The 288,358-nt window shown below is 43.3% G+C and overlaps 3 protein-coding genes across 3 annotated transcripts; all 3 read right to left on the reverse strand.

The window, feature by feature from the left end:
- Nucleotides 1-7,940: 7,940 nt before the first annotated feature.
- On the reverse strand, nucleotides 7,941-58,372 carry LOC144694188 (transient receptor potential cation channel subfamily V member 6-like). Its single transcript, XM_078564544.1, has 17 exons — nucleotides 58,199-58,372; nucleotides 57,140-57,298; nucleotides 45,077-45,161; nucleotides 38,604-38,698; nucleotides 36,317-36,439; nucleotides 35,276-35,416; nucleotides 25,838-25,936; nucleotides 24,277-24,449; nucleotides 23,625-23,771; nucleotides 18,466-18,672; nucleotides 16,126-16,212; nucleotides 15,928-16,004; nucleotides 12,785-12,950; nucleotides 12,119-12,185; nucleotides 11,084-11,352; nucleotides 10,520-10,629; nucleotides 7,941-10,427 (listed from the first exon to the last, which is right to left on the reverse strand). Exons 2-17 carry the CDS (start codon nucleotides 57,222-57,224, stop codon nucleotides 10,283-10,285), a joined length of 2,076 nt encoding a protein of 691 aa, XP_078420670.1. The 5' UTR covers nucleotides 57,225-57,298; nucleotides 58,199-58,372; the 3' UTR covers nucleotides 7,941-10,282.
- Nucleotides 58,373-60,155: 1,783 nt separating this feature from the next.
- On the reverse strand, nucleotides 60,156-198,432 carry golim4a (golgi integral membrane protein 4a). Its single transcript, XM_078563796.1, has 14 exons — nucleotides 197,821-198,432; nucleotides 168,210-168,284; nucleotides 150,991-151,040; nucleotides 145,500-145,553; nucleotides 133,454-133,604; nucleotides 127,306-127,388; nucleotides 126,325-126,408; nucleotides 124,418-124,609; nucleotides 120,862-121,197; nucleotides 109,836-110,041; nucleotides 100,465-100,541; nucleotides 96,517-96,614; nucleotides 84,026-84,094; nucleotides 60,156-61,679 (listed from the first exon to the last, which is right to left on the reverse strand). Exons 1-14 carry the CDS (start codon nucleotides 198,005-198,007, stop codon nucleotides 61,518-61,520), a joined length of 1,824 nt encoding a protein of 607 aa, XP_078419922.1. The 5' UTR covers nucleotides 198,008-198,432; the 3' UTR covers nucleotides 60,156-61,517.
- Nucleotides 198,433-219,658: 21,226 nt separating this feature from the next.
- LOC144694189 (lysosomal amino acid transporter 1 homolog) lies at nucleotides 219,659-278,578 on the reverse strand. Its single transcript, XM_078564545.1, has 9 exons — nucleotides 278,399-278,578; nucleotides 264,261-264,349; nucleotides 252,062-252,393; nucleotides 238,864-238,993; nucleotides 232,373-232,481; nucleotides 228,367-228,485; nucleotides 228,020-228,112; nucleotides 226,557-226,742; nucleotides 219,659-219,941 (listed from the first exon to the last, which is right to left on the reverse strand). The coding sequence occupies exons 3-9, from the start codon at nucleotides 252,250-252,252 to the stop codon at nucleotides 219,810-219,812; spliced, it is 960 nt and encodes a 319-aa protein (XP_078420671.1). The 5' UTR covers nucleotides 252,253-252,393; nucleotides 264,261-264,349; nucleotides 278,399-278,578; the 3' UTR covers nucleotides 219,659-219,809.
- Nucleotides 278,579-288,358: the final 9,780 nt, after the last annotated feature.

A 288,358-nucleotide genomic window follows, 5' to 3' on the forward strand; every position in this document is an offset into this window, starting at 1 on the left:
CAGAGTTCTAGAGAAGCCAACCAACACGCTGATTTCTTCCACAAGAGAATCACTTAGGACTGTTAGACTAGAATACTACACAATGTCAATATAGGCTGCTAAAATTAATTCAGCACATAAGAGAGAATATAAATACCCTTCACTTGATTTGAACATTGTGCTGAGTATTTATTTTTCATTGGCTATGAAACAGCAGAAACCCAGGAGAGAATTTTCTCCCCGTTGGGCAGGCCGGGCAGGAGCAGGTGTGGGCAAGCATGGAGCCGATCACCGCCTGCGATCGGCTGCACGCCACCATTTTACATGGGCAGGCCAATTAAGGCCCGCCCAGCATGATGCGCACCCGGTAGCTCCGGGCTACTGGTGCAGGTAGTGGGAGGAGGGAGAGTCGGCGCCTGCGCTCTTTCGTGCATGTGTGCGAAAGAGCACAGAAATCTTCCTGAGGCATCCTCCCACTGAGGGGCGGAAGTCTCTAGTAATGTTCGCATCATTACTTAGAAAGTATAGTTTGTCCATTTAAAAATGTAGTCGTAGCATCCAAGAGAGTCTTGTGAAGTTTGTATCTGCTGCACCAGCTTTCTTTGCTACATTGCTACTCCTGCTGACATAATATGATGAATAATAAAACACATGGAGGTAGTCATAAATATAGAGCGCAGGTTACAAAGAAGGCAACAATATCACCTCCAAAGGTCTTTTAACTTCTCACAAGTTGAAACAAATCTCCACTTGTGTCAGTTAAAAATCTAGTATTCATATATCAATTCAAAATGCAGCAACTGCCCCTGTTCGTGACATAAGCAAAATTGGATGGTCTCTAGTGGGCATTTCATATGTATTGACCAAAGAAGAAGGCATCTGTCATGATGGTCTCCACTGTACATTTTCCTGGAACTACAATGCTGAGAAACCATCAATCTGGGTCTCAGTTTTAAATAGTAGACTCCTTTCATTGACCTGCAGTATCAGAGACTGTCTACTCTTGCTCTCTACTTTAACTTCTAACAGAAACTGTTCAATGGCATCATCAGAGAACTTGGGGATTTCTGTTTTCTAGCAGACCTGACAGACTGTTAGTAATACAAATTGTGTTATGGTTGTCTTGACCTGAGCTGGCACCTTAAAGTGGCTTCTAGCCTTTACATTCTACAGAAACATACTGGTCCCTGCCCTCACATGGTGAGGTCCCAATTGGTGGTGGTAAAAAGGCCATGAGCTTAGCTACGTTATTATAATTGAGCTGACTGTAAACGGCGGCAAGGTCAGCCATTCGAGTTTTGGTATTGGCAGAAATTGTACCCTGACATTATTCGGATTGCGTTTTCACCTAAGCAAAAAATTTAAGTTAGCAGAATTGGATATGTCCATGACATAACTTTTGTCAGGAATTATGCATGATCAAAACGCATTCAAAGTGTGATGGTTGTCATATTAGTTGGGGTGCCTTTAATCAGCTTGGAGGCTTTCCTGAAATGAGCGTTAGGTCCATTGCACATACAACTGGAGAAGCTAACATCTATCTCAAGCCCTATTTCAAAATTGGATTATAACTGACTATAAATATTTACTTTGCATGCTGCAGTCAGATTTCTCAGAACCGAAGCTGCCAAATCAGTGGTTGCTGCAGCTGCTAGATTTACACAAGCTGTTTTCTGCTCCCTATGCTTCTATTTAGCCAATGACAGTCAATTAACTCTTACAAGACCCAATATTAAGAAACGTAAGCCTTAGCGAGTTAGGTGGTTGTTTTGTGACTGGCTGATTTAAAAACTTGAAGTTATCTAGTGACCAAAAAAACCTGAGTATATTTGAAAATTTAAAAATGGTATGCTTCATTATTTCCAGAGTGTTCTCCTCATTGCCAAACCTGAAGACGTTAGATGGAATTCCTAAACTGCCAGCTGATTCTGCACCTGTGGACTGTCCTGTAAACTCCCGAATGTGCATTATTTCATAACTACCAAACTATTAATGAAGAGCTGCCTTTAGAAGACATTTTTTGATAAGTCATTTTAAACTATTTTTAATAGTGATACTGAGCAATACTGAGCTTTGAATATTTTTGGATCAAATTACTATATTTATTATGCAAGTCACTTATTAATTTAACTATTCCAGAAATGTGCTAAATTATTTTAAAACCACATGTATATTCTTGTTTGTACATAAAGATGTCCACAGAATAATACTTTACATTTATGTGTAATAAACAAATCCAATTTAATTTCAAATATCATTTTGTCTAAAAGTTCTTTGAAGAAAATGCCTGTTACAAGATTACAACATAATTAAGAGTGAGAAACACTGTTCCATCTATCTTAGTTCATCATCCAGAAGAAACCTAAAGTCCCTCCATTTGAGTCAATTGTTTAAAAGAGTTTCCAAGATGTTTCACTCCAATGTGGAATTGTCTTGGTGATCAGATTTGGACACAGGGCTCGAAATGTGGTCTGCCCAAGGCATTCGATATCATGACTACCTTTGACGTATAGTGCGTTGCTTTGGGACTGTGCAGTTCGCACAATCTATTGGCTTTGTTAGTTGCTATTCTGCATTGATTAAGCTTATAGCATCATTAGACAGGGACAGAAATGAATATGTCACTGGACTAGTCATCCTGAGTCTGGGCTAAAAATGTAAAGAAGGTAACTTCAAATCCCATCAGCAGTTTGAGATTTTCAATTTGGTTTAAAAAAATCTGGAAATCAAAGGAAATGTAACTGTCCAAAAGTCCAACTGGTTTATTAATGAAAAATCCGTTGTACTTACCTGATATGACCTATACGTGAATCCAGTTTCAGGCCATGTGGTTGACTCTAAACTGTCATTTAAAAAGGCCTAGCAAGTCACTTAGTTATATCAAACTGTTTGCAGTGGTTCACGAAGAGGCCCAGATTACCCAATTCTCAGGGCACCGAAGGATGCAAGATAAATACCAGCCTTGACAGCAACACACATATCTTAAGAGTGAATTTTTAGAAAAACCACTTAGGCTCCTAGGTCTCTCTAACTTGATCCCTAGCATTTTTAGCAAAATTAATTGAGTGCATGTCATTATTTCTTTCTCCCTATATAATTTTACCAGTATAGCATTAATAGAAAATTTAATTTGCCCATTTTCTGCCTACATATTTTACCCAAATCATTCTGTAATTTTTGAGCTGCCTCGTCTGATTCCTTAATAAAGAAGTAATAGAAATTGAATAATGGTGCTTTGCTGTTACATTTAAGAGCAATATATGTGTTAATAAATTCACAATGAAACTCAATTTCCGTTTATGTTCCACGACAAATGGTTAGTATCTGTACCTAATGAGAAGTTCTAAACTTTGAGTAACCCACCCAATGATTAGCCTTTTCTTGCTCATTCATTGTGGCAGTTGACTTTGAGGTTTTCTTCCATTACACTGTATACAATTTAACCTGTAATGGACTACGTTTAACATATCTCATATTGGAAAAATAACCAAAGTCAGCAGTTGAGTGCAGGTAAGATTCTGAAACTAATTCCTTTGGAATGCAAAGGAAACTGAATTGAAATTGAGCAAAATTATTCATTCCAGAATAGTTCTATTTCATTTCTGGTGTTTCCAGAAAACGCAAATTAAAATTTAACATTCACCATTGGCCAGAAAACTGGTGGCAGTGACTCACTGCTCATTATACAACCTGCTGATTTTCCTCTCCATTGAAGTCCATGTAAAATAGGCAGCCAATTCATTCCTGCTATTTTGCAACCAATCAAAGTTGAATTTCACCATTGTTGTCTCTGATACAATTGGGTTGAAACCTGATTAGACAAGTTCAAATATAAAGTTGAGTGAAAGATAGGCTTAGATTTGGGAAGAGACATCATGTTGAAGGATTTTGGACAGGGAAGGAAGGTTGGCAGTACTTTGCATGAACGGAGGAAGGTGGAAGGAGAGAAGGGGAAATATTAGAAGCTATCATCAATGGAAACGATGTAATGATTACTTGCCAATAATGAGTTTAAAAAACATTTGAACATAGAACAGAAACAATAAATTGGTTAATGCACTTAGATTTAAACTCAAGATGGAGACATAATTAATATATTTTATTGATTAAATATTTCCAGTCTTACTTTTCTTTTTATAAACTATTATATATTCACAATCTTTTCATTAAAACATAGATCGGTTTTGGCTCTACTGACTATATGCAATGTATAATGCTATAGCTTGAAGCTTTTTATGCACCCAGTGTTCCAAATGGAAAACAGAAGTAATGCTAGGCTTGCTTATTCATACACATAGGGCAGGATTTTTCAGTCGGCATGCAGGGGCGAACCCAACATGCAGGCACGCGTCCCGACGTCATCGCGCAGTCCCACGATATTTGGCTTGGTGAGCATGCAGCGAACTCTGGCATGTGTCCGCCGATAAGTAAATGGCTTATTAAGGCCATTAAGAAAGTAATTGAAGTAATTGTTGACGCTGCCCGTCCAACCTTAAGGTTAGTGGGCAGGCGTAAAGGCCAAGCAGCCTTTGTGTTTTATAGGAAACCTCTTCCACAAGAGGGATGAGGTTTCCAAAAGCATTTATTAAATAAATACATTTTTTTTCCTTAATATAAAAACATGTCCTATCTCATGTGACACAGTCACATGAAAGGGCATGTTTAAATAAATTTTTGACCCGTTTATTTAATTTTTTCGATATCGATTCAATCTCCCTAAGGCAGCTCTGTGCTTCAGGGAGATTGAAGCACTCGTTCACGTGTGTGCGCGAAAGAGCACTGGCCCTGACTCTCCCTCCTCCCCCCACCTGCACAGGTAGCTACCGCTCGTGTATTATGCTGGGCGGGCCTTAATTGGCCCTCCCGCGTAAAATGGCGGCGCGGAACCGATCACGGGTGGTGATTGGCTCTGCGACTGCCCCCACCCGCTCCCGCCAAGCCCGCCCGCCGCCTGAAAGGTTTGTGGGTGCTCATTTTGGTGTTTAAAAAAATGCTAAACATAAAGCTGCTACTGCGCAGTATAATTGATTACATCATTTTGGAATTGCACCCTGATGACTTAAAGATACTGGGCAAGATTTTAACTGATTCAAAGCATCCAATCAAGACCACAGTGTGGGAGAGGTTAGTATCTATGCACAGCATTGCAGTGCAAATTTAAAGCCTGAAAGCATTGTGAGTAAATGAGTTGCACAAGGACAGGAACCTTCACTGAATTTCAGATATATTTGATCAGAATTATGCAGCCAGACTTAAAAGTATCAGGAAGCTGCATAGTGAGAGTATGCAGACTACATAGGCAAAAAAAATGAGAATAACTCAAAAAAATTAGTTCATTTCTGCTTTTATTCTTGATCCTCCTTGTTCTATAAATAGTCCATTATTTGACACTGTAACAGATCTTGCTGACAATAGACACTCCAAAATTTACTGTAGCATGATAACAGAAATGATGTGTCATAATTTATACTATTTAAGTTGCCCATATTTTGATCCATAATGATTAATATTGTCATTAAAGAAATAATTCCATTGCAAAATTACATGTATCTAACATTTTGTTTGTTGATTGTAAAAGTAATGAAAAAAGGCCACAAAACATTTTTTTCTTCAGGAAAGAAAAATATGACGCTCACCGTGTTCATAATAATATTTTTCTGCTGCACAGGTGTGAACAGTTAACAATTGGCTTATTGTCAATTGACTTGGACAATACTCAGGCTTAGGCTGATAAGTGGCAAGTAACAGTCATACCACGCAAGTGCCAGGCAATGAATCCAACCATCTCCCTTCGATATTCAATGGCATTACCATCTCTGAATCCCTCACTATCAACATCCTGGGCAGTTATCATTGACCAGAAACCTAACTGAACCAGTGTATTAATACTGTGGCTACAACAACAGGTCAGAGACTGGGAGTTCTGTGGTGAGTAACTCACCTCCTGACCCCCCAAAACCTGTCCACCATCTACAAAGCACAAGTCAGGAGTGTGATGGAATACTCTTCACTTGCCTGGATGAGTGCAGCTCCCACAACACTCAAGAAGTTCGATGCCATCCAGGACAAAGCGGCCTGCCTGATTGGCACCCCATCCACCACCTTAAATATCCACTTCTTCCACCATTGATGCACAGTGGCAGCAGTGTGTACCAAATAAGATGCGCTGCAGCAACTTGCCTAGCCTCCTTCAACAGCATCTTCCAAACCCGCGACTTCTACTCCATAGAAAGACAAGCAGATGCATGGAAACACCACTACCTGCAAGTTCTCCCCCACGTCACACACCATCCTGACCTGGATCTATATTGCCATTCCTTCAATGTTGCTGGGTAAAAATCCTGGAACTCCTTTCCTAACAGTACTGTGTTTGTGTACTTATGCCAGATGGACTGCAGTGGTTCAAGAAGGTGGATCACTGCCACTTTCTCAAAGGCAATTAGGGATGGACAACAAATGCTGGATTTGCCAGTAATGCCCACATTCCATGAAAAAATAAAAAAATTGAATATTACTGAAAAAATCCACTAGACCCTGGGCAGCGATTGAGGTTATGAATCTCTCAGTTCTTCATGAAGTGACTCCTCAGATACTGAAGCAGCCCATGTTCAAATGCAACAAAGCCTGGAGAATATCCAGGCTTGAGCTGACAAGTGGCAAGTAACATTGTCAGCACCATGTCAGGCAATGACCATCTCCAACAAGAGAGAATGCAACCATCGCTCCTTGATGTTCAATGGCATTCCAATCACTGAATCCTCCACTATCAACATCCTGGGGGTTACCATTGACCATAAACTGAAAGGAACTATCCATATAAATACTGTGATTACAAGAGCAAATCAGAGGCTAGGAATCGTGCGACGAGTAACCCACTTCTTGATTTCCCAATGCCTGTCCACCATCTACAAGGCACAAGTCAGGAGTATGATGGAATACTCCCCACTTGTCTGGATGAGTGAAGCTCCAACAACATTCAAGAATCTTGACACTACCCAGGACAAAGCAGCCCAATTGATTGGCATTGGCACCACATCCACAAACATTCACTCCCTCCACCACCAGCACACAATAGCAGCAGTGTGTACCATCTACAAGATGCACTGCAGGAATTCATTGACAGCACCTTCCAAACTCACGCCCACAACCACCTAGAAGGACAAAGGCAGCAGAGAGATGGGAACACCACCACCTGGAAGTTACCCTCCAAATCACTCACCATCCTGACTTGGAAATATATCGCCGTTCCTTCACTGTCGCTGGGTCAAAATCCTGGAACTCCCTTCCTAACAGCACTATGGGTATACCTAGGCCACATGGACTGTAGCGGTTCAAGGAGGCAGCTTGCCACCACCTTCTCAAGGGCAATTAGGGGTGGGCAATAAATGCTGGCCCAGCCAGCAAAGCCCATGTCCCATGAATGAATTTTAAAAATCTAGGAAAGAGGTGACAGATACAGAAGACACTGCGGCAGATGATAACCATCTGCATGAAGACTCGCTGGACTTGAATTGTGTTTTTCCAGAAAGAAAGCGATGAGGAAGAAGCCATTGCAGCACTGAGTGATCAGTTGGAGGTCCTGTAGGTTGGTCTGTCTTTCCAACCGATAGACGTACCATACAAAGTTTCTGATGTCTTTTGTGAGGAGTGAACTGTGTTTCTAGTGGCTGAGCAGCATTCAGACTTTTATTCCACTGAACTTATCAATACAATGATACAATGCCTAGTCTATCACTGCTTGTCCATGAAGAGGCTTCCAGAGAGAATGACTTGCTTGATTCCATGTTAGAGTCCATAGAGGATCAGACTGCCAAAGAGATAGCAGCACCTATTTCCAGGGATAAAAGTCAATTGAAGCCCATACTTCAGTCCCAGCTGAAAATCTTCTACCCCCTAGAGCTCTAGGTCAGCACAGAAGCTGCAGCAGAATCTTCAGAGCTTCTAAAGCTTTACAATCCTGTACAGCAAACAAGTCTATGAGTTATTCATCTACAGGCAACTTGTCTTAATTTTGTCATTGAAATTTGTCGCATTGCAGATGATAGTGTTGCCTTGTCTCCATATCCTCAGCAATTCTTCCCATTGCCCATGGCGGAGCAGCGTCACACAGAGGGAAGTGTGGCTCTCCTACCACTGTCTACAGAAAGTAGACGTTCCTTCCGAAATACTTCAGAAAATAATTTATTCTTTTCCTGAAAGGCTTACTGGAATTCTGTCATTTTCTCTTTAGTCGTTCAGGTTCATCAGAATCTCAGATCTTCAATGCCTCTTCCATCTTCGATGCAGCAATGAATGATACAGCTATGAGAGTCTTCATTGGAGTTGACGATCATTTGTCTTCAAAAAGTCTTTCCCTGTGTGCTCCGAGGGAGCAACACGTTCCTCAGAGAGTCCTAATTTTATCTCTTCTAGTACCAGAGAGTCCAAAGGTTGATGCCCTTCAGTCTTCTCTCTTGGATCAGCCTTTCGTTGAAAAAGACTCATTGTCCTTGCAGTTCAATAGTCCTGAAATCTATACTCTGCTCACCAGCAATGCTGCAAAATCCCATTCTGCTGATGATGATGTCCTCCTAGGCAAAGAAGAAAGCCCTCATGTCTCCAAGACGTTTTCCCTAAGAGCCGAGAACACTGTGGGAGACTCAATCCCTCAAGACTATGAATTGGGGAGGGGGGAAAAGCAGGAGTTGGAGTTTGGTAGGATCTATACTTGTAAAACTGTAGTTTGTAAAGAGAGAATTATAAAAATTCAATGTAAATAGTTAAAGATATAGTTTCAAAAGTTTGTTAAAAAGTAGATAGCATACTTGGGGAGCTGTAGTGTATGGGTTAACAGAATGGATATGCTAATGAATGATGTAGATGATGATCTATCACTGACATCAGTCAGTTATGTGTTAGACTCTCAAGAGAAAGAGAGGTTGAAGCACACCATGCTCAGGATCAAACTCTGAAGAAGGGTCATACGGACTTGAAACGTTAGCTCTGTTTCTCTCTCCACAGATACTGTCAGACTTGCAGAGTTTTTCCAGCATTTTCTGTTTATGTTTCAGATTTCCAGCATCTGCAGTATTTTACAATATGCTCAGGATCAACATGTCTACTCTGTAACCTATTTAGATGTAATAGTGATAAACAAGTGTTAAGCAAGTACCAAAGTATGACTACAGTCTGTCTAAGGAAAGATAGGTCCCACATACCAATAACCAAGAACCAAACCAAGAGTCCACAGATCAGAGGGGGCATCCAAAAAATGCACCAGCACTGAAATTCATAAACGACGTTGCTCAATTGTGTGGTAGGCAGAAGGTTTTTCAGTGACCAGTGAGCACACCAGTGGAGGTGAGGAACTTCTGATAATCCAGTCATCCTTAATCCTGTCCTATTATGGTCAGTGATTCTTGAAGCTTTCCTCTCTTGTTTCTTCTAAAGTCCATGAGTTCTTCCCATTACTCACAGCTATACTGTGTTGAAATCCAAATATTCTAACTCAATCTTTCATTCTCATAACTTCATTACGTCTTTCACTTTTTCCATCTTCCTATAAATGTCAGACTTTAAGTCACTATTTCCTAGTTTAACTCATCTCGTTTGTTCTTCTTGACCTAGGTTTTCCAATAAAAAGAGACTATTTAACATTACATGAAACCCATCTGGTTCGCTAATGTCCTTTATGGAAGGAAATCTGCCGATCTTACCTAGTCTGTCCTACATATGACTCCAGGCCCACAGCAATGTGGTTGACTCTTAAATGCTCTCTGAAATGGCCTAGTAAGCCACTCAGTTCTCAAGGGCAATTTAGGGATGTGCAATAAATGCTGGCTTAGACAGCGACACCCCCATTCCATGAATTAATTAAAAAAAGGCTATTTATCATATATTTCCAAACAGTATCTGTCCTTTTCTGCGTAGATTACTGATACCGAATGTTTCATTTGTCCATATCTTCATACCATTCTCCCTGCGTAAAATGAGTTCATGGCAAAACAAAAGTAAATTGCCACTTCCGGTTTTGAGGTTCAACTGCACCCAGTATTTTGAACCAAAAATCCCAAAATGAAGGGTTGCAGGAAATTGATATCATCAGCAACATGGACCTTACCCTCTGAGCCAGAAAATTTAAAAACATAACCCCACAAAGGTTATTCATGATTAAGGAGCTACACAATATTTTTAGGAGAAATGATTAGTTTTGATTTCTTTCAACTTTTATATTTATTGGAAATGACTAACACCAAAGATTTAGTGATTTTAATTAAATATAGTTCATTTAAGAAAAAGATGACTGATTCACTATTGTTGTTTCCTACAAAATGGTAGATTCAGAAGAATCTTTCATGTTTATGATTTTTCCAAGATTTCTTCTAACCACATCCCATCTTATATTTTGTGAATATCTCTGTGTGCTCATTCCGGCTCCTCCTTCTGTCTCTGGAAGAATCTCTTCAACCCTAAATTTAAAATGCAGTTTAGGTAAAGGAAATACATTTATGATTCTGTGGTTATGAATAAGAAAAATTTTGGAATGTAATTTTCTAAATACCCAATGTACCACTTGTCATCATCAAAGCCCAGTGACCTCCCTGGAACACCAGAGCGGATCTTCAGAAATGCTGGTATTCGTTGCTCTAGAAGCAGTATGGTTGCTGCAATCTTGAAACGAAAAATGATTAGTAACGAACATGAAAGAAGTTGGACAATATACATAAAAGCCTTGATTGTCCACATGATACACACGCACATACGCACGCACACACACACACAGGAACAGAGATTGGGGAAAAAATCTTCTGATTAATCTTGTTGAAAATACGAGCTACTGTGATTACAAACTAGACATTCTCCTACAAGTTAAAACAATTCTGATTTAATGCTGCAAGTTACTGCAATGATTAATTAGCCTTTAAGTAAATTGATTCATCATAATATAGAATATAGCTTCAACAGGGTAGTATCAAATGCAAAGGCAGCTTATTCCAAAAAGACAAGTGGTGCTAGGTCTCAGTATGGATTATTTACCTCCCTTCTGATCACATTATCTGCTTGCCATCTCCTTTATTTAATCTGCTGTGACTAAGAAACTATATTAAAAGAAAGCATGCTTTACCTGCACTTTCCATAGCTCCTCTGTTTCTGGTGCAATTCTCCAGTATGTATCATCCATCATCGCAATCAGCAGATTTAACAGCAGGAGATATACAAAAAGCATATACATGACATAGGCAATATATATATTGTTAGGAGTAATCTTCTTATAAGGAAGAGGAATATCCATCAATCCCATCATCAGCTCAAATGTGGTGCGCAATGTCATTGAAAAATCTCTAAAGTACGGATAATCTGCCAAATCTAAAGTCTGAAACATAAGGTAAAATGCTGCAGGAAAGAAATAAAACACAAAGTCATTTGAGAAAATATAGAGCTTATCAATTAACACTTCCACTAACACTGCATTATCCCAAATGTTATTTTATTTATTCTTTGGAATAATTTATCAATTGGCATTAAGATCTACCCAGGATCACATCAATTAAAATGATTAAAATAAATTCAAACTTTTGGCACTTCCATGCTATACATTACATTAGAAACAAGGCTGGGACAAAAAAAAATGGTTACTAATCCTTACACCACAAAAAAGGTCAGAAATTGTAAGGATAGTATTTCTGAGCAAATCATAGTTATATTTGTACCTAAAGTCAAAAGTACTGATGTTAATACTAACAGCAAGTCATATATATTTTAATAATTTGACAAGATTCTAGAAAACATTCAGTGGGAACATAAAATTAAACACCGGAGTACGTTCCGTTATTGAAACTGAATATATGACCCCTATATAATACTGTGCAGCAAGTGTTTCTCTCATCTGACATTCTGGCTGTTACACCAGGACAATGGGCACACACAGATTCTGCACATCAAGTCCTGCAACTAAAATTACTTTTAAAAACAATCTTTTAAAAAACCAGAAGATTGATATATGGAGGAGTGCACACTGTTATATTCTGAAGTTCTTCTTCACCTCCAGCAACAGTTTAACTTATAAAACCAGACCAAGACATTAAACTTTTCCAAGTTGCCACTCTATTTTAATTAGAAAAGAGTTAAAATTGACTATTTACTCAGAATAATTACATACCAAAGGTAAATCCAATGATACAGATAAATACCAGACAGCACCAATGCATAAAATCTCCAAATATTAGCTGTAAGAAAATAAAAGTACACAAATGTGATGCTCAGGTACAACTGTACAATTTCATATGAATTATTTTACTGTGTTTCTCTCAGTATACAAGAAGGCTGATAAAGAACGTAAAAATAAAGGGCAAATGTGTAAACTGACGCATTAAATGAATTCAGCAAACCCCCAACAAAATTCATATTTATCTAAACTCATTAACAAATAATGTGTTAGTTAAATGAATTTACAAAAAGTAAAGTGCATCATTGCAATGTCCAGAATGGAACTCTTATATTTTACTATATATTCTCAGAAACAGATTTGTTGCAAGAATAAATATGTTAATCGTAGTTTTTTGATACTTCCTAGCAGACTGATCTTTGCTCGAATTTGCGCCAATTCAAAAACCCTTCCTCACAACATTTGTGGGCATAATTTTACCATTGTGATAAAAAGAGGCATTACTCTACCACCAGCTCTTCCCTCATCTGAAGTCGCTGTACCATTTGCATATAAATAATAAGGGCCATTAATCTCACCATTCTTTTGACAGCAAATTCTGGCCCATGATCTTATAGGTCCTGTCAGTCTTTACTAAATGACATCAGCCTATTTTCCTACCTTTTGTATTATAATAGAAAATTTTCCAAATGTTTTAAAACCTCTGGCAAAATAGATGGTGTTGCACCACCCGATGATCAAAGCAAAGGAGATTGGAACTGCTTCTCCAGCATCAGCTTGGATTCTCATAATAACTGCCACAGCAATCAAAAGGGAGTAACAGACCCTGGAACAACAGGAAAATGCATCATTATTTCTCAAAAAGTCAAACCTGGATAAGTAATTTAACTATTTTATATCAATGTACAGTAATTTTACATAATATACAAATAGTCTTACTGCCTAACTTCCAGTCAATATAACATTTATGCACTACAGTGGGGAGACCTGACCGGATTAAGTGCTGGTCAGTGCCAGGCCTTCCTTGGGATTCAGGATCCAGGGGGTGGAAATCCCACCACCAAGAGCTGCTGGCCAATTAGAGGCCGGCTGCTCTCCGTTATAGACAGCGCTACTGCGAGTTGTGGCTGTTGTCAGTAATGCACCCAGATAGAGGCCTAGGATTGCTGAGGGTCCCAGGCTACAGCTGAGTGAGGATGGGGGTCATGGGAGAGGGGGCAGGGAATCGGGGGTAAGGGTGGGGATAAGGGTTTTCAGCATCCACTCCTCCTGTTCAATGCCGGATGCCTTGATCGGGCACTAAGTGCCTATTGAAAGAGGGACACCTGCCCCCAGAAGGCCGCAGGAAAATTTGTTTGCCTGGCAAACTTCTGAAGGCACAGGAAAGCCCTGCCACTTACATGTAATCACTGAGCCACCATTAAATTCTGGTGGGCTCAGGGTAATTGGTGTCAATTGGCTCAGTAACAAGCCTAATTGACAACCCGCTCTGAGCAGGTGAGATCCTCCCATGGGCCTGTTCCCTTCTCCCACTTAATTGCAGTAGGTTTTCCCGCTGCTAGGAGACTGACATGCAGCCTCTCTCACAATTAACTGGGACCAGTTGCCATGTTTTCCACCATGAAGGGCTGAATTAAATCCAGCCCTACACCTCTAAAGTAATTAATCAACTATGAAGCACTTTGAGATTTGTTGTAGCTGTGAAAGGCGCTATATAAATGCAAGATCTTTCTTTTTACTGCATAATAAAATAATATTGTGTGCAATAGGTGACTATCTGTCGGATATTCAAATGAAGTTCGCATAGTTATTTATTCATCAACAAAATTATTTTAATCTATCTGCATGTCAGTTTTCATTGTCTTCAAATTAATTAAAGCTAAATGGAATGGAAGGATTGAGTGACATAGTAGGTTAACATGCTATTTACTTGTCTCTGTTGGTCCTGGGTTTTGAGCCACCAGCTGTGACAGTTGAATTATAGACAATCGCTATTTAGTTTCAATTTGAAGTGCGTGCATTGCACAAAATTACAAATAATTTTAAAATAATTGGCATTATATTTTCCTACCTTACAATACTGCCTGTCTTTCAAATTACTTCACTGGCTGTAAATTGCTTTGGGATGGTTGTGAACCGGCTATTAAAATATACATTCTTTCTTTGTTCCTTCTATGATGTTGGAAATATATCTCAAATCAGAACGGTAAATGTCCAAACTAGAAATATACTACTGGCGTAAGTAGTGATTGCCCTCTCAAAGTTAGAATTCAGGGATTTTGTTGGGACAGAATAAAGGGAGCATAATTGTTGCTATTGGGGCTGGAAGTATAAACAGATCCAAATTTCCAGCACTGACATCATCACTTTGAGGGATTCAAATAAGTTATGAACCAAAATATTTAAAGGTAAGGGTAAATAGATGCTACACTTTAGAATTCATAGGAAGGTTTGGGATTAAAATGAGCGGCTAGTTTCTTTTTTCCCTTTTTGGCCGGCATAGACATGATGGGCTGAATGGCCTCTTTTTACACTAACTTTCCTATGGTTCTATCATGAAAGTCAAGGATGAGAAGAGGTCATTTGGCCCAGAAAGCTTGATTCTTCAGCCTTTGAATGTCAATGCCCCTGAAATCTGTGGGCACACTATGCTGCCTATCTGATTATTCTGAACATTTACTATTCTTTGAACAAAGATGTTCTTAAAAGAGATTTACTTTTCACCAGTTTGTACTCATGGCCTCTGAGCTTACCATCCTACCTTATTTTAAAGTAGCAATCCACACTGAACTTGCCAATTAATATATAGTTTATTGTATGTATAACTCTGGAAACTTCCATTCATAACCTTTTTTAAGCTATGGAGATTGATCTTTTTTATCCTTTCCTCATAGCTCAACTTACTACACTTAGAATCACTCATCACTTTTCTCTGCACCATTTCCAAACTATTCACAGCACAGCAGCCAGAACTCCAGACAGCTCAAAATGAACTGATCAGTGCATTGTTCAGCCACAGCATAGCACCAGAAGAATTATATTTCAATGTGCTGATTATATATTCCAGCACTTTATTAGCTGTTTTAATTGACAACAACCCCGCACCCACCTGCTGTTGTCTAGATTTGGCAATGGTGAATCCTCTATTACTCTCTCAACAGAGATCTAAATTGTGGGCTTTGTCAGACATTACTCAACAGATCACCCCAGCCTGAAAACACTCTTACTTTCTGGCTGAGAAATTGGCTGACAACATGTCTGATGATAAAGAGCTGAGGCTCACAGAAAATTAGGCCTTGGGTCTCAACTACATAAGCTGCAGACACCAATCGTGCATCCTGTTGCAGCTAACTGATTGGGGCTTTTCCAAAATCACTTTACTCCAACAGTGATCCAGCTTACAGCAAGGAGGGGAGAGAAGGCAAATGGGAAGAACTATCAACAGCCCATAGACTTCTTGTGGAGCAACCAGTTGAAGCACATCTGCTCCTCCTGATACCAAATTAAGTTAAGTTTCAAAATGAAAACTTCATCTGTTCTTCAGTCAATTCTCTTTAAGGATTACTGGTTACGCAGAAGTAGACCTGGAACAACTGAGCAGAGCCTAGATTTTGCCAAATTCCATATCGATGACCTAAAATAGGCATTAAGCCCCTGATTTGCATACTTGAGGTGCTAACACCTGTTCTAGGCATGCAGCCTGGGTAGTGGGAAGTCAGAACATCAGCAATTCTTAATTTTTGGCATACAGTCTAATAGTTTCCCACAAACAAGAAGGGTGAAAAAAATGATTATATTCTTACAGTAATAATGGAAAAGGTCCTCCAATTGATGTATTCCCAAAGTAATTTTTTGGACCAATCTTGTATAAATACAGGACCTGAAACAAAGGTAATATTTACATTATGGCATACATATTTTTGTAGCTAGTACTGGAGGGAATGGGCAAGTTCCTACTTTAGGTTTAAAATAAAGAATTCAGTAACTGCTTCTCAGCTTACCTCACTGATGAGTATTACCAGTGCTCCAACGATAGTTATTAGCTCACCCAGGAGTCTCAAGTAGTCTTCCTTTGTTTGATAGGATTCCTAAAATGTTTACTTTGTTAATTAAATCATTATGGTTCATGCAAATAATTTTCTAGCATGAAAAGCAAGCATAAAAGAACATGTGCTGAACATGAATTGTACTGAGTACAATGTGAATTTAGGGGTCACAGACAGACAAGCACTGTAAGAACGCTGAGTAGCAATGCCCATTAGGGATGCTAACTCAGTTATGTGCCATAAATTGATACTTATTAAGAGTATTGTATAAGTCATTTGGAGATACAGACAATTTAGTTGGCAAAATCTTTAATTACCTGTTTCATGTTTATGTAACACTGTTTAACTTGTCCCGGAGAAAGCTGAGCACAGCAGGAGGTCATTTGGCCCTTCTTGCCCTTGCAGCATTAGGTCTGTCCCCTCCCATTTCCTGCTTTCATCACATGACCTCTTTAAGTAATCATGCAAACATTTGAATGTAGTAATTGACTTAACGTCAATAATTACTTGTGAGGGAGATTATATCCCTCTTATAATGAGAGTCCTGAAATTGCATATATTATTTGAAAGGTGGCCTAACCAGAGTCTCATTGCTTAGTATAAAGCTCAAAATTCAATTTTCCTTCATAGATTTTAATCTTTTCATTCAAATTTGAGGATTTATATATTTGCATGCTATGAATGCATGCATGAATCACAAAAGGTTAGTATGCCGGTCCAGCAGGTAATTAAGAAAGCAAATTGAATGTTGTCATTTAGTGTGAGGGGAATTGATTACAAAAGTAGGGAGGTTATGCTTCAGTTGTACAGGGCATTGGTGAGACCACAGCTGGAGTATTGTATACAGTACTGGTCTCCTTATTTAAAGAAAGATGTAAATGCATTAGAAGCAGTTCAGAGAAGGTTTACCAGACTAATACCTGGAATGGGTAGGTTACCTTATGAGGAAAGGCTGGGCAGGTTAGGCTTGTATCCACTGGAATTTAGAAGAGTAAGAGATGACTCAATTGAAACATTAAGATCCTGAGGGGTCTTGACAGGGTGGATGCGGAGAGGATGTTTCCTCTTGGAGAATCTAGAGCTAGGAGTCACTATTTAAAAATAAGGGGTCACTCATTTAAGACAGAGACGAGGAGAATTTTTTTCTTTTAGAGGGTTGTGAGTCTTTGGAACTCTCTTCCTCAAAAGGCGGTGGAAGTAAAGTCTTTGAATATTTTTAAGGCAGGGCTAGATAGATTCTTGCTTAACAAGGAGGTTAAAGGTTATCGGGGGTAGGCAGGAATGTGGGGTTGGGGTAACATTCAGATCAGCCATGATCTTATTGAATGACGGTGCAGGATCGAGGGGCCTCCTCCTGCTCCTAATTCATATGTTCACATGTTAGATATCTTCGTCTCCTCCACTGCATTGAAAAATTTAAGGTATATTTCCATTCTGCTTTAAGCTGCATCTGCCTCTTGTCAGCCATTTCTCCTAGCCTATTTATGTTTGTAGACGCTTATATTACTTCTGGCAGTTTGCTATTATCAGTAGATAATGATATTCATCTCTTTACATTTATGTCCAAATAATCTATATATTGTGCAATATTTGATTTGTACTGTTCTATACGATGTGAAAGCAGAATAACCAAATAGGAAGGTTAAAAAGAGAGGTTTGACTAATGAAAAAGAATAGATACTTAGCCAATGAAAAAGAAAACTAGTTGATGAACTTAACTGTCATAATATTTACAATAAATCTCTCATGCACATGCAAGCTTTTACATTCACCTTTTTTATTTTTAAATTACCAGGGTGATCAGTTAGTCTGAATTTGGGTCATATCTATTTATTGGCACCAGCACCCTATCATCAATTCATAATGAAATGCTTCTAACAACTGTGACTCACAGTATCTTATGAAACATTGTAAATGATCATAGCTGTGATAATTGAACATTGTATTCCAGCAATCTACTTTTCTAATCAACTGCTTCTGTCTACAACTCCTAACATCTATTATCAAGTCCAATTGATCTACTTGGAATTAAAGTCTTTATGAGATAGTGCTCCTTATCCTTTCTTGTAAAGTACATTAGGGATTGAGCAAAATGTGAACGTTTCTAGCTGGGACAGGGTGTCTGATTTGAACTCTTCAACAGTTTGGCAGGCATTTCAGTATCCATTTAAGTCTTCATTATAGGGTAACAGTGGCTTGTTACACTATTTCATAAGGAGGCCACCAATTCACAAACTTTAAAATACTTTCATGACAAATATGATATTCAACATTTTAGTGCTGTATGATACTTACTGCTAGAGTCTTTTGTGTTTTAACAATGTAGTCACCAAATTGGCCAGGTGGAACTGGTTTCAAGGGTCGGTACAAGCTTGAGATGGTGAATATTGTGATGTACATACTATAGGAAAACATCCACATTAGAAAATACTTGTATGCAAATGAAATCCACTTCTGATGCAATAATTCCTTCACTGGTTTAGCATCAATGAGTTTATGAACCTACAAAGAAAACAACTTAATTCCTATCTCATCATTTCTATAGAGCATACAAAATCTTTAAATTTTAGAAGGCAAGAAGGGCCTATCATGATCAGCCATAAAAAATGGTTTATGTTACATAAGGGAGACTGACCAGGATAGTCACCTGTACCGTCTTTGCTTTCGATTGTTCAGTCAGATTCACTTGCAGATTAAATCATATACCACAACTGGCATTGCAGACCATGGGGAAAAAGTAGAGACTGTCTGCTCCATCAATTTATTGTCACTAATTCCGATGAGAAATATCTTCTTTTTCATTGGAAAAGTAATTGTAGGTCTCTGCTCACCTCAACATGGCAGTTGAAGTGTTCAAATATTGGTTTGCAAAATATAGGTAGTACCCAAAGACTACAATAATGACAAACGTTCTTAGCTTTCCTGTCAGAATAATCATTTAACATCTAGATTGGTGAACAAAAGCAATTAAATGATTGATATATAATCAACATGAGTGGAAGTTTAATCATTTTTTTTCAGCTGTTATTACACGGTCTTGGACTATATACTGCATTTATTATGTACTTTTCTTTCAAGATAAATATTGAAAGAAAGTGGTCATTTGATGATCACTATTGGGTCGTGTTAAGCACCTCTTACCTCATTCCAGAGGTGATTTTATTTCACCGTCTTCAAAATTCTCAGAACATTAAGTTAAGAACTAACAGCAATAAAACATTTCCGAAATGTTACATTTCATTATGTATCAGGAAATTAATTTAAATTTCTAGGCTAAGCAATTCGATAAGGCTCAAAAATGAGCGGGAATTCTATTATGTGATTAATCTGTGCCCGATGCTTCCAATCCAGGCAGCATGCAAACTTTGTGCTGTCTGCCCATTAACATGATTGCAGTGTATAACCAATGCTAAGTGTACTGTTAACCGGCTCATCTGAACGGAGATGCAAAGTTGTGAGAGGCTAGCATGAGTTCAAGCTAGCAGCATTACTTAAGCCAGCCTGCACTGCTTAAAGGGGAGGTGCTTTTTGACTAGGGCAGGTGTTGAAGTCATTTTAAAAACAGAGATTTTAAGAGTAGCACAATGGCAGAAAGCAGGCTCCAAGGTTCTCTAACATGGCACTAAAAGCCTTGGTGCAGGAGGTGGATAGGAGGAAACAGGTCCTCCACACACACAGGGGGCCAGGATACCCTCCAGACAGACACTGCAAAGTCAGTGGAGCAAAACACCAGAGTGGTCAATGCCAACAGTTTAGCTTTGAGGACTTGGATGAAGTAATCCAGGAAGTTTAATAACCTCACACAAGTGGTAAACGGCAGTGAATGCATGTTCAAATGCTACATTGCACCAACTGTGCCACTACATTCACACACTTCTCAATACACCAGCTTCCTTTCACTCACCTATTAACAATTTCTATCAATCAAGACTCATACCTCACACTTAAAGCTTTGTCTCACTCTCACATACTTAGCACTGCTGCAAGCCTCACACTGTTATCTCACAGCGGACACACACTGCCAGCTATTCAACCATGATAGCTACATCATCCAAACATATTGCACCATATTCAATAACACAGTTCCCTCTCTCTGGCAAGACAAGATGCACACAACCACAGACAGCAACAGCAGTGGCAGGTAGCAGTTGCATGTGCTCACCCCAAGGGATGAGATGGTGCTCACCATCACTGGAGAATCGAATGTGATAGAATGCTCATAGCAATCCCCCACCTTTCCTAATCCCACAATCTCTTCTAATTTACAAGCTGCACATGCACCACTTTGTTTCTCCCTTCCCCTCATCACAATCCCACTCTCATGCTTTTATCTTTCCAGATACCCAAGAACAACCAGCTGGCCAGGCAGTGATGCAGAAGCAAAATGTGGAAGAGGAAGAAGAGACTGATGAAAAGATAACACCTTCATTCCGTCTCATGCTTACAATCAACAGCTCAAATGCTGACACTGTGCATTCTTGGGAGACTAAGGTAGAGACATCATCTGCATGAGTGGCTTGCAGCCAGGGCAGGGAACAAGGGAAACGCAGATGCCAGCAGGTGGGGTCTTTCATGAGTTCTGCTCTAGAGAACTCAAATGAGAGCTTCACTGGGGCAGGATACAGAAAAAGGCTGATGGGCATGCACACAGAAATGCTTGGTGCATTGTCAGGCCTGCCAGAAAGCCTATGGTCACTGTCAAGGAGCATGAAGTCTAATACTAACCTTGTACAAGGTTTTCACAGACCTTGGAGCATATCGTTTCCAGCATGGAATTGGTGACCAACTTCATCACCAAACTTTGGATCCAACCATGACGCAGCATCTAATGGCTAATGTCTCAGCTTCCATTGCAGAACAAGCAGCAACCACCTAATGTCTGAATGTTACAGCCTAAAATCAGACAAAGTCATGCATGCTCAGCTTACTGCCATGAACAGTTAGACTGCTCCCACCATTGCTGCAGACATTAGTGTTCAAAGGGACTTGCAGAGCAGTCCATCAATCTGCCATCCAACATAGCGCTGGGATTGCTGAGTCGCCACCCTGACGGAATGATAGTGATCCAATGGAGAAAGAACCTGCTGCCCACTCCCATCACTGCCATCCTGCCAGTGCTATTTCCTGTCAGCCAGCCCAGGCTGCTGCCAACATTGCTGAGGTCACGCAGTCCAAAGTCAGGCTTTCCAGGGCCAGAGTTGCTCGAGGGTGCCCTGCAAGGTCATCAGCCATCTGCCCCACCGAAAGTCAGCAGCCTTCCACCAGTCAGCACTGGGGTACAGCGCTGGGGTACAGCACCGGGGTAGCACAGTGTAACTCTCTTGTTATAAAACAATTAAACTAAATTAACAAAATCAGGGGCAAAGTAAAAGGCAGCCTCTTAAAGGGAAACTGCAAAAACAAAAGACAAAATAGGAGCACTAAACAAGGCAAAAGCACACAGAAGACAGGCAATGAGGATATGCACAAGGGTGAATGGTTGGCTTTTGAATGGAATATTGGATGGTTTGACTGATAAAGTTGGCTTGAAATGTTTGTTTTGTGGTGTCTTTTATTTCAGCATTGTGGCAAAGAGGACACAGTGATGATCAGTAGGAAGGGATGGTGTGGGACTGTTGTTGAATGGAGAATTTGGGTTGCATTCACTGATGGTGCAGTCAGATGAGACAGCCATAAGCAGCCCAGCTGAAAGGAGGCCGTTTTGGTTGCCTCTTCCTTCCTCCTCATCTGCTTGTTGTAAAGCTGGTGGCAAGAGCTGTGCCCTCATGATGCTGAGGTTGTGCAGGATGTAGCAGAACACCAAATAGTGACACATGCTCTGGTGAGTACTGCAGGGCTCCCCCAGAGTGGTCCAGGCAGCAGAAGTGTTGCTTAGGTACCATAATGGTCAGCTCAGTGACATTTTGTGTGGATTCTTGGCTGTGGTTATATACATGCTGCCTATGTGTGCATGGATTGTTCACTGGAGTCATGAGCTATCTGGCTAGTAGCCACCCACTGGTTTCTCATGGTGGCTCGATGCTGATGGTGCAGTGGACTGCTGTAGCATAATGGCATCATTACTGTTGCCAGGACACTTGGCATTGAACTACGTAATACGCCGAGTCTGAAAACACACCAGCTGGACATTGAGTTGTCTTTGTGGTTGTGATACTTCCCTGAATTTACATGTGGCATTTGCAAAGCAACATGTAGTCAATGATACCCTGCAACATGGGAAAGCCTGCTATCCTGGTGAAGCCATGTGTTTGCTCTGCCTGCTTCTCTAGAATGCAATATATTTGCACTGCCTTTACAGAAAGAGCTTAAGTGACCTCCCTTATACAACAGTGTTTATCAAACTCCATGATGTTGGAGATGTCGTCTGCTCCAGCCTGGAAGAGGCCCGACACAAAGAAGTTCATGGTCATTCATCTTTACAGCCACTGGCAGTGTGGTCTTCACCTTCTCTGAGGCTGCAGGTCTGCCTGTAACAGGTGGCAGGTTTCAGTCAGCAGCTTTCTGGTAAAACAGACATTGCAAATATTGCTCCTCATTGAGGTAGGAGAAATGCTTCTTGAAGTTCTCAGGTGGATATTGCCTCCTGCTAAAAGCCCATGTCCTCTCTACCTTCTCCCTCGTCAAGCAGCTTCTCTCCCCAACAGGCCATGGGGGATAGAGATAATCATGTCAATGACTAGGCACAAGTGGTATAAGCAGAACCTTTGAAATGAGAACCAAGTCTTACACCATGTGCCAAACCACTTCCTGTAGACTTCACCAACTTTAGGTAACATTACTAACCTCCAAACACTTCTACTAACTCAACAATAGCTAGAAGTCAATCTGCAACCAACCCAAAAGCAGTTTATGATCCCTTTAAATAGTGCTGGTGGTGGTGTTGTTCGGTTCTTCCTGCTGTTGATTGCATGTTCAGATAGGCAAGGTTAAGATAGGGCATTAGCTGGAGTGCCGAGGTTGAAAATTGCACCTCTACAGTCAAATCAGGATTACACACCGACTGGGGTCCCGATCTGCCATTTCTCTAAGCGTGCTCCCAGCACCCCATTAATGTTCTACCCAATGCCATCCGGCATGGACCAATAGGAAGTGTGTACGTGCAGCTTGGATGCCATTTTGGATCTGAAATGGCACCCATAGCACCAAAAATAGGGACACTGCAAACAATTTTTGCGGCATCAGTTGTGTGATGGGAATTGAAGATATTTTTAGGAAATCAACCAAAGTTAAAGTTCACTGCCTGAGCTGCTGAATACAGAGTTGGTGTGGGGAGCCATTACCACTAACGCCATAATCTCTACTGAAGTCCATCACATTAAGAATATACATACTTGTTTATGCAGCCCCACAGCAAAGTAGTTAAAGTCAAAGAAAATTGAAAATTATCCCATGCAAATGCATGGTATAATTGATGATGACAACAAAGAAAAGACAGGTTCATTCCTTATGGTTACCTCTCTATTCCTGCTTGTTGTTATGATGTCCAGAACTGATTTTTGGTCACCCCATGTATCAATGTTGGTGAGATCATAGACACAGTAAGAAATTGTCCCCATTGTCCAGTATATTTTCTTTTGTTTTTGCACCAAAAAGTTGAACATCTACAAAATAAAGTTCAGTTAATGAACTAAAGCAAGTATTAAATTAAATTTAATACTTTTTTACAGGAAGGTTTGAACTGATTTGCCTTTAACTAGAGTTCACTAAACATCTTCTTCCAACATTTGTTTTGAAATATGTAGAACTGTGTGGAATAGTAATGGTCAAAAATTGGAAAGGAGATAAAACAATAGTGAGTGTGTCAATACAGACAATTATTCTGAATGTTGTGGAACTGAATAGTGCTGAATTATGCAGCTACAGATGGACTATGTACTGAAAAGGCTATTTTTCATTGCACAATAGAATCAGGCTCAAAGTAACATATATTTTAGAGAACTTACTGCGGAGTGTGGCTTTAAAAGAACTCACTTTCACAAGTAACTCCATTGTTGAGCTAATGTGTTCTCAAAATGAATGGGCTCCTTAAATAAACAAAGTCTTTCCTCTTATACAGTTTAGCAAACAATAGCTTCATATTCCATTACAAAGTCGTAATTCACTTACCTCTAAATCACCCTCAGCTGCTGCGAGCTTCAATGGGGTGTAGCCATCATTGTTCACAATGTTCTCAAGACTTGGCTGTTGTTTCTCAGACACAAGTGATGTGATGAGATCATACATGGAATACTTTTGTTTTTTTTCTGATTGTGTAACCAACACATGAAGCACTGTATTACCTGTCCAAAAGAATTCTAATTTCTAATCATGCAAAGGTAGTTTGTTCTCTGAAGAGAAATTGAGAAATAAACATTTATTCCTTGTGGGTTCCTCTGTATGCAAAACATGTTGGGAAAACTGAATTATATGGGTGTACATTAATGTATCTCTGAGTGAGCTCTTCAATTAAGCTGAAAACCCCAAGTCACCTCAATATGGCTATTTAGATTAATTTGAAAATGGTTAAACCTGACCCAACTATTCCCTTCTGAGATTTTAGTTAGATTCTCCCTCTAGAAATTAAGCTAATACCAGACCATGTTTCAATGCATTTGCAGGGCAAAATTTTATGGTCCCCTTCGAGTAGGGTTTGCAGGCAGTGGGTTGGGGGAGGAGGGGTGGGGTGGCCATAAAATTCTGTAGGTGAATTTCCCACTGCCTAGCTGCCCAGTCCCGGCATCCTTCATGGACCCCCATCTTCCAACCAGGGGCATCCCCAAGGTCTACCACCCGCACACCCAGGAATCTCTCTGCCACTGATCTTTGCACCCCCAACCCCTCACCCCCTTTCTCCAATGGACCTCTTGTCTTGGCCCCTTCGAGAGCCTCCAGACTTCCCTTCCGTCAGCTTCTGGCTCATTGATTTCTGGGACTTGCTGCTGTCCCAGCAGTGGCCACTGTTCCTGCTGGCACCAGAGAGCTGTCAGCCAGTCAGATGGCCGGCAGCTCCTCAGAGCATTAAATGGCTGCAGAGTGGAAGGGAATCCCCTGCCAACTTTATCGGTGGCGGGTCAGGAAACAATGCCACTCGTTAAACTTTTAAAATTCATTCATGGGGTGTAGGCGTCGTTGGCTAGGCAAGCATTTATTGCCCATCCCTAGTTGCCCTTGCTAAGAGTCAACTACATTGCTGTGGATCTGGAATCAGATGTAGGTCAGACCAGGTGGGGACAGCAGATTCCCTTCCCTAAAGGACATTCTGCTCTCAAGTCTAACTTGTCTAGCATGAGGTCTGTATATAGGTTAGCTTCTGCTGCTATGTGATCGGAAGTTGTTGTTCAGTTTTTACTAATTTTCTAGATATGTTGTGAGTTCTGTACTGCTAAGTTATTATCCCCATAATGACATTTCTGAGGAGGGGCCTTCAATGAATCCAGAAGTAGTTAGAGGTTTATATCCACCAAATGGAATCATTCTCATCTTATTGTGGAAGCATTACAAAGTTTAATTTGTATGAAGTTATAAAGCGCTCATAAATGTTTTTAACCTAGCTAAACACCTCAAACCTGCTTATTATTTGCAATGGTAATTCACACCATTTGTGAGGAAAGAATTGAGTTCCCAATGATAATTGCACATGAAGAAGAAGCTTAAGCACTTGGTGGCTGATGAATGGTGAAATATTTACCTAAGGAATCCTGTGCCTCTAATGGAGCACTGTGCTTGATAAGAGTTCTGACAATCTCTTCATTGCCAATGCATGCTGCAAATGACAACAAATATTCACCTGGAGGTAAGAAAAAAATGTGGTCAAAACTCATCATCAATTAAAAAAGACAGCAAAATTCTTTCTGCTGCCGCTGTTAATCTTCTGGATGTAACATAAACATCCCAGCTATAATTCAACAACTCGTGCCAAATCAAGAGCATTGCTGTGCAGTTCGAGTGAGGCATTTAATGCAGGTTACTAGCAGATCAATGGTAGCTGTTGGGAAGGTACTAATGAAAATCAAAGGAATGTTGCCAAGTTAATAAATAACGCGTAAGGTTGCTGCTTCAAATCAGTAAATCTACAATGCCACGGGGATTTGACAGGCCCCAGTTAATCTACATCATAGTGAGTCTACTCCTAGGTTGTTTGCTTTTTAATGTTACAAGAAAATGTTTGAGACTGTTGTTTTATTGTATATGGTATTAAAAACTCAAAAACATGTCTAGAAAGTTACCAAGAGGGGAACAAATAGCCAGAGCACTCTTGAACTTTGGTTTTCCACTGGCCTGGATTTAATTCTACACCTAGTATGAAGCTGAAGTAGTGACATCAGAATTGTTGACTTAATGGACTAAAAAAAAACACACTGGTTTTTGAGCGTTGGGATCACAAAATTTGATTATCCTGTTCCTGGTCGGGATGATACAGGCAGCAAGTGAATTTCATGTTGCCTGCTGATCACAATGATTATGGCAGGCATCACAGTGTTGAACATGCTACTGACTGGCTACATGGTCAGCAGGAGGCTCAGGTCCCTGCCTGGTTAGCACGAATTACAGCTAGCCTGCAACCCTTAAAGGGGAGGCACATTCAATCTGCAGCAGCTAGTGGAACTGTCTCCAAAAGTGTTTCAAAGAAAGAATAAGAGTTTCAATGGAGCAGCAATCCAGGGAGAGTTCTCCCAGGTTCTCTGATGCAGTGCTGGAGAATGTAGTCCAGGAGTTGAAAAGGAGGAGAGATGTGACGTTTCCACAGGGAGCCAGAAAGTCCTCGAAGTGTATATTGTGAAGGGAACGGGCAGATAGCTACAGAGATCAATTCAAAGAGTCTGGCTCTGTGGATCTGGCTGTAGTGTCACAAAAGCTCAATGATCTCACACAAATGGTCAAGGTCAGTAAATGCATCTTCAAATGCCATCATCTACCCATGAAATCACCATCCTCAAATGCTACTCAATGGACCCACATCACTCACCTAACAATAGTCACTAGCAATCAGGACTCATGCCAAATATTCATATGTTCCACCCCACCCTCATTCACTTAGCACTGCTCTGAGCCCCACAACCACATCTTCCACATACTTCCACCTGTTCAGCTATGACAGGCACTTCACCCAGACACAAAGCAACACACTCACTGACACTCTTACCTCTCACATGCAAGAAAAGGGAGCACATAAACAGAAGGGGCAGCTGAGAACCAGTAGGGGACTGGTTCTCTTGAGCGCCTTGGAAATGATGGTGCTGCAAATTATTGGGACGGTAGTGACTGAGGTCATTGCAACAGGTGCCACTGAGAAGATCCAGGGTGACATGTTCCATCCACACCTTCCTAAATCCCACTTTACCCTCAACACACCATCTGGCATGAAGTGCAAGCTGCAAATCGTGTATGACAGGGGAGCTCAGTTTCTTGTGTTGCACGGCCTGCAGAATGTGGGAAGTCTTAGACGCTCCTGGCAGTCTGGATGACCACATCTGCAGGAAGTGCCACCAGTTTGACCAGCTTGAGCGCTGGGTTTCGGAGCTTGAGCATCAGCTGGAGGCACAGTAGTGCATCCACAAGGCTGATAAGGGAATAACACGTTTTTAGGCGTGTTCACCCTGCAGCTTAAGGAAGTGCAATCAGAGAGGGAATGGGTGACCACCAGCCAGAAGAAGGAAGGCAGGCAGGTAGTCAGGAAAGCCCCAGAGTGCAGCTCACTCAAGAACCGTTTTTCTGTGTTGGAAAACAGTGCGAGTGACGGTTCCTCTGGGGAGTACAGCCAGAGCCCAGCTGCACAAGCGGGGAGGAGAATGAGAGAAAGAACAATAGTGGTAGGAAGCTCAATGGTGAGGGGTACAGACAGGCATTTCTGCAGCCGCAGACGTCTCTCCAGGATGGTGTTTTGCCTCCCTGGGGCCAGGGTCAAGGATGTCACTGAATGGCTGCAGGTCATTCTAAAGAGGGAAGGCAAACAGTCAGAGATTGTGGTTCACATTGGTACCAACGACATTGGTAGAAAAGGGGATGAGGTCCTGCAACAAGAATTTAGGGAGCTAGGTAGCAGATTGAAAAGCAGGACTCAAAGTTTGTAATCTCTGGATTATTTACGGTGCCACGTGCTAGTGACTTTAGGAATAGACAGATAGAACAGATGAATGCGTGGCTGAAGAGTTGGTGCAGGGGGCTGGGCTTTAGATTCCTAGATCAATGGGTTCGTTTCTGGGGAAGGTGGGACCTGTGCAAGTCCGATGGGTTGCACCTAAGTCGGAACAGGACCAACATCCTTGTGGGGGGTGGTGGGGAGGGTTGCTAGTGCTTTTGGTGGGGGTTTAAACTAATTTGGCAGGGGGATGGGATATGGTGGAGGAATAGTAGGAAGAGATGCACAGACAAGTATAGAAGATAAACCAAGTCAATCTGAAAGGCAGAGCATATATAGACAAGTTAAGGTACAAGGGAGCATGGCAAGGCTGGATAGCATTTATTTTAATGCAAGGAACCTTGCGAGTAAGGCAGATGAGTTGAGGGTGTTGATTAACACATGGGGATATGATATCATTGCTATAATGGAGACATAGTTGAAGGAGGGGCAGGACTGGCAGCTCAATATTCCAGGGTGTAAGATGGTGGTAGGGGGGCGGGGGCTGTATAAGAGGAGGTAGTGGTGCAGTATTGATCAAGGAGTCAATTACTGCAATAAGAAGGGATGATATCTTAGAAGGTTCCTCAAATGAGGCCATATACTTTCCTTTATTAGTCAAGGTATTGAATACAAGAGCAGGGAGGTTATGTTGGAGCTGTATAAAACCTCAGTCAGGCCACATCTGGAGTACTGTGTGCAGTTCTGGTTGCCGCGCCTTAGGTAGGATGTGATTGCACTAGAGAGGGTAGAGGAGATTCTTCAGGAACCATAGAAAAGTTAAAATAGTAACTCTTTTAAAAAGTACCTGGATCTGCACCTTAAGTGCTGTAAGCTGCAGGGCTATAGGCCAGGTGCAGGAAGGTGTGATTAGAAAGGGCACCTGGGTGTCCTCGGGCTGGCATGGACAAGATAGGCCAAATGGCCTCCTTCTGTGCTGTAACTTTTCTATGGTTCTATGGTTCTAAGGCTTTAGGGAGAATGCAGAAAAGATTTACAAGTATGATTCCGGGCATGAGGGATTTTAGTTATGTGGCTGGAATGGAGAAGCTGGGGTTATTCTCCTTAGAGAAAAGAAAGTTAGGAGAAGATTTGATGGAAGTGTTCAAAATCATGAGGGGTCTACAGAGTGATAGAAACTGTTCCCATTGGCAGGAGGATTAAGAACCAAGATTCACCAGGATGTTGCCTGGGCTGGAGTGAGGGTGTGATTGAGACAGATACGATGGGGGCTTTCAAATTGGGAATTGGATAAGCGCCATAAACTGCAGGGCCACAGGGAAGAAATAGGGAAGTGCAACTAGCTGAGTTGCTCCTGCAGAGAGGCAGCATAGACACGATGGACTGAATGGCCTCCTTTTGTGCTGTAATCATTCTATGGTTCTATGGGCGGAACTGTCTCAGATTTGCACTAAGTGCGACGTTTTATCCGCCGGATGCAATGGCGGCTTTGCACGCCATATCGTCCAAACCCGCCACATTAATTATGCATTTCCGGGAAAGATGCCATTTCCATGGTGGGCAGGCTCTTATTCGCCGGCCACACTATCACCTCGCGGCTTCATCATGCCAGGCGCCATATTTAAAGTCTAGCCGCACGCACACATCTCAGTGCTTCCAGCCCAGGACTACTGCAGGGAAGATGTTCACGAAAGGCAAAAAGACAGCAGCCCCCAGGTTTAGTGACATGCCATGGAGGCCTGCCGCAATGTCCTCTACCCCCACTCTGGCTGCATGATGGGCAGCGGCGTGACCAACCAGGCTTGGGAGGCGGTGGCAGCAGTGGTCAGCGCCAACACCCTTCGAAAGAGGACAGCCACCCAGTGCTGAAAGATCTCCGTTCTTCCAGGGTAAGTCACTCTTCTCATCACTCTCAAATTCACAAACCCATCACACATCCACAGGGCCCTCACTCACTGCCGGTTCAAGAGCTATCACCATTCACTCACACATACACCTTCATTGTCCTCATCCCGTCCATGGGACCACTCAACATCCACATATGCCAGGCATACTTATCGTCTGGACTGACAGGCATCCTGCTTATACTCTCTCCATCTCTAATTGTGCAGGACAAGCTGGCACACAACAGGAGGTTGCAGACCAGTGGAGGAATGCCTGAAATCAAGGTCCTCACCGACTTTGAAAACAGAGGCATCCAGCTGGCGAGGATCTGGGCTGTTCCTGTGCTGATGGTGAGGTCGGCGGTGCTCTACCAAGTGAGGACCCAACACTGCAACATCTATCAGACAACCATGCTGTGAGTGATGTGTCCTGTTTCACAGGCCATTGCCATGTACTAGTTACATCCCCTTGTTTTCGCAGGCACATCTGGGAAACAGCTGACGGAGTCCATGACCTAGGGCCTCCAATCAAGCCCCGAAGAAACCTCTGAAGAGGAATCTTGGGGAACCCTAATTGAAGTCCCGTCACAGCGCTCACCCACACCCTCCACCAGTGCAGAGACACATACCTCAGTAGGACCTAGCTTTAGAATAGCCTTGGGATCACAATCTGATGAGCACATCGGAATTTCTGATCCACAGCAGGCGACAGCAAGGACTTCCCAGCTGTCCGGCACTTGTAGGACTGCTGGAGGCCAGAGATTTGCTGAGTCCAAGTCAGATGACGAGCCTCTGGACTCGGACATGTCGCAGTTGCTGGAGCTGCAAAGGCAAGCTAGGGAACATCAGGAAGGGATGTCCACTGCACTCCTCAGATTGAAGGCACGATGGAGGAGTCCGTCTGTCTTCAGGCTGAGGCATGCCAGCGCACCAAGATCAACACTGGTAGGGATGGCGTGGAGACCTTGGTCCAGGACATTGCTCCTCCACTGCTGCACAGGCTCAATTCCATCTCTGACGCCATAGTTGGCCTCCAACAGTGTATACGCGACAAGGGTGCTGGGCAGCTCAATCTCACTCCAGCTACCCCTTCTCCTCAACAAGTCAGCCAGGGGCCCTTGGGCACCCATAGGGAGGAGGATCAACAGGTGTACCCCCCGGGACCATCCATCCAGGTGACTCTGGGAGTGTCCGGCCCAACCAAATCCCCTCTTCCTGTGACCTCAGCAGCTCCAGCTCCACAGGCCGAGGAGGGTGCCACTGCCACACAGCAGGATCCTGAAGGCAGGCCGAGGCCCTCGAAGTCTCGGCTCTCCAAAGGACACCCACAAAGGCCATCACAGAGAGGGTGTAGCAGTCAGTAGACTGCCTCCACCTCTGCTGTGGATGTCCCAGGAGCACCAAGATGTAGCATGTCGTCATCATCCTACACAAATCTAGCAGCTATGAGGGCCTCCCGAGCATGCCTGCCTCATCTAGTAATTGCGAGGGCCTCATCCCCATCATTGTCGCCTTCGAGGACCTCCGAGACCTTATCTCCTCATCCCCTTTGGTGCCCTCCTCATCGGAGGAGATCTCCAGTTCCTCCATCTTCTCCTCAGCCAGCTCCTCTCCCCATTGCAGTGCCAGGTTGTAAAGGGCGCAGCAGGCGACGATGATGCGTGGCACCCTCTATGGACTGTATTGCAGGGCTCCACCAGACCTGTCCAGGCACCAGAACCTCATTTTCAACATCCCGATGGTCTGCTCCACCAAGTTGTGAGCTGCAGCGTGAGCATCATTATAGCGTTGCTCTGCTGCAGTCTGAGGTCACTGCGCCAGTATCATCAGCCATGTCTTCTGCGGGTAGCCCTTGTCCCCAAGGAGCCAATCATGCAGCTTCTGTGGACCCTGGAAGACTTCAGGGATCTGTGAGTGAATGAGAATGTAGGAGTTGTGGACACTCCATGGAAACCATGCGCAGACCTGCAGGATGTGTTTGTGATGGGCGCACACCAGCTGCACATTCAGTGAATGGAAGCCCTTGCAGCTGATGTAGTAGACCGTTTGTTGCGATGGAGATCTGAGAACCACATGAGTGTAGTCGATTGCACCCTGTGGGAAACCTGAGATCCGGGCAAATCCAATCACTCTTGCATCCTGGCTGTCCCGGTCCTGGGCAAAATGCACAAAGTTGTGTGCCCTCGCGAAGATGGCATCCGTGACCTCATGGATGTATTTGTGGGTGGAGGCTTGTGCTATCCCACAGTGGTCACTTGTGGAACCATGAAAGGAGGCACTGGTGTAAAAATTGAGCACCACGGTCATTTTCATGGCCATGGGCAGTGGATGCCCTCCATGTTCCAGTGGCACCAAACCCTGCAGTCACTGGCAGATGTGAGTGACCAGTTCTCTGGACATGCACAGTCTTTGGTGATGCGGTTCTCGATCATTTGCAGGAATGAAAGGCGGCGTCTATAGGCCCTGGGTCTAGCTGGGCGCCGACCAGCGATGGCTCACTGTGGCTCTTCGGCAGCATGTGCGGGAGCCCAAGCCACCCCTTCTTCCAGAGGCTGCTGTTCCTCCCTCTGCGCAGCCAGGCACCTCCTTCACTCTCTTCTCCGTTGTCTTCACTCTCTGTAAGCCACAAGACATACAGCCAGTTCACCAGGCCCCATGCTCCTGATGTACTCCTCCTGCAGGATGAAAGAGTGAGACGTATGGGTTAGCATGGTGCACTAATAACCTCTCTTGGTTAAGTCTGAAGGCCCCTTAACGCATTCCGGAGAGTGCTGGCCACCATTTGGATGGCCAGATATTAGCGCGTTGCATGGCTGCCCGAAACACCACCCACCTCTGCCCCACTGCACCTGACCGATTGGCGGCAGCTTTGCCCATTGGGCTGCATGCTGTGCTCTCAGCTCAGGCGCAGGCATTCTCCTAACACGCGCTGCAAGGTTGCACAGTTAGCTTGAACCATGGAGGAGACTGGTCCAAACCGGGATGATGACATTGCAAGGGGCTGTGAGCACCTCCAACAGTGACTGTTCCATGGCTAGCTTTAGCAAGGAGATTATACAACATGCCCAGTTGTCCAGCTGTTCTTCAGTCCACTAAAACACTCATTACTTTGCAGTCTGTGCCCGAGGGGTGAAAAGCTCTGGAGCACTTGGTGGCATTTTCATGCCTCTGCATTGCATGAGTGGGCAGAGAAACTAGACGCCCGGCTCCAACCATATCAATGTGGCTGTGCCTGAATTGTCTCAGTTGCAGAGGAACGGTCACTTTACATAAGGCTTTCTTAATGCGTGACCGCCTCCCTCGCCCACAACTTGGGATACTTGCCTTTATTAACCAAGGTGTAGAATACAAGAGCAGGGAGGTTATGCTGGAGCTGTATAAAATGCTGGTTAGGCCACAACTGGAGTACTGTGTGCAGTTCTGGTCACCACATTATAGAAAGGATGTCATTGCACTCGAGAGGGTGCAGAGCAGATTTACCAGGATGCTGCCTGGGCTGGAGTGAATGAACTATGAAGAAAGATTGGACAGGCTGGGATTGATTTCCTTGGAGCAGCGAAAGTTGAGATGGGACCTGATAGAGGTGTATAAGATTATGAAGGGCATAGATAGGGTGGATAGGAAGGCACTTTTTCCATTAGTAGAGGAGTCAATAACCAGGGGGCATAGGTTTAAGGTAAGAGGCAGAAGCTAAGAGGGAAGTTGAGGAGAAATATTTTCATCCAAAGGGTGGTGGGAGTCTGGAATTCACTGCCTGAAAGGGTAGTTGAATCCGAAACTCACGTAACATTTATGTAGTATTTAGATATTCACTTGCGTTGCCATAGCCTCCAGGGCTATGGGCCAAGCGCTAGAAAATGGGATTAGTGTAGTCAGATCTTTGTTGACTGGCATGGACACGATGGGCCGAATGGCATCCTTCTGTGATGTAAACGTCTATGAATCTATGAGTCACACCCCAACCCTGCATGTGCTTGTGCGTTACCTTCAACCGCAGGGCAGCCCTTGCTGCCCCCGTCCCCCCACCAAGTCAACTCAACCGCAGGGCAGCCCTTGCTCCCCCCGTCCCCCCACCAAGCCACCTCAACCGCAGGGCAGCCCTTGCCCCCGCCACCCCGCAACACGTTTCAACCTTGAAATCCAACAGGCGACCCGGGTGAGCGCTGGACATCGTTGCTGTGTACTCACCTCTGAGTTCCTCTCAAAGTGCAGCCTGCCAAGTGCACGCCTTTTATATGCTGTTGTGAAACACGTCAGCATGCAATCATGCCAACATGGGCGGACGATCCAGCGGGGGAGGGGGAACGATTCCGGCGGGCCGGCCTTACAATGATATGCTGATGTATTACAATGAGGTTCCCAACATCCGATGGCGGGAAACACGGCCCGCCATTAGCGGGCGGAGCAGACAATCGCAAACTGGTTTCACAATGTCGATTTTTGGCCTTCCTGCCATGTTGTCCGCTCACGCCACCGAACACACCAACACCAGCAGGCACGGAAAATCCCGGCCTATGAGTCATATGGTTACTTTTGTATTAATGCACGCTAGGTTGCTTCCAAGCAAAAAGTAGTAACATTGATGGTTCTTGTACATCTTAAACCATTTTTCATATCTTAAGGTACCTGTATTTTCTGATTACTTCAAAAAAATTGCATTCAATATTAATTATGTTCTTATGTAAAGCTAATGTGACTTCCCTGCATGTCACCGAAAATGAGTTTATTGAGCAATTCTAAAATGGTAAACACCAAGTTATTAGACGACAATTAATTTAAAGATTTAAATCTTTTCTAAAGGAAACTGAAAACATATTTCACAAGCCAATTTAAAAAAAAATTCTATCATCAGATGTGGGCGTCGCTGGCTAGGCCAGCATTTGTTGCTCATCCCTAATTGCCCTTGAAAAGGTAGTGAGTCTCTCTGATATAGCTGCACCCACAATGCTGTTAGGAAGGGAAATTTGCTAGCACTAATTATGCAGATGTCATTCTCAAACAACTCAGAATGAGGTTGGGCAATAAAAAGTTACTGAGGATATGTTGAAACATTATGCCCACAACAATTAGAAAATTGCGTTAAAGATACATAAGAATCCTCAACCTTTATCAGTCCACAATAATATATCTTATCTTACTTCTAAGAACAAAAACGAGACCTTACCATAGTAACACTGACATTCTTCTCCTGGAACAAAGCATGAACCAGTTGCACGTGCATTTACCACATCAGCACCTCGATTCAACAGTTCCTTAACCATTTCTACATCTTGTTTCAGAACAGCAATGTGCATGGGTGTCTCACCTATAGATTGAAAGAAAATGGAAAAGTGATATCAGAAATGGTTCATTCATATAAACAGACTAAGAAGTACCATTATACAGTATACTAAAGTAGCCTAGCCATTTTTTATGTTGCACTAAAATTTTCTGCCTTCCATTTCATGTGATATTTCAAGGATGTTCTTCTCATTTAGAAAGGTGGCAAAGTCCTGCTCAAAGACAATTCATTGGATACTGCCAATGTTACTTTTTGAATTATCCATTAGCTGATTTAGAACAGTGTTGGATAGGTTCCCCTCAATCTGCAACTTCTCTCTGGTGACCAGGAATGCAACCACAGCACCCCCTCCCCCTCCTCAGCCCTCCTACACTTGATCATTTCCTTCCTAGTTGAACCTAAGTGAGTGTTACTGAGCCTGAAATTCAAATTGAGAGTTTAAGACTCTGGATTATAATTACCCAAGGTAGCATTCCCTACTAGTCCCACTTTGTTGTTATGCTTCAAATAGTTGAAAGCATAATTTTACACATTACAAGTGATTTTTGTTTGGTCTCTCAAACATACTGATTTGGACAACTGCAGAATAATGGATGATGAGAGAAGGGATGCATTACAAACAGAAATCTAGTCAGGACTTAGTATTAGTGACAGTCATGTATTTAAAAGGTTTAAATGCACCATAATACCAAACAACATTAAAGTGTTTATTGGCAGATAGCAATTTTTGCATAAAGGTGATTGTACAATGTTGCTGATTAGTTACATATTTAATAATCCCATAACAGTAATTTTACTATATGTTTCAGAAAGCATTACAAAATAATAAAGTAAATGTACTTACAGGACCTATGAATTGGTAAATTAATGCTTCTGTGCTGTTTACTCTGAACCCTAATCAACATTAAACACACTGTATTTTACCTTTGTACATGTCAGACGTCATGGGTTCATTGATCAGTGATGGTATCCTATCCAGAATTAACTCCGCAATTTCCTTATTACCGTTGAACAAAGCTGAATGCAGTATTGTTTCTTCTAAATTCCCTTTAAACAGTATTTTTAAATATTAGTTTCTGAACAAGTGCATAGAAGAATATCAAAACAATTAGAACCACAGAAGTTTACAGCACAGGACACAATTCAGCCCACATTGCCTATGCCAGCTTTATGCTTTTGTAATCCATAACTATTCCACTGCTCTGCTTTCTCCACAGCTTTGCACTTCTTCCACTGCTTCAAATGTTTAAATTCTCTTCCCTTAAAAGATGCAATGGTTTCCGCCTCAAGTCCTCCATATGGCAAATAAATCTATGCTGTAATGACTCTCTGTGTGAAGAATTTTTTTCCTAACCTTGCTCTTCAGTGGAACTTTCAAAGTGATGGTCTCTTGTTAGTAATAAACCAACTGCAAGAAACAATCTTTCTGTATTCACTTCACTGAAATCTTTCTGAACTTAAAATTTTATTTAAGACTTAAGGAATACATGGAAACCCGCAAAGGTCTCTTGGTCTTTAGGGAATCTAACAGTTAAATAAATTTGCACAGTTGTGTCAAGCTACTAACACTGATTTTAAAAATGCATTCTTGGGATGTGTATGTCACGAGCGGGGTCAGCAAATATTACCTGCCCTAGTTGCCCTTGAGAAGGTGATGGTGAGCCTTCTTCGTGAGCAAAAACAGAAACAGAAATACCTGGAAAAACTCAGCAGGTCTGGCAGCATTGGCGGAGAAGAGCACAGTTGATATTTCGAGTCCTCGTGACCCTTCAACAGAACCCTTCTTGAGCTGCTGCAAGCCATGTGGTGAAAGGACTATCAGAATGCTGCTAGATGTAGAGATCCAGGATTCTGACCTAGCAATGAGTGTATGTCCAAGTGGGGATGCTATGTGAATTGGAGAGGAGCTTCAAGGTGATGGTGTTTCCTGCACCTGCTGCTCTTGTCCTTCTAGGCGGTGGAGGTCATGGTTTTGGGGAGGTGCTTTCAAAGAAGACCTGGTGAGTTGTTATGGTGCATCTTGTCTTGTTACACCCTGCAATGATAGTATACCACTGGTGGAGGGAATGGATATTTAAGGTGTTGGATTGGGTGCTGATCAAGAGGGCTGCTTTGTCCTGGATGGTGTCAAGCCTCTTGAGTATTGTTGGAGCTGCACTCATCTAAGCAAGTGGGGAATATTCCATCACACTCCTCATTGCGTCTTCTAGACGATGGAGGGGCTTCAGGGAGTCAAGAGGTGAGCTGGGTCAAGAATACCCAGCCTCTGACCTGTGACATTTATGTGGCTGGTCCAGTTAAGTTCTGGTTAATGGTGACCCTCAGGAATTTGATTCTGGGTGAATCAGTGATGGTAATGCCACTGAATGTCAAGGAGGTTTTTCGAGTCTACCTTGTTTGAAATGGGGATTATTTACCAAGCAAGGGACTGCAAACACTGGCCTTTCTGAACAAATCAGCAGTAACTTGTGCGATAAGTCAAGAGAAGATGGCTGACTGATTTGAGGACTGTAGCCTAGCCTCAGAGAAAATTACTGGCATAACTGTGGAAGCAGCCACAGTTTATGAGTTTATCTTATGTCTACAAATTGTATTGTTGATGTACTTTCATCATGAATGCATTTCTCCTCTATATTATCACAACATTGGGCATTTGTCACTTTCATGAGTTTAAGTTACATCACAGGGAAGTTTATCTTTCTTTCCCTCTCATTCTTCAAGCTACTAATTACAGAGCTCAGATTAATGGGATTTCAATGCAAGAAGAAGCAAATATAATGTATGATTCTAGAGTTTAGGCTAACCAACCCAATTATATGCCTGAAATCGGTTACACTGTGGTTGGTGATTGCTGTAAGGAAACATAAGGAAGAAAGGACCAGAGGTTGAACCATGCTAAACCTGTAGGGCAAAGTGATTAAAAAATGTTTTCTATGGCTGTCTATAAAGCGAGATTGCAATCTCAGTTGAGATTTCAGGCAAAAGTGCCGGAGATGAGTTTATCTGGGACCCAATTGAAGAGCTATACATGGATCCAATAACCTGGACTACACTCATGCATCTGTTCTGAGGCAGCAATAGAATGTTACTTGCGAACATCCAGAGATGGATATCTTATCAGCTTCTTAACTGGTAAGCGGTAGGGGAAGAAAAATCAAACTTAATGCTACAAAGCCAAGAGAAATCAAGTTTCTAATTCATAAATATATACCTCGAACATAGGGGTCAAAATCTTCACTTGTCAATAAGGCTTTCATATTGATGGTGTCATTTGTGTGAGCTGCCTTAAAAAACTCACTCCCATGTCTGTGAAAAAAAAATTGTTGCATTTATTCAGAGAGAAACAAGCAATTAAATCTCTTTAAAGTTCATTGCCAGGTCAGGTAACTCAAATATCTCAAGAAAAATCTATGTTTCCCCCTTCTTAGACTTCATTAAAATTGTTGGTTTAGTCTGAGGACTGTCAACGTTTCAAAGCTAATGGTCAGCTGGTGACTGACTGAAACTCAACTCACTCATTTATCAAAATGTGTTGAATAACCTTAGGTATTAGAGAGGATTATAACAAGACTTTTATACGACAGGGTTTAATTCACTTTGAATGTTTGAGCTATTTCACACATTTAAAGTATAGTCATATTATTAGTTGGCACTAATAAAATAAGCACCAATGTGTGTTCACTATCCCTCAAATTGTAACAGCTCTGTTGCACATAAACACTGATAACGTATTGATGTTTTTCTGCTTATTAAAGACCAATTAAACTGGAAGATGTAAATTCACTCAGGATTTATACATCATACAGTATACCTTGACTTTACACATGATGTAAGTCAGATGATAGTGAGTAAGATGGCCATTTTACATACTACTGATTTTTTTATTTCCATTGATGAAGGTCCATAGATGTTTGTACAGCAGAAAACCCTTAAATAAAAACAGAAAATGCTGGTAAAGCTCAGCAGGTCTGGCAGCATCTGTGGAGAGAGAAACAGAGTTAATGTTTCAAGTCCATATGACTCTTCTTCAGAGCTTCTTTCACAGAAAACCCTTGCCTGGTAGTCTACCTAGACTAGTTTGTGATGCTTGTGCATCTAATTGATTTGGTCACTAGTTCACGTTGTAAGGAAGCTCTCTTTCTTCAATTGCCCATGAATTGAAAACGATAAAATGACTCAGTGAGGTCCATGGCGATGCTATCCCTTGGCACATTCACGTGGAAAACGCTGAAAGCAATATGCAATAATTGATAATGATCCTCATTGTTTACTGTTAGGTCAATAAGCCATGAAAAGAAACCCAAAACTCTCTCTCTCTATATATATAAAATTCTGTTGTTTTTTTGTTATTTTTAAAATGGACTTTCTGAGGAACCAAAGGATGACTGTTACAAGTCACATGACTACAGCATTGGCCCTTTGTTCTGGAAGCTACCAGCAGCAATTACAAGAACAAAAGAACTCCTCTCTCAGCCTGTGGAATCTGACACTTCATTGTACAGACCTTTGCAATCATGAAACCACGGGGCTCACAGACCAAAAGTCGTTATAGCTGCAGAACTGTTAACAGACTCATCTCAGACCTGGGACTGTCCAGGTCCATTTCAAAAGTGAGCAATTGAGGGGAAAATGGACATCATTTGCATCTTGATAAGCTTACCCCTCTAGTGGAATCAGAGGGTCTGCCTAAACAATGACTTCTTGACACAAGAACCTTAATATGGATGATGACTCTTTCAACAGCTAACGGCTGGGAAATTATCAGCACTAAAATCAAAGCCAGTTCCAGACACTGGATAAACATCCCTTTTGAAATCATTGTGGAGAAAGAAGGTCACATGATTTGAGTGACCATTTTGAAACCTTTACATTCCTTTGAGAACTGAGAAATCTACAGACTGCTGTTTTAACATCAACTGGAAAGGGCTCCAGCAGCCTAGCTGAGCAAGCAAGTGATTACCATCTCTCAACTCCTTGAAGCCTGCTTGATTTTAAAAATCTATGATCAATGCCTGCCAAGCGGTCTAAGCACGGAAAACCAATCGTGCTGCAATGTCATTCATTTCAAGGATTTTCGTATTGCTGTCTCCAACCAGAAACTCATCAGGAATTAATTGCCACAAAAGAAATACCCTCTGGAATTTGAATTCCCAGACTCTGGAAATCACGTGAACTAACATTCATTTCTGTGGTCTTGTACTGTTTTTATCCATAGTTATAAAACTGTCAGGAAGACATAATAATTTCCATGATGTTACTGGAATTTATTGTAAAATAGTGGTATCTGTGTCTGTGTGTGTGAGACTTAATTGGATTAAAGGCAGCTGGTCTGAAGGCTTTGATGCAAACATGGTAAACACGGGGTAAGTTTAGAATGTAAGGTGTGAAAGGACATTTGCATTTTTAAATAAACCAGACTAGATTGTTTTCAAAGGAGGGGTGAAATGTGTCAGCTAGTAAGGTGAATTTTAGAAACAGTGTGTTTTTTCTCAAAGATTACTGGTAAAACTTAGTGGTATGAGAGATTTTTATTATCAGAAAGATAAAGTCCAAAGACGTAGTGAAACAATGGGAATTTGCATTCAAAGGGGAAAATATGTATAAAGGAGCGAAGGCTGTGTGTAAGGGTAGATGTTTTTAACATCTAAAAAGTGTGAAAAACCTTCAGCATCTATGCCTCAAGCTGCTTTTATAAATGAACTGAATTTAAGAAAACTCACTTTGAATTTGACTGGTTCAGGGTATTGTGTGCCTGGGTCTTTTAAAATCTATATGCCTTACTGCTGCCTTAATGAAAACGTAACTGGGAGTCAGATTAAGTAGGGGGTGTAGAAGTTATTGTAATAGTACTTTGTAGACATAAGTATGTGTTTATAATCATTTCTCTTATTAATAAATATTTAATCTAGTTTTGTAAAATCCTATAAGACTTGGTGGTCTTATTACTACTGAAATCAAGGCACGCACCTCGAAATTTATACAAATTGCAAAACAAGTTGTGGCAGTTGTTTCGAGTTTTCCTTTGGGATTTGAACAACTCATCATTTACCATCGGCTGTGTCACAAACTATTTTCAAGAGGGCATTAGATGGTTATTTGAATAGAAAAGAAACAAGGTGCAGGGGTACGGGGAAAAGGCAGGGCAATGGAACTAGGCCATTATGCTCATTTGGAGAGCCGGTGCAGACATGATGGGCTGAATGGCCTCCTTCTGTGCCATTAAAATTCTGTGATTCTGTGATTCTATCCACCCTCCACCCCCCACCCCCCTCCCCCACCCCAGCTGTGTGTATGTTTGCAGTGGAGTGGGATGCTGCTAACACTCCTCCCCCGGTTTTGAATGTGAATAAACTAACCTTCTGAGTTAATCATAACATGAGCTTGCTGATAGTTATTAATAAATCGGATCACACAAACTGAGGGTTTGGGAAAACACGTCACAGCCTACTTTAAAAATAATTCAAAATACGTTCTGCTTACAGACAGTTGCTGAGAGGAAAGAATTTTGACTGTCTCTCCTGTCCGTAACATTACCTTGACACTTTCTTGAAGTTGGGCACTTTCTTCGAATCCTTCCAAGTGTGATGGGTTGTAGCTACCTCCAGCTACTCAGCTATGGCAGAAACATCAACCAAACAGTGCAACACAATCACCGACATTCTGCACCCTCTCTTGCATGAGATAGTTGCCCAACATAAAAGGGGGCAGAACAGGAACTGCAGAGGACAGACTTCATTCAGGATGACAGGTCTAGCAGACAGCTGAGGCTGCTGTCATCCCTGTCTGATTGGGCAGTTTGATACTGGACCCTCAAAGCTCAGAGTTGCTCGAAGATGTCCTCCAAGGCCACCTGCAGTCTGTCACAATGATGTGACTTGTGCATGAGTGGTAAATCCATAATTTCACTGGGTGACCAAACATATGCTGAACTGTTTAAAAAGGACATTTTAAAGACAAGAAAAGACACTGACGAATGATGGCAGCCACAACTCACCTGACATCTGGTATTGCCAGTTGACTAGCTTCTGGAAAGTTCCGATGTGGAATTACAATTCAAACTTGCAATTTGAACTGAGACAGAGCAAACTATTTTAAAAACACAAGGCCACCATCCAACCACCAAGGTGAAGGTGAAAAACAAACAAACATTCAGACCCACTGAAACTCATCACTAAGGAATAGACATTAAAATGCAAAGTGCTGGATATTGAAACAATGGCTGCCACAGGCAGAACCACCCAAAACCCCTTGGAAATACACAATGGGTGAAGTATAATAGGACAGGCTAGAGCCACTGCAGAGAGATGGCAAGTGTGAAGGTATGTCAAGAAAGTTTTCAGCAGAGGAACCAGACTGGAAAGCTGCACTCTCTCCCTCTCTCTCTTTTGGAACAAGTATATTCAGTTCGAGAAGTCAACTATCAAAGAACTACCAGCAAACCAAGATCTCGTAATAATGGGAAGATCTTCTACATCAGACCGCATCCATGAAACTAGCTAATCCAAATCAGCTGCAACACACCCCCATGAAAAAGAAACTAAGACCTTTGTTGCGAACAACCAAGGAGGCTGAATAGAGGGGAGCTGGTTCATTCCTTCTCACCTGGTCATAACAGTCTCGTCCACTGAAAGCCATGCTGCAGCCACTGGGTAGCACCCTGTAGGAGCACCAGGACAGGCAAAGGCACACAAAAGACAGGCACCGAGGGTGAACAGTTCATTTTTGTTCTTGTAAGTGGATTTGCTTTTGGATAAAGATGTAATGGAAAGGTTATTATTGATGGTTTTTATAGCCAAGGGGCCATTTGAGAAGGTCATCCCAGTAGGATGGCAAGTTGGGGAATAGTGGAGTTATGGTGGTGAAGGAAAGTTGTCCTATGGGAAATGGAATCTGAGCAGGTGTCCTTGAACAGCTCATCCTGAGTGAAGGCATCCTGGATGCCTCTTCCTCCTTCCTCCTCCTGAGGTGCCCTCCAGATTCTTGGTAGCAAATAGCTGCACCCTCATGATGGCAATACTGTGGAGGATGCAGCTGGCCACCACAAACTTGGAAACATGCTCCAGTGAGTAATTGAGGGCTCCGCCCAAATAGTCCAGGCAGTGGAAGCATTGCTTGAGCACAATGGTCCACAATGTTTCTGGTGGCTCTATGGCCTTCATTATGGCCTGCAGTCCTTCTGTGTCTTTGATGGTAGCTGGTGGTGGGGGAGCGGGGTGGGGGTGGGATGCTAGTTAAGCAGCCATGTATTCAGTGGATAGCCTTGTCTTCCAGCAGCCTCTGGTTCTTCTTGGAGGCCCGAAGATGGTGGGAATGACAAACTGCCTCGGAGTGAATGAATCGTGGCTGCTGCCAGGATGACAGGCATTCACCAACATGATGTAGTATGCATGGCCTCACATCAACTTCATGCTGATGAAATGATAGCTCTTGTAGTTTCTATACCTCTCTTTGTTGACACTGGAGCTCACAGAGTTACATGACTACAATTGATGGAGTCTTGCACCATAAGAAATATCATGAATCCTGGCAAAGCCACATGCCCACTCATCCTGCTTTTCCCTCCTCAAAGAGACCAGAATGTAATCACCTTTCTTGGCACATAGGACCTCCATCACCTTCCTGATATATCGATGGATAGTATATGGGTGAGGTTGGCTCTGTAGCCTGCTCCTGCCTGGAAAGACCTGGTCAGGCAAGGTTTAATGCCACTGTGGTCTTGATGGCCGATGGCAGCACCATCATCACCCAGATGCGAAGCTGCAGGCCATATTGAAGGAAGTGGCAGAGTTCTGTGACCCCCTCCTTTCTGAACCTGAGTCACCTCTCAGAGAAGATATGAGAAATGCCAATGGAAAACTGGATATGTCCTTCACTGGAGAGTTCTCCTTCTCCTCCCTCTTTGGAGAGCTTTCCCTCACAGCAGCCTGTGCTCCAATTTGTTGGTCGTGTTGCAGATCCAGAGGCAGTGCAATCACAGCCCCTATACTTCTTTCGGACTTGGGTGACCAAATTCTCTGGCCCCCATGAATAGATGTAAAACTCACTGACAGACCTCCAAACGGAAACCACAGTGCTTCCACCAGCTTTGTTATAATATCCCAGCAGCAAGTTGGATGACTGCACCTTTAAACGGCATTAATGGGGGTTACCCTCCAGATGCTGTTGGACCTGATGCGTTTTTCCAGCATTTTCTGTTTTTGTTAATGGGGGTCTCTTGTGCAGCTGAAGGCATGTTAAGGTCAGAGTCACAGATGGTCAGTGAACATGCATGGTCCAATTTTCAGAAATGTGCTCAAAATCAGCTGACATGACTGATTCATGCCACCATCCAGCCTCTCATGCCTCTTCGGTGCGCATACAGCACATCTGCACCAGCATGGGGTACTGCCCAGACAGTACCAGAAGCACAGTCAGAGCCATTTTAGGACTTCTAGGTTTCTGGAGCAGTGACATCAATAGCATTACAGAGCCCAATTTCACAACATTAATCTACAATGTTGAACAATTAAAATGTGCCATTTTTTCCCCCCAGGACACTGCACGTTCATAGTTAACCCCTTAAACTCTCTCATCTCCTCCCTCCCATATCTTATGATATTCAGTACTTTGTTTTTAGCAGGCAACTGCAAGATGATTTTTAAAAAGCATTATTTTTCATGAATTAAAATTATTCACTTAATTTACCTTGTTGAGTCATTCATATCCATTGTGACTTGCATGTGGACTTTGTAAAAGAATTTGGACAGATCAAGGTTCCAATCAAAGGTTCCTTCAAAAAGTGAAAAAAAGAACATTTGCTTTAAGAATTTTAAAAAAAATGAAAGGTTTGCCCATGCTCATTCTGCATATTTGAATTCTGCACAACTTTCAATGTATGATGGAGGATTCTGAGATAAGAATAGTAAATGTTTAATTTTAATGCTTTCATTTTAAACTGAAACATTATGATCGTATATCCTCTTATTCAGGATGATAGATTTTTACTTAGAAATCCTCTTTCTGTCTTCACATGATTAATCCATTGAATTTTGAACAATAATGCTTTGTTTATTTAATAATTCCAGCTAACCAGAAGAAGCCACAATCTTCAAGGTAAAAACAGTAAAGAATTTACCACTTCTGCAGTTCTATTTAAGCTATATTTATATTTAAATTGTGAATGGGGAAAGCCTGCATTTTCTTTGAAGTATGGATATTCAAGAAAGCTGATTACAACAGGATGGCAGCTTTAGAAATTAAATGCATAAAGTTAATCCTATGAATGGCACAGAATTAATATTGAGAAACCTTACATTGCAATTCAAATGGAAATGGAAAATCAATTGTGCTGCCTGAAAAGATAGTGATCATTTAATAAGAGCGGTTCTTTTCTCACTATTAACATCCTAATTTTAACTTGGTGCTATTCAAATCTTTTGGATTATCCCATCTTTAATTTAATCTTGAGATTTTTACTTGAGTTAATCCAAAGGGCAAATTTAAGTTCCTAAACCTATTCTAATCAGCCCCATTCTTGACTCCTGGGCAAGGATTTTTCCTCTGGAGGGCAGCTGGGCAGGAGCAGGTGTGGAGCCGACTGCCGCCTGTGATCGGCTCCGCGCCGCCATTTTACGCGGACGGGCCAATTAAGGCCAGCCCAGCATAAATCACAGCTCCCGAGATCAGCGGGGAGGGCCAGGCAGCGGCGGGAGGCCAATGACCACTGGGTCCAATGGCGACCCGGCGGCCTATTCAAAAATGGCGCAGGCAGCCGTCCTAAGGCTGCCACTGATGTCGGTCAGGAGCATGATGGATAACGTCTTCAGATGCAGGCCAGGCCAGCCTCGAGGAGGTGGCAGCACGCCGCGCGATCCTGGTGCCAAGGGACAGGAGGAGGAGGCCCCCCAACCTAACAAAACGTGCCTGGGAGGAGGTGGCAGAAAGGATCAGCTCCCATGATGTGGTGAGATGCACCTGGGTGCAGTGCCGCAAGCGGTTTAATGACCTCTTGCCCCCACCCCCCACCCCGGCCACCCCCCACCAACTCAGAATTTTGATTTTGTATTCATTCATTCACAGGACGTGGCCTTTGCTGGCTGGGCCAGCATTTATTGCCTATCCCTTGTTGCCCCTGAGAGGGTGGTGCTGAGTTGCCTTCTATATCTGCTGCATGTGGTGCAGGAACACCCACAGTGCTGCTAGGGGGCGAGTTCCAGGATCTTGACCCAGCGACAGTGGAGGAACAGCAAAACATGTCAAAGTGACTTGGAGGGGAACTTCCAGGAGGCAGTGTTCCCATCTATCTGCTGCCCTTGTCCTCCAGATGGTAGTGGTCATGGGTTTGGAAGGTCTTAGAGTGTGAGTGGCAAATGTGATGGAGGCACCATCTGGGCAAGGGGGTCAGCCCTGGCTGCTTGGAGTGAGTGTATGGCGGCTCCAGGGTCACGAATCGGATGAGCCCTGCAAGGTATTCCTCAGGTGGGGGTGGCCAGGCTGCAATGGCGATGCAGGTACAGGGTGGACTAATCAATGCTCCTCTCTCCTTTCAGGAGAAGACAGCACACAATAATACAGAGTGGCTGTGGACTGGTGGAGGGCAACCCCACCTTCTCATCATCACCAGATACGAGCAGGAGGTTCTCGAGCTGGAGAGGCGCCATGCGCCCAGGCCAAGCAGCCGCGGCTAAGAGTGCCGTGCACTGAGGTTACAATGTCGCTCCCTCCCTCCCAGTCGGGGCCAGCACCGGCTCCATGGGCCAGAGGACGCACGCCAAGGTCATCAAGGCCAACAAGACAGCAGAGTGAGCAGGGTGCCTCCATGCCAGTGCCAGCGAGGGGGGAATACCTAGATGTAGCTCATTCACGCATAAGCGTAAATCATCTTGGACACAACATGGGCTCATCACTAGTGGTTTTCTTTTGCCCCACGTGTGTTGTTTTTAAGTTGGTGTGCTGTTCAACACCTTTTAATGTACTTTGATTTCTGTATGACAAGTTGCCAATCATTAAGTGTTGGTTCTCAACAAGCCTCTGGGTGCTTCATTAGTTTTACAGGTGAAGGGAACGCATGATGTTATGAGTGACTTGTTTGTCATTGAGCTTTATTGACAAGGCACATAGTTCATGTTGCTGACCAGGCAAATGTTGCTCTCAGGTATCGAGTATGGAGCCTGGAGCCCTGGCATGTGTTGGTGGTTCATCTGTGGTAGGCTAGCTGAAGGAGGGTTGGATCAAAGCCTCCCGGGTGTCCCTGCCTCCCTGGAGGTTGCCCGGCTCGGCGTCTATCCCCTCACCGTTCTCCTGACCGTGCTCATCCTCAGACTCACTACTGGACACAGCGTCTAGAGCCAGAGCATCTGCGTCCACATCTTCTTCCTCCACTGCATCCCCCCTTTCCAGCACCAGATTGTGGAGAGCGCAGCATGCAACTACTATCGGTGACACACGATCTGGGGGGTATTGGAGTGCGCCCCCTGAACGGTCCAGGCATCAGAAGCACATCTTGAGAAGATTGATGGTTCTCTCTACCATGGCCCTTGTGGAGACATGGCTCCGATTATACTGCTGCTCGGTCTCTGTTCTTGGGCAGCGGAGAGGCGTCATGAGCCACCTTCTGAGGGGATGGCCCTTGTCACCCAGCAGCCATCCACCCAGCCGGGCTGGAGCACTGAAGAGCCTCAGCACCTGGGAACGTCTGAGGATGTCGGCATCGTGGGAGCTGCCTGGGTACCTTGCACAGACTTGTAGAATCAGCATCCTATGGTCACACACTATCTGCACGTTCATGGAGTGGAAGCCCTTCCTGTTGATGAAGGCACCCGGCTCACCTGCTGGCACCTTGATGGCCACATGTGTACAGTCTATTGCACCCTGGACGCAGGGGAACCCAGCAATTGTGGCAAAACCTCTGGCTCGCTCTGCCTGGCTGGCCTCATCCGATCGGTAGTGAATGAAAGTCAATGTATGCCTGAACAGAGCTTCTGTCACCAGCTTGACACAAGTGTGGACAGCTAATTGGGAGACTCCATAAAGATCACCCACCGACCCCTGGAAAGAGCCGGAGGTTTAGAGGTTGAGGGCAGCTATGACCTTCAGAGCCACTGGCATGCGGTGTCCACCCACACAGTTGGAGCTGATCGCAGAGCCGATCATCTGACAGGTGGAGCTCACTGTCTCCCTTGAGGGGCGGAGCCTCCTTTGGCACTACACCTCAGACATATTGAGGTAGCTGCATCACCACCCGTAAACCCTGGCAGCAGGATAGTGGCGTCTTCCACCTTGGACTTCCTGTTGGCCCTGCATCCCTTGTACTTGCGTCTGTCCTCCAACAGGTGGCTCCCCTGGAGCTGAATATGGACTTCTGGCCTCTTCCCCCTTCTGCCCCTCTCTTCGTCCTCAGAGGAGGTGCCTCCAGCGGAGAGCACAATCCCCATTCCCAAGGTAAGGGTAGGCTGTCTGGTACCTGGAAGACTCCAGTGTTATGATTCCTCCAGAATTCTGAACTGAAGCCTGTTCTTTCTATCAAAGCAGCTCTGAATCGAAGTGAAGTTGTCCTGTTCACATAAGCAAGTAGCAGTAAGTAATAAACTAAAGTTCTATCTACTCGCATTAGTGAGCCCACTCACCCCTATTATCACGCCTGTGGATGAGGTTTTTAAAAATGTGGCCTACCCGCCTGCCCGTTGTGCCCATGCGACACACTGAAAATTGCATGGGCTGCAAAAAATCATCTTCAATTGCTACCTTAAGGGCCTTTACTGGCCCGTTAATTAATGGCGGGCGCGCCTCAGAACTCAGTTTGCCCGCCTTCTAAAATATCGCTATGGCGTGGGGTGACATTGGGACGTACGCCCGACGTCATCGTGTGTCATTTTACACGTCAGTGTGTTGGGCCCGCCCCTACACGTCAACCGGAAAATTCTGCCCCTGGAAATTTTTGGATGATGGCCTCTTGGACAACAATACAATATAGGATTGTCTTTTGGCACTTACAACAGCCACAACAATCTTCTTCTGTGCTAGGTGTGACTAACCAGTGGAGAATTTTCCCTGATTCCCATTGACTTCCATTTTACAAAGGCTCCTTGATGCCAGGCTTGGTCAAATGCTGCAGTCTCACCTCACCTCACCTCTAGAATTCAGCTGTTTTTTCCATGTTTGTACCAAGGTTGTAATGAGATCTGAAGCTGAGTGCTCCCGTAAGAACCCAAACTGAGCATCAGTGGGCAGGCTATTGCTTTGTGAGTGCCACTTGATAGTACTATCAATGACACTTTCCATCACTTTGCTGATGATTGAGAGTAGATTGATGGATTGGTAATTGGCCGGGTTGAATTTGGCCTGCTTTTTGTGGACAGGATATACCTGGGCAATTTTCCACCTTGTCGGCTACATGTCATTGCTGCAGATGTACTGGAACAGCTTGGCAAGGGGTGTGGCTAGTTCTGGAAATCAACTCTTCAGTATTACTGCCGGGATGTTGCCAGGGTCCCTTGCACTTGCTTATCCAGTGCCTTCAGCTGCTTCTTAATGTCACATAGAATTGACTGAAGACTGGCATTTATGATGCTAGGGACCTCAGGAGGAGGCCGAGAATCTTCATCCACTCAGAACTCCTAGCTGAAGATGGTTGCAAATGCTTCAGCCTTGTATTTTGCACTGACATCTGGGCTCCTCTATCATTGAGGATGGGGATGTTCGTGGAACTTCTCCTTGTTAGTTTTTTATTTGTCTACCATCCTTCATGACTGGATGTGGCAGGACTGAAGCAGGACTGGATCTTATCCAGTTGTGGGATCACTTTGCTCTGTCTATCACATGTTGCATTTATGTCATTCTGCATTGTAACTTCAGCAAGTTCAAACCTCATGTTTAGGTATGCCCTATGCTGCTCCTGGCATTCCCTGCTACACTCTTTATTGAATCAGGACTGGTCCCTCGGCTTGATTAGTAGGGGATATGTGGGGCTATGAGGTTACAGGTTGTGGTTGAATACAATTCTACTGCTGCTGAAGGCCCACAGTGCCCCACGGATGCCGTTTTGAGCTGTTCTAAATCTATCCCATGTAGCACAGTGTAGTGCCACACAAGATGGAGGGTATCCTCAATGTGAAAAGGGACTTCGTCTTCACTGTGCAGTGATTACTCCTACTATTATTGTCTTGAACAGATGCATTTGTGACAGGTAGATTAGTGAGGGTGAGGCCAAGTAGGCTTCTCCCTTCTGTTGGTTCTTTCACTACATGCTGCAGGCCCAGTTTGGCAGATATTTCCTTCAGGACTCAGCCAGCTTGGGCAATAGTGGTGCTACTGAGCTATTCCTTGTGATGAACATTGAAATTCCACACCAAAAGTACATTGTAGGCCCTTGGTACCCTCAGTGCTTTTTCCAAGTCATAGTTACAGTTATTACAGTACAGAAGGAGGCCATTCTGCCCATTGAGTCCATGGAATGGTTTAACATGGAGGAACAATAATTCATCTGCTGATGGAGAGCAGTGGGTTGCAATTAGGAGCTTTCCTTGCTCATGTTTGACATGATGCCATGAGACTTCATGAGATCCGGAGTCAATGTTGAGGACTTAACTTCTCAAATAGAATATCACAGATTCCAACTAATAGTCTCACTTCTTGCTCTTTCCTCTAGCCCTTCAAATCTTTCCCTTTCAAGTATTTATCCAATTACCTTTTGTAAGTTACTTTTGAATCTGTTTCCTCCATCTTAGCAAGTATTTAAAAAAAATTAATTTATGGGATGTGGGCACCACTGGTTAAGCCAGCATTCATTGCCCATCCCTAGTTGCCCTTGAGAAGGTGGTGGTGAGTTGCCTTCTTGAACCGCTGCAGTCCATGTGGTGTAGGTACACCCACAGTGCTGTTAGGGAGTTCCAGGATTTTGACCCAGCGACAGTGAAGGAACAGCGATATATTTCCAAGTCAGGATGGTGAGTGATTTGAAGTGGAACTTGCAGGTGGTGATGTTCCCATCTGTCTGCTGCCCTAGTCCTTCTAGATGGTGGTGGTCGTGGGTTTGGAAGGTGTAGTTAATGGACCCTTGGTGAGTTTCTGTAGTGCATCTTGTAGATGGTACACACAGCTGCCACTGTGCGTTGGTGGTGGAGGGAGTAAATGTTGTGGATGGGGTACCAATTAAATGGGCTGCTTTGTCCTGGATGGTGTCAAACTTCTTAAGTGTCGTTGGAGTTGCACCCATCTAGGCAAGTATTCCTTTACTTGTGGCTTGTGCCTTGTAGATGGTGGACAGGCTTTGGTGAGTCAGGAGGTAAGTTACTCGCTGCAGGATTCCTAGCCTCTGTCCTGCTTTTATAGACACAGTATTTACTTGACTGGTCCGGTTCAGTTTCTGGTCAATGGTAACCCCCAGGATGTTGATAGTGGGGGATTCTACGTACGGAGGGGAGGGTGAGTAGATTGGGCCTGTACTCACTGGAGTTTAGAAGATTGAGAGGTGACCTTATTGAAACATATAAGATTCTTAGGGGGCTTGACAGGGTAGATGCTGAGAAGTTGTTTTCCCTTGTGGGAGAGTCTAGGGCCAGAGGACATAATCTCAGAGTAAGGGATCACCCATTTAAGACGGAAATGAGGAGGAATTTCTTCTCTCAGAGGGTAGTTAACCTGTGGAATTCTTTACCACAGAGGACTGTAGAGGCTGGGTCATTAAGTGTATTCAAGGCTGAGATAGACAGTTTTTTAAACAGTAAGGGAATCAAAGGTTATGGGGAAAAGGCAGGAAAGTGGAGTTGGAGATTATCAGATCAGCCATGATCTCATTGAATGGTGGAGCAGACTCAATGGGCCGAATAGCCTAATTCTGCTCCTATGTCTTATGGTCAAATCCATTGAATGTCAAGGGGCAATGGTTAGATTCTGTCCTTTTGATCATTGCCTGACGCTGTGTGGTGCGAACATTACTTGCCACTTGTCAGCACAAGTCTGGATATTGTCCAGGTCTTGCTGCATTTGGACATGGACCGCTTCAGTATCTGAGGAGTCGCGAACGTTGCTAAACATTGTGCAGTCATCAGCGAACATCCCCATTTCCGACCTTATGTTGGAAGGAAGGTCATTGATGAAGTAGCTGAAGATGGTTGGGCCTAGGACACTACCCTGAGGAACTCCTGCAGTGATGTCCTGGAACTAAGATGATTGGCCTCCAAAAACCACAACCATCTTACTTTGTGATAGGTATGACTCCAACCAGTGGAGAGTTTTCCCCCTGATTCCCATTGACACCAGTCTTTCTCGGGCTCCTTGATGCCACACTCGGTCAAATCCTGCCTTGATGTCAAGGGCAGTCACTCTCACCTCACCTCTGGGGTTCAGCTCTTTTGTCCAAGTTTGACCTAAAGCTGTAATGAGGTCAGGAGCTGAGTAACCATGGCAGAACCCAAACTGAGTGTCAGCGAGCAGGTTATTGTTAAGCAAGTGCCGCTTGAGAGCACTATTGATGACCCCTTCCATTACTTTATTGATGGTCGAGAGTAAACTGATGGGGCGGTAATTGGCCGGGTTGGATTTGTCGTTTTTTGTGTACAAGACATACCTGGGCAATTTTCCACATAACTGGGTAGATGCCAGCATTGTAGATGTACTGGAACAGCTTGGCTAGGGTCGCGGCAAGCTCTGGAGCACAAGTCTTCAGCACTATTGTGGAATATTGTCAGGGCCCATAGCCTTTGCAGCATCCAGTGCCTTCTGTCATTTCTTGATATCACATGGAGTAAATCGAATTGGCTGAAGACTGGCATCAGTGATGCTGGGGACCTCCGGAGGAGGCCGAGATGGATCATCCATTTGGCACTTCTGGCTGAAGATTGTTGCAAATGCTTCAGCCTTATGTTTTGCACTAATGTGCTGGGCTCCCCCATCATTGAGTTGTTTAATATTCCACCACCATTCACGACTGGATGTGGCAGGACTGCAGAGCTTAGATCTGATCTGTTGGTTGTGGAATCACTTATCATCATTTGCTGCTTATGCTGTTTGACACATCAGTTTTAGGTATGCCTGGTGCTGCTCCTGGAATGTCCTCCTGCACTCTTCATTGAACCATGGTTGATCTGCTGGCTTGATGGTAATGGTAGAGTTGGGGGATATGCCAGACCTTGTGGTTGAGTACAATTATGCTGCTGCTGCTGATGGCCCACAAAGCCTCATGGTTGCCCAGTCTTGAGATGCTAAATCTGTTCAAAATCTATCCCATTTAGCATGGTGGTAGCACAACACAATGGAGGGTACCCTCAATGTGAAGATGGGACTTTGCCTCCACAAAGCCTGTGCGGTGGTCACTCCTACTGATACTGTCATGGACCGATGCATCTGTGGCAAGCAGGTTGGTGACGATGAGGTCAAGCATGTGTTTCCCTCTTGTTGGTTCTTGCCACAGACCCAGCCTAGCAGCTGTCCGTTAGGACTTGGTCAATTTGGTCTGTAGTGGTGCTACCGAGCCACTCTTGGTGATGGACATTGAAGTCCCCCACCCAGAGTACATTCTGCACCCTGCCACCCTCAGTGCTTCCTCCAAGTGGTGTTCAACATGGAGGAGTACAGTTCATCAGCTGAGGGGGTATGGTATATGGTAATCAGCCAGAGGTTTCCTTGTCCATGTTTGACCTTGTGCCATGAGGCTTCAGGTGGTCTGGAGTCAGTGTTGAGAATCCCAGGGCAACACTCCCCTGACTGTATACCATGGTGCTGCCACCTCTGGTGATGGTGGTGTCTGGGACATTATCTGTAAGTTATGATTCCGTGAGGATGACTATATCAGGCTGTTGCTTGACTAGTCTGTGAGACAGCTCTCCCAATTTTGGCACTAGCCCCCAGATGTTAGTAAGAAGGATTTTGGAGGGTCGACAGGGCTAAGTTTGCCATTGTTGTTTCCAGTGCCTATGACACTCCTTATTGACTTGTTTTTAGCAGTTTAATACAACTGAGTGACAATTTATTTGGCTGTTTCAGAGGGCAGTTAAGAGTCAACCACAGACCAGGTAAGGCCAGCAGATTTCCTTCCCTTAAGGGCATTAGTGAACCAGATAGATTTTTACAAAAGTCACCAATGGTTTCATGGTCATCATTAGACTTTAATTCCAGATATTGATTGAATTCAATTTCTCCCATCTGCCATGGGATTCTAACCCTGGTCCCTAGAGCATTAACCTGGGTCTCTGGATTACTAGTCCGGTGAGAATAATACTATGACACCGCCTCCCCCATGTTCCATGTACCGCAATCCAGATCATAAAAACTCATTCTATAAAATGAGCCTCTCTCTTCTGATTCTTATTCCAATTATTTTAAGTCTGTGTCCTCTGGTTACCAACCCTCCTGCAGTGGAAAAATTTTCTCCTTATTTACTCTATCAACATCCCTCATACTTCTGAACATTTCGGTTAATATTCCCCTTAACCTTCTGTACTTTAAAGAGAACATTACCAGTTTCTCTAGACTTTCCATGCAATTGAAGTTCCTCACCCCTGCTATAATTCTGATAAATCTCCTCTGCAATCCCACCACAGCCTTGACATCCTTCCTAACAGTACATCTTATAAGAAATTTCTAAAGTGTAGTGTCAAAATCAGACACAATACTCTAGGTGATGCCTAACCATTGATTTATAAAGATTTAGTATAAGCACTATGTTTTTGTACTCTCTTCTATTTTTAAAGTCAAAGATCTGATATGCTTTTTTAAAAAGCTTTTGTCCTGTCACCGTCAAAGATCTATGTATGTAAATCTCCGGGTCTCACTGTTCCTAAACGCCCTTTAACATTGCACCATTTAGTTTATAGTCTCTCCTCAATCTTCTTCCAAAAATTTAAAGTCTATGTATAAATTATATTTTTACTGGATTAAGTAAATTGTGTGTTTTAATTTTCACATTTAATTTTTTTCAAACATAAGTTCATGATTTCATTCCAGTGTTTACACACAATACCATTCACCAGCTTTTGTAAGTCCAGAAGAGCATTTCTAATAACAGCCACCGTTACAGTGTTAGCTTCAGTTTTGATAGTTCATGCCTAAAAACAAGTTTAAACTTCTTACCTTATACTCTCTTATTGATCATTTCTGCGAAAGCTCTCACAACACAGTGTGGCATTGACACTAGGTCTTAGAGGACAGGCTGTGGGTATATGTGACAAATTGTTTTGACAACACACAGGCCAATTTCTTGCTATGGGTTCTGTGTATTATTGGAAATGTAATGATTGTTTCAGTAACTAACAAGAAACACCAGTCTAACCAATTCTATCATGATATTTCCTTGGCATTTAAATTGAACTTGCTAAAGGTAAAACTAAATTGCATATCAAAACAGAATGGAACATCAGTTGTAATAAAAACAAAAAACTGCAGATGCTGGAAATCCAAAACAAGAACTAAAACAGAAATACCTGGAAAAACTCAGCAGGTCTGGCAGCATCGGCGGAGAAGAGCACAGTTGACGTTTCGAGTCCTCATGACATGTTCAGTTCAAGGGTCATGAGGACTCGAAACGTCAACTGTGCTCTTCTCCGCCGATGCTGCCAGACCTGCTGAGTTTTTCCAGGTATTTCTGTTTCTGTTTTGGAACATCAGTTGTTTGCGCTGCTATAATCTTTATACTAGATCACCCATATATGACTATTTCTGGCAGTTGGTACTTAGCTTTCAAAGATATTGGGTGTTTGATTGAGCAAGAAAAGTGGCACAATGCTGGGCCATATTTTCCATGTGTGCACAGATTGAAGGACCGATTGCTGTACTGTTGTGAGACCCTGGGAGCCCCTTTGAGGACTGACATCCTTACCAAAACGACAACAGTCTGAGCCTGCAGGGCAACAAGCTGAGATTTCATGACCCCAGTCTGAGCTTCTAATAGAGCATTCAGGCTTTGGGTGGCTTCTGCCTGTGCTGCAATGGAAGCTGAGACATCGGTAATCTGATACTGCATCATGGTTGGTGTTAACGATATATCAATTGGAAGTTAATTGTACTCAGGGCATGAATTCGGGACTCACTTGTGCTTATATATATATATATATAGTAGCAGTCTAAAATTGTGGTTGATGGATTTGAGTTGCATAACATGTATTGTGTGTCTCTGTAAATAAAAGATTGCAACTGTGTAAAGAGCAGGCTCCTTTATCCTCCTGCATGAGTTCTAACAGACGTGTCTGCAATTGCTTTCACGGAGTTTAGGATGGGCTCCAAGCTCTGCACAAAACCTTATGCAAAATGGGTACTGGACTCCCCCCATGCTCCTTGACAGTGACAGCAGGCTATCTGGCAGGCCAACTAAAGCATTAATCATCTTTGTGCGTATACCCACCAGTCTTTTTCTGTATGGTACTCCAGTGCAACCTGGCCCTCCAACGAATTGGCACCCACTCAATCTTTTTCCCCTGGCCTGGCTGCAATCCACTCACACCCGAAGAATCACCGCGTGCAGATCCCACCTCTAATGCTAGCTGCCCTCTAATTACATGTAGTGCCAGTAACTGAGCGGCTGAGTGTCAGATCGAGTGATAGTTTCTTCGTCATCAGTCTCTTCCCCCTCTAGGCATTCAGCCTCCCGCACCATTGGCCTGTAGGCTACAGTTCTTGGGTATCTGATAGCATAAAGGCACAAGGGTAGGGTTGGGGTAAGTGAAGGTGGGGAACGCAAGAGGTGCATGGTTACACCACCTGCAGCTTTTAAATCATAACAGATTGCAGGATGAGGGTGAAGTGGAGTGTGAGAAGGTAGACTAGGAAGGAACATACCATTATCTTCAAAGGTTTCAGCCCTGCCACTGGCCACTGCCTCAGTGCCAACCACTCCAATTATTGCTGGTACCATCTCTTCCATGGGGGTGAGCGCATGCAGCCCTGCCTGTCCCTGCTGGTTAGCCGTTGCTGCCTCCTATTTTGGATCACCTTGTCCTGCAAGAGAGGGACATGTGTTGGTTAGTGTGGTGCAATGTGTTTGTGTGATGTGCCTGCTACAGTTGAATAGCTGACAGTGGGTGCAAGCTATGAATGAGTGTGTGGGGCTTGCAGTAATAAGCGTGTGAGGGTGGGATTAGGCTACTAAGCTATGAGCTGTGGTTGACAGAGATTGTCCATCAGCAAGTGAAAGGGCTCTGGTGAATGGAGCAGTGGTGGATTCTTGTGAGGATGCTTTCACTGACCTTGACCACCCATGTGAGGTCATTAAATTTCTTGCAGCACTGCGTTCAGCTATCAGGATTAGACCGCTGGCATCGACCACAATGGTTATCTGCTCCCACTGCCTTCTCATACCTGTCTCGAGGATCTCTGAGGAAGAAGACCTCACTCCTCCTTAGCAACTCCTGCACCAAGGTCTCCATCATGGGAATCCCAAAACCTTAGGGCACACTCTTTGGCCTGCTGCACCACTTCTGTAGGTTCTTACTGGTCTTCAACTCTTCAGTACCCAGTTCCAGCCCTTGCTCCAGCCAGAATGCACCTCGCCTTTGAGAGGTGTGGGCTGGCTTTAAAGTAATGCAGGCTAAGTGGAAAGTGTGCTAGCCTCGCATGAACCTAGGCCCCCTGTTGAGAAATCCAGCCATTCATTCAGTGCTAGGCTGCATGTGACAATCATTCTAATTAACAGCCTGCACAAAGTTTGCATACTGCCTATGTCACTTTGAACACGTGCAGGTTAATCATGCATCGCAATCCCCATGCCTAATTTCGAGGGCTATCCAATTTAGCCCCCATAAACCTGTGGATAATTGAGACAATGAGATATGCCTTCTCACAGTGACATGACATTAACACATTCCAAACTACAGGAAGTTTTGTGCTGTAGCTCCATACCTTGTGGTCCATCTCATTAGAAACCAGCTCTGCTGGTCCAAATTCACTGCATCTTTGGTTTTTACATCACAGAGCAGAGCTGCTCATCCCAGCCATTTTCTGATCTACCAGTTGAAAAACAGATCCATAGTGCAAACTCTCAGCACCCACAAATCTTCAATTGCAATTAAGTTCTGAAAAATATAACTATGTAACTAAGGAATTATCCTCACCAAAACATTGCATAATCAATGATGAGTAGATGTGATTATTATGAAAAAGGAAGAGTTTTTTTTCTATAATCATTTTCCAACATGCTGTTGCGCAGATGCATTTGTTTAAAATCATGTAAGAAAATGTATCGAACAAAGAAAAATAATTCGAGCCATTATACTTCAATAACAAAAAGGCACATAATACAAAACATTGGACAATCACACAGTTTAATGATGGCAAATAATTTCAGATAATCATTTAATTTTCTTTAGAAATCATTGTATTTTACTATATAGTCTTTTAATTTTTGTTGATCAGCATTAGTATTTACATAATATACACTTTACACTGAAATAAAGTTCAGTAAACAGGAGCTCTCACATGTACCTGGCTACATGAATACTGCTGACAACAAATCCTGGCAAAAATCTATCCTGAAAAGTTGTTTGCATAATTACCCCACCCCCATCAAAAAAACTCATAAAAAACAACACATGAATGGACATCTATGCTTGAGTTTGGTTAGAAATGTTTGCATATTTTTCTTATAACAGCATTATACACTTTGGTAACATACTAAAATATCCAAGTTATTTATTAACAGGTAGAGTATCAAGCTAGTTCTACGACTATTATTTAAAAAGTGTTCAGGCAATGTGAAAATAACATAGCCAACCAACCACATGTGAATACCATACAGAAATGTTAAATTCCCGCATGTTACAATAGAGCAATAGCTGTCCCTTAAAGTAAATTAACATCTCAAAAACAATGTTCTCTTTACTATTCCAAGCAAAATGGTTATATGTCACTACCATTTTACTTCAAAACTGATTTGATTTAAAAAGTGTTTGCTTAAAAGGGAGACAATTTCACATATCACTAAATAGTAATGCAGGTTAACAAGGCCGTACAAAAGCAAAGTGCTTGGGTTCATTTCTAGCACAGTAGAGTTGAAATGCACAGAAGTTATGTTAATTTTGTATACAACCTTGGTTAGACCACATAGAGTAGTGTGAACAGTTCATGTCTCAATATTATGAAAAGAATATAGAGGCATTGGAGTAGGTGCAGATGAGATTTATTAGAATTATACCAGAACTGAGCGTTTATACCAATCGGAAAAGAGCAAACAGGTTGGGATCTTTTCTCTCGAAAAGATAAGACTGAGGAGTGGCCTGTTAGAGTTCTTTAAGGTTATGAAACGGATTGATAGGGTAGACATATACAATGTGTCTTCACTTGTGTGGGACAGACCAGAACTAAGAACCATAAATTAAGACAGACAATAAATCCAAAAAGGAATTCGGGAGGGAAATTTCTTTACCTAGAGAGTGATTAGAATGTGGAACTCGCTAACACATGATATGGTTGAGGTGAAGTGCAATAGATGCATTTAAGGGGAAACTAGATAAACACAGGATGGAGAAGGGAATGCAAGAATATGTTGACTGGTTAAATGAAGATGAGAGGAGGCTCTTGAGAAGTATAAACACATGGATATGTTGGCTTGAATGCCCTGTTTTAATGTTGTAATACTAGGCACGATGTAGCTATTCAATTGTACTTATAAACTTGATATTGAAAATCAACATTCCTTTGCTTCAATGACACAAATATTAGTTGACTCAGATGCACTATGCAACATCTTACAATGTTGACTAAAAACTCTTTAGAAAAAGCTAACCTTTTGCCTTTATAGAAATTCAGTCATCTTGACATTAAAAGAGTCATGATAACTTATGTATTTAATTTTAAAGCTTTAACTTTTAATGCATCACAATTATTAAAATATCAGCACCATACCATATGTGCAGATTCGTACATCTCATGGAGTAGGCGCTATATGGTTCTTTACATACCCTTTTATTCTCACAATTTGCAAACTACCATATGGTCACAAATGAAAGATTAAATTTAAATTGCACCAATTTACTTGCTCATGAACAAGAAGAAAGTTAAGGACATTTATAGAATAACCAAACTAGTAATTGTTTATCTGCTTATATCTTTATGGGCTTTCTTACTTGCTTGATTGTCATTTCAATGCAATAGGTTTTAAAACAGTTTTAAATACAATATACTTTTCCTTCAGAAAACAAAAGGACAAAAATAGAAACAGTAATTCATTAAGCACAAATGAATCCTTTCTGTATTGAGTCTCCCTATTACACAGAAAAATTTTACTCAATATCCTTTGAACAGACTACCACTCAATAACATAATGGTTTAATAAAAGCAAAATGCTACAGGTGCTGGAGATCTGAAATAAAAACAGAAAGTGCTGGAAAAACTCAGCAGGCCTGGCAGCATCTGTGGAGAGAGAAACGGAGTTAACGTTTCGAGTCCAATATGACTCTTCTTCAGAACTCAACATAACTTAACGGTACTGGATACGGTAATACTGGAAAAATTACTACGTGTACTACAAAAAGAACAGTTCTTTATGAAGTACATTTTGTTACGAAACTGAGAACAAATTTAACTTCGACAAGCAGTTGGGATTACTGTAGGGTAGATCTTGACTTTGTGTGAAAGTATGAAATGGGCAATTCAAGCCAATGGAAATTAAAATCAGGAGAGATGTAAATTGACTGCTGACTTGCCCTCACTCATTTTACACTACTGCACAAAGTCATGGCCTACCCAATGTTGCAATGCATAACAGCAATGCTTAATACATGATCAGTTATGTTTACAAATTAATACCTAATCATATTGATGATAAGTATCACTGGTTAGAAAATAGGTTTTGATGAACTTCAGAAATTTTTAAGAATTGTTTAAGTTACAATTGACTTTGCATCGAAATAATTACTTTCATATGAGGTACGTATAAGAAAACCTCAAACAAGTATGACTGAACATCTTAACTTTAAGAACAGTTTACTATGAACTTTTTGTGGACGATTCTTTCATACTGAATTTATTATAAATTACAAATAAGAAAGCAGATGCCTTTGAAGGGTTTTAATACATTACCTTTAAATATGTCCAAATTTAAATTAACCTGAAAAACACTATATTAAATATATTTACCTGAAAGTATCTATAAAAGATTGCAGGTTGATCAATTCAAATTAGGCAATAAAACAAAAATAATAAAAAGCTAATTATAAAAATGTCACATTTCTGCCCGCCGATTTGTCTTTGCAGCAGGGACATCTCTTTCTTCTTCATCTTCTTCCTCTTCATAATTTTCATCCTCATTCTCCCCTTCCTGGTTGGTATCGTCAGCTACTGCCTCTTCTTCCTGCTCGTTAGGCTCCCTTTCCTTCTCATCAACCTGCAAAATGTTAAAATCACATACCACTGTGAAAACATGTGCGTATGTGATGCAATTTGATAGGATACTTTTTGCAGACTTGCAAGTGCAGATCTTACCTCTCTTTTCTGCAAATACACATGACACAGACATGCTTAAACATAAACACAAAAACCAACAATATTCGCACCTTTAAAAACTTTGGTTTCCTAATATGAATGTCTTCCCTACAGTCACAAGTGCACAACTTCTATCCGTTTACTAGATTTGGTAATATTCAAAGCTTTTTTTCCCGCACTTTTGGCAAAAGCTCTCCCAATTATTCAGGTGCTCTGGATCCTGTGTACAATAATCAACTAACTACTGACCCCCTTTCCTTGGTGTCCACCAAGTCTGTTCCCTCTTTATTGAAAAAAATTCTAAAGTACCTTGTAATAGGGAAGGAGTGCTGTATATAAATCAGATTGTTGTTGTATACCTGTATTTGGCCTAAGCAGAACATACTGATCTATTTAAAAAGAATATTCTGCAGATCATCCCTCATCAACAAACAATAATCATGCACATTTTCAAATGTGGCACTCTTTGCCAAATATTTAACAAGTGACAACCAATGCAACAGAGTTTATCTGAAATGCAATTGGTCTGGTTTAAGAATTTTATTTAAACAATCCCCCGAATCTCAGAGTCGCCAATGGCTTGGAGGTAGTTTGTTGAAAAATGCCTAAAGAAACAAATGACCAGAGACAAAACTCACCAGGGTAGAAATTGGACCTTTGTGCACCGTATCATAGGTATGAGAGCCAAAATGGGGGATAAATGGCTGCTTATTTGATCTATGCCAAGGGTTCCGCTGCTGTCACGTTTTCACCCCTTAAATGTGCCTACTTCAGGACACCTGCACTAAATTAGTAGTTTATGAGTAGAAACTCCAGACCTGTTCCACTCAGGATTCTACAGCAGTCGCTGAAGTCCTCACCAGAAAGCCGTGGAAAAAAACGTACTTGTGGAGCCAGCAGAATCAGTGCTGTTCCTCCTGACTCCACAGCAATCCAGAGAGCTGAAGTTGACCCACAATTGGCATTATCCTTCCATTCTCCCCCCAGTATAAACCTTGGGATGCTGCCTGAGAAATGAGGACCCTCACAATGTACCAGCTTCCTCTGGAGGCACGGCAAGCACCAGTAGCTCCCCAAATTATTACAATGAGTTGAATTTGTTTCTTCCAGAATCTACATCATCTCAGAAAAAAACTCCCTGATCTAAAATCAAAATTACCAAGCTTATTATTCCCAAGGTAAAGGTAACTTTTTTCACAAGTGACCAATGTAACGGTCAATTTTTTAATTCACTCAGTCATGGGATGTGGACGTCACTGGCTGGGCCAGCATTTATTGCCCATCCCTAACTGTCCTTGAGAAGGTGATGGTGAGCTGCCTTCTTGAACCACTGCAGTCCATGTGGTGTAGGTGCATCCACAGTGCTGTTAGAGAGGGAGTTCCAGGATTTTGACCCAGCGACAGTGAAGGAACGGCGATACATTCCCAAGTCAGGATGGTGAGTGGCTTGGACGGAAACTTGCAGGTGGTGGTGTTCCCAGATATCTGCTGCCCTTGTGCTTCTAGGTTGTAGAGGTTGTGGGTTTGGAAGGTGCTGTCGAAGCAGACTTGGCTGCAGTGCACCTTGTAGATGGTACACACTGCTGCTACTGTATATTGATGGTGGAGGGAGTGAATTTTTAAGGTGGTGGATGGGGTGCCAATTAAGCGGGCTACTCTGTCCTGGACAGTGCTGAGTTTCTTGGAGCTGCACTCATCCAGACAAATGAAGTGTATTCCATCACCTCCTGACTTATGCTTTGTAGATTTAGGGAGTCAGGAGGTGAGTTACTCTCCGCAGAATTCCCAGCCTCTGACCTGTTTAACAACGCTGTTAAACTGTTGAAATTTCTCTGGGGAAAAGAACTTTTAACCCTTTAAAGAACTTAAGAACATAAGAAATAGGAGCAGGCGAAGACCATATGATCGTCAAGCTTGCTCGATCATATGATACACAGCTGATCTTGATCTTCAACTCCGCTTTTCCGCTCCTCATATCCCTTGATTGCCAAGGCCAAAAATACACCTATTTCAGCCTTAAATATATGGTGCTTCCACAACACTTGGAGATGGAAGATTCCAAAGAATCACAACCCTTTGAGTAAAGAAATTTCTCCTTACCTCAGAACTATATGATCAGCCCCTTATCCTGAAACTTATAGATTCAGAGGAAGCGTCTCAATATCTACCCTGTCAAGCCCCTTCATAATCTTGTATGTTTCAATGAGATCATCTCCCATTCTTTTAAATTCCAGAGAACATAGACCCAGTTTACTCAGCCTCTCATCATAGGACAACCCTCTCATCCCTCGGACCAATCCAGTGAACCTTCAATGTATTGCCTCGAATGCAAGTAAATATGGAGACCAAAACTGCACACAGTATTCCAAGTGCGGTCTCACTGAGGTCCTGTACAATTCTAGCAAAACTTCTTTATTGTTCTACTCCAATTCCCTTGCAATAAAGGTCAACATGCCACTTGTTTTCCCAATTGCTTGCTGTGCTTGCAAGCTAACATTTTGTATTCTTTGTACAAGTTCACCCAAGTCTCTCTGGACATCAATATTTACAAGTTTCACATCTTTTATAAATATTCTGCTTTTCTATTCTTACAACCAAAGTGAATAACTTCACACTTCCCCACGTTATACTCCATCTGTCACCTTGTTGCCCATTCACTTAACATGTCTATGGACGGAATCTTGTGTTCCCGCTGGTGTGAGCTTGGAGGTGGGAAGGACATGTACTTAGGTGGGATGGTGGCGAATCCGAAACCTGCCGCCTTCCTGCCTCCACCTGAATTAGGCTCTAGGTGGGAAGGTTCATGGTCGACCTTCTTGCCCCGCCACCAATTGAGGCCATTAAGTGGCCAATTAAGAACCACTTAACAGCCTCATCCACCACCCCTGGGATTAACCTAGCTGCAGGCAGAGCTGTTGACATGCAGCGTGCATGACAGATGACCTATGAGGGCCGCTTGTCACCCCAGGAGGAGGAGGGGTGGGGCTCCTCAATCAAAGGCACTCAGTGCCTGAAGGCACTGAACATCGGCAGTGGGGGTGCCTGCAGGGAGCATGCCCCTGCCCTTGCTTCCGGCCTACCTGCCCCCTCTTGCCACGACCCCAACCTGCAGAACCCCCACCATCCCCCGCTCCATCCCCCCCCAGCCCCAAACCCCCACATATTGCTTATCTGTGGCCTGGGTCACTAAGCAATCCTGGGACTCTAGTGCCTGCCCATCCTGCAGCGCCATGGCCTCTGTGATGCTGCTGAGCACAACAGCGGCTGGCTTCTGATTGACTGGCAGCTCTGATTAGGCGGGACTTCACCCCCAGGAGCCTGATTGGCTTGTGGTTTGGTTGGCCTTCCCGATAAGAGGCAGCGTGGGTCTTTCACTGGCTCTCCAGCTGACAGGCGAGATCCCCTATGCCACAGGAAGATTCCGCCCTATATCTCTTTGCAGACACGTTGGCCAGAATTTTCCAGCCCTGTTGGCATCGGGCGTCATGGCGGGCTGGGGAGAACAATACGGCGAGAAAGCCAAAAATCAGTTTTACGCCGTTGTGAAACCAGTTCGCGATTGTCCGTTCCACCTGTCAATGGCGGGTCGTGTTTCCCACCACCACACGTTTGCATCTACTTATAAACCCCGCTCACCAGAATCATCCACTCACATCAAATTTATCGTCCACGTCAGTGCGACTTCAGAACAGTGTGCTTCACGACTGCTTATAAAAGACGTGCGCCTGGCGACCTGAACTTTGAGGGAAACTCGGAGATGAGTGAACACAACCTCACGCAGTGCTCGTGAGCATCACCTATAGGACATCAAGGAAGAGGTGCCTCACATTCAAGGGGGCACAAGCAAGTCTGACATTCAGTTCAGTGTCAGGACAAGGTCTCCAGTGTGGGTCAGGCCGCGGGGATGGGTAAGGCAGCACAGAGTGAAGATTTACTTACGCACATGCTGGTGTTAGGAAATTGAGGTAGTTTAAGTAAGTTATATTTGTATTTGTGCATGTTAGGAATGAGTTTTAGCTTTAATGTTTAAATTTGATTTGTAGTTCTGTAGCTGTGTGTTAAGAAAAGGTCAAATTGAATTTTAGTTTCACTTTAAAAGGTGTCTGCATTTCTAATGAGAATTTTACAACTACTGCAGCTAAGTTAAACAACAAAAGTAGAAAAACCGGGCTGTTGCCTAGCAACAGAGGTCCAGAGCTGCAAGTCCCTCCCACAGACACACACACAAGAAATTAGAAACAGCAGTTTGATTTGGAAGCTGTTTAAGTTCAGCTGGTTTTGAAGACAGCTGCCAGGGGAGACTGGAGCAAAGGGGGCAGATAGCCAGTCCCAAGCAAAAAAAAAAAAGACCCAAAAACCCAGTGGAGTGGAACAGGAGAAAGTCCCAAGCAGACCTTCTAGTCAAAGGAAGGACAGGGACCTGGAAAAGGTCCGTTAAGTGAAATTAAGAGTAAGGAGCAGAAACGAAGGCTCAAAGCTTCAAGCTTAAAGGAAGCATATTTAAGGTGAGAGGCCAGAAGGTTCAAAGAGACAGCTGAAGGTCTGTAACTCTTTGCTATGGGCATGTGAAGCAGCGGTGTACTGTTAACAGCTGAGTCAGAGAGAGAGCAAGCGCATGGAAGACAGCTTGAATGCATGTGGTGACCAGGGAAGAGGAACATTGGAAGGAGAGTTCGAAACCCTGGAGGCGGATCCTTGTGAAAAGCATCTGAGAGAAAGTGTCAGTTTGGGAGAAGATTCCACGGCGAGTTCTTGGAAATTGGAAATCCTCGTGTGAAAGACAGAGTTCAGTAACACTGGTTGGCTCACAGTGTGACAAGCGTCTGGCAGGGTAGTTGAGGAAAGATCCATAGCATCTCTCTGGAGTGGCATCTGTCACTTGGTTCCAGAGTGTGGTGTGTTTGACCATGGATCGTTAATTGGTACATGGGCTGTGTACTCACTGTGAACATTAGAGTATAAGGTAGCTTTTGTAACTTGTGTTATCCTTAAAAATTTGTATATATCTGTAAAGGAATAGTTGTGGGTGAAGGAGTATTGTAATATAGTTCATCTTTTCTTGTTTAATAAATGTTTTATGCTTTTGTTAAAAGTTCATTAGCTGACTCCGGTGACTCTGTTCAGTTACCCCTCTCCACTCATCTAAACAAACAAATAAAAGTTAGGATCTATCAAGATGGTCCCCACTCTGGGATTAGGCTTGTCCAGTGGTAACCTCAGATGGGGATTATAACCCCGGGGTCAGGGCAGGAGGGGACAAGGCAGCACAGACTGAAGGAAGTACTCAATACACAAGCATATGTCGGGGTGGGTGAGGGAAGCGGCCACTCACTTGGAAAAGCTCGTCAAAAGCAAGCATTCTTCTGCAGCTGAAGCTCCGTTGTCATGCTTGGAGCCAGGCCTCTGATGCTTTTCTGTTCACTCAAGCAACACAAAAGCATGAAAGTTCCACCAAATGCTCCAGAACTTTTCACCCCTTGGCTGCAAACTGCAAATTAATGTGCGTTTTAGGGGCAGCAGAGCAATTGGCCAACTGGGCAAGTTGTACAATCCCCTTGTGAAAGGTGGACATGGCATAGTCACTGGTGGTGTCACAGCCCCTTACAATGTCTTTATTAAGGTTTAGAACAGTATCCATCATGGTTCAAGCTAACAGCGCAGCCTTGCAGTGCGGGTTAGGAGAATGCTGGCGCCTGAGCACAGAGCACAGTATGCACCACAAACTACAGACTATCACTACAGGTCTGCGTATGGTTCCCAGGGACGGTCCACGACTCCTACATCTTTAGCAGGTCTCAGATCCCTGACATCTTCCAGGGTCCACAGGGGCTGCAGGGCTGGCTCCTGGGGGACAAGGGCTACTCACAGGAGACGAGGCTGATGACAACTGTGCTGCGGCCTCAGGCTGCAGCAGAGTGACGGTATAACAAGGCTCATGCTGCAACCCGGACTTTGGTGGAGCAAACGATAGGCATTTTGAAAATGAGGTTCCGGTGCCTCGACAAGTCTGGCAGTCCCCAGAGGGTGTCATGCATCATTGTCGCCTGCTGTACACTCCACAACCTGGCACTGCAACAGCTGGGGGGGGCCCAGCTGAGGAGGATATGGAGAAGCTGTGCATATCCTCCGATGAGGACGTCGAAGTGGATGACGATGATGAGGCCACTGCACTGGCCAGATGAGGCAGGTGCACTCGGGAGGCCCTCATAGTTGCAAGATTCATGGAGGATGATGACGAGATGCAGTGAGGACAGTCCTGACATCCTCACCTTGAAACTGTGAATGTTTGACTCAGGCTCATCTCATGGAGACACAGTGGAGGCCCTAATAGTCGTTAGATTCCAAGAGGATGACGACTTGCAGTGAGGAGGCTTCATAGATCTTCACATAGCCTCTGTGAATGTCTGACTCCTGTCTGGCTGATGGGAGCTCGCTTGCGCTCTGTGATCAGGGTCATATCATGGAGAAACTTTAAATGCACCTGATCCTTTTTTGCATCCAGCACCTGAGCCCTTCAGGAGCACAGCATCACTGGTCACAGATGCTGGTGTGATGGGGGCCAGCCCCACCTTAAAGGCACTGAGAGCACACAGAGAGAGTGAGAGAACAAAAACAGAAACAGAAATACCTGGAAAAACTCAGCAGGTCCGGCAGCATCGGCGGAGAAGAACACAGTTGACCCTTCAAAAGAACTAAGTAAAATAGGAAAGGGGTGAAATATAAGCTGGTTTAAGGGCCGGGGGGGGGGAGGGGAGTTGTTGGGACAAGAATCCAGTAATAGGTGGAGATAACCAAAAGATGTCACAGACAAAAGGACAAAGAGGTGTTGAAGGTGGTGATATCTAAAGGAATGTGCTAATTAAGAGTAGAAAGCAGGACATACAAGGTACAGATAACTCTAGTGGGGGTAGGGTGGGGTGAAGGAATACTAATAAGGCTGAAAGGTAGAGATAAACAATGGGTGGAAATACATTTAAAAATGATGGAAATAGGTGGGAAAAGAAAAATCTATGTAAATTATTGGGAAAAACAAAAAGGAGGAGGGGGAAGAAACGGAAAGGGGGTGGGGATGGAAGAAAGAGTTCATGATCTAAAGTTGTTGAACTCAATATTCAGTCCGGAAGGCTGTAAAGTGCCTAGTCGGAAGATGAGGTGCTGTTCCTCCAGTTTGCGTTAAGCTTCACTGGAACAATGCAGCAAGCCAAGGACGGACATGTGGGCATGAGAGCAGGGTGGAGCGTTGAAATGTGAAGCGACAGGGAGGTTGGGTAATGCTTGCGGACAGACCGAAGGTGTTCTGCAAAGCGGTCACTCAATCTGCGTTTGGTCTCTCCAATGTAGAGGAAACCGCATTGGGAGCAACGAATGCAGTAGACTAAATTGAGGGAAGTGCAAGTGAAATGCTGCTTCACTTGAAAGGAGTGTTTGGGCCCTTGGACGGTGAGGAGAGAGAAAGTGAAGGGGCAGGTGTTGCATCTTCTGCTGTTGCATGGGAAGGTGCTGTGGGAGGGAGTTGAGGAGTAGGGGGTGATGGATGAGTGGACCAGGGTGTCACGGAGGGAACAATCCCTACGGAATGCCGCCGGGGGGGGTGAAGGGAAGATGTGTTTGGTGGTGGCATCATGCTGGAGTTGGCGGAAATGGCGAGTGAGAGAACTCTGTGATGCCTGCCCACGACATTCTGACAGAAATGACAAGCACCATCGAGGTGCAGGCATCACTAATGTGTCCAGTGAGTGTGAAGCTGGACCATCACTTTGCTCTGAAGGCTGGACAAAGCACAAGGAAGAGGCCCTGGACTGAGACACCTGCCTTTGCCTTGTGCAGGAACCAAGGTTTCACATCTGGGTGACACAAATACTGCTCATTATAACAAGGAGCCATAGGCAAGGAGACATTCTTAGGAGTTTATTTACAATAGTGAATATTAAGTACAAGTGATTAACATCCATGTCCAGGCTGTGCAACTACATCTTTGTAAACTTCCTAACCCTGCCTCTATGTCTTGGTACTCCCTGGACACCCACAGCGGAGGTGGAAGCAGCCTGCTGACTGCTGTCTGTGATGACCTTGCTGGGTGTCCTCTGGAGGGCCAAGACCTGGAGGGCCCCGGCCTGCTTTCCGGGTCCTGCTGTATGGCAGTGGCGCCCTCCTCAGCCTGTGGAGCTAGAGCTGCTGGGGTCACAGGAAGAGGGGATTTGGTTGGGTCAGACACTCCGAGTCACCTGGGTCGATGGCCCTGGGGTGCACATCTGCTGATCCTCCTCCCTATGGGTGCCCGAGGGCCCCTGGCTGACTCCTTGAGAAGAAAGGGTAGCTGGAGTGAGATCCAGCTGCCCCGCACCCCTCTCATGTACACACTGTTGGAGTCAGCGATGAAGTTCAGCCTGCGCAATGTTGCAAGACTGATGTCCTGGACCAAGATCTCCAGTGGCGGCTGTCATCCTACCAGTGTTGACCTTGGGGCATTGGCATGCCAGCGCTATCACCTCAAACTGAAGGTGGACGGACTCCTCCATCGTGCCTTGCAACCTGAGGAGTGCAGCAGACATCCCTCCCTGATGTTCCTGAGCTTGCCTTTGCATCTTCAGCAACTGAGGTATGACCGAGTCCAGTAGCTCATCTGACTTGGAGAAATCAGCAGATTTCTGGCCTCCAGCCGTCCTCTGAGTGCCGGACACCTGGGAAGTCCCTGCCACCGCCTGCTGTGGATCAGACAGTACGATGTGCTCACCAGGTTGTGATCCTGAGTCTACTCTAGAACTAGGTCCCATTGAGGTGAGTGTCTCTGTACTAGCAGAGGGTGTGGGTGAGCACTGTGATGGGTCTTCAATTAGGCTGTTATCAGATTCTTCTTCCGGGTGTCTTCTGGGCTTGAGTTCAGGACTTGGATCATGAACCCCCTCGGCTGCTTCCCAGATGTGCCTGCAAAAGCAAGGAGAGATAATTAGTGCATGGCAGGGGACTGCGGAACAGGGGAACTGACTCACAGCATGGTCACCTGATGGATGTTGCACTGCTGGATCCTCACCTGGTTCAGCACCGTCAGCCTCACTGTCAGCACAGGAATGTTCCAGATTGTTGCTGGCTTGCTGGATGACTTTATTTTCATGGAAAAGGGCTTCCTGGCATTGCTTGTTGGGAAGCTCAATCTCCCTTTCAAGTCTCCAGAAAAGAATTCTGACAGTTGTTCCCAATGTCAGAAAACTGATTTTTGGCCTCACGCCAAATTAAGCTCCCCCTGCCCACCGTGCTTCCTGCTGCTGGAGGGACTGGAAGATTCCACCAAGGGTTACAACAACGTAGTCACGACTCTACGACCCATACGATATCCAAGCACAGCTTCTCACTGGATGCACAGGATTACGGAATCAAGCTTTTATATTCTCACTAATCCGGTGGGAAGTTTACAAGAAAGCTGAATTTCAGGATAGTTTCAGTTTTGCACCAATCTACTTTATAATAATTAATGCCAAAAAAATCAAGACTCAATAAATATTGTTCTTTTAGGATTGTAGCTTCAACACTTTGTGCTTTTCTGCATGTATGGTGCAATGTTGAAACATGGGCCAGAATTTTATGTGCTGCGGGCGGGCGTGTGCCCGACTCATCCGGCCACCAGATTACGTCGGGCAAGTGTCCGACGTCATCGCGCACTCACGTGATATCTCGCTCGGTGGACGTGCGTGGCAGTCGGAAGCGCGCCCGCCGACAATTAAGCGGCAATTAAGCCCATTAGGGAGGCAATTGAAAGTCATTTTTCGTGGCCCTTCCATTTTTATGGTTGGCGGACAGGCGGCCTTTACATTTTTGCTCAAACCTCAATCCAGCGTGGGATGAAATCTCTGTGGGGAAATGAGATACCTTGGGGGCTGATTTTTTTTTAATGAGGTAAGCTTTCAGGTGATCGATTGTGCTGAATGGACATATTGTGCAGCATTTTTGTTGTTTCGGTTATTCTGTGGCGGTCTGCAGCTCCATGAGGCAGCCGTCTGCCTTCAGGGAGCTCACCGGAAGCGCCCACCAGCACCCGCGGTGACTTCGGCACCCGCCCTCTTCCCACCCCCACCAGCAGTGCTGAGCCTTTCTGAGGGTGCATTTCACGCTGGCTGGCCGTTAATTGGCGCTTGGGGGCCCACTTCCCGTCCGTTCCCGGGCCCACTGACCACGCGCGCCCAGTGAGCAAAAAATTCAGGCCATAGGAAACAGCACAGCACGCTGGCTGAGAGACAGCACAAGCTGAATCTTTGGGTTTCTGTAAAGACCAGCAGGGTGGACGGAGACAAAGGGATCTGTGCTCACAGACTGGCGGTGGACTGAGCCTGCTGGAACCTATGGAATTGACCTACTTTGAGTAGCTTCAACCAAGCTCTGGTCCCAGATTGGGCCCAAGATAGCCTCTATTTTCTTTTTGGAGCACGCAAGTGATTAGTTTAAGTGCAAAATCCCTTTAAACATTTTGCATGGCCGCACATGCTTGGCAACTTAAAGTGGCCATCTTGAATGCAGACTGCACAGGAACCTTTGAGTAACTGAGCAGCTTAGAGGGAACATTAATTGGGTAGAATGCTGGAAGGATACTGGAGAGCGGGAAGGGGTGGAATTTTAACTGATTGCTGCATCACACTTTTGTAGTTAGTCATTAAGAAAGAAGCTAGGCATTCTGACCAATGTACCAGTTGTTCATCGGCTGATAATGCAGATGTCGTTCATCCTGGATTGGAAGAAGCCAAAAAACTTGATTGGAACAATAAGCTTGCCTGTCAGCTACAATGCAAACCCCATGGTGCAGATTGGTTGTTAGTGTCCTTGTGGCAGATAGCATAGCTTACCAGCTCTCTTCCTGTTGACTTATAGGCCCTGAGATTAATTCATCTGTCTGGTGGAAATTGCTGCTATTTCCAATGGTCTGGGACTCATCACTGCTACTGGAAGAGCAGACTGCAGAAGATAACCTGATACTTTGAAAGCCCTGATCCATTTAATCCAACAGCTCTCCAAGGTGAATATCTGTTTCTGCAAGACAAGTGTCTACCTCTCCAAGCCAAAGCACAGATTAGAGGCCAGAATCTGCATGGCAGCTGCTTGAGTTTTTACCAAAGGTTGTGAGCATGGATTTCTGTTGTGAGAGCCTGGCTGTGGCATCCCAGGTGGTGACCCCACATTCCAGCGAAGACTGAGTGTCTTGGGGGATTACACCACACATTCTGGAAATAGACTCCACCATACTATTAATAATGGTGGTGAAACTCCATGGTAGGCCCTCCAATGTCTGATATGAATAATTGTGCGAGGCAAACTTATTTCATAGCTGGGCTCCTGAAGTCAATATTTCTGTTTTCTTCAGCAGAGCTGGGAGAGGCCCTCGCCCTCTGGTGAGCCGTCTCCTGGCTATTCCTGCCATTAGCCCCTGCTGCTGCTCAATAGTGCCGTGTTTCACCACATACAAACCCCTGAACCTCGCTTTTAAACCTCACCAATCTAGGTGCTGTTGCTTGGGAGTAATGCAGTGAATGATGGTGGCTCCTCAGAAGGACTCTTCTCCTCTGAGATGACTTCTTCTGCAGACTGAAGCCTTTGAGAGGAACCTAGAAGGAATAGAAAAGGGACACAGTTAGCCTGGCACTGACAGGCTCGGCAGTAGCATATGACAGGCATCATAATGCAACTTGATGTAGTTAAGCTGTATGATTGTGAATTAAGAACATAAGAACAAGAAATAGAGGGTGTAGGCCATTTGGCTCCTCAGGCCTGCTCCACCTTTCAATAAGATCATGGCTGATCTAATTGTTGCCTCAACTCCACTTCCCTGCCTACTCCTCATAATTCTCAACACCCTTGTACATCAAAAACCTGTCTCACTCAGCCTTCAAAATATTCAATGATGCAGCTTCCACTGTTCTCTGGCGTAGAGAGTTCCAAAGACTAATGACCATCTGAGGGCTTCCTCACCACTGTACTGAACTCATGCTTTACTAATTGAGCTACCCACCCCCTTTTCCTTTCTACTTATCCTTCTGAAATGTCAAATACCTTTAAATATTCAGTTTCCAGCCTGGTCACTTTGCAACCATCTCTCTGTATTGGCTATCAAACCATACCCATTCATTTCTATTTGCACCATCAATTAATCTATCTTGCTATAAAGATCCTTTAATTCAGTCTTTTTACCATTTTTCCCTATGCTGACCCTATTCGTTGGTGCACTCTTATGTTGGTACACTCTGGTTATCATTATCCATATTGCTACTCTGCGCTGCTACCTTGTCATTTTTCATTAACTTTCTAAACTTATCCTCACATGAATCCTCCCTCATGACCACCTTCCCCCACCCACCCCTTGACTAATCAGTTTAAAGCCCTTCCTACAGCCCTAGTTATTCGATTTGCCAGGACACTGGTCCCAGCACAGTTCAAGAGATCCCAATAGAGCAACTCCCTCTTTCCCCTGTACTGGTGCCAGTGCTCCATGAATTGAAACTCATTTCTCCCACTCATTGAGTTACACATTCATTGAGTTACACATTCAACTCTCTGATCTTATTTATTCTTTGTTAATTTGCTCATGGCTCAGGTAATAATCTAGAAATTATTACCTTTGTGGTACTGCTTTTTAGTTTAGCCCCTAGCTGCTCATACTTTCTTAGCAGGACAATGTTCACAATCCTACCTATGATGTTGGTACCTACGTGGATCACGTCAACTGGATCTTTCTCCCCCTGCTCCAAGTTCATGTCTGGCCCTAAGGAGATGTCTTTAACCTTGGCACCAGGGGTAACACAGTCTTCAGGATTCTCGATCTTGGTTGCAGAGAACTGTATCCATCCACCTAACTAAACTGTCCCCTATTACTACTACATTCCTTTTTACTTCTCCAACTTGAATGGCCCCCTTCAGCATGGTGCTGTGGTCAGTTTGCTCATCCTTTCTGCAGTCCCTGCTCTCGTCCACACAGATTACAAGAGCTCATACCTGTTGGACAAGAGCAAAGGCTGAGGCTCCTTCAGTGCTCCTTCTGGATTCCCAAACCTGTTTCACTTGTGGTCATATCCTCCTGTCCATGACCATTGACCATATCTGAACTACTTCACCTAAAGGTTGTGACTGGCTCCAGGAACAAAGTGTCCCGGTAACTTTCTCCCATCTTGATGCACTGCAGATCGCGGACTCCTGCTCATCAACTTGAGCCAAAGTTCCTTGAGTTGCAGACACTGCAGATGTGCTTGCTGTGGATCACACTGGTGTCCACCAGATCCCACATGCAACAGCTGCAACATATTACCTACCCTGTCACTTTTATTGTATGTTACTTAACAAATTAGGCTTTCAAGTTTTGAAATATCACTCAACAATTATTTGTAGATATATTAAGTAGCTTAACTAGTTCATTATAAAATTAATACATTACTCTTATCTCCCAGTCCTAATTTAATCTACTGCCCTAATTTAGAGAGAGAAAGAAAAAGTCACCAATGTGACCTAATTAATGTCTGTAGATTTCAGGTCGCAGATCTCGCTGTCTCTTGCTCCCTCTCTTGGACCCCTCACTGTTTTCTAAAATGCCATGACAATACCTCTTCTCTCATAGCACCAAATTTCCTCACATATCAAATCCCCAAGTTCTGTAGACGTCTGCTCCAGCAACATTGGCTCTGTGTTACTTACAGGTTACGTGCTTCCCGCTAGGTTTTCTGAGGTTCATGAAGGGGTGAGAATAAAACTCTTGGATCCTGTACAGAGAAGTCCCTGGACTCAAAATCTCAGACCGCTCTGGAGGGGGCATTGTTTTCCAGTGCTCAGAGAGGTTCATGAGGTTGTCTGGGTGTTCACCTCTTCCTTTTATTGTGCAATGTTTTGGCCTGCAGAGAGAGAAGGTGAGAATTAGTGTCTCCTACAAAAGAGACTGTAGATATGTGGGGCTTCTGCTTGTTCTGCAGATGTTGAGTGAGACAAAAAGCAAGATGGAATCAGGATGGGGAGTGTTGGATGGAAAGCACGTATGAGGAGTGTGAAGTGAGGATGGAGAGAAATTGGTGTTTCTGCAAAGACTAGAGAAGAAAAAAAACAGCTGATAGCTATTGCGAAAGGAGCAAGCAAGAACTGAGTGGGAGTGAGCATGAGAGGTGGTATAGTGTCCCCTTGTGATGTTTTGTGAAGGATGTGCTTGGGGGGATTGAATGTTGAGAGTGCTAAGAGAGGCAGGAGAGCACTGTTACAAAAGTATTGTTGCAAGAGATGGAAAAATTAAGAGCTGTACTTACCCTTGCTCCTTTTGAGGTAATTGAAGCACTTCCTGTATTGCATTTAGGTCGTGGGGTTGATAAACCTGTAGCTGATAAATTTCTGCAATGTCTCTCCATGCCTGGGAACCTGCTGTTTTACATTACTCCTCCCATTGGAAAGAAGGAAATCTTCTTTCTTTTCCCTGGCTTCTGCCAGCAGGACCTCGAGAGAGGTTTTAGAAAACTGTAACTTGAAACAACTTCTTCCCCCTACAGCCAATCCGGTGAAAAGGTGATGCAACCATGCTTTTAGAGATGGATCACTGCTTTAAATAGGCCTCTGGTTGACCAGCCTGAAACTGTACTTTGGAACCTGATCAGCTTGCCACATGCTACCAAATTGGGTGGGAAGCCTGTTTGTGCAGTTGCAATGAAGCCTGAGAGTTAAGTTACACTTGGGCCTGTTTTCTGCATCTATGGAACTCAGTTTACTATCCTCCCATCCAGAGTTAAAATTGGAGCCAGGTCTCCACCTCCTCCCCACTGGAACTTACACACACAGGATCATAGAATTGTAGACAATTTAAGACACACAAGACGGCCCATTGTGTCCTAGCTTCCCAGCCTAATCTTCCTGTACTGGGTCCATAGCCCTGCAAGTTACACCTCTTCAAGTAGACATCAAAGGACTTTTTAAATGTGGTGAGAATTTCAGCCTCTACCACCCTTTCCTGTTCCAGCTCTCAGAGGTTGGGCCATCCACATCTTAAAAAGAGTAATGAATGATGCCAGCAAATCTTGTTTGAATACAATTGGGAACTCTTCCTTATGTGTCTTATCTCGTGTCTGACACAAAACTAAATAAATTAAAAAGTAAATTCATTCATTCGTGGGATGTGGGTGTCCCTTGAGAAGGTGGTGGCGAACTGCCTTCATGAACTGCTGTAGTCCATGTGGTGTACATGCACAGTGCTGTTAGGGAGGGAGCTCCAGGATTTTGACCCAGTGACAGAGAAGGAACGGTAATATAGTTCCAAGTCAGGATGGTGTATGGCTTGGAAAGGAACCTGTAGTGTTGTTGTTCCCATGTGTCTGCTACCCTTGTCCTTCTAGGTAGTAGAGGTCACGGGTTTGGAAGGTGCTGTTGAAGGAGCCTTGGTGAGTTGCTGCAGTGCATCTCGTAGATAGTACACACTGCTGCATTGGTGGTGTAGGGAGTGGATGTTGGAGGTGGTGGATGGGTTGCCAATCAAGTGGGCTGCTTTGTCCTGGATGGTGTCAACCTTCTTAAGTGTTGTGGGAGCTGCACTCATCCAGGCAAGTGGAGAGTATTCCATCACACTCCTGACTTGTGCCTTGTAGATAGTGGACAGGCATTGGGGAATCAGGAGGTGAGTTAATCAGCAGAATTCCCAGCCTCTGACCTGCTCTTGCAGCCACAAATCAGTAGTTTGCACCACTTTAACTATAAGTTACTGAATGTTCTCACATTGCAAGCCCAGACACCCTTGAGTAACATGCCTCCCTCCAATGTTTGACAACCACTGAGGTACATGAGGGGGGGTGAGCAGCTCTTATATGAGGATATCCAAATGTCAAGGAGACCAATGGTACCAGTCCTTAGAAACATCTCAGAAGTAAAAAATGACTGATATGCTAATCAATGTTAGAGTGTACTAGAAGAATGGAGCCTAAACGCAAGGAAGGGAAATCACTAGACCCTTTCCTCTCACCAGTTTTGAAGTAATATTGAAAAGCTATCTCAAAAACAGGTACAGACAGGAGTAAGAAGTTACCTTGGAAGTTAGTGTTTTATGAGAATAGAATAAAAGAAGATTCTTTGCATTGAAATGAGTGCAGGATGAAGTTAAGCCCAGGCTTAAAAAATTGAGGGCAACGAATAAAATAACTTGAAATTTGTAAAGTTGACCTCCAGTGAGAAAATAAACTATTACTTAATAAGGAGTTTCTCACAAAAACTCTTGGGCTATTGGGATTGCCATGATTCAAATTTAGCTCACAGAGTCTTTCAAGGAGAACTGGAGAGATTTTTGTGCCGGCATAAAATCTTAAAAGATTTTTTAAAAAGGCATTGGGCCTTACAGATCAAGGATTCAAGAGGCTAAGAAGGGATGAAAGTTAGTGGTTACACAGCGTAAAATTAATCTGCTGATTTTGCCTGTGATTTTAAGATACCTTAGCCTTGATTTTCTGTGTTCAGTTCACAGGCAAATGGCTTGAAATGGATCTTACACTGACGCACAGTGCATGCACCTTTTGTAACCAATTTTATTTGGTCAGCTGATTATCATAATTATGTACAGGTTCAGATGCAGAAAAGTAAATCTTGTCTCACCTTTTCCTCCTGTCAAGTGATGCTGCCCAACTGTGAATGCTTATGCCAAAACAGTTGCGACAGCTGTGAAGGAATGACAAAAGTATGGCAGTAATAGCAAAATACAACTGAACGGCAAAATATTAGATCCATAAATAAAACATGACAGCTGAATTGGGTAGTATTTTTCGAAGCTGCAATGTAATCACAGAATTCAAAGGGTCTCTTGTAATTCAGGGCATCATCAGAACCCCTTAGCCATGTTGCAACCTGTACAATCAGGGTCAGCTAGTTCCACATATGGGCAAAGAAAAATATTATTTTAATTGGAAAAGCTTTACATATATGTTCTTTATGAGGATAGCCCCCATTATGCATGTCTTTCTATTTTCATCTCCACTAATGTCCAACAGAACTAGAAATCAGGAGAGATGTATAACTGGTGGCTGAATCACTATCAACCATTTTGCACTGCCAAAAAGTTCAAAATCACTCCCAGTGGCTGAGCTTAAATATATGCAGTAGTGACTTGACAAGCTAATGGAACCATATGCCATCACAAGAGAGGAAAGGAACAAACTTTAAGAAAAATAACATCAGATTCACAGAAGTGGAATTTTAGAACATCTAAATTCAAAGAATTCATTTATTGCATGGTATGAAGTGCAACCAGGGAAATTCATAATGGGTCTTGAGTTTTATGAAACTGGGAAATGCTTTATGTGGAGTGCATGCAGAGTTAATAGCTTGTGCCAGTTAACAATTCATTTCGCAAAAAGGTGGTATTGTTAACTATTGAGTTAACAAAGTCAAAATTCTCCCTCGTGTTTTTTCTCCAGTGAATATCAGTACCAATGATGCAGCTAAAAACACTGACAGCAAAAGATGAATTATAAAATGGAAGTTGAACAATCATCCAGGAAGACAAGGTCAGGGAAAGCGCAAACCAACAAAACTAATACATTTAAGGAATGAATAAGTTTGAACAGTGAGAAATTCAGAGGGTAAGGAGAGGCTGAAATGGAAAAGTGTGGGATATTCACATTCATATATATGCAAAAACTAAGAGATGGTTGGAAAATTGAGAAGGCAGCTTGTATATGTTATACAGAAGAGGGTTTAAACAGAAGCAGATTTAAGGTGGAGGTGGCTAAATTACAAACACACGAAAGGACTGGAATACAAGAATGGAAACTAGAAGAGCCTATAGTCTCAACAGCTGAATACCTCTAAAGGCATTTTTACACCAAGGAATACAGCCAATGGCAGCTATGCAGTTTCTGCTCCAAATGCTACAGTACACAGAACAAGGCAATATCGACAAAGCTGATGGGATCATCTTTGTTGTGCTGTTGGATCACAACAGCCTGCTCCAGTAAATGCGGGAGCACCATGCAAGTACTGTCTAGGTTTCAGTATTATACAGAGGGGTGCCCAGGACTAAAGAGACTAGCTATTGATTGCAAAAGAAAAATTGGAACAGAACACCCAAAATGTGAAGAATTAAGAAAAATTCTGGATCACCCCTGTCAGGAAATGCATGGGGCCTTGGGCAGAAAGAATCCTGTTCCCCCTTGGTATCAGGCAGTGGGATTTTAAGCAGCATGGGGTAGGTGAGCACTTAGGAAGCACTTTTGTTGCAGCAACAAGGAGCAAATGAGGTACTTGTAGAGTATAGAAAATGTAAGAAAATACTAAAAAAGGAAATCAGGAAGGCAAAAAGAAGACATGAGGTTGCTTTGGCAGATAATGTGAAGGTAAACCCGAAGGGTTTCTACAAGTATATTAAGAGTAAAAGGATAGTAAGGGACACAATTGGTCCCCTTGAAGATCAGAGTGGTCATCTATGTGTGGAGCCTCATGAGATGGGGGAGATCTTAAACAGTTTTTTTGCATCAGTATTTACTCAGGAAACTGGCATAGTGTATAAGGAAGGAAGGGAAACAAGCAGTAGTGTCATGGAACATATAGAGATTAAAGAGGAGGAGGTGCTTGCTGCCTTACAGCGAATAAAGGTAGATAAATCCCCCAGGCCTGACATGATATTCCCTCGGACCTTGAGGGAGACTAGTGTAGAAATTGCAGGGGCCCTGGCAGAAATATTTAAAATGTCCTTAGCCACAGGTGAGGTGCTGGAGGATTGGAGGGTAGCTCATGTTGTTCCGTTGTTTAAAAAAGGCTCTAAAAGTAAACCAGGTAATTACAGGCCAGTGAGCCTGATGTCAGTAGTAGGTAAATTATTGGAAGGTGTTCTGAGAGATTGGATATATAATTATTTAGAGCCAAGGGCTGATTAAGGATAGTCAGCATGGCTTTGTGCATGGTAGGTCATGTTTAACGAACCTTGTAGAGTTTTTCGAGGAGGTTACCAAGAAAGTAGATGAAGGAAAGGCTGTGGATGTTGTCTACATGGACTTTAGTAAGGACTTTGACAAGGTCCCACATGGGAGGTTAGTTCAGAAGGTTCAGACGCTTGGTATCCATGGAGAGGTTGTAAACTGGGTTCGAAATTGGCTGTGTGGGAGAAGACAGAGAGTGGTAGTGGATGATTGCTTCTCAGACTGGAGGCCTGTGACTAGTGGTGTGCCTCAGGGATCTGTGCTGGGACCATTGTAGTTTGTTGTCTATATCAATGATTTGGATGATAATGTGGTGAATTGGATCAGCAAGTTTGCTGATGACACTAAGATTGGAGGCGTTGTGGACAGCGAGGAAGGCTTTCAAAGCTTGCAGAGGCATCTGGACCAACTGGAAAAATGGGCCAGAAAATGGCAGATGGAATTTAATGCGGAAAAGTGTGAGGTGTTGCATTTTGGAAGGTCAAACCAAGGTAGGACATACACATTAAATGGCAGGGCACTGAGGAGTGCGGAGGAACAAAGGGATCTGGAAGTTCAGATACATAATTCCCTGAAAGTGGCGTCACAGGTAGACAGGGTTGTAAAGAAAGCTTTTGGCATATTGGCCTTCATAAATCAAAGTATTGAGTATAGGAGTTGGGATGTTATGGTGAGGTTGTGTAAGACGTTGGTGAGGCCAACTTTGGAGTATTGTGTGCAGTTCTGATCGCCTAACTACAGGAAGGATATCAGTAAGATTGAGAGAGTGCAGAGAAGATTTACTAGGATGTTGCCGGGTCTTAAGGAGTTGGGTTACAGGGAAAGATTAAACAGGCTAGGACTTTATTCCTTGGAGCGTAGAAGAATGAGGGGAGATTTGATAGAAGTTTACAAAATTATGAGGGGTATAGACAGAGTAAATGCGAGTAGGCTCTTTCCACTTAGATTAGGAGAGATAAACACGAGAGGAAATGGCTTTAGGGTGAAAGGGGAAAGGTTTAGGGGGAACATTAGGGGGAACTTCTTCACTCAGAGAGTGGTGAGAATGTGGAATGAGCTACCATCTGACGTGATAAATGTGGGCTCACTCTTAAGTTTTAAGAATAAATTGGATAGATACATGGATGGGAGAGGTCTGGAGGGTTATGGACTAGGTGCAGGTCAATGGGACTAGCAGAATAATATTTTGGCACAGACTAGAAGGGCCGAATGGCCTGTTTTCTGTGCTGTAGTGTTCTATGGTTCTATGGTTCTAGGTGCCAACCAATCCCACCCTAATGAATTCGGCTCCAACTGATCTTGACTTCAGGGTCAGCACTGGCAGGCAGAACTCTGGCATTACGGTTGGGATTATCACTCTTCCTTCATAAGGCTATGGACCTAGTGCTGGAAAATGGATTTAGAATAGTCAGGTACTTGTTTGACCGGTGCAGACTCGATGGGCCAAAGGGCCGTTTTCTGTTCTGTAGACCTCTATGACTATGACTCTATGTAGTGTACTTGTTGGCTGGAGGCTTGTTAATCATGGCTCAATGATGTCATGATATCACAATGCAGCAAGTAGAAGTGGCAGGCCTCAAGAACTCTGCCAACTGGTACAGGGATTGAACCTCTACTGTCAGCATTATTAAGCACCATGCTCTAGCTAACTGAGCTAGCTGGCCCTGTTGGAATTATGGCTCTGCATTTCAAGAGGCAGGTAAATGAAAGACAGTAAAGGATTGAAATGGAAAAGGGTGGGATATTCACATTCAGATAAATGTAGAATGAGGGATGGGAAGTTGAGAGAAAAAAATGAGAAGTTAAATTAAGTAAAGCAAATAAAGTGCTGACATCTGGCTTGTGAAGTGGTACTTAGTGTCAAAAAAGCTAGCTTAATACAAGAACATAAAACAAAATACAAGAGCAGTATGCTGCACAGAAGTATATTAAATGTGCTGTTTTTCAGTGGTAAGGGTTGCAGAAATAAATGCTGAACAGATAATGGTGGTCTGTTAGGGTTGGGGAAGGGAAGCAAAGATATAGTGCAATTACCTGTAAAGACAAACCCTACTATTCAATATTAACAGGAACTTTCTAACTCCTGTTCTAATTGCTTTTGCTGGCTCTAATACAATGTTGATACACTACAGATATGGATAGCAGCAATACCATGGCAATACTGATCATCTTTTTAAGTTGATATCCAATATTATAACAAAAACACAGGTGCTGCTTAAGGTAAATTCCTCTTAGGATTTATAATAATAAAGATGGTAACTAGATGAATAGTTGTTCTGGTTTTGGATTGTAAAAAATCTAGAAGAACATGGAAAAAAATAAAAGCCTTTCTCTCTCCATTAAGCCCAGGTACTCAAACTTTCTAATGAATATCCTGTAGGAAAATTCTGCAATTTCAAAGGATTGCATGGTTACTACTGGGTGGAGTACGATGGACAGCACAATGCTCAGTTGCAGCACAATGATATGAAATAATCTCAATGGACTCCCATCTAACTGCCATTTTTGATTTTTTGGTATATATCCATTTCTTCGCAATTTATACATTAGTCTTCTGCCTTCCATGAGCAACATTCCCCACCTCCTGCACACAGCAACATAGGAAGTATGATGTTGATTTATACCTGCCCCTTCAACATTCAATCCTGTTCCCAACAACCCTAGCTGCCAGATCCTATCTACATAGCCAGAAGGATAAAGCAAACTCATGGTCAAGCAGAACTCAGATTACATAATCAAAAAATATATGATATCTCACAAGAACATAATCCTTTCACGGTATCAAGCCAACAGTTTATCTCACCATCTCACCAGACTGTATTACATAATATTCAACTGAGTTAAATCAGGTTTCGAAATATACGTATGAAATGTCTTTGTCAACTATTCTAATCAAGAAGGTAAAGCCATTTATTTTAAAAAGCAATTCCTGCCAAGTGCTGGAAATCTGAAATAAAGATAGGGAGTGCTGAAAACCGTCAACTCAATCAGCATCTTTGCAGCAAGGAAGGCAGGGTTAATGCTTCAGGTTGAAAATCTTTAGTCAAAGCCAGAAGGCGTTTTAAAAGAAGCATGGAACAACAGTTACTTCACCTACCTTCCTCCATTCAAGATGCTGCTTGACCTGTTTAGTTTAAATTGGTTAATGCCTGTGCTTAAATCTAAACAGGTGAATTTTGTATGGGTTTGTATGTTCATTACTGATATTCTCAATGCTCCAGAGCTCCTATATTTTATCTCAAAGCTTTTTGAAAAAGCGACGGCCTAACACAATGAATGTGCTGACTATATTAAAATGTATAAATAAAATTATAGTATCATCCCGCCAGCTAACTACCATGTATTTCCTTACCTCTTCCTCTCCCTCATCCTGGTACTGTTCATCTAGATTATCCTCTTGTTGATCAGGATTTCCACCAATCTACAAACATCAATATATAAAGATTATATCTACACATTCCACAAAACAAACAAGCTAAGTAGGAAGAAACAAAAATGTTGTAATCCAATAGAATGAAATTCTAGGTTCAAATAATTCATACAAACGTACTTTGAAATTATGATCTCATATACCTTGTAATGCCCTGTAAACCCTAGGTATCCATTTTTCTTTAGAAAACATACCTTGATTTGTGCAAGCTTAGTATTTAACAACTGCTACACTTGCCCATGCTGAATCAGAATTAATTTTGTTACATGCATAAAACTTCTCACATCTCATAGCAATAAAGTTCCAGTGGCTCAGTGTTTTGAATCACCATCACACTGTGCTAGAGGAACAGGATGGTGAATACAAAAGCCTCATTCCTGTCTTGCTATTGAGGGAGGTGCCTGGAGGAAAAGTGTCATTTTGAAGGAGGTGATGATGAGTAAAGAGATGAAAATCAGAGCACAAGTCATTCTGGGTTGCCCTCACAAACTTCTTAAGTGTTGATTTAAGAGCAGTGCTGGCAGAAATGTGGGAACAGAAATGTGATTTTACCCTCTCCAATAGGAAATGAGACATGGCAGAGGGAAACCTGAAAGGAAGATGAGAACTCAGAAAAATTATTAATAAACACCAATAATTTTATTATATAGCTCTGCAAAAATTAAAACATGTCACTACGTTTCCCAAATTTTATAATCCATTATTTTAGGTGGTTTCTGAGAACCCAAGCATTCTTTTAGAATAGTGGACTGTGTGGAATAAAGGTTTCTAAAAACACATCATTAACTTAAATCCAAAATTCTCCTTTTTTGAACATTGCAAATAGATGAAAGAACTTTGATGAAAGGTCATCAACCTGAAATGTTAATTCTGTTTCTCTCTCTCCAAGATCCTGCATGGCCTGATGTATTTTTCCAGCATTTTCTAGGCAGGATTTTGCCCTTGGTGGGGGTGCTCGGGAAGCCGGCCACTGCCCACAACTGGCTCCGCACCGCGCTTTCACGCTGGCGGGTCATTTAAAGCCCGGCTAGTGTGGAACGCAAGCGGCAGTGCTCAGTGCTGCCGGTGCAGCAGGGGGAGGAGGACGAGCTGACCTAGCATGATCTTCACACATGCGCTTGAAAGAGCACTTCAATCTCTTTGAGGCACGGAGCTGCCTCAGGGAGATGAAGCGCTGTTTAAAAAAAAAAGGAAATAAAATTGTCATAAAACATGTCCCTCATGTGACTCTGTCACATGAGCTGGGACATGTTTTTAATTCAAAAATAAAATTTTTATTTGATGTTTATTTGCTTTAGGAAACCTCATCCTGCCCATTGATGAGGTTTCCCAAAAAATGCAAAGGTCGCTTGGCCTTTTCGCCTGCCCGCTAACCATTAGGTTGGACAGGCAGCGTAAATTTGAATTTAATTAGTTTCTTAATGGGCCTCGTTTGCGGGCGGCAGCCGGCTTCGGCGCGCACCCGCCAAACAAAATATCGCGAGACTGCGTGATGATGTCGGGACGCTCACCCGACATCATCGCGTGTCATTTTACGCTCGGGCGTGTCGGGCACATGCCGGCACACTGAGCGTAATATTCTGCCCTTTGTTTTTATTTCAGATTTCCAACATCTGCAGTATTTTATTTTGGTGCAAGTATTATATTATGTGCAAGATTGCCTAAGTAATTCTTTATTATTTTATAAGATAAAAAACAAATGTTACAACCTAACATTAAAAACACTTTCAACAAAGGCTTTTCTTGCATTCAAAATAATTACCACGGACACAAAGCTTGTTTTTGTATTAGGAGAATAAAGGCAAGTAGGATTCAACCTGCATTATCTATCTTACAAAAAAATACATTGAGCACAAGATGGCAAGAAAAGTAAAGCATCAGTGTTATCTACTTCTTCCATGCAACTTACTTTCTGAACACAAAAGGCCTCTTCAGGGTATAGAAGTCACAGTGACATTGGTATAATGAATGTTGTTTATGTTGTTACATTAAATATTGTTTATTAAAATAATATAAAAATAAAATCTTATAATTAAAAAACTCAAAACATCTTTTCCTTCCATTAAAATAAAGCCAATAGTCAGCCACGTGTAAATCCAGTTGGCAGTGACCACAAGCTTACTTGATGCACCACATCCTAATATTTGTGCTTAATGTACAATTTTGGAGATGAGGTAATGCCTTAAGGGATCTCATTCCTGCCTCATAACATAACTCCTAGCTGGAATAATATTAATGGGATTGCTTCTTTTTTTAAGTTTCATTCCCATAAAAAGAAAGTCATTATGGATAAAATGATTTGTGTTGTTTGATGAAGCAGTGTTAAGTATTCTTTAATTATCTATAAGTTAATTTGGAACAACAGTAAAGCACCAGTTAAGCATCATCAAAATTGTTTATGCTCACAAAAGTATTCTTTTTTTCTTCCTTCTCGCAAATAAAGGTAAAATAATACAAATGTTGACAAAATAAATCAATCGCTGACTCATTTGTATATTTATGAAGAAAGAAAATTAGTATTTACATAGCTCCTTTCATTTCCTCAGAGCATCCCAAACTGCTATAAAATCAATTAAGTATCTTTTAAACATAGTCATTGTGCTACATGAAACATGGGCAGCAAATTGCTGTACAGTAAGGTCCCACAAACAGCAATAAGATAATGGACTGGTTGGTGGTGTTGGTTGAAGAACGGTTATTGGCCAGAACGCCAGGCTAGCTCTCCTACTTTTCTTTGAATAATGCAAAAGACTCTTAGCAAATTATTCTCTTAATATTTTGATTGCACATTCTTTATAGTCAAGGCTTCATTTTTCCCCTATCACCTAGTTTCTCTTTGTTTTCTTCCCGTATACACACTGTGATACTTCTTCTCGCTAGTTTGTGATTATGCTTGCCCTACTGTTACCCCCTCCTTCATCATTTTTACTTCTGCAATTGCGTTTTTATAAACAACTTAAATCTGTTTAATGATATTTATGCTAAGTTTTTTCTGGTCATTAGGCTTCTTAGCTTGCTCTTTATTTTACCTACAATACAGTACATTATTCAGTAGGAAATGAGAGTTCTATTAGACCTATCTCTAAGACAGATGTTATGGCTCCCTCTGTGATCCTAGCACAGGCTGCATAACACAATGCAACCCAGCAATGTCTGCACAAACAAGTCATCAGGTAAAAATTTAAGGCTACCAATGATAGTAGAGTCAGTTGGTTTTAGCACACTAGCTTTAAAGCCATTACTCAATGTTTATGCAATGTAGTTTATTACCCTTTCCACTAGTTGGTCCCCTATCTCATGTTTGTTATACAGTTAACTGTCCATTTCTGGCTGTGGATTATTTGCGGCTTCTGATCCACAGATGTCATTGGCCCTTTAATTAGGTTAATGAGCTCCCCGTTGCTTGCAAAATGGTTTGGTGGTGGGATGGTGCCTGTGAGCCTACTGCTGGCCGGTACTGCAAAATTATGAGCCTGTCTCCCTCCGTTCTCATCCCACATTGGAATGAAAATCTTGGTCTGAATTACTAAACTGAGTATGAAAGATGCTAAGGTACAAATAGTTCCGCAAAATTCACCATATTATGGGAGAAATTTGTTCATGTAGCATCACTTTGGCGGCACTACACATATTTAAATCGATTCATCAGGGCAGGTAGGCAGGTTGCTCTTTAATGACATCAATGAAGAACTAGGAGAAATGCTACATGGACAAATTTCTCCCCCTTTGCTTTATTTATTGTGACACTGCTGCAATTAATTGCTTTTTGTGACATATCAAATGAAGCGTTTTTGGAACTTTTGCTCCTTTTTAAAGGTAAGCTTACACAATAGGAAGTCTGTATATTTTTAAAACTGTAAAATATTTCCATAAACGTTAGGGCACAAACCACACATCAACCAAGATTTCTTGCAGACAGGACTGATGCAGGGAAAGAGGAAGTTCATTACACATGCATGGAAGTACAATTATCAAGATATCAGAGCAACACTGTCAAAATGTTCTGTTACATTTATCCCTTCTAGGCATCTTTTAAAACAATATATTATAGAAGTGGGTATATTGTAGAAGAGAGCGGCAGGGATGGTGAGGAGAAAGACTGTGTATGAGATAGAGAAAGAAAGAGATTGGCAGATACAGCAAGCAAGCAATTATGAAAGACAAATTCACGAATCTATTAGCTTGTCCAATTAGCTTTATTTGCATTTATGACAGAACCAGTGGCATCAAGCAGGAGGTTTGTGGTAATGGCAGACAGTGGGAATTGCTGCTGCTGGAAGAGTACTGGATTAGACAGCAGATCAGCATAACAGAAAGATTCTATAGTAACAATTGTGCTTTGCCCCATTGAAAATACTGTGTTACAGCTAAGAATAAAAATAACAGATAATAACACAGCATTAATATTTTTAATAAAGAAAACATTCTGAAACGGAAGAGGGGTATAAATTAAGCAAGTTAGGTAGTACTTATTCCTTATAACAATCATTCAGAGGTCTATCCACAATTTAACACTGCAAAAATTGAAGCCATCTTGTTCAACTCCTGCCAGCTTTTTAGCACCTTTTTCTCGGACTTCATCACTCTCCCCAGCTATTCCCTCGAGCTGCACCAGGTGGTGCTCAACCTCACAATCCAGTTCAATCTCAGCTAAGCTTCAAAGCCTCTGGCCAGGATTTTCCGTTTGGCGGGGTGGGGGGGGGGAGGGGAATGGGGGCGGGCGCGGACCCGATCATCGCCCACGCTAAGGTCCACGCCACCATTTTATGCAGGCGGGCCAATTAAGGCCCTCCCGGCGTATTTCCTGACTCCTGAGGATAGCGGGAGTGTGCAGGCATGCACAGACCACAAGGTCCAATGGCGACCCGGCACCTGTTTACAAGAAGGCCTGGCAGCCTTCTGTAGGCTGCTCACAATGGCCAGTTCCAGGCTGCAGCAGAGGGGTTCGGGTGTGCAGGCCAGGCTGGAGGGCAGGCCAGTGGGGTGGGGGGGGCCAATGCGCCCCTCGTTATTCTGACGTCTGCCTTGCTGCCCTCCGAGGAGGTGGCAGCAAGGCGGGAGGTGTTGGGCCCCCAGGATGGGAGGAGGAGGCCCCCCCACATGATGAAACGTGCCTGGGAGGAAGTGGCGGAGGTGGTGAGCTCCCGTCATGTGGTGCGGTGCACCTGGATCTAGTGTTGCAAGCGCTTCAATGACTTGTTCAGCTCTGGAAGGGTGAGAACCATGTTGGCATTGGGCATTTAACCCAGCAGGTAGCTTTACCCTCTGCGCCCCCCCACCCCCTCAACCCCCCATCCCCCTCCCCCTCCCCCTCCCAAGTCTTAGTGTCGTGACTGCATTGAATCATTGAGGGCATTTTTCCTTTGCTGGGTGGGCAAGCAGATCATGCCCATGCTGAGGTCAGCCTGAGTGGGTCATGAGGAGGTGAGTTTTCCCCCACAGCATGTGTTGATCTTAGTCCCACATGACTGGTTTGGGGGCAACCTGGAGGAGCTGCACCTAGGCACAGACTCAGAACTCCAGGACATGTCCTAGTCAGTGATGAGATGGTGGAAGGGGAGCTTCAAGGTGGCGTGGCAATGAACCATCTGCTGCCCTCTACGCTGCACGTGCTTACACGTCCTTGCTATGGGAGGAAATAGCGTGTGGTTCCTAATGTGACATGGGCAGCATGTGTCCAAGGGGTGGGGGGGGTTGGTGGGGGGAGCAGGCCTAGCATCTTCGTCTGAGTGATCAGCAGCAACGGGGTGAGGAGGCACTGGAGGCCTGATATGTCCCACTCTGGGTGGGCTGCGCCGTGCGTGAACAGAGTCCATGTGCAATTTGCCCTAATCAATGCTCTTCTTCTTTATCAGGAGAAGAATGTTCATAATGCGGCTGAGCATATAAGGACTGGAGGTGGCCATATTAAGCATTTCGAGCAGGTGGCCCTTGAACTGGAGAGGTGCCACACACCCAGGTCTACTGGTGTCGGTGAGGCTGGGGTGCCACGGCCAAGGATTTAAGTCCAACAGTGAAGTCCACATTTTCCTCCCAACAGCCAAAGCACTGATGATTGTTAAATTAGTTATTGTTGCAACATTGCTGGGCCATTGGTTATGGAAGGTTGAGCACATAATGAGCCGGGGGGACAGGGATGAACTTTGTCATTGTCTGCACGCTAACTGATCCACTGTCCTTGTTCTTCCTTTCAGCATCATCAGAGCACGGCCAGGAGGAGGAGCAGCAGATGCCCCCTCTCACATCTGAGGGGCCTGAAGTCTCACCAACATCATACCAATTCTGTGAGGTAGCCACCAGTGAAGAAACTAGCACCTCGGTGGGAATTAGAACAATGGCTAGTGTCCCGGGGCACAGTGGCAAGGGCACTTCACACTTGCTGGAGGAGCTGTCAGAGACAGAGAGTGCCCATGGTACCAGCAGGCGGAGGACTGCAGGGGACCAGGCACATGCTCAGTTGGTGCCTGATGATGTGCCTCTGGAGTCGTCCGCGACGCAGCAGGTGCAGGAAATGCGGCCAGGTGTGCGGGAGCATCTGGGGGAGATACATGAGGCTATGCTTGGCTTGGTGTCCGTGGTGGAGGAGTCCACGCGGACACTCGCCGAAGCAATGAGCCACATGTCCGAGCACCAAGCGTCCTCCATGGAGAGTGTCGACTCTCGTGGAGAGGCTCCTCAAGGAGACCCGTCAGGGCTTCCTGGGAATGTGCTCTGACCAGAAAGCCCTCACATTGGCATTGACCTCAGATGGTCACTGCCAGTGTGGGAGATGGTGTGGGTATCAAGCTTCCCAGCTCGTTGCGCATCCATCCACGGTGAGCAGGGATGTCCGAGGCGACCTCACATTGGCACAGCAGCTGCCTGTCGTTTCTGCGGGCACCTCCCAGGGCGCTCCGGATGAGGGCAGCAGCTCCTCCGCCCCTCTGCCAGTGACTGTATCATCCGGTGAGGCTGCGACGACTGGGGAGATGCCAACTGTGGAACTGGCAGCTCCCTCCCAGGTGGGACCAGCACAGGCTCCATGGGCCAGAGGACGACTGCCAAGGTCATCGAGGCCAACAGGACAGCAGAGTCAGCAGGCTGTCTCAGATGCCACTCCCAGCGATGGGACAGCACCAAGACGTAGCACCCAGAAACGTAAACATAAGGCACCTTAGGCACACCACGGGTTTTTCACTGGTGCTTTTGTGTTGGCCCGAGATTAGGTCCTTATGATTTCTTTTTGATTGTTTACACTATTGTTTTCTATTTGTGACAACTTCTGCTTCACACATTAATTGCCAGATGTGTGACCATGGCTGAAGGTGCCTTGTTTCTTCTGCATGTGTATGTTTAAGAAAAGTGTAATGAGTGATTTGTTGGACATTCCGCTTTATGGACCAGGTCCTTAGTTAATGCTGATGACCTGGCAGATTTTGCATTTAGGTGTCGAGTATCGAGGTGGCAGCCCAGGCTTGTCCTGGTGATCCATCTGTGTTGTGTGAGCTGAAGGTTCGTTGGATTAAAGCCTCCCAGGTGTCCCTGCCTCCCAGGAGTAGTCCTGGGTCAGTGTCAACCCATCAGCATTTCCCTGTGCATGCTCATGCTAAGGATGAGATTTCAGAATACTTGGAAGTGCGTGGTAAATTCGGGCAAAGTCAGCATGGTTTCATCAAGTCATGCCTGACAAATCTGTTAGAATTCTTTGAGGAGTTAACGAGTAGGTTAGACAAAGGAGAGTCAATGGATGTTATCTACTTGGACTTCCAGAAGGGTCTTTGACACGGTGCCGCACAGGTGGCTGCTCAGTAAGATAAGAGCCCATGGTGTTAGAGGCAAGGTACTAGCATGGATAGAAGATTGGCTGTCTGGCAGGAGGCAGAGAGTGGGGATAAGGGGGTCCTTCTCAGGATGGCGGCCGGTGACTAGTGGAGTTCCGCAGGGGTCAGTGTTGGGACCACAACTTTTCACTTTATACATTAATGATCTAGATGAAGGAACTGAGGGCATCCTGGCTAAGTTTGCAGATGATACAAAGATAGGTGGAGGGACAGGTAGTATTGAGGAGGCGGGGAGGCTGCAGAAGGATTTGGACAGGTTAGGAGAATGGGCAAAGAAGTGGCAGATGGAATACAACATGGGGAAGTATGAGGTCATGCACTTTGGTAGGAAGAACAGAGGCATGGACTATTTTCTAAATGGGGAGAGAATTCAGAAATTTGGAGTGCAAAGGGACTTGGGAGTCCTAGTCCAGAATTCTCTTAAGGTTAACTTGCAGGTCGAGTCAGTAGTGAGGAAGGCAAATGCAATGTTGGCATTTATTTCGAGAGGACTAGAATATAAAAGCAGGGATGTGCTACTCAGGCTTTATACGGCTCTGGTAAGACCACATTTAGAATATTGTGAGCAATTTTGGGCCCCGTATCTCAGGAAGGATGTGCTGGCCCTGGAGAGGGTCCAGAGGAGGTTCACGAGAACAATCCCAGGAATGAAAGGCTTAACATATGAGGAACGTTTGAGGACTCTGGGTCTATACTCGATGGAGTTTAGAAGGATGAGAGGGGATCTGATTGAAACTTACAGAATATTGAAAGGCCTGGGCAGAGTGGACGTGGGGAAGATGTTTCCATTAGTAGGAGAGACTAGGACCCGAGGGCACAGCCTCAGAGTAAAGGGAAGACCTTTTAGAACAGAGATGAGGAGAAACTTCTTTAGCCAGAGAGTGGTGAATCTATGGAATTCATTGCCACAGAAGGCTGTGGAGGCGAGGTTATTGAGTGTATTTAAGACGGAGATAGATAGGTTCTTGATTGGTAAGGGGATCAAAGGTTACGGGGAGAAGGCGGGAGAATGGGGTTGAGAAACTTATCAGCCATGATTGAATGGCGAAGCAGACTCAATGGGCCGATTGGCCTAATTTCTGCTCCTATGTCTTATGGTCTCATCCTCGGAATCACTGCTGGACTCATCATGTGCAGCCGCAGACACTGCATCGACATCTTCATCGTCCACTGCGTCCCCGCTTTCCAGCGCAAGATTGTGTAGCGTGCAGTATGCAACCACTATCACCGACAAACGATCTGGGGGTAACGGAGCGCACCCCCTGAGCGGTCCAGGCATCGGAAGCGCATCTTGAGAAGACCAATGGCTCTCTCCACCACAGCCCTTGTGGAGGCTCCTATTGTACCGCTGCTCAGCTTCTGTTCTTGAATGGCAGAGAGGCGTCATGAGCCACCTTCTGAGGGGATAGCCCTTGTCACCCAGCAGGCGTCCATCAAGCCGGGCTGGAGCACTGAAGAGCCCCGGCACCTGGGAGTGTCTGAGGATGTAGACATTGTGGGAGCTGCCTGGGTACCTTGCACAGACTTGTAGAATCAGCATCCTGTGGTCACACACTATCTACACGTTCATGGAGTGGAAGCCCTTCCTGTTGACAAAGGCACCGGGCTCACCTGCTGGCACCTTGATGGCCACATGTGTGCAGTCGATGGCACCCTGGACACGGGGGAAGCCAGCAATGGCCGCGAAGCCTCTGGCTCGCTGTGTCTGGCTTGCCTGGTCCCAGTGGAAGTGGGTGAAGGTCAATGCACGCCTGAACAGAGCGTTTGTAACCTGCTTGACACAAGTGATTGGGAGACACCGCAAAGATCACCCACCGACCCCTGGAAGGAGCCAGAGGCATAGTAGTTGAGGGCAGCTGTGACCTTCAGAGCCGCTGGCATGGGGTGTCCGCCCACACAGTTAGGGGAGATCTCAGGCCCAATCATCTGACAGATATAGTTGATTGTCTCCCTTGAGAGTTGGAGCCTCCTTCAGCACTGCACCTCAGATATATTGAGGTAGCTGCTTCGCTGCCTGTATACCCTGGCAGCAGGATAGTGCTGTCTTCTGCGGACCCTTCCGCCTTGGACTACCTCTTGGCCCTGCGCCTGTACTCCCAAAGGTGGCTCCCCTGGAGGCTGAATGTGCACTTCTGGCCTCCTCCCCCTTCTAGCCCTCCCTCCCTCCTCAGAGGGGCTGCCTCCAGTGGACAGATCAGCTCCCATTCCCAGGCTAAGCAAAGGCTTCCTGAAACCTGCAGGCCCGGAAAAGATTCCTCACTGCAAAGTGCTGACCTGAAGGTTAAGAGTCCAGAAAAAGCTGTTGGGATGCATTCTGAAGTACTGCAGATCACACAAGCAAGTTTGAAAAACTTTCACCAATAAATATTTCACAGAGCAGATTCACGACCCCACTGAGCCCTCTTATCCTGCCTGTGGATGAGGTTAATATAAATGTCTCCCACCTACCTGTCTGTTGCGCCCGTGCGCCGACTCGAAGATCGCCATGCACCGAAAAATCGGCGTCGATTGATGACTAAAGGGCCTTAAGTGGCTCATTAATTAATGGCGGGCATACGTCAGACTTCACGCACGCCCGCCCAGCAAAATATCACGATGGCGCGCAGTGACGTCTGGACGCTCGCCCGACGTCACCACGCGTCATTTTATGCACAGACGTGCAGGGCCCGCCCCCACACGTCAAACGGAAAATTCTACCCTCTATCATATGAACATACGCATTAGGATCAGGTGTACTTGGCCCCTCGAGCCTGCTCTGCCATTCACTAAGATCATGGCTGATCTGAATGTAATCTCAACCCCACATTCCTGCTTATCCCCGATAACCTTTCATCCCCTTGTTAATCAAGGATCTATCTCACTCTGCCTTAAAAATATTCAAAGACTCTACTTCCACCGCCTTTTGAGGAAGAGAGTTCCAAAGACTCACAACCCTCTGAGAGAAAAAAATTCTCCTCATCTCTGTCTTAAATAAGCGACACCTTATTTTTAAACAATGACCCCTAGTTCTAGATTCTCCGACAAGAGGCAACATCCTCTACACATCCACCCTGTCAAGACCCCTCAGGATCTTAAAGGTTTAATTAAGTCACCTCTTACTCTTCTAAATTCCAGTGATACAAGCCTAACCTATCCAGCCTTTCCTCATAAGACAACCCACCCATTCCTGGTATTAGTCTAGTAAACCTTCTCTGAACTGCTTCTAATGCGTTTAGATCTTTCTGTAAATAAGGAGACCAGTACTGTACACAATACTCCGGATGTGGTCTCACCAATGCCCTGTACAACTGAAGCATAACCTCCCTACTTTTGTAATCAATTCCCCTCACAATAAATGATAACAGTCTATTAGCTTTCCTAATTACCTGCTGTACCTACATACCAACCTCATGCATCATGCACTAGGACACCCAGAACCCTCTGAATCTCAGAGCTCTGCAATCTCTCACTTTTTAGATAATAAGCTTCTTTTTCATTCTTCCTAACAAATGAATGATTTCACATTTGCCCACATTACACTTCATTTGCCAGACCTTTGCCCACTCACTTAGCCTATCTATGTCACTTTGTAACCTCTTTACATCCTCTTCACAATTTACTTTCTTACCTATCTTTGTGTCATCTGCAAATTTAGCAACTATTCCTTTGGTCCCTTCATCCAAGTCATTTATATAAATTGTAAAAAGTTGAGGCCCCAGCACTGAGCCCTGTGGCACCCCACTTGTCACATCCTGCCAACCAAAAAAGACCCATTTTTGCCAACTCTCTGCTTCCTGTTAGTTAGCCAATCTTCTATCCATGCCAATATATTACCCCTTACACCGTGAGCTTTTATTTTCTGCAATAACCTTTGATGTGGCACTTTAGACCCATCATGAAGAGCACTTACTTATCCCTCCACAACATTAACTTCCTTCCGCCTAACCTTACCAGCACTGAAACTCATTCATTACTCCAACCTTAGTTTCTCCAACACTTTGCTTGCCAGACTTGTTCCTTTCGCTCCACGGCTTGGAACTGAGGCTTCAGTTGCCTTGCTCAACATACTAGAACTCTCTCCCTAAATTCCTCTGTCGGGTCACCTCTCCCCATCTTCATGCACTTAGTCATCTTCCCTAGTTCTCCTACTGCATTGCAACTATTTTTCTGCTTTGAATGACATTAAAGCAATGTAAAAATGCAAGTTGCTATTGCTAAGATATACACAAGGGTTTGAAGTCATAGGCAAAGGGCAAAAATGTTACTCCATGTGGAAACCAGAATAGAAAATCCAATTGATTGTAAGTTCCATTTTTTTAATCAAAAGATCACAGTGAAGTTTTGTATTCTTATAACGATTTAATGAATGGTACAGGTATACCTGTGGCAAATTAATATTCTAACGAATCTATCACTCCTTTCTGCAAGTCAGTGATAGTGGCAGATTCTACCCTCTGCTATTGTTCATTGATAAGACATCATTAAAGGACACACAAATGCTACAATGCAGCAGAAATTCAAACCATCAGACTTGCTGGTTGGTTAATCTGCTATTGAAACTGATTGAAACCCCTTGAAATTGATCCTTATAAATCACAATGCAGCAATCTTCACCTGCTGGTTGACGGACTCGTGTTCTGTGTGATGATCTTCATTTCCTATTTCTGGGTCCTCATCTTCAGCTTCCTCATGTGGGTTGTTCTCATCTTCAACTAATATGTAAAATGATTGAAAACCTTGTTACTCGATTCAGTTTCCACTGTTAATAATCGAAACATCTTTCCAACCAAATCACGTTGAAGAAACATTTGGAAAAACTACGCAACAGTCAAAATTTACCAACTGTCATGTTAAGTCACAATAACAAACATGTGTAATACATTTATCTTTGATAACAACGTAGCTTGAAGACCCATCAAGAATGGTAATAGAGGATTTGGTGTTGCCTTTTTATTTTATTTCATTTATATTTGCATGTGTAGTGAGGGACTACACATGTCTGAATTACACATTTTCCTAGGGTTGTCCAACATTCTATACATTGTATTAGAATTTATTTTTAACCATGCTTTAGGTGATGCACAATGGATTCTATCACCACAAAGTGTCTAGAACTTACTGTTAGTGATATTACCATGTGCAGTGACATAGACAGTGGATGGATGGAGAAATCATGATGCTCCTTCACTCACCATTCACAGAATGTGGGCGCCAACAGTAAAACCAACTTTTATTGCTCATCCCTAATTGCATTTGAGAAGATGGGGGTAAGCTGCTTTCTTTAAGCGCTGCAGTCTGTTGGGTGAAGGTAATCCCACAGTGCTTTCAGGTAGGGAGCTTCAGGATTTTGACCCAGCCTTGATGAAGAAACAGCGATATTAGTTCAGACCAGGATGGTGTGTGACTTGGAGATGGTGGTGCTTGCATGCACCACTGTCCTTGTCCTTCTAGGTGGTAGAGGTCACAGGTTACGGAGGTGCTGTCAAAGTAGTCTTGGCCAATTGTTGCAGTGGATCTTGTAGATGGTACACCACGTTGAACTGGTGATAGAGGGAGCAACTGTTTAACGGAGTGGGTGGGGTGCCAATCAAAAAGCTGCTTTGCCCTGGATGGTGTCCAACTTCTTAAGTGTTGCTGAAGTTGCATCATCCAAGCAAGCAGAGAGTATTCCATCACAATCCTGACCTCTCCCTTATAGGTGGTGGAAAAGTTTTGGGAAGTCAGGTGGAGACTTACTAGCTGCAAAGTTCCCAGCCTTTGACCTGCTTTTGCAGCCAGAGCACTTGTGGCTAGTTTTGTTAATTTTCTCACCAATGGTAATCCCCCAGATGTCGGTGGTTGAGGATTCAACAATGATAATGCCATTCAATGTCAAGGGGAGGTGGTCAGACTCTTTCTTGTTGGAGATGGTGACGCAAATGTTATTTGACACTTGCTAGCCAAGCCTGAATGCTGTCCAGATCTTGCTGCGTTTGGGTGCAGGCTGCTTCATTTCTGAGGAATTCTCAATGGAACTGAATACTGTAATTGTCAGTGAACATCTCTACTACCGATCATTTGATGGGGGTATAGTCACTGCTGAAGCAGCTAAAGATGGTTGGACTGAGAACACTACCTTGAGTAACTCCTGCAACGATGCCCTGGGCTGATGTGATTGGTCTCCAACAACAACCATCTTCCATCTAGGTACAAGTCCAGGCAGTGGAAAACTTTGCCTGATTTCAATTTTACTTGAGCTCCTTGGTGCCACACTCAGTCAAATGCTGCCTTGACGACAAGGGCAGTCACTCTCAACTCACTTCTGGAATTCAGGTCTTTTATCCATGTTTGAAAAAGGTTGCAGCAAGATATAGCACTGAGTGACCCTGGCAAAATCCAAATGGAACATTGGCCAGGAGAGATTTGGAGCAACTCCTCCATTTCAATCCTAGGAAGCTTTGTCACCTGTCTTTGGCCTGTGAACATGTGCGGCTCTCCTTTTGGTCTTCAGACTAATTAAGCCAGGCATCTCCAGTTCCTAGCTCAGTCCCCTTGCTGTAAATCGGCCAAAGCACAAATTCCCTCCCTCCCAGTTTGACGAACGTAGCGTCGCCACTGACCAGACAACATTCGATGCAAATAACTTACAATTTTTTGTCTGTTATTATAATGACGACACCAAACCAATAACCTTAAATGACTTAATATCTGCATTAAAATAATAGGCAAAGGAGCATCATACAAATGCATTAACATTTTGCCTCTGGTAGCATTAACAGTAACTTCTAGCCTATAGAGTGTTAATATTGTTTATGAAGAACGTTTGATCTGGTTTGTGGTTTGAACATACACATCTCTGTATATAGTACTTAAAATATTATTGTGCACATTTTATGACACACAATCCCAGCATAAATTGAACATGGTTTGGAGATTTTAATAAAAATAAATGTAGGAATAGAAATAGTAACATTTTAGAGCAGCGCACAAAAAACTACTGCAAAATTTTAGATTTAAGATTGATGATTCCAGTTACATTTTCCATTTGAATGTTTCAACCAGAATGTATGGTCACTAAAATAAATCCATTAAAGTTTTTGCTGGGAGGCGGAGTTTACTCAAATTCTGAAGTAATTGCCTATCAGTCATCCCTGATGACAATTCAAAGGATTAGTTATTAATCCTTTGCAAAAGTAGAGATTCACCTAAATGCATAATCACAATCTTAGAGTTTCCTTTTCTGAATAATTGAAAATACAGAAGGAGGTGCTATTTAACCCTAGAAACTTCCAATGATTAGTAGGACATGGGTGAAGGCCTACAGTTCTTGTACTCAATAAAACCGCCAAGGGAAAGACAATGCAAAATAGGAAAACCTGAATTACCCTGGCATGTCTCCAAACAGATAACTCAAATGGCACAGGTGAAACATACGAGGAACTCCTTGGTCCTTTTTGTTTAGATATGGTGCATGGTGCAAGGAGAATTAATTCAAAGACTGTTGTTGACTAGGTTTGGTATGTAGTATAAGTAATACCTTACTTTTGGATAGCCAAACTTATATGATGCATTGGACACTCCATTAGAAAATCAGGTATTAGAAATGTTGCACAACAGCCACTCCAATTGCTTCCCAAATGGGAAAAAAGAGCATTGGGCTGGATTTGGTGGCCCCCTGCTGGGTGTGTTTTAGGTGTGGGAGGGTGGGGCATGTAAAATACGTCAGGTGCCCAGCCCACCTTCCCGCCACCGCTGACCTTTTCCCCATAATGCCGGGGGGAGTGTTGGAAGGCGCCCACTAGGCCGCCCTCCCTTAGGCCTCTTGAGGCCCTTAACTGCCCAATTAAGTAGCAATTGAGTACCTCAATCTGCTTCCACTGCCATAAAAAGCTGGGCAGTGGCAAGCCGGTCAGAGTGCAAAGGCTGTTTTTGAAATGGCTTCTTTGAAAGGACAGGAAGGAAGGGGAGGGGCTCATCAATTGGGGGCACACTCCCCCCCACCCCCCAATATGTGCTCCCCCTGCTTTGTTTCTCCCTCCCTGCTTTCCCCCCATGTCCCTCTCCCCCCATTGTCGGCTCTCCGATCTCTTGCCGCCCTAAAAAGTCCCGTCCCCAGTCACCATGATCTTCTTCCCAGGGCTTCCTTGCAATCCCAGCAGCACCCACGACTGAGCTCTGGCACCTCTGGAACTGCTAGAGTTTCCAGGCAATCAGATTAGCCGTCAGCTCTCAAGGGTGGGATTTCTTGTCCACTAAGGGGAGGAAATCCGGCCCTCAGCCTGTTTAGTCCATTCCCAGCATGTTATTGCTGCAGTACAAACTTCTTAAAAGTTGGGACCGAATTTCTTTCCAGGGGTCGAGCAGACCACCCCTGCCTTCCCCGGTGAAATCCAGCCCATCATCATTTTGCTTTGAAATTACACTTCAATTGCTATGATTAAATCTTTCACAATGGTTTCCTGTTAAAGACAAGCGGTTGTGAAAAATATATAACTTCTTGCCAGCCATGCTGGTTCAGTATTACATTATATGGGACTGTTAACCAGCTGAATCATCCCATCACATCCTTAGATCCAACCTTACCCTCTTCTTCCTCTTCACGCACATCTCGCTCATCATCACCTTCAGTAGCTTCATCATTATTAAAATCCGCCCTTTGCCTGTAATGTTAAACATCCAGTGTAAGCAAAATGTACATTAACAGTACAGTTTTAATTCTATGGTAAAACCTGAATGCATGACAGAAGATATCCTGTAGTTCACAGTGGAATTAAGATAGCGACTGAAAAGAAAGAACATGTTAATTACAGGAAAATTGCTCATGAGTTAATTTGTAGAATTGCTGCAAATGGTAGATTCTTTTGAACATGCTGGATGAGAAATTTGGCTCTTTAGAGCCTGTTTTTTAGGTGCTACAAGTGCCCTTAAAGCTCCAATATTGCATGAGCAATAAGCACACACACTTGGAGAAAATCACACTGGATGCCTTACTGGTCACAATGTTGGTGCTTAGGGAATGAATAGCCACATGAAGCACAGCAAGAGTACCATGAAATCAATCAGCATGCAACATTGATCTGATGGCACTGGTGCCATTTTGGAGCTCAACGCTTCAGCTAGCACTCTCTCTTCGCCTTTTTCAACAGCAGGAAAGGGAACCACTCTCCCCCCTCCCCCCTGCAGCCACTGCTATTTAAAGGGATCATAAACCCTTTATCATAAACTTACAACTTAGTTACTGGTTGGTTTATTCTGGCTGTTGCTACAGTTCTACAAGTGTTTAGTGCTTTCCATAGTTGCTTCAAGTTGCAAAAGTCAACAATGAGTGTTTGTGGCAGAAACTGAAGAAAGTTTTGCTGACTTCAAGGCTTGTACACAAACCAGTTGCACTAGCAGACAATGCCCTTAGAAATCAGCATGATTTGGAGAAGGAACAGATGCCATGCAGAGTATGACAAGCTGCTGGAAGTAGGCGGAGAGGAGCAGGAAAGGAGGACTCTCAGCAGGAGACAATATCTGCCCAGGGTCTTCAGGAGCAATTCTCTGACATGACCCTCAGTGGGGAACAATGTGTGAGATGTCCGTGCTTCAGTCAAGATGTTCTCACTGAAATCTGCCACCTCCTTTCAATCACAACTTAAGCCTCAGAATAGAGCAAGGACCCCATTGCCACAGGCTGTGAAGATGACTGTGGCAATAAACTTATATGCATAGTCAATTGGTAGTGCAGAACTTGAGCATTGCTTAAAAAAGAGACATGTTGAAGCTTTTCAGTCATCAGGACATTTCACAAGAAAACCAATATAAGGGGAAAAATAATTTATACTGTATGAGAAGAGAGTGCTGATTGGTTGACAAGTGAACTCTGGTAGAGGCATTGCCATGGAGAATGCACCAGTGATGGTGGCTGACAGTTAACTGCCAGCATTGTTTGAAATTTAAACCAAGCAGCTTGACCCTGATTGGTCAAGGCATTGCCCTGAGGAATGAGTCAGTGAATGGCTGTCACTTATTTTGTTTAGCTGAAACAGGTGCAGTATGTCTACATGTTCCGTCTGTTTGCAAAGAACAGAGCCCTGTGTATTAATATGTGTAGCTTCCAGTACACGCAAACGTGCTACACTGTGAGCCCGACTGACAATCTTAAATTGGTTGTCAGCGTAATTCTTAGCACACTGAGGATTATGTAGCAAATGTTGTCCAATCGCGAATCACATCTAATGTTGGACACTGTTTTAAGTTTTGCAAGCACTGGTTGGTTGGGTATGGTTTGTAATCTGCCCATTGCGAACAGCGGCTGGGACATACTGTTTGATATGGCAGTTACTGTCAGTCACCATCAACTGGTGCATTCCCCATGGCAACTTATATGCATTTGACTCCTCTGAGCCTGAACCTAAAGATATTTGCAATATCTCATAGATCACCATCCACTGCGGAGTAAAGAAGGTCCCCTAAACAAAGAGAATTAACTACATTTCATTCTGTCCTGGCACAGGCAAGCAGGGGAAAGAACACAAGGCTTGGCTAGAATTGCAGGCTTCTCAGGGTACAGGGTACCATTAACTAAGCATTTCGCTTTTTGGGCATCAACTCTGCCCTATTACTGGAACCAAGGGGGAAGCCACTCCCTCAACGTCCTGGTGTTGACCAGAGCAAATCATGCAGGCCAATATCCAATATCCCAGCAACAGTCACAAAGTCTTTATTCTGCAGCAAACAACTGTCCCAGCTGAACATCAAAGGGTGGCTACTGGGCAACAAATGGTAGCTTCTGATGGCCTGGCTGATGGCTCCAATGCGCAATCCATGTCCAAGTGCACAGCAGCTATACAATGAAAACTGTGCTGCCACACAAAATGTAACAGTGTAAACCACTGGCATGCTAAAACAACACTTCCACTGCCTGCAGCCTGGCAATATTCAGCAGTGGGTGTCAAAGTTTGCAGTTGTCTACAGCATGTTGCACAACCTCGCTGTAAGAGGGAACAGCCTGAGGAGCATGAAGAGGAGGGGGTGGATGAGAAGGAAAAAGAGAAAGGGGAAGAGCCAAACCAGATAACATCCTTTTGCAGGTAAAGGCAAAATACTGCGGATGCTGGAAATCTGAAACAAAAACAAAAATAGTTGGAAAAACTCAGCAGGTCTGACAGCATCTACGGAGAGAAAGGCAGAGTTAACGTTTCAAGTCCATATGACTCTTCTTCAGAGCTAAAGGGAAGTAGAAATGTGGTGAAATATACACTGTTTAAGAGGGGGGGGTGGGACAGGTGAAGCTGGATAGAAGGCCGGCAATAGGTGGAGGCAAAGGAGATATTGCAAAAGATGTCATGAACAAAAGGTCAAAGGGTTGTTAATAGTGGTGGTCCTGGCTAAAGGAGGTGCTAATGGTGACGTTAAGAATAGAAAGCAGAATGTGCTAATGGCCAGACCAGGGTAAGCACTCTGGAAAGTGACAGATGGCCTTGGTGGGGGTGGGGTGGGGGGAGGGGAAGGTGGTGGGAAAAAAGATCGAAAATAGGCTAAAAGCAGGGGATAAAACGATGAATAAAAATGGAAATAAATTTTTAAAATAATAATAATGAAAATAAAGGAAAAAAATAAATAAAAATTTAAAATTAATATAGAAAAAAGGGGATCAAAAAGAGATGGAGACAGAGGAGAGAGTTCATGACCTGAAGTTGTGGAACTCAATGTTAAGTCTGGAAGGCTGTAAAGTGCCTAATCGGAAGATGAGGGGCTGTTCCTCCAGTTTGCGTTGAGCTTCACTGGAACATTGCAACAGGCCAAGGACGGACATGTGGGCATGAGAACAGGATGGTGTGCTGAAATGGCAAGCAACAGGAAGGTCTGGGTCATGCTTGCAGACAGACCTAAAGTGTTCCGCAAAGCGGTCACCCAGTCTGCGTTTGGTCTCTCCAATGTAGAGGGGACCGCATTGGGAGCAGTGAATGCAGTAGACTAAACTGAGGGAAGTGCAAGTGAAGCACTGCTTCACTTGAAAGGAGTGTTTGGGCCCTTGGGTGGTGTGGAGGGGGGAAGTAAAGGGGCTGGTATTGCACCTTCTGTGATTGCATGGGAGGGTGCCTTGGGAGGGGGTTGAGGTTTTGGGGGTGATGGAGGAGTGGACCAGGGTGTCCCAGAGGGAGCGGTCCCTATGGAATGCCGACAGGAGTTGGTGAAGGGAAGATGTGTTTGGTGGTGGCATCACGCTAGAATTGGTGGAAATGGCAGAGGATGATCCTTTGAATGCGGAGGCTGGTGGGGTGAAAAGTAAGGACAAGGGGGACCCTATCATGTTTCTGGGAGAGAGAGGAAGGCATGAGGGCAGAGGCGCGGGAGATGGGTCGGACACGGTTAAGGGCCCTATCCATCACTGTGGGTGGGAAACCTCGGTTAAGGAAGAAGGAAGACATGTCAGAAGCACAGTTTTGGAAAGTGGAATCATTAGAACAGATGCGACAGAGGCGAAGGAACTAAGGGAATGGGATGGAGTCCTTACAGGAAGCAGGATGTGAGGAGCTGTAGTCGAGGTAGCCGTGGGAGTTGGTGGGCTTGTAGTGAATATTGGCGGACAGTCTATCACCAGAAATTGAGACAAAGAAGTCAAGGAAGGGAAGGGAAGTGTCGGAGATGGACCATATGAAAGTGATGGAGGAGTGGAAATTGGAAGCAAAGTTGGTAAATTTCTCCAGGTCCAGACGAGAGCATGAAGCAGCACCGAAACAGTCATCGATGTACCGAAAAAAAAGTTGTTTGGGGGGGGTGCCTGAGTAGGACCTGAACAAGGAATGGACAGGTTAGAGTGAGTGAGAGGAACAGAGAAATTGAGGCGGCCGATGTCACGTCGACAGTTCTCAATGAAAAGATCAAGGGCAGGTAAGAGGCCAGAGGGAGGGGTCCAGGTGGAGAGAGAATACTGGAGGCAGGTGAAAGAATCCGTTGAACGGGGGGAGGAATCCTGCACAAAGAAGTGAGCACAGAGACAAAGGTGGCGGAAGAAGAGTTCAGCATCGTGCCGAGCCCGGAATTCATTGAGGTCCAATTTCCACCCCTCCATCACTTTCACATGGCCCATCTTTGACACTTCCCTTCCCTTCCTTGACAACTCTGTCTCAATTTCTGGTGATAGACTGTCCACCAATATTCACTACAAGCCCACTAACTCCCACTGCCACTTTCCAAAACAGCGCTTCTGACATGTCTTCCTTCTTCCTTTAACTGAGGTTTCCCACCCATGGTGGTTGACAGGGCCCTCAACCGTGTCCGGCCCATCTCCCGCGCCTCTGCCCTTACACCTTCCTCTCCCTCCCAGAGCCATGATAGGGTCCTCCTTGTCCTCACTTTTCACCCCACCAGCCTTCACATTCAAAGGTTCATCCTCCACCACTTCTGCCAACTCCAGCATGATGCCACCACCAAACATATCTTCCCATTACCCCCCTGTCAGCATTCCGTAGGGACCGTTCCCTCCGGGTCACCCTGGTCCACTCCTCCATCACCCCCAACACCTCAACCTCCTCCCACGGCACCTTCCCATGCAATCGCAGAACGTGCAACACCTGCCTTTACTTTCCCCCTCCTCACTGTCCAAGGGCCCAAATACTCCTTTCAAGTGCACTTCCCTCAATTTGGTCTACTGCATTTGCTGCTCCCAATGCGATCTCCTCTACATTGGAGAGACCAAATGCAGACTGAGTGACCGCTTTGCGGAACACCTTCGGTTTGTCCGCAAGCATGACCCAGACCTCCCTGTCGCTTGCCATTTCAACACACCACCCTGCTCTCATGCCCACATGTCCATCCTTGGCCTGCTGCAATGTTCCAGTGAAGCTCAACGCAAACTGGAGGAACAGCACCTCATCTTCCGACTAGGCAATTTACAGCCTTCCGGACTTAACACTGAGTTCAACAACTTCAGACCATGAACTCTCTCCTCCATCCCCACCCCTTTTTTGTCCCCCTTTTTTCTATTCATTTTTATTTATTTTTTTTTTTCCCTTATTTTCATTCTTGTTATTTTTTAAATTTATTTCCATTTTTATTCATTGTTTTATCCCCTGCTTTTAGTCTATTTTCGATCTTTTTTCCCACCACCGTCCCCTCCCCCCACCCCCACTCGGGCCATCTGTCACTTTCCAGAGTGCTTACCCTGGTCCGGCCATTATCACATTCTACTTTCCACTCCTAATGTCACCATTAGCACCTCCTTTAGCCAATACCACCACTATTAATAACCCTTTGACCTTTTGTTTATGACATCTTTCGAAATCTCTCCTTTGCTTCCACCTATCGCTGGCCTTCTATCCAGCTTCACCTGTTCCACCCCCTATAAACAGTATATATTTCACCACATTTCTACTTCCTTTTAGCTCTGAAGAAGAGTCATACGGTGCAGGTGCCTGAAGAACTCATCCAAATCTGATACCAGTAAACACAATCTCAATTCCCCATTCACCAGCAGTCTCACAACTTGGAGTTTCTCTGTCACTGATCAGCACAACACCTGCTGGGTCACAATACAAAAATAAAAGCCATCACAAAATAAACATTCCAAAACAATCTTGCCATATTGCATACAAAAGCCAACTAATCATCCTTAGTGCCCATCTTCCGAATGCCTTTGTTTGACCTGGTGCTCCTACACAATGCTACCTTAGTGGTTTTAGCATGGCTTGTGGAGGGTTGCTGACTTTAGGTGGAGGAGACTGCAGGCGGCCTTGGAGGAAGCCCTCGAGCATCTCTGGCCCTAGAAAGCCCAATTGTGGATTGCACTATCATGGCATGGGTGGCAACACTCTGGTATACTGACAGGCAATAGCAAGGGTACTGGCAGAGTGGCAGGGGTTGGAGGACCCATACTGTCATCTTGAAAGAGGATGTAGCTTTGTGCTCCATGCAGCCACTTCCTTTCCCCCCAGGACGATCCTAGTAATCTACTGGAGGACAATGGCAGCTGCATGAGTTTGCATGGCAGCAAGCTGACCTTGGATAACAGCAGTCAGAGCTTCCACTGCAGCATTCAGACACTGAGCCACTGCCACTTGTGCTCCAATGGAAGCTGCAACACTGCCCATCAGATTGCACCATCACTGGTTCCACAAGTGTATGAATGGAGTTGATCACCAGTTATACGCTGGAAAGGATGGACCCAAGCTCTACGGGAAGCCCAATGCCAAATTGGTGCTGGACTCCTTAATGCTCCTTCACCTGCCAGAAGGCCTGCAATCAACACACCAAGCATACTGCTGTGCATATCCAAAAGCGTTCCTCTGTAGGCTGTGCCTTTGGATTCCTCATGAATCCTCTGCATCAGAGCCTGTGTGCAACTTTGCCAGCTGGCAGCTGAGTGACCCTTGCGCCCTGCCCTGGCTGTAGCCCATTTTGTCTCTCACCATGTGCAGATCCCACCTCCTTAAGGATACACACAGTGTCAGTCGGTATCTAGGCTGGTTGTTGCAAGTGACAGAGATTGATGTTGCTCCACTGCCTGGCCTGGTTTGCATTTCTTGGGTAATAGCAAAAAGAAAATGCTGGAAATACTCAGCAGGTCTGGCAGCATCTCTGGAGAGAGAAACAGAGTTAAGGTTTCAGGTCTGTGAAACATTACCTCTGTTATTTTTCCACATGTGCTGCCAGACCTGCTGAGTATTTCCAATATTTTTTGTTTTTATTTCAGATTTCCAACATCTGAAATATTTTGCTTTTGCACCTCTTGGGTACAAAGATCTGACATGAACACAATGGGCTGAATAACCTCAAATAGAGTAGACAGGAAAGACCTGTTTCCCCTAGCTAAGGGGTCAATTACCAGGGGGTATAAATTTAAGATGATCGGTAGAAGGATTAGAGGGGACATAAGGAGAAGCTTTTTTCACCCAGAGGTTGATGGGCGTCTGGAATTCAGCGCCTAAATTGACGGTTGAGGCTGAAATGCTTAACTCATTTAAAAGGTACCTGCATCTGCGCCTAAAGTGCTGTAACCTGCAAGGCTATGGACCAGGTGCTGGAAAGTGGGATTAAAATGAGCGGCTAGTTTCTTTGTTTTCTCTTTTTTGGCCGCTGCAGACACAATGGGGCTGAAAGGCCTCTTTCTACACTGTAACTTTTCTATGATTCTAAATGCTGTAACCATTCTATGATTCTATGAAAGGAAGATTAAGGTTTTGATTCAGGGATGGGGCAATGTAACAGGTGCATGCCTACACCATCTGCTGCTTCTAAAGCAGAAGAATGTCAGGTGAGGGGTTGGGATGTGAGAACGAGGATTGCGTATTGCCAATGGTTTCAGCTCCGACACTGGCCGCAGCCTCTGCAACGCATGTCCCAATACTGGTCAGTACTGTCAGCTCCATGCGGGGTTAGGACATGTAGATGCACTGGTGGTTAGTGCCTGGTGTTTCTGGTTAGGCATCAACTTGTCCTGCAAAAGAGAGGGACATGTGTCAGTGAATGTTGTGCAATGTGTTTGGCTGATGTGACTGTCATGGTTGCATAGTTCTCAGTGAGTACAAGCTGAGATGTGGGTCCAAGACTTGCACTGGTGCTAAGTGTGTGAGGTGAAGCCAGAAATGTTAGGTCTGTGATAAAAGCAAAAAACTGCGGATGCTAGAAATCCAAAACAAAAACAAAAATACCTGGAAAAACTCAGCAAGTCTGGCAGCATCTGCAGAGAGGAACACAGTTAACGTTTCGAGTCCGAATGACCCTTCAACAGAACTAAGTAAAAATAGAAGAGAGGTGAAATATAAGCTGGTTTGGGGAGGGGGGTGGGACAAGTACAGTGTCCTGATTAAAATACATTGTTGGTAGGTGAGTGATGGAAGCATGCTGATTTGAGTGGTGGCTGAGGTTACTGGTACAGTTGGTATAGTTGGCATTTGGAGATGCATTCACTGACCATGACCACTCATGTGAAGCCATTGAACTTCTTGTAGTGCCTCATCCAGGCCTTCAGGGCAATACTCCTGGCATTGACCTCCACGGCTATCTGCCCCAACCGCTTTTTGAGTTTGTGTCTGGAGGGTCTCCTAGTCCTGTCTAGATATTGGACAATTCTCCTACTTTCCACCTCTCTCCCAATGCCTCCAGTGCAACAGATCTGAAAACCTTGGAGCCCTCGCTTGCTCATGTTTTGCCATTACAAATTGTTTCTCAGGCCAGGTTCACTTGCTGCAGGACTGCCAGCAGCTGATCCAGCCACAATGCATCGCCCTTTAAAAGGTAAAGGCTAGCCTTAACTGGGGTTACCAAGTTATTATTTAGGGCCTCTGCAGATGCATGCAGGAAATTAACAATGCAGTGGGCACTGTCTGTATGCAGCAATCATTCAAATAAGCAGGAAACCTGAAGTTGGTGTACTGACTGCATTACATTGGGTTGATTGCAATTCTGTGCCTATTTTCAAGGTGCTAGCCAGTTTAAGCCCTACTATATTTTTGATGCATGGATTATTTTAAATTGGGAATACTTAATTATGGGTAGCACTTTTTTAGAATTTTGCTACGTAGGATTGTAAAGTTTTCTCCGAATTTAAATTCACGAAAACCGAGTCATCTCTCTTGTGGTTCTTTAAATCCGTCAGAAAGGGATCTTTATTCCACCTACACTTGTTAAACTTTAGCTTAATGTCAATAAAACCAAAGCCATCCTTTCCACCACCACCCACCATTGGCTTTGATGCCAAAATGGCATTGGTGCCCCTTCAGCATATTTAAGGTGGCTAAAACAGGGAGGCAGTCAGCCACGCATTTCCAGGGGGAATCAATAATGGTGGTGGCTCGAGCAGCAACGGTACAAGATTAGTAAGTGCTGCACGGTGATGTTCAGAGCATTACTGTCCTGTTCCTGTTTGGTGGAGGTCTTAAAAATCTTAACTTACTGCAATAAATGTCTCACTGTATAAAAATAAAGACACATCAAAGAGAATGACTGCAGCAAAAAAAAAAATTCACCTTAATTGCTCTTGTCGTAGCAACTCTTCTTTCCGTACTGCTTCTTGCTGGAGGCGTTCCTGCCGATCCATGTATTCCCTCAGTCTCTGTTGGTGCAGTGCATCCTGTCTCTCTTTAAGTTTGCGCGATTCTTCTGCACGTAGCTCTGCCAGATGCTGCTGTTCCAACTGTTCCTCATATGGTGATTTATACGTCTTCATTTTAATCTATGCCAAAAAAAACAGGCAATTAAATAGGCAAATGAAAGCTATCCAATTCAGATTCATGAGGTTTTAAAAATGTGTCTTAAATGCACCTAAACAACTTCAGATATGTTTAGTATTGGGAAAGCCAACATTAGCGTAAACAAACCTTAGTAAATTGCATTAATAAATTATTTGTGACACAGCATAATGTCATTAGGTACATTTCCAGAAGGCATTTGACAAGGTGCCACATCAAAGGCTACTACGCAAAGTAAAAGCTCATGGTGTAGGGGGTAATGTATTAGCTTCATTAGAGGATCAGTTAGCTAACAGGAAACAGAGAGTAGGCATAAATGGGTCATTTTCAAGTTAGCAAGATGTGATGAATGAAGTGACACAGGGATCAGTGCCGGGGCCTCAATTATTTACAATTTTTATTAATGACTTGGATGAAGGGACTGAATGTATGGTTGCTAAATTTGCTGACAACACAAAGATAGATAGGAAAGTAAGATGTGAAAAGGACATAAGGAGTCTGCAAAGGGACAGAAATAGATTAAGTGAGTGGGCCAAAATTTGGCAGATGAACTATAATGCAGCAAAATATGAACTTGTCCACTTTGGCAGGAAGAATAGAAAAGCAGCATATTATTTAAATGGAGAGAGATTGCAGAGCTCTGAGATACAGAGGGATCTGGGCTTCTCAGTACGTGAATCAGGAAACATTAGTATGCAGGTGATTAGGAAGACAAAGTAAATGTTGCCATTTATTGTGAGGGGAACTGAATATAAAAGTAGGGATGTTTTGCTACAGTTGTACAGGGTGTTGGTGAGATCACATCTGGAGGACTGTGTACTGTTTTGATCTTTTTATTTAGGAAAGGATATAAATGCATTAGAAGCAGTTCAGAGAAGGTTCACTCAACTGATACCTGGGATCTTGGGGTTATCTTATGAGGAAAGATAGGACAGGCTAGGCCTGTAACCATTGGAGTTTAGAAGACTGAGAGGTGATCTTACTGAAACATATAAGATCCAGAGAGAACTTGACAGCGTGGATGCTGAAAGGAACCTTGCAGGAGAGACGAGAACTAGAGGACACCGTTTAAAAATAAGGAGTCTCCCGAATCTTTGGAACTCTCTTCCAGCTGTGGAGGCAGAGATAGATAGATTCTTGGCTAACAAGGAAATCAAAGACTCTCAGGCGTAGGCAGAATGTGGAATTGAGGCCATGATCAGATCAGATATGATCTTACTAAATGGCAGAGCAAACTTGAGGGGCTGAATGGCCTACTCTTGTTCCTAATTTGTACGTTCATATATAAAAGGATTTTTGGTTATGATTAAACACCAGGAGAGCATTGGTTAACTAACATAGTTTGGCCTGCTGTTATTTACCCATTGCACCATGCCTTCTGTATTTTTCCCTTCCTTTTATTCCGGGAAATGCATGTCGCTGGCTAAGCCAGCATTTATGGTCCATCCCTAATCACCCTTGAGAAGGTTGGCCACCTTCTTGAATCGCTGCAGTCCATCTGATGCAGGTTCACCACAGTACTGTTAGGGAGTTCTAGATTTTTGACCCTTCTTAAGTTATTAAATTTCTTTTTCCTCCTCCCTCCACATAAGTAACAGACTTCAATACATTCTTAAACATGAGAACAGCAAACTACTCTGCTACATGCCATTACATGATCAACAGAGTTGTTGACTTCATTTTTGAAGGCGCTTACACAATCAGTCAAAGGAAGAAAAGCTTCTAAGATAGGCAGCCAGATTACCGCAAAATTCCAGGCATCTGCCTCTGGGTAGAGGCAATCAGCTGTCATGTTGTTGAAGCAAACTGAAGACTTCAGTACTACGTGAAATGGTAATTTAGTTTTCTTAACCAAAAATCAATAAATTTTGAAAGGAATCAGTAAAAGAAAAGGTTGGAACTGAACACTGCTCACCACACTTGCCCCCCAAAACGACAATAAAGCATTAAAGAATCACATCAGTGACATGTTGATGAGTTAGCATAGGAATTAGAACCAGGAAGGTATATAAGGAGACACTGGCACACAATCCCAAAAGGGGACATTCTCAGCTATGAGTAATTAAGTTGGCTTGCAGGAGTTTAAATGCCCAAAGGTGACATTTTTAACCTTAATGGAGTAATACAGAAACATTAGCCTTAACAGCAAGAGTAGGCTATTCAGCCCTTCAAGCCTGCTCCTCTATTCAATAAGATCATGGCTGATCTGGTTGTGGTCTCAACTCCACTTTGCCGTTTGCCCCCATAACCCTTGACTCCCTTGTTTATCAAAAATCTGTCTAACTCTGCCTTGAATAAATTCAATGATCCAGCCTCCACTGCTTTCTAGGGAAGGGAATTCCATATACTAATGACTCCTTAAGAGAAAGAATTTCTTCTCATCTCCATCTTAAACAGTAGACCTCTTAGTCTCGAACTGTGTCCCTTAGTATATATAGTATATATATCTTAAAATTTGTATCAAGTAAGAAGTAAAAGAGCATTCAATGTGATCTTCTATGTCCTCATGTTGTGTATGGGTATATATGTTAGGCTTTCCAACTCTCCCAGATTGTCCAGGAGTCTCCCAGAATTAAGCACTGATCTTTCAGGTACCAATCCAAGAATACCCAGAAGAAAGGATGTCAAGCTAATCAATGTCTTCTTTCCTGGCTTCTTCCCGAGTTGGTGTAGCTAATCCCACAGGCAGCCTGCAGAGAGAGTCAGTGTTCATACAGCTACATTGTGCATACAATAGTCCTTTCACTGACAGTGGGTATCGATACCACCATTGGGGTCACACGGTTTTTAGTATTTGAAAGTCCACAGGGATTTGGATATGGGAAGAAATGCTATCCATAGATAAAATGCAATTAAAACTTCTTTCTGACTGAAAACTTGGGATGCCATTATCTCTAACACCTCCTTCCTCAACAATATGAACTCTATGTGGTCCAAAACTCAAAAACCACTGTAGGCACACCAACTTACTTACTTACTTCGATGAAGCTTCCCCTCCCCAGAAGTTACCCATCCTCTTTCATACCAACCAACTCTTTTCCCCCTGCAACACTTCTCCACTCTACTCATACCAACACTTCTAAAACACTTGCAGACTGGATTCAGCAAAAAAAGTCACCATCTCATTTCTGATCTCTCATTCTGCATTACGTCCTTACTTACCATCTGATGGCATCAATACAGTTATGATTATATCAACTTTATTGTTCCTTCTGAGTTCAAAATACATCAGTGATCTCTTCCTTCTACTTGCATGTCCCAGTGCTGACAGACAGTCGTATCTCCAGGGCCAGAATTTTGACGTCGGCGTGCGGGAATGGGCCCGGCACGTAAAAGGACGCGCGGTGATGTCATTAATTAACGGGCCACTTAAGGCCCTTGAGGCATTAATAGATGGAGATTTTTCAGAGCCCGTGGGATCTTCAGAACGTTGCATGGGCGCAACGGGCAGAGGGGAGGGCCAGATTTTTAAAAACCTCTGCCATGGGCGGGATAAGAGGGGTGAGTGGGCTCGTGAGTGGTGTTTGTTGGACATTTACTTTTTAAACTTACTGCTACTTGCCTGTGTGAACAGGGGAACTTCAAATCTCTTCAGAGCTGCTTGTACAGGAATAACAAGCTTCCGGTCAGGACTCTGGAGTAAACATCATTCTTGGGGCCTTGCTGGTTTCAGGAAGCCTTCCCTTACCCTGGGAAATGGGGATTGTGCACTCCACTGGAGGGACCTCCTCTGAGGAGAAAGAGAGGGCCAGAAGGTGGAGGAGGCCAGGAGTCCACATTCAGCCTCCAGGGGAGCCACCTTTGGGAGTACAAGTGCAGGCACAAGGGGCGCATGGTCAACAGGAAGTCCAAGGCAGAAGGGGCTGCAGAAGACGCCACTATCCTGCTGCCAGGGTTTACAGGCGGCAAAGCAGCTATCTCAATATGTCTGAGGTGCAGTGCCGAAGGAGGCTCCGACTCTCAAGGGAGGTAGTGACCTCCATTTGTCAGATGATAGGCCCTGAGATCAGCTCCAACTGTGTGGGTGGACACCCCATGCCAGTGGCGTTGAAAGTCACGGTTGCCCTCAACTTCTATGCCTTCGGCTCTTTCCAGGGATCAGTGGGTGATCTTTGCAGAGTCTCCCAGTAAGCTGTCCACACTTGTGTCAAGGTGCCTGACGTGTCTGTCAGACGTGCATTGACTTTCATCTGCTACCGCTGGGACGAGGCCAGTCAGACAGAGTGAGCCAGAGGCTTTGCAGCGATTGCTGGCTTCCCCCGCGTCCAGGGTGCAATAGACTGCACACATGTGGCCATCAAGGCGCCAGCAGGTGAGCCCGGTGCCTTTGTCAACAGGAAGGGCTTCCACTCCACGAACGTTCAGATAGTGTGTGATCACAGGATGCAGATTCTACAAGTCTGTGTAAGGTACCCAGGCAGCTCCCACGACGCCTACATCCTCAGACACTCCCAGGTGCCTGAGGCTCTTCAGTGCTCCAGCCCAGCTGGATGGTTGGCTGCTGGGTAACAAGGACTATCCCCTCAGAAGGTGGCTCATCGCTCCTCTCCGCCATCCAAGAACAGAGACTGAGCAGCGGTACAATAGGAGCCATGCCTCCACAAGGGCTGTGGTGGAGAGAACCATCGGTCTTCTCAAAATGCGCTTCCGATGCCTGGACCGTTCAGGGGACGCACTCCAATACCCCACAATTCGTATGTCGCTGAAAGTGGTTGCATGCTGCACTCTCCACAATCTGGCGCTGGAAAGGACAGAGTGGAGGAAGAAGATGTATACGTAGATGCTCTGTCTGCACATGGTGAGTCCAGTAGTGAGTCTGAGGACAAGCATGCTCAGGAGAATGCTAAGATGATAGATGCTCACCCGTGCAACCTCCAGGGAGGCAGGGATACCTGGGAGACTTTAACCCAATGAACCTTAGCTAGCCCACCACAGATGGACCTCCAACACAAGCCAGGGCTGCAGGCTCCATACTCGATACCTGAGAGCAACATCTGCCGGGTTAGGAACATTAACTATGTGCCTTGTCAATAAAGCTCAATGACAAACAAGTTACTCATAGCATCATGGGTTCCCGTCCACCTGCAGAAGTAAGGAAACACCCTGATCCTTGTTCACAACTAAAGCATTGAATGATTTCACAAAACAAAACAGAAAAGAAACTTTATTCACAGGTGTTGAGCTGCACACCGACCAATAATCAACTAATACTGGGGCAACAGAAAACCACCAGGGATAAGCCCATAGTGTGCCTAACGTGCCTTACGCTTACGTTTTTGGCTGCTACGTCGAGATGCTCCCTCCTCGTAGGCACTGGCATTCGAGACAGCCTGCTCACTCTGCTGCCCTGTTGGTCTTGATGACCTTGCCGGGCGACCTCTGGCCTGTGGAGCCTGTGATGGCTCCATCTGGACAACGTGGAACATTTCTCATACCTTGGGAGCCTCCTCTCAGCAAGGGCAGACGTCAATGATAACACTCATCATCGCCTCCAGCGTGCCAGCACAACCTTCGACTGACTGAGGAAACGAGTGATGACAAGGACCTGAAACCCGGCACCAAGCTTATGGTCTACAGGACTGCAGTGCTACCTGCCCTCCTGTATGCGTCAGACACATGGGCAACATACAGCAAAAACTTTAAATCCCTGGAGAAATATCATCAGCGACGTCTCTGCAAAATCCTGCAAATTCAATGACAGGATAAGCGCTCCAATATCAACATCCTCTCTCAGGCCAACATCCCCAGTATCGAGGTACTGGTTATGGCTAATCAGCTATGTTGGGCGGACCACATCATCCGCATGTCTGACATAAGACTTCCAAAGCAAGCTGTCTACTCTGAGCTCCGTCACAGCAAGCAATTACCAGGAGGACAGAGGAAACCTTTCAGGGATGTCCTCAAAGCCTCCCTGAAAAGACGCAACATCCCCACCGATATGTGGGAATCTCTTGCTCAAGACTGCCCGACTGGAGAAGAAGCATCTGTGAAGGTGCAAACCATTTTGAATGTCCTCGACAGGCCCAGCTGGAGGCCAAGCACAAATAGCAGAAGGATCGTACCAAAATCCAAATGTCCCACCCCCCACCCGCCTCATGAAACACTATCTGCCTAACCTGTGGCAGAGTGTGTGGATCCAGCATTGGACTTCTTAGTCACCTCAGGACCCAAAACGTCAGAGTAGAAGAAAGTCATCCTCAGTCCTGAGGGACTGCTGAAGAGGAAGAAGAATTGTTTAAGGATTTTGAAATAATGCCATTGAAAGGACTGCCTGCAGCCACATGCCATTTATGCTACAGTGCAGAATGAGTGTTAATTCAGGGATAGCTGCTTCACAAAATTAAAAGTAAACAGAAGACAGACAAGAATAGCACTTTCACTCATTTATAAGAACGAGGGTGTGGAACATTTATGAGACAATTCGTTACTCCTCTGCTGCCCTCCTGTGCCATTTTTGAGCAGAGACACTGAAAGGCACACTAAATTACTGCAGTGTTTGGGCATAAAGAAAAGTCACTGTAATGTCATGTAAAATATCCTAAATCATCATAAGATCTTTTAAAAAAGCAAGAAATGTGTCTATTTATTCCAGTTAGATAATACCATCTATATGTGTGGATAACTGAGAATTAAATTAGATGTGTGAGTAAATGGATGATACGAGATTTTGGGTGGAATCTTGTTGAGGCATCGGAGGTCTCGTCTACCTGCTGAAGAGCTGGCAAGAAACCCATACTACCTCTTTCCGGGAAGGCACCAAACCACAAGCCAATCAGGCAGTGGCGATGCCAGCAGTGGGCTTCACCGGAATCAAGAATCCGGGGACGGAAGTCTCGCCTATGAAAGCTGCCGGCCAATCAGAGGCTGGCAGCTCTTGTGTCAGCAGTGCCACTGGGGAGGCCATGGCTGCGACAGGCACTGGAGTCCAGGCCAAAGATAAGTAACGTGGGGGGCCCTTCCCAACCTTCCCAATGTCTGGTCCCTCAATCAGGCATCGAATGCCTTTGCTCAAGGTCCACTCCACCCCACTCTGAAGGTGACAAGCTGGCCGCACCAGTTTTACCTGTTCTGCACGCCACATTTGAACAGGCCCACCCGCCACTGAGTTAATACCAATGGCAGCAGGATAAGGCTCTTAAGTGGTCATCCATTGGCCAGTAAAGGGCCTCACAGGGCGGCAGGGTTGGAAGGTCGACCATGAGCTTCCCGCTCAGAACTTAATTCTGGCGGAGGCAGGATGGTGGCCGGGTTCCAGTACACCACCATCCCAACTAAGTATATGCCTTTCCCGTCTCCAAGCTCTCCTCGCGAGAGCACAAGATTCTGCCCGTTTTCCCTCAGAAAGTCATTGGCCTGTGGAATTCTCTTTCCCCGAGAGCAGAGGGGGCAGGGTCATTGAATATTTTTGAGGCTGAATTAGTTAGATGCTTGATTGACAAGGGAGTCAAAGGGTAGAGGGTAGACATAAAAGTAGACTTGAGGCCACAATGTGAGTGGTTTAAACAACGATACAAGGAATCCAAGCAAAGCTTGTTAGAAACATTCCTAAAAGCACTGGCGCTGTTCAGAAAATAAATTGAGCAAACCATTCAAAAACATTACGTGAAGCCTCATTGAATTCCATTGATAACTGCTTTCCCCAGGCTCACCCCTGTCCATTTATGAATGCATCACAAACAGGGAATGATTATAACCTAACAGACTAGTGAGGTCAGAGCGACTGTCCTTTACATCAAGACAGCATTTGACTGGGTGTGGAATCAAGGAGCACTAGCGAAACTGAAGCCAATGGGAATCAGGAAGAAAACTCTCTACTGATTGCAGTCATGCTGAGCACAAATGAAGATGGGTGTGGTTGTTGAAGGTCCATCATTTCAGTCCCAGGGCATCACTGCAGGAGTTCCTCAGGGTGGTGTCCAAGGCTGCTTCAGCTGCTTCAATGACTTCCCTCCATCATAAGGACAGAAGTGGGAATGTTTGCTGATTATTGCACAATGGTCAGTACCATTCACAACTCTTCAGGTACTGATGCAGTCAGTGTCCATATGCAGCAAGACCTGGACAACATTTAGGTTTGGGCTGATAAGTGGCAAGTAACATTCACAGAACACATGTTCCAGACAATTATAATCTCCAACAACCATCTCTAACCATTTCCTCTTGGCATTCAATGGCATTATCATCGTTGAATTCCCCACTATCAACATCCTGAGGGTAGCCATTGACTAGAAACTTAACTGGTCCAGCCTATAAATACTCTGGCTACAAGAGCAGGTCTGAGGTTGGGGTTTCTGAGGTGAGTAACTTACTTCCTGTCACACCAAAGCCTGTCCACCATCTACAAGGCACAAGTCAGGAGTGTGATGGAATGCTCTCCACTTGCCTGGATGAGTGCAGCTCCCACAACACTCAAGAAGCTCGACACCATACAGGCCAAAGTAGCCTGCTTGATTGCCAGCTCATCCACCACCTTAAATATTCACTCCCTCCACCACTGACGAACAGTGGCAGCAGTGTGTACCAAATACAAGATGCACTACAGCTACTCACCAAGGTTCCTTCAACAGCACTTTACAAACCCATGACCTCTATTACCTAGAAGGACAAGGGCAGCGGACATACAGGAACACCACCAGCTGCAAGATCCCTCCAAGCCACGCACCATCCTGACTATGAACTATATCATCATTCCTTCACTGTCGCTGGGTCAAAATCCTGGAACTCCCTCCCTAACAGCACTGTGGGTGTACCTACATCAGATGGACTGCAGCGGTTCAAGAAGGTGGCTCAACTCAAGGGCAATTATGGGTGAGCAACAAAAGCTGGCCTTGTCAGTGATGCCAACATCCCATGAAAGAAAAAAAATAAAAGATTTCTAGCGTTCTCCCAAATCTGTGTCCATGGGCTGAATTTTACATGCCCCCAGCGGCCATATTTCCTGCAAGAGGGGACACGGAAAATAGGATGGGTGCCCATCCCATAATATGGGGGGGTTGGCAGGCGCCAAACTAGGCAAATATTTAAATGAATAATCAAGAGACAATTAGGCTTGTTATCATGCAAACCGACCCCCACAATCTGCTGCCCACATCATAAAACAGGCGGGAGCAGGCAGCCCAACTTTTTTAACTTACCTATTTAAGCGGCAGGAAGGTAGGAGGGGTTGCTCTTAAGGGATTGCCCTTTGCCGATCATGGGGCACCCCCACCAACCCTTAGGTCAACGCCCACTTCCTTCCTACCTGCTCCCTCCGTTAAACCCATCATCCCACCCCTCTCCCTTAACCTACCCAAACTCTCCCAAGACCCCAGGTTTAGCTGCTCCAGGGATCCACGGGCCTTGATCTTCTTCTTCTCCTGCAGTCTTGGCAGCGGACAGTGATGCCTCCCTGGCACTCCTGGGGCTGATGGAGCTGCCAGCCAATTGGATTGGCTGACGGCTCCAGAGGGTGGGAATTCCACCCCAATGAGGGGCGGAAGTCCCACTCAGCCCTCATGTCCACCCTGCAGCACTTTAAGGCCACAGGACAAGTTGGCATGGAGTATGTCGGTTCCACGCCAACATTGTTTCCGGGTGGGGGGGTGTGGGGGGCAGGTCGTCCATCCCCCACCCACACCCCGTCCCTGTAATACTCAGCCCCATGTCTTCTGCTACTTCTTGCTTGAATCTCTCTCAAGTTTCTGCCCCTTCCATAGCGATGAAATAGCCCTAAATAAAGTCAAGAGTGACATCCTCCTAGACCTCTCTGCAGCCTTTGATGTGGTTAACCATATCATCCTCCTCCAATAACTCTCTTCTGTAGTCCAGTTCAGTGGTAACGTGTTTGCTTGATTTCAATCTTATTCATCCAACTGCAATCAAAGCCTGTCCAATAATGATCTCTCTTCTCACCTCCACAGACCCCAAGTATCTATCTCTTCTTGGCTTTCTCCACTTGTTCATCTTGGCCCTTGGTAACATCATCCAAAGGCATGGGGCCACACACACTGCCAACACGCAACTCTATCTCCTCATCACCTCTCTTTAGCCCTCCAATGCCACTGTGCTGTCAGACTGTGTGTCCAAAATCTAGTCTTGTATGAGCTTGCTTTGAATTTTCTGTTTCTCTGAGTATAAGCCACTTTAAAAATTGAAAAGTGTTCCCACTTGTGAGGTTTTTTTTTCAAGACATGCTGTGCCTGACGTGCATAAATGACAATCAAATTTAAATTTTAAGACTCAAAGAAAAAATATGGTGGTGTAGGTTTGAGGTTTCCTTGGGCCCTGACTGCCTCTCCTATTTTATGTTTCTGCCTATTACGCCCAGTGTAATTTTGACCATATTTAAAGAAGCTTTAGAGGATAGTTGGGTGACAGTTGATGCATTTTCCTAACTTCTGAGTTGCACCTAAGGAGTAAACTCAGGCCCCTATGTCTGCCCCTATGACAAGTGAGTACAAAAGGAAAGACAATGTAAGGCATAAAGGAAAAATGAACAAATTGCGTTTAAGACAGACAAGAAGAAGATGCTTGCATAAAAAAGGGGACACGAGGACAGACTGACATAAATGAGGATTGTAAGAAACAGTTGTAAACAAGCAGATATACAAAACTGATTACTGTAAATAGAAAAATAGAGGAAAATATCAGAGTGAGAGAGAGGGAAGAGCAGAGAGAGAAAGAGATATGTAAATAAAAAGGAAGGAAGAGTGAAAAAGAATGAAAGACAAGCAGAAAAAGATTTTGATAGTTAGTGAATGACAGAACTAGACCCAATCTTTACACAGTTCTGTAAGTGTTTATTTACCAAGTTATCATGCATTACCTCAGTAGGGCTGCTTCTAGCAAGATTCTGTTCCTCTGTACGGTAATTTTCATTGTCCTGATGTTCAATCAGATTATGTTCAGCTTCTTCTTCCCCATGATGTTGCCTATGTAGCTCTGTCTGCTCCACTGTATGATCTTCTTTCTCTTCCTGTTCCCACTCTTGGTGATGCTCCTGTCGTTCATACTCACGTTTTTCCAAATCTGAATGTTCATTCCTTTGCCAGTTTTCAAGTTGAGCATATTGCTTCCCTGGTACTCCTTCATTATCTTCTCTTATTTTAGGGTCATCATTCTCTCCTATCATTGGCTTGATATGTAGCTGCACATCTTTTTTCTGCGATACAGATAGATGTATACTTTTATTGAGTACACTGATTCCACTCTATTGTCTCATTCACAATTCTTCACTTCTTATATGACCTAATGAAATCTCTTCAATATTAAAGATGTGTTTTTATATGAATTTAGCTGTTTAGTTGTTCTAACAATTGTTTAGTCCACCCAATGATATTATTCCATACAGACTGCAATCATAGAAACATAGAATATAGGAGGAGTAGGCCATTCGGCCCTTCGAGTCTGCTCATGGCTGATCATCCAACTCAATAGCCTGCTCCCGACTTCTCCCCATATCCTTTGATCCCTTTCGCCCCAAGAGCTATATCTAACTCCATCTTGAAAACATACAATGTTTTGGCCTCAACTACTTTCTGTGGTAGCGAATTCCACAGGCTCACCACTCTCTGAGTGAAGAAATTTCTCCTCATCTCAGTCCTAAATGGTCTATCCCGTATCTTCAGGCTGTGACCCCTGGTTCTGGACTCACCCGCCATCGGGAACATTCTTCCTGCATCTACTCTGTCTTGTCCTGTTAGAATTTTATAGGTTTCTATGAGATCCCGCCTCATTCTTCTGAATTCCAGCGAATATAATCCTAACCAACTCAATCTCTCCTCATATGTCAGTCCCACCATCCCAGGATGATGTCTGGTAAACCTTCGCTGCACTCCCTCGATAGCAAGAACATCCTTCCTCAGATAAGGAGACCAAAACTGCACACAATATTCCAGGTGTGGTCTCACCGAGGCCCTGTACAATTGCAGCAAGACATCTCTGTTCCTGTACTCAAATCCCCTCGCTATGAAGGCCAACATACCATTTGCCTTCTTTACCACCTGCTGCACCTGCATGCTTACCTTCAGCGACTGATGTACGAGGACACCCAGGTCTCGTTGCACATTCTCCTCTCTCAATTTATAGCCATTCAGATAATAATCTGCCTTCCTGTTTTTGCTACCAAAGTGGATAACCTCACATTTATCCATATTATACTGCATCTGCCATGCATTTGCCTACTCACTCAGCTTGTCCAAATAACAATTAAGCATCTCTGTATCCTCCTCACAGCTCACTCTCACACCCAGCTTTGTGTCATCTGCAAATTCGGAGCTGTTACACTTAGTTCCCTCATCTAAGTCATTAATATATATTGTGAATAGCTGGGGTCCCAGCAACGATCCCTGCGGTACCCCACTAGTCACTGTCTGCCATTCGGAAAAAGACCCGTTTATTCCTACTCTTTGTTTCCTGTCTGCCAATCAGTTTTCTATCCATCTCAATACATTGCCCCCAATCTCATGCGTTTTAATTTGACATGTTAATCCCTTATGTAGGACTTTGTTGAAAGCCTTCTGAAAGTCTAAATAAACCACATCCACTGGCTCCCCATCATCAACCTCATCCTCGAAAAATTCCAGTACATTTTTCAAGCATGATTTCCCTTTCGTAAATCCACACTGACTCTGTCCAATTCTGCTACTGTTTTCCAAGTGCTCAGCTATTAAATCTTTTATAATGGACTCTAGAATTTTCCCCACTACTGACATCAGGCTGACTGGTCTATAATTCCCTGTTTTCTCTCTACCTCCCTTTTTAAATAGTGGGGCTACATTAGCCACCCTCCAATCTGTAGGAACTGTTCCAGAGTCTACAGAATCTCAGAAGATGGCCACCAATGCATCCACTGTTTCTAGGGCCACTTCCTTATGTACTCTGGGATGTAGATTATCAGGCCCTGGGGATTTATTGGCCTTCAATCCCATCAATTTCTCCAAAACCATTTCCCTATTAATACTGATTTCTTTCAGTTCCTCCCTCTCACGAAATCCTGTGCTCCCCAACATTTCTGGTATGTTATTTGTGTCCTCCTTTGTGAAGACAGAACCAAAGCATGTATTTAGTTGGTCAGCCATTTCTTTGTTCCCCATTATAAATTCCCCTGTTTCTGACCTACATTTGTCTTCACCAATCTTTTTCTCTTCACATACCTATAGAAACTTTTACAGTCAATTTTTATTTTCCATGCAATCGCTTTAGCATCCATCAGCTGCAAACACTCCCACATAATATAGATTAGATTATAGGCTTCCATTTTTACCCTGAAAATATGCCTCAAGTTTAATAAACCCTACTGCACCATTGTGTATTTTTTTACTGTCTACATAAGCCATTCTTTTGACAATCTGACTCATTTTATCCAGCATTAGACACCAATGTACTGTGGCCCTTTACCAAAAGGAAGATTTTTCAGGCTACCTGAAGTACCTATATCTTGGTTGCTAAGAACTGGCAGACAGGAGAGTCTCTCTTCCCATAGGTTCCCTGCATTACGACAGTGACTAGACTTTAAAGTACTTAATTGGTTGTGAAGTGCCTTGAGATGTCCTGAGGTTGTGAAAGATGCTACATGAATGTAATTTCTTTACTTCTTCCATAATTAAGGTATAGATCAGAAACAAGGGTCATGCTTTCCTATACACTGTGTAAGACATTTATAAACATATGCAGCAAGATTTTATCTGGTTGGTATTTGTAGGTTACAATTTCATTAGAAATACTAACTGGAAGAAATATTTTTGGATCCATCTATAGTCTGCACAAAGCCACGACAGGAAAACACCCCCACAAATATGAGTGGAGCCTCGTGTTTCAATTCATGGTGCAGCTCAACTCTAATGAATTTTAAATGGCTAATTCTGTTTAACCATTTCTTAGAAAACAACATGCGGAAGTCTCATAAGGTAAAAGCAAAATACTGCGGATGCTGGAAATCTAGAACAAAAACAAAAATACCTGGAAGTCTCATGAGGTTTTGGCAAAAACTTATGGAAGCTGAATATGAACATTCAATTGTTTTTATCATTTTTGCAGTACATTTTCAGAGCAAAATATTCATGTAATTGGCCTGATGAACACTGCAACAAGAGAATTTAACCACTGGCTCACAGATAAAAAGTAAAGAGGCTATAAATACACAGCAGGTCCGTCAGCATTTGAATAAAAGTTGGTTTAATTTCATGAGATTAATCTCTTGCCTACATCTGATCAAGTGTTTATATCCAAAATAGTAATTAATTAATTTTCGGTGTTGTCTGTTGTTATTCCAGCTTGTCATCATGGTTAGAAATTGATAGTCCAATTCTATATCTTGTTCGTGCAATCAAAAAGAAATGTAATACAAGTTTGCTCCCTATTTCAATTACACTTTGACATACCTCATCATGCTGGTTACCTTCACTTCTATATGGTATCTGATCTCGTGCTCCCTGCTTGTTGTGATATTGTAAGGGCTCAGCGACACCTTGCTGCGACTTCTCTGCATTGGGAGGTGGCCTTTGTTCGGTTTGTCTTAGGCTGGGCATTTTGTTTAAGGTTTCTCTGAGCTGTTTGTATTCTTCTACCTGAGCCTGTAATTTAAACAAAAAAAAAATCATAGTGTGGGTAATGGGTAATAAATTCAAATACAAGCCATGGGGATATTCACAGAACTTGACATTACTCCAAAGTATATTCACAGGATCATTCACAGAAGACGGTTTTCTGCCCATTATGTCTACGTTGGCTTAATGTATATCAGTCATTTAGGAAAACAAACACAGTTGAGCCTGGTCTTAAAAAGTATCACAATTTTTCTTAGTGGCACCAATAGCTTTTCAGGCATGAATCAGTCAGGAAGTCTACTTTTTGCGATTTTATCTTTCTTGAAGGTCCTATTCCTTGCTGCACGACAGATCATAGGCACTAATTTACTTTGAGTATATGGCCCAAAGGGACCATTTTTCACATTCTTTTATTTTCACATGGGAACAAAGGCAGTGAGTGTTGCCAGACTCTTTGACCACAGTGTGGAGGCAGTGAGAGGAAGGGCACAGACCTGGCCTTGTTGTCCTCCAAAGTCTATGTGTAGTTTCCAGAAAGGACATTAGATATTAATCAGGAGCACGAACTCGGATTACCACGCCCTGCCATAACCCATTGGCAATGAGGTCAATTGTAGCACCTTCCAATTGCCTCCACTAAGACCCAGTGGAACTGAGTTTTTAGCACCTGAGCCAACAGCCCTAAAGGAACTGCTCCATACCGCTCAAGAAAAGGCTACAAAAAGCTGTGTCACTGATTTTTTTTTGCCCCTCCTGGCTCCACAAAAGTCTTTCCACTTTCTGCCAGTCACACAGTGCCTCCCTAGGCCCTAAGATTGCCTTTCCTGGTCCTTTCAGGGCACACTTCTACCTTAACTTTGGAACAGCTGCCAGTATTTCCCACCCTCCCCACCCAATTGGAAAGCTGCCTGTAATGCCTTAAGTCCTAACATGAAATCTGACCACAAAAAGGTTTGGGACTTTTACCGGGGGCATCAAGTGATAGCTGCATCCACCACCTGGGTATCTAAGGCAAAAGAATCACCCTGGTGAAGCAGTCTCAGTTCGAGCACAATCACGTTATTTGAAATTGTTGTCCACAAAATAGGAGCCATTTCCTCAATTCCTACCTCTATATTTGTTTGGTGCAATCATTGGGCAGTTGCAAATTAAGCAATTCTGGACTATCTGAAGGGGAATTTACTGAATTATCTCCATTCTGGCCAGGAATAATGGTCTCACTATATGCAGCTCTATCTGCCAGGCTTATACAGAGTTCAAGAGCATCAAGCTAAACCAGTAGTTCAAAGAAAGGAAAGAAAGGCTCCAAAAAGAGTTGCTGCAATAAAATATAAATGAGTTTTCCTGATCTACAAGTTAAATATTAAGTTAAAGGTTAGTAGAAATCCCCTATATGAGAACTGTCAAATGGACCCTGGCAAGATCCCACACATTATCCGTCCACATACATGGTCTTGGAAAAGCAACTGTTGACAAAAGAACAAACATAATTTTTATTATTAGCTCTGACAAAACTAATTTTAAAAGTGCCTTTGGTTAAAGAAAAAATCAGCACAAGTAATTTCATCAGCTTACATGTAGGGAAGTTAACTTGGAGGTTGATTAATTGTGTTTTGCAAAATGTAGTTGCACAAAATGCAAAATAAGTGGTGTGAGGTTAAACGGAATCCAGTTTTCCAGTTACAAATTTATAGGTATTTTAATTCCATCCAAAATTATCATTTTTCATCACATCTTCTCACCTGGGCAGCCGATAGCGAGTTCTTGTGGTCTTCTAAAGTCACCTGCAGCTGATCATGTTGCAATAATAAATTCTTATGCAATTGCTACAGAAAAAGAAACATATACTGCATTTTTGTTCACATTGACTAGACATAAATAAAAGCATTAACAGGTTATCGAGAATAACTGAAAAACCATGCTTTCTATTTCTTCACTGGTTAGGCTTCTCTACATCAAGTACCAATGGACAGAGTGTATGTATTGTAACAGTTGCATGCTCTGCCCACTGGTTTTCAAAATTGCATTGGATCCTGCTGACATTATATGACCCAGGTTTGCATGAGCTATTGAGATACAATCTGCGTTCCCAATTTCACAGCCCCTACCGCACTCCCTCCACCCCCCCCACCCCCAGCCCAGAATTCTGATGACTAGATACTGGCAGGAATTGGGCACTGCATGCTATGCCAACATTCTCACTGCACTGTTTCAACTTGTTCCCGTGTGATGAAGAAGTGATGAAAGTCACACCAAGCTAACCTCATAGAGGGGTAAGATTGCCAATTTAATGACAAAATAAGTGCACATTTGTATTATGGACTTGTGAATAACAGACTGGGTCGAAATTACTCAAGCTCAATTCGCACAGAATCCTTACAGCTAAGCAGAGAGAACTGTTTCTTCCCATTGGTCTAAGCTGGATTCAAGCTCAAGTCTCAGATATGAATGGATTTTATCCACTGGACAACCTGATCCCTCAACCTCCAAAAATTCTGTTTTTGTGAACATAGCACATTAAGGATCTTCCTGAGCAATTATATACTGATTAAAATACTGCATACTGTCCAAATTTAGTTTTGTACAAGACAATACAAAAATGGATGAAGGCTATTATTTGTACTAATCATTTTAGAAATCCACTTGTTATGTTGTTATCCACACTACATCAAAAATAGCAAACATGGAACAAGTAAAACTGATTAGTAGAAGCTTGACTTTACCCTCACATCCTGGAGTTGAACATGGACATCCTGGTGGGCCTTCCTCAATTTTTTGTTCTCTTCAAGTAGATTATAAATATTCTCTGTGAACACAGATGCTGTAAGGTAAGTCGCAGCTCCATGTTATTAGACCAACTTTGAAGATATAATAAAGTTAAAATTAACCTTAGTTTTCTTTAGCATTTTGGAGCTAGAAATTGGATTCATTCGCACCTATTTTTTGGGTGATGCTAATGCCCATGGAGCTCCTATAAGCCAATTGTACTGGATGGCGTACAAGGGAGGACGTTAGTTCATGCTGTGAAGTATGCAAAGCAGGGCGATCATAATGTCATGACATCAATCAGCATGCAACGTTGACTTGATGTCAGGGGTGTGATTTTCGAGCTAAACCCTCTAGCTAACACCCTCACTTGGCCTTGCATGGCTAAACGTATGTTCAGCAGCAGGAAGGACTCTCAAGGACCATTATTTAAAGGGATCATCAACTACTTACAGGTTAGTTGCTGGTCAATTTGTTCTGGCTGTTATGAAAATTCTAGATCTGTTTGGTGCTTTCTATAATTGCTTCAAGTTGCAGTGGTTTGGCAAGTGATGAAAGATTTTTTGTTAACTTCAAGGCTTCTGCACAAATCAGCTGCTCCCAGATCTGGGAGCACAAGTAGGAATTCCCCTTGGAATACAGCAAAATCACATAGCAAAAATCTTTTGAGGAGTTAACAGATCAAATTTATAAATGAAATCATGCCACATTGCAAAAAGTCCACTAATCAACTTTGCGCACCCCTTTAGCACTTATCTTCCATGTGCCTCTGCCTGTCCTAGTGTTCTGACACCGTGCTACTTCAGTGGCTGCAGCATTGGTTGGCAAACAGCTGCTGACTTTCAGTGGAGGAGACTGCAGATAACTTTGGAGAAAGACCTTGAGCAGCTCTGGGTGCAGAAGCCCTGGCTGCAGACTGCAACACCCTGGCGTGGGCAGGAGCAGTCTGAGCTGACTGGCTATCGGGCAACAGCAAGGATGCTGGTGGAATGGCAGGGGTAGGAGGTTAAATGCTGTCTTTATGCGAGAGGACAGCAGGTTCATGCACCATGGAGCCGCTGCCATGCCACCTCTACAATCCTAGTCATCTGTTGGAGGACAGATTACTGTACCATTGAGACATCCTGCAAACCCCTTTGCACGCTGTAAAGCACAGCCATGATGGCAGCAGTCTGAGCTTCCATTCCAGCACTCAGGTGTCGAATGGCTGCTGCTTGTGTTGTAACATCAGCCATCAGGTGTCGCATCATGGTAGGATTCACAAGTGTTTTAATGAAGTCGGTCATTACTTCCATGCTGGAAAGGATGGAATTCGAGCTCTGCACAAGTACCTGAGTCAAGTTGGAACTGGACTCTTCTATGCTCCTTGATGGTTGTCACAGGTAGATATGATTCTGGCAGGCAATGCCAATGCACCAAGCATTTAATTGTATATGCCCATCAATCTTCTTCTGTAGGTTAGCCATCCGAGTCCTCACCTGAATCCACTGCAGCAGAACATGGGCGACCTGAACCTCTGGCAAGCTGACACCTGCACCATCTTTACCCCCAGCCCTGGCTGCAGCCCACTCATGTCCAGTGACTCACCATGTGCAGATCCCACCTCTAAACTATCCTCTAAATTACTCACAGTGTAATTCTGAGCTGGTGGGTGTGATTGTGAAATCGAGTGATGGGTGTGTATTCACTATCACTGAGTTCCTGTTGTTCCTCCACTGCCTGGGCAGTGATTTTTGGGTATCCAAAAGGAGAAAGGTACAGGGTAAGGTTATGGGGCAGGGAATGGAGGAATGTTAGGGATGCATGCTTATACCATCTGCAGCTTATAAATCAGAAGACAGTGTACGATGAGGTGAAAGTGGGATGTGAGAAGAAGTATTAAGGTAGGAGGTAACCACCAGCTTTGATCCTTTCAGCCCTGCCACAGGCCATGGCCTCAGCATTGGTTGCCTCAATAATGGTCAGCGCTCTCGCCTTGCCAAGAGGTAAGGAGCTGCAGGCACAGCTCTCCCCCTCCAGTTAACACCTGCTGCCTCCAATGGTGGGCCACCTTGTCCTGCAAGGGAGAGGGAAGTACTTCAGTTAATGTTGTGCAATCTGCTTGGTTGAGGCGGCTTTCATGGTTGAATAGCTGACAGTTTGTGTACGATATAAGATATGGGTGGAAGGTTTGCAGGAGTGCTAAGTGTGTGAGGATGCAGTGAAGCATATGAATGTTAGTGCCCTTATTAAAAGAGATTGTACTTGCATTTTCATATCAATAATATATGCGTTCCAAAGGAACTCATAAGTAACATGATTAGCATTGCATTATTCAGCAGTAATATTGTGGTTGAACCAATTCCAGTCAGATTAACAACATACCCAACATTACGTCATAACCATTAAAATCTGAATCTCGAGTGGAAAATTTATCATTTAAAATGTATGCGGAAAGCAAAGCAAAGCATTTAAAAGACTATACTGCTGCAAGCCAGCAAAGACTGCACAAAGTTAGCTACCCTTACAGGCTACTTGCAAACCCTTTAAAATAAAACAAATAAATAAGAAAAATCTGAGAATTCTGGATAATAATAGAAAACATTTGGAATACCCAGCAACTCGGTCAACATCTGCAAAGAGGAAAAGGCAGATTAACATTAAAGGCAGTACCATTCTTCAGAACTGAAGACTGAGCAATAAACCTCCATTTTGATAGAATCAAAATGATTCTATCAAAATGGGATGGGATGGGATCCTGAAAAGTGGTTCAGAGGGGAGGGAAGCTGAGATGGAATTAGAAATTGAAACACTAGTGAGTCAGGAAGGCAGAGAAAACATAGGCTAGATAAGAAAGAAGTGAGTTGAGTAAGACTAAATGGAATATATTTTAATGCAAGGAGCCTGAGGAATAAAACAAACAAGCTGAGGGCACAGACAGGCACGTGGGAGTATGATATCATAGCTATAACCGACACTTGGCTAAAAGGGCAGGGTTGGCAGCTCAACATTCCTGGTTATTCAGACGAGGTAGAGAGGGGAATAGAAGAGGAGCGGAGGGGGGGTCACAATATTGATCAAGTAATCAATTATAGCAGTGAGGAGGGATATCTTGGAATGATCATCAAATGAGGCGATATGGGTGGAAGTAAAATACACAAAAGAGGCAAGCACGGTGTTGGGTGTGTAATCTAGGCCTCCATCAAATTTCAGAGAAGTGTAAGAATAATAAGGCAGTAATAGTAGGGGATTTTAACTACCCAACTATTAATTGAGATAGTTTTAGTGTGCAAGGTAGGGAGGGAGCAAAATTCTTAAGTTGCATCCAGGAGAACGTTTTTTGGCCAGTATGTAGAAAGCCCAGCAAGGGAAGGCACAGTTCTGGACCTAATATTCGGAAATGAGCCCGGGCAGGTGGAAGGCGTATCAGTTGGGGAGCATTTTGGAGATAGTGACCATAACTCAGTTAGATTTAGGATAGTTATAGAAAACGATAGGGTTGGGCCAGGAATAAAAGTTCTAAAGTGGGGAAAGGCTAATTTTAATAAGATGAGATACAATTTGGCCCAAGTGGACTGGGAGCAGCTACTTGAAAATAAAACTGTGTCAGAGCAGTGGGAGGCATTCAAGGAGGAAATAGAGTGTACAGGGCAAATAAGTTCCCGCAAAGACAAAGAGGGGGACCAAGTCCAGAGAACCCTGGATGTCAAGAGACATAAAGGTTAGGATTAAGAAAAAAAGAGACGCTTATGGCAGATACTGAGGGCTCAGTATGGCAGAGTTCCTAGGGGAGTATAAAAAGTGCAGGGGGAACTTAAAAAGGAAATTAGGAAAGCTAACAGAGTGCATGAGACGAGCATTGGTGGGTAGAATAAACGAAAACTCAAAGGGTTTTTAAAAATATATAAAGAGCAAGAGAATAACTAGGGAAAGAGTAGGGCCAATTAGGGACCACAGAGGTAATCTCTGCGTCGACCCAGAGGAAGTGGGTACAGTCCTCAATTAATACTTTGCGTCGGTCTTCAAGGTGGAAAAGGACGACGCAGGTATAGACATCAGGGTGCAGGGGTGTGAAATATTTGAGGAAATTAACATAGAGAGAAGGGAGGTACTAGTGGGTATAGTGGCCTTAGAAGTGGATAAACCCGCAGGCCTGGATGAGATGTTTCCCAGGCTGTTGAGGGAGGCAAGGGAAGAGATATCAGGGGCCATAGCAGTAATTTTCAAATCCTCTCTGGCCATGGGTGAGGTGCCAGAGGACTGGAGGACTGTTAACATTATCCCATTATTAAAAAATGGAGGAAGGGATAGACCAGGAAATTACAGGCCAGTCAGACTAACCTCAGTGGTGGGGAAGTTACTTGAAAGAATTCTGAGGGACAGAGTATATCTGCACTTGGAGAGGCACTGATTAATCAGGGATAGAGAGCATGGATTTGTTATGGGAAGGTTGTGTTTGACAAATTTGATCAAGTTTTTTTGAGGAGGTAACCAGGAGTGTTGATGAGGGTAATACATTTTATGTGGTCTGCATGGACTTTAGCAAGTCTTTTGATAAGGTCCCTCATGGCAAAACTGGTCAAGAAAGTAAGAGCCCATGGGATCCAAGGCAAAGTGGCATGTTGGATCCAAAATTGGCTGAGAGGCAGGAAACAGAGGTTGATGGTAGAGGGACGTTTCTGTGACTGGAAGTCTGTTTCCAGTGGGGTTCCGCAGGGCTCAGTGCTGGGGCCCTTGCTGTTTGTGGTGTATATAAATGATTTGGACTTAAATGTAGGGAGTATGATCAAGAAGTTCGCAGATGACACGAAAATTGATAGGGTGGTAAATAGTGAGGAGGGTGGCCGTAAACTGCAGGAGGATATCAATGGGCTGGTCAGGTGGGCAGAGCAGTGGCAAATGAAATTCAACCTGGAAAAGTGTGAGGTAATGGGGAGGACTAACAAGGAAAGGGATTAAACTATGAATGGTTGGACCCTGGAATGTACTGAAGATCAGAGGGATCTTGGTGTGCATATTCACAGATCCCTGAATTTAACAGGGCAGGTAGATAAGCTGGTTAAGAAGGCATATGGGATACTTGCCTTTATTAACTGAGGCATAGAATATAAGAGCAGGGGAGTTATGCTGGAACGGTATAAGGCTAAGATGGGAGTTGAGGAGAAATTTTTTCACCCAGAGGGTGGTGGGAGTCTGGAGCTCACTGCTTGAAAAGGTGGTTGAGTCAGAAACTCTCATAACATTTAAGAAGTATTTAGATATTTACTTGCGTTGCCATAGCCTCCAGGGCTATGGGCCAAGCGCTAGAAAATGGGGTTCGTGTGGTCAGATCTTTGTTGACCAGCACAGACACGATGGGCCAAATGGCCTCCTTCTGAGCTGTAAACGTCTATGGTAATCTCTCTATGAGAACAAAAGGGGTTGGAAAAAGGGGAGGTAGGAAAGCATAAGCAAACAAGACACATTCATTAACAATTATATTCTTTTAAGTGAAATTTGCATTAAAACATAAGAAATGAAAATTAAACTATTTTGTGAATAGTACTGTAGAGGTAAATTGTCATTGTCACTGTGCAGAGAGAAACAGAGTTAATGTTTCGAGTCTGTATGGCTCTTATTCAGAGCACCGTTGTCAAACACCAGGAGGGAAATGGAAAGCAATGAAAGTGAACAGGGTGAAAAGACAAACGGAAACCCTGTTGGAGAGCAGTGCTTCTTCAAGGTAGGCATTCCTGGAAGAGAAGTGGCAGTGAATTAAACACTACGATAAATGCAAAGCACTGCGGAAAATCTGAAATAAAAACAACAATGCTGGAAGAACTCAGCAGGTCCGGCAGGATCTGTGGAGAGAGAAACAAAGTTAACATTTCAAGTCCGTATGATTCTTCTTCAGAGCTCTGAAGAAGAGATTTTCCAGCATTTTTTGTTTTTATTTCAGATTTCCAGGATCTGCCATATTTTGTTTTTATGTCATTGTCACTGCAGGGACGGTAATCTGGTAAAGCACAGCATCTTCACAGCATCTGAAAATTGATGGCTTCTATAATAGACAAACAATTCTTTCCACCGACCACCCATGTGCTGAAGACAAAATTGTCCCCAGAATGATTAAATTCTCATCGTTACCTTTCAGTTGAGCAATCTCCTGTTCCTTTTCTTGCTGTAGGGTCAGGTATCGCCGGCTATGGTCATTCATTGCTCTATTGTGGTCCTCTCCAAGTCTCTGATGTTCTCCATGTAGGTCAGTGTATTGCTTTCTCAGATCTTCATGTTGATTCTGTACATACAAATTACAGAGCTGGTTGAGAAAGGCATGCACAAGGATCCTGGAAATCCTCTTTAGCTTTTAAGAGTCATATGGACTCGAAATGTTAACTCTGTTTTTCTCTCCAAAGATGCTGCCAGACCTGCTGAGTTTTACAAGCATTTTCTGTTTTCATTTCAGATTTCCAGCATCTGCAGTATTTTGCTTTTATACTACTTTGATCCTGGAAATCCATTAGGCTTCTACTGGTCTCCAGCCATAATATTCACTGGAAAATGGCAGCAACCTAGTTGTGCTGAGTTGCTACTCTTTCTGGGATTTTCTGCTATGCCTAGTAAGGGTAGCCAACTCTGCCATTTGCTTACAAGGCAAGCTCCCTACGTCAAGGGTTCCCACTTCATTGACTCAGTTGGCACCTGGCCAGTACACCAAATGAAATGAGGGATACCAGGTTCCAGATGGTACCAGAAGTGGGTTTCATTGAGGGGTCTGTAAGATTTAAATAATGCCTTGTGCCTTACTAATTACTTGGTTTGAGAGTCTAATGTCATCAACTTTAAAACTTTATTCAGAAATATGAGATTAGCAGATTTCCTGTCCTCGACCCTATGTTATATTGACACACAAATCACAGTAAACATGCAAATCCCATACATCCACAGTGACTTACAACAACCAACTTGCTGGATGAGACCTTTGATGTCTTAATTTCAAGATGCCCTTCCCTTCAATCAGTATACTGTCACTGTTATACTTTTTAGTGAACAATCCTTGTCACTTGACAGGCCTCTCAGTTACATTGCGAAACTGCAACTGCAACTGCAACTGCAACTAGGCCACTTCCTTATCTATGCTTGACAAAGGCCATTTCCCCCACTGTTCAACTGAGTTAATCCCTTTTCATAGAATCATAGACTGTTTATGGCACAGAAAGAAGCTGCTTGGTCCATTCTGTCTGCGCCACCGATAAACAAGCCAGCCAGCCTAATCCCACTTTCCAGCATTTGGTCTGTTGCCCTGCTAGTTACAGCACTTGAGGTGTATGCATATCCAGGGACCCTTGAAATGAGTTGACGGTTTCTGCCTCTCATACCCTGTCAGGCAGTGAGTTCTAGGCCCCACAACTCTCTGGGTGAAAAACATTTTCCTCACCTCCCCTTTAATCTTTTTAGCAACCACTTTAAGTCTATGCCCCCTAGTCACTGACCTCTCTACTAAAGTAAATAGGCCCTTCCCATCCACTCTATCCAGGCTTCTCACAATTTTGTACTTCACAATCAAATCTCCTCTCAGCCTCTTCTGTTCCAAGGAGAACAACCCTAGCCTATCCAATCTTTCCTTATAGCTACAATTTTCCAGTCCTGGCAACATACTTGTAAATCTCCTCCATACCCGCTTTAATGCAATTACATCCTTTCTGCAATGAGGTGACCAGAACTGCACACAGTACTCAAGTTGTGGCCTAACTAACTTTTTATGCAGTTCCAGCATAACCTCCCTGCTCTTATATTCTATTTTCCAACTAATATTATTCAAGAACATTTGCCTATCTGTACTGTGCCAGTACTTCCTCCATTATACTTCTGTAACCATGCCAACCTTGCTTGAAGTATTTTAAACTTACACACTCCGAAACTCATTTCCATCTAAGGGTCTATTGTGTACAGAAATGTAATTGATAACATCTACCAACCTGCATTTATCTTATCAAGGCTATTTATATTGCAAAGAGATGTTTCAGACACATGAGCCAGAATTTTACCTTCTGCAGGTGGGCGCGCACCCAACCTGAACAGACGTGAAATAGCGCAAGATGGTGTCAGACGAGCATCCTGACATCATCGTGCACTCACACGATATTTCACTCAGGGGGCCATGTGCAGTAGTCAGAAGCGCACCCGCCGACAAATAAGCGGGCAATTAATCCCATTAACAATGCAATTAACAGCGATTTTTCATGGCCAGTCCACATTTACGGTTGGCGGACAGGCCATTCTCCCAGGCAGCATTCACATTTTGCTCAAACCTCGATCCAGGGCAGATGAAATCTCCACGGGGAAGTAAAATAAGAGATGTCTTGGGACTAGTTTTTTTATGAGGTACGCATTCAGGTGCTTGATTGTGCTGCATGGACATATTTTGCAGCATTTTTGTCATTTCCTTTATTCTGTGGAGGTCTGCAGCTCCCTGGGGCAGTTGTCTGCCTTCAGGGAGCTCACTAGAAACGCTCACCCGCACCCTCAGTTATGTTGGCGCCCACCTTCTCCCTACCCCCACCCCGGCAGCGCTAAGCATTTCAGTGCGCGTTTCACGCTGACTGGCCATTAATTAGCCAGTCAGTGTGAAATCACGGTTGGGGGCGTATTTCCCGTCCACTTCTGGACCCGCCAATTGCGCATGTCCGACAAATGAAAGATTCAGGCCATGCTGTATGCAATTTATGACTTAATTTATGATGGTCTCTGCTCATTTCCAGTTGTCCAAATGTAGTCATTTTCTTACAATTACTCCTAAAATCTGCAATGTTTCGGGCAGGCAAACAACTCAAATTCCTTAAGAAAGTACTGACTAACCTCTTCACGCGGGGGTCAAGTGGGAGTTGGCTGTGGTTTTGGATGGTTCAGGTGAGCTCTGCAGCTGGTAGGTTACTGGAGATGTGCTTGTTAAGGCACTTGCACTTGCCTACCCCGTGCAAATTTGGTGCCCTCCAGAAATAGAAAATTGGTTTCCAGTAATACACTTCAATGGGATGGGTTTTGGCATTGGGTTGGGATGTGTCTTTCAACTACTGAGCTGCAGCTTTGGGTGGGGACTTGTACATATTGCGGTCAGGAATTCGAAACAGCCTGTGCTGTGTCTTTTGTTAGGGTATTTTAGCTGCTGTGCTGCCACTTTGGGTAGGGTCAAAGATTTGAGTCAATTCTCTTAACAGCATAGAGCTATGAGTTATCTGCCAATTCCCATTCTCCACTATGCTTGAACACGAGGTACTACTGTACATTTTACAATATTCATATAAAAGTCATGATTTGAAAATACAAATGCAGAGAGCCACTCTCTTTTCCTTTTTCCTACATTTACTACATGCCCAGACACCTCCTCACCGTGTTCCTTGCTACAGTGCAGTTTGTAGCTGTTGTAATATAATTCCTCAAACTGCTCCACCAATGCTCTTTGCCAAGTTAGTTCTCTATCATTGTAGTCAAGCATAAGGCTTTTTGGCATTTGATGAGGAGTATGTCATGCAGATAAGCTGGAGCTTCATGTATATGGCAGAAATATGGAAAACCTGGAACCACGATTCATAAAACTAGTACAGTGTAGAAGGGTTAGTTGGAAAGCAGACACTGAAGCTTGGACATTCTTTACAAAAATAAGTGCAAGAGGTAAAAACCAATGTTAGGTTATGAATGCATTAAAAGATTTTCTTTATTATATACCCGCGTTCACAGATGAAATCCTCTACAACTGTAATTTTCTACAACTGTAAAATTCTTAACTTTGTTTCATATCCACTTAAAATTAGCATTTTATTTAAGTACAATCTAGCAATTAAAATTTAAGTGTTGGCTGTTCTAAATATCAGGAGATAGCACATGAGCTGTTTTTCACAGCCTGTCCTGACAATTCAGAGCACTACTGCACAATTTCCAGCTGACTACAGAGTATTGACACGATAAAAAGAGCTGAATACAAAGAATTAAAATTCAATAAGACCATAAGACATAGGAGCAGAAATTAGGCCATTCGGCCCATCGAGTCTGCTCCGCCATTCAATCATGGCTGATAAGTTTCTCAACCCCATTCTCCCGCCTTCTCCCCATAACCTTTGATCCCCTTACCAATCAAGAACCTATCTATCTCCGTCTTAAATACACTCAATGACCTGGCCTCCACAGCCTTCTGTGGCAATGAATTCCATAGATTCACCACTCTCTGGCTAAAGAACTTTCTCCTCATCTCTGTTCTAAAAGGTCTTCCCTTTACTCTGAGGCTGTGCCCTCGGGTCCTAGTCTCTCCTACTAATGGAGACATCTTCCCTACGTCCACTCTATCCAGGCCTTTCAGTATTCTGTAAGTTTCAATCAGATCCCCCCTCATCCTTCTAAACTCCATTGAGTATAGACCCAGAGTCCTCAAACGTTCCTCATATGTTAAGCCTTTCATTCCTGGGATCGTTCTCGTGAACCTCCTCTGGACCATCTCCAGGGCCAGAACATCCTTCCTGAGATATGGGGCCCAAAATTGCTCACAATATTCTAAATGTGGTCTGACCAGAGCCTTATAAAGCCTCAGCAGCACATCCCTGCTTTTATATTCTAGTCCTCTCAAAATAAATGCCAACATTGCATTTCAACCTGCAAGTTAATCTTAAGAGAATCCTGGACTAGGACTCCCAAGTCCCTTTGCACTCCAGATTTCTGAATTCTCTCCCCATTTAGAAAATAGTCTAATGCCTCTATTCTTCCTACCAAAGTGCATGACCTCACACTTCCCCACGTTGTATTCCATCTGCCACTTCTTTGCCCATTCTCCTAACCTGTCCAAATCATTCTGCAGCCTCCCCGCCTCCTCAATACTACCTGTCCCTCCACCTAACTTTGTATCATCTGCAAACTTAGCCAGGATGCCCTCAGTTCCTTCATCTAGATCATTAATATATAAAGTGAAAAGTTGTGGTCCCAACACTGACCCCTGCGGAACTCCACTAGTCACCTGCCGCCATCCTGGGAAGGACCTCCTTATCCCCACTCTCTGCCTCCTGCCAGATAGCCAATCTTCTTTCCATGCTAGTACCTTGCCTCTAGCACCATGGGCTCTTATCTTACTGAGCAGCCTCCTGTGCAGCACCTTGTCAAAGGCCTTCTGGAAGTCCAAGTAGATAACATCCATTGGCTCTTTGTCTAACCTACCCGTTACCTCCTCAAAGAATTCTAACAGATTTGTCAGGCATGACCTCCCCTTGATGAAACCATGCTGACTTTGCCCTAATTTATCATGCACTTCCAAGTATTCCGAAATCTCATCCTTAATAATGGACTCTAAAATCTTACCAACAACCGAGGTCAGGCTAATCGGCCTGTAATTTCCCATCTTTTGCCTCACTCCCTTCTTAAACAGGGGGGTTACATTAGCGATTTTCCAGTCCTCTGGGACCCTCCCTGACTCCAGTGATTCCTGAAAGATCACCACTAACGCCTCCACTATCTTTTCAGCTATCTCCTTCAGAACTCTGGGGTATAATCCATCTGGCCCAGGTGATTTATCCACCTTCAGACCTTTCAGTTTTCCTAGCACCTTCTGCTTGGTAATGGCCACCATACTCACCTCTGCCCCCCCCCGACTCTCTTGAACTTGGGGATGTTACTCGTGTCTTCCACCGTGAAGACTGATGCAAAGTACCTATTCAGTTCCTCCGCCATTTCTTTGTTCCCCACTACTACTTCTCCAGTGTCATTTTCCAGCGGCCCAATGTCCACTTTTGCCTCTCTCTTACCCTTTATATATCTAAAAAAACTCTTGCAATCTTCTTTTAAATTATTGGCTTGTTTACCCTCATATTTAATCTTCTCCCTCCTTATTTCTTTTTTAGCTGTCCTCTGTTGGTCTTTGTAGGCTTCCCAATCCCCTGGTTTCCCACTGCTCTTCGCCGCATTGTATGCTTTCTCTTTAGCTTTTATGCTGTCCCTGACTTCCCTTGTCAGCCATGGTTGCCTCGTCCTCCCTTTAGTATGCTTCTTCTTCCTGGGGATGAATTTTTGCTGTGTCTCTCAAATTACTCCCAGAAACTCCTGCCATTGCTGTTCCACTGTCTTTCCTGCTAGGCTCATCTCCCAGTCAATTCTGGCCAGCTCCTCCCTCATGCCTCTGTAGTTGCCATTATTCAACTCTAATACCGTTACATCTGATTCCAGCTTTTTCCTCTCAAATTGCAGAGGAAATTCTATCATATTATGGTCACTTTCTCCTAAGGGTTCCTTCACCTTAAGCTCCCTTATCAAATCTGCCTCATTACACATCACTAAATCTAGAATTGCCTGTTCCCTAGTGGGCTCCACCACAAGCTGCTCCAAAAAGCCATCTCATAGACATTCTACAAATTCCTTTTCTTGGGATCCACTGTCAACCTGATTTTCCCAGTCTACCTGCATATTGAAATCCCCCATGATCACTGTAACCTTGCCTTTCTTACACACCTTTTCTATCTCCTAGCGTATCTTGTGCCCCACATCCTGACTACTGTTTGGAGGCCTGTACATAACTCCCATTATGTTTTTTTAACCTTTGCCGTTCCTCAACTCTACCCACACAGATTCTGCATCATCTGACCCTACGTCATTTCTTGCTATCGATTTAATTTCATTTCTTACTAACAAAGCAACCCCACCCCCTCTGCCAACCTGCCTAGCTTTTTGATAGGCTGTATATCCTTGGATATTTAGCTCCCATTCCTGATCACCTCACAGCCATGTCTCCGTGATGCCCATTACTAGTACCAGCCTCAGCCCAGTGGCAGCAAACTTGCCTAAACATGAGAAGGTCGTGGGTTCAAGTCCCCCTACAGAAACTTATACAACTTTCTGTTCAGGTTAGTCCTGACCATATTTGGTTATAAAACCACACAAAGCACTGTAACATTATATTTTTACATTATTTTAAAGAATAATGTGCACAAGAGGAGCTAATTAATCAAATGTATAGACTGAAGAAAAAGCAATAATATGACCTTATTTAAACTAGCTTTTTAAGAAATAAAAATTAGAAGCTGACTTCTTCAAGTAAAATTGTTGATGAACAACTAGAACAACTTGTGCTAATAAACCAGCTTTAACAAAGTAAAAGGTTGCAAGGCACTTCATAGATGCAGTACAAAACAAAATTTGGCACAGAGTCAGGCAAGGGATATTATGGTAGATGACCAGAAGCTTGGTCAAAGAGGTAAATTCTAAGGAGCTTCCGAAAGGAGAAAAGAGAGGACAAAAGGCGGTGAAGTATAGGGAGGGAATTCCAGAGCTTAGGGCCTTGGCAGCTGAAAACAGAGCTGCCTATGGCTGGGGGATTAAGTTGGGGTTGTTCAAGAGGCCAGAATTGAAAGTGCACAAATATCTCGGAGGGTTGTTGGACTGGAAGAAATTCCAGAGATAGGGAGGGGAGAAGCCAAGGAGGGATTTAAACAAAAGGATGAGAATTTTAAAATTGAGGCATCGCTTAAGCGAGAGCCGTGGTAGGCTCTAACAGATACAAAACACGATTCATTTAAAATAATAAATCAAATCATGTTCCGATGAAATACGTTATTTCTAAAATTTTATTTAAATCTTTACTTTGATCATCAGAAAATTCAGTTAGGAAGATGAAAAGAACATTCTAGAACTCTGAATTCTGAAATATTTATGGATATCTGCTGTCCAGATTGAGCAATTAAAATGATGAGTTTAACATACACAAAACTCATTATAAATGAGGATACAGGAAGCAATAAGGGAAAAAGCTGACATGCAAATTGTGACAAACTTATAATAGAATGTCAAGTTGGGCTAAAAAAATTGTGCCCAGGTGCAAGATTTTTAATAAGACATTGATAGATTATTGAGAAACGTAAGTGGCACAGTGCAAGGCACTGCAAGAGAAAAGGAACGTGGGAGAGAAGGAAGATCACAAAGTAATAATTAAGTAAAGCTAAGTTTGATTGTTAAAAACTTTTTGGATGAATGCATGACTGAGGAAGCTAAGGAGTTTAATGGTTTTCATGCTCTGAAAAGAATGAGTTATATTTGGTAATGTTACAGTGTTTTTGAAATTTCAAAGAAATAACATGAATCGAAACTCTGGAACAGGGTTGGTCTTTGAAGCAATCCCTTCCTCAAGTCTTAACTGCGGTATCTTGTTAAGTCTCTAAAATGGCAATCCTTTAAACTTCACACTTACCAATCGGAAGTTTAGAGTGCAGAATATGTAGCATTGGTTTAGCGAATAATTTGCTGCATCATGTCGGGTAGGTGGCCTGCAGACATCCTATTCTGCATCAATGCCTTAGGATACACTGTGCACAAAAATGGTCATTTTAAAAACCAATTACATATTGAAAAACACATGAAGTGCCCAGCTAAGAGGCAATGAGGTTTACTAGCTCTCTAGTCCCGTCAAAATACCAGGCAAGGAATAGTCAGGTCTCAAACTATGCTCTCAGTCTTTATAAAACTAAAGGGTAAAAGGGAGAAATCTGATATGAATGAGGAAGAGTTCTGTAATGTAATAAAAGTTTTGTACAGTGCCTTGTCTTGCCCTGGGGATATTGCAAAGCGCTTCACATCTAATGGATTACGTTTGAAGTGCGGTCAATGTTGTTACATAGATAATGAGTAAATTATTGAAATTAAAACTAAGTAAAGATAAAAATAAGCTCCAATGTGTCTGGCAAAGCCAAAAAATGTTTGGAACTAGAGATCCTAAATAACCTCCAAGAATTAAAAGAATCCTCCCAGCGAGCAGGTGGCTCAGGCAACAGCTTTGTATGTTAGCTCTGAGCTAATGGGGAACAATAAATCAGTGAATAGGATATAAGAAGGTATTTTGCACAAGACTGCAGTAAAGTTGGAGATGGTTCAAAATAAAATTAGAGGGAAAAGGCTTCCTAGTTATTTTGGTAGTTTTGCAGAATTATGAAAGAAGTCAGAAATAGATAATTGAGGTAGTTCAAGAAGCAATAGCATAGGAATGCCATCACCTCCAAGTTTCCTTCCAAGTAGAATCATTCAGGGCAGAAATTCACTCAGACCATCATGTTGTGCCGGGTCTTCACAAGAGGTGCTTAGTCCCACTTCCTTCAACTCTCTTTACAGGCCTGCACATTTTTCTTTTCAAGTATATATCCAATTTGTTTCGAAAGTTATCCTTGAATCTGCTTCAACCACCCTTTCAGGCAGTGTATTCCAGATCAATAATTCTCCTTATATCCCCCAGTATGATGGTGACTTAGAAATACATCAACATTCCTTTATTACCACTGAGTCAAAATCTCAAAATTCACGACTTAACTCGAGCAAAAATTCTGAATTCCTTAACTAACAGTATTGTGGGAACAACATCATCATAAAGAGTACAGTGGTTCAAAAAGACGACCCACCAACATCTTTTCATAGCAACAAGAGATGGGCAGTAAATACAGTCTTACCAGCAGTGCCAAGAATTTGAACATAAATTTAAAAATTAGCCAAGAATTTTAATTTTGTGTTCTCTAATCTTTGAACTCCCATACCCCACTGATCAGTGTGTTTGGATCAATTGAATCATCATAATCCTTCAAACCTTCAAGTTATTTAGAATTCTCTCCTTTCCCAAAGGGGAAAAGCCCAAATTCCTTAACTTCCTAACACACATAATCGTCTTGCTTGTACCCTTACAATCACAATAATATCTTTCATATGATAAGAGAACTAGAATTTGACAGGAGACTCCAATTGGGAATTTAACAGACTTGCAGTTTTTAAGTAGAAGAGTTCAGAAAAAAAATGGTTAACCGCATGGAACATTCCCTACAGGTTTGACAGTCAATTTCTCAGATATTGAGACAACAAAGCCCCCATTTTAACCTGACTAGGATTCAGGTGAGCATTGAACTAAAGTGAGGCCAGCGCTAAACTACACCACACCCAATCCAACCTCAGCAACCTAACTCCAGGGAAATTGCATTGACCAGCCATCTGTCTGGAGCTGTCAGGAAGCAGCAGCTGTTGCAGGCAGGAGCAGAATTTTAAGCAGCAGAAAGCCTGCATCAAAGACAGGTTTTTGGGAAGACCTTGTGGGTGTGAATGGGAGGAAGCTCAGGTTAGAAGAGGCCTAAACTTTCCTCGTGGAGCCCAGAGGAGCCTATTCCTTCTTGCCCCCAAAATGAAAGTAAAAAAGAAACTTATATTAAATGGCAACTTCTGATCCTGGGTCCACTTCCTACATAGCAGGTAGTTACAACCAGCTTCCCTGCTCAAGCCAAAGTTAAAATTGCAGTTCGGGCCTAATGACATCTTCAGACCTCAGCTGCATATTTAAATAAGGACCCTGTTAACTTCAGGTGGGTGGCCTTGCTGCCTGCTCAGGAGAACAGGTTCAAATTGAACATGGCAGGACCTGTGAGGGATGTTGGCAAATAAGCTACCGAGTTGATTTTAACCAAGCATCTGACAGGTTTCTGCCAGAACGTGTCAGGTTAAAATCAGCCCATCCGTCTTTCAGCAAGAAGGCAACACCTACGATTCTATAGCAGGAACTTGGAACTAAAACAGCAGCATTGATCTGAGTGGAATCTCATTATTCTGTTTTCTGAGCTGAGGCTAGATGTTAAACCAAAAAATAAAACTTACATGAATGCATTGTATATAACCATAATGTCAATGACAGTTGTCGGAATAAATCATCATTAGGGGTTTAAAAACCCATGCATATGCATATAATTAACTCCAAATAACAAGTATGCATAACATGGGAAACTTCTTTAGAAGGAAAAAATAGATTGCAAAGCTTTCATTGAACATTACTCTGAAAATGGAGCAAGTTGCATGCTCATCTTTAGACTAAAATCAGCTGAATTTTAAATAATCTGAATAATAAGTACCAATCTTAAATGATCTAAAGAATCTGTTGCCTTTTCATCTTTTTCATACCCGAGATAATGAATACTTTGCTAAAAAGGTTGACCCAAGCATGAATAATTTTCAGTAACTAAACAGAAAAGAACATTTTGAATTCCTTAATTATATGCATCAAATCAAAATTTTCTATTGATCTAGGAGTCATATTACTTTGTCCTAAATAGGCAAAATAATAAAAGCCATTTTCAGATTTAAATGAAGCAGGTTACAACCTGATTATAAGTATGTCAGTCACATAGCACATGAAATGACAAAGTAAAATGGAAGCATAGTACAAATGGGCCCGTGTACAAAGTACCCTTCATTTGTTATAGCTGTGAACTATTTCGTACACATTATGATTTCAGTCCCATATTTCATTATAAATCTGTGCATGTGTAAAAACGATCATACTCAACAGCTGGAAAGCTGATATATTTCTATTTAATGTATTTACCATATGGAGTATGTTACATCTCTAACTTTTTCCAGTACTGACAAAAGGCCATTGACCTGAAACGTTTACTCTGTCTCTCTCTTCACAGATGCTGGCTGACATGATGTAGCAGGCTTGAGGGGCCAAATGGCCTCCTACTGCTCCTATTTCTTATGTTCCTATTTATGTTGAGCTCTCAATTTTTTATTTGTAGTACGTGGCTGATTCGTTGATGTTCACGGGTCCTTCAAATTTTTTTGTGTGGCCGTATACGTGTGGTAACTTAAAGCAGCCAAATTGTGTGGGCCCTGTGAGGGAACTTTTGGTTTGCTGTACAGCACAGAGGGAACATTACTGCTCAGTACTGGCAGTATTTTCTTGTTTTATTTCAGGTTTCCAGCATCTGCAGTATTTTATCTTTTTTAACAAAAAAGGGTTTCTTTGTTTCATTTACACTTTCCCACATTAACATTAGACATGCTAGCTACTGAATATGTGGTGTTAACCATGCAAAGTTGCTGTTTATTCATAATAGTAGCCATTATTATAGATTCCCATACAATGTAGGTTATCTAAAAGACTAATTCAGAACATTCCTATTTGTAATTTTTAATAGTTCAAGTCCACATTGAAACTACAAAGACACCTAAGCTCCTCTTAAAATGCTCTGTACATTAAATGTAGCAGTGCCTATTTAAGGTAGCAAATTTACTTTGAACATGGGCATTATGCTCTTAATATGTTATTTAATAACCCTTCAGTGGCAAAAGTGAAGTAAAGTGATTTGACAACATTTGCTCAAGTATACTGTGCCCAATTGTTGATATAAAACGTCAATGCACCTACCTTCAGCATTTTGTGTTGTACACTCAGTGCACTGTATCGGTTACCGGAATCTTGCTGTAAAACAGAAATTAAAAAGGAGGAACTCACCTTGTCATTTTGTTGCCATTTTAACACATATATTCTTAAGTGATATTGCAATAAAAAACAGAACAAATGACCAAAATCAAGGGGACATCGAAGGAAAATAGTCAAAGGAAGGCTTATTTTTAGTAAAAGGCTGTCAAATTCAGATATTTATTGATGCAGTGGTTGGCGCTGGCATTGAACAATGACAAGAGTGATGTGAATGTCTTCAGGCTACTGTAGATCATTGGAACCCAGAGCAAGTAATCTGATAGGAAACTGAATCCAGGTAAAATAAATTGCTGCACTGACATGAAAAGACAACCTGTAACATGTTATACAGACGAGTTAAAAATGAAATGCAGATCAGAACATGAAGCACTGATTCTGTAAATTTAGACGGTTACTCATAAGAATGTCAGTAAGTTTTTTTTTGTTTCCATATAGTATTAGCCAGTTAGTTTTGGTTAATTTAACAAGCAAAGAATTTAACATTCTCGCTCACCGTTCAACATTGTTCAGCTACATCAGCTTTAAATATCAAATAACTCTATTTTTGATTTGTTAGCAAATCAAACACAGTGACAACAACTGATATAACACAACATGGTGAAAGGGGAAGGGGACAAGGCCTGGGAAAGTCAGAAGGCCTCACAGGACTGATGTCCACAAGATTAATTTCCAGTTTAAAATACTTTAATTAGCCAGATAAGCTCAAAAGTTTGGCTCTATATACTTTTGAGAAACATTATAGGTGATTTGATTGAGGTTTTTAAAATAATAACGTAAGTATACTGTGGCCTGAATTTTTCAGGCAGCATGGGGGTTTGGCGGGAGTGGGCGGGGGTGGGCGCGGAGCTGATAGCCGCCCGCTATCGGCTCCGCACTGCCATTTTACATCAGCGGGCCAATTAAGGCCCGCCCAGCGTAAGACACGAGCGGTAGTGCTCACCTGTGCTGGCTGGGGGAGGAGAGTCGGGGCCAGTGCTCTTTCATGCATGTGCGCGAAACAGCGCTTCAATCTCCCTGAGGCAGGGAGCTGCCTCGGGGAGATTGAATCGCTACCGAAAATATTAAATACATGGATTAAAAATTTATTTAAACATGCCCCCTCATGTCACTGTGTCACATGCAATGGGACATGTTTTTATATTTAGGAACATTTTTTTATTAAACTATTAAAAGCTTCAGGAAACCTCATCCCGCTTGTGGATGAGGTGTCCTAAAAAAACATGAAGGCTGCTTGGCCTTTTCGCCTGCCCGCCAATTTTAAGGTTGGATGGGCAGCATTAACAATTACCTTAATCGCTTCCTCAATGGCCTTAACAGGCAGGTTAAATATCGACGGGCGTGCAGCCAACTCCGGTGTGCGCCCGCCGAAGGAAACATTGTGGGACAGCACGATGATGTCGGGATGCACGCCTGATGTCATCGCGTGTCATTTTACGCGTCGGCGTGTTGGGCCTGCCCCCGCATGCCGACTGAAAAATCCTGTCCCGTGTTTATGTAGGCTAGTTATAAATGAATAGATTAGGGAAGTCCAAGGCTTACAATTTATATAAGGGCAAAACTAGGTGGACGTGAGGTGTTCCCCCTTTGCCAAGAGAAGTGTGCTTGTGGAACTGCCAGCTCATGTGATGAGCGTTGATTCCCTCAAGTGAAAGCTGGACCTGTTTCTGGCTGGGGTGGAGATCACCTCATAAAAGACCCAACTATCCTATAACAAACTAGGGTTAATGTGATCTCCTGAACGAGTTTTGATCACTTACGGGAGCTGGAGAAGTACTATTTAGGCCTCTCCAAACCGCTCTACCACTATGGGGAGGTTTTAAACTAACTCAGCAGGGGCGAGTGAATGAGGAGATAGACAGGAGTACTAAGGTGCACAGCATACTGGGAGAGATAGATACCACTAGAGTAGGGAATAATAAGTTAATAGGTGAGTAAAGGAGTGTGTAGTAGGATCTGAATCAGGATTATTGTGCAAGTATGTGAATGCACAGAGTGTGGTAAATAAGATTGGTGAGTTACAGGTGCAGCTTGCCATGTGAAATATGATGTTATAGCTATAACAGAGACTTGACTCAAAAAATGGCAGAACTGGGTGTTAAATCTCCCTGGATACAAGGTGTTCAGGAAAGAAGGAAAAAGGGAAGGGGTGGTGGTATTGATAAAGGAGAGCATTACAGTGCTGGAGAAAGAGGGTGTCCCGGATGGATCAAGGACAGAATCTATTTGGCTAGAGTTCTGGAACAAAAAAGGGGCAATTACATTGCTTGGTGTAGTCTATAAGCCACCGACTAGTGGGATGTAGAGGAACAAACTTGCAAAGAAATTACAGAGGCGTGCAAATATTATAGCATACTTATAATGGGGGACTTCAATTATCCAAATATAGACTGGGATAGTAGTAGTGTAAAGGGCAGAAAATGGCAAGAGTTCCTCAAGTGTGTTTAGGAACATTTTCTTTAGCAGTATGTTTCCAGTCCAATGGTGAAGGAGACACTGCTAGACTTGGCTCATGGGAATGAGATGGGCCAAGTGAATCAAGATCTGGAGAACATTTAGGGGACAATGATCATTGTATCATGCGTTTTAGGCTGACTATGGAAAAAGGACAAAGAACAGTCCAGAGTAAGAAAAATAACTGGGGAAAAGCCAACTTCAATGGGGTAAGAATGGATCTGGGCCAAATAAATTGGAGTCAAAGGTTGACAGAACAAACAGTAGCTGATCAATGAGCTACCTTCAAAGAAGAGATGATTCGGGCAGAGTCAAGTTATATTTCCATGAAAGGGAAAGGTAGGCAAACAAATCCAGAACTCCCTGGATAACAAATGAGATAGAAATTAAGATAAAGAAGAAAAAGTGTGCTTATACCAAGTGTCAGGTAGAAAATACAATTGAAAACCAAGCTGAATATAAAAGGTTCAGAGGTGAGGTGAAGAAGCATATAAGAGAAGCAAAGAGGGAGTATGAAAAGAGACTGGCAACTAGCATAAAAGGGAATTCCAAAGTCCTCTACAGACATATAAATAGTAAAATGGTGGTAAAAAGAGGAATAGGGCTGGTCAGGGGTCAAAAAGAGGATTTACAAATGGGGGCAGAGGTCGTAGCCGAGGTACTAAATGGATGCTTTTCATCTGTCCTTATGAATAAAGCATCTTCTTTACTCATAAAGACAAATGCTATGCAGGCAATGGTAAAAGATGAGGTAATTCAGACACTAGGTGGGTTTTAAATTGATAAGGAGGAGGTATTGAATAGGTTATCTGTACTTAAATTTTATAAGACACCAGGACTGGATGAGATGCATCCAAGGATACTGAGGAAAGTGAGAGTGGAAATTGCAGAGGTACTGGCCATAATTTTTCAGTCTTCCTTAGTCTCAGGAATGGCCCTGGAGGACTGGAGAATTGCAAATATTACACCCTTGTTCAAAAAAGGTTTAAAGTTAAGCCCAGCAACTACAAGCCAGTCAGTTTAACTTCGGTGGCGGGGAAACTTCGAGAAACAATAATTTGGGACATAGTTAATAGTCACATTGACAAGTGCAGGTTAATTAAGGAAAGCCAGCATGGATTTCTTAAGAGAAAATCATGTTTAACTAACTTGCTGGAGTTTTTTAAAGACATAACAGAGAAGGTTGATGAGGGCAATGCTTTGATGTGATGTATGGCCTTCAAAATATTGTTTGATACAGAGTCGTACGACAGACTTGTGAGCAAAGTTATAGCTCATGGAATAAAATGGACAGTAACAACATGGATATGGAATTAACTGAACAGCAGGAAACAGAATAGTGGTTAACAGGTGTTTCCCGTGCTGGAAGGAGGTTTGTAGTGAAGTTCCCCAGGGGTCAGTGTTGGGACCCTTGTTTTTCCTGATATAGATTAATAACCTAGACCTTGGTGTACAGGGTCATGTGGACTCGAAACGTTGACTCTCTTCTTCTCCACCGATGCTGCCAGACCTGCTGAGTTTTTCCAGGTAATTCTGTTTTTGTCTTGGTGTACAGGGCACAATTTCAAAGTTTGTGGATGATACAAAACTTGGAAACATTATGAACTGTGAGGAGGATAGTGTAGAACTTTAAAGCGACATGGACAAGTTGGTGGAATAGGTGGACACGTGACAGATGAAGTTCAATGCAGAGAAATGTGAAGTGATTCATTTTGGTAGGAAGAACATGAAGAGACAATATAAAATAAAGGGTATAACCCTATAGGGGGTACAGAAGCAGAAGCACCTAGCTAAATATGTGCATAAATCATTGAAAGTGGCAGGACAGGTTAAGAGAGCAGTTATTAAAGCATACAATGTCCTGGGCTTTATTAATAGGGGCATAGAGTACAAGAGCAAGGATGTTATGTTGAATTTGTATAAATCACTAGTTCAGCCTCAGTTAGAGTATCACATCCAGATCTGCTTTAGGAAGGATCTGAAGGCATTAGAGAGGGTACAGAAAAGGTACACAAGAATGGTTCCAATGCTGAGCAACTTCAGTCATGAAGATAGATTGGAGAAGTTTGGACAGTTTCCTCAGAGAAAAGAAGGTTGAGAGGAGATTTGATATTCAAAATCATGAGGGGTCTGGACAGAGTAGATAGGGAGAAACTGTTCATACTCATGAAAGGATGGAGAATGAGGGCACAGATTTAAAGTAATTGGCAAAAGAAGGAAAAATGATATGAGGAGAAACTTTTTTATGCAACAAATGGTTAGGGTTTGGAATGTGCTGCCTGAGTGTGTAGTGGAGGCAGGTTCAATTGAAGCATTCACAAGGGAATCAGGCTGTTATCTGAAAAAGAAAAATGTGCAGGGTTATGGGGAGAAGGCGGGACAAATGGAACTAGGTGAGTTCCTCATCCAAAGAGCCGGTGCAGACATGATGGGCCAAATGGCCCCCTTCTGCACCGTAACAATTCTGTGATTCAACACAACTGCCTTGGACTTTTTTAAAATTCCCGCCTCTTCCAGGAGATTGTATTGATTTGGGTGGGTTGGGGAGTGAATATATGACAATACACAAAACATCACAACTGTGTGGGGCAAGCTAGATGGACCCCTAGTAGGTCTTTTTCCTGTCTGTCATTTTTACATGTTCATAATAAATATACTGATACCATTTTTCTCCAGTTGTAAAATATAGGAAAATATTGTGTGCAGATAAAATTGGTAAAAGAAATGCCATGTACCTCATAGTTGGCAAAACATAATCTTAGAGGTTTCAGCTTGTATTAGGTTCAACAAACTAGACATAAGTAAGTTTGTACATGTATGAAAAGTTATTCAATTAACCATAACTAATGGTAACTAAAAGTACACTGAAATGTTCATTAAGTGCTCAAAGCATGTGCATTTGTTCTAAAGAAAAACCCCTTTACACGAAATTATAGATGGCATTCCTTAACAACATATTACTCACCTTTTCTTTGTTCAAGGCTTCTTGTGCTTCTAACTTGTAAACCAAATAATCTAAAGTAGAAATTTAAAAATGATTAATGTTCAGGCTGAATTGAAATAGAAACATTCTAATCTATCAGTATTGGTATAACAACACACTGTAGCGCAGAATAATGGGTGCTAGGATGGATCCTTCACTAATTCAGTAAGGCTAGGAATCTCCAAACAACCACAAGAAAAAAAGTACTTTTAAGGAGTTTTCACTGAGCCATTCCTATGCACCATAACCAAACATTCCAATCCCTGAGTTCTTAAAGATCATCCTCTGGTGAGATTTGTAAAGAGAAGGAATATTGTAAGGCAAAAATCATAAAATCATTCTAACCAGTTAACTCTATCTTTTAATGGAGAGGGACAATGTAGGAGACAAGAACTAACCCACATTGTTGTTTGTGTCAAAGCCCAAATAAAATTAAGAAATATTTATATCAATAAGGTTGTATTTATTTTTGCCAGATGCAGGTTCTTAGATTTAATGACACCGATTTTTTTTTTTTAATTCATTCACATGGCATGCTTGCCTTCATTGGCAGGGGTATTGAGTATAAAAGCTGGGAAGTCATGCTGCAGTTGTATAGAACCTTGGTTAGGCTACACTTGGAATATTGCGTGCAATTCTGGTCGCCACATTACCAGGAGGATATGGAGGCATTGGAGAGGGTGCAGAGGAGGTTTACCAGGATGCTGCCTGGTCTGGAGGTTATTAGCTATGAGGAGAGATTGGAGAAACTCGGATTGTTCTCACTAGAGCGATGGAGTTTGAGGGGCGACTTGACAGAAGTTTACAAAATTATGAGTGGCGTGGACAGAGTAGATAGTCAGAAGCTTTATCCCAGGGTGGAAGAGTCAATTACTAGGGGACATAGATTTAAGGTGAGAGGAGAAAAATATAAAGGTGATGTGCGGGGCAAGTTTTTTTACACAGAGGGTAGTGAGTGTCTGGAATTTGCTAGTGGTGTTTAAGAGGCAGCTTGACAAATACATGAATAGGATGGGAATAGAGGGATACGGACCCCAGAAGTGCAAAATGTTTTAGTTGACGGGCAATATGATCGGCGCAGGCTTGGAGGGCCAAAGGGCCTGTTCCTGTGCTGTACTTTTCTTTGTTCTTTGTTCATTCAAAGGATATTAGCTTTTCTGGCAAGACCAGGATTAATTGCCTGTCACTAATTGCCCTGGTGAAGGAGATGGAACACTATTCTTGAACATTATTGAGTGGTTTGATTGATTATTTCAGAGGGCAGTTATTGCTGTGGGCCTGTTGGCACATGTATGTCAGGCCAGGTAAGGACTGAGATTTCTTTCACTAAAGGCACATAAGTAAACCAGATAAGTCCTTACAGGACATGGTCACTATTACCTGTGGTAGTATTTTAACACCAGATTCTATTCATTGAACTTAAATTGCCAGCTGAGGTTTGAACTCGTGTCTCTAGATCATCAGTCCAGACTTCTAGATTACTAGTCCAGTAACATAACCACTAAGCTACTGTACCCCCATGTCTACTATGGACAGGCAAGCAATGTTACCTCTAGGCTCCAAAGCAACCCAATAGTTCCCGCACAAGGCATGAACAAGTCAGCTCCTTTAAGTTACCACGCCTGTGGACTGTGCAAGAAAATTAAGGACCTACGCATTTTTTTAAAAATTGGATGTGCACCACGTAAAGAAATTGGAGGATACATTGAAAGCAATTATGACCTTTTTTGTAATGCATTAAAATTACAACACTAAACAGTCTCTTTTGCTTTTTTTTAAAGTACTTTAACAGTTGGCTGTCGGGAGGATGGCAATATCATTGTAAAATTGTTGCACTACTGGTCATGAGTGTCAACAGGCATAATTTTGGGAAAACACGCCGACGTGTTTCACAACAGCACATGAGCGACATGCACTTGGTGGGCTGCACTTTGAGGGGAACTCGGAGGTGAGTACACAGTAACATTGTGGAGCACTTGCCAGGGTTGACTGTCATCAAGCTTGAAGGACACTTGGAGATCTGGGCAGGCAGCCCTGCCGTTGAGGCAACTTGGGGTGGGGCGGGGGGGGGGGGGGGGGGGGGGGCAACCCTGCCATTGAACATAGCACACAAACATTCGGGGTGGTGGGTAGGGTGGGCGAGGGAAGTGGCCATGCATTAGGGAAACCTGTAGAAAGTGACCATTCCTCTGCAGCTGAGACAGTTCAGGCGCAGCCACATTGATTTGATTGGAGTCGGGCCTCTAGATTATCTGCCCACTCAAGCAATGCAGAGGCATCAAAGTGCCACCAAGTGCTTCAAAAATCATCCTCCTCCCCGCACCTGCTGATCCTCCTCCCTATGAGTGCCTGAAGGTCCGAGGCTGACTCTTTGAGAAGAAGGGGTAGCTGGAGTGAGATCAGCTGCCCTGCACCCCTCTCGCGTACACACTGTTGGAGACCAACTATTTCCTTAGCGAAAGAATTGAGCCTGCGCAGCAGTGCAGGAGCGACATCCTGGACCAAGGTCTCAATGGCGGCTGCCATCCTACCAGTTTTGACCTCGGTGCGTTGGCATGCCAGCGTTATCACCTCAGTCTGAAGGCAGACAGACTCCTCCATCGTGCCTTGCAATCTGAGGAATGCAGCGGACACCCCTTCCTGATGTTCCTGACCTTGCCTTTGCAGCTCCAGCGACTGTGACATGACCGAGTCCGGAGGCTCATCATCTGACTCAGGCTCAGCAAAATTCTGGTTTCGAGCAGTCCTCCAAGTTCCGGACACCTGGGGAGTCCCTGCTGCCGCCTCCTGCAGTGGATCAGACAGTGCGATGTGCTCACCAGATCGTGATCCCGAAGCTATTCTAAAGCTAAGTCCCACCGAGGTGTGTGTCTCTGCACTGATGGAGGGTGTGGGTGAGCACTGTGAAGGGACTTCAAGGAGGGTGCCTTCAGGTTCCTCTTCCAAGGTGTCTTCGGGGGTTGATTGGAGGCCCTGGGTTGTGGACTCCATTGGCTGTTTCCCAGGTGTGCCTGCAGAAGGAGAGATATTTAGTGCATGGCAGTGGCCTGTGAAACAGGACACATCACTCTCAGCATGGCTGTCTGTTGCACTGCTGGACCCTCACTTGGTTGAGCACCGCCGACCTCACTGTTAGCACAGGAAATGTCCAGATCGTCACTGGCCAGCTTGATGGTTCTGTTTTCAAAGTCGGTGAGGACCTTGATCTCAGCAATCTCTTCATCTGTCTGCGACTTCTCCCTCTTGTTGTGTGCCAACTTGTCCTGCATGAATAAAGATGGAGAGAGTGTAAGCAGGATGCCTGCCAGGCCAGGTGTTAAGTATGCCTGGCGTATGCGGGTTGTGAGAACTGGCAGTGAGTGAGGGCCTTGTAGATGGGCGTTGGGTTTGAGAGGGTGTGAGTTGAGAGTGACAAGAAGAGTGACTTACCCTGGCGGAGCGAAGGAGATCATTCATCCTCTTGCAGAACTGGGTGGCTGTCCTCTTTTGAAGGATGTTGGCTCTGACCACCGCTGCCACTGCCTCCCAAGCCTGGTTGGTGATGCCATTGCCCATCCTACAGCCAGAGCGGGGGATAGAGGACATCTCGACGGGACCCCAGTGCATCCAAAAGGCATGCCAGAGATGTGTCACTGAAGTGGGGGCTGCAGTCTTTATGCCTTTCGGGGCCACCCTGTCTTCCATGCAATTGTCGTGATCTAGAAAAACTGAGATGTGTGCTTGCAGCTGGACTTTAAATATGGTGCACACCAGTCTCAGAAGTAATGAAAAGCGACCAGGCACCAAATGAGGAGCCGCCTACCATTTTGAAATTACCAACTAACAAGCTACTGAGCTTATTAAAGAGTACGCAACTGTTTGTTGCCTGCTGCATTTTTCGGGTGGGTGGGAAAAAGTTTGGGAGTGCTTTATAACAGGCATGATGAGGCAGCACAAGGGGTGGAAGAAAAGACCTGCTTCCAGGACCAGGGCTGCATGTAGTAACACAACTCATACCTAGTACAAAGGAAGACAGTTGTGGTTGTTGGAGGTCAGTCATCTCAGCTCCACGACATCACTGCAGGAGTTCCTCAGGGTAGTGTCCTCGGCCCGACCATCTTCAGCTGCTTTATCAATGACCTTCCTTCCATCATAAGGTCAGAAGTGGGGATGTTTGCTGATGATTGCACAATGTTCAGCACCATTCACGACTCCTCAGATACTGAAGCAGTCCTTGTCTAAATGCAGCAAGACCTGGACAATATCCAGGCTTGGGCTGACAAGTGGCAAGTAACATTCACGCCACACAAATGTCAGGCAATGACCATCTCCAACAAGAGAAAATCCAACCATCGCCCCTTAATATTCAATGGAATTACCATCACTGAATCTCCCACTATCAACATCTTGGGGGTTACCATTGACCAGAAGCTGAACTGGACTAGCCATATAAATACTGTGGCTACAAGAACAGGTCAGAGGCTAGGAATCGTGCGACAAGTAACTCACCTCCTGACTCCCCAAAGCCTGTCCACCATCTACATGCACAAGTTAGGAGTGTGATGGAATACTCCCCACTTGCCTGGATGAGTGGAGCTCCTACAACACTAAAGAAGCTTGACACCATCCAGGACAAAGCAACCCGCTTGATTGGCACCACATCCACAAGCCTTCACTCCCTCCACCACTGATGCACAGTAACAGCAGTGTGTACCATCTACAAGGTGCACTGCAGGAATTCACCAAGGCTCCATAGACAGCACCTTCCGAACCCACAACCACTACTGCCTAGAAGGACAAGTGAAGCAGATAGATGGGAACGCCAATGCCTGGAAGTTCCCCTCCAAGTCACTCACCATCCTGACTTGGAAATATATTGCCGTTCCTTCACTGTCATTGGGCCAAAATCCTGGAACTCCCTCCCTAACAGCACTGTGGGTGTACCTACACCACATAGACTGCAGCAGTTCAAGAAGACAGCTCACCACCACCTTCTCAAGGGCAACTAGGGATGGGCAATAAATACTGGCCCAGCCAGTGAAGCCCACATCCCGTGAATGACTAAAAATAAAAATTCTGCTGGTGAAGGTGGCAGCATCTGTATCATTTCAAACTTCATTTACTGACTTTTTTGAGCCTGCCATAAAAACTGAAGACAGTTGAAGAGAACAGGGGGCCTATAGATTTGTAGCCGTGACTGACTTCCTGATCACGGCATAACCCGTCTGCCACATGACCTGCTGGCCTAGACTCCTGATTGGGCATGGAGACCCCTTTGCATCGTTAATTGGCTGCTGGCCGTCTGATGCTGGATTCGCTGCACTGAGACAGCAGGGGTGGGTGCGAGCGCACCAGCTACTTTCTGGTCCACCTCCCTCACCCTACTGAAAAGTGATAAATCCAACCCATAAAGGATTTGGCCTACAAAGGTTCAGTGGCACCTATGCAAAATGATGCTTCCTGCATACCATATCAAGTCGAAACAATGGAAGGTCATTGAAACTTTTCAGGAAGTATTCACATCAATACGTTAGAGTGACTTCATTTATTTGAGCTCAGTGAATTAGCTGCCAAGAGCCCATCCCTAGGAGGGCTGGAGCAGGTTTAACTGGCAACTCAACTGATCAATCCCAGGGCAGGGAGAACTGGGGGAGGATCATAAGTCAAGCCATTAGCTACCTGATGAGCTAGGTCTGCAGAAAGAGTGGAAGACAGAAATTGGGAGAAAATATCTTTCCTAGGTTTAGCACCAAGTAGGTAGCTAATCAGAGAAGTGAATTTATCCCATTGGCAGGGACAGTGTGAAGTGCTTTCTTATTTCTTATGTTAATCAATAGAATAAATTTCACTGTAAAGTTATGTTCATTCACATTGTTACACCCAGTTAAAGGCATGTCATACTCAGAACTTTAAATATGACTCTGGGCAGAATTGTCCGGTACTGTTGGCATTAGGCATCATGGCAGGCGTGTGCGGACAATATGGCGAGAAGGCCAAAAATCGGCTGCATGCCATCGTGAAACCAGTTTGCGATCGTCTGCTCCACCCATCAATGGCGGGCCGCAATTCCTGTCACCGCACATCAGGAACCTAACTTCAATACTTTAGCATCTCATTATAAGCCCTGCTCACCAGAATCATCCCCCACATCAAATTTACCGCCCACGTTGGCGTGACTTCAGAACAGCGTGCTTCACACCTGCCTTTAAAAGATGTGCATCTGACTTTGTGGGGAACTCAAAGGTGAGCACACGCAACCTTGCACAGTGCTCGTGACCATCACCTGTACGACATCAAGGAAGGGGCACCACCTGTTCGGAGGGATTGGGTGGGAGGCGAGGGGGCACAGGTAGCTCGCTTTTTCCTGGCCACAAGGGCTCTAGTGCGGGTCAGGCTGGGGGGCAGGTGGGGGCAAGGTAACATAGGCTGAAGGAAGTACACAAGCACATGCCGCAGTGGTGGTGGGGGGGGTGGGGGTGAGGGAAGCGGCCATGTACTTGGAAAAGCTTGTCAAAAGTGAGTATTCTTCTGTAGCTGAGAACGTTCAGCTGCAGCTCCATAGACATGCTTGGAGTTGGACCTCGAAACCTTTCTGCCCAATCAAGCAACGCAAAAGCATGAAAGTGCCACCAAACGCTCCAGAACTTTTCACCCCTCGGTCGCAGGCAGCAAACTGATGTGCATTTTAGGGGCCAGCAGAACAATTGGCCAAACTGGGTAAGTTGTACATTCCCTTGCAAAATGTGGCCATTGGACAGTCACTGGTGGAGGCACTCACAGGCCTTTGCAATGTCTTTATTAAGGTATCGACCTGTATCCATCATGGTTTAAGCTAATAGCGCAGACTTGCAGTGCGGGTTAGGAGCGCCTGAGCTGAGAGCACAGTATGCAGTCCAGTGGCCAAAACTGCTGCCAATCAGTTTCAGCCAATAAGTGCACTACACACTGGCCATCCAAGTGGTGGCCATTACTCTCCTGCATGCAAGAAGGGGCCTTCAAACCTAACCAAAAGAGGTTCTTAGGACACATATGCTAACCCACGCGTCTCTCCCTTTGATCCTGCAGGAGGAGAGCATCAGGATCATGGAGCTTGGCGGTTTAGCAGTATGCCTCATGACTTACAGGGAGCAGAGAAGACGAGGACAGCGGAGGTACCTTGCTCGGCAAAGAGAGGAGCACCTCCCTCAAGTTGAAGGAGTGGCAGGGCCTGCTGCATACATGGCTGAAGATCCACAGAGAGCCATCGCTCATTGGTGTCTCATTAGATCCAGGATCTATCGCCGGCGCCTGTCATTCCTGCAGATGATTAAGAACCAGTGTCACCAAAGACTGCGCATGTCTAGGGAACTGGTCAGTCACATCTGCCACCTGCTGCAGGATTTGGCGCCACAGGGACATGGAGGGCATCCACTGCCAGAGGCCACGAAAGTAACCACAGCGCTCAATTTTTATGCCACTGGTTCTTTTCAGGGCTCCACATATGACCTATGCAGGATCCCGCAAGCCTCCATGCACAAGTATATCCAGGAGGTCACAGATGCCATCTTCGTGAAGCCACAGAACTTTGTGTATTTTGATCAGGATCAGGAAAGTCAGGAAGCAAGAGCGCTAGGATTTGCGCAGCTCCCTGGTTGTCCACAGGTGCAGGGTGCCATTGACTGCATTCACGTGGCGCTAAGACCTCCATGGCAATAAGCAGTCAACTATGTCAACCGCAAGGGCTTCCAGAATGTTCAGCTAGTGTGTGTCTACCACAACACATCCTACAGGTCTGCGCACAATTCCCAGGGAGCACCCATGAATCTTACATCCTTAGCAGGTCTCAGATCCCTGGCATCTTCCAGAGTCCAGAGAGGCTGCAAGGTTGGCTCCTTGGGGACAAAGGCTACCCACAGAGGATATGGCTGATGACACCCATGTGGCATAACGTGAGGTATTTTGAGGCTCATGCTGCCACCTGGACTTCAGTGGAGCAAACAATAGGCATTTTGAAAATGAGGGTCCAGTGCCTCAACAGGTCTAGTGGAGCACTTCAATACAGTCCACCGAGGATGCTGTGCATCATCGTAGCTTGCTACATACTACTCAACCTGCACTGCAACGGGAAAAGGACCTGGCTGAGAAGGAAGTGGAAGAGCTGCACATCTCATCTGATGAGGACGTCGAAATGGGTGATGGCGATGAGGTCCTCGAAGGCAAGGATACCTGCAATGAGGCCATCGCACTTCCCTGAGGGAGGCCCCTCATAGCTGCAAGATTCATGGAGGATGATGACGAGGTGCAGTGAGGGCAGTCCTGACATCCTCACCTTGCATCTGTGAATGTCTGACTGCTGTGTGACAGGTGGAGAGAGCAGTGAGTGAAGCATATAGTGCCCTAGACTTTATTAATAGGGGCATAGAGTACAAGAGCAGGGAACTTATGCTGAATTTATATAAGATACTCGTTAGACCTCAGTTGGAGTATTGTGTACAGTTCTGGGCACCACATTATAGGAAGGATGTGAACACATTGGAGAGATTGCAGAAGAGATTTACAAGAATGGTTCCAGGGATGAGAAATTTCAGCTATGAGGGTAAATGGGAGAGGGTGGGACTGTTCTCCTTGGAGAGAAGACGACGAAGAGGAAATTTGATAGAGATGTTTAAAATCATGAGGGGCCTGGACAGTGTAGATAGGGAGAAGCTGTTCCCGCTCGTAAAAGGATCAAGAACGAGAGGGCACAGATTTAAAGTGATTTGAAAAAGAAGCAAATGTGACGTGAGAAAAAACTTTTTCACACAACGAGTGGTTTGGGTTTGGAATGCACTGCCTGGAAATGTGCTGGAGGCAGGTTCAACGAGCCATTCAAGAGGGCATTCGATGATTATTTGAATAGAAGCAATGTGCAGGGGTACGAGGAAAAGGCTGTGCAAATGGCACTAGGTCATAACACTCATTTGGAGAGCCGGTGTAGACACGATGGGCCGAATGGCCTCCTTCCATGCCATTAAAATTCTGTGATTCTGTGTGGCTGATAGCAGTGCACATACTCTCAGTGCTCAGGCTCATGTCATGGAGACACAGCAGAAGCCCTAGTCATCGCTAGATTCCAGGAGGATGATGACGACATGCAACTAGGTCACCCCATAGATCTTCACATTGTCTCTGAGAACGTCTGACTCCTGTCTGGCTGAGGGCAGCTCGCTTGTGCTCTGTGATCAGGGTCATATCATGGAGAAACAGCCATGAAACTTTAAATGACCCTTTGTCCTCCTTCAGCACCTGACCCCTTCAGGAGCACAGCGTCACCAGTCACAGATGCTGTAGATGTGGTGGGGGTGGGCCAGCCCCATCTTAAAGGTGCTGAGAGCACACAGAGAGAATGATGGAACTCTGTGACACCTGCCCACGACAGTCTGGCAGCCATGACAAGCAGGCATCACTAATGCGTCCAGTGAGTGTGAAGCCGGACCATCACTTTGGTCTGAAGGTTAAACATTACACAGGGAAGAGACCCTGGACTGAGACACCTGCCTTTACCTTTTGCAGGAACCAAGGTTTCACATCTGAGTGACACGAACACTGCTCATCATAACAAAGAGCCATAGGCAAATGGACTTTCTTGGGAGTTCATTTACAATAGTGAACATTATATACAAATGATTAACACCAGTGTCCAAGCTGTGCAACTACATCTTCTTAACCTTCCTAACCCTGCCACTATGTCTTGGTCCCCACCCCTGACAGAATAGGTGGAGGTAGCCTGCTGACTGCTGGGCACTGTCTGTGATGACATTTGTGGGAGTCCTCTGGAGGAGCCCAGCTTGCTTTGGGTATCCAGCTGCACCGTCCTCGGCCTGTGGAACTGGAGCTGTGAGGGTCATAGGAAGACGGGATTTGGATCGTCCAGGCATTTCCAGAGTCCGGTAGATGGCACCCGAGTGTCGAGCTGCTGGTCCTTCTTCCTTTGGTTGCCCGATGGGCCCTTGCTGAATCCTTGAGGAGAAGGGGAAGCTGGAGTGAGATTGAGCTACCCTGCACCCCTCTTGGGTTGACACGGTTAAAGGCCAACTATATCGATGGAGTGCCACCTGGGCAGCAGTGCAGAACCAATGTCCTGGACCAAGGTCTCCATGGCAACTGCCATCCTGCCAGTGTTGACCTTGGGTGCGTTGGCAAGCCGGCAATATCACCACAGAATGAAGGAGGACAGACTCTTCCATCGTCCCTTGCAATCTGAGGGGTGCAACAGACATCCCTTCCTGATGTTCCCATGATTGTCTTTGCAGCTCCAACAACATTTTTAGGACTGAGTCCAGACACTCGTCATCTGACTCGGCCGCAGCAGATTCCTTGCCTCCAGCAGTCCTCCGAGTGCCGGCAACCAAGGATATCCCTGCCTTCGCCTGCTGTGGAACAGACTGTGTGCTGTGCTCACCAGATTGTAATCCCAAGGCTGCTCTACATCTAGGTCCCACCGAGGTATGTGTCACTGCACTGGTGGAGGGTGAGGGTGAGCGCCGCGATGGGTCTTCAACACTGCTGCCCCCAGGTGCTCCACTGGGGTCAGGGTCAAGGTTGTCTGAGGGTGATGTGGCAGATGTGCCTAGGAGAGAAAGTGTGGATTATTAGTGCTTGGCAGTCATGTTGAACAAAGAACAGTGGACTTGGAGTAGCAATGAGAGAGGGATCATGTGGTGCAGGATCCTCATGTGGGTGTTCAGCACCAACCTCACTGTCACCGCAGGAACAGTCGGCATCCTCTCCAGCCAGCTCCAACCTGCGACTCTCGAACAGAGTGAGAGCCTTGATGTCTATCGCTCCACCCCAGGTCTTCTGTTGAGTGTGCGGGATCTTGTCCTACTTAAAGACAGGTGTAGAGGGTGTGAGCAAGGCACATGCCAGGCCAAAGGAGAAGGATTCCAGGCATGCATGTGCACTGAGTGGAGCCATGGACGGGATGAGGGAGCGATCTCCAGAGTGGATGAGGCCACATGGAGGTATGAGGGTGAGTGTAAGAGAGTGGGTGGTGATGTCCCTTGAGCTGGCAGTGAGTGAGATGCCAGTGAATATATGATGGACTTGTGAGTGTGTGAGTTGAGGTTGATGAGATGGTTGCCTTACCCTGGCGGCATGGATGAGATCATTCATCCGTTTTCTGCACTGGATGGCCGACCTCTTGTGTGCAGCGTTGGCACTGACCACCACTGCCACCATCTCCCAAGCCAGAGCGGTGAGGCTGGTGGGCCTCCTACGGCCAGCACAGGGGTACAGGACTTCGCAGCAGGCCTTCATAGTGTCCAGAAGGTGTGCCAGGGATGCCTCACTCAATTGGGGTGCTGCAATCTTCCTGGCTTTTGGGGCCATGTCTTCACCAGAGCGGTCCTGGGCTGCAAGCACTGAAAAATGTGTGCATGTCTGCATTTTAAATATGGCACCTGACATGAGGAAGCGGTGAGGTAATGGCATGCAGGCCAACTGGAGACCACTCGCCAGCGATCCAGCATGTTTCCTGTGCCTGCATAACTAATAAGGCAGGAAGGGGATGATACGGCGCGAAAACCCGCCATTGCGGCCAACGAGTGAAACATCTTTTTTCATGCCTGTTACTGCACTTAGTGCAAAGCTGGGATGATTTTGCCCTCTGTGTTTGTTTAGAAGTTTCTGGAACTGTCTTCTATTTAAAATGGACACTGGTGAACTTTTAAGGTAGCCACCAAGGGCCAGGTGACCTTTCCAACTTCAGCACAGACTATCTGAAACTTCTGGAAAGTTCCTAATTGCAAACCCTGGGTGGGGCATCACCCTCAAATGGGTATATCAAGATGAATATGATCTGTGGAATTCACACATGCTATTGTTTGGGAATTGACCCAAAATACACGTTCAGATTCCATGTCTCTCAGTGGAAACCCTAACAATGAGGGATAAACAGAAAACAATTCATGAGTAAGTGTGAAGAGCTCATCCATTACCTACGTTGTGTAGCAATAGCTTTCAGCTAAGCCATTCCGAGCAGCTGATGCCAGTATTGACCGAAACTGGTTGGAAATTACAAGTTTTTATCTGAAGACCTAGGCAGGATGCAGCAAACACCAAGAGAGCTGCAGCAAAAGGCTGCGTAATTTTGCCTTTAGGGAGCTGGAGGCCATACATCTTAAAAAAAACCTCCTATCCTGATTCCAAAATTACAAGTTCATCTCTTCGTGGGAATTCTGCAATAATCCTGATATCAGTCTTCAGTTATTTGAACCCATCTGAACTACAATTCAAGAGTGGACAGAGACACTTCTCTTTATTGTGCCCACTGCAACTGTTCTTCTAACACAAGCCCAACATGTGAACTATGAACTATTTTGGTTTACAACTTGTAAAGGTATACTTTTTGTTTTACTGTAACTTTCTTGTGTGTGTGTGGAAGTGATTATTGTAGCTTTTAGACTTTCGGGTTGAATATGTGAATGAATGACCCTCTTTATTTAAACCCATGAATGTCTGCTGCCAGTCCTTTAAATTGACCACACACAAAAGGGGGATTAGAAACACACACATCTACCTTTCCAAGAAAAACTACACTGATTACGGAGAGTAAGGTAAGGGAATTGGAGGATTCAGTTTACCTCTCCTCCCCTCTCTGTAACAACATATTTTATGTTAAATAAAAGAGAAACTCCTGATCACAAAGTACACAAAAGGCCGGATTCTTCCAATCTAATAAAATTCATGAGTGTGGGGATCATTCCTGGGTCACCATTCTGCTCGTATTAGTGGTCCACCCACCTGTACAATCTTATGGGAGGCCGCCAATTAACGGGTCACCTCCACGTTCGCTGCCTATTTAGGGATGGCAAGTGGTACATGGACACGGGAGAGCCAGGGGGCCCAGTAGCAGCCCCACTGGGAGAGGTGAGTGTTGCTGAGGAAGAAGGAGATCTAGGGGCACCTCAAAATGGAGGCATTCACAAAAGCTTCCAGAGGAAGTAAAAAAAAAAGCAAGACCCAGAACTATGAGGGCCATCAGTGGGGCAGGGGAATGTCTTTACAAGAATATGTTCACCTGCAACTGCAACCCTTTGAGCCTTACATCTCTCTGATATTGGCATTTGCAGCAGAGTCTGATGGCCCTCCAAGCTCCTGCAGAGCTGCCACCCAACATGTTGCCAGGCTCCAAAAGTGCGACACCAGCAAACTTGCATCACTCTCAGAAAACGGCTCTTACTTGAGGCCTTAATTACCCTGACCACCTGCCCAACTCCAGCAAACCAGTTTCCAAATTCATTGGCAACCTGCCCCTGAGAAACTCATCCAGAGGCAGCACCACATTGGGGGGACGACCCAATGGGGTTTCCCTTATTTTCCTGTCATCCCACCCCTCGGCCTGCCCCGCCTCTAACCCCACCTCCAAGGGGCCAGAAAAATTCTGGCCTAAGTCTGCTTTTGGTTGGGACCAGGGATACTGAATTTCAGGCACATTCAGTGCAAAGCCCAAATTAATAACAGTTGCATGTGTAAAGGCAGTTCCCAAGATTCTCTACTGAAGCCCAATGGACTTATGGGGGAGAATTTTGCCTATGGCGGGCAGGCTGAGAGCAGGCATGGAGGTGGGCCAATTAAGGACCGCCCAGCGTAACGTGCGGCTGGTAGCGCTCAGCTACCTGTGCGGGCAGGGGGAGGAGAGAGAGCCGGGGCTGGGGCGTATGTGCAAAGGGTGCAGCAATCTCCCTGAGGCACGGAGCTGCATCAGGGAGATTGAACGGACAATAAAAAACCTTAATAATTGGTATTAAAATTTATTTAAACATGTCCCCTCATATGACAGTGTCACATGAGTTGGGACATGTTTGTGAAGTTGGGAAAATTTATTTTATTGTTTTATAAAAGTTATAAATTCATAAATTGTTTTATAACAAATTATCATAATGGTTTGTACTAGCATGACTGGGTAACAAAAAAACTCTTGATGATTGGAAATTCCAAAACCAAACAATGCTTTCATACTAAAGTTACTCAGCTTATAAAGGCATGGGTGACTGGTGCTCTCTTTGAGCAACTTGTTCACTTTGAATGAGGAATGGTAGTGTAAGGTCACCCCCAGAGTTGATGCCTATGGGGCTCATGAAAATGCCTGTGTCTAAACGTGATGCGGCTAATAAATTTTACCTGCCAAGCACAACATCCATGAATCAGCCAACGGATGCTAATGTAATTTATATTTCGAAACAGCACGACAAGAACTGTTTAGTGTGAAAAGTAATTGCTGCACATGAAGCTGGCATTGACATTTTCATCTGAAGCTCTGGTGGCAATCCACATGATCCATTCATCATGACAAGGTGCTGAAAGCTGTATCTATTGCTGACTGTTTTCAGCACTATAAATTTATCGCAGCAGCAGGGAAAGCAGTTGAACCCGACAGTCAACAGCCCACGGGCATTTGATGGCTAACTCTGAAGCAAACTTATTTAATCACATTAATTTTGAAATCATTGACAGTATTGATAAGGATCTCTTAACATTCGGTTGCTAAGATACATAAACATTGTTGATGCCATGTAGGAGAATACTGCTGCCAGCGAGAGTGAAGGGAGCCCAATGACTACATTCAGTGATCTAATGCGAGGTGGAGGAACCAGCCCCCATTACAGTCATGGCATCTAGTCGTGTGTGATTGCTGATGGGAATTGCTCACCACTGAGCCAAATATCCCGCTGAAACTTTTCTCTGCATTGCACACAATTGAGAATTTTGCAAACGAAAATGCTGTCTGCAGGAAGCAAGACATAATCCTGGAGTACTTCATTAAATGACTTACCTTCATGTACACAGCTTAGACAGTGCTCGAGTTTTGATTACATGCGTTACAATAGTTGTTTTGTTGTGTTATTGCATTTTTAAATGTTCCCATAGTGTTTTGGTGTTTCATTAAAATTGCTTAATTCTTGCTACAAGATTATTCTTTTTTTTTCACGTAACAAATTTCAAAGTAAGACCAGCCATAAGCCACATTGGCCATGGAATCGTATCACTACCACCACACAAGATACATTTGCAAGGGAAAGTTCAAACATAAAGGCAATTAGATATTAAATAGCTCTCCTGGCCAATCAGGGATTTATTTTCTTATGAATAGGCATAGCAATAATTTAGTGGTCCAAGACTTTACTTCAAGTCATTAAGTAAAAAAACTGAAACATTGTGATGCATTTGGAATTCAATCTGACAGTTAATAGAGAAGCTGTGATTGCAGTGGACAAAACTTTTCTGCAAACAAAGCGATGTACCAAAATAAGGTTACAGTACTACTATGGCATTTCCAAAACATACCACCTTAATTGACTCTCAAAACAACTTGTTGATTGTAACAAGGGTAGTGGATTTAATGGTAACCCTTCCGTGACTATTACCCAAGTGGTCCTAACAGAAGTAACTATGCTACAATTGTATTGCTGAGAAAAGAGACATGTTGAAGCTTTTGCTGATTTATTCCTCAGGGCAATGCCTTGATCAATCAGGGTTACGCTGCCTGGTTTAAATTTCAAGCAATGCTTGGCAGTTAACTGTCAGTCACCATCACTGGTACGTTCTCCATGGCAATGCCTCTACCAATCAGAGTCCACTTGCCAACCAATCAGCACTCTCTTCACATACAGTGTAAATTATTGTTTTTTCCTTCTATTGATATTCTTGTGAAGTGCCCTGGTGAGTGCAAGGCAAAAAGCTTCAATATGTCTTTTTTTTCAGTAATACTCAAGTTCTGAACTACCAAGCAACTGTATGCTACCATGGGTTCAACTGAGTACTTGAAAATCCTTTATTTTTTTCACCTTGAAATCTCAAATCCTTACAAAACCTGTCACCTCAGGATTTTGAGAATTTCCCCTAGAAAGCAGTTTGAATAAATTAAAAATTTCATTAGGCGCTAATTCTTAAGGACTGCTTTATGTACTGGCTGAAGCATTGAGCTTTGTCTAACAGTAAGCTGCGTGCACAACAGGCACGGAGACATTTATGACACACAAGGAGCAAACAAATCCTCAAAACACATTAAAAACATACACTACAAACAGTCAAACTTACTAAAAGTTCCAGAAAAAATCGAGTATCAGATTCCAGAGTCCAAATAAAATACAGGTAATAAACAGCACAAACTAAACATAACTGGCAAATAACAGTTTGGTAAGTGAAAATGTGCAAAAAGAAAACAGCGCCCAGTTACAGAACTGAGTGGAGAACTGGGCATTGAGAACTTCATGCTTCTATTTCTCTGCCCAATACATCTTGTTTTCAGAAAGTTGCATGTAGCATATAGAATGGCAGTAGAGGGCTTCAGTTACCTCCTTGATGGAGTAGGACATGCCAAAGCAGCTCACTCCTCAATTATACCAGATTCTCAGGAGGTCCTTGCAACATTAAAATTGAGGGCAATGGTAGCATTCACCATTGTGGATGGTTCATTGTCCCTGCCGGAACAATATTGTGGAACAAGAGGGCGTAAAAACTTCCTTGATCAGCCTGAACCTTCTAAATCTTTTTGTAAAGCTGCTGTATTTGTACTCCCAGAGCCCACTCTCCTCCTTTTAATACCACCATGGTCACAAGCATTAGATATCCACTATGAATATTCTTGCGGTCAGAAGATTTTAGTACTAATCACTGTCCTGCCACTACCTATTCTTTATATCTAAAAAAAATCATCACATATGCCTGGAATGAATTTCTGTAAAATATTAATTTTCAAGTGTATTTTTAGAACTCCAGGATCCTACAACAGTTGCTGATTCTTGGCTTCTGACATGATGACAAGTGGCAGCAATGACTTTCATTTTTATAACAGGGTAAAATTTGTCTCAGCCGATGGTATAAAACAGGTGGTATCAGATCGGCACCTGTTATACATAGCGCCTGGTATTTAATACCATTGACTGCAATGGAACTGAATATCAGCTGGCACATATAATGGGCGGCTGATCATATTGCCTGTTTCGCACCACTGCACAATACAAATTTCTCCCTCAATGTCTTTAAATTTTAAAAATTCTAAAACATTTCACTGTCACCAATGATGAGATTAAGAGGTGAGAGATGCACAAAAATCTAGGGTCAGAGTGTTACAACAGCACATCAAAAAAAAATCCATGCTTGCAATAATGGCCCAAAGCACTTGTATGTGGAGGGTAAATGAACAAGTGAAATGAATGAACGCTTTTATAAAATGACAGTGTGACTGAATGTTTCCTTACCTTCTTTAGCTTTTTTGTGTTCATTTCTTTCTTTTTGTAGTGATTTTTCTAATCTTGATCTATGTTCATAAACAACTGTAAGAAATAACGAGTAGGTCAGCTCATATGGCGAAGTATTCATCAGGCATTACTGCTGAGCAAAATGTTTCTCTATCTAACAAGTGCCGGAATCTGCCAATAGTGACAATATCATTAGTTTTGTCTTATCAACCATTACACATTTTGGAAAGAGCATTTACATATGCAAAATATTAGCAATCTGACAAAAGTTAAAGTTATCCATTTATAAACTTTAAAGCAAAATAAATTCAATTTCACTTCTTGTTGTTTATTACACTATTGGCAATTGCAGTATATAGTACAACTGTACAGCAATTACAGGAAATCCTTTTCCTGTATGTACTGCTGAAGTAACAGACTTTGATTGATTTTATTAACATGTGATGTCAAAAGCTACTGTGTACAAGACAAAAGCATCATGGATTTCAATGGTGCTCAATCATTTGGGCAAATGTTCTTTCTGTGTTCTGAATCAATTCCATTTGGCACAGTGGTAGTGCCACAACACAATGGAGCATGTCTTCAGTGTGGAGATGGCAGTTCATTTCTACAAGTACTGTGGTGGTCACTCCTACTAATACTGTCATGAACAAATGCATCTGCAACAGGTAGGTTAGTGAGGACAAAGCCAATTAGCTTTTTTTTCCCTCTTGTTGGTTCTCTCATCACCTGCCACAGGCCCAGTCTGGCAGATACGTCCAGGACTAGGCCAGCACTATTACCGAGTAGCACTACTACTCAGTAGTAGTGCTACCGAGCCAATCTTGATGATGGACATTGAGGTCTCCTCCCCATTCCCCCCCACCACCCCCCTCCCCCCCAAGAGTACATCCGTGTTCTTGTTACCTTCAATGCTTCTTCCAATTGTTGTTCAACATGGGGGAGCACTGATACATCAGCTGCGGGAGGGCAGCTGGTAATAATGAGCAGGAGGTTTCCTTGCCCATTTTTGACCTGATGTTATGAGACTGAATGGCTCTGCAGTCAATGTTGCGGTCTCCCAAGGACACTCCTTCCCAAATTCCTACTGTGCCATTCCCCTCCCAAGCGGGGTAGTCCTGACATTGGGAAGGTGAAGGGACTGAAGGGTGAACATAGGACTTAATGTTTTAATGAGAGTCTCGCAAAGCTCTACTACTTTTAAAATGAAGAAAAGTAGAAGTACGGAAACCTGATCAAGTTATTTTAAATCGTGTGAGGTATACATGATACAGATTTAAAAAGACTGACATGAGCACAGATTTTAAATTAACAAGTTTCAAATGAGCTGGAGATTTAAAATAAACCTTTTCCCCATACAAGGCTGGATCCTTTACCGCAGGGAGCGGTTGAAGAGAATAGTGTAGATGCATTTAAGGGGAAGCTAGACAAACAAATGGGGGAGAAGGGAATAGAGGGTTATGATGATAGATTTAGATGATGAAAAATGGGAGGAGTCTTGAGTGAAGCATAGGTGTTTCTGTGCTGTACACCTTACATCTGAATGTAATCCATAATATGAGGGGGGGAGGAGGTTGGGAGGGGCCTCCACTGAACTGATTAACTCATTCAACAAGAAGCTGCACAGATATCCAGTTAAGAACGGTGGTTGTTGAGAAGTATAGGCTGGAATGATTGAATACGCAAAATAGGAGATTGATGTAGAGAGAAGCAGGCGAGGTGGATAATGGAAAAGTGAAGATGAAGGAATGAAGTGATATTTTATTCAACTGCTTTTGGGGTCTAGGAAGTATTTACACACAGAGGCCGGAATTTTCCAGCCACGCACCCCCCTGAAGCGGGGCTGGTGAGCCATTGAAATCTCCATTCACATCGGAGGGACCGGAAAATCCTGCTGATGTGGGGGGCTGGAAAATTCCGGCTAGAATCTATCTCAAGAATGGATGAGGTAGAGTTAAAGTCCACTGCTGGCTAGATTATATGTGCTAAATGGAAGAAGTAGACAATGGGCTAAATGAGCTTTTCTTGTTTTGCCCTTGATATTTTTGTGCCTCCGAGAAATCCAGAATATATTCCAAGCCCCAAACTGTTTTATCTAATGAGTGTGACATCATGATGCTATCAAATTCTTACCTTATTGGCAGAATAAGTGAACACAAAATTTTAACTGTTAACAGAAAAATGGTAAGTTACTGGAATAGTATTAAGGAGGTTTCACCCTCAATCGAACCTACGTTATATTGACTGCAAGTGCCTGATGAAGTTTAAGTACATGTTTCAGCACTGGCTCCCTCTAATTTAAAAAATGCTGTACTTTGGCTGCAGATTGAACATGTTAGAACACAATTTAAAAAGACACAAAGCAAATCACCCTCCTTGAGGAAGCAGGGATCTTGGTTGGATTTCTCCATTGCTCCAGTTCCCCAGGAAAGCTGCAGAAACAGGGAGATCCTATCAAGAACCAATTTGGATTAACAACCACACAAGAGCTTCACTGACATAGCAACATTTTTTTAAAAATTATCAGGGATGAGAGTATAAAAATCAGAAAGGAGGTTATATGTAGTGCTGCAACCCACAACATTCTACGCCAGCTGTAAGCATTACACCATTGAGCTAATGTGTCAGTCTTGGTTACTGGGTAGGACTTGCACCTTTGAGGTAGAAGGTTGTGGCTACGAGATCCATTCCAGAATCTGGAGAACAAAATAAAGGCTGACACTTTCATACAGTACTGAGGGATGCTTTAATGTTGGGGTGCCTTCTTTTGGATGTGACATTAAACTGAAGTCCCTTAGTCACTCAGGTAGATGTAAAAGAGCAGTTGAATTCTCCCAGTGAAGTAGCCAATGTTTATCTCTTAACCAACATCACTAAACCAGACCATCTGGTCATCAATCTCATCGCTACTTGTGGCACCTTGCTGAGTTCAAATTGGCTATTGTGTTTGCGCAACAGCAGCTACACTGCATTGGCTGTGGAGTGTTTTAGGATCACCTGAGCTGATATTAAAATGCAAGCTCTTTCTTCATTCATTTGACAGTTGCTGTCTGAAGTTGAACGAGACTGTTCACAAATTTAGCATCCTATCTGACTCCAAGGTGAGCCTCTGACCACATATCCTCTCCATCACCAAGACCACCAATTCCAACAATAAGAACACAAAATACTGGAAAAATGCAGGACAGGCAGCAGCTGTGGAGAGAAACAGAGTTAAAGTTTCAGGTCGATGACCTTTCATCAGAGCTGTTTCCACATCTGTAATATTGCCATTCTCTGTCCCTGCCTCAACCCACCTGCTGCTGAAACCCTCATCCTTGCCTTTGTTATCTCAGTACTTGACCATTCTCATGTTCTTTTGACCAGCCTCCCAGCTTCCACATTCCGTGAACTACAGCTCACCCAAAACTCTGCTGCCGATATCCTAACTCACACCAAGTCCTGTTCACCCCGTGCTCGCAGGCCTATATTTGGTCCCCATCCAACAGCTCCTTGAATTGAAGATTTCCATCCTTGTTTTCAAATTCCTCCATAATCCTGCCCCTCCCCATCTCTGTAACACTCAGGTCTCTATGTCTCTTCAGTTTCGGTCTCTTGTGCACCCGGATTTTCTTTGTCCCACCATTGGCAAACAAACCTTCAGCTATTTGGGCCCTAAGCTACAGAATTCCCTAAACCTTCCTATATCTCTAAGTCAACTTTTAAAATGCTCCTTAAAACCTAGCTCTTCAACCAATCTTTTGGTTGCCTATCCTAGTATCTTCTTATATGGCTCAATGTCAAATATGTCTGATAATACTCCTGTGAAGCATTGCTCAAGGTTCTATTCTGTTAAAGATGCTACATAAATGCAAGTTATTGCTGTGTTAACTGGAACTCCTTTCTTAAAAGAAACAGATGCCAATGTTGGAAGGGAATCCACAATATTCCTGGCTTTGGTTTGCTTTCTTTAGCACAGATACCTATAAATAATCCCTTTAACTTGATATCAACAAACAATAGAGATACAGAAATATGACAAGTCTGGATTATATATACAGAGATCACAGCAATCAGGCTCTCAAATTCTCTTATATTTGGTAGCCTGGTTCTTAACACGGGAAGTTACACGGGGTATCTCTGAGGGAAATGGTTAATTTACAGCTCCACACAGGGACATTTATGCAAGTTCCGCAAGTCCTCCTGCTCGATTATACTGCCTGAGACTGAACATGCAAACATACGCTGAGAATTTACATCAGAGATTCTGATCCAAGTTCAGAATTATCAGTGTACTTAGTGAAAAGTCACATTTTACTATGTTGCAAAGACTTATAGTTTAATATTGTAAAGTAGTAGAATCTAATGTGCTGTATTTTGCTATTGATCAATTTAAACTTTTGACAAATGCAATTTGTAGATTAGTACTTACATCACGGCATGTGAGAGTCATATTTTGTCTATTATCTGAAGAACTAAGATGGCATGAGAAAATTTACGTCATTTCCAGCAAATTACAAAAACGAGGGTGTTCTTTTTGACTTCCACAGCAGGAGGCATTTTTTCTGCTCTTACACATTAGTCCATGAAAACTTTTGCAAGGGTACACAATAATGTAGCAGAGTAATTTCCTTCAGAGACAACCTGCAGTAATTACACAGCTTGTGGTTTTGTATGACAATAGATTTACAGAGGGTGCTTATTATGTACGTCAGTATAGCATCACTTCTCTATGACATTGAATTCAGGCTCCAGTAGAGCAGGTCAACAAGACCCAGATAAATAACCTTTGGAGAAGATCACTATAATAATTAAATTTAATCCCACTGGGTATATCATTCTTCCTGCACCCCCATCCCACACTTTTCAATGCATGATTTATCTAAGTAGATTTGTCATATAGTGCTGAAGCAGGATTACTAATCAATCCTTGCCATCAATCTCTGGGGTGCTATTTCTCTATTACACCCAAAGGCATCAGTCATAATAAAACCATGTCTCCAGAGCCTCAGCAACAAAATAACCAGGTTGTAAAAACTATTTTCAAAGCCAACATCCCATATCTATGCATCTAGCTAAATGACAGTCCTCAACAGCAATTTTCTGATGGCAGAGTAATTGCTTATACCCAAAAGGATTTTATCCATAGGACTCACACTAACAGCACCTTCCTGCCATTCATGTGTTAACTGATTGTCTACGAAACAAAAAGATGCTGACTAATCGCCCTCATGTGTTGAGTGTGCCTTTACTTGACATATGCCTGAATACATTAATAAAAATTTAATTATTTGCTCCTATGTTGCATTAACCTGCCATTTTATAAAAAGCTCTGCAAATGACTGGCTAACATCCAAAATACAGTGTAAAAATGTGAAGGATATTTTGGCTATGGAGCTTACAACAGTAAAAAGTAATGAACAAAGATCAGTTCTCTAATCCAGTCATCAGGGGATCAATGTCCCTTCAATCAAGCTTGGCCATCCTAAATAATAAAAAACCTGAAGCAATTCTAAAGCAAGCGGATTTCAACATTTTAATAAGTAATTTAATTACTATTTTACCTATAAGCACTAGAATTCCATGATTTATAAATACTTGCTGCAGCTTCTGGGCCAATGTTCACCTTAATCTTTGTAATAGTAATCATTTTAAGTCAGGGAAAATATCAGGGCTCACAATGATGGCAAAATAACAAGTAAGAACTCAGGATCTAGAGGGGATCAATTGCCTTTTCCATTGGCAGAATGGTACTGTGGGAGCTGAAGAATATAAAAAGGATGTTTCTCTTTGGCTCAGCTGGGGCTTGGATGATCTTGAATTACAGAGTGTGCCACTCCACTTCATAAGGGCAGATCAGGTTGGGCTGAGATGGCCGTTGTCCGTGTGACTTTGGGAGCCTACCCTGACTATAAAATTACTATGTCACTAGGAATTCAGACAGGGTGTCCAGCCCAAGGTGGGCAGGAGGTCCATTCTGCTACATGTAAACTGGAGGAGCAGGTCCCAGGAATTTTGGGGCCAATTAATTTTAAAAAACCTTCAATCAATGTAATCTTTAGGGAAATATTGTTATCGCAGTAGCTTGGGAAACAACTGGATCAATGTCTCAGTGGCCTTTAAACAGCTAATCAAATGATGAATCTTGCTGAAAAAAATAGACATACTGTCGCAGCTTTTCGCATTGCACTCATCAGGACAGACGCAAGAATACCAATTGTAAAGGGAACATCAAATTATACTGCATGAGAAGAGAGTGCTGATTGGTTGGCAAGTGGACTCTGATTGGAAGAGGCTCAAAAACTATGAATCATTTAAAGAATTATTGATACTGTATTTCAATACTGCAAACAGACAAGTGTCAGCTAAATTAACTAAGTAATCTTTTGTGTTGCAGAACAAAAAGAAAGTAGTGCATTTACATACCACTTTTCATGACCACCGGACACGTCAAAGCACTTAACAGCCACTGAAGTATTTTCAAAGTGTAGTCACTGTTATGATGTAGGAAACTCGACAGCCAATTTGCACATAACAAGCTCCCACAAACAGCAATGTGATAATCGGCAGATAATCTGTTCTTGTGATGTTGACTGAGGGATAAATATTGATTAGGGCACAGGGGATAACTCCCCTACTCTTCTTTGAAATAGTAGCACCTGAGGGGCAAATGGGGCCTCAGTTTTATGTCTCTTCTGAAAGATGACACTTCCAACAGTACAGCACTCGCTCAGTACTTGATTTTTGTACTCAAGTCCTGAAGTGGGGCTTGAATCCAAAACCTTAAGTTCAGAGACAAGAGTGTTACCATCTAACAGTTGCATTCATCTGTACATTAGACAGGATGCAGAAAGCTCATCCTGGAGCCACATTACAACTTCAGTGGGTGAGGGAAACTGTCACTAGTGAATCAGCCTTCATTCTACATGCCACACAATTTTCCTTCCCATTGAAGTCTCCGTTGAAGTTTGAAATTACCCTCAATGCCTCACCAAAGGATTAATTGGTTATGCAAGATTTAGATGAGTAGTGAACTGTTCTCAAGTGCTCCCTTATTCAAGCTTTTCCATTGTGTCTTTGATCTTTCTCGATTGGCAGTTCTGTAGTCAGAGGCTTCTTTAGGCTGAAGTATATGAAGTATATATCACTATACTTTAATTTCAGTTTCAGATATGTCAAAAGGCAATTTGAGCTGCATGTGGATGTCTCAAGGCCATTTGCAGCAAACACAAATAAATAGATTTGGAAGAGAGCCCAAATTGTTATAATGATCACCTTCAGGTTACCCCTTTGCTGTCATAGTCTACAAACATTTGTATAGTAGAGAGATAAAAGCAAATTATTTGCCAAAAAAAATTCAAAGGCTCCAGATTTTTAAATATGATGAACACCACAACACTGACATCCATTGTGACTGTGATTATAATGAATTAACACTCTCCATGGTTTTAGACTTAATCCGCCATTCTATGCTTTACCATGTATTTCCTCCAAAATCCAACTCAATGGCACCTTTCTGAAGAAGTCATACGGACTCGAAATGTTAACTCTGTTTTTCTCTCCTCAGATGCTGTTAGGCCTGAGTTTTTCTGTTTTTGCGGCACCTTTCTATCCTTTATCCAATGTAATTCGCACATTATTTGCATTGACTAATTTTCCCACCCCCACAAGCTCATCACTGAAGTACCTGTACCCAAAGATTCTTTCTTGCATTCCCTTCCATTGCTCATTGATGTGCTAGCCCTCAGTAATATTTGAATTCAGTGCTTTAAAGATGTAGAATCAGCAAGTCCTTATTGGGCTGAAGCGGCATGGTTGGATTATAAGACCCAAAGACAGATGATTAGAACAGCTGTGAAAGCTGGGGAGATATTGTGATGAGTGTGTCGTCAGTGGAAAGATTTCAATTTACTGAGATTGTCTGACTAAGGGCAGAGTCGTCCCAGATTTGCACCAAGTGTGGTAGCAGGTGAGAAAAAGAATGCTTTACCTGCTGGCTGCAATAGCGGCTTTTCACGCCGTATCATCCCAATCCTGCCTCATTAATCATGCATTCCTGGGAAACACGCCATTTTGATGGCGGGCAGGCTCTCATTCGCCCTCAATGCCATTACCTCGCTGCTTCCTCACGCCAGGCACCATGTTTAAAGTGCAGCCGCGCTCAGATCTCTCAGTGTTTCCAGCCCAGGACTGCTGCAAAGAAGACCTGGCCCCAAGAGGCAAGAAGACTGCAGCCCCCCCCCGGTTTAGTGACACGTTCCTCAGGCGCCTTTTGGACGCCGTGGAGGCCCACCATGATGTCCTCTATCCCTGCTCTGGGTGAAGACCAGCAAGCAAGGTCACCAATCTAGCATGGGAGGCGGTGGCAGCAGTGGTCAGCGCCAATGCCCTGCAAAAGAGAACACCCACCCAGAGCCGCAGGATAAGTCACTCTCAACTCTCACTCACAAACCCATCACACATCCACAGGAATCTCACAACTCAAGGGACAACACCACTAACTCTCACACACCCCTTCACATCTCCATCAGGCTCATATCCCCTTGAGCTCGCATCCTCATCCCTTCCATGACTCTGCTCACCACACAAACATTCCACGCAGTGCCTTGTGGCCTGCTCACACTCTCCCCATCTGTTTTCATGAAGGAGATACTGGCTCAAAGCAGCAGGGCGAGGACCCAGACCAGGGGTGGAGGAGAGTGTGCCATTGCACTGACAGGTGAGGATGTGGACTGTGCCTGTGGTGACGGTGAGGTCAGTGGCGAACACCCACCCTGAAGGATCCTATACCAAATCATCCCTCTCTCAATGCAACTGTGAGTGCTCTCTCTCCTGCTTTTGACAGTGCTGCCCTGCACTAATTATCTCTACTCTGGTTCACAGGGAGCTCTGCCAAGCGACCGATGCCCTTGGCCAGCCAGTCCCTCAGCTCCATCCAGGTCGTCACCTCCAGCCAAGAGGACTCTCCTCCATTGAAGAGCTGGAAATAAGCAGCCTGGAAGACCCATCACAGCGCTTACCCACACCCTGCACCAGCACAGAGACACACACCTCGGTAGGACCTGGATGTAGAGCAGGTGCAGGTTCACAATCTGCAGGTCAACACACAGACATGCGTTCACAGCAAGAGGAGACAAGTTCAGCGGAGCTCCCCGGCACTCGGAGGGCTGCTGGGGAGGAGGCATCTGTGAGGCTTGAGTCAGATGACGAGCCTCTGGATTCAGCCTTCCAACTCATTGTGGAGAGTCAGCAAAAGTGGATGCCAAGGAGACCCTGGTCCAGCAGAATGCAGAGATGCACGTTGACCTGCAGTCCATCATGGTAGACATGGGTGAGTTCTTACAGTGACAACGTGAGAGGGAAACGGGATGCCTCAAAATCTCTCCAGGGGCATCTCAAAGTCCCTCCAGGTGCTCCTTCACATCAAGGAGTCAGGCCTGGGCCCTCGGGCATCCGAAGGATGGAGAAGGGCTGCTGGACGTCCCTGGGTTATCCACTCAGGAATCTCAGAGCCTGTCCTCTCCCTCCAAGTCCCCTTTCCCTGTGACCCCCTCAACCTCATCCTTCTGTCTCCGCCGAGGGAGCAGCTGGCTCACAGGAAGACAACCAAAGTAAGCCGGGACCCTCAAGGTCTTGGCTCTCCAGAGGGTCCATGCCAAAGTCATCAGAGGCAACCATTGCGCAGGTTGTCTCCACCCCTGCTGCAGATGTCAGGGCAACACCTGGGGAAATCTAAGACATAGAAAAATTAAGAAATTCTGGTCACAGTTGGTTGCATGGGTGAACACATTTTGTCACTTTATAATCTGAAAATATATTCACTTTCACTGAATAACGTGTGATGGTATATTTCAGCTTCATTTACAGGCTTCGCAAGTCAGTCCCCTGCATCCCTCCCACTGCATCTCCCCCCCCGCCCCCCAACTAACAGTTCAGGTGCACGCAGCTGGTTCATGTGTGATTCTGAAGGAGAAGTGTGTATGTGTGGCAGAGCCTTTAGAAGCCTTGTGCAAGCGCTCACCCATGCACACGGATCCTTCCCCCCATTACACTCATCTCACTGTCCCGAGCATTTTCAATGCTGTCTGCTGGGGTTCTCTTTCAGTTGTCCATCTGAGCTGCATCTCCACCCACCCACTGACTGCACTCCCATGTAGCGCCTGTTCTCACCCACCACGAGTCTCATTTCACTTTTGATTTAACAAGCATGGTAATGGTACAATTTTCCTTGAGGTCCCCCGTCCTTTGCCCTCCCCCAGTCACTCATTTCCTTTCCCCCCATCTCTGTCGACCCCCTGGCACCACCTTCCACCTCCCCACCATCACCTACCAGCCACCAGCCCTTTCTTTCGGGGATGTCCAGGTGAACGTGCACATACCCTACCTTCCCGAAAATCCCACCCCCATCCACATTAACCTCCCCGCCCTCCTTCTTCCCACCCCCAGGGTCCCTGTCAGCCTATGAGTTCCCACTGACCACCCTCGCTGTCCCTTCTACCAATACCGTTGCACCCTTATCCTCCCACCCTACTGCCTCACTCTGCCCTCGGTCATTCTCATCATTCCCTCCTACTACCATGTCCACCCTCAGTTCGCTCCCCAGGAGGCAGTCAATGACTCCACAGACCCCTCCCTTGGGGACATACCCCACTTTGGACCCCTTTCCCCCACTCCCCACCGGACTCCTCTGCCCCGGACTCCTTCCCTCCCCCTTAGTCCTTCCCGCTTCCTGACTTCTTGACGACATTGTGAAACCGATTTTTGGCCTTTTCACAGGCACCAGCGGGCATGGAAAATTCCACGCTAAAAATCTGCCAACATATCTCCTTAGCAGGTATGACGGTAACATTTTAAAAAATTCTTACATGGGATGTGGGTATCGCTGGCTATGCCAGCATTTATTGCCCACCCTAATTGCCTTGAGAGGTGATGAGCTGCCTTCTTGAAGTGCTGCAGTCCATGTGGTGTATTTACACCCACAGTGCTGTTATGGAGGAAGTTCCAAGGTTTTGACCCAGCGACAGTGAAGGAACGGCGTTATATTTCCAAGTCAGGATTGTGAGTAGCTTGAAGAGGAACTTGCAGGTGGTGGTGTTCCCAAGCATCTGCTGTCCTTGTCCTTCTAGATGGTAGTGGTTGTGGGTTTGGAAGGTGCTGTCTAAAGAGCCTCTCAGGTGAGTTGCTGCAGTGCATCTTGTAGATGGTACACACTGCTGCCACTTTGCGTCATTAGTGGAGGGAGTGAATATTGGAGGTGGTGGATGGGATGTCAGTCAAGCGGGTTGCTTTGTCATGGATGGTGTTGAACTTCTTGAGTGTTGTGGGAGCTGCACTCATCCAGGAAAGTGGAGAGTATTCCACCACACTCCTGACCTGCCTTGTAGATGGTGGGCAGGCTATGGGGAGTCAGGAGGTGAGTTACTCATTGCAGGGTTCCCAGCCTCAGACCTGCTCTTGTAGCGACAATATTTGTATGATTGGTGCAGTTCAGTATCTGGTCAATGGTTACCCCCAGAATGTTTATAGTGGGGGATTCAGTGGTGGTAATGCCGCTGAATACCATGGGGCGATGGTTGGATTCTCTTTTGTTGGAGATGGTCATTTCCTGGCACTTGATTGGCACGAATGTTACTTGCCACTTGTCAGCCCAAGCCTGGATATTGTCCAGGTCTTGCTGCATATGTGCAGGGACTGCTTCAGTACCGGATGAGTCGCAAATGATGCTGAACATTGTGCAGTATTAAGTGAACATCCCCACTTCTGACCTTCTGAAGGAGAGAGGATCACTGATGAAGCAGCTGAAGATGGTTGGGCCTAAGACACTACCCTGAGGAGCCCTGCAGCGATGCCTTGGGAATGAGGTAATTGACATCCAACAACCACAATCATTTTCCTTTGTGCTAAGTATGACTCCAAAAAGAGCAGAGTTTGCCCCCTGGTTCCCATTGACTCCAGTTTTGCTAGGGCTCCTTGATGCCACACTCGGTCAAATGCGGCCATGATGTCAAGGGCAGTCACTCTCACCTCACCTCTTGAGTTCAGCTCTTTTGTCCATGTTTGAACCAAGGCTGTAATGAGGTCAGGAGCTGAGTGGCCCTGGCTGAAACCAAACTGAGCGTCAGTGAGCAGGTTATTGCTGAGTAGGTGCTGCTTGATAGCACTGTTGATGACCCCTTCCATCACTTTTCTGATGAACGAGAGTAGATCGATGGGGCGGTAATTGGCCGGATTGGATTTGACCTGCTTTGTGTGTACAGGACATACCTGGGCAATTTTCCACATTGATGCCAGTGTTATAGCTGTACTGGAACGGCTTGGCCAGGGGCAGAGCTATTTCTGGAGCACACATCTTCAGTACTATTGCTGGAATGTTGTCAAGGCCCATAGCCTTTGCAGTATCCAGTGCCTTCAGCCGTTTCTTGACATCACATGGAGTGAATCGAATTGGCTGAAGACTGGCATCTATGTTGTTGGGGACCTCAGGAAGAGGCTGAAATAGATCATCCACCCAGCAGTTCTGGCTGAAAATTTTTGCAGATGCTTCAACCTTCTCCTCCTGTTGATTAATTGTCTACCAGCATTCACGACTGGATGTGGCTGGACTGCAGAGCTTAGATCCATTGGTTAACAAATCGCTTACCTCTGTCTACTGTGTGCTGCTTTCACCATTTGGCATTGAAGTATTCCTGTGTTGTAGCTTCACCAGGTTGACACCTCAGTTTTAGGTATGCCTGGTGCTGCTCCTGGCATGTCCTCCTGCACTCTTCATTGAACCAGGGTTGATACCCTTGGCTTGATGGTACTGGCAGAGTGGGGGAATATGCCAGGACATGAGGTTACAGATTGTGGTTGGATACAATTCTGCTGCTGTTGATGGTCCACAGTGCCTCATGGATGGCCAGTTTTGAGTTGCTAGATCTGTTCGAAATCTACCCCATTTAGCACGTTGGTAGTGCCACATAACGCGATGGAGGGTATCCTCAATGTGAAGGCAGGACTTTGTCTTCACAAGGAATGTGCGTGATCACTCCGACCAATACTGTCATGGACAGATGCATCTGTGGCAGGTAGGTTGGTGAGGATGAGGTCAAGTATGATTTTCCCTCTTTTTGGTTCCCTCACCACCTGCCCCAGACCCAGTCTTACAGCTTTGGCCTTTAGGACATGGCCATCTCGGTCAGTAGTGGTGCTACCGAGCCACTCTTGATGATAGACATTGGAGTCCCTCAACCAGAGTATGTTCTGTGCCCTTGTCACCCATAGTGCTTTCTCCAAGTGGTGTTCAACATGCAGTAGTATAGAGTCACCAGCTGAAGGGGGGCAGGTGGTAACCAGCAGGAGATTTCCTTGCCCATGTTTGAGCTGATGCCAAGAGACTTCATGGGATCCAGAGCTGATGTTGAGAGCTCCAAGGGCAACTCCCTCCCAACTGTACACTACGGTACTGCCATCTCTGGTGGGTCTGGCCTGTTGGCCAGACAGGATATACCCAGGGTTGGTGATGGTGGTGTCTGGGACATTATCTGTAAGGTATGATTCTGTGAGTATGTGCATGTCGGGCTGTTGCTTGACTAGTCTGTGGGACAACTCTCCCAATTTTGGCACAAGGCCCCAGATGTTAGTAAGGAGGATTTTGCAGGGTCGACGAGGCTGGGTTTGCCTTTGTCATTTCCGGTGCCTTGGTCGATGCCGGGTGCTCCATCCAGTTTCATTTCTTTTTGTAGGCTTTGTAGCAGTGGCACCAACTGAGTGGCTTGTTAGGCCATTTCAAAGGGCTTTTAAGAATCATTGCTCCTGGTCTGGAGTCACATGTAGGCCAGACCAGGTAAGGACAGTAGATTTCCTTCCCTAAAAGGACATCAGTGAACCAGATGGATTTTTACAACAATCAATGATAATTTTATGGTGACTATTACCAAGTCTAGTTTTTAATACCGTATTTATTAATTAAATTTAAATTCCACCGTGCTGTGTCCCCAGAGCATTAGCCTGGGCCTCTGGATTACTAGTCCGGTGACATTGCTACTTCGCCACTGCCTCCCCACAATCTCCTTTGCATCAAGATCCTCCTTATGTCAGCTTCCAAGTACTTACATCACCACAGAACCTCGCAGTCACTCAGAATAGAATCCACCAATTTTCACAGAAATCAATGGAGATGAAAATTTGCATAACAGGCGGCCAATCCACACTAGCAGTTTTGCACATTGGTGGCAAGTTGAAAATGAACCTTACAATGTCTGGTAAGCTAGTTGTAAATTTGAAATGTCCAAAGGAAGAAATGAATCAGAGTTGACAGTGGAGGTTAATTTTCAAGCAATAAAATCTATGCTCACTGTAAGCTGTACATGCACACCACAGCCAGAATGGTACTGCACAGGTCACTCACAAGTTTTCTCCTTTATGATACCAAATATGCGCAACTGCACAAAAAACATATAAAGGTACCCGTGCATTCAAATGAACAGGCCACATACAATGAAAACATCTGGAGAGACATTGGTGGAAATCATGAAATTAATTGTCTGGCATCGCTATATGATGGTGATTATTCACAAGCAAAATTTCAAACTACATATTATGTGAGATTTTACTCCATCCTGAGCTACTTTATAATTCTACATGTATGACCACAGGTCAAATCTTCCAGTTTCCGGATGATTAGAGACCGGACGATGACTGAAGGGATGTGCAACCCTGTGGAAGTCCTGATGCACGGACCTACATGGGAATTGCCCAGGAAGTTTCAACTTCTGCTCAGCAATTTCCCTGCTCCCTGAGGCCCTCTGCGAATGTCTCCCACTCCAAGTTACAGTCGGAGACTTTGGACACTTCCATAGTAAATACCTGGGTAGTTACCCAGGAAATGTTAGACAGATTAAAACCTGATCTAACATCTGGGTAACTAATCAACTGACTCTCCCAGTCACACCCCCTGATACCCCTCCCCCGACCACCCTCCCAATCGAACCCAACTAGGCCCTCTGACCACTGACTACCCTTCCGACTCAACCTGACTACTCCCCCTCCACAGATTACCCTCCCAATCCTACCCGACTACCCCCTCCTGACCACTCAACTACCCTCCCCAAATCCAACCCAACTATCCCCCCACCTCCTGATTACCCTCTCAATCCAACCCAACTAGCCCACCCGACTCCCCTCCCAATTCAAACCGAATATCCCCCCTGATCACTTAGCTTCCCTTTTGACCTGACCCAACTACCTCCACCACCCGACTATCTCCCCAACTAGACCTGACTAGGTTCACTCACTCATCCACTCACCCATTCACTAACATTCAAACTGGACATTTAAACTTACCACACAGCAGCTAGTGCTGTAGAAGGCATGTCCTCTCCTCCCCCGACTTTACTCCACTCCATCAGAATTCCCCAATGGACACTGCGCTGCGTATTTCTGTGAAAGTTGGAATACCCCGACAGAAATGTGCAGCAATATCAAGACAGGTGAATTTACGAGCACAGCAGCAATCCGACAATCAGTACCGCTACTCGGAAGATCCGGGCCCATAAAATAATTCGTTCAGGAATTTTGCGTTTTTATAGAGAAAAAGCGAGGCTTCTTACTATCATTTTGTCATAGCTGCAAATATCATCATTCATTGAAATGATCCAAGTTGAAATTGGTTTGCAATATTGCATGTACATTCTGCAGATAAGATAGAATATTTTTATTTTTATTACAGTTGCTATCACTTTATTCAAATGAACAACTGACAGGAGCGAAAGAAAGAAACAAGCTGTATTTTTTTATAATGTACTCAATCCTATATAAGTACAGAATATTTCTTGAATCACTGTAGTTTTGTATAAACTAAAAACTTTTATTTTGATTGCTAAATACTATTGCAGTTTTCTAATCATTAACCTTTCAAAGCACTATTGGAACATAACTATTCTAAGGCTATATTTACTAGCTTGAATTTCTCAACACAGTTACAGTCCATACAATAGTAAACATTAGAGGCCATGGATAGTGTCTAGTATCTAGTGCACCCTTTTCCAAAAGAGGGCTAGCTAGCACCTACTGAGCAAAGACATTGGTTAGAATTTTGTGGTCTGTGGCAAATGAATAGCGCTCATCGTTCATTATACTTACAGCTGTCCACAGACTTTTAATGGGCTGTTGCATGGCAATTCACAGTAATTCAAGATCTATTTCAGTGTGATACCCTCTACAGGGTTCTGGGGGCCAGGGCAAGGGCGGTCTAAAGTGAGGAGAACGGAAATAACTTGTATTCCTGCTATTTTATTATATTCAATACATGGGCACATGTACTGTATCATTGAAGACTCATCCTAACTACCTGCAGTACCTGTTACTCCTGTAGGTGGTGTCATGTTAGGTATTCTCTGTAATATATTACAAGACCCGAGTATTTAGTTGTATAGCCCTATCTGTTGGGGAGGTGTAAATAAATTTATTCATTCATGGCTGCCTGCAGCTGAGCATGTGTTAGTCTTAGTCAGGGCAATGCACAACAGAAAGCTGGTGATTAGGATGGGGTGGGTATTTCTTTTACATTTCGTTTGTGAAATTAAGGACTGAAGAACACTATGACACACTTTTCGGAAATCCTAAAATTGATGTGGGAAGTCTGAGTGATTTGCGAGTTTGGTCCACGTGCACATGGTGTTCAGAAGCACAGTGAGTCAGCCTGGTACACAACTGAAATATCAAACTGGAAACATATTTAGGGGACAATAGGGGGATTCAATCCTAACAAAGAGGACTGGCGTAAATACGAACAAAGGTTTACACATTTGGCTGAAAGTGAATAAAATAGGAGATGAGGATAAAGTAAGCTTTCCTCACCGTGATGGGACCAGATGCTTTTTATTTAGTGAGACCCCAGTCGATGGAATGTGCTGAAATTAATGAAATTCTGGACTCACATTACAGGACGACTAAGAATGAAATTGCACTGAGAGGTATGTTCTGTCAAAGGAAGCAGTTGCCAAATGAGACTGTTGAAGATTACACTCTTGAATTAAAGAAACTCTCTCACTGCTATTGGTATGGTACAGACATAGAAGGCAACATTAGATACTTCCCATAGGAGGTTGAAACAACCATAAAATCCAGGCCAAGCTTTTGAATAAAAGCAATAAGCTCCTGTGGAAGCAGACCTGCCATGGAAATGGCAAAAAGCGATATGGCAGATTGCAGGGAAATGTTTTCTCTGAGCCAACAGGGGAAGTCCACCGGATTTCAGCGAAATCCAGGCCACAGCAGCCAAGTTCAAGACTCAGAGTCAGGAATTTACAGTTGCCATGGTAGCCACCAACAATTTAAATGCCCCCATTTTCAGTCAAAATGTTATACCTATGAGAAAGTTGATCTATCCAGATGGGATGCAGGAGTAGAGGAAACAGTAATGCGCCAAGTCATAGTAAAGCTCGAGGTCACAGCAATGCAACAGGTTGAGGTTGTGGAGATCTAAAGCTAGTTCAGGGGTCTGGAAATCATCAAATGCACATATGATAGATATGGAAACAGGAGTCGGTGTTATTGAGCAGAAAGGTCAAAAATTGTACTTAACCAGAGAGCAAGAAAAACAACACACGGAAGATGACAGTAATAGGGCTGAAGATATAATTCCAGCATCCACAGTAAAATTGAAAGTCAGAGGTTCACAATTTACTTTTGTCACTGATACAGCTGCAGTGGTGTCTGTTATCTCAGAAGGAGAATACAAGGAATCCCTAAGTTGCATTCTCTTACCAAATCTGATATGAAACTGACTAGTTATTCCAATAATAGTATTCCAGTGTCAAGTGAAGTTAGTGTGAAAGTGGAATATGATGATACATCCTATTACTTGCCATCGGAAGTAAGAGGGAACAAAGTCTTCCTGATGGGAAGGAATTAGCTCAAGCAAATACGATTAAACTGGGCAGAATTATTTACGGTGGGGATGAGTATATGTCTGTCAAAGAGGAAGTGCTAGGAGAGCACAAAGTGGTCTTTGAACAAGGACAGCCAAATGATAAAATTACACATCACAAGACAAAAATCAAGATGAAGGACGACGTACAGCCAACATTTTGTAAAACTAGTCCAGTGCCTTATGCACAATTAGAAGCAGTAAGTAAACAGCTGAATAGATTAGAAAGAACTGGGACAATTCAGAAAGTGAAGAGCAGTGAATGGGTTGCACCCATTGTGATAGTTCAAAAAGGGTCTGTTCAGGTTTGTGGAGATTATAAACAAACAATAAATAAAGTTGTTGAAATTTATTGTAAAATAGAGTCTGTGTCTATGAGTCTATATTGAGAATGATACTTACCCACTGCTTATCGTTGGAAATACGTTTTCTAATTTAGCCAATAGAAAGCTGTTCAGTAAGATAGATTGGTCAAATGCGTATTTGCAATCAGTATTAACTGACAAGAGCAAGGAACTGCTTACCATTCATACACACAAAGAGTTGTATCAGTACCCAAGGTTACCATTTGGGGTGTCTACTGTTCCTGCAATGTTCCAGAGCTTCATGGATCAGAGACTAAGAGGGATGAAAGGAATGTGCTGATCTTAGGTGACATTCTAATTAGCAGTAAGACAAAGAAAAAGCACATTATAAGACCGAACAAAGTCCTCAACCGACTTCAAAAGTATGGCATCAAAGCTAATAAGCACAAGTGTTGCTCCATAGTGTCAAGTGTGTCGGGAAGATATAATAATGCCCATAGTGTTATTGGCATTGATTGTAAAATAGAATTTGTGTCTATGGCCTGAAACTTCTGGTCGGTGTGCGGGGGCGGGCCCCACTCGCCGACGTGTAAAATGACGCACGGTGATGTTGGGCGTGCATCCTGACGTCACCGCGCGTCATTCCGATCTTCAGTTTGGCGGGCGCGCACCAGAGTCGACTGCTTGCCCACCAAACTGTCAAAGCCCTGTTAAGGCCATTTAAAAAGTAATTAAAATAATTAACAGGGCTGCCCATCCAACCTTAAGGTTGGCGGGCAGGCGAAGAGCCCAGGTGACCTTCGCATTTATCATGAAATCTCATCCACGGGTGAGATGAGGTTTCATGAAGGCTTTATAAATCAAATAAATTTTATTAAAATTCACTGACATGTCCCAGCTCATGTGACACTGTCATATGAGGGGACATGTCTGATTAATTTTATCTATTTTGTTTTGAATATAGAAAATAATCTCGAGGCAGCTCTGTGCCTCAGGAAGATTTCTGCGCTCTCAAAAGAGCGCAGGCCCCGACTCTCCCTCCTCCCCCCGCCTGCACAGGGAACCTTCTGCGCTTTTGGGTGTGCATCATGCTGGGTGGGCCTTAATTGGTCTACCCACGTAAAATGGCATGTGCCCGCCTGCTCCCACTCAGCACCCCCGGACAGGGAGAAAATTCTCCCCTATGTGTCTATATGTGTGTGTGTGTGACTTAATTGAATTAAAGGCAACTAGTCTGGGTGCTTTGATGTAAGAGAAGTTGGGTTTGAAATGTTAATTAGGTAAACATGGGGAAGTATAGAAACATAGGTGTCAAAGGAACATTTGGATTTTTAAATAAACCAGACTAGATTTTTTTCAAAAGAGGGAATGAAATGTGTCACCTAGCCAGGTGAAGTTTAGAAACAGTGTGTTTATTTTTCCCAAAGATTACTGGTAAAACTTAGGGCTATGAGAAATTTTTATTATGAGAAAGATAAAGTCCAAAGGCATAGTGAAACAATGGGAATTTGCATTCAAAGGGGAAAATGTGTATAAAGGAGTGAAGGTTGTTTGTAAGGGCAGGAATCCTAAGATCTAACAAGTGTGAAAAGCCTCCAGCATCTAAATCTCAAGCTGCTGTCTACAAGGAACTGAAGCTGAGAAAAACTCACTTTGAATTCGAATGTTCAAGGTATTGTTCACTTTGCCTGGGTCTTTTAAAATCTGTGTATTTTACTGTTGCCTTAACGAAAGTGCAACTGGAAGTCAGATTAAATGAGTGATTTAGAAGTTATCACAGTAGTAATTTGTAGATCTATGTATGTACTTAAAGTAATTTCTTCTATTAATAAATGCTTAATTTAGTTTTATAAAAACCTCTTAAGACTTGATGGTCTTATTACAACTGAATTCAAGGCATGTATCTCGAAATTTGTACAAATTGCAAAACAAGTTGTGGCAGTTGTTTCAAGTTTCCCTTAGGGATTTGAACAACTCAGCATTTACCATTGGCTCTGCCATAACAAGTGTAACATACCTGGGTCACCAAATAGATGGTAAATGTATCCACCCAACACAGAAGGTTGAGGAGACTTTGGCAGCAAAGAGACCAGAGAACAAAGATGAACTTAGAACATTCATGGGATTGTTGTGTATTATTCCAAGTTCATCTCTGACTTAGCTAATACATTCGCTCCACTATATCAAATGCGCCAAGACGGAATAGATTGGGAGTGGTCTGTGGAGTATGAGAAAGCATTTTGAAGTGAAGAAAGTACTGACTAGTGATGTTGTTTTAACCCACAATTATCCCAAGAAACTACTGGTTTTAACGTCTGATAACTCACATAATGGAAGATGGTGTGGAGAAGTCTGTAGCATATGCTTCTCATACTATAATAAAGTCAGAGCAAAATCACTCAAGTTGAGAAAAAGGCATTAGCAATCGTATATGGTGTTACAAGGTTCCACAAATACCTGTACAATAGGAAGTTCACTTTGTTAGCTGATCACCAACTTTCTACGATCACATTTGGTTCAAAGAAGACAGTACCAGCCCTAGTCAGCAGATCATGCAAATGCAGACGTTCTTTTGAAATTTCCCATGAAGACTCACATGCCACTGTCTGCCAGAGAAATTAGCGAAGAAACTCACAAGGATGTGTTGCTCAGTGAAGTGTTCAATAAAGAGTGTGATGATGAGAAATTGCAGGAGTATCTCACTTGTAAAAACGAACTGAGTGTATATCAAGGCGGTCTCCTATGAGGTTCAAAGTCATTATTCTGCCAAGGATTTGAGAGAGGTTGTTAATGGAACTTCATTAAAAGCACACAGGGATAGCCTGTATGAAAGTTGTAGCAAGAGTTATTTTTGGTATCCAAAAGAAGATAGAGATATTAAAGAGTTGGTGAAAAGTTGTGGTGTCTCAAAACAAGAAATTATCCAACCAAGGTTCCTTTCATTGCATGGTCAAACACTAGAAAATCATCGGAACGAGTACATGTTGATTTATTTGATGTGTAAGGACAAGAGTCAATAGCTTAAGCAAGTGGGCAAATGTTGAGTCTATGCCCAATACCACAAGTACCAAAACTATTGCGGTTTTAGGAAGTTGGCTTGCAATATATGACTTGACAGAAGTGCTGGTATCAGATAATGATTACATCAGAAGAGTTTGAAACATTTCTAAGTAAGAATGGAGTCAAACACATTCTAATACCACCATATTGACCCCACAGGCTGCTCATCTCCTAGCACAAGGTTTAATTTGCTTCAGCCTGACTTCAATAGCACAGTAAGGGAAAAGCAAGACAGAGTGAAGATGATTCATGATACACGAGGCATGAAACTTAGTGGCTTCAGTACTGGTCAGAAGGTCATGGTGATAAACCACCAAGGTGACAAGGAGAAGTATGGAGTTTTTGTAAAGACACTTGGTGCATTTGCATGTCTAATGAAGATTGGAGAGGGCCTCCTGTAGATCATTTGCTTGAAAGAGGACATCTGACAAAGAGAGCGCAGGAGAAACATCCTATCGTCGAAAATCCTCCTACAGCCAAAAGTGAAAGTCAGAGTGAAACGGAATGTTTGACGCTATTAAAGAATCATCAGTAGAACATCATGAGCCAGGGTCTTTGCTCAAGACAAATCAATCAATATCACAGTCCCAACCATTAAGTGGAATTGGTAGTAAAAGTTTAGGGTTGACATAGTCAGAGACGATGAGTGAGCAGAGTCAAGCAAATGGAAATGGAAGGAGATATCCAGATAGAAAGAGAAAGAAGACAGGTATAATAATTGAAAATACACAGGAAGGAAAAAGAAAATACTTGTTCTTTTCATTATTTCTTGTCAAATGATGATAATTTTGTTAAATACATACTGGTGTTAAGGAAAAATATTTTTTAACTTATAAATTACTCTGGTAGTATTAGTCATATATCTTTTGATTGTGATTACAATAATGAAACAAATATGCAACCCTGGGAACTTATACATTAAAATGTAAAATGGTACATGTACATAAGTTTTTTTTTAAGTGGGAAGGGAATGTAGTATATCGAAAGACCTGAGCATTTTGTATATTGTCCTCTCTGCTGCCCTCTCTGCTGGGGAGATATAACTAAAGTTAGTTCAATAATGGCTGCCTGCAGATGAGCATCTGTTCATGTTACTCAACGTGCTACACGCCTTTCTCTGTGTTAAAGATGTTACGCTTCTGTGACATAGGCATCAGTTAATATTTTCTGGAGGTAACTACAACTGGTATTGGTACCAGGTTTTCACAAATCATGCAATACGTTTCCTGAAAGGATTTTTGCATCCAATATTTTTCTCAGTAACTGAAATTTTGGAGCCTAAAAATGGGTTTAAACAAATTTTTAAAAATCAAGACAAACAAAATTGAAGCTTTCATTAAAGAAACCTGAAGACATTGGCCTGTCCCAAGCTTCTGGGGCAGGATTAAGGCTGTTATTTTGTGAGCTGAATTTGGTTTGTACAGCCTGAGCATGGGTACATCAGTAGCATTCAATTTGCTGCACTGCGGGAATATTCTAGCAATTTCTGCGCAAAATGTTTCAAAATTATTTGAAGAGGACAATTTTTAAAATCTTTATTTCCTACCATCTGCACCTTACAATGGCTGAATGCAATAATGCTCATTGGTCCTCTTTTACATTGGTGGTGGAGGGATGCCTTTTAATTCTTTAATCATTGCAAATATTTGCATATGCTTTGTCAGAATGGTGGATGGCACAGGTCATGAGGTAGGTTTTAAATTTTCACAAAAACCCTGCCAGTTTTAACAGTAGCCCAGAGGCCGCCAACAACACAATAATGTCCAGAATTTTCCCGTCAGCGATTTGGGGGCGCGGCCCACTCGCCAACGGGAAAATGATGCGGAATGACATCAGGAGGAATCCCTGACGTCATCCCGGTCCCTTTAAATTTTTAGGAAGGCGGGCGGACAGCGAAATCAGCTGTCCGCCCACCGACCTGTCAATGGCCAATTGAGGCCATTGACAGGCTAATTAAGATCATTAAAGACCTGCCCGTCCAACCTTAAGGCTGGCAGGCAGGCCAGGAGCCCCAGCGGGCTGTAGATTATACATGAAACCTCATCCACTGGCGGGATGAGGTTTCATGTCCGTTTTTAAAAAGTTTAATAAAGTATATGTCATTTTTATAAACATGTCCCATCTCGTGTGACACTGTCACATGAGGGGGACATGTTAATAATATTTTTATTTTTCTATTTTTTAACTTTTGTGCACTGTTGCTAATCTCCCTGAGACAGCATTTAGTGTCAGGGAGCAGTGCACTCTTTCGTGCGCATGCGCGAAAGAGCACACTATGACACCTGGGGATTCCCTCCCCCTCCCGCACAGGAAGCGCATAGCGCTTCCTGTTGGGAAGGCCGCTGGGCGGGCCTTAATTGGCCCGCCCACTCAAAATGGCAGCGGGCCCTGTTTCGGTGGCAGGGGTTGGCTGTCCACCCGCCGCCAAGCCAGTGGGGCCTGCCCGCCATCCAAGGACAAAATTCTGCCTAACGTGTCTAGCCTCAACATAAAGATGAATATGACAAAGCACTAACCCTACTCTGAGCACACTCACTGCTATAAGCCAGGAACCTATCAAAATATGGCACTGATCCCAAAACCAGAAGATAAATTGGTGTTATAGGCACTGCTTTGTGGCAGGTGAAAGTACTGCTTGAGTGAATAAGTGCCCCGATTCAGTTCCTGCAGAAAATCTAGGCTACTATCTTATATTTCCACATAGAAAGTTGAGGGGAATTTGGAAAAACTTAACATGATATAATGTTCTAAATGCAGGAGAAACATTGTCCAGAATTTGCTGGAAAAGGGACCCACATAACATGTTAGATATTTTTTTCCCTCACCCTTCAACTCCAGAAACATTAGAGCCACAAGTTTCTAGAGCTACAAGCTGATAATGGTGTGGCAAGGGCCATGGGCATCTGGTGAATGATGGGACCAGAAAGTATTATGAAAGAAACAGGGACAATTGAGAAAGAAATAAGATGATATTAGAGTAAAATCAGGTACAGAAAGAGAAATAAAGAGAGAAAGATGGGATTAAAAGAAGAAAAAAACTGAATAGTAAGAAAGAAAATTAAAATTAAAGCTTTGAATATCTCCACAAACAATTTACTACCTGCACAAATGAGACTCCACAAGTTTCAATTGTTCCCTTTCTGGGCCAGAGAGTTGAGTGGTATTGCAGGAGCACAAATCTCATCATTAAAAGGCTTCTTACACTTCCAAATGCCATCCCTAACTTTGTCCAGCAAGTTTACTTTGTAATTAATGCTCCAGGATGTTGACAGCAAGCTGTTGTTTGAGAGAGATTAATGATGGAGCACCAGAAATCGTTCAGCAATTTGCAGTGATTCATAATTCACAGCATATTGCTTACTTAGCACAAACTGCTGGACGTTTTACAACTGAAAACAGGGTATCAATTAAACTCAGCTATTTTGCCCACAAATTCTGGCCAGGACAGGGATAAATAAAATGTTGTAACTTGCAACTTAATGAGGTGTTCTGTTTTCAACTCCCAAAAGCAGCAAACTAACTTGGTCTTGATTAGTTAGTTAATTAGATTTTTTCCATTCTAAACTGAGATCTTCACGTTACCAAACTTAGTCCATTAAATGAGATATATTCAGTCGTCACTCAAGCTATTGTGTGTGCTATGGTAGCATGATGAGTATGTGCATTTTGACCATTATCAAAAAAATTGACAGCATGTACATAATCTACAATCGATGTAAGCTTAATGGGATATGCAAAGCTTCCTGTAATAGTAATATTTAACTTTACAGTAAAAGATCCAAATTATATCAAACCTAGCTCCCCTGCCCACTGCAAGCACATCAAATTTACAGAACTACAAATTCTCCACATTTCTAGTAGCCAGCGCCGTTAACAGCATATCCTATTAAAATGAAACAATGTCTTCGCCAATGTAGTTGGTTCCTACTAATACTTAAGTGATAAAGGTACAGTTTCAAATTAATTTTACAGTTTACATTAAGCGATAACCTGCCAAATGGACCTGCTGTTTGCTGTCTCAGACTTCAATAATAGGAATTAATTTTCTCAGGCATTATCAGTTAAAAATTAGTTTGCCCCTGTTTATGGGAACAAAGCTTATGCCCAGTCCCACGGAGGTGGGTGGCACGCAAACCTGTTGCTGCCTTCTCATTCATTCACAGGATTATGGCATTCAGCCGAACAGCATCTGCACTGCTGGCTGGTTGAATGCTCAATGGTTGGTCCAGCAGCATGTGTGACTAGCACGTGTTCCAACTCGCCTGCATCTCCTAAAGGCCGCCTGCACCTTTTAAAGAGAAGCTGCACTCATTAGAAGGAAGCTGCTGCTGTCTGTCTCAGCAAGAACTGGGTGAAAAGAAAAGCACGCCAACTGGTGAGAAAAGCCTTATTCCAAGATGACGACAGGGAGAGAAAGGCCAGGTTTCTGAATGGGGCCAGGAGGCCCTCGAGGAATACTCCAAAGGAAATAGGTGCAGATAGCCAGGGATGTCAATTCATGGAGTCTTATCCCAAGGATCTGGCAACAGTATCATAAGATGTTCAAAGTCCTCATGTGAGTGGTCAAGGACAGTGAATGTAGCTTCACATGATATCTCCTACCCACTGCACCACCAAACTCTTCCATCAGCATGCCTCGCCAGTCTCAGGCCTAATATTCAGGTACTCCACCTCACCTTTACAAATCTTTACAAAGGTGCCAGCCTCACACGGCTTCCTCATACCTCCATCTGTTCAACTGTGGCAGTCACATCAGTCAGAAACACTGACATTTTCCCGCTCTCTTGCAGGACAAGGTGGCCAATAGCTGCAGGGAGAAGACCGGGAGACAGGCCTGTATCACCTAAAGACCCATGGAGGAGACTGTGCTCCAGATCATGGGACCTCATTTGCAGAGGTTGGTGCATCCAGTGCTACCGAGAACATTCAGGGTGACAATATGTTTCTGGCTTATGGCACTTCTCAAATCCCAGCTCTCCCACATCCTCCTATCTGACATGAAGTGCAAACTTCACATGGTGTGACAGTGGACCTCTTGCTTCACCCATTTCCTCACCGCAAACCTCCCCTTCTGACTTTCTACTGTCAGATAATCAAGTACTGCTGCCTAGTCAGGAGGGAGAGCTGCACCAGGCCTCCAATGAAATGGTAGCATCACTGGACCAGGCACCAGCAGCTATCAGCTCTAGAAACCTGATAAGCATTGCACACCGAGATGCTCAGTGCATTGGCAGCATGCCAGATCAGATAGCCTCTTGTCACTGTCAAAGAGCACGGAGAGAGTCTTGCTGCAACTTGACTCACGACATCATGCAGAGCTTTGAACCCAGCCCTAGCACCACGGACGCGGTGGCCAACTCCATGCAGCACTGTGGACCCAGCAGTAATGCAGTATCTGATGGCCATTGTCTTAGCTTCAACACCCCTCTGCCTTCCCTGTATGGATGCAACACCACTCACTTCCAAATCAAGCAACTCACCACAACATTTCCAAAACACTCCACAGTACTTCCGCAAACTTTGCAAGAGCAGAATAAGTCAAAAGCACTTCACCTGCAAGCAGGGGACTGGCTCTTTAAACAGTGCTGGTGGGATGGAGGGAATCCCTCATGCAGTTGAGCACTTGCTCAGCTATGCACAGGGCTTTCACTGGAGATGCACAGTCCAAGCTTGCAGAACATACACCAAATCAGCCTTGACGACTGTTTGACATTATGATCTGCCCACTATGAAAGCTTCCAGTGTACACATAGCAGCCCTGTGCAAGCACCTTACACAACAATCTGGCAACAGCAGAGCTACAGAGCCTAATTTCATGATCCATTTTCCTTGAACAAACACAACACCCTGATTCACAGATTCTTTAATAATCAAAGTTTTGACTCAATCATTATTTAGTTATAATGTTATATTCTCCAAAATAAAATTACATTGTTTCATTTTCCTTTTGTAAACAGGGTAGCATCCAAAGTTCAAAAGCCATCAAGTGTAAATATCAATCAGTTGATGTTCTTAGTTTTTGAGGGCAAAAAACTCAAAGTCATCGTATTCTAGAGTCTTTTCCCACAGACGAGTATTTCATTTTCAAGATCAAAGGATACAATGTATCATAACTTGTAAAATGCTTTGAACTTTGACTGAAAATGTGAAGGTTATTTTCTGGTTTCTTAAATTGCCAGTGAAAACTGGAATGTTTAAATCCAGTGTTTTTAAAATATTGAAAAACTGTTACCAGCGAACTACAATAAAATATGCATTGTGATTCATGTTGTACACATCCTTTAAGAAGTGTAGAACATTCAAAACTCATCAGCTCCACTGTTCATTAACCCTCAGTTCATAGCACCCTCGCCTTTGAATCAGAGGGTTGTGGGTTCATGTCCCACTCCCGGAAACCAAGAATTGTGATTGTACTCGAAAAGAGTTACAATCTGTGACTGTTGATAACTCGAAAGAGTATCAAGGGAAGTCATTTCACTTTCATTCTCAGGAACTCTTTCAAGTTATCAACAGTCACAGATTGCAACTCTTTCGAGTACAATCACAGTTCTTGGTTTCCGGGAGTGGGACATGAAATGTGGGCCCCACTGACAAGCTCAGTAATTAATACTCATCTCTGGTTACCCAAAGAAGCTGCCATCTTGAACCACTGGTTTGATGCAACTGAGTAGCTACTTCAGAGGACAGTTAAGAGTCTCTCACGTTTGCGTGGGACTGAAGTCACATATATGCCAGACCGATTAAGAACAGTAGGTTCCTTTTCCTAAAGGACAACAGTGAACAAGATGGGTTTTTACAACAATCCAATAGCTTCATGGGAACATTATTTTACTGATTGTAATTTTTAATTCCAATTTTTTAAAAATTCAATTCAATTCCCAATATGCATGATGGAAGTTGAATTTATGCCTCTGGATTATTAGTCCAGGTACTACATCAATGCACTATCAACTAGACTAGGCTACTTTCAGCAAAAGTTTGGGACCATTAAGTGATGTTTTCCACTTTATGGAACTACTTTTCTGGGTGTGAAATAAGGCTGGTTGAGGCAACGAAGATATCAATAATGTGTCCACAGAATGGAAATGCACTGGGTGCCTTGTCGTTTGGAACGCTTTCAGTGAAAGTCACAGTCCATAGTCCAAACGGGATATTACAGTTCATTATCCAGCGAATTACACATTTTCTCTATAAATGGTCCAGAATCAAACGACAGAATCCCACTCTAAAGTAGAGATTCCTGCATTGAACAAAAAAAAAATTGGCAGCCACTCTGGGGGCATTCGAGGTTTCCTGTAATTTGAATTAGATGAACTCTCAGTCTCATTTTATAGCCACCCAAAGCCAGTGTGAAACAGCCTCCCGACAAGGGCCTCACACTTCAGGGGGAATCTCGAGTAGCATAGCCACTTTTAAGTGGAGGCTCCTTTAAAATGTTTGCACCTGAATTCAAAAATCTGTAGCAAGACAGAAAGATTATTGATCGCGATGGTGCAGTGCGAAACGGCAGACTGAGGCTGCTGGACAAAGAGGTGATTTTAAACGACTGTAGTTTGAAAGGCAATAGGGAAGCTGAGGAGAGAATTGCAACCTCCATGACTGCTTTCTTCAGCCACAGTTGGAACTGTTTCATTCGCAGTGACGGCGACTGCAAATCAATTCAAAACAGTAAGATCACAGATCCGAAAGCGGCAGCAACTTACACCAGATAAAATAAACAGAACACAATTTCTACAATTCCGTTCATGGACAGCAATGTCAGCTTTTTTACACTCCTATCTCCGATTTGCAGTCAGGATCAAATCTGGGGACGGGCTGGATCGAAATTGAAATGAATGATTCCAGCAAGATATCAACCGAATGAATCTCTAACACTCAGCGCCCGTCCGCTCCCACTTCTCACTCGCAGCACTGCCAAATATTTACCCTGCACAAACTCCAACTCTGCGCCTTCCCCACTCCCTCATCTTAAACACAGCTTTAAACGAAACAGCAGATGCTGGATCCTTGGGCGGATCCGAATGAAACTGCAAATGAATCTCACACCAAACGCCGTGCACTAAGTTTTTTTTTAAAAAAAATAGCAACAGTCCTGGGAATCTGAGGAATGCACCCAGAATGGAGCGTCCTATACAATCTCTATAAGTGTTCAGAACTGGTTGCAGCAACACTAGCTTTTCTCATCGAAGAAAAAAAGTTTGTGGGATTTATAGACACTATGTTTTGGCCTTAGATATTTATTAACCTGAGCTAAAATAGACACGATTAAGCAACAAAGAGGCAGGAGCAGAAGTCTGCGAGTATGGACGCGTGTACATCAACACACACAGGAAAGACCCTGGGGTTAACACTTTACCTTGCAACTGTGCAGATAAAGCCTCCTGGTGCTGCTGGTACTTCGATGCCAGAGTTTCCGCCTTCTTTAACTGATTATGCATTTCATAGTATAACAATAACCCATAAAGAAACCCAAAAACTATCGTAAGAAAGAACAAAGTTTGGAAAATCTTTTTCTGCCTCCGGGAACACATACTATTTCCCATATTCCTTTTTTTTCCTGCAGAACGTCTACTTGACGGCTCCAAAGCGAAGAGTTCACGGTTTCCCCCCTTCAATTCAATGTTTATTTTGAATGAATCAACAGCATATCAGGGTGCAGCAGCAGCAATCACTTTGCAACGTTAACTGTTTCTGACGCTGAAAATCCGTTCCAGGTTACTAGTTGCAAAGTTCAATCAAAAACAAAAGTCTCCGATCTAATTCTGGGAATGAAGTTAAAATGTTGCCAGAAACCGTGCACCGCTTTCTAGTCTGTCAGGTTGCAGCAAACCGTCTACTGAAACACAGCTCTGTAACAAAAAGTATTGTGTTGTCTTTAACTCCACGCCACAGAAAAGTTCCAGGCCTTTTTCCCAATCTCCCGACTTACGTGTCACCTCCACTCCACTCCAGCCTCACAGCAGACAGGAAATCCCACCCACTCCCACACCGATTGGTAGGATTCCCACCCTCACCATTACTATTGGAGGACCTCACGATCCGAGCCCTCTCCTGGGTAAATAGTTAATACCAGACAACAATCTTACAGTAACACTGTTATAATATAGGTTTTCGATAAACATTAGGATTCCAAAGCGTTAGACGCAGCTTATGTTTCGTGTCTAACTTGATAAAAACCCCTCCTGTTTTACACAACAACATTTTTTGGGGTGGAGGAGTTTGAAGATACGTCTATAAGTCCTTAAAGAGTGCGAGGATGATGAAGCCAGCTTGTTCCAATGAGCATACCGCTGGACACAATTCCTGTCCACAGTGTCGATTTCGGAACTTTTGTTATGAGGCCAGAGCTCAAAACGGAAAGGACACACTCCTGTGCTCATAAAAACAGAAACTGCTCCAGAAGTCAGCCAGAATCTTATGGAGAGAAGCAGAGTTCTGTGACCTTTCATCAAAAGCGTTGCAGCTTTTTCGAAGTTAGGAGTTGTATTTGTCCCGACCAAAATGGGCTAACTGATGTTGTTTCTAGCATAAAGTGTTGTAATTTCGCACTACTTTTATAAGTGCACATATCAATTTTATTTATTTTGCTTTTTAGGTGTATGATAAAAGCATTTCTTAAGTTAACTTAAACTTTGGCCAGGTGAAGAAAACCACCCGGAGATCAATTTGGAAAAGAAAAAAAGTTGAACCGATTAATGTTAGAGAGAAACCAAAGCTACATTTGGAAACTCTCATTATTTGCCACGTACAAGACATGGCTGAGAAGCTGATATAGCCTTTTGCATTGGTGTCAGGTTCCTGTGGTGGTTCCTTAAACCTTTTTGAAAATGGAAGCCTGACCCCATAAATCAACTTCTCTGAATGGTCAGGATATGATGTTGCAGAAAATAAACATCCATGATGGAAAACTCAACATTTGAATGAGGCTCAAAGAAAATGCAAGTTTTGTACATAGAGGAATTTATCACTAGCTTTCTATGTATCCCTGCCTTCAGTGATGTGTGGAAATTTTGTTGATGGATTTTATATACCTGTTTTTTAAAGGATGGATAATAACACATTACAAACTTTTACAGCTTTTTTTAAAACCCAGGTTAATCATGCACAAGATTTTACAATTTGCAGGTTCTATGGAACTGTTGAAACACTTCTTCACCATTATTACAGCTGCATAAATCTTTACCAACTTACTTCTGCCAACTGGCCAAGTGATGTAAAAATGTGTTGAATCTTAATCTACCTTTTAACCTTAAATTTCATCCAAAGTAATCATTATAATATAGTACAAAGTGATTTTTTTTTACATATACAAATGTATTTTTAAAATGCAGTGGCTTAAATTATCGAGCATTGCAAGTACAGTACAAGTAAATCGAGTGATACTTTATCAGTAATAGTGTGATGACATATTTCTGCCGCATTATTGATTACATATATGAAATCCCTGGATGGGCAAATATGAAGTAAAGGAATTGGTATCTTTAGCAAGTCGCAACTTCAGTGGAAGAAATAAATGACCATGATGGTCATATATTGAGATTAAGAACTAAGGCTTGTTTGAAAAAAGGATGACCATCAACCCCAGTATCTCTGCTCTACTGTTATATATCTTGAATATTGAACACCATCATTCAAGTCAAAGATTATGTACTATAATAACTCATATCATATATGAAAGGTCTGGAATTGGGTGTATTAGAATTTGCAGATGGCACAAATTTGGAAACTTGGTTAATTGGCACGAGAAATGCAGCACAGAATGAAGATAATACATTGGGAAGATAGATTTCAGAATATATTTAATGCAGGTAAACATAAGGTGATCTATCTTGGGAAGAAGAATAAGTTAAGAACATAAACAGTCATGATAAAACTTTGAAAGGAGTAGAGAACCATAAGAGAGACTTAAAGATTCAGATATGCAAATTGTTAAAAGTGGGAGGTCAAGTTGATAAAGCCGCAAAAAGGCATGCAAGCTCCTATGTTTTATAAATAGGGACACCAAGTACAAAGCAAAAAGGTAATACTAAACTTATGCATTGGTTAGGCCAGTTAGAATATTGTGTTCAGTTTTGGCACCTTCAGGAAGGATAATAGTGCAGAAGAGATTCAAAGATGATATCAGGCATTGAGAGCCTTTAATTAAATAAGGCTAGAGAAACGGAGTCTCTTCTCATTAGAAGAAATATTTTTTTAAAAGTAAAATGTTAAAAATTACAAAAGGTTTTTATAAATCAGAAAAATATACTACTTCCACTGATTAGTGAGTTGGTAATGAAAAGGGCTTAAATTTAAGATTGTAATTGAAAGATCAAAGGGAAAGGCTAGATGATTTCCTTTATACGGAGTGTTGTGAGGATGTCGAGTGCCCTCCCCAAAACAGTAATGAAACCAGAATCCCTCAAGGAAGGTTGATAAGTACTTAAGAAAAAAAAGGATACAGGGAAAGGGGAAGTGACTGAGACTAAGTGGAAAATTATCGGAGAGCTGGCATTGGCATGATAGGCTGAATGGCTTCCTTCCATTCTGTAAATTTCTATGACTGCAAGAGGAAGAATGGACTATAAAGGGTGAATCAAAAGTTCATTTCAGGGAAAGATTCAGACAAAAGAACAAAACAACATCAACCCAGCAGAAGAAAAGGACAAGTAGGATTGGGCGAGAATTATCCCAACTTTAGAGGGATATAATCTTACAGAATAATAAGGCACTACTAGGCAGTACCTTTTGCATTTGGCCAGAATTATAAACCAGTTTACTAAAACAAGGAAATTATTTGATTAATATCATTGCAATATTACAGTGTAAGAATGTTTTGCACACATCAGCAACAAGGTAATTAATATGGTGATTTACAATGGCCAGGTGTAAGAGGAGCTGAGACTGATGAAAGTAGAGCCTTTAATTAAGAGGAAGAGGGAGCTATGGAAACTGAATATGAGAATTCCTTTATACAATCAAACCAGATGTTTTACAGTATATAGTATAACAACTGAGAACTAAATCAATGTTGTATCCCATGAGAGATCCAGTATTGGTAGTACCATGGAGACAGAGCATCTATACTGACTTCTCCCACAGAGAAGTAGATTTTAAAAAGCAGATGATCACACTATGTACAAGATATGCTAAGGCAGAGCTAGAGGACTGTTAGATGTTTGGGTCCAACTTGAAATATTCCCTTGCATATGGTAGTATTAGTCACTCCTTTTGGTGGTATGGATATCATAAATTGGGGATGTTCCCACATTGCTCTAAAGGTATGATAGCATAATCCAGATGTGACAATGGTAACCCTTTGTAAACTGAACCAGATACAAGTGTCTTTCATAATGTCCTTATGTGCACCTGTCCAGACTTTTCCAACACAGACAAAGAAAACACTTGGCTAGACTAGACCAGCTAAAAATTAAAGTTGTTTTATTTCACAGCAAGTGAACATGCAGAGATGGTTATTATCAAACTCACTTTGCTCAATTAACACATGTCTTTGCATAATAATACAGAAATTATGAACACACTACACTTCTCCAAATTAATACATCATCTTGCTTGACATAAACAAAGTAACTTCTAATTACATCCTAGTCTGTGTAAAAGTTTGTTCCAGCAAAGTTCACTTTAAAACCCTGTAAGTAAATGTTTTTGTTTTGCTTTTGACTGCCTGTGCTCACAATTTGAGGAAAGGTCTAATCCAGAAATTGCCCCACTTTGCATCAGGGATCTCAACAAAGTGGGGTTGAGGCTTTCATTGATTACTGATACAGGCTAACTATTTAAATATTGTTTACAGGTTTTGAGACAACAATAATTAGCATTTTAACCACCTTTCATCTCAACATATTTAAAAAACATATGAATGCACTTTACTTTAAACCTATCATTTAAATGTAACTTTTTCTACTAAATTCTATAGAAAAAAAGCTATAAACCTAAAACATTTCAGTAAGCTACTGTGCAACTTAATTATCTAGAAGCTAGCAAAGTGAAATTTGCAGCCATATATTTCCTTAGAAGTGAGGTACAACAGCAAAAACAAAATATAGAGCCTTTAAAAGTGGCAAAATGTCTCATGGCGCTTCCCAGGAGCGTAATTCCACAAAACCTGACACCGAGTCAAAGGAGGAATAATTAGCATTGGTGAGTCAAAACTTGAGTGCTGCTGAAAAAAATGAGACACTTTTTGTCGAAGCTTTTCATTTTTCACTCATCATGACAATTCGCAAGAAAATTCCAAGTCGGGGGAAACAACAATTTATACTATATGAGAAGAGAGTGCTGACTGGTTGGCAAGTGGGCTCTGACTGGTAAAGGTGTTGCCATGGAGAATGCACCAGTTCATGGTGACTGACAGTTAACTGCCAAGCATTGTTTGAAATTTAAACAAGGCAGCTTGACTCTGGTCAAGACATTGCCCCAGGAAATGAACCAGCAAATAGCTGCACTTATTTTGTTTAACTGAAACAGGCACAATGTGTGTACATGTTCTTTCTGTCTGCAAAAAAAAAAACAGGGCCCTGTGTATTAATATATATGTAGTTTCCAGTACACATAAATGCACCACACTGTGAGCCTGACTGACAATCTTGAATTGGTTGCCAGCATAATTCTTAGCACACTGAGGATTATTTAGCAAATGTCCAATTCCGGAATCACATTTAATGTTGGACGCTGGGTTTTGAGTTTTGCAAGCACAGACTGGTTGGGTACGTTCTGTACCTTGCCCGTTGCAAACAGTGGAAGGGGCATGCTGTTTGATACGATCTGCCAGTCTTTGCCCAATATTAGATGTGACTCAGCAAGTCTGGCAGCAACTGTGGAGAGGGAAATAGAGTTAACATTTCAAGTCCAATATGACTTCTTTGGAACTGAAGAGAGGTAGAAATGTGATGGGTTTATGCTGTTGAAAAAGGGGAGAGGCAGTGGAACAAAAGAGAATGTGAGGATAGGTTAAAGGGCAGGGGAGATTAAATGGCAAAGATGCCATGGAACACAATACATAGGGAGTGGTGATGATAGTATTAAAATCTAAACCTTTGGTCCCGGGCAGGCATTAATAGCAGAATAAAGGTCAGCACTGTCTGAAAGCAAAATGCAGAATGTGTTAATAGCAGAGAAAGGGTCAGCGCTGTCTGAAAGCAAAACATGCGAACAAGAAAGAGACTGGCACTTGTGGGGGGGGAAACGGTTGTCAAAATGAAGGACAGAGTTCATGGTCTGAAATTGTTGAGCTCGATGTTGAGACTAGAAGACTGTAAAATGCCTAATTGGAAGGTTAAGTGCTGTTCTTCCAGCTTGTGTTGGGCTTCGCTGGAACATTGTAGTAGGCCAAGGACAGAAATGTGAGTGTGAAAGCAAGATGATGAATTGAAATGGTAAGCGACCGAAAGGTCGGGGTCTCACTTGCAGACATAGCGAATGTGTTCAGCAAAGACGTCACCCAGTCTGCATTTTGTCTCCCTAATGTAGAGGACACTGCATTGTGAGCGGAGAATACGGTAGACTAAATTGAATGAGAGGCAAGTAAATCTCTGCTTCCCCTGGAAGGAATGTTTGGGGCCTTGGCACTGAAGAGGGAGCAGGTAAAGAGGCAGGTATTACACCTCCTGTGATTGCATGGGAAGGTGCTGTGGGAAGGAGCTGAGGTGTTGGGGTGATAGAGGAGTGGACCAGGGTGTCACAGAAGGAACAATCCCTTCGGAATGCTGACAAGGGAGATGAAGGGAAGATGTGTTGGTGATTTGATGCTGGAGTTGGTGGAAATGACAAGGGCATGGTCCTTTGAACATGTAGGTTGGTGAGTTGAAAAGTGAGGACAAGGGGAGCACTTTCGTGGTTCTGGGAGGGAGGGTAAGAGGTGAGGGCAAAAGTGCAGGAAACGGTTTGGACATGGTTGAGGGCCCTGTTAACCATGGTGGGTGAGGGTAGAAATCCTCAGCTGCAGAAAAAGGAAGAAACGTCAGAAGCGCCGTTGTAGAAGATAGCATCATCAGAACAGATGGAGAAACTGGGAGGCAATGTGTGAGGATGTGTGGTCGGGAGTCGATAGTCTTGAAATGAATATTCATAGGCAGCATGTCACCAGAAATTGAGGCAGAGAAGTCGAGGAAGGATAGGGAACTATCAGAGCAAAATTGCTTAATTTTTCCAGTTCCAGATGAGAGAATGAAATGGCACTGATAAAGCTTTTCCAGTACATTGATGACTGTGTGGGAGCAGGCCTGATTAGACCTGGAACAAGGAATGTTTCACATACCCAACAAAAAGACAGGCATAACTCAGGCCATACCTTTTATTTGGAGGAAGTAAGACTAGTTAAAGGAAGAAATTGTTCAAAGGGAGAACAAGTTCAGCTAGGGAGAGGAGGATGATGGTGGGTGGGGATTGTTCAGGTCTCTTCAAGGAAGCAGCAGTAGAGGGCCATCAGACTGTCCTGGTGGGGAATGGAGGCGTAGAGGGATTGGACATCCATTGTGAAGAGGAGGTGGTTAGGGCCAGGAAACTGGAAATTGTTGCAATGTCAAAGGGCATCAGAAGAATCACAAATGTAGGTGGAAAGGGACTGGACAAGGGGAGAGAAAAGAGAGTTAAGATAAGAAGAAATAAATTCAGTGGGCAGGGACAGGCTGAAATGATGGGTGTACCAGGACAGTCCTGCTTGTGGATTTTGGGAAGGAAGTAGAAGTGAGCTATACAGTGTTGGGGGACTATGTGGTTGGGGGCTGTAAGAGGGAAGATCTCCAGAGGCGATGAAATCAGTGACAGTCCTGGAAACGATGGCTTGATGTTTGGTGGTGGGTTCATGGTCCAGGGGGAGGGAGGAAGTAGTGTCTGAGAGTTGGCACTCAGCCTCTGCAAGGTAGAGGCCAGTACACTGGACAACAGCATGCCCGTTGTCAGCAGATTTGATAACAAAGTCAGGGTTTGACCTGAGAGAACAGGGTGCAGCAAATTCAGAGGGAGACAGGTTAGAATGGGTGAGAGGAGCAGAGAAATTAAGACGGCAATGTCATGCCGACAGTTCTTGGTGAAAAGATCAAGAGCGGATAAGAGGCCAGAGGGAGGGGTCTAGGTGGAGGGACAATACTGGAGGCAGGTGAAAGGATCCATTGAACAGGGAGTGTACTCCCGCCCCAAAGAAATGAACACAGAAACTAAGGTGACGGAAGAAGAGTTCAACATCATGCTGAGCCTGAAATTCATTGGGGTAAGGTAACATCGTCACCTCTTTAAGGGGACTTCTTTGAGTGCTCCTGGTCCAGTCTAAGACAACAGGATGCTGAGCAAGGTATTCACACTATTTTGTGCTAGAGGAATGCGCAGACTTAATTCTTCAAAGATCATGCAGTGTCAAAGGTTATTGAATCATAACAAACTTTATTTGAAGGTCAGTATTAAAGCTACATTCCTGAAATGTACACACTTTTGATCCAGTTAGTTTTCAAAAGCCCAAATTGGTAACGTGCTAGCCTTGAAACATAAATTGAATGTTGACAGGAATAATATTTAAGATGTTCTACCCATCCACCACCACCACCACCCTCACCCTCGCCAAAGAAGTTTAGAATGCATATAGTTGCAGAAAATCTTTAAAAAGTTAATCAATATTCATATGTGCAAGATGTTTAAATAACTTGGAATAATTTTTGGAAGAAAATATACAAAGGCCTGAATTTTTCGGATGGCGGGGGCTTGGCGATAGAAGATAGTCAATGTTTGAGGGGTCACGAGGGGAACGATCGGGGTCACGAGGGATAGGCCGGTGGGGGAGGGAGGGCAGGAGGTCACCGGGCTCTATGAGGAGGGTACCCCCAGTCAAAAGAGGCCTTCTGATGGAGGAGCCCCCACACCCACTTCCCGCCCAAGATCGAACTCAGTTTAATTCCGGCCTTCCTCCCCCACCCCGACCTGCCATTTGCCCACCAGCCTAAAAATTGAGGCTGGGCAGGAAACCTTAAGTGGCAATTAAGTGGCCACCTAGGAGCCTTAACTGGGGCAAGGGCAGGCTTCCCGTCCGAAGGCCTGCCTGCTCCACTGTAAAATTGCTAACAGGTCGGGGAGTGCAGGATCCTGGAGGGAATCCCATCCACACAACTTCACACTCCCCCCGCCTCAGGGGTGGTTGGGGAGGGGAGGGGGGGTGGTGGGGTGGGGGGGAACGGAGAGTGTAAAATTCTGGCCCATATCTTATCAACTGAGATTACAATTCTGTCCTGTGGAGTGCCCATGAAGTTTACACAAAGAAGGTACATTACAAATTTTTTTAATATTAATATTACAGCCATATCAGTATAGCCATATCTTCACACTGTAGTGTTTCTTTGTGTATTTACTGGAATAAAGAAACTGATACATTGGGCCACAATGTTCATTGTAAAGTGCTATGCTGATATGATCAACCACAATACAGCTTCTGATTACCGGGGCACATTCCAATTTTTTTACCATTAGCAAATTACATTGGGCATATTGGTGTCACATTACATTGTAATCCATTCTACAAGACCTCTGCTTTAACCACCATTATGGTACTGTAATCACTAATTCAGTTTCAAGATTATGTCAGACATTATAAAAACTCATGTTTAAAATATGATATGCTAAACTAAGGAAAAACTACAAGTTATTTAGCTCCTGGAAATGAATCCATACAAGGGCCAATCATATTCTCAAAATGTTGTCGATAAAACCAAATTGAATCCCAGCAAAACGTGCCACACAGTTTAAAACGCTAAGCATACTGAGGCAGAAAAAAAATCTTTTTATTTGTAAAAATTAGAAAGTCACTTGTATCTTCAGTATTTGAAATTATTTGAAACTTTATCATCTATACTGAAAATATCATATTGTTGATAAAGGCTTCATATTATATGTGAACACCTCTTTTGCACAGGAAAAACACCAATCTCCAATCAAACAGAGGTGGAAAAATCTAAATTGATAAAATTTCTGACAATTCTGCAGTACCATAAAAATCAGCATACAGTCTTTCTTTGTGGCCCGAATAACACTCAAAGTATGTGTGGTCAAAAGAGACTTACTATAATTTAAATGAAAAACATACATACGAAAGATATTCACAATTGTTCTAACATAGCACTGAAATCAATACAGCTTGTTACATTCCAAACTGAGAGATTTGAGCCTTATGTTCTATAATTTATCAAGGCTTTTCCTTCCATTTCGGATGGGATGTCATCACTGGATCAATTAATTACATTAGGAGTTAATAGCAGCTTAGAGATCAAATGGCAAGTTTGCTATTTTTACATCATTAATATTTTAATATAGGGTATACAGACTTTTTTCTTGAATTTCATGTGATTTATTGATTTTAGCAATTTCACTTTCAAAAACATGGGTCATTAAGGTTCATAAATGCCTAAACTAGATTTATCTGATACCTGATAAGTAACAGTGATAGTAAGACATAATCTAAAATTAATTAGATTAAATGCTGGATTTAGGACAGCATATGATTGATAATTCTAAAATCATGACTTAAGGAACGATAAATGATTTAACATTATGCATTTCCAACTACAGGTCATGAGATTAAATCATACAGTCTGCACTCTAATTTAATTCTAACCAGATTCTGTACATATAATAACATTCCAGTAAATAAAATATATACTATGCAAAAGCATCATTTAACCTACAGCTTCAGAAAAAAACTTAAAATTATTTATTTGTAGAAGCGATAACTTTCATTTTTCGCTTTGCAGTGGATAGTGCCTGGCAGTGCACGAGGAACTAAGAAATTTAAGCAGCGTGTTTGTCAGTGGCTTTTTAACCAAGCCATTGTAACTCTTTCAGAGTTCACCCTTTACCATTTAACTCTTTCTAGTGCATTTACAGTTCTTTAACTTTTTTTTTCCAGGAGTGGGACATGAACCCACAACCTTCTGACTCAAAGGTGAGGGTGCTATGAACTGAGCCACAGCTGACACCTCACCAAGCCATTCTACTTGCACCTGATTTCCAGGTTTTCCAACCAATTTGTGGGAGTGGACACCCCACATCATGCTATTGAGCTCAACTATTTGAGGGCACCCAGCTAGGATAAAGTTTGAAGCATTGCATAAACGTTTAAACAGAACAAGAACCTGCAGCAATGAAAACAGAAAATCTGGGAAATGCTCAGCAGCTTGGGCAACAGCAGTGCAGAGAGAAACAGAGCTAACATTTCAGGTCGATGACCTTGCATAATGTGCAGCAATGGACTCACAACATAGCAAGGCTGTACCCTATTTCATTGACGCGTCCCTAAAGATGATGCTTTGAGGTGTAAGGCCCCATAGAGAGAGTACCAAGGTCAACAGCAGGCGTGCACTGCCACACTCCTGGGTACAGTGCTGGACAAAGTTTTAATGTCATAATCAGGGCAGGAAAGGTGAGTGACATGGCACCTTCACATATATCTGATGCGTGCCTAACCCCAGCTGTGCTCACTCTGCCTTCCCAAGCCCACTCTTGCACATTATTTTTCATACCAACTTGCAGATGTATTATTGCTTTCTGTCCAGGCACCTCCTCATCTTCAACTGACCATTCAACATTGACACTTACCATCATCATAAAGCAATGTCACACCTAGTCCTCACCCTGACACTCCAGAAATGTTGTCCTCCAAACTCTTAAAATATTCCACAGCTCACAATCACAGGTCACTTTTTCTCTCCTTGCAGAAGAGAGCACAGTGTATGAGGGAGAGACAGGGAACCAGAGATGGCTGTCCAGTCATCACCATACTGGCTACAGAGGAGGCGGCGTTGGAGATAAGCCAAGTCTCAGTGTGTCTGGCCACTGGGGATGAAGAGATGGGAGGGTGTCTCAGCTACCTGGTGACAAAACTAAATGTCATACAGTCACATGACAGTCAACGCTCGTTCCTGCTGACTTGTCAGCAGCCAGTCCAATATGCACAGTGATAAACTTGGCACCTTCTTAACTTGACATGTCTTTCATCTCCCCCAGGCCCTTCAAACAGGTGGTGGTGGAGGACCAGGATGAAGACTTTTACAAGGAGGTGACTCACTCTAAGGATACACTGTCTTAGGACTTCAGCTCAGACACACACATCTTGATGGGACCAGCAAGATAGGCAGTTGGGCTTACACATGGGGCAGAATTTTCTGCCTGCCGGGCGGGCGGGCCCAACCTATTCTCCGGCGGGCGGGGAGCTGATCCCCGCCGGAGATGTGGGCCACACCGCCGTTTTACATGGGCGGGCCAATTAAGGCCCACCCAGCGTGACGTCCGGCGGGAAGTGCTATGCGCTTCCTGTGCGGGTGGGGAGGGATTCCCCAAAAGCGAGAGTGCACTCTTTCACGCATGCGTACGAAAGAGCACACATCTCCCTGAGGCTAAGTGCTGCCTCAGGAAGATAGCTTCCACTTTGAAAAAGATTAAAAATAGGGAAAAAAAAATGAGATGGGACATGTTCATAATTTACATATAAGCTTATTAAACTTTTTATAACCCTGCATGAAACCTCATCCCGCCGGTGGATGAGGTTTCATGTTTTTTCTGGTTGCTGCCAGGGCTCCTGGCCTGCCCACCAACCTTAAGGTTGGACGGGCAGGTCCTTTAATTGTTTAAATGATCCTGTCAATGGCCTCGATTGGCCATTGACAGGTTGGCGGGCCCGCAGCTGATTTTGCTGTGCCCCCGCCTTCCTGAAAATTTAAATGGAGCGGGGTGACATCGGGGGTTCCTCCCGACATCATCCCGCGTCATTTTACACATCTGCGAGTGGGCCCCACCCCCTGCTCGCCGACGGCAAAATTCTGCCCAGTGTGTGATCACAAGTTAGCAAGAGCAGCTGGTGGAGACAAGGACCACAGTGAAATGTTCCTGCTGGAAGGTGCAGCTCTGCTCAGCTGGACGCAGATGTTGAGCCTTGGGGGCTATCCTTAAAGGGGATTCTTGAGCATTGACAGAAGACATACGAGGTCCTGTCAAACTTTCCAGCTTTGCTGTCCATGATCATAAAGAGATTAGAGGATTTTCATGAGTGCCATGATGCCTCATGCATTCACATCCATGGAAAGAGTGGCCGCCTGTGTGGAGCATCAGACGTGGCAGTCCGAGTGCATGCTGGCCCTGGCCAATAGCCTGTACATACAGACTGCTACCTTAAACAGTACTGATGAAAGCAGCCTTGCCATTCAGTGCCCCACTGAAGTGTAGCAAAGTACACTCCACCCCATTACTAGCAGGAAAGTGCAGATGGGCCATGAGAGGGAAGGTGGAGCAAGGTTACGTGGTGGTGGGGATTCTGCTCAAAGCACTGCCACTTCTCAACTATATCACATTCTTCTACCCCGAGTCAGAGACCCAAATGCTGCTTCTAGTTTAATGGCCGAGTCTGCCCCTTCACAGGCTCAGGGGGGCAGTTCTGGTGGCAAACTCAATGGCTTCAAAATGCAAATGTCGGCCAAGAGCAGACATTTCTTAGCAGTCAGAGCAGGGATATGAGCTGGCTGTGCTGAAGCCACAGGCGTTGCAGCACACAGGAGTAGTTGAAAAAAAGGGATAATCTGGAATTGTAGTTGCACAACCACATGAACATGTTTAACATAGCGTTAGATTGTTAACAACATTAGGTTGTTAATTTTCTGTTGAATGTTTCTGTATGATTTAAATTATTTGCTCCATCTTTCTGTATTCACCATTTTTGTCTGTTGCCTGGGACATCACCTTCTCCTTTGTGAAGGATGAAAAGACAAGAGTTGAAGATGAACAATGGATGTCTGTGAAAGGGATGAATTGTTGAATACGGACTGTATTCTGCTGGGAATTGGGGGGTGCGGGGAGAGTGGTGGGGAGGGGGGGGTGGTGGTGGAGCTGCCTAGCGGGTTGAGAATTTGGTTACCAGATAGGTACAGTTTCAGTCTAATTGAACTGTTCCAAACTCAGGGCATCCCAGGCATCTATGTGTGTTGCTACTGCTGTCCTTGCCACATCAAGTTCCTGCTCATGTTGGTGCTATTCCTTCCCCTGCACTGCTCCCCCTTCTCCCCAAAGGTGTGGTATCCTGAGTTCTTCTTCCTCCTGGAGTTCCAGTCCTTGCTGCTGTGCTATATTGTGCAAGCAGACACTATCATTCGGGTTCGTACTGAAGGATATCCCCAGATCTGAGCAGGCACATAAAATGTATCTTCAGCAACCTGATTGCCTGCTAGATGATAGCTTTGGCGGTCAAGAGGCTTTGATTATATCTCTCCTGGCCAGATCTTCAGAGGGTAGATCTCATCTACAAGGAGCCATCTACTCACTCTGCTTCAAAGTGTGAAATCTCAGGGACGCTTAGTTGGCACAGGATGAAAACATCATGGCAGTTCCTAGGGAATCTTGCATGTTCATCTCTTTATGGTTGCACATCAGCTTCACATTGACGGAATGGAAGCCCTTGCAGCTAAAGATGACTCCAAGATGATTGATAGCCTTGTGTGTGCAGGTGATGACTCTCTGAGGCTGTGAAATCCAGTCAGAGCAGCAAAACTGAGCACCTGGCTCATTCTGACTGGCCTCATCAGTTAAGAAATGCAAGGAAGTTCCAGCCCTGGAAAACATGGCATCAGTCACTTGTGAGATGCATTTGTAAGCAACAGATTGTGAGATTCTCAGAATCACAGAATCTTTATAATGCAGAAGGAGGCCATTCAGGCCATTGAGTCTGCATTGGCCCTCTGAAAGACCATTCCACATAGTCCCACTTCCCTGCCTTATCCCCGTAACCTTGCACATTATTTATTTTCAGTCAGCAATCCAATTCCTTTTAGAATACCTCAATCGAACCTGCCTCCACCACCCTTTCAGGAAGTTCATTCCAGACTCCAACCACTACCTGGGTGAAAAAAATTTTCCTCACATCACATTTACTCCTTTTGCCAATTATTTTGAATCCATTCTCTTTAGTTTATGATGCTCTTGGGTGGAATAGTTTCTCACTATTTACCCTGTCCATACACCTCAGGATCTTGAATAGCTCTATCAAGTCTCCTCTCAGCCTTCTGTTCTCCAAGGAAGAATCCCAACCTCTCCAATCTATCCTCATAGCTACAGTTCTTTATCCCTGAAATCATTCTTGTGAAGCTCCTCTGAACTCTCTCCAATGCCTTCACATCCTTCCTCAAGTATGGCGCCCAGAACTGGACACAGTAATCCAGATGAGGCCTAACTAGTGTCTTGTACAAGTTTAACATGACCTCTTTACTCTTGTACTCAATGCCCCTATTAATAAAGCCTAAGATACTATATGCTTTATTAACTGCTCTCTCAACATGCCCTGCCACCTTCAATGACCTATGTACATATACAGCAAGGTCCCTCTGTTTCCGCACCTTCTTTAGAGTCTCTCCCTTTATTTTATCATGTTCTTCCTTCCAAAATGGATCATCTCACACTTCTCTGCATTGAACTTCATCCGCCACTTGCCTGCCCAATCCACCAACATGTCTATGTCCTTTTGAAGTTCAGGACTATCATCATCACAGTTGACAATGTTTCCAATCTTCGTATCACCTGCAAATATTGAAATCATGCCCTACACACCACAGTCTAGGTCATTAATATATATCAGGAAGAGTATGGGTCCCAACACTGACCCCTGGGGAACTCCACTACAAATCTTCCTCCAATCTGAAAAACAACCATTTATTACTACTCTCTGTTTCCTGACACTCAGCCAATTTCTTATCCAAGTGCCTACTTTCCCTTTTATTCCATGACCTAGAATGTTGCTCAAGTCTGTCGTGTGGCACTATATCAAATGCCTTTTGAAAATCCATATACACCATATCAACAGTGTTTCCCTTATCAACCTTCTCCATTACCTCCACAAAAAAATCCAGAGCTAAACATGATTTTTTCTGAATGAATCCATGCTGGCTTTCCTTAATTATCCTGCGCTTGTCTAAGTGACTATTGATTCTATCCTGAACTATAGTTTCCAGAAGTTTCCCTGCCATGGAGGTCATCTGACTGGTCTGTAGTTGCCGGCTATATACTTGCACCACTTTTTGAACAAGGGTGTAACATTTGCAATTCTCCAGTCCTCTGGCACCTCTGCTGTGTCTAAGGAAGGCTGGAAGATTATCATTAGTGCCTCTGCAACTTCCACTCTCACTTCCCTAGTACCCTTGGATGCATCTCATCTGGTCCTGATACCTTATCTATTTTAAGTAAAGATAGCCTAACACCTCCTCCTTCTTAAAGGTAAATTCTTCTAGTGTACCAGTTACCTCCTCTCTCAAGTCAGCCTGGGTAGCATCTTCTTCCTTTGTGAAAACAGATGTTCAATACCTCCGCTATTTCTCCAGCCTTCACGTGAAATTCCCTTTTGTCCCTAATCAGCCCTACTCTTTCTTTTACCAGCCTTTGATTATTTACATGCTTATAGAAGACCTTGGGATTCCTTTTTATGTTAGTTGCCAGCCTCTTTTCGTGCTCTCTCCTTGCTTTTCTTATTAGTTGCTTCGCTTCCCCTCTGGTCCTTCTTTATTCAGCCTGATTCTCCATTGTATTTTCTACCTGACATCTATCATAAGTGCACTTCTTCCTTTTCATTTTCACCTCTATCTCTCTCATCATTCAGGGCGCTCTGGATTTATTTGTCCTACTTTTCCCCTTCAAGGGAACATACCTTGACATTGCTTGCGATACTTTTTCTTTGAATGTGGCCCATTGTTCAGCCACCATCTTTTCTGCCAATATTTGATTTCAACTGACTTGACTCAGGTGCATTCTCATCCCATTGAAATTGGCTTTCCCCCAATTAATTATCCCTGCTCTGGATTGTTCCCTGTCCTTTTCCATGATTAACCTAAACCTTATGATACAATTATCACTGTCCCCTAAAGGCTCTCCTGCTGATATTTGACCTACTTGGGCCAACTCATTCCCCAGAACCAGGTCCAGAAGTGCATATCCTCTCGTTGGACCAGAAACTTACTGCTGCAGAAAATTATCTTAAAACACATTCCAGGAACTCTCACCCCTCTTGTCCCTTTGTACTATTCCTATCCCAGTCTATATTTGAATAATTGAAGTCCCCCATTATGATTACTCTATAATTCTTGCACCTCTCTGTAATTTCTTTGCAAATTTGTTTCTCCACATCCCTTCCACTAGTTGGTGGTCTATACACTACACCGAACAATGTTATTGTACCTGTTTCATTCCATGCCTCTAGCCAGAGAGATTCTGTCCTTGACCCCCTCTGGAACCTCCTCTCTCCCCAGTATGGTAATGCCATCTTTAATCAACATTTCCACTCTCTACCACCACTGCACCAACCATCCCCCCACCCCCCACTCCCCCCACCACAACCCCGCACCTTTTCTTTTTTTCCTGTCTCTCCTAAACATTATCTACCCAGGAATATTTAATGCCCAGTCCTGCCCTTCTTTGAGCCAGGTCTCTGTTATCACAATAATATCATAATTCCATTTATCAATCTGTGCCTGCAGTTCACCAATCTTATTAACTACACTCCGTGTATTCACATACTTGCACATTAACCCTGATTTATGCTTTTTAAACTTTCCCCCTTATTCAGATCCCATCTAGTGATTTACTATTGCCTACTCTAATTCCATCAAACTATCAAAGTATTCTATTTACCTTGATACTACTCTATGATATATCCTCCTTTTCAGTTGATACTTTTCTACTTCCCACTGCCAGTTTTTCTCCTCTCCACTCTGAATTTCCTCTCAGGTTCCCATCCCCCCATCAATCTAGTTTAAACCCTCCCTAACAGCACTAGCAAACCTCCCCACAAGAACATTAGTCCCAGTCCTGTTAAGGTGTAACCCATCCTTCTTGTACAGGTCCCTTCTTCCCTTCCCCAGATCAGCTTCCAATGCCTCAGAAATCTAAAGCCCTCCCTCCTACTCCATTTCTCCAGCCACATGTTGAACTGTTCAATCTTCCTATTCTTATGCTCACTGACACGTAGCACTGGGAGTAATCCTGAGATTACTGCCCTTGAGGTCCTGCTTTTTAATTCCCTATGGTAAATGTAGCTTTAAGGAATGTAGTGACTGTAACTTTAAGACTTATTGTACTGTGTAGTATCACGTGACAGCGTGAACAAATCAACCCTAAGGATGAGGAACCTTCGGGTGGTTTTGTGTCTAATTGTGGATCTTGATGGAAGCATGTAACTGCTACTGAAGCCCTGTATGAGAAACCTGTCTCGTGAAAAACCCATCTGCAAAATCAAGTCTATAACACCTTCCTGCACTGACATACCTTAAACTTTATATAAAGTGTTTACTACAGTATTTATTTACTAATTTATTTTAAATATTTTCTTAATTTAGAATAATTCCTATGTATACTACAATTTACTGTGCTTATTAGATGTTAGTACCATCCACAAATACAACTAAAAGTTACCATTTCTTAATTACACAGGTATGTGTTTAGGACTCATGCTGTTTTCAGTCTCCTGACTGTCTCTCCTCTCATGCTATTTTCACACTCCAGGCTGCCTCTCCTCTTGCGCTGTTTTCACACTTTCGACCGTGACTCTACTCGCGCTGTTTATGATCTTCTGACTGCCTCTCTTCTTTGGCTGTTTTCACATGAGTATCTAGTGCAGACCCATGGAAGAATCCAGAGAATGAAGAAAGTAAAAGCTGTGGTGACTTTGACAGGCACAGGAAATGTGTGTACACCTGGTCCACTTGAAGGAGATCTTTTTCCAGGAGGCTGCAAATGCCTGTGAGCACCTGATGGAAAACTCTTGAGTTTCCTGAGGGACTGGTGCTCAGTCATGTCCAGGAAGTTTATTCTTTGCCTGTAACCCATCTTGGTTGGGGTGGGGGTATTGCTTCTTGCAGATTGGACTTAATGTTAATGACCTCTTACAATCTGCTGGGGTGAGTGTGTAACCATTTCGCAGATGGACCTATATGGAAGGGTGTGAGGGTGTGATGTGTCTCAAGTGTGGGATTGCCTAGTGTCTTGGCCAAGTGTACAAGTCAGCATGAAGCAGACATGCTACTCTGCCTGGCAAAGGGGGATTCTGCGGGGTTATGGTTATGAACTTCAACACCTGTTGGTTAGCAAGGATCTTTAAGAACTTTTCTATGCCGACAGTGGGCATGTCAGGAACACGACTGAAAGTATTTTTCCACAATAGATTCATTACAATGTCCCTTTTTACTTGCAGAAGAAAAGGCCACATAATACCAGAAAGAGGGCCAGAACTGGAGGTGGCCAACCCAGTTTCAGAATTTTCACTCCTGTAGTGGAGAAAATATCGGAGCTGTCTGCCAGTCATGTGGAGTTGTACCACTGGGCGGGGTGAGGTTGGAGGACCGCCCCTGGGTGGTGAGAATCCAAGTGCACATAGCTCTCTCCCGTAAATCATGCTGAAGGAAGTGGGGGAGGTGGGATTGGAAACTGGGAAACCTGGCAAGGAGGTAGCATTGATGGGTTTAGACTTTGGTGTCTTGCAGAAATTGGGAAGGAATGTGTTTCTCAATGTTGAAGGGGCTGAGGTTTTGACCCTGGTTACCATCTCCCAATGGTGCAAATGTGTGTTTGAGGAAGCGTATCTCCATGAAGTCAAGTCAAAGGACGATTGTGCCCTCCATACTCCTTGTTTGTTTCCCCCACAGGTGAAAATTCGGCAGCTGCAACTACCAACCCTGAAGGACCAATGTTAACCTCTGATGATGAGGAGGAAGCCTCAGAGGGTGCAGCATCACATACTTGCTCCCCAAAAACAAAGATAGCTGGAAAAACTCAGCAGGTCTGACAGCATCTGCGGAGAGGAAGACAGTTAACGTTTCACGTCCGTATGACTCTTCATCCGAACTAAAGAAAAATGGGATTAATTCTGGTTTCCCCTTGCAAAGAACTTGTACAGATATCAATGGGCTCAATGGCCTCCTCACACACTGCAAACTTCAATTTCAATAAGGTAGACAACCCTGCAAATAAATAATTGCCTATGTACATCACATAAACCAGGCACCCACAACATGCAAATTAATAGCAATAAATTGTTTTGTAAGCTGTAAATTTTTGTGCATTTCAGGGAGATGTTTTACTCATTGTTCAGATTGTCTTTCAGTTAAGTAGGCAGCCTCAATAGAAAAGGTGAACATCTCATTATGTTACATTGTGAGTTTTGCAAAACATATTTTGCTGCTTAAACATGATATAGAGCCACTGGCATTTTAAATTTCCACTTGCTTTACATTAAACATAGAAGTTTTGTTTAGAATGATGTGTTTATGACTTGTTTGATTTGGATTCTGGAACACTGCATTGAAATTAGTTAAATAAAGATTTAAATCTGAGCATAAAAATGGACAGTTAATATTATAGATGATCCTGTGGCAAAAAATATATTACATGCAAGTCTAAGCCTGCTGAAAAATGTTCCCTGGAAATGTACAAATGGATTCTAGATTATTTGGAAGTCCTGTGCAAAATAAACATAAACAGTAAATAAGACGTGACAGGCAGGCTACAGAAAGCAAATGGAAGAGGACATTTACATCAAACTTAGTGAGAATTTAGAAATATTTCTTACAATCTTAGCAACCAGTTATTCAAAACATTAAAACTTTATCAGAATGTATCAATGACTTAAATGCATTGTAATCTTGCTTTAAGATTTCCTCTACTTATGGAGATTTGATAATTGTAGCATGCATTTTTCATCAATCGTGCTTTGTGCAGTTTCATAATCCATAAATAAGGGTGGTACTCGAGCATGAAATATAATATATCGTATATATTACATAGGCAATTAAAAGAAACAAATCCCTGAATGATAAATGATTTGTGTATTCAAATTTGTCATTAAGAATCAAATCAGAGCTGTCAATACTATTTTATAGTTTGTTGGACCCAAGAATGTCCCTTGGCATTACCTATTGATAAAACAAAGCATTTAGTTCTTGAGGCTGGAGCTTTTTCTATCAGCAGGCTTTTTTTTCTCCTCCTTTCGCCAAGAAAATACAAAACATCCTCTCTCTATTCACTATATTTGCAGAAATGCCATTAACTATTTTCAACAGTAAGTTGTGAAATTAGTTCTAATTTTACATGTTAATGCCTGAATGCCAGGTGTATTTTTCTGGATCACATGACAATTTGGGTCAGCAAGACGGTCAAGGCATTAAACAGTTATTTGTACAAATAGCAGATGCTGCAATGAAAAGTGTGACATCTGAGAGATGGACATTGGTGCAGGTAATTGCTCTGTGGAACAAAGTGCATACCATTTAAAAATCACAGCTTTCTGGGTCTGTCTCGGGCCTTGGGGCATGATCTCCTCTTCTTTTGGTGGTGGGGCAGTGGGTGGTGTGGGCTGGGTGGGGATGGATCAACAATATGACCAAGAAATGAGAATCAAATAGTGTGACATTGTGCTAGGAACTGACCAATGGAGTATTGCCAGACAAGTAACCCATGGGGAGGATTTTTAGTTCAGCGGGCAGGCATGCGCCCGACCGAGCATAAAATGACGTGCTAGGACATCGGGCGAGCATCCAGACATCATTGTGTATTTGCGTGATATTTTGGTCGGCGGGCGCACGCCAGAGTTGGCAGCACGCCCACCGACAATTAAAAGGCCTATTAAGGGTAATTGAAAGAAATTTTTTGCTGCCCGTCCAATCTTATTGCAGGCAGACAAAAAGGCCAAGCGGCCTTTGCGTTTTTTTTTTAGGAATTTTCATCCACGGTTTCCAACAGCAAATAAAAATAAAATAAAAATTTTTAAACTTAATTTATAACATGACCCTGCTCATGTTACAGAGTCACATGAGGGGACATGTTTTATAACATTTTTTAAATCTTTATTTTTGACGTTTTAAACTGTTCATCTCTGTGCCTCAGGGAGCTTTTCCAGTGTGCACTTGTGCACATGCACGAAGTTCATGCTCGACCTCCTCTCTCCACCCCCACCCCCCCCACCTCCACACAGGCAGCATTGAGCGCTGCCACTCGTGTTTCATGCTGGGTGAGCCTTAATTGGCACGCCAGCGTGAAATCGCGGTCCGGCCCTGATTGTGGGTGGCGGTCAGCTTCCCAACCGCCCCCGCCGAGGAAAAAATCCTCCCCCATGTCCGATAATCAGATCATTTGAATTAGACTTGGCTCCATCACATGGTGCACACCAAACCAATGAGATCAATTAGATGACGAAACAACTTCAAAAACCTAACATTTTTAATAAACTGATATGGATGACAATTACAATATGATGTAAATATTAAAACAAATTAGCTATTGACTAAAGTCTAAAATTAAACAAGCAATAAGTTATAGAGCAATTTAGATGTTATCCGACATTCAGAAATTACTTTATTTAAACTGGTGCAATTGCGCAAAGTTGTTCAGCTGCTCCTCGTCACTATCAAGGAGTGGTGCCACCTCTGGAACTGAACGGAGAGAGAAGTTGCTTCGTTTGCGGTATCTAATGAACTGTGCAGTAATCTGTAGGAGGTTTATTAAGGATATAACTGAAAAAATCTGTGTCTATGTAACCTACAAATTTGGTTAAAAATTTGTGAAACGTGGATATGATCAGAACTATGCAAATATTTTGATATATAAAAAAAAAACATGGACTCTACATAAAGACATAAAGTAAATCTGTTGTAGAAATTAAAACATCGACCATCGCGGTCTTGTGATGAAAATTAAATAGCATCAGGAAAGACTTATTAAAACTGTACTGTTTTCATCAGTGATCACACTTCGATTCCACATTTTCCCTTATTAGGCCAGCGGTGATTAAATTGCATATCAACTATCTGGTGCACACAAATGGTCAAGTATTTCCAGGACAGTTATGTCACTATCCAAGAATGTGGAAGATTGCCTAGGTGCAACATGTTCTATGTACAAAAAAAAAATGATACATCTAACGTTGCTAATTATTTTCTTTTTTTTATTATTCATTCACAGGATGTGGGCTTCGCTAGCTGGGCCAGCACTTTTTCCCAACCCTAATTGCCCTTGAGCAGGTGGTGGTGAGCTGCCTTCTTGAACCGCTACAGTCCATGTGGTGTAGGTATACTTACAGTGCTGTTAGGGAGGGAGTTCCAGGATTTTGACCCAGTGACAGTGAAGGAACGGCGGTATATTTCCAAGTCAGGATGGTGAATGACTTGAGGGGAACTTCCAGGTGGTGGTGTTTCCACCTATCTGCTGCCCTTGTCCTTCTAAATGGTAGCGGTCATCAGTTTGGAAGGTGCTGTCTTAAAAGCCTTGGTGAATTCCTGCAGGGCATCTTGTAGGTGATTCTTCCCAATCAATGGAATTCTCAATAAAAGGAATTATCAGTAATGCCATGAAGCAACGTCTACTCACCTGTAACTTGCTCACTAACACTTAGTTCACGTGCTACCAAAACTGTTCGGCTCCAGAACTCCTCAATCTTAATTAAGACATGGACAAAGAAGTTGAATGCCAGGAAATCAATATCAGGTAGCATCACTGAGCATGGCATCAAGGAGCCTCATCAAAACCGAAGTCAATAGGTTTAAAGAAAAATCCCTCTGGAATCACACATGGTACAAAGGTGGATGATTTGTCATTGTTAGAGCACTGTCGTCACAGCCCCAGGACAGCGCTGCAGGGTTACCTTATGGAAGCATTAATGGGCCAACCACCGTTAGCTCTTTCATTAATGAGTTTCCTGCTGTCAGGTCAGGAATGAGCTGTTTGAGAGAAAGTCACAGAATTATCTTCCATTCACAGCTCTTCCAATGATGAACCAGCCCCTGCTAATCTACAGCAGGACTTGGACAGTATTCCGGCTTGGGCTGATAAGTGACAGATATCAAATTGTGCCAAGCAAGTGCCACGTAATGATCATCACGAGAAAAAGAAAGTCCAGTTATCTTCCCCTGACCTTCAACTGAACCACTACCCCTCGATCCCCCACCATTAACACCTTGGAGGTTACCATTGGCTAGAAGCAAAACTCAACATTGTGGCTATAAGAGCAGGGTAAAAGCTGGGTACAGTGTGTTAAGTGTCCCATCTCCAGACTACTCAAAGCCACTTCTCCATATGCAAGGTTCAAGTCAGAATGGTGCTGGACTACTCAACATTCACTTGGATGCATGCAGCTGCAGCCTATAAGCTAAGTTGAATAAACATATAAACTTTAATTAATTAAATGAATAAAACAAGGTTACATAGGGGTGACAGTATGTAGCAATTGCAGCATATAGGAGATTATGGAGAGCATCGTAATCTGAGACAACCATACGTGCAGTAAAGTGTCCACATCGCAAAGAACTTCAGCTCAGAGTTCAGCTGGAGTCTAAGGTGCAGGAGCCTGAGGTTCAGACATTAAAGAGCATTATGGAGAGGGACACTTTGATCCAGGAGGCAGTCACATCCCTTGGGTTAAGCAGTGGTACAGGTCCGGTTAGTGGTCAGAAACAGGAGAGTGTGACTGTAAGTCAAGCTGATTAGAGAACCCTGGGTGCAGTGGTGGAGAAGTCTCAGCCTTTATGCTTATTAAACAAGTACAAGGTTCTTTCTGTCTGTGTCTATGAGTGAATGGTCTGCAGGGTGGATGAGCAAACTGACTATGGCACAGTGGTACAGGAGGCCATATAATAGTTGGGGAAGTAAAAAGGAATGTGGTTAGTTGGGACAGTACAGTCACAGGGATAGGTATTGCTGTCTGCATTCATGGCTGGGTGTTGCAAAGGTTGTGCTGCCTGTTTAGTGTCAGGTTAAAGCTATCTCCTTGCAGCTGGAGATGAACTTGGGAGTGTGACAGGGAGGACCCAGTTGTCGTGGTTCACCTAGGAACCAACAACATTGGTACACCTAGAATGAGGTGCTGCTGAGTTGGAGGAGCCGGGGTTGAAATTAAAATGCAGAACCTCAATGGTAATAATCTCTGGATTGCTACCTGAGCTAAACAGAAATTGACACAGGGCTAAACAGGTTAGAGGGTTAAGTGTATGGTTGAAATATTTGTGTGGGAGGCAAGGATTCATGAGGCACTGTCACCACTGGAGGAAGAGAGAGAGCAGTTTTGTTAGGATGGGCTTCATTTAAACTGGGCTTGGACCAGTCTCCTGGAGAATTGTATATTCAGGGTGATAAGGCATTAAACTAAAGAAAGGTTGTTTGGGAGCGGGAAGTGGGGGGTGGGGGTGAAAAGTGAAGAGGATTCAGGGAAGGGTAAATTCATAAACGCCAAGAGAAATGCCAAGGCTGTAGAACAGAGCAGTGATGTCGGTAAAAATAAGCAGAGTAGGTCAGGAAGAGGCAGATCTTAACAAAAGGTAATAGGACATTGGTGACTAAGATAACAAAAAGAATAGAAAGAAGTTAAAGCTAAAGGAATTACATCTGAATGTGCAAAGCATTCGCAACAAAATAGATTAGTTAACAACATAGATAGAAATTAATGGGCTCAATAGCCATTACAGAGACGTGGTCGCAGAATGACTAAGGTTGGGAAATAAATATTTCAGGATACTTCATCTTTAGAAGAGGAAAACAAAATGGAAATAAAGGAGTAGTCCCGATAATAAAGGATTGTGATAAAAACGAAAGAGAGAGAAAAGAACTTGACTCTGAAAATTAAGATGGAGAATCAGTTTAGATAGAGCTAGGAATCAACAAGGGATGGAAAACAAGTGTGGGAATAGTTTACAGGTCTCCTAACAGTAATTGCAGTATGAGGAAGTTAGAAGTGCATATAACAAGGGTAAAACAGTAATCATGGGGAGCTCTAATCTTTATATAGACTGGGTAAACCAAACTGCAGTAACAGTGTAAAGGGCAATCTTGTGGAAATTATTTAATCTGGTTTTCTAGATCAACATATCAATGAACCAACTAGGCAACAGGCTATTTTAGATGTAGTACTGTGCAATGAGACAGAGTTAAATAATAACTGTATGGTCTACTCCTGCTTATATTTATGTTCTTATGAGTTTTATATTGAGTTGAGAGTGATTTAGATAAGAAATTAGGCTCATAAACCTCAAAGCAAACTATCAGGTATGAATTGAACAAGGTAGATTGGGAAACTACATTACAAGATGTAATGGTAGATAGGCAATGGCAAATATTTAAATAATTCATTCATAATTTGCAAATGTTATACACTGGAAAAATGTTCTGCCCGGGGCTAACTACAGAAGTTAAATATAACATAATATTAGATTATAGGAAGTGATTTATAATGTTGCCAAAAGAGGTAGTAAGCCTGAGGATTGAAAGAATTTGGGGAAGACAAAGAAATTGAAAAAGAAAAAAAAGAGTAAACAAGCATGAGACATAAAAACAGATTGTAAAAGCTTCTGTAAAAAGGAAGAGATTAGCAAAACTAAAAGTAGGTACCTTAAAGACGGACACGGGAGAAATTATAATAGAGAATAAAGGAAATGGAAGAGACATTAAACAAATATTTTGTATTGGTCTTTACATGGAAGACATAAAAAACATGAGAATGAGGAATTTAAAGTAATTAGTATTAGTAAAGAAATAGTACTGGAAAAATTAACCGGACTTAAAGTCAACAAAATCTCCGATCCTGATGGCCTACACCCCAGGGATTTAAAAAGAGGTGACTGCAGAGATAATGGATGCATTGGTTTTGAACTTCCAGAATTCCCTAGATTCTAGTGATCCCCATGAATTGGAAGGAAGGTTGAAAACCTAACCAAGGAGGGAGGAAGTAAACAGAGAAAAAAGACTGTTTAGCCTAACATCAGTTGCAGGGAAAAGGCTAAACTCTATTATTAGGCAGTGGTAACAGGGCACATAGAAATCATGATAATATTGGACAAAGTAAACATGGATATATGAAAGGGAAATCATTCTTGGCAAATCTGTTAGTTTTTTGAGGTTGTAACTAATAAGGTAGATATGGCAAACCAGAGGATGTATCTATAAAAATTTTCAAAAAGCATTCAATAAAGGTGCAGTGCAAGAAGTTATTACACAAAATTAGGGTGCACGGGCAGGATTTTACGCGTTGGCGAGACGGGACAGGGCCCGCTCGCCAACGCGTAAAATTACATGCGGTGACGTCGGGGGGAACTCCTGACGTCACCGCGCCCCATTTAAATTTTCAGGAAGGCGGCGGCGCAGTAAAATCAGCTGCGTGCCCGCCGACCTGTCAATGGCCAATTGAGGCCGTGGACAAACTCAATTCAGTAATTAAAGGACCTGCCCGTCCAATCATAAGGTTGGCGGGCAGGCCAGGAGCCCCGGCGCAAATTGGAAAAAGCAGGAAACCTCATCCATGGGTGGGATGAGGTTACATGTAGGTTTTTAAAAATTTTAATAAAGTTTTCCTGAAAATTATGGACATGTCCCAACTCATGTGACATGAGGGGACATGTAAGGGAAATTTTATTTTTCTAATTTTATCTTATTGACATTTAGAGCCGATCTCCCTGAGGCGACACTTAGCCTCAGAGAGACGAGTGAGCTCTTTTGTGCGCATGTGTGAAAGAGCGCACTCTCGATTTTAGGATTCCCCCCCACACCCCCCCCCCCTCCCCCCGCCCAGGAAGCACATCATGCTTCTGTGCGGACGTCACGCTGGGCAGGCCTCAATTGGCTCACCCATGTAAAATGGCAGCGCACCCCCGATTGGATGCGCGCCTGTGCGCGCCCGCCATTCAACTTCCCCCCCACCCCACCAGGGGGAAAATTCAGCCTCATGGGTTTGGGGCAATATATTGGCTTGGATTAAGGATTAATTAACAGACAGAGAACAGTAGAAATAAATGGGTCATTACCAGTTTGGGATTCATTAACTAGTTGGCTACTGCAAGGATCAGTGCTAGGACCTCAGCTCTTTACAATCCATATAAATGACTTAGATGAGGGGACTGAATATTAATTGTCCATTTCTGCTGAGGATACAAAGTTAGGTGAGAAAGTTTGCTATGAGGAGGATGGAAGGAGGCAGTAAAAGGTTTAGGTATCTTCATTGATTGGGCAAGCAGGCGGCAGATGGAATATAACACGGAGAAGTGTGCAGCTATCCACTTTGGTAGGAAAAATAGAAAAGCAGAATTTTTTTTTAAATGATGAAAGACTGGGAAATGTTAGTACTGAGTAAGCTCAATGGAACTACCAGCGTGTCATGGAAAAGATTCACCACTACTTTCCAGGGCAACTAGGGACAGGTGCACAAAGAAGTGCAGCTTTACCAATGTCACCAGTAAACTAAAAATACATTTTTTTTAAATTCAGTATAATCTCCACTTAAATTTATTTTCCTTAAAACAAAAGCAAGTGGGGAGAGATTTCTGTGGATTTGGGTAATAAAGTGATACGCTCTATCAAGGGCAATGTTAACTTGGGAGGATACATGACATGGGTACTGACATCAGTGGAAATGGACTAGAGCAAGTAGTCAGTCAAACTGAGTTTATAAATTGCGGACCTCAATCAACTAAGAATGTGAAAGCAGATAAACAGGCTGGAAAGTTGATATTTTTGTACATAGCAGTGGAATGAGGCACATTGTTCTAGGGACACAGGAAATGGAGAAGGACGTTTAGCACCTCGGGCCTGTTGCGCCATTCATTGAGATCACAGCTGATCTACAACCTAACTCCATATACTCACCTTATTCCTATATCCCTTATTACCGTTGTTTAATAAAGGTGTCTCAATCACAGATTTAAGAATAATAAATCGATCTAGCAATAATTGCCGTTTGAAGAAGAGACTACCAAACTTGTAGAACTTGCAGAGTTTCACTCTTAAATCCTAAATAGGCATCTGCTACTCAGCACTTTTGAGTTCTAATATTCTCCCCCGCCATGCCGTTTAACCGTGCCACACCACTTCCTCCCAAATTTTTTCCATGCCCTTTAACCAAGTGCAAATTCCGAATATATTTCATCTGGCAACTTCTCAAAATTGAAAACCTCTGGAAACTTAAAAAGGTTAACGTCTCTTAACAATCTGAACATCTAGAAGCCAAAACTAAAAATTCTTTGAAAAATCGATACTCCCTCTCAGCGAACTTTCTCGCAAGCCTCTAATGTCATGCTTACCATTTTAAAAAGTTGCACACTGCAATAGTAACACTGAAAAGGATACAAAGAAATCCACCAACAGGACCCCAAAGCTACCTATTAACCAGGCCAGATGATGGAGGATGTATTTTTTGGCCGATGCTTTATTTTCAGGCACATTTACAGCCACACTCAGTCCATATGTAGTATTACCCAGCATTGCCAGAGCAAACAGCAAATAGGATGTACCCTCTGTGGATTTCCTTTGGAACTGCAACAATCAGATTACATGAACTAAACTTCGGTTCCATGCAACAACCTTGTCGTCTAGCTATTTCAAGTAAATAAGGGTACTTTTAAAAATAAACTTTAAAAATATAATTTTGCAACTATCCAAAACATCTGGCAATCCAAATTTATATTCAGTGAATAAACACATTATTGTATAATATCATCATTAGGCCAAGTGACCTTTCAGCAATGACAATAACATGGGTTTCAGCAAGTTCACTGCAGTGCTCAGCCTATAAATGAAATCTTTGTAATCCACAATGTGCTGACCACACGGACAATGGAATTGTTATTTTTGTCATAGAGAATTCCATGCTGCAGGCTGAACTCTTATGCTTCTCATTCGAGGAGAAAAATAAATAAATACTTGCTGTGTTCTCCAGTGACACCACCACAAGTACAGAAAGCAGCAAACAAAAAGGAAGGAAACACTGGGCGGAATCGTCCGCGCCTGCTGGCATCAGGCATGTTCGGCAGCGTGAACGGACAATATGGTGAGAAGGTCAAAAATCGGTTTCACAACGTCGTGAAACCAGTTTGCGATCGTCCGCTCAGCACGTCGATGGCAGGCCGCGTTTCCCACCACCACACGTCGGGAACTTTATTGTAATACACCTGCATACCATTATAAGGCTAGCCCACCTTAGCTCATCACTCCCATGCTTGATTGTCAGCATGCCGACGTGTTTCACAACCAAACATAAGTGACATGCACCCGGCGAGCTGCACTTCGCTCAGGACTTTGAGGTTTGTTTGCCTCCCTTGCTTCGGGCAGCATTGGCAGTCATCAGCAGAAGGCTTCAGAGACAGCACACATAACTTTTAGGGGGGCTCATGGGCAGGTCTCTACCTCCACAGCGTCCAAAAGGCACTTGAGGGATGCATCACTAAACCTGGAGGCTGCAATCTTCTTGCCTTTCGGGGCCATGTCTTACTGGCAACAGTCCTTGGCTGGAAACACAGAGGTGTGTGCGCAGCTGTACTTTAAATATGGCGCCTGGTGTGATGAAGTAGCAAGGTGACGGCATGGCGGGTGAATCAAAGCCCACCCGCCATGGAAACAGTGCGTTTCCCAGGAATGCATAATTAATGCGGCGCGTTTGGGGGCGATGCGGCCGGTGGGTTGAAGGTGGTTTTACTCGCCCGCTACCGCACTTGGTGCAAATCTGGGCCGATTCCGCCACTGTTTTTCTGAAACTGATCACAATTAATCTAAATTTTACAAATCAGAAAGCAGAGACTGAATAAATTACATACATTTTTGTATAGCTGCGGAAAACGAGAGCCAAGATAAAATATGCAGGACATGTAGCCACTGATGTATCCCATGAATTCAATGTCAAAAGTACCCTGAAAAACAGGAAAACAACAACTGTCACTGTGACAAAAATGAATGAATATAATAAAACTAGAAAAAACATTAATTCATAGTTTGTAGCTTTTAGGAAGTAAAAATACAAAAGATGTTCAGATGACATGCAAGATTTTAACAATGTTAAAGACTTGCTTTAGAGTTTTTAGAATTTCAAGTAAATAGCAACTTATGTCATGAGTACATGAAAAATAAATAAATGGACTAGAACAAAGCCAACACCATCACGAACCCTTTGTCCTGGGCGACTCCTACTTTGGTGAGATATTCTCAATAAATGTAATATAGTCATCATTGCTATCACACATAATAGAACCCAGGAAACACACAGCCACTTCAAGAGGGAATTTGCTGAAAGACAAAACATACCAGGGTTTATCAAGGTTGAAACAAAGGTCTCCATCACACGTAGCTGTTGAGTAGATGTCAAATAAATACACAAAGAAAAATGGATGTGGCATTGTTGCTCTATTGCAGAAAAAGATTACAAGCTGCTAATGTGGAATCTTGGAGCTAAATACCTGATGGCCATCCAAAAGAACTACAATTGCCATTGATCAATGCACCCCTGTGCCAAGGCAGAAATGGTGTCCCAGCTGATTTTAATAAACCACTGGTCTAGAATGTAGTCTGCCTGCTCATGGGTTGGGCAGTGGGGGTGGGGGTGGGGTTGGCGAACCAATTTCCTATCCTCCCCAACCAGCTAGTTGAATTGGAGTGGAATGCCTGTTTGGCAAGCAGAGTTCATTGAAGCAATGCAAGCAAGAGCCAGTTCTCAAAATGGCTCAGGCCCCACAGTAGAAACAATGGGCAGTGAAACATGTTCCACTCACCAACTGCCCATTTTGTGCCAAAAATTAAAACCAACCCCCATTTGCTTTATTTGTTGAGTTGCTTCAACTTTGTATTAGGCCAAATATCCTGCAACATTGGAAATTATAATAAACCTGTCTCATTCTTTGCTTATTGATTTTACAATAGTGTATGAGATCAAACAGGATTTGAAACAAGGGTGAACCTTTGGTGGGGCACTAAACAGATCCGTCACCCATCACACCAATCCACCCGCTTTTATCCCCTAAGTTAAGCATCACTCCCAATAGGAACATTTGAGAATCACATTTTTGGACCAAACATCGCAATTTGTTTTGAGTTTATTTTAAAACTACTGAATTAAAAAATTGTCTGTCAGGTACAATGTACGATTACAGAAAGATAATACTGAGCATTACATATGTATGAACATTATTGCCTTTGATGATTGAAATATATTTGGGTTAACTTGGAGTATTCGTAAACTATTAATTATATTGATCAAATTTACAGCTTTCACACAGGTTATGATGTACTTGCTTGGAGGTACAATTTCTACTCCGATACAAATAACCCATTGCTGCAATGTCTATTTTGTTTCTTTTGGTAATTTACTACTGTAACTTAATTTGTTTCAGCAGTTCTAGCAAAGCAATTCTTATAGCCGACAGTTTAACCCAGCAGGATGGAAACCCGCTCACTCAACCTGACAACCAATGTAGATTATTGAATAAGGAAGACTTAACAGTGAGACAAAACTAACATGAAGAATGACTTAGCTTACTTCAGCAATATTGTATTTTGCTTAGATGCTGTGGGAGTACTTCAATTAAATTGTGGTCCTATCAGAGTGGAACATATTTGCATAAACTGATTTCAAATGTTTTTGTTCAGCAAGGTCCCAACATAGAACACATTATATTAATTTTGGAGAGCTTGACCTTTTTAATCATTTCCAATTGTAAAATGCTTTAACTATGCTTCCACCCAAAAAACTATCACACCCACAAAATTTTCATCTGTACTGCATTCTGATTTTTAAATCACAGTGCAAAAGTACTGGACCCCCATTTAGCAGAGTACTCTGTGGCATACCATGCTGGAAATATTCAGTACATTGCTACATAACATGATACTTAACTTGCAAAACATATGACCCACCCACTGGGAAAAGAAAATCCCTAACCTTTCCTTATATTGCAGCAGTAAACTTTAACAATGTATGTAAAGATTAAATGAAGTATATAGATATCCACTATCTACTCAATGTTTTCCAAATAAACATGAGTCAAAGCAGAAGCATAGTAAAGTCATGATGCACAAACAAATAACATTAGATCACAATATCTATCTCATACTTGAAACTCTTATCAGTACTTTTTTTTTTATTTGTTCATGGAACGTGTCTGCTACTGGCAAGGCCAGCACCTATTGCCCATCCCTAATTGTTATTGGGAAGGTGGTGGTGAGCTGCATTCCTGAGCTGCCGTGTTTCATATGGTGTAGGTACACTCACAGGGCGGTTAAGGAGGGAGTTCCAGGATTTTGAGCAAGTGACAATGAAAGAATAATGATAGATTTCCCAAGTCAGGATGGTGCGTGACTTGGAGAAGAACTTGCAGGTGGTGGTGTTCCTATGCACATGGACATCACTTACATTGTTGACTTTTTATTTCTGAGTTTTAAACCCAGCCATCTACAAGGGAGAATCATCCTCGACACAAGGGATTGCTGATTATTTCTGAGTAATGATCATGGTGGAGAGAAAGAGAAATTAAGGGCTCTATATATTGAATTACATAAAACATTCGACATTGATCCAGTCTATTTGTGCTGTGTTTATACTCCATATGAGCATCCTCCCATTCTAACTACTTCTTCCCACCCTGACTTCCTAGCTCTCAATTGTCTTTTTTTATTCATTTATGGGATGTGGGCGTCGCTGACTAGGCCAGCATTTATTGCCCATCCCTAATTGCCCTTGAGAAGGTGGTGACGAGCTGCCTTCTTGAACCGCTGCAGTCCCACATGTATACATCAACCCTGCTTGTAAATGCACAAATGCTACCTCCCTCAATTATTCCACCAGGCAGGGAATGCCAATTCTTAACAGCCTGCAAAGTAATTCCTCTGAATTTCTTTGTTTGATCTGTTGGTGCTTTTATGTACTTATACTACCTTGTTCTGGATTCACCAAAAACAGAAACACTTTATTACATCCACCCTATTAGACCCCTTGTCAATTTTCAAGGGCTTGATCAGTTCTCCTTTTAGTCTTCTATTTTCCAGAGAAAGTAACCCCAAACCTGAAGCAGCTGGGATAGTCCTCAATCAAGCAGCCAAGGTTAAGGAGAGATTTAAAAAATGAGATGTTCAAAAGTATGAGGGAATATGATAAGAGTGCAAGAGTAAATAAGGAGAAGCTGTTACCACTGGTGGTTGGGTCAACAGCCAGAGGATACAGATTTAAGATAATTGGCAAAAAATAGCAAAGTGCAGTTGAGGAAAATGTCTTTATGATCTGGAATGCAATTCTTCCAAGGGTAATGGAAGCAGATTCAATAGTAATCTTCATAAGGGAATTAGGTGTATACTCGAAAGAGAACATTTTGTAGGGCTATAGGAAAAATAAGGTAGGTATAGGGAAGATTCTATGCTCAAACTATCCTTCTGATTGTTGCATCCTTTCAAATTTGATAACATCCTTGCTCTCTGTCTTTTCTCCAGTGCTCCAATATCTTTATTCCAGCAAAAGTTTTTTTCTCATATTGCTTTTGAGGTTAAAGCAGCAAAAGTGTTATGAGAAAAATAACTTTTTAATGCAGAGAGTGGTTAAGGTCTGGAATGCACTGCCTGAAAGTGTGGCAGAGGCAGGTTCAATTGAGGCTTTCAAAAGGGAATTGGACTGTTATCTGAAAATGAAGAATGTGCAGGGTTAAGGGGAGAAGCTGGGAGAATGGCACGAAGTGAATTGCTCAGAGAGCCAATGCAGACATGATGGGACCGAACGGCCTCCTTCGGCATTGTGACAATTCTGAGATTTGGGGATTTAAAATCCGATTACTCAAAGAGGTGGTGGCCTGACACCGATTAAAAACTGTTTATTTTTTGTGATGAACCATTTTCAGTTTCTTTAACCATACTTCATCAAGTTACCTCTTTTAAACACATGACAGAAAAGTTTTTAAAGAAAATTGTCTGTATGCTACGCATGGCAGATTTTGCATTCAACAATATGCAAGTAAGTTTGAATGGAAACTCAGGAGGGAGAAAACACCATCCAAAATGGGCGCAATTCCTACTGGGATTGGCAATTGCACCCAAAGCAGAAACTCTAACGGCTAGAACTGCCAAATTATTTAAAAAGATACAACAGCTAGGTATTTTTTAAGTTAAACAATATGAACCCAAAAAGCAACACTTACACCGAATAAAATACTGCTTACATCTGCCTTTCCTATTCTTCAACTTATAATAGACAAATTGTGAGATCATCATACTGTCAAGGGTAACGTAAAAATTAGCTGTAACTGTCTAGAAAGAAAACAAAACATGATTAGTTTCATCATTACAAATTTCCAGAAGGTTCCAGATATAAATAAGTTGCAGAACATGAAATTAGAATGTCCATTAACATTAAATGTAACCCATTATGTTACCATGTAATATAAAAGAGCATTACAACAAAATAAGTTTGTGGCTTTACAGCAACATATTTAAACTTGTATATTCTATGTTACATAATAATTTAAGAATATAATTTTCTGCAATTTCACCATTCTTTGTAGACATTATCGGTCTACCGTATGTCAAGGATGTAAGACGTATTCTATCTCTAATATAGTCTGATTTTTTTGTTTCACTATTGAATCTCTTAACTGAATTTTCCCCCCGTCGGGGGGGGAAGTTGATGGGCGGGCGGGCGTGCTTCCGATTGGAGGCGCGGCGCCATTTTACGTGGGTGGGCCTTAGCGTGACGCCCGTACAGAAGCACTACGCGCTCCCTGTCCGGGCAGGGTGGGGGGGAATCCCAAAATCGAGAATGCACTCTTTCGCGCATGCCCACGAAAGAGCGCACTCATCTCCCTGAGGGGAGATCGACTGTACATGTAAAAAAGATAAAAATAGAAAAATAAAATTTCCCTTACATGTCCCCTCATGTGACAATGTCACGTGAGTTGGGACATGTCCATAATTTTTACAAAATCTTTATTAAAATTTTTAAAGCCTACATGAAACCTCATCCCGCCCGTGGATGAGGTTTCATGTATTTTCTAGATCCCGCCAAGGCTCCTGGCCTGCCCGCCAACCTTAAGGTTGGATGAGCAGGTCCTTTAATTACTTAATTGACCCTGTCAATGGCCTCAATTGGCCATTGACAGGTTGGCGGGCGCCTCTCGCCTTCCTGAAAATTTAAATGGGGTTCCCCCGACGTCACCGCACATCATTTTACACATTGCTGAGCAGGCCCCGCCCCCGCTCGCCGACTCGTAAAATTCTGCCCAATATGTTTAATTAATGGCTTACATAACCATATGAGATAGCCCATAACAGCACCGCTCAGCTAAGATATTCTGCCATTGCAAGTGAGCATTAACCAAACAAACAGTTAGAATAAGTCTCTAGGTTCTTTTGGCAGAAAGGAAATTGGTCAATTACTACGTCTATGAAAACAGGTGTGACCATTTTGCCAGTGACAATATGGTTAAAACAAAATTTGAAAATTTATGTTCAAATCGGATTTCCTCAAAAGGAAAGTTACTTATCAATTGGCAAATATGATTTTATTTCAATTTTATGGCTGAACTTGGTTTGCTGAAAGTTAACGTAGTAAATTTCCATCAGCTCAAAGGGTGTTTTTAAAATTCAATATCAGAATATTGACCTGTGAAGCATTTTTGTTATAAATAAAATACCTTAGTGAGGATTAAATGGAATAATTTGTGCAATAGAAAATGTATTGAACTTTTACTTAATGGGACCAATCACATTAAATTCCAATTGGATATGAAATTTAAGATGGTCTAATTAAGGAAACTAGAATCGGCTCTCTCCCAATAGGCATTTGAAGTTTATCATATTAGGCCACTTTAGCGAAGTACATTTCTGTTACACATCAAACTTCACAATACAGGGATTGAACTTGGAATGTGACTTTCCACTTATTGGGCTCAATAATGCAGGAGGGGTAGAGAGAGGGTGGGGGTGGGGGGTAGAGAGAGGGTGGGGGGCAGACACCACTCCAGAAACCACATTGGCATGGAGCTGACACGCTCCACTTTGACCCACCCCGCAGCCACAAAGAGCTGCAGGTGGACTAATGAGGACCAAGTGGGACTTTCGTCCCTCATTGGGGCTCTAGTGCCACCTCTGCAATCGGCTGGCAGTTCCATCAGTCTCGGCAGTGCCAGGAAGGTGTCAGTGGCAGCTGCCTGGACTGCTGGAGAAGAAAGGACCCCAAAGTCTTGGATCCCCGGAGCAAGTAAGTCTGAGGTCTTGGGCCAAGAGGGTTTTGGTAGATTAAGGAGAGGGGTAGTGGGGGAGTTGAAGGGAGGGAGCGGGCGGGTAAGAAAAGGAAGGAGGGATTCAACCTAAGGGGGCCATTCCCTGAAGAGCGAACCCCCCTCCCCTTCCTTCCCCATCCTTTAAAGCACTGAGGTAAAAAAAAAAAATTGGGCTTCCCACTCCCACCCTGCTGGCCACGCCAAATGTTTTATGACGTGGACAGCATAATGTCAGGGTCGGTTGGCTTGATAACAAGCCTAATTCCACTTTAATTGTTCATTTAAATATGGCAAGTGGGCTGCTGATTTCAGTGCCCACCTGCCCTCCGTATTAAGGGGTTGAACTCAGGAGTGGGCGGGAAAGTGGTGGGATGGCACCCACCAATTTTACGGGCTACCCCTCCTCCATTTTACATGCCCCCACTGTGGGAAACACTCCCGCCGGGGGCACATAAAATTCAGCCCACTGTTACTGACGTATGATGCTGGATCTGTTGGGTGTCGGAGTCGATCTGGGTCAGTGGGGTGTTGGTGTAGACTGCTCAGTGGGATAGAGAGCAACATGTGAACTCTAGTGGTCAGTCAGAGGGCAAGTTCCAGGTTACAGAGCTTCAATTCAAGGAAAATATACCTTTATTGGGAAGCATGATAAATACTTAAGGGTGAAAAGAAACCAATGTTCTTCTGATAGGGTTAGATGAATAGGAGCAGGGGAAGCTCCTGTGGAGCATAAACATCAACAAGGACCAGTTGAGCAAATAGCCTTTTTTCTTTGCTATACATTCTAAGCAATTGTTGCAGAAATACCTTTGGGAACATTAGTTATAGAAATAGATACTCATACCATGTCCATGTCTTATCTGTAAATGAATCATGGAACTAGTGAATGACAGCTGGGTTTAAGAGACACAGTGAGATCCCATGATAAAATGAAGGGTACGTCGCAATCACAATTAAATACAAAAAACACCATTCAAACTAATCCCCAGGCCTATTTTATGAACTAAGAAAATAATGTGGAACATGGAATTGCTCCTTAGGAGAGCCACCACATGGACATGGTGGGCAGAATGGCCTTCTTCTGTGCTGTAACGATTCTATGGAAGCACATGTTTATCCAAACCTTTCGAATGGGTATTATGCAATGCATGTCCTAAGTCTGCGCCACACATTCAGATCCTAGCTGCCAATCTACAAATATTGTTTAAAATATTCCCTCAGTTCGTTTTGAGTAAACCACAGTTGTCTAGTTGCACACAAAACATTCCTCCGGTAGCATATTTTACAGTCAGCAAGGGTGCTTTTCATTATTAACTAAGTAGCGAAAAGAGGTGACTGAGATCTGAAATATAATCCTTAGCAACATCACTCAATATCCGGTCTCAGGTATCAGTCTAACAGCTGATCCATTTTCAGTTACTTGATGCATTTCGGTAGGAAGAACATGGAGAGACAATATAAAATAAGGGGTACAATTCTTAAGGGTGTGCAGGAGCAAAGGGACCTGGGTGTATATGTGCATAGATCTTTGAAGGTGGCAGGATAGGTGGAGAGAGCAGTTAATAATGCATACAGTATCTTGTGCTTTATTAATAGGGGCACAGAGTACAAGAGCAGGGAGGAGATTATGCTGAGCTTATATAAAACACTAGTTAGCCTCAGCTGGAGTATTGTATACAGTTCTGGGTGCCACACCTGTAGGAGGAATGTGAAAGTGTTGGAGATAGTGCAGAAGAGGTTTACAAGAATGGTTCCAGGGATGAGAAACTTCAGTTTCAGTTATGAAGATAGATTGGAGAGGTTGGGGCTGTTCTTGGGGAGGGGAAGGCTGAGAGGAGATTTGATAGAGGTGTTCAAAATCATGAGGGGGCTGCATAGAGTAGAGTAGATAGGAGAAACTGTTCTCACACATAAAAGGATCGAGAATGAGAGGCCACAGGTTCAAAATGATTTGCAAAGGAAACAAATGTGATGTGGGAAAAACCTTTTCACACAGCGAATGGTTCGGGTCTGGAATGCACTGCCTGGAAGTGTGGTGGAGGCAGGTTCAATCGAGACATTCAAGGTGATTATTGGAATAGAAATGCAGACCAAACGGCCTCCTTGCGTGCCATAACAATTCTGCGATTTCAATTATGTTTTCAACTTAACGGTTTTTCCGAGTTGTTCAGAGCCCACTTGTGCTGCTCACAGACAACATGCATTCTTTCAATGCTGAATAATAACCAAATGTGTAATATTAAAAAGTTGTATTTGTATGATGAGGCACAGAAAGGAATCAAAAAAATTCAAGAAGTTCATGTGCTGGACACCTAACTTGTTAATATTCTAATTGCAAACTTCAAAATGGCTCAGAAACGATACTGAAAGAAAACTTGTACTTTGTTCCACATGAAATCAAATGCTCATACAATTTTGATATGGAAATGACATAATAAAAAAAATCGTAGCTAGGACTCATTACACTGGCAACTACTAGCATGGTACAATTTGAGAAAATGCTCTTTGCGCCAATGTCATTTAATGATGAATAAGCAGGGAAAAAAAGAGTTCTGCAGAGATTCTCACTAATCATTTAAACAGCTCAGATAACTTCAGCAGTGCAACTATTTTCTACCAGCTTAAAATTATAGCATTTGTAACTGCCTGAAGTAAAATCGAACAAATTGTGCCTTCAAGAATATTAGAGTGCAGCAGGAAATTTCATTGCAGCAGTATCAATGTCATTTTTTCATTATAAATGTGTAAATGGATATTTGATTAATTGGGACATTTGTAAATAGCATTGAAAGGTTACCTCTAATAATGCTGCATTAAGTACAATAAATGTAAAAATCTATTTCAGAAGTCAATATCATAGTTTGATTAGACTGTAGTCCCTATCAACACGGACACTATGGGCAGGGGTTTACATTCGTTGGGCAGGCGTGCACCTGACCCGATCGGGCATAAAATCACGTGCAATGACGTCAGGAGAGTGTCCCGATGTCAGCGCGCACTCTTGATCTTTCGGTCGGCGGGCACGCGCGAGAGTCGGCAGTGTGCCGACCGACAATTAAGAGACCTTTTAGGCCCTTAAGCAATTAATTAAATTGTATTTTTCGCTGCCCGCTTAACCATTCGGTTGGTGGGCGGGCGAGTCAGCCAGGCAACTTTTGCATTTTTAATGAAACCTCATCCACGGGCTGGATGAGGTTTCCAATGGCGAGTAAAAAATGCAAAAAAAATATTTTCACTTCATTTTTAACATGTCCCTCTTCACATGACTGAGTCACATGTGGGGACATGTTTATATCATTTATTAAATCTTTACTTTCCTTTGTCCAAATCTTCAGCTCCGAGGCAGCTCTGTGCCCTCAGGGAGCTGTCAGCACGTGTACCCCTGCACATGCTCAGACTTCTGCGCTCATCCTCCTCCCGCCCCCACCCCAGAAGCGCTGAGCGTTTCAGCGCACCTTTCAGGCTGGTTGGCCGTTAATTGGCCAGCCAGCATGAATTCGCGGTCGGGGCCCAATCGTAGTCGGCGGTCCGTATCTCGGCCACTCCCGGGCCCACCCGACGAAGGGAAAATCCTGCCCCATGCATCAGCTATTAACTATCCCTATCAACTACGAACACTGGTTGTAGTATGGTGCAACACCATGGAGATGCATTTCCTTATCTCCATCAAGCCCTCAGCCGTGTCACTATGGATAAGCGCACAATGGAGGCCAGGTGCTTCTTCCTAGGGAGGCAATAAGAAAAAAGAGCAAGGGAGATGTGTGTATTCACTAGGCTGCTCTGAGGCAGATCCTTGCAGTTGCTAAAATATAGCTTTGGAGGAACAGTTGAGAGCAGGTTTTCTTCCTGCTCATTCACAAGAGGCATGCTGCTCATCGTCAAGAGGTATGCAGTCCTGTCAGAATGGAAAGACGGGGAAAACAGGAAAGTTTGGAATGTAGTGCACCCATTAGAAAAAAAGGAAACTTGAAAACATTGTTTGGAAGTTAAATATCCTTTTTAGTCTATTCTTGTTCATTTTTGAATCCTGTTATTTAAGCATTGATGGTGAAAGACCTCATTTGGGTACTTACTTATTGAGATATTGGGTACTTATTGAGTCATTGAGATAATCTAGCGTTTGGTTGTACTGACAAAACTACAGAAGCACTCTGGAGTAATCACTTAGCTCTGGTAGATTTAATCAGTTCCATCACAAAGTTACTCATTAGTATTCTTTAGTTTATTTTGTTGAATGCTTACAATGTAAAGAAAATGGGAAAACTGAATTTGTCATAAAGTACAATAAGAGGCTGCTTCATGGACATTCTTTAGCTATTGACATTTTTAACATTTGTAACATGAAATCAAAAATCAATGCTGAACATAGTAAATATGAGAAACAACGTAGTGGTGCAAAGTGTTTACCTTACCTGAATAAGCAGCTGATTGGTCAAGTAGCAGCCAATAAAATTGGTGATGTCACCACAGACCCAACAAAGCAGAAACCCCACTGACAGTGCATGGTCAACCTTCTCATTCTTGTAAGCCACATACATTTGGCTAAAAAAGAAATCAAATTGCATTAATACAATTATGGTTTTGTGACTTTTTAAAAAATACACATCTTCCCTGTTCAATTGTTAACAATACCCCTAAACAGACTTGGAGCCGCTTCTTAAAACAAAATGGTGCAATGCCTTTTCAATAGATCATTTGTCCAAATTTCTTCTTACATTAATAATTTCATAAGTTCACTCAGACTTTGTATAAGTAATCACTTTATATTTTATAATTTCTGACCAGCTTTTAATCTGTAAGCAACAAAACTTTTAAACTTTACCCCATCATACAGATGAATGGAGGGTGAAAGAAGTGAACGAGAGTGATGCAATGAGCTCTATGTACATACATACTGAGTTTATATATACAGCAATATTTAATTAATTAGTATTTATTTTTCTCCTCCAATTTTTTTGATCTTATATCTCCTGAAAATGGGGACAAATGCTTCAGGGCACAGTGCATAAACCAAGCAATATCTGTGAGTATATTTTCCAATATGGGAGACGTCAATGCGAAGTTCAATCCAGTCTTCACCAGATATCCAGACATTTTCATTCCTGTAAGGTTTATTGGAAAACAAATCAGGAGTGGGAACCCTGAATGACCAGCCAGAACACGGAGGTCAATTGTACAACCATCGTCATCCCTGCTAACATCAACTTTTGATTGAGAGCATTTAGTTTGTAAAGCTCTAATCTGCATCCTGCAGTATATTTTCCTATTCAGTAATCCACTGGGGCAAGGGCGGTCATGACTCACTCTAAATCTTCAGTTAGTACATAGGAAGTCCAACCAGAAAACAATTGTTGCTGGATCTTGTGCTGGGTAATGAACCAGAACACAGGGCAATATTTTCCTGTTGGCCTGCGGGGGCAGGCCCCACACGTCCGCGTGTAAAATGACAAGCGATGACATCGGGCGAGTGTTCCGACGTTACCGCGCGCCATCGTAATATTTCGTTGGGCAGGTGCGCGATGATATTCGATGCATGCCCGCCATTAATTAACGGGCCACTTAAGGCCCTTGACTCACCAAACGACGCAGATTTTTTGGCGCCCTTGCAACCTTTGGGTCGGTGCACGGGCAGGACACATTTGTATAAACCTCACCCAAGGGCAGGATAAGAGGGCTGATTGGGGTTGTGAGTGTGCTCTCTCAAGTATTGATTTTTCAAAGTTTTTTTAAACTTGCCTGTGTGATCTGCAATACTTCAAAGCGCACACCAGCTGCTTTGTCTGGACTCTTAACCTTCAGGTCAGCACACTGCAGTGAGGAATCTTTTTCGGGCCTGCCGTTTTCAGGAAGCCTTCCCTTAGCCCGGGAATGGCAGCTGAACTGTCCACTGGAGGCACCTCATCTGTGGAGGAAGGGAGGGCTAGAAGAGGGAGGAGGCCAGGAGTGCACATTCAGCCTCCAGGGGAGCCACCTTTGGGAGGTCAGAGGCAGGCACAAGGGGCGCAGGGCCAAGAGGTAGTCTAAGGCGGAAGGGGCCACAAAAGATGCCACTATCCTGCTGCCAGGGTTTACAGGCGGCAAAGCAGCTACCTCAATATGTCTGAGGTGCAGTGCCGAAGGAGGTTCCATCTCTCAAGGGAGACGGTCAACTATATCTGTCAGATGATTGGGCCTGAGATCTCCGCGAACTGTGTGGGTGGACACCCCATGCCAGTGGCTCTGAAGGTCACAGCTGTCCTCAACTTCTATGCCTCTGGCTCCTTCCAGAGGTTGGTGGGTGATCTTTGCAGTGTCTCCCAATCAGCTGTCCACACTTGTGTCAAGCCGGTCACAGACGCTCTGTTCAGGCGTGCATTGACCTTCATCCACTACCGCTGGGACCAGACAAGCCAGACACAGCGGCCATTGCTGGCTTCCCCCGCATCCAGGGTGCAATAGACTGCACACATGTGGCCATCAAGGCGCCAGCAGGTGAGCCCGGTGCCTTTGTCAACAGGAAGGGCTTCCACTCCATGAACGTGCAGATAGTGTGTGATCACAAGCTGCTGATTCTACAGGCTGAATTTTGCCCTTGACCGGCAGGCGGGTGGATCCCACAACTGCGAGAGTGCACTCTTTCACACATGCGCATGAAAGAGCGCACATCTCCCTGAGGCTAAGTGGTGCCTCAGGGAGATCGCTGAAAGGCTGTAAAAGATTAAAAATAGAACAATAAAAAAATCATTAACATGTCCCCCTCATGTGAAAATGTCACACGAGATGGGACATGTTAATGAAGTACAGAAAAACTTTATTAAACTTCTTTTAACCCGATATCAAACCTCATCCCGCCACTGGATGAAGTTTGTTAAAAAAATCACTTACCCGCCTGCCTGTTGGGCCTGTGCGCCGAGCCGAAGTTCGCACGGGCTCCTCAAAATCCTCATCAAGTGGTGACTTAATGGCCTTAACAAGGCCTTTAATTAATGGCGGGCACGCGTCGCGCTGCATAGCGCGCCCGCCGACCTAAACATCGCGATGCCGCTCACTGACGTCGGGATGCTCGCGCGACATTTTAAGCACTGACGTGCGGGCTCCGCCACCCACGTCAGCCAGAAAATTCAGCCCTACGAGTCTGTGCAAGGTACCCAGGCAGCTCCCATGATGCCTACATCCTCAGACACTCCCAGGTGCCGAGGCTCTTCAGTGCTCCAGCCCGACTGGATGGATGGCTGCTGGGTAACAAGGGCTATCCCCTCAGAAGGTGGCTCATGACGCCTCTTGCCATCCAAGAACAGAAGCTGAGCAGTGGTAGAATAGGAGCCTCCACAAGGGCCGTGGTGGAGAGAACCATTGGTCTTCTCAAGATGCGCTTCTGATGCCTGGACCACTCCGGGGGCACACTCCAGTACCCTCCAGATCATGTCTCAGTGATAGTGGTTGCATACTGCGCTCTCCACAATCTTGCGCTGCAAAGAGGGGACGCAGTGGACAATGAAGACGTCGACGCAGTGTCTGCGGCTGCACACGATGAGTCCAGCAGTGATTCTGAGGATAAGCATGCACAGGAAAATGCTGAGGTGGTAAACGCTGACCCGGGCATACTGCAGGGAGGCAGGGACATCCAGGAGGCTTTAATCCAATGAACCTTCAGCTAGCACAACACAGATGGACCTCCAGGTCAAGCCAGGGCTGTAGGCTCCATACTTGATACCTGAGTGCAAAATCTGCCAGGTTAGGAAGAGTATCTAAGGGCCTTGTTAATAAAGCTGAATGTCCCACAATACACTCGTAACATTTTTGGAAACCATACACATGCAGAAGAAAAGAGGCACCCTCAGCCATGGTGACATGTCTGAATTTAATATCACAGGCAAAGAAACTTAAGCAAAAAAAAAGACAAGGGTGTTCCAATTCAAAGCAAAGCATCCCGGGTGCCGAACACTCACACAAAGGTGCTAGGCTTGTTCCCCAAACCCCACCACCCCCACCTTGGCCAGATGCTGCCTACATCACATTAGGCACCACACGGTATATCCTTCCATTGGAAGGAGGCGCAAGCACATGGAGTGCAGAGGGCAGTAGATGGTTCGTTGCCACACCACCTTGAAGCTCCCCTCCCAGCATCTCATCACCCTGACCTGGACATGTCCTGCAGTTCAAGCACTGCGCCTAGGTGCAGCTCCTCCAGGTTGCCCCCAAAACAATAATGTGGGACTCAGTGTACCACATGCTGCGGGTGCAGAACCCATCTCTTCACCCCCCTCTCAGGGTGACCTTGGCATGGGCAATATCTGTTGGCCCGCCCAGCGAAGGACACATGCCATCAATGATTCAATGCAGTCACTACGCTCAAACTTGGTGGGGAGGGGGGGGGAGAGAGCAGCAGTGGGGAAAGCTGACCTGCTGGGTTAAGTGACCAATGCCAACATTGTCCTCACCCTTCTAGAGCGCAACAAATCATTGAAGCACTTGCGGCACTCGATCCAGGCACGCCGCACCACATCGCAGGAGCTCACCACCTCCTCCCAGGCACGTTTCGTCATGTGGGGGGGGGCCTCCTCCTTCCATCCTGGGGGACCAGCACCTCCCGCCATGCTGCCACCTCCTCGTGGAGGGCAGCAAGACAGTCATCAGAAAAACGAGGGGCACGCTGGCCCCCTGCCACACCCTCTGGCCTGGCCTGCCCCAATGGACTACCCTCCAGACTTGCATCACCACCTGCATTGCCCCTCTGCAGAGCCCTTCGCCCAGGCACCAGGCTTTCCTTTATACGGGTCGCCATTGGACCCGGCAGGCTGAGCGCACCAGCCCACTCCCACTATGCATGGAGTCGTGAAGTACGGGTGCAAAATGGTGGCACAGACCCGATCACCAGCGGTAATTGGGTCCGCGCCCACCCACTCCCACTCTGCCTCATCACCAGCCAGAAAATTCTGGCCAGATAGGAAAAATAAGAGTAGGTGAGCATATTAGCAGTAGTGATCACAACATAGTAAGTTTCAAGGTTAGGACTGAGTGACATAAATAGGACAAGGCCTAATAGATTAGAAAGGAGCAAACTACAAGGAAATGAGGGTGGAGCCGAAGAAAGTAAACAAGGAGCATAACTTGAAAAAAACAGTGGAAAATCTTAATAAGGGTAATCAATAGAGTTCAAGAGAAATGCATTTCACCAAAAGCCAAAAACAAGAAACAACAATTTGTATTTTTATGGTGCCTTTTACAAAATAAAAAAATCCCAAGGCGCTTCACAGAAGTGTTATAAAACAAGATATGCCATAAGGAGATGTTAGGCCAGATAACCAAAAGTTTGGTCAAAAAGCCATGGTTTTAAGGAATATCTAAAAGGAGAAATGAAAGGTTGAGGGGTAGAGAGGTTTAGGGAGTGAATTCCAGAGGTTGGGGCCTAGGCAGTGGAAGGCACGGCCACAACTGGTGGAGTGATTAAATGCGAGGATGCTCAAGAGACCAGAATTGGAGGAACACAGATATCTCAGTGGGTTATAAGGGCTAGCGAAAATTACAGAGATAGAGAGGAGCCAGGTCATGGAGGGATCTGAAAATAAGGATGAAAATTTTAAAACTGAAGTGTTGTTTAGAGTTGGAGCCAGTATAGGTCAGTGAGCACAGGGGTGATGGGCGAATGGGACTTGGTGCAATTTAGAACACGGGCAGCAGGGTTTTAGATGAGCTCAGGTTTATGGTTTGTAGGAGGCCAGTAAGGTGCCCATCAGAATCGTCATGCCCAGTCTGGTAACAAAAGATGAATTTCAGTGGCAGATGAGCCAAGGCAGGCAAAAGGCGATATTGCGGAGGTTGAAATAGGTGGTCTTAGAGACACTGTGGAAATGTGGTTGGATGCTCATCTCGGTGTCAAATATGACACCAAAGTTGTAAACTTCCTGGTTCAGCCACAGACACTGACCAGAGAGAGGGACAGAGTTGGTTGCACGGGAACAGAGCTAATTGTGAGGTACCATGAATGAATGAAGAGCTAAAGGGAAAACTGAATCAAAAAAAGACATACAAGAAATACTTTGATACTGAAAGAGACAAAGGAAGGCAAAGTAAAATTACAATATCAAATCTTCAAGGAATATAAAAAGAAATAAGTGCTCTACAGACACATGGGCGGAATTTACTGGTTGTGCCAGTGGGCCCAGCAATCCAGCCTCGGCCACTTCCAGGAGCCCTGTTGGGATTAAATCTCACTTAGTCAGCCCGCTGGCTACTGTCAGGGTTCCCGGCTCCACCAGGGGTAATTTTCTGGTGTCGGGAGGATGTCCTGCCTCCAAGAGCTGCCGGCCAATCAGAGGCTTTTGGGCATGAAGGCCATCCTTGACCCTTCCCACTTGGATTTAACTGGGGGAGTTGGGGTCTCCATGCCACACCTTCCTGCCCTGTTATGCCACCCTCACATCTTCCAGCCCACTGCTGGAGTGGGGCATTAAATTCCAGCCACAGGGTTAGATTTTAACTCATTCAAAATGTACCCGCTTCCAGAGTTAAAATTTGGCCCATAAGTAACAAAATGAAAACTGAAGTAAGGACAGGGTCACTAAAGGATGAGCAAGATACACCTGCAGGTAATGACATAGAAACGGCAGAAGTATTGAATAACTGCTTTGCCTCAGTGTTTACTAATGATAACAATATCAACACTCCACTAGAGAATGAGCTTAAAGAGAATAATAATAATAGAGTTAGGATAGAAATAAAAAAATAACTGACAAGTTAGCAAAATTTAAAGAGACTAAGGCCCCAGGTCTGGATGGTATGCATTTACACATACTCAAGAAACTAAGAAGATACATTTCATAAAAGAAAGTATATGGCCAGAGGATGGGCAGACAGCTGATGCTGTTCCTATGTATGAAAAGGGATATAGGACAAAACCCAGGAACTACAGACCGATCAGGTTAGCATTGGCAATAGGAAAGATTAAAAGAAGTGACAGAAGAAAGAGAAAAAATAAAAAAATCAGCTTGGTTTCGAAAGATTAGGTCCTGCTTAACCAACCAATAAAATTCTTTGAAGAGGTAATGGCAAGTGTAGATAAAGGTAATGTATTAGATGTCATGTACTTGGATTTTCAAAAGGCCTTTTATAAAGGTATCCTGTGGAATGCTCATGGCAAATGTTAGTGCATGTGGAGTCAGCAGGAAAACAGTGGAGTGGATAGCAAATTGGCTAAAACATGAACAGTAAAGTAGAAAGTCAGGATAAAGGGTAGTTATTCAGGTTGGAGGTAAAAAGCAGTGCTCCACAAAGATCAATGCTATAGCCACTGTTATTCATAATTTGCATTAATGATTTGGACTTGGGAATAAGTAACTCCAAAATCAAAATTTGCATATTTGGGGAGTATAGCGAGTGCAACATAATAGAAAAAGAAGTAATTATGAAACTTGCAAACTGGGAAGCTAAGTGGCAAATGAAAGTAACATTAATAAATGTGAGGACTTTTGCTCCCAGATTGGGAGTGTAGAGTCAGGTATTTTCCCGGCTCCCCAAACACGACCAGGGAGAAAGTGTCCCAGAACTTCGGATTTTCGTTCTGGGATGGCAGGGTTCCCTGGGAATCGGGCTGGGCAACACTGGAACAAGTGCAGAGGATGCTGGGTGTGGAGGCGAGCTGGGCGGCAGGCTTGGTGCTCCGGCACTGTATCAAAGTTTTAAACAGCCCTCCATCCCTCACCCCCTTGACACAGTCCCCATGCCTCATCCATGCCAACCCATGCCACCTTGCCAACCACCCCATGGCCCTTCATACCCTCCATGCCAACATATGCCCTTCTGCCCACCCCCATGATCCTTTATAGCCCCTATGCCAGCTTAGTGCCAACCCATGCCAATCCATGTCCCCCCACCTACTACCCTTTGCTCTTATATCTACCATGCCAATTCACCCAGTATCCATCATGGGCATACCTCAGGACCCATGCTGAGACTAAACAAAATAGTTCCAAGTGTCTACTGCAGACTTTATTTTTTTTTAAAAAACACATTCACAAAAACCCATTTACTATATTTACATTTCTTCAATTACATTATCCCTTATAACAACAAACATCCCATTCAATTGCATAATCCCATAAAAAGAAGCTTTGGAATCCATCCCACTTCAAAGAGTCCATAACAACTTGGAGCTGTCAATCAGACTGTGAAATGGCAGGCACCCTACTATGATAATGGACAGTTGCAAACTCAGTCATGTAGCACAAATCCAGTAATGGTAAAACTAACGCTTATGTCAACAGACAGAGTGAAATAGTAAGCAATCATTTTTTCAAACTCTCCAGGCAGTTTTAGTTCAAAGAGTTAAAGAGCAAGAGTTTTAAATATCTTGACAGCTCTCTGACAGTTCATTTTGACACTTTTGGATAGTCATTTTTGAGCTTTAATGATCTTATGCACTTTTTACACAAATTCATGCCTTCTTTGAGCAATCCCAAAGGGCATCTGACCTCTCACAAAGGATACCTGATATACCCTCAAAGGTTTCCCAGGACCATATCCAAAGGGGTACTCTTACCTCTCCAAATGGGTACCATGGCTATCCAAATGAATCCACAGATTCAGTTCAGACCTGCTCCTACTATGTGTAATGTGTTTCAGAGACCTCTCACACCAAAATCACACATCAGTGGAGGCAGTTGCTGATTTCTATGGGTGGCTGCCTTTGCGAAATGCGCATGCGTGAATCCCGCCCATTCCTAACCCCGTGAAAATGGTAGGTGCTGTGTTTTGGGGCTCCACTTCTGGATTATGGCATTTTTGCAATGATGGAGAAGCTCTCTCTCGTTGCAAAAATCCAGGCCATAGGGTCTCGGAGTCCACTGATGCAGTGTTCTGGAGTAAGCTTTGAATAATAGGTGTGAATTCCACAAAGGTGTGCTGTCTAGGCATATCCATTCAAGGGAGAGAGCCTCACTCATTATGATTCAATCTGAAACTTTCCAGAAGCTTGTTGAAGTTGCCAAGGTAACCTAACCCCGTCTTGGCAGCCATCTTAATAGTTCATCAGTGTCCAATTTAAAATAAATAAAGGCAGCTCCAGAAGCTTCTATACGAGCACAGTACATGTTTAAAATTATGAATATGACATGCCTTTTACTGGGTGTGACAACGGCATCAGCCCCCCCATCACCTTCTCTGGGAGACTAAAGATGGGAAATATACATGGCCTTGCCAACAATGCCCGCATGCTAAGGAAAAAAAAACTTAAAAGGTTCTTTTATCAGAATTCTTCAACTCAGATGAAATGCAATACACGGCCTTAAGTGGGTTAAGATTTCTGGCTCATTCTTCTAACATATATCTAAATGGATGAATCACCTCACTTTAAGCAATCATTTGGAATATTTATTCTCAGTTCGTGTTGCTTCCAGAAGCAAAGCTTGAATCAAATTAGACTTCTAATACACAAGGGCTGCCCGATTTCATGCAGACTCTTACAACCTTAGGGTAAAACAAATTCATTGCAGAAATTCATTAGTGGGGCACACTCTGGCAATAGTGTCAGAATTAACCATAATATGGCCTGATTAAATCAGACAAATCCATCAGAGTGATGGCTATGCCAGTCCCTGGTGTGATCAGGAACAGTTCTTCTGGTGAAGTGGATAATATAGATGACTGTTAAACTACAACTGGTACGCAATGATGTCCTGGACAGCATTATAATTAATGGTTCTGAATCTTTCTTGTGCTAGGAAACTCATCAATGAGTTGAAGGAACAATCAATATAAACAGAGGCAAGCCATCTGTGGTCAAAGCTGGCACACAGACCAACATAAACAGGGTTTGTATACTTCTCATCTCCCCTGCACAAAAAGAAAAAAATTCTAGTTACTCAGTTTTACATTTGTTGCACTAATTGGCACATATACAAATTCCTACAAAAAGGCTTTTTATGAACTGTGATGCGACAAATCCTAGCTCCCTCACAAATTTAACCCAATGCCTTTGATGAGGCACAATTTGCACCCAACAAAGGCCTTGGGCATTTACCCTAATTATTCAGCTTCTCTAATTCTTTTTTCTCCATGTATCAATGTTCTGTAAAGTATCAGAAATTTATTGTGTTTAGTTGTTATTTGGAAGAATACTGAAAAATTAATGAGTGGAATGAAGAGAGCTTTCTCTGCTGTTAAGATCTGGTGGAACAGGCTTGTCCAACATACAGCCCATGGGCCACAATCCAGCCAGCGAAGCCTCTGTATCTGGCCCACTGACTGACTGTTCAAAATGTAGGTAGGTTCTGTCAAGAAGATATAGGGTTGCATCTTCCGGTCGGCGAGTGGGGGCAGGGGCGGGGACTGCTTACCGATGCGTAAAACGATGCGGGGTGATGTCTGGCGTGCGTCCCGACGTCACCCCGCGTCATTTAAATTTCAGCTCGGCAGGCACGCAGCCGACTCGGCTGCGCACCCATCGAACTGTCAATGGCCACTTAAGGCCTTTAAAAAAGTAACTAAACCAATTAATGGACCTGCCCGTCCAACCTTAAGGTTGGCAGGCAGACGAAGAACCCAGGCGGCCTTCAGAAAAAACATGAAACCTCATCCACGGGCGGGATGAGGTTTCATGAGGGATTTAAAATGTGCATAAAATGTTTAAATAAAAGAAATTGACATGTCCCAGTTCATGTGTCAGTAGGCTTATAAAGGATGTTGGTTTCCAGTAGGTGCTGGCAATGATTTTTCTGTTACCATTTACAGCCCCCCTGCACCCATCATTTGTTAACGTTTCAGGTCTGTGACCCCTCATCAGAACTAGGAAGAGTTAGAAACATAATAGGTTTTAAGTAAAGGACAAAAGAGAACTGTGATAGGGTGGAAGACAAGATAAATTAAATGATAAAAAGAGTTGAGTGGTTTAGGGCCAAAGGGAAGGGTAATGGGACAAGGAAAGAAACAAAGGAACTGTGAGGAGGATAGCGATGGACTTCAAGAGGACAGAGACAGGCTGGTGGAATAGGGGAACACATGGCAAATGAATTTTAATGCAGAGAAGTGTAAAGTGATAGATTTTGATAGGAAGAAAGAGGAAAGGCAATATAAAATAAAAGATACAGTGTCTTGAAGAGGTGTGAATGGCAGAAAGATGAACAGCAGCCGACCCAAAGCAAAGAAAGAGAAAAACAAGACAGTAAAATCAACCTACAAATAAAAACAAAACATGAGCAAAGAGATTACGGTCTGAAACGTTGAGTCCGGAAGACTGTAAATACCTAACTGAATGACAAGGTACTGTTCTTCAAGCTGGCATTGAGCTCCATTGGAAACTTCCAGAGGGCATAACAATTCCTCCAGGAAATCAGCTGTGTGAACCTTCTCTGAACTGCTTCTACTGCAAGTATATCCCTCCTGAAGTAAGGAGAACAAAACTGTACGCAGTACTCAGATGCGGTCTCACTGAGGCACAGTACAGCTGTGGCAACACTTCCCTACTTTTATACTCCATTTCAATTGCAATAAACATTAACATTCCATTTGCCTTCCCAATCACTTGTACCTGCAGGCTAGCTTTTTTTTTATTTGTTCATGGGACGTGGGCGTCATTGGCTAGGCCAGCATTTATTGCCCATCTCTAATTGCCCTTGTCCAGAGGGCATTTAAGAGTCAACCACATTGCTGTGGATCTGGAGTCACATGTAGGCCAGACCAGGTAAGGACAGCAGATTTCCTTCCCAAAAGGACATTAGTGAACCAGATGGGTTTTTACAACAATCAACATTGGTTTTGTGGTCATCAGACTTTTAATTCAAATTTCACCATCTGCCGCAGTGGAACTCGAACCTGGGTCACCAGAGCATTACCCTGGGTCTCCGGAATACTAGTCCAGTGACAATACCACTATTCCACCACCACCCCAGAACATGTACAGTCCATGTGATTCATGTACCTGGTCACCCAGATCCCTCTGCGCCACAGATTTTTGCAGTCTCTCTCCATTTAAATAATATTTTTCTATTCTTCCTGCCAAAGTGGACAAACTCACATTTCCCCACTGTTTTTTTTAATTTAAATTAATACCTTGACTTGGATGTGCAGGGCATAATTTCAAATTTTGCAAATGGTACAAAACTTGGATACATTATGAACTGTGAGGAGAATACTGATGGACTTCAAGAGGACATAGACATGCAGGTGGAATGGGAGACACGTGGCAGATAAAATTTAATGCAAAGAAGCGTGAGAAGAATTCTGGTAGGAAGAATGAGGAAAGGCAATATAAAAGAAGGGATACAATGCCAAAGGAGGTGCAGAAAGATCTGGGGGGTATATGCGCACAAATCATTGAAGGTGGCAGGGCAGGGTGAGAAAGCGGTTAGCAAGACATATAGGATCTTGGGCTTCCTAAGTAGAGGCATAATGTACAAAAGCAAGGAACTTATGGTGAACATTTATAAAACACTGGTTCAGCCTCAACTGGAGTATTGTGTCCAATTCTGGGCATTTTAGCAAGAGTGAGAAGAGGGTGCAGGAAAGATTTCTGAGAATGGTTCCAGGGATCAGACACATGGATAGATTCCCTTAGAGAGGCTGAGACGAGGTCTGATAGAGGCGTTCAAAATAATGCAGGTTCTGAACAGAGCAGATAGTGAGGAATTGTTCCCATTGGTGGCAGGATCGAGTACCAGAGGACACCAATTTAAGATAAGATATATTTCACCCCTCTCCTAATATTACTCAGTTCTGCTGAAGGGTCATGAGGACTTGAAACGTCAACTCTTTTCTTCTCCACCGATGCTGCCAGACCTGCTGAGTTTTTCCAGGTAATTCTGTTTTTGTTACCAATTTAAGATGACTGGCAAAAGAACCAGAGGCAACATTAGGAAAAACTTTTTAAGCAGCAAGTGGTTAGGATTTGGAATGCACTCTCCAACACTCGTGGCAGTAGATTCAATTGTGGCTTTCAAAAGGGAATTGGATAATAATCTGAAGAGAAAAAAGTTGCAGGGCTACGGGGAAAAAGGTGAGACTAGCTAAGTTGCTCTTGCAGACAGCCAGCACGGACACAAGCTGAACGGCCTCCTTCTGTACTGTAGCCATTCTATGATTCTTACACTAGCTGTTTGCAGCAATATGTTCCACAGCCCAGCTATTTGTGAGGAACTGAGTAAAATGCCAGTATTTCAAACAACATGGCCAGATGGAAGCTCAGCTCAGAAGAGACACAGAAAAAGGTCTTTCTAGCTATGTGTTTATCAGCTTCTGAACAGCAGCAACACCACAAGGTCTATTACTAAATGAACACTGTATAAATTACGCTTACCTAAGCATTAAATTCTGACCATTAAAAATACTTAACAATTACAGATATTGATGCAAAGGTAACTTTGTAGGTATTCTTTCAGTTCCTTCAAAAATCATTTAACCTTAAAGCACATAGAAGATTTACAGTATCTTTTTGTACTAGTGGGAGCTATTCATTATTTTACATTAGCTAATGGCACCATAGCAACAAATAGCTTTTCTGTAATAAGTATGCTCCTCCAACTTCTACAATCAAATCAGTGTAAAATGGGTCTAACATGCTTTTAGAATATTAGAAAATGAATCATAAAAATGAGATTAAAACACACATAAACAAAAGTTTATGCTTTTGTAAATACTTACGGTAGAGAAGCAAAAAGAAAACAGCAAATCGAGGCAAGTCCAAGAACTGCACTCCAGAATTCCCACAGATTCTGTACACATTCTTCCATCACAGAGGATATCCAGGTTTCATTTCCACATAATAGACCATTCTTTCCCACAGTGACATTGGATTCCTGGTGGTTCCTCAGAAACTGGAATAAAACTCTCATGATATAAACACAGGGAAACTGGAGATAGGTGACTATAGTATCCTGGACCTGGAACTGGCTGCAGGAATTTGTCTCTTTATAGTTAGCCACCGAGATATTATTAGCTGAACAGATCCTGGTGCAGTTTCAACATGAGTCACTCTGGGGGGGAAAAAAAAGTCTTTGCATTAGTTCAATCTAAAATTTGACTTGACTGGAATGTTTTTCATGAAAAATCACCATAGGGGCCAAATCACCAAGGAGCCGAATGTTTGATTCCTGTTCCAAAAAAAGAACGTAGAAAAGGGATGTTTTTCCTCACAGATGATATGAGTAAGAATGTACAAAGAGTCTGTTTAATATATCTTCTTTAGAATTACATAGAAAATGATAACACAAAAACAGGCTCTTTGACACAAGCAGTCAGTGTTTATGTTTATTTTTCACTCTCGAGTATGCGCCTGCCCTGGTCTCATACCGCTTCCCTTCCAGCACCTATCCAACCCGTTATTAAATGCTGACGTGGGCCTGGATTTTTGTGGAGTTGAAATGACTCCGTGCCTTATTGAAAAGGAGCCAGGGCCCCGAATCTGGAAGTCCTGCCACCACATCTGGCACAAATCATTTTTTCCCTGGGGGACAGGGGAACAGGGACGAGATGGATTTCACACACGCGCGTTTCGCAGAAGCGACAGCACATTTTAAAACGTGCAGCTGACTGCAAGCAGGAGCAATTTTCGTCACTGGCATTGCCAGAGCCAGACTTGTGTGACTTATGGCTTTGTGTAAAAATTGTAAAGCTAGCGCAAGGTCTTTGGAGAGTGCAAAAACTTTAAAGGGGTGCCACAGAAAGTCAACCCATTCCAAACGCAGGTGCGTAGCTGACACCCAAGGAAGTTGGAGGATGGGGCCTGTAGCCTTGGAAGGGCTTACCTCTTCAGCCCTCCTGACACGGACATCCAGAAGGGAGAAAGGAGAGCGTGTCAGTTAAGAATGTGTGCGCGCATTGTACCAAACAAACTGAAGTGGGGCTGGTACCAGCGCATTCAGGCCATGGAGGCAGGTGAGCAGCTGCAATGTGACATCAGAGGGCAGGTACAAGGAGTTGGAGGCAGCACAGCACGCACCAGGCAGGAGGAAGAGGAGGGGGATTACCACAAGCTTTCACCCTGAGGTAAGGGTACACAGATTCTAAAAATCATTTCTGAATATAACAGAAAACCAGTGCCGAAGAAGGCTGAGATCATTCTGAGGAATGGTAACAAAGATATGTGCCATGGTGCAACAAAATCTGGCGCCACAGTCTGCAGATGCCCTGCCAATGGCACTTTAAGTCACAGTGGCTCTAAATGTTTATGCTGCCAGCTTATTCCAGGGGTCTGCTGCAAACCGCTGCGGTATCTCACAGTCAGCCGCCCACAGCTCTATCAAGGCAGTCACTGATGCTCTCTTTGCTTGGGTGGGGGAACACATTAACTTTCCAACGGATGTGGTGACGCAGAAGCAGAGGGACTTTGCGGAAATAACAGATTTCCCTCAAGCAATGGGAGCTATCTACTGCACCAACGTCTCCATAAAGGCAACTAATAATCAGCTGGACACCTTCATTAACAGGAAATCCTTCCACTTCCTGAATGTGCAGGTGGTGTGTGATCACACCAGGGTATTCCTGCATGTATGTGCACGTTATCCTAGAAGCTGCCATAATTCTTTCATTCTGAAGAAGCCATAGTTGCCTTAGCTTTATCAGACCCCAACATACGTCCATGATTAGCTTCTGGGGGACAAGGGTACCCCTTAAGGAAGTGGCTGATAACCCCCTTTAGGTAGCCACACACACAGCCCAAAAGGCAGTGCAACAGCCATGTACTGACCCACAGAACAATTGAGGAGGCTATTGGCATCTTGAAGATGTGCTCTATGTGCCTTGACCAGTCTGGAGGATCATTACAGTATTCCCTGCAAAGTCTTCAGAATAGCCATTGTGTGCTACGTGTTCCACAATATGGCACAGCAGAGGGACCTACAACCAGAGGGGACAGAAGCCGGCCCTATGAGGCAGATGGCAATCAGGAAGATGAAGCAGGAGGCGGCGGCCCAGTCCAGGTTAAATGGACATGACATGGAGGAGGAAGAGGAGAGGGCGGCAATGGCAGACCAGCTGTGGGATCAGAATCTCCTGCGACTGGGCTGTATAAAATGTGATGAAAGAACCCCAATACCCCCATAGACACAAGTACTGTGAATGAAAGCCCAGCCTCAAAATAAAACACACCGAGGCAGGCTACATTGTGGGGCGGGGGTTAATCTCAGACATTCCAACATCACAACAGAACTGATACTATTAAAAGAACTGGAATTTAAGACATCACAGCAGTGAATACAGGATAACCACCATCATGTAATCTAATTAAGAAATGAAGGAGGCCATTGTTACAACCAAATGGCTCCAGACAACATCTATTCACTCCTGTCACAGAAGGAGAGAAACCTTTCCCATAAAGGTCAGCTTTGGAGCAAGGGATACTTCACCCTTGGTGGGATTCCTTGTTTTCAGTTGTGGAAACAACATCAGCACTGAGTAGGTCTGTCTGAAACAGACTTGAAGGATCAAAGAAGTTGCTAAGCATTAACCAGGAAATCTGTTCATGATATTTCCATAAGGATCATCATAAAAAGGACAAGAGCAAAGGGTTTGGCACTGCAGTCAGAAGAAGGGTCGAGTTTGGTCACCTTGACTCAGGCCTACGGTCAACACTGGACAGACCAGCCATGTTCAGGATTGTGATTTTCAGCCAAATCGTAGTGATATTGGTCTGAGGGTTTTGTGAAGGTTTGGGGTGAAAACTTTTTTTTGCCGGTACCTTGTAACTTGTTTCAGCCATATCTTGGTGATATTGGTCTGAGGGCTTTTTCCCTTAAGGTTTCAGGACAGGACGTGGCGTTTTGCCTGTGTTTTTGTAAGTTTTAACCGAGTCGTAGTGACTTTGTGTCGGGTACTGGGAATGGGTTGTTTTAAATTTTGGGTTTTGTACTGTGGGGTTGTGGGTGATTCAGTAAAGTAATTGTGAATTATCAGAAGAAACTTGTCTCGCTGGTCATTCTGTTCAAGCCATACACTTGGGAATATGGTGTCATGAACTTGTGTGGGGAGGGTCTCTGAGGAAAAAAGGGAACCTCTACACAGCTGAGGAGCAGGCTCATGTAAGCATAGATGATTCTTTACAGGAGGGAATCATCACCAGAAGCCTCTTAATACAGAGCAGATTTTCCTCAGCTCTTGATAAGTCACCAAGTACAAGCCAGTCCCTGGTGAGCATAATTAAACTTTAACATGTAAGTCACAGTTCCTCGGGGAAATGCCCATCCCCAACAAAAGAGAAAACCAACAACACATAATTAAAGTCAGTGCCATTAACATGGCTGAAACCATGTCCATCAAAACCTTTGGCCACAACAGTGTACAAATATACCTTGAGAAGTCCTTCACAACTGGCACCGTGCAGATATATGTTAGTGCCATCATAGAACTGGAGAAAACGCCTTGTGCCAAGTCAAACCATGCCCATTATGCCAAGAGTGCCAGTAGGAAGAATGACTATACACCCATGACCTTCAGATATGTTTGTATGTGCCAACAGTACTACAGTTAACACACATTACACAGCGTGTTGCCACACGTGTGTTCGCCACCCCTTCAACTAGCTTATACAGTATCTATCCATCACCAACATCCAGTTTCAGGAGTGTGCAACATGTACAACATGCAACACTGCTAAACACCTCAGCTCCCTGCGAATCCACAGCCTCTACCACCTAGAAGACAAAGGCTTCAAACGTGGGGAAACCACACAAGTTTCTCTGGAGCATACATGGCATCCTGACCTGTGGAAATCTATTTGAGTCACTGTAACAATCATGTGCAGGTGACTGCCTTTGAATCAGCACTCATGGTTGAAGCACACCTCAAATTGGATTTGATCATTGAGTCTGATCATTGTCTTTAAAGGGAGGATCAATCATTGATGGACAAGAAATGCTGCAAGGTGCAACTCAATCTGCAATCCTTGGACTACTACCTTATCTAAAAGTCTGAAGAAGAAAACAGCCTTCCACTGCAGGACATGCATGGCCACACCATTAATCCTGATGGTCTCGATGAAAGATGGACTTCAGCATGCAGTCTTCAGTGCCAATGATAAGAACCTCATTCATTCTATAAACATTCTCATTGGACGATATTAATGTACAAAACAGACCACACCATTTTAGACAATAGTGATGTGTATTTACAATGTACTTAATTGTGATGTTAACAAAGTGATGTGAAGTGAAACCATGGTGAACTCAGTGTTCAAGATGACATGGATCCCTGTGCTCGTGAATGCTCCTACACTGTGCCCCCCATGTTGCCTTGGAGGAGGTGGAGGCAGCCTGCTCAACTCTCATTTTATATGGCAAGGTGGCTGGCCTCGTCATGCAGGGACCAGTTGGGGACCTACCTCAGACTACAGCCTCGGCATTTCTGCAGGGGCAGCCATTTTCACTGGGACAAGTAGAGCAGATGGAGGCTCTGGCAGAGTTGATGAGGAATTAGAAGATGATGAGGGTGCTGAGCTACTCTCAGAACCTTCCCCTCCTCACTAACCTCCACAACCCTAGGTTGGACTTCAGTTCAGTTCAATGGGGCTGGCTGCTGGGATGCAGCAGTCGTCCATTCCAGCAACCACTGTGCCACCAGTGCGACTGTCCTGTTAAGGGAATGCAGCTCCTCATGTATTCTAGGGATGTCAATGCTCATACTCTGAGCAGACTGTTCCAGTGTGCTGAATGAGCCCTGCACCCTTTGCAGGGAGTTACGCTGCCCTTGCATCCACTCTGAGGGATGCTGCATGTGTCTAATGAGATTGGCCATTCTCACATGGCCAGAGCTCATGTGGTTGAGCCCCCGAGACATTGAGGAGCTCATCACAGTGATGGACTCCTCCACTCACAGTGCGTGAGCTTGCATTGCCTCAGGGATGTACTGGTATCTGAGTTGGTGAAGAGTGGGATAGTCAGATGTGACGCTGACTCCTTGGACAGTTCTTCCTCCTCCCGATGCCTGAGGGATGAGGTAGTCCGGTGGGCATGAGCGAGTGGGTCTGGGACCTGTGTGAAACACAAAAGGAGGTAATGAGATGTACTCCTTTACATTGTGAGAGCATGCTCTGATACACCGCTCTGATACACGCCATTGCCTTTAGCCAGAATTATGGTGCTCTTATCATGCAGCCCAACAACTGCACTCCCTCTCATACCAATGTCCCCTTGTGCTCAGTGAACTAACAGGATCACCTCCACCATTACCACCATGTTCCAAAACGCCTCTACCACCACCTTTAGCACTTGCTGCAGGCGATTCTCCATCCCTGAGAATGAGTTGGGCAGGCGCCCTAGCTACCTCCATGGCAGTCTCCCCAACGTTTCCTATTGCCCATAGCCTTGCAGATGCACCCATAGTCAAGACTATCTTCCTGGCTTGTGGGCCCTCTTGTCTAGCAAATACAATATACAGAGTGATGATGTTTTAACCCTATTACAGAGTGCCACCAGGGGCCAAGTTCTTGAATATGGCAGTGCATCACAATCAACATTCACATTTCTACCCATTACAGTGTACGCTTACAGGAGCGGTTTGGACAAACAAGCCTTCATGATATAGGAGAGGTATGTGCCAGGTCTCTCATCATTTATGTAGCATTCAGATGTGAACTATCACTTGGACCTGTGCGCTTCTGATGAACAACTCACCTTACCAGAGCGCAGCAGGTTCTGGAATCTCTTCCTGCACTGTATCCAAGGTCTGCCATGGTTCCCTGTTGTGGTCATGCAGAGGCTTCTGCCATGCCCTCTTGTTGACTGTGGGCAAGTTCTGTCAGTCATTCAGGTACAATGTGCGCCGGCATCGCTGTACCTTCTCAGCCAGGAACTCGAGGTCCTGGTCGCTGAAGTGAGGCACCGCCCCACCCACTACTTCCCCACTTGGCCTCCTTTGTGACATTCTGGCTCAGCAATGGTCTGCATAAATGCAGGCTGGCCTGGCATCTGTTCCTGTCGCTCCAAGATAGCAAGCTGTGCTCCTGAACACAAACTACCCCACTGGCCTGCTCCTGCTGAGTCACACCGGTCTGCCATGACAGTTTGCAGCTGTGAACCAAGGCTCAGTTGCATGGCCTCAGAGATGGGTGGAAAGGGGGTAGGTGGAAGGGCAAAGATTCTGCATGTGGTGTCTAGCAGTCATCCCCTGAGGCATTATGGTAATCTGAGTTAATGCAGTTGACAGTGCCAAGAAACTGTCATCTCCATGGGCTGCATCTTGTGAAGCTTTTCCAGCCCTAACTTTGTGGAGTGTGCTCCTTCATAGGTAAGTAGGCAGCAGCAATGTCTATATTTTCCTATGGAAGGCCCATGATAGGCCATCTCTTCCAGTGTCAGCAACCAGTTGGACAACTACTACAGTTTAGTGCTCACTTGAGTCTTGATCGAAGTCTTCACTTCCTTCCTCATAGCAGGAGCCCCTTACAGGTTGGCCTTTTATACTGCACCAGAGTCACAGGACCCGCCTCCATTTCACTAATGCTTCCGGGCTTGGCGGGCCCAGTTCCATCCTGCCCCCCACCCCCTACAGCGAAAATCCAGTCATTCACGGCAGTTTCTGCCAAGTCGGGAAATTTCCCAAATCTGCACACCTGCCTCAGGATTGAAAATCCAAGCCATGGTATCAGCTTCAATCGATAACTTTGTTACTACATCTCAGAATGTCTCAATGCTGTGTGTAAAAGTTTTTCCAATGCTCTTTTCTAAATGTCATTTAATCTGTTTCCTCTAACAGTAAGATTCTACCTAACAGTCCTGTCCCTTCATATTTTTAAATATCTATCAACTCACCCTGTAATATTCTCTGTTGCAACCAAAGCAGCACCAATTTTTCTTCCTTTTTTTCCTTCAAGCAAGGCAGCCTTAAACTTAGACTACTGCATTCGTTGCTCCCAATGCGGTCTCCTCTACATTGGAGAGACCAAACGTAAACTGGGCGACCGCTTTGCAGAACACCTGTGGTCTGTCCGCAAGAAAGACCCAAACCTCCCTGTCGCTTGCCATTTTATCACACCACCCTGCTCTCTTGCCCACATGTCTGTCCTTGGCTTGCTGCATTGTTCCAGTGAAGCCCAACGCAAACTGGTGGAACAGCACCTCATCTTCCGACTAGGCACTTTACAGCCTTCCGGACTGAATATTGAATTCAACAACTTTAGATCTTGAACTCCCTCCTCCATCTCCACCCCCTTTCCGTTTCTTCCCCCTTCCTTTTGTTTTTTCCAATAATTTATATAGATTTTTCTTTTCCCACCTATTTTCATTATTTTTAAATCTATACCTTTTATGCCCTGTTAGTCTTTCCACCCCACCCCCACTAGAGCTGTACCTTGTGTGTCCTGCCATCCATTCTTAATTAGCACGTTTGTTTAGATAATATCACCACCGTCAACACCTCTTTGCTCTTTTGTCTGTGACATCTTTTGATTATCTGCTCCTATCACTGCTTGCTTGTCCCTACAACCACACCCACCCCCCCACCTTAAACCAGCTTATATTTCACCCCTCTCCTAATTTTACTCAGTTCTGTTGAAGGGTCATGAGGACTCAAAACGTCAACACTTCTCTTCTCCGCCGATGCTGCCAGACCTCCTGAGTTTTTCCAGGTATTTCTTTTTCTGTTTTTGTTTTGGATTTCCAACTTCCGCAGTTTTTTGTTTTTATCTTTTTGTTTTTAGCCTTAAGCCCTGCAAGTCAGAAAGGCCCAGATATTTCTTGCATGGACTGCATTAGGGCCTGGGCTGGAATGCTGGGTGAGGAATAGGACAAAAAAAATGTACACGTGAAACAAAGTTCCTGTTCCTGATTGCTATCAGGTGAATCCTGTTCGGAAATACCAGTATTTGGGCAGAACTAGGCTCAACTTTGCCCTGTGTTTAAGTTAATAGATGACAAATGACCTCTGGTAGAGGGATACAGCAACGACCCTAATCAAAATCACAAATGACATCCTCTAGTGACTGTGGTGTATTTTCCCACCTCCCTTCTACAGCCTTTGACATAGTCAGCCACCCCATCTTCATCCAACATCTCCCCCCTGTGGTACAACTCAGTGAGATTCCCTTGCTTGATTCCACTCCTACCTATCCACAGTATTTGCAACAATGCCATCTCTTCCCACTATTCCCTCCAGAATCCCTCAAGAGCAGTCATACCTGTTCCTCATCCACATGTTGCTGTTCTGCACAGGGTCAAGTTGCCGTTCTGCACAGGGTCAAATTCCACACGTGCACTAATCATGTTTAGATCTACCACTCCAACAACAAAAGCAACAACTTATATTCATAGAGCGCCTTTAACATAGTAAAGCACTTCACAGGAGTGTTTTAAAGCAAAATTTGACACTGAGTCAAACAAGATAATATTAGAGCAGATGGCCAAAAGCTTGGTCAAAAAGCTGGGTTTAAAGATCTTTTTAAATGAGGAAAGAGAGGTAGAGAGACAAAGTGGCGTAAGGTTGGAATTCCAGAGTTTAGGGCCTAGGCAACTTAAGGCGCAGTCATCAATAGTGGAGTAATTAAAATCGGGAATGCTCAAGGACCAGAATTAGAAAAGCATGTATATCTCAGAGGGTGTGGGGCTGGAGGAGATTAGAGAGAGAGAAAGGCCATGAAAGGATTTGAAAACAAGGATTAGAATTTAAAAACTGAAATATTGCTTAACCAGAAGACAATGTAGGTCAGTAAGCACAGGGGTGATAGGGGAATAGGACTTGGTGCGAGATAAGACAGAGGCAGCAGTGTTTTGGATGACCTCAAGTTTAGAGGATAGAATATGGGAGACCAGCAAGGAGTGCTTTGAATAAACAAGTCTAGAGGTAGTGCAGTTATGAATTAGGGTTTCGGCTGCAGATGAATTGAGGCTGGGACGGAGTCAGGCGATGTTATGGAGCTGGAAATAGTCGGTCTTAGTGATGGCACAGATGTGTGATCAGAAGCTCATTTTAGGGTTAAATACGACATCAAAGTCGCAAACAAACAGTCTGGTTTGCTCTCAGACTGTTGCCAGGAAGAGGCATGGTTTCAGTAGCTAGGGAATGTAGAAACTGAATGTTTAATTGGAGAACATTACTGTTCATCCAGTACTGGGTGTCAGACAAGCAGTCTGACAATTTAGCGGCAGTGCATGAGTCGTGAAAAGTGGTGGTGAGGTAGAGCTGGGTGTCATCATAGTAAATGTGAAAACTGATGATCTATTTTTGGATGGTGGTGCCGAGGGACAGCGTGTAGATGAGAAATAGGAAGGGGAAAATGATAGATCCTTGTGGGAGACCTGAGGTAATGGTCCAGGAGCATGAAGAGAAGCCACTGCACTTGGTTTTCTGGCTACAATTAATAGATAAGAACAGAGCCAACTTGGTAATAAACACCATTTTATGAATAATCATAAAATAAAGCAAATTAAAATATAATCTTCACCAGCTGTTCAATTGTGCATAATGTTTACTTTGTCTTCTGTGACATACAAAGGAACTCTCTATTTACATTTATTTTATATAAGAACACTGCATGCAAAAACAAATTTAAAGGCACTTACTTATAATATCACTAATCGGATATCTTTCAGGGACATTTATCAGGAAATGTAGCTGCTCCAGTTAAATATATTAAAGCTTTATCACATCTAATGAAATATTACCACAAAGACAATAAAAAGATAGAATATGGGGACACATTTAATTTTAATAAAAAATCACACTGTGTGCACCTGCTTATTTTACTGACTGCTATGAATATGGATCATTTGAACGATTTATAAATATTGGATAACATTTCTCCCTGTTTCCTCCTTAGAAGCATAGGAGGAATTATTTTTTTCTACTTAGGTCATTGATTTGTGGCTAGAATATAACAAAGGAGGTGGGCTGCACTTTGTACCTTTTGTAAAATATTTCTAGTGTGACTTCTGCCATCATTTCAAGGTAAAAGCCAGTGAGGCTAATCTTCCTCAGCCTATAATTACTGGGCTTTACAGCATAGAACTAGGAGTGGAGCCCCACAACACCAGGCCTCCACCCTTTTTGCACATGATGCATAATTCAAAGCTGGAAAGCTTAAACTGAAACAGGTGTTTGCAAATTATTTGACAGTAACAGAATTGCTGCTATAGCATCTTCAGAATCATTTTCTGGCCTATCTTCATTGGATTTAAGGCACACATCACTTGTTGCAATCATGCATATAAATCAACAACCAGAGTTTGCTAACTGTCCTGTAGTAAAATGAAGCAAATTTAAAAGGTCCAAAGAAAAACTCTTCTTTCTCTGCTGGCACTTCGGTTCCCACAAGCCTTTGTCAATTCTTTTTCTTTGGTCCCCAGCACTATAAATTGTCTCAATGAGTTTCCCACAGGGAATCCCCTATCTGAGGGCCAACAAGGGAACGTTAGGCAAGTTAGGCTTCATGAGAGGTGTTTTGTATCCGCCTCTGCAGACAGAGGTGAATATGCCTCGTTTTGGGCATATGGTGCAAAGGATCCAACTCTGAAGGTAGGTTGTAAAAGCAAGCCCAACGTCATGGACATGTGTGAAGGCTTCATAACAATTGTGCAGAATAGTTCTTCAAAAGTAACTCAATCACAGTGTGTTACACTTTAACTGGTAGTGCACAAAAGAAAACTTTTGGATGTAATAATCAGCCAGACAACCAACCAAACTGTCAACCAAAAGGTTGAACAGACTGGGCTTACTTCCACTGGAGTTTAGAAGAGATTTGATTTGATTGAAGTATACAAGATCCTGAACGGCCTTAACAAGGTGGATGTCGAAAGGATGTTTCCTCTTGTGGGTGAATCCAGAACTAGGGGATGCTGTTTTAAAATTAGGGGACACCCTTTTAGGACAGGGATGAGGAGAATTTTTTCCCTCAGAGGATCGTGCAACTTCGGAACTCTCTGCCTCAGGTGGTGGTGGACGCGGGTTCATTGAATATTTTTAAGGTAGAGGTAGATAGATTCTAGTTAGGCATGGGAATCATGGGGTTAGATGGGAATATGGAAATCGAAACACAAGCAGATCAGCCGTGATCTTATTGAATGGTGGAGCAGGCTCGAGGGGCCGAATGGTCTACTGTTCCTATTTCTTTTGTTCTAATGTAACTAAACTTGCAATGTCACATTGAGCAGAGGTGACATGAAAAAAATAATGCAGTGAGTTATGATCTAGAATGCATGCCTGTAAGGTGGCTGAAGCAGATTTAACAGTAACTTTCAAAGGGAGTTGGAGAATTTTAAATTATTCGGTCATGGGAATTGGGCGTTGCTGGTTCGGCCAGCATTCATTGCCCATCTCTAATTGCCCTTGTTCAGAGGGCAGTTAAGAGTCAGCCACATTGCTGTGGGTCTGGAGTCACATGTAGGCCAGACCAAATAAGTACAGCAGATTTGCTTCCCTAAAGGGTATTAGTGAATCAGGTGGGTTTTTACGACAATTGATAATGGTTTTGTGGTCATCATCGGACTTTTAATTCCAAATTTTTATTGAATTATCTGCTGTGGTGGGATTCGAACCCAGGTCCTCAGAGCACAACTCTGAGTCTCTGGAATACTATGCCACCACCTTCCCCTGAAGGAAAAAAAATTGCAGGGGTATGTAGAAAGAGCAGGGGAGTGGGGCAAATTGAAGGGCTCTTTTAAAAGAGGTGGCACAGGTACAATGGGCCAGATAGCCGCCTTCTGTGCTGTACAATTCTATGGTTCTAGAAACAAAGTTGATACACACCAATAACAGCCAGTGACAAAACTGCTCAGTTGTAGCTTTAGCCTGCCACCACCTCCTTCCGGGCATGCTGCAGTGTTTATGGGGCAGTAGCACAATTCCTCTTTGCAACTACCATATAGAGCATTACCTCCACTTCAGTATTAAGCAGGTGCTGGGCTGCTCCATTACTTACCTGCAGAATCAGGCCTATATATTGGGTTTCCTTTCCCTTTAGTTTTTCTCTCGCTTCTTAATCTTCTGCTTCTTTAGCTTTACCAAGGGCTACTAATTGTTGAGATAAAGAGAAAGGTTTGCATTAATATAGCATCTTCCATGACTACAGGATGCCCCAAAGTGCTTTACAGTAGATCAAGTTTTTTTTGAAAAGTGTTGTCATTGCTGTAATTTAGGAAAAGCGGCAGCCAATTAGCACACAGGAAGCTCCCATAAACAATAGTGTGATAATGACCAGATAATCTGTTTATGTGACATTGATTGAGCAATAAATATTGGCCAGGACACTGATGAAGAGCAGGGGAGTAATCCCCAAAGTGCTATGGGACCTTCTACATCTGAGGGGACAGACAGGGCTGCAGTTTAACAACTCATCTAAAAAGTAACACCACCAACAGTGCAGCTTTGGAGTGTCAGCCTTGATTTTTGTTTCTGGAGTGGAACTTGAACCCACAACCTTCTGTCTCAGTTGATAGACTATCAACTGAGCCACAGCTGACACTTTCATACATTTTGAGTCCTCTTAAAGATTTTCAGAATTTTTGTCACATTAGACCATTTTCTTTTAATTACCCAGTATTTTTGAATTTCACCAGCACACAGAGTCATAGAATGGTTAGAACACAGAAAAAGGCCATTCAGCCCGTCAATTCCGTGCCAGCTCTCAGAAACAACTCGCACTGCCCTTTTCCCTTTAGTAAATTCTCTTTTAAAGGCCTTAATTGAATCATCATTCACCACATTTACCAGGCTGTGCATTCCAGATTCTAACCACTCGCTACGTAAAAGGTTTTTCCCCCATATCACCTTTGCTTCTTTTGCCAATCACCTTAAATCTTCTGATACTCGATCCTTCAGCCAATGGAAACACTTTCTCCCTATCTCCTCTGCTCATGTTTTTGAACACCTCTATCAAATCTCCTCTTCTCTAAGGAAAGCAGCCCCAGTTTATCCAGAGTAACTAAAGTTCCTCATCCCTGAAACCATTTTCATGAATCTTTTCTGCACCCTCTCTAAAGCCTTCATATCCTTCCTAAAGTGTGGTGCCAAGAACTGGAGACAGTACACCAGTTGAGGTCGAACCAGTGTTTTTATATAGGTTTATCATAACTTCCTTGCTTTAGTACTCTGTGCACCTATTTATAAAATGATTTATAATTTTCTGCTCATGCCACTATTCTGCTCTCTACACCTGCCCGGGTAAATAATTATGTAAGTGACTCAGGAAATGTGAATAACATTAGCACTTTATCAATCTGGCAAAATTAGCACTACTTGTTAATCTCTTAGAATTAATTGATGATTTCAAAGAAAACAAGAATATATTTTGATGGTCTTATTTGCAGTTAAGTTTTTTATAGATACTGCCAGGTTTCAAAGTAGTAAACACAATTTATCCTTTCAGATTTTTGAAAGATGCACAATTATATGCCATTCATTCTAAAATAAATTAAGAAGAATTGACCAGAAAGCTGTTGACTTTTGCCCCTGGGGTTTTTAAGCTTTCTTCTGTAATCCGCTTAGTGCCAGTAAAGAAAAATCAGGACTAGGTTGTTGGAGGTCAACATGCAATAGTAATTACTACATGCATACAGATTACTGGTGACTACACAATGAGGTCAATACCAGGTTTGCAGCTACTAGAGACAAAACAAGTCATATGAAACATGCTGATTTCTTCATATGTACTTTTTCTCCTCTATCTCTCCTGAAGACTCCTTTATTGGGGTACAGCCCCACATGTGTGATCATCTTTCATTCTTTATGTGCGTGGCAAGATAACAAGTGTACGCAGGCTTTTCAATTAGAACAAGCATCCCTCAACATTTGAACATTTTCCTTGAGAATTTGAGTCTGCTGGCTCACAACTCATTGATTTAACTGAATAAGTCATCAGAGGAACTGGAATTGTTGAGTTCTGAAAGGTGCAGGATATTTTCAATAACTTAGGAGGAAACTAATGGAAGGTAGAAAATATTTCCTTAAGTGGCTTAGATCAGAGAAATTCACTTATCGTTCCATGATTGTACAATGCTTTTTGAGATCCATGTTAACTTAAAAATAAAGCCTAAACAATAGGAAAGGGGATAAGAAGGTCCTAACTTTTGGTTTTCTCTCTATGGATCTCCCTCCATCATACATGCTGATACTGATCTATAACTAGCCCCCAAGAAGTGCTTAAAATCAGATAGGGCAAATTTTACTTCCTTTTAAAGAAGTACAGTTGTTCCCTCCCACACCAGCACAAAACGAATCAGTAACACACTGTGGATGTAACTTGAACTTTTGGCAATGCTGAAAAACTGGTGATATTGGACTGGTCACCCATTAAACATCTTCTCACAATTTAGAAAAATCTCAATACGTGTATAACAGGCAGTCAATTCCAGAATCACAGTATCTTTACAGTGCAGAAAGAGGCCATTTGGCCCATCGAGTCTGCACTGGCTCTCTGAAAGAGCATTCCACCTAATCCCACTCCCATCTTATCCCCATAACCTTGCACATTCTCTCTTTTCAGGTAGCAATCCAATTCCCTTTTGAATACCTCGATCAAACCTGCCTCCACCACCCTTTCAGGAAGTTTGTTCCAGACTCCAAACTCCTGTGCCATCTGTGTATAAATCTATATCCCATTGCTTCCTGGCACTGTATTCCCTCCTCTAAAACTTGAAATTCATTCCTTGGGACAAGAGCTATTGCACAGCATACAGAATGCAAAAGTTCTTCAAATATACTTGTAAAATTCTACTGCTCATCCTTTGTTGAACATATTTCTTTTGTTCTTAGGGTTTTGTGCACCTTAAGTATTTTCATAGTAGTATTTAGGCTAATGCAACTATGCAGATTAGAAGAGAGAGAGAAAAATATAACAACTTGAAATGCCCTGAAAGTGAATTCAAAATGACGAAATCAGCATGCAAATTTTAATATCTAATTCCACATTCTGTAGATCAAGTTAACTATACTATCAATGTATTTTCCTCTCAGTAAATGGTAGTGTTCCACTATTTTGTTCACATGCTCCTCAAAAACTATTATCTTAAACTTCACATCGAATTATCAGAGTTAAGTGATCCAAAAAGTATTGTAATATTCTAGACATTATGACTGAAAGTATAATGCGATCTGAAAAATTCTGAATGGATAGATTGCCTTTACCATTTTCAAAGACCTGATAGTAGCTCCTAAGTTTAAACTGTAAACCTGAGCAAAGAAAAAAAATACTTCTGCCTATTCTGAGACATTCGTTTTCACCAATGAAAACTTTGCTTGATATTTTCTGTGATTTTAAGATGTTAGTATTTTCATTTCAAACAATCCTTTCTTTGAAGGACACTGAACGTGGAGAATGACAACCAAAATGCTGGCAATAGTTCAATTCATAAAATAAAATACTGCTACAGAAAATTTCACAATGTGCTAACTATGTAACAATATCAATCCACATTATGCTGCGGACAATTAATTCTACTTAAGTCTTCAGTGTTTCAAGTGATTCGTTTGTTGGGCATTTAATTATGTTGCATGCAGTTGAAAAACAAGTGATGATTAAATTAGACAGTGGGTGGAAAATGTACTAAGAAGAAAAATTTATTGCAAAAACATACAGAGCACCTACCAACATTTTTAAAAAAGGATTGCAAAGTCCTTTGTTATAAATATGAGCTCCTTTTGGAAATTACATCCAACCTATATCGGAACAAACAAGTAGTAAATGTTAAAAACAAAAAGCTAAAAGCTACTGCGGATGCTGGAAATCCAAAACAAAAACAGAATTACCTGGAAAAACTCAGCAGGTCTGGCAGCATCGGTGGAGAAGATTACAGTTGACGTTTCGAGTCCTCATGACCCTTCGGCAGAACTGAAGTATAGTTAGGAGTGAGGTGAAATATAAGCTGGTCTAAGGTGGGGGGCGGGGGGAGACAGAAGTTGAGGGTGGGGTGGTTGTGGGGATAAGCAAGCAATGATAGGAGCAGATAATCAAAAGATGTCACAGACAAAAGGATCAAAGAGGTGTTGAAGGTGGTGATATTATCTAAGAAAAGTGCTAATTAAGAATGGATGGCAGGATACTCAAGGTACAGCTCTAGTGGGGGTGGGGTGGAAAGACTAACAAAGTATTCGTTGTAGATTTAAAAATAATGGAAATAGGTGGGAAAAGAAGAATCTATATAAATTATTGAAAAAAAAAGGGAGGGGGAAGAAACGGGGTGGGGATGGGGGGAGGGGGAGTTTAAGATCTAAAGCTGTTGAATTCAATATTCAGCCCGGAAGGCTGTAAAGTGCCTAGTCGGAAGATGAGGTGCTGTTCCTCCAGTTTGCGTTGGGCTTCACTGGAACAATGCAGCAAGCCAAGGACAGACATGTGGGCAAGAGAACAGGGTGGAGTGTTGTAGTAAATGTTGCAGGGGGAAAAAGTAGTAATTCTCAGGACAAAACACTTCTACAAAGTTGAAATCTGTTTTTTTAATGACATATTGTTATAATTTTGGGCACCAAAGGAAAGAAACCTATTTTTGGCTTCTGGACTAAAGACACGCAAGCCCATTGATAGGATAAGGATGACTTACTGCACGCAAGAACCCATCCTCTAAAACATCAGGGAAATGAAGCAGTTATTCTTCTGAGAAAAAGACAAAATAAACACAGATAAAAGAAGCTGTTTGGCTTTTCTTAACTCAACAATTCAGGTATGAAAAAATTAACAGTCACATCAGTTACTTGTATCTTGATTGAGTTTAAGATTTTCATGTCCAATACACTACCCAGAATACTATTCCAAGTGCAGGTCACTCATTTCACGAAAAGACTGTCATGAATATTTGAACATTTTGGCTTATCTTTATTGCTATGGATCTACTTCATCTGTATCAGTTAGTATATTGTATAATTCTAAAAAGGTCCATGGTCTTGGACAGGAGGGTGTGACTACAAGTGACGCAGGTATGGGGACCTAGAATGTAGAAGTGGAGGAGCCTCAGACTTTGCAATTGTCTAACAGATTCCAGGTTCTTGCAACCTGCATGGATGAAAGTGGATGAGCAAACTGATCATGACACCATGGTACAGGAAGCCATTCAAGCAGGGGGAGTTAACAGGAATATAGTGGTAGTAGGGGATACAGCATTGTCGGGGGGAGGGGATAGACACAGTTCTCTGCAACCTAGAGCAAGAGCCAGGCGGCTGTGTTGCCTGCCCAGTGCCAGGGTTCGGGACATCTGCTCTGGAGAGGAACTTGCAGCGGGATGGGGAGGATCCAGTGGTCGTGGTCCACATGGCTGCCAACAACATAGGTAAAGCAAAGAAAGAGGTTCTACTGAGGGAGTATGAGCAACTAGGGGCTAAATTAAAAAGGAGGGCCTCAAAGGTAATAATCTCTGGATTATTACCCGAGCCACAGGCAAATCGACATAGGGTAAATAAGGTTAGAGTTAAACGTATGGCTCAAAGATTGGTGTGGGAGAAATGAATTTTGGTTCGTGGGGCACTGGCACCAGTAATGGGGAAAGTGGGAAGTGTACCATCAGGATGGTCTTCATGAACTGTGGTGGGACCAGTGTTCTATCAGGTTGTATAAACAGGGCCGTAGAGAGGGCTTTAAACTAAATAGTGGGGGCGAGGGATCAGGATTGAGAAGAAGTCGTAAATTAAGTTGAGAAGAAAAGGCAAGAGAGCAAGGTAGCAATAAGGGAAATAATACAGGTGTGGCAGGAAGGGACAGAGTGTACAAACCTAAGAGTGCACCAGCAGATAGAGGTTACAAAAGTAGTAAAAATACTGGATTAAAGGTTCTGTATCTGAAATCACATAGCATTCATGACACAGCAGGTGAATCGGCAGCTCATATAGTAATAGATATGTATGCTCTGATAGCCATTACGCTTCGGAAGGCCTCAGTCCAATAGGCGCTGGAGACAATCTCCAGGGTAAAGGGTAAATCCATGCTAACACTATTGGGTAGTGTGAGGCGTTGTGACCATCTGAGGTGCTGGGACGGACAGGGAAGGGAAGGGAAAGGGATGTCAACAAATTGAAAAGGTGGAAATCACATCTGTCAGCTAAATATTAAAAATGGCATAACATAACCATTGACAAGTTGGCCCTGTTATGGAAATCAAAAATCCTTATTTTGCTTAATAACGTTATTAATACCATCACAAATGACATTTTGCATGGTAATGCTGTTTAGTAGCTAACTGGAGAATTATACTCATGAAATACAAAATAAATTATATTGGTAATATGAACACTCATTTAATTTAGCTTCATGTCAAGCATACAAGTCCAATTGCTCAACATAGCAGATTCTGAGGTCAGATGTTCAGTGCTGTGGTTCAGAGAGGAGTAAAGTTTAAAGATGCTTAAACATTTTCAGCATGGAAGAATCCAAAATGAAATAGTGGTCATTTTAAAACAAAATACTTCGAAGTACTCAAAACTTACAAATTCTCCATTGATTAGTTAAGTTTCTCCCAGCTAAATAGTAGAGTTTCACAACTTTAGAGAGTTCATAGCATGGATCTGTAAACTGCAACTGTGTCTTAGAGGCATCTAATATTTGAACTTTTACATGCAATTAAAAACAGTTTCCACCAGTAATTCAAAATTAATAATTTGCTTGATTTCAATATGGGTGACCGATGAACATTACAGCACCATCGTTGCATATATTTGGCTGCTTCAAAAACCAATTTTGTCAATCTTACCTTCTTGCACAATAAGTGAATTAATTATCTGCATGAAGGATGCTTTCAACAGTTTATCCATATAACAATTTTATTACAAATATATTATTTTTCAAATTATTTATAGTTAAATGGAAAGATCTATGTGTGACATCAAGATATAAATACTGCTGAGTTGTCATATCAGCCAGAAGACATCAATATTGTGCCAGATCTTTATTGATTTATTTTATTCAAGATTGTTACAGATTTCATAATGAGAAAAGAGAACGCTTCCCCCCAATTTGGTGGCAAAGTGAGATAATAAACTTCAATAACATGTATGTCTCTTGCATAGGATATCATATGACCAAAGCATCTCACGTCATTTATTCTGGCTGAAGGCTTTGGACAAAAACCTCATCCCCAGACTATTATTGTTTCCCTTTGTTTGACTGTTGGGGTGACAAAGATTTCCTTCCCATCTCAAACAAAAACATCCTGGAAAATTACATTTCCATTAAGATTACTGCCAGTGCCATTATTGTGTTAGCTCAAAGTAATTACCAGAGTGCCAGACAGTATACAGTTTACCATCTTTATCACATAACATAAATGAAATGCCAGAATGATATAACAAATTAGTTGTAGCTATTATATTGGTTGAGGCATTAATTGCCATATGTCCCAACGACTTACGGATTGTATCAAACAGCATGTCCCTTTGGCTGTTCGCAACAGGCAGCGTACTGACTGTACCCCACCAGCTTTCAAAACTCAGACTATAATGTCTAATGTTAGGTTTGGTTCCACAAGTGGACAGCATTTGCTGAACAATCCTGAATATGCTAAGAGTTACACTAACACTCAATTTAAGACCATCATTTGGTCTCGCAATGTAGCTCACTTATGCTTGCTAGAAGCTACATATACTCATACGCAGGGACCTGTCCTTTGCAAGCAAAAGGAGCATGTCCAGACATTGTGCCCTTTTTTGAATTAAACAAAAGCATAGGGGACAATAGCTCCCTGGTGCATTCTCCATGGCAGCATCTCGACCAGAGCCAACTAATCAACACCCTTTTCTCATGCAGTATAAACTGTTGCTCCCTTTGACACTCTTGTGTCTGCCCTAATGAGTGCAAGGCAAAAAGATTTGACAGCAGGTCTCTTTTCTCAGCAATGCTCAATGCAAAGACCATTTCAAACTGATACAATAATGCTCTATTGTCACATCCCTGACTTTTATCCAAGATGATCAGGAATGCTAAACAATTCAGCATCTTGCCGCAGATAGCCAACTAATATTAATATCTATTCTGCTGATGACAATTCTTGTAGACATGCCATGGCTTGTCTGCAGAGAATAAATTTCCAAACGAGAGGTTAATTAGTGTGGTTGACTGGTCTGCTCTCAACTAACTGCTCAAGAATGTGTCATAGGCACCAGCACTTTGCTTTCAGGAATAAGAACAGGAGATAGGGGGAAAAAAAAAAATCAATATTCTAGAGGCAATCAAATTTCAAATACTGGTGACATGTGCAGTATCTCTCTCAGAGGGGGCAGTTATCTTTGATGAAGCAAATAGCCACCATCAGGTAGATTGTAAATAGTATTTTCTCCTTCTTCGGCAGTCCCTCAGGACCAAGAATGACTTTCTTCCACTCTGGAGTTGTGGGTCCTGAGGCGACTAAAAAGTCCAATGCTGGATCCACACATTCTGCCATAGGTTGTGTTTGATGACACGAGTGGGTGGGATGCTCAGATTTTGGTACGATCCTTCCGCTGTTGGCACTTGGCCTCCATGTGGATCTGTGGAAGACATTCACAGATGCTCCTTCTCCAGTTTGAGAACCTGTTGCTCAAGACTACACGCACATCGATGGGGATGTTGCACTTTTTCCAGGGAGGCTTTGAGGACGTCCCTGAAACGTTTCCTCTGCCCTCCTAGTAACTGCTTGCCGTGACGAAGCTTGGAGTACGCAACTTGCTTTGGAAGGCCATGTCGGGCATGCGGACGATGTGGCCCACCTAATGTAGCTGATTAGCCATAACCAGTACCTTGATACTGGCCTGAGAGAGGACACTGATATTGGAGCACCTATCCTGCCATTGAATTTGAGGCATTTTGCAGCGGCATCGCTGGTGATATTTCTCTATAGATTTAAGGTGTCTGTTGTACGTTGTCCATGTCTCTGATGCATACAGGAAGGCAGATAGCACTGCAGCCCGTCAGCTTGGTGCCGGGTTTCAGGTCTTAGTCATAGAGGTCTACAGCACAGAAATAGGCCCTTCGGCCCATCGAGTCTGCACTGGTCAAACAAGTACCTAACTATCCTAATCCCATTTTCCAGCACTAGGCCCATAGCCTTGTACGCCATGACATCGCAAGTGCACATCCAAACACTTCTTAAATGTTATGAGGGTTTCTGCCTCTACCACCCTTTCAGGCAGTGAGTTCCAGATTCCCACCACCCTCTGGGTGAAAAAATTCTTCCTCACATCCCCTCTAAACCTCCTGCCCCTTACCATAAATTTATGCCCCCTGGTTATTGATCCCTCCACCAAGGGGAAAAGTTCCTTCCTGTCTACCCTATCTTTGCCCCTCATAATTTTATACACCTCAGTCATGTCCCCCCCTTAATCTCCTCTGCTCCAAGGAAAATAACCCCAGTCTACACAATCTCTCCTCATAACTAAAACTGTCCAGCCCAGGCAACATCCTGGTAAATCTCCTCAGCACTCTCTCTAGTGCAATCACATCCTTTTTATTGGAATCCACATTATTGGAAGGATGTGATTGCACTATAGTCTTGTATGGGGTGCTGGGGGTGCGGTCTCTATCACACAGCCTTGATTGACCAGAGTCTGGATTTTGAAGGCACGCGTTTGACAGTTGCAGTCATATCATCATGAAACAATTGTAGAATTGTGATTAAATTTCTTGGACATCCAAATATTAGGAGCACAGTCCATAGAACTTCACGATTTACTAAGTCAAATATTTTGGTCAGGTTGATGAATGCAATGAGTTCCTGGTGTTGCTCTTGATATTTTTTTGGATCTGTCTGGCAACAAAGACCATGTCAGAGGTTCTTCTGAAAGGTCTAAGGCTACACTGGGCTCTGGGAGGATTTCCTCAGCCACAGGAAGGCAGCAATTCAGGAGACTGCATCTTGGTATTGTCCTCTTTTCCATAGCAGGGAAAATCCCTCAATAGTTTCCACAGAGTGATTTGCCCCCTTCTTGACGATAGTTACAATTGTCACATTCCTGAAGTTGTAGGAAAAAGGGGTGGGGAGCTCTTTTTTCTTCCCAAATCTATAGGATTACTGCATGGAATATTGATATAAACAGAAGTCCACCAGCTTTGAAGATCTCAGCTGGAACACCATTGGAGCCTCAGGCTGTTGTTGTTTTTCATCTGCTTGATTGCTTGTTGCAGAACTCCCATCGATGGTGGTTCATCCATAAATTCTACCACAGGGTACTGGGGGAATAGCCTGGAGTGTACAGCCACCATGCTAGAATCACAGTTGAAGAGTTATTCAAAATGTTTTTTCCAAGATAGACAGATGGTGTTGTCACCCTTAAGAGGAGAAACATCATCCTATGAATGAAGGAGATCCCCATTTGACCTTGGTTTATAGATGGCCATGGTGGCTCCAAAAAAGCTTCACATGTCATGATGATCATACTGTTGGATCTCTAAGGCTCTCTCTTCCCAGTACATGTCCTTTATCTTCTGGATTTATCTCTGGGCATCAGCTTTGAGCTGATGGAAAGCTGCTTTCTTGACTTACGACCTTGGGTTGTTCTGCTTGATTCCACTATTTTGGAATTGAGTTGGATGTGTGAAGATTTTCCAGATTGGTTGTGAGCTGAACTTGGACTCCCAGTATTAAATATCATCTATATGAAAAGGTCTTTAACCTTGGTCGGCTTCATGCCAAAACTAAATTGACCACCATAGATACACGTGATCTGTAGTTTGCGGATTGCTGCAGTGTTGTTACCCACTCTGCACCAGATTTTCAAATCACTCTTGATATCTTCAATTCTGCATAAAAGAAACTTGGCCTGTCCTTGAACACCACCAAAAAACTCATATCAGCCCACACCTAGTCAGCCAAATATTCCACCTCCCATATATGCTGAAGGAGACACTGTGGACTATGTTGAGCATTCCCATACCTCAGCAGCCACCTCTCACAAAAGGCCGCCATTGACAAGATCTAATACTGCATCAGCTGCGCCAGTTCAGCCTTCTACAAACTATGGCAGTGAGTGTTTGACAACAAAGATTTCTGGCAAATCAACACAAGTTCTACAGGGCAGTTGTGGTCACCACATTCCTGTACTGAAGTGAGACCTGGATTGTGCATCAGTGACACATAAGAGCAGTAGAGAAATTCCATCAGCAATACTTCCACCGCATTCTCCGGATTCAGTGGGAGGACCATTGCAGAAGCACTAGTGTCTTTTTTTTAAGCCAGCTCCACAGGCATTCAGACAAAACTTCTACAAAATCAACTTCAATGGACTAGACACTGTGTCCGGATGGTCAAAAACCGTCTGTCACGCCAGGTCCTGTTCTCTCAACTCTCAAATGGCCAATGATCCATGGAGGACAAGGAAAACTCTTTAAACACAGTCTAAAGCTCTCCTTGAGGCATAGTGGCATTGACCTTACCAACTGGAAGGAGCTTGCTACCAATCATTCAGAATGGCAACAACTTGTTCATCAAGCTGCATCATGCTTCGAGTCCCAAAGTTTTAATGATGAGGCTGAGTGGTAAAAGAAGAGGAAGCAAATACTGCACTCCAGATCCCACTACCTCATGGGACCTCCTGCCGCATGTGCCCAAAAATATGCAGGTCGGGAAACAGCCTGCTCAGTCACATGAAGACCCATGGCAGCAACTCGTGACTTTGGGTCGGCGTCATCCTCGAATCAAGGCACAGCCAGTGATGACATCTCTCTCAGAAGAGCAAGCAGTAACTTATTTTACAAAGCCAATTGTTTAATTGGCTTTTCAAATTCAACAGGATAAAACAATACATTAACTTTCCAAGAATACAGTGAGTCAATAAATATATGCAGGTTGTATTTGGGCACTTTTGCACAAGGCTGTAGCTATTGATACCACAACACTAGAGGGAGCACTTCTCACATGTGGATGCAGTCAGTGATACAGACACAAGGACCAATCCTTACAGTGGCAGAGAAGATCACCACAACACTGACCATTAACGCTACAAACTTATTCAAGGGAGCAACTGGAGGCTTCAATTCGAGATCAGGCAATTTACTATGTAGGATGGGGTTGGGGGAAGCTGCAGTTGAGAACTATTGAAAAAGAGCCAGTTTGTCACAGGTAACAGATTTCTCCTAACCGTGCATGTGCCAGCAGCCGCAATGCAGACTGAGTGCACGTGTGCAACTGTTCCTGGTGCCTCGGCATCAGGCGTTATAATGTTTGCACGATACAACAGACTGAAGGAAAGGGAAGGCCTTAATTCAAACAATGTGTAGCTGGTACTGTCATTGAATTACAAAGGTGAATGCCTACTTCTTCAGATGTCTGAACAATTACGTGTTGTCAACCTTGATCCAGTGGTAGCATTCTTGCTTCTGAGTCAGAAGTTTGGGAATTCAAGCCCCATTTGAGACTTGTGTTTATATAGCACCTTTCACAATCTTGGGGCATCCCAAAGTGCTTTACAGCCAAGTGTAGTCATTGCTGTAATTTAGGAAACATGCAGCCAATTTGTATACAGCAAGGCCCCCAATCAACAATAACCTAAATAACCAGATAATCTATTTTAGTGATGTCAATTGAGGGATTAATACTGCTCAGGACACTGGGAAGAGAATACCTCGGCTTTTCTATGAATGATACCATGGATTTTTTTTATATCCACCTGAAGTGAATGATGAGACCGCAGTTTAATGTCCCATTCAAATAAATGGCACCTTGGACAGAGCTGGGTGGGTCAATCTAGATTTTGTGGGAATGAACACACAACCCCGTGAATCAGAGGTAGAAGTACCACCAGCTGAGCCACAGCTATCGCCTAATGAAATGTCCCAAGGCACTTCTCAAGTAAGCACAAAGAAAAGGAACAAATAGTATAGTAACTAGAAAGAGCAATCAATGTTTGGTGAAAGAAAAGGATCTTGAGATTTGTTTTATAAAGACGGAGAGAAGTTGGAAAGTGGAGAAATCTATAGAGGCATCTCCATGGGGTTCAGGCAGCTGAATTGGTGAGGTGCTAGGGGCAACAGAAGACATGGGTCAGAGGTAGAGTGTTTAGGAAGGGATATAGGGCTGGAGAACATTACAAAGAGAGGGACAGAGACATAATTTATATTAAAAAACAACAAGGGTCTGAATTTATTATAGGAAATCAGGAGGCAGTGTAGGTCAGCAATGACAAGGGGGATGGCTGAGTGTAATTTAATTCAGAATAGAAACACGTAGCAAAACTTTGAACAAATTGAAGTTTATGGAGGATAGGAAGCCAGCAAGAAAAGTATTAGAATAGTTAAATGTGGTGGTGGTAATGGTATGTAGAAGGGATATGTTGGCACAGCAGCAGAGCTAAAGCCAAAGTGGACAAAGCTCTTGGCCATGTCTAGGATGTAGAGATTATAGCTCAGCTCGGAGCTGAACAGGGCATCAAGTTTACAAATGGTCTGATTCAGCCAAAAATGGCCACGGAAAGGAAGTCAAGGGCTGGGACTAAAAATTATGCTGTTGGTCTTCTGATGTTGAGCTTGAGAAAGTGGGGACTCGTTCAGGACTTTACATTTAATGAGCAATCGATAGTTGGGTGTGGGTTGGGTTGGGTAAGAGCAGTGCTACACTGGACAGGGCGGAATTTTCTAAAGTAGCTGCCTTGAGCTGGGGTCAATTATTGACACTATTCATCCATTGGATTTCCATGTTGTACGGCTATTCTATCTTCTATCTCACACTAAAGAAACACGGTAAAATAATGGGTCCTCGATTGTTCTACAAGTTCCATACAACAGAAACAAAACTGGGTTAGACCTTCGTTAGTTACAAAAATGATAACGTCGGTTTGAAAACTTTGCCCAACACTTTTTGTGAAGATGTGTGCAAACCTTGTAGCACAGGGCTCAGCTTCACAACTACTAAAAAAGACCATGAATTAAACAATTAAAAATCCTAACTACACAAACATCGACTTTTTTTTTCATAATTAAGTTCATTGAACAATAGTTATGCTCAATCTGTATCTTTAGCGTTTAATAATTCAATTCTTTTTCACTTGGAAATAATTTATCTATTTTCATCGGTGACATGTATCCGCTCACCGGTGCCGCACTCATTCAGGATCTGCCACCCAGGAGATGGGTACACTCGGTGGGCACTGCCGCTCCCATACGGCACATTGTACTCACCTTTTAGCATCTCCAAATGTCTATTCGTGTCTCTGCTAAATATAGTGTATTTTCCCCAAACCTTATTTCTCCGAATTCGCCATTTAATTTGACACTGCGAATATTAAAATACAACAGCATCGGAACCACTGAATCTCCAACCTGCAGTTCAAAGCTGGGACCAGACTCAACCAACAACATGCTCCATTAACAGCGCCTCTGCATCGGCGGACTGGAGAGCTTCAAATTGCATTTGCTGCTGTTGACTGAAGCACACGACTAAACATTAAAGAAATAATTACAGTTTGTCGTTTTTTTTTCGTTGCTGACCAGCATTTATTGCCCATTTCTAGCAACCCTTGAGCAACCGGAGGTGAGAGCTGAACCGCTGTAGTCTACGTGGTGTAGGTGCGCCAACAGTACTGTTAGTGAGGGAGTTCCAGCATTTTGGCTCAGTGACGATGGAGGGACAGTGACATAGTCCCAAATCAGGATTGTGTGTGGCTTGGTGGGAAATTTGCATGTTCCCATGCATCTGTTGCCCTTGTAGGGGAAGTCATAGGGTGGAATTTTATAGACCTGCACGCTGGTGGAATTTTCTGGCCCCACCGAAGTCAATGGAGTTCAGGACACTTGCTACATTTTATGGCCCCACCCCAGCCGCAACAAGGCTGTAAAATTCCACCTATAGATTTGCAAGGTGCTGTGGAAGGAGCCCTGTTGAGTTGCTGCGGTGTATCTTGTAGATGGTATACACTGCTGTCACTGTGCACGGGTGGTGAAGGGACTGAATGTTGAAGGTGGTGGATGGGGTGCTGATCAAGTTGCCTGCTTATTCCTGGATGGTGTTGAGCTTCTTGAGTGTTGTTTGAACTGCATTCATCCAGACAAGTGGGGAGTATTCCATCATACTCACCTCCTGACTTGTGCTTTGTAGATGGTTGTCAGGCTTTGGGGAGTCAGGAGGTGAGTTACTTGATGCAGAATTCCAGCCTCTGATCTGCTCTTGTAGCCACAGTGTTTATATGGCTGGTCCAGTTAGATTTCTGGTCAATGGTAACCTCTAGGAAGTTTATAATGGGGGATTCAGTGATGGTAATGCTGGTGAATGTCAAGGGGAAATGGTTAGATTCTCTCTTGTTGCAGATGGTCATTGCCTGACACTTGTGTGGCACAAATGTGGCACTTCTGAACCCAAGCCTGAATGTTGCCCAGGTCTTGCTGCATATGGGCAAGGACTGGTTCAGTATCTAACGAGTTGCGAATAGTGCTGAACACTGTGCAATCCTCAGCAAACATCCCCATTTCTGACCTTATGGTGGAGGGAAGGTCATTGACGAAGCAGTTGAAAATGGTTGGACTTAGGACACTACCCTGAGGAACTCCTGCGGTGATGTCCTGGCACTGAGATAGTTGACTTCCAACAAAAACAACAAGCTTCTTTTGTGCTAGGTATGACTCCAACTAGTGGAGAGTTTTCCTCCAATTCCCATTGACTTTAATTTTGCCAGGGATCCTTGATGTCACACTGAGTGAAATGCTGTTTTGTTATCAAAGTCACTCTCGCCTCATTCCTTGCATTAGACTCTTGTCTCCATGTTTGGGCCAACCCTGCAATGAGGTCTGGAACTGAGTGCCCACAAAAAGCAGGACAAATTGAACCAGGTCAATTACCACCCCATCAGTCCACTCTCAATCATCAGCAAAGTGATGGAAGGTGTTATCAACAGTGCTATCAAGCGGCATTTACTCAGCAATAACCTGCTCACTGACGCTTCGGGTTCTGTCAGGCCCACTCAGCGCATGACTTCATTACAGCCTTGGTCTAAAAATTGATAAAACAGCTGAACTCAAGAGATGAGGTGAGAGTGACTGCCCTTCACATCAGGGCAGCAATTGACCAACTGTGGCATCAAGGAGCCCTAGCAAAATTGAATTCAATGAGAATCGGGGGGAAAACTCTCCATTGGGAGTCATACCTAGCACAAAGGAAGGTGGTTATGGTAGTTGGAAGTCAAACACCTCAGTTCAGGGACATTGTTGCAGAAGTTCCTCAGGGTAGTGTCCTAGGCCCAACCATCTTCAGCTGCTTCATCAATGACCTTCCCTCCATCATAAGGTCAGAAGTGGGGATGTTCGCTGATGATTGCACAATGTTCAGCACCATTCTTGACTCTTCAGATCTTGAAACATTCTGTGTCCATATGCAGTAAGACCTGGAGAACATTAAGGCTTGGGCTTACAGGTGGCAAGTAACATTCTTGCCCTATAAGTGCCAGGCAAAGACTATCTCCAACAAGAGAGAATCTAACCATCTCCCTGTGATATTCAATGCCATTACCATCGTTGAATCCCCCACAAGCAACATCTTGGGGGTAAATATTAACCAGAAAATGAACAGGCTTCAGCCATTTACCAGGAAGATAGCGGTATATTGGTAATATCACTGGACTAGTTATCCAGAGGCCCAGGCTAATGCCCTGGGGACATGGGTTCAAATCCCACCACAGCAGCTGGTGGAATTTAAATTCAATTAATAAATATGAAATATGAAGCTAGTCTCAGTAAGATGACCATGAAACTGTCATCAACTGTTGTAAAGACCCATCTGGTTCAGTAATGCCCTTTAGAGAAGGAAATCTGCCATCCTTACCAGACCCACAGCAATGTGGTTAATTCTGAACGGCCCTCTGAAGTGACCTAGTAAGCCATTCATTTCAAGGGCAATTAGGGATGGGCAACAACTGCAGGGCTTGCCAGTGATGCCCACGTCCCAGGAAAGAATAAAGGAAAAAAATATTTAAATACTGTGGCTACAAGAGCAGGTCAGAGGCTGGGAATTCTGTGGCGAGTAACTCACCTCCTGACTCCCCAAAGCCTGTCTGCCATCTATAAAGCACAAGTCAGGAGTGTGATGGAATACTCTCCAATTGCCTGGATGAGTATAGCTCCCAACAGCATTTAAGAAGCTGGGCACCATCCAGGACAAAACAGTCCACTTGATTGGCACCCCATCCACCACCTTAAACATTCATTCCCACCACCACCAACACAGAGTGGCAGCAGTCTGTACCATCTACAAGATGCACAGCAGTAACCCACCAAGGCTTCTTGGGCAGCATCTTCCAAATCAGCGACCTCTATAATCTAGAAGGATATGGGCAGTAGGTGCATTGAAACACCATCACCTGGAAGTTCCCCTCCAAGACACTCACCATCCTGACTTGGAAATATATCGCCGTTCCTTTACTGTCGCTGGGTCAAAGTACTGGAACTCCCTCCCTAACAGCACTGTCGGTGTACCTGCACACAGGGACTGCAGCAGTTCAAGAAGGCAACTCACCACCACCTTCTCAAGGACAATTAGGGATGGGCAATAAATGCTGACCTAGCCAGTGAAGCCCATATCCCATGAACAAATAAAAACAAATCCAAACTGAGAATTGGTGAACAGGTTGTTGATGAGCAAGTGTCATTTCATATCACTGTCAACAGCATGGTCCGACACTTTGCTGATGAGTGAGAATAGGCTGATGGGGTATTAATTAGTTGGATTGGATTTTCCTGCTTTTGTGGACAGAGCATACCTGGGCAATTTTCCACATTGTCGGGTAGATGGCAATGTTGTAGCTGCACTGCATCAGTTTGGCTAAGTGTGTGGCTAGTTCTAGATCACAAGTCTTCAGTTCAACAACTGGGATTTTGTCAGGGCCCATAGATTTGCTGCATCCAGTGCCTTCAGTCATTCCTTGATACCATGTGGAGTGAAGTTAATTGGCTGAGGACTGGCATCTGTGAAGGTGGGGCCCTCAGGAGGAGACTGCACTGGATCATCCACTTGGCACTTTTGGTTGAAGATGGTTGTAAATGCCTTGTCTTTTACACTGACATGCTAGACTTCCCCCTCATTAATGGTCGGGATGTTTTTGGAGCATCCTCCTCCTGTTAGTTTGTTTAATGGTCCATTCATTAGTGGATGTGGCAGAACTGAAGAGCTTTATATGATCCATTTGTTTTGGAATTGCTTAGCTCAGTATACAACACACTGCTTCAGCTGTTTAGCATACGTATAGTTGTGTTGTAGCTTCGCCAGGTTGGCACATTATTTTTTTGGTATGCTTGGTGCTGCTCCTGACATGCTTTCCTACATTCCTCATTGAACCAGGGTTAGTCCCCTGGCATGATGGTAATACAGATGGCAAGGAGTAGCCCTGGCCATGAGGTTACAGATTGTCGTTGAATATAATTCCGCTGCTGCTGATGGCCCACAAGTGCCTCCTGGATGCCCAGTTTTGAGCTGCTGGTCCATTCTTAGTCTATCCCATATAGTACAATGGTACTGCCACACAACACGATGGAGGGAGTCCTCAGGGTGAAGACAGGAACTTCATTTCCACGAGGATTGTGCAGATCACTCTGAAGAGGCATATCAGGGTACATCATGGAACTACCCAGGCCTGGCCAAGTTGCAGATATAAGTTTTAAAAAGTGCTTGCAGTTAAAAAATAAACTAGAATGAATATGATCTTTTGACCAGGCCAGGAAGTTAATGACTAGCCTATGGGTCAGTCCATGATAAAGCTAAAGGAATGTAATTTTTGGGTCAGGATAAAATGAGTTGATGAATGGTCTATGAATTATACTGTAATAAACTGGATTGCTTAACCTCAGGGCCAAGCTGAGGTATGCAGATGACTTGGCACAGCAGCAAAATATCAGGATAGTTACGCAAAGTTTATATGTTGGAAAGAACTGTGAACATCATTTGTGCTTAAGGTCAGGTCATTCTATGATTGATTTACAAATTCCTCCATAACTACAGAGGTGATGAACAAGTCATTCCGTGTTTCTGCTGTAAACTCATTTGTAATTAAGGATGTAATGAATTAGACATACAAGATAAGAACATTGTGCGTTAATGTCGACTTATCCCAAAGATGGTATATATAACAAATAGAAACTGTGTAACTTCGAATTGCCTCCTAGAGCTCCTGAGAGAGCATTTCCCCTGTACGCATAATTGCACTGAATAAAAACTATTTGTTTTACCTACAGCTGACTCTGTGCCAAGTGTCTTTTTGATACTCCACAACACGCTCTTAATGTTACGATCATGGATAGATGGGCAACATTTCACAGGGATTTAGTATTTCTTGATATAATTATTATTCTTGAAGGCTTCAACAAGATGAAGTTGATCTTCATGCATCAAGTACTTTGTTCTCTTATATACATTTTTAAATTGATAGATCTGTCCATATTTATAATTCATGCTAGGTTGACAGCTACCTACACTTGTGCTATATGCTTTAGTAAAGTCTATGCTTGCACTTAGAACATTAAGTTACATTTTTCAATTTGATTTACAGTACCACACTGTACTATCATAATAGACTATTTATCTGTACTCTTCCAGTGCTGAAAAATTACTCTTTTCACTTGTAGTAACTACAGTATCAGTCCCTATCCCTGTGAGGTCTTACTCTAATGATAAAATTCTGAGTATCTATTGAAGATCACAATCTAACTTTACACAGTATGTGATATCTTCCTTACCTACCTATAAAGCTTATCTACAAAGCTGTCTTAATATCTCATGAGCACTTGGGTCTAAGTCTGACAATAGTTTTTATTATTTTTCCATTTAACCTAAACCTCAGTTCAAAATGTAAAATATTTCAGTTGCCTATCATTGAGTGTAACTGTCAGTGGACCAATTCACTGAGATTTTTAAAACAGAATTATATCTGTTGTTTCTATAATGATTTTCTCTCTCTTGGGGGAATGAGTGTCCATAATCTCTTTGGAGGGAATTCTGAAGTTCAAAGAAGATACCAACCTTTATTTTCTTAATTATGGTTTAGCTCTCATCAACTCAAAAATATTTGATAGCATATGTAAGTTTGCCCTTCTGAAAAGATCGCAGAGCTGTTGGCTGTAATGGTTGATCCATTGGGGTGTCCTTTTGGAAAGGTGGTTATTGCCTCAAGATTATCAGCTGTGAAATGGAATTGCAATGGACTTTGTTTAATTCATTAACTTGTGAACAACAAATGAGCTTCTACTTCCCATTCACGCAGGTAATAAAAATAATTCATGGTGAGTAAGGATTTAAGATTTTCTGTAAGGCATTTGCCTACTGTGCTGCATTAACTTTTGGTTGAAGTCATCAAGCTTAACTATTAGCATAAGTTGAAGACTGCATTGCCATTTAACCCCTGACTTATGCTTTCTTCAGAATGAATTTCTTTCCTGCAATAAATCAGACTGATGATTTAGCCTTAACTATATGTTTATACAGAATGGATTCTTCCATCTATTTTAGTGGCAAAAGCACATGGTGAACAACCTAAATGGAACACCAATATCAAATGATTTGGAAAAAGAATGATTGTAAACACTACAGCACACTAATCCTTTCATGCCAAATAAGGATCTACATTTCAGACTTAGGTCTGCTTAAGGAAGATGCAATTTGAGGTGAAAGTGAATAAAGAACTTCAGAAGAAAACACAATTTGTAACATTTATCATACTCCTCAAAGTGTTTGCAGTTGAAAAAAATCAAACCATATAATTTCCCATTCATCTATTGTAATTTCAAGGGAAGATCTTGGGAAACCCTGAAGAAATGAATTAAACAGATTGGATTTGACATATACCTGTGCATCTTTGGCATAGCCAAATTATTATAGGCTAGCTTCTTGCTTCTGTGTGAGAGTTAATTGAGCTCAAAGAATAACTTTGTCCACTGAGGAGCCCATTTTACTCTCAGATAAGGGGCATAATATTCATAATATTGCAATCCCCATTATTCCCTCTGGAATGGCCATAACAAATAGAACCATTTCTTTTCAGGTGAAGTGAGATTTTGGAATATTCACATAGATATAATTATATACATGATTGGTATCACAAACAGATCATATACTTCATTGTACCTTTCCGTCCCTATTCAGTTACAAACTCTGGCTGATGGCATTCCTGGATGTTTGACCATGACAGTTAACCATTTAACATAAGCAAATGTTACTGCATTGCCTTGTAGAGATTAGGTCCTTTGTAGTTGCATATTCTTACTCTGCTCTCATGTTCTGCAAACACAGAGACCCACCATACGAAAAAGGGACACCAACCATGAGGGAATGATTTTTTGCAGGGGCAGCTAGAGGAGGGAGGAACTTTGATTTCACCAATGAATAAATCACCACTTAAACGACACTGATAACTAATCTTCTCCTTCTTAGGCAGCCCCTTGGGCTTGAGGATGGCTTGCTTCCAATCTGGTTTGATAGATTCTCAGGTGACTGATGAGTCCAATGCACGAACTGCAGACTCTGCTACATGTGAGGCAGGTGATGTTAGGAAACAGAGACAGTTTAAGTAAGTTATATTTGTATTTGTGGGCATTAGGAATGAGTATCTGTGTGCTAAGAAAAGGTCAAATTGAGTTTTAGTTTCACTTTAAAAGGTGCCTGCATTTCTAATGAGAGTTTTATGACTGTTGCAGTTTAGGTAAACAAATTGGGCTGTAGCCTAGCAACAGAGGTGCAGAGAGGCAGGCCCTTCCCACAGATACACACAGAAAACCTAAAGCAATAGCAGTTTTTAGTTCAGTTTGAAGACAGCTGCCAAACAGAAGCCACCTAGAAGGGACAGATAGCCAGTCCCGAGCTAAAATTGGTTGAAAGTAGCTGCCAGAGAGAGACTGGAGCAAAAAGGACAGATAGCAAGTCCCAAGCTAAAGAAGAAAGTCCCCAAATCCAGGGGAGTGGAACAGAAGAAAGTCCCAAAAAAGACCTTCTAGTCAAAAGAAGGACAGGAACCTGGAAAAGATCCTGCTGAGTGAAGTTAAGAGCGAGGGGCAGACAGAAAGGCTCCAAGCTTCAGATTTAAAGAGACAAAAGCTGCAGAAAGCAGATTTAAAGTGAGAACAGCTTGCAAGAGGCCAGAAGGTCCAAAGAGATGGCTGAAGGTCTGTAACTCTTTGCTATGGACATGTGAAGCATATGAAGGTGTACTGTTGATGGCTGAGTCAGTGAGAGAGAGTGCGTGGAAGACAGCTTGAATGCATGTGGTGACCTAGGGGAGAGGAACATTGGAAGGAAAGTTTGAAACCCTGGAGGTGAACCCTGTGGAAGGCGTCTGAGAGAAAGTATCAGTTTGGGAGATGATTCGAAGGCGAGCTCTTGGATAGTGGAGATTCGAAATCCTCGTGTGAAAGACGGAGTTCAGTGAGACTGGTTGACTCATGGTGTGACAGGCGTTTGGACAGGAGTTAATGAGAGATCCATAGCATCTGGTTGAGGTGGCATCTGTCACTTGGTTTCAGAGTGTGGTCACCTGACTTACAGTGTACTTGCTGTGAACATTAGGGTATAAAATACTCTTTGTAACTTGTGTTATCCTTACAAATCTGTATATATCTGTAAACGTATAGTTGTGGGCAAAGGAGTATTGTAATACGGATCATTATTTCTTGTTGAATAAATGTTTTATTCTTTTGTTAAAAGTTCATCAGCTGATTCCTGTGACTCTGTTCAGCAGCTACTCTCCACGTATCTAAACAAACAAATAAAAGTTAGGATTTATCACGCTGAGTTCCACCGTGGAATCAGTCTTGTCCAGTGGTAGATTCAGCTGGGGATCATAACTATGGTGCTTGAAGAATTGGGTAGGTGAGTTGTTGGGAGGTTTGTGTGCTCCCTCCAACACCTTGACTTTGCCTCTGTGTGTTCCTGATGAAGCCTCTCCAAGTGTTTGGTTCCTTCCCGAATGAATCGTCTCCATTTTGGTCACTCGCAAGCCAGGGACTCCCAGGAGTTGGTGAGGATGTTTACCCTCTTTGGAGATGCTTTAAGGATCTCCCTATAACATTTCTGTTGTCCTCCTGGGAGTCGACAGCCATGACCGAGTTCTGAGTAGAGCCGGGGCTGCAGGCATGATGTGGAGAAGTGGTCTCCTTGTAATTTTTCCCTTAGAGTCCAGGTATCATTCTGGTAAATCTATTCTACACTTCCACCATGGTCAATATAGCCTCCCTAATGTGTGATGCCTAGAACTGCTCACAGTACTCCAGGTGTGGTCTAACTCGGGCTTTGTATAGCTAAAGCACGGCTTCTACCACCTTATATTCTATTCCTCTAGATATAAAGGCCAGCATTTCATTTGCCTTATTGATTAGCTTGTGTACCTGTTCTTTACATTTTAATGATCTACGCACCTGGACCCCAAGTCTCTCTTGACCTTAGAATAAAAGCAACATACTGTGGATGCTGGAGATCTGCTTCTAAAACAGAAAGTGCTGGAAAAACTCAGCAGGTCTTTCAGCATCTGTGGAAAGAGAAAAACAATTAATGTTTCGAATCCAATATGACTCTTCTTCGGAAATGTGTCTCTTGAGTTTCTGTTTTTATTATTATTTCTCTGGATCTTCACTGTTCCTAGCTTGTCACCATTTAGGAAGCACCCTGTTCTATCCTTTTTAGATCCAGAGTGGAAGGCCTCACATTTGCCTTAATCCATAAGACCATGAGACATAGGAGCAGAAGTAGGCCATTTGGCCCATCGAGCAGCTCCGCCATTCAATGAGATCACGGTTGATCTGATAATCCTCAACTCAACTTTCCTGCCTTTTCCCCATAACCCTTGATTCCCTTACAGATTAAAAATCTGTCTATCTCAGCCTTGAATGTACTTAATGATCCAACCTCTACAGCCCTCTGTGGTAAAGAATTCCACAGATTCATCATCCTCTGGGAGAAGAAATTCCTCCTCATCTCTGTCTTAAATGGGTGACCCTTTACTCTGAGATTATGCCCTCTGGTCCTAGACTCTCCCACAAGGGGAAACAACCTCTCAGCATTTTCCCACATTATAATCCATCTGCCAAGTTTTTGCCCATTCACATAACCATCCCTCTGTAGACTCTTTGTGTCATCCTCACCACTTGCCTTCCCACCTATTTTTGTGTCATCC

This window comes from Cetorhinus maximus, chromosome 19 (genome assembly GCF_964194155.1).
Source record: "Cetorhinus maximus chromosome 19, sCetMax3.hap1.1, whole genome shotgun sequence".
Taxonomy (NCBI): Eukaryota; Metazoa; Chordata; class Chondrichthyes; order Lamniformes; family Cetorhinidae; genus Cetorhinus; species Cetorhinus maximus.

Excerpts from the sequence above, each read along its gene's own strand:
- LOC144694189 (XM_078564545.1), bottom strand. The coding sequence starts at position 252,252 with ATGAGAGTTTTATTCCAGTTTCTGAGGAACCACCAGGAATCCAATGTC. Across the intron at positions 238,994-252,061 it reads TTTCTTTTTGCTTCTCTACC|CCAAATGTATGTGGCTTACA; the intron begins GTAAGTATTTAC and ends TTTCTTTTTTAG. Across the intron at positions 228,113-228,366 it reads GGAGTCGCCCAGGACAAAGG|GGTACTTTTGACATTGAATT; the intron begins GTTCGTGATGGT and ends CCTGTTTTTCAG.
- LOC144694188 (XM_078564544.1), bottom strand. The coding sequence starts at position 57,224 with ATGGAAGAGATGGTACCAGCAATAATTGGAGTGGTTGGCACTGAGGCA. Across the intron at positions 12,186-12,784 it reads TTTCTATTATAATACAAAAG|CTAATATTTGGAGATTTTAT; the intron begins GTAGGAAAATAG and ends ATTTTCTTACAG. Across the intron at positions 10,428-10,519 it reads GATGACAAGTGGTACATTGG|GGTTGAAGAGATTCTTCCAG; the intron begins GTATTTAGAAAA and ends TTTTAAATTTAG.
- golim4a (XM_078563796.1), bottom strand. The coding sequence starts at position 198,007 with ATGGGAAATAGTATGTGTTCCCGGAGGCAGAAAAAGATTTTCCAAACT. Across the intron at positions 96,615-100,464 it reads GCGTGAAGAGGAAGAAGAGG|TTGAAGATGAGAACAACCCA; the intron begins GTAAGGTTGGAT and ends TTTACATATTAG. Across the intron at positions 61,680-84,025 it reads AGGATGAGGGAGAGGAAGAG|GTTGATGAGAAGGAAAGGGA; the intron begins GTAAGGAAATAC and ends AACATTTTGCAG.